The following is a 288,358-nucleotide window of genomic DNA, read 5'->3' on the forward strand; positions in this document are numbered from 1 at the left end:
CTTTTACTTTCAGACTGACAACCTAAGACCAGTGTGGATTATTGAAGGCTAGAAGCTGTGTCTTTTAAGGGAGGAGAAATTAAGGGAAGTTTTGCATCCTGTGGAGTAAAAATGAGTCTTCTCAACTGAGTTCTGTTTGAATAAGGGAAAGTGGTCTGTGTATAATAATATTATTGTTGTTTTTCTTATTGTTTTCGGACTTGCTGAGGTTTAAGGAAAAAGGAGATGCTTGTATGTCTGATTCCAGCTAATGTAGATGGGTATAATGCTTAATTGGGCTACTGTGTTTTACACTTCTTCGATCAGGCCAAGTACAGCTTAAATTGTTAAGTGGATTAACAGGATGTAATCTGCTTTGATTGGTATATCTGATTCCTTCATTCTGCAATGTACTAAGCAACTAGTTGAAAAATTTGGTGAAACGCAGTTTTCTTCTGCTGAAAACCAGCAGAAGTATTGCATGATATATTCACATTTCTGGTATATGGGGAGAAAGTTTTCTCCTATGAATATTGCTCTTTCTAGGTTACTCATTGGGATATCTGTGTTACTGCACATGCTCTCTGATCTTTATAAAATGTTAGATAGATTTGAGTGAAGACATTTTATCTCACTAAAATATAAGTAGATGTAATAATATTTTTGTAGGTCTTTACTTTGTTGTTACTCACCTGAAATTAAAAATAGTCCATGTGTGATCTCTTAGAGCATGAATGTTCCAAGATGTAGTTAGGTGCTATAGCCATATTTTCACCTGCAGGTGATATTTCACCTACTTGTAGTTAGTAATAAGTAGCATGGCTAGAAATCTGAGGTGAACAGAGTATCACCTATTTTACAGTTAACAGGAACTGAATTTTAAATTCTCAACTGATTGAAGTTTTTATCCATTATTCACATGTGGAAAAGTCCCAAGGAATAAAGAGCTAGAAGTGTTTATAGCACTGTGCCTTGTGGACTGTACAGGAAATTTTTTTGTATAGGCTTTTATAGTGGAAAGAATGAGTTGGACTGTGAACTATCCCATGGGTGTGTGGGTCTGGCACAATGCAGTTAGCAAAACCCAGGATTAATGCTTGAAGAACTGGGGATAAAATGCCCTTGGTTGTAAAGGTTCAGCTATGGAACAGTCTTCCAGATCAGATCAGTGAAATCTGAACTCCTGCAAGTGCTTCCAGATTTTTGGGTTTTGAGGAAGCCCTTTCATGACAGGTGATGTCTCAATGCAAAAAGCTTCCTCTTGCTGCCCTTATCATAGAATCATAGAATGTTAAGGGGTTGGCATGGAATGTAAAGATCATCTAGTCCCAACCCCCAAATTTATCTCACTTTCAAAAAGTGTGTAGTAAAATAAACAGCGTTTTTGTTCCTTAAATGTGGCAACCTCTATTAAATCTGTTAAGGAATTCACTATTGCTTTTGATTGATATTGGCCTTGAGGGTGGCATAAAACCCAAACCCAGCATACATCTTGCTGCCTGCTGTTGAAACTTAGGATAGGAATGTAATGGATCAAGCTTCATAAGTATTATACCTTCCTAGAAATAGTGTTCTATAAAGAGTTATGCCTAGCTTACCCTCCAATTTTTGAGTGATAGTTCAAGCATTATGGCACTGATAATTTTAAATTCAAATCTTTATTGTAAGAGTCCAAGTGATTTTATGTAATATTACATTGTGAGATTCTTTTCCCCTAATTATGTGTGTTTAAGGTGGCATTTTAATTGGAAAACCACAGAACTCTAATAAATTTAACCACAGAACAGGAAAAATTAGTGCTTTAAGACTATATGTTGTGAAATGTCATGTATTCATTATGTTTAAATTATTCTTTTGATTACTTTCTTTGAAGTTTTCCTATCTTATCATCTCATATGTCCCAAAGTGCTTTCTCTTCTGATTTCCTTCCTCTGCCAATCTCTCTCTCTGTTTTGTCTTCAGGCATCTCTGCAATTATCTTGTCATTCTCATTCCTCCTCAGACCTCCAGTAATTTTGGATTTCTGCAGTTCTCTGCATACACATTCATACTCATGGCTTTGATCATCCTTTTTGTGTCCTTTTTGGTTTAGTAAGGGTGGGAGCCTGGTGAGTGAAGGGAAGTTTTGATTACCCTTGCATAGGATAATAGAAAAAATGTTTGTTAGAAAGAAATATTGTAGTTTTTGGGGTCACCTCTGAAGACAGCCATGCTGTGGCCAGCCATGGGACTGTCAAAATATGAACTAAAATAAGGGCTGTATTTGAAAAACAGGGGATGTGATTAAAATTCAGCTCCATCTCCCTTTTTCTTGGTCTGTAGCAGATGCTTTGGGTCACCTTTTTTATCAGCTGCTGAACTCTGCTGGTGCAGTAACATTTTTTAAAGATGCTCCATCTGAGAGACAGAAAGTCCTTGATGTCAGATTTTCTCCTATGTGTCAGGAAAAGGTGGCACATAGGAGCTTTTGCTTTCACCTCCAGCAGCTCCTGTGCATTGGCAATGAGGAGGAACATTCACCTGAGATTTTTTTACCTCTCTTCCTTGATGGAAGAGTGGGATGCTGCTTTTCAAAACAAGCAAATGGAGCAAGGACTGATCAGGATCAATCTGCAAACTCATTTGCTTCAGCTATGCTTATGGCTTTTTTTAGCAGTTGGAGTGAGTTTTACTGTTTTTTTATAGAACTTAGCCATAAAAGATTAAGGTTAGTACCAGGACTTTTTTTAGTCTCTTCAAAAAATTAAAAATATAGTGGTATGCCCACACACAGAATACTAATTTTAGTTAAGACTATTTTAGCTAAATCATGAAATTGTTAGAGCCATTTCTGTGCTGAGAACACATTTGTAAAATTTTTATAATGTTTTCTGCATATGGTAATTTTAAGCATCAGTCTAGAATGGTCCACAGTGCTTTATCAGGTTTTGGTAAGTAATTTTATCAGAAGCCAGGAGTGTGAGTAATAAGCAAATGTAAGTGATTTATATGTACTTAGGCAGATACAAGTGTTGCAGAAATAGAAGCACCACTAACACGCAGCAACTGAGGTACCTGAATAATGAAAACCCGTTTCTGTTTCTTTTAGGACAGTGATACTTTAATTGCATCTTCCCTTTGAGCTCTTTGACACAAACTAATTTGTTTGAATTACTGGACAAAATAAACCCTCTGGCACTTAAGATGTCCAGAAACCTTTTGTATTCCCTTTTGCTTTGTTAGCTTTGAATATCATGATTAGCATCAACACCTAGAAACTCTGCATAGGCTAACTTCACTGTCATAACTGATCTCACTGAAATGTGTTCGTGTCTCAAATTCTGCATTTTGATGCATTTGGCTTTCCTATCTAATATTCTTGTTGGAATCAGCTGCTCACGGCAGAGAATTTTAAAAGCAGCTGTACAAAGATTTCCAGTGATTAACTTCTATCAGTGTTCGCTTCTCTTCTGGTCTGCCCGAATTCCTATGTTGCACTTGGACTGCAGTTGTCTCGTTTGAGGCACAGAATTATAGGCTGTGCTCTTGACTTGCTGTTGTACTCGATGGGAATTTAGCATTGGGTAATGCTGAAAGAGCAGCAACGGAGTTGCAAAATAACATACCAGGTATATAATTCATACCAAGAGATCAGTTAGTAAAATTAGAATAGCCTTTCTTTTGGGAAACTGTGGAGGCAAACAAGCAGTTTCAAGGGAGATGAACCACTTCTGTGAAATCCCAGTTTCATTGCAGACACTTGGTATAGCCTCATGCTTAACACTGTGTTGCTCTACAGTTATACTTGGTTGCCAATTAACAGCTTTTAACTGGGAAGTACAAAAGTAGAAGGAATGGGAAGAAGAGAATTTTGAAAATGTGGTTCAGCAAAATGGATTGGATCATGAAGATTAAAGAATAGCACAAGAAAGCATCAGGCTTATTGAAAAGGGGAGCAATTTAAGCAAGATTAAGTTTGCTGCTAGTCTTAACTAATCTGTGCATTTTCATTTGTTTTCATTAGAAGCCTGGAGTGTAAGCTGACTTGTTTAACTACTTAGGAAGTGGAAACTGCAATTATTTTGGTCAGTGGATAGAAGGTTTGTCAGCTTTTGTGGTTCAAAAGGAGCCTCTGAGATAAGTATCTTGAAACTACTGAAGTCAGAACACTTGAAAGGCACAGGAAATATATGTAATATTTTATAATTATTGTATTTCCAGTTGCATGACTGTTACCTTGTTCTTCTCTATGCAGTTTTGTGAGGATAATTAAATAGCCTGATGTTTTGAAAAATTCCAAGGAAGATGAGTAACAGCTCATATGTAGCAGACACCCATGATGTTTTCTCTATTAGCATGCAGCGGCCCCTACTCTCCCTAGGGCTACAGGAAAGTGTTAAACTTTTCCTAATGGCTGTGTTCAAGAACTGTCCTTATTGCAAAAGTGAGAGAAAGGACTCAGGGACTCAGGGCCGAGGAGGGGGGGGGGTGGTAGCCTGGGGGCGGGGGGTGGGAAGAGGCAGAATTTGACTGGAAATAGTGTAACTACTGGTTCCCCAAAGCTACCTTTAAAAACAAACCCAAAGTGTTTGCTGTTGTGGTGAGAACCTTTTATTCTGTCTTTGCTTTGCTTTCAGCATGGAGGTGAAATGATACTTGGCTTTGGACATACTGTTTTATGTCAATGCCTTCGTGCAGTAGTTCTGGGTAAGGGAAGACTTTTCCTGCTAGAGGAAAGCTTTGGATAACTTAATCACCTTTCAGCCTACTGACAAGTTGCAGGTTGCTCTGGCTGCTCTTCCAGAGAACAGTGACTCATCACCACTTACAGCAGGGTTAAGGTACAGGTAGACTTGCATTGTGCTGAGTTTTACTTGAACTAAGACGTACACTTGAGTTTTTTTCCACAACGTTTTCTAGACAATTAAATGCACTCAGTTGTGATTCAATGAATGTTGTTCTTTTTGGACCGAAATGCTAAGCTTGTTAAAATGCTTCTGGATTCTTTAGAAGAGGTCTTTAAAATACTTTATATAACTTACTATAATTGTTTTATGAGGGGTTTCAGAGTAAGGAAAATAAATATTGTGAGATAAAACTTGGGGTGGGGGGGGGAAGAAGTGAGGATTTAACTGACTGAGAAAAAAAATAAGTAGCTACTATGCTTGGAAGGAAAGATAAGTAGGGATAATTTAGCAGTTTTGCATATTACTGAAGACTGTTCACTTTACAGCACTTCTGTGACATGCAAAAATTTGCTGTAGATGTGGGTGAAAATATTTTTTGTATTGCAAATTGTCTTCTTTGAAGAAATCTTGCTTTGTTTCTTCTTATAAACAAACCAAGCATTCACAGGATGCTTCTAGTAATTTGGTGGGAAACAAATATCATGTCACTGGCTATGATTGAACAAGGCAAATTTGGACCTTAATACCTAATTGGTCTCCAAGGCATTTAGTCTTAGTAGGGGGATGGAAAAGAACATTGGAGTTCATCTAGAATGTGGTTGTAATGTATGTTTTTGTGTTGCTTCTGTAGTGTGCACAGTATAAAGCATACTCGTTTTTGAAAAGTTCATTTCTTATTTTAACTTCTCAGGATTATCTGCTGCAGAGCCCAAGTTAAAGTAATATCGTTGGCTCCAAGTCAGGATGATTGTGGTAATCTTTTTTTTCAGGGAACACATTAAGTACTATCAGACGCATGTTTGTATTTAATATTTTATAAAGCATTTACGTTAATAATAGTTTTCAGAACAAGAAATTGTATAAGGGAATTTATGTAAGTTTTAAAATATATTTCTGTTATAATTGATCTTTAGACATGTGAGAGGAACTGGAAAGCAAAAATTAAATTTCATGTCAGACACTGAGAGGGTCTTGCACACCTAATTTTGCACTCCCTCAGACTTCTTTCCTCATTTTCATATGGACCTTGCAGGCAGAGGCTTAGTGCAGGACTGGGATTCTACATAATATTATTGTTTAGAAAGTGTGTTTATCACCCTTCAAAAGGTAGAAGGGTGGTACCTTTCTGTGGTAGAAATGGGGGACTGAAAATTGAGTGTGTTATATGTAACTCAGGTTAGAAGGAAATGTAAACTCAGGTCAGAAGGAAAGGAGGTATTGTCCTTGTCCTGAAAAAAGTTGCCAAAGAATTGTTGGCCAAAATTGAACACTAAGCAATAAATCCGTGTTTTATAATGGAGTGTATTTAAGACCTGAACTGTTTTGAACGTGAAATCCCAAATCATGCAAGTATCGAAGCATACTTTTCAGTCCAGTTTGGCAGAATGCTGAAGTGCCTACTTAATTTCCATAGATGCTTAATCAGATGCCTGGGGGAGAGCTGCAGTTGCAGATGTTGAGAAATTTAAGTCAGGCTCCTTCCTCTTTTGCAAATCAGCTCTATTTTTATAAAACAGAATCCCTAGATTATCTTTTAAAAGCAGGTTCTTGTGAGGATTTTTTTCCCCCTAGGGAAAAGGTTTTAAATTCAAAAAGAAAAGACAGAGAATTTCCTTTTGAAATGGAGAAATATGAGTATGGGTGAAATGAATACTAGAGCTTCCCATCTTTGAAATTACTTTTGAAAACAAGCATAGATAAGTTTAAGTCTGTTCTCAGAAGATGCTTTTGTTATTTTCTTATTGATTGCTGTAGATGCCTGTGTATTAAATTCTAATATTTGGTCCAGGTTAACCTTTATTTATGATGTGCAATTTTTGATTGACTCAGGCATTGTGTGATATGCCTTATGTGAAATGCAGGTGAATGTTCTTTTTTGTGATTTTTGTAGTGTTTGGGGTTTAACAGGATTACTGGGGCTTTAGCCTGAGATTCTGCAAGTCACTAAGTCAGTGTCAGCTTGGTGTCAGGCAGGTACAATACTGAGCACAGGGGCATTAGAGTGAACGGTTGTGTGCTTGGAAACCAGAAGCAGAAGCATGATCAGTAATGCTCAGGGCCTGGCTCTTCTTAGAGGTGATATCCTCAGACAATCCGTGTAGCAGAGAAAAGCAAAATAATCCTTTATTCCACTCCCTACTCTTTAGCCAAAACACAAGCCAAAATGCAAACCAAAGATTTAACAGTCTAACTGCATGAAATAATCTGTTCCTACACTAGATCTGAACATCATCAGTCAAGTGGATCCCTGTTTATTTATATATTTGTTTAAAATGTTCTGCAGGTCATCTGGGAACTTTTGTCTAAGAAACATTGTTTGGGTATTGTCCCGGTTTGAGACAAATTCGGAGGAATATGCAAAATGAACGTCCTCTGATAGAAGGCAGGTTACAGCCATCCCTCCCCCACCAGGTTCGAGAAGAAATTCCTCGGAGGAAAGTGAGAAAGGAAAAAACCTATTTATTTTAACAAGCAGAGTGCATGCAGGCACAGAAAAAAAGAATAATGCTGAATAATAAAGCCTCTCACTGTGGAGAGAATCTACCTGTGGGTAGATTCCTGTTGGGGCCCTCCCCCTGCCATGTAGCCCTGGGAGAGGGGCCCTGAGGGGACAGACACAGGATTTCCCTGCCCCTGGTCAGCCTCGCTCCCCACTGGTTGTTTTGTGTTCCCCTGCACGGGGAAGGACCCTTGGGTCCCGTGATTGAGCAGCTCCTCGGCAGAGCCCTGGCCATGCGGCTGGGGAAATAAACATCTCTGAAACAGCTAGCAAGAATTGGTCCATATGTATTTCTTTTCACGGGCCTCGTTGATTGACATGCGTGTTGCAGTTTCCCCACTGTAACAGATTTCAGAGTCCTTTGTGGGTGTGGCTTTCTCCTGTCCGGAGCTGGAGTTCGGTGTGGGCCGCTCTGGGCCTCGGTGGAAAGGCCTCCCAGTGAAGTTCTGGTGTTCTGAACAGTTCCAGAAGAAGAGAAGAAGAAGAGGAAGAAGCCAAAGTCCCAGGGCTCCGTACTTTAGCTAATGAACGAGAAACTAGCTAAAAAACAAAAGGAATGTAACTCTTTTCCCTGCTGCAGAAGCGGAGCAGCCGGGCAGGAGAAGCCAGCGAGCTTATCTGTGTTTTGAACACAGCGCCGAAGGAATTCCACCGGCGCTCCCCCCTCTCCCTTAGCTAGCTTTAAAGGCACAGAGAAGCACAGGATTCATGTCTGGGCATAGAACAGACGATAGAGAATACAGTATCATACAGTCACCCCAGGACAGGGATTAAAAGGTACCATCTTCACCCCGTGATTCACAAGAACAAGTGAAGAAACACATTTGTAGATAAAGAGACGGAGACTCCAGAAAGAAATGCTGCTCACTTCACCATCTTTATATAAGTTCTTCCAGAGATAAACTGAAGCCTTCTCTTTATGAACACATCATGTGACAAGGATTCGCCCTCTGTCTTTCAGGTTCAGCTGCAGTTACTGCTAGGAAATTGCAGACTGTTTCAAGGTTGAATTGATGCAGCTTTAATTGTTATCTGCTGGATCCTATTGCATTACTATCAGCAAGTTTGAAAAGGTCTTGCTACCAGATCTGCTTCTCAGAGAGTGCGTGCTTATTTCTGGTAATCAAATGACCCATCAGTCTTCTCTTCATTTAGCTGACATGGGCAGGACTCCCTGAGATTTCACAAATGGATAAAATAGCTAGGGGAGGAAAATAAATGGCGTATGATGATAAGAGCATACAATGTGAAGCAAATAAGATGATATTTATGAAACGTGTCCCACTGTAGAGACAGAAACATTGAGAAAATACAAGACCACCTTTAGGTCCTTTCCCAAGCCCTTGAAGTCCTCCATGTGGAACGGTGCCTGGTGCGCATGATGGTGGTGCCAGTGTGGATCTTGACCAAACACCGCATTGCAGTTTTCCATGATTGCCTTTGAAGCAAAGACCGTAAAATAGGAAGGTATTAATACAAACTTACAGCTTGCATGAGACACTGGGAATGCTGCTTCTTGGAATTAGTACTTAGGATATTAATCCACATGTTCTGTTAAGAAAAATAGAAGAACTGTCCAGTGTATAAAAATATTTAAATGCTTTTTTCGCCTCTAACAGTATCAACTTCCCATATACATCTGTATCCAGTGTTGATTTAAGCTCTAATTTTGGGGCCATTTTTGTGCAAATTTCCATTACATGCATTATGGATGCACAGAGTCTGCTTGCACAAAAAGAGCTGTAGTGTTGTAATCCTCTAAATTGAAGGATTTGTAAGGTAGCAGAGGAAGGACTAAGAATAGCTCTAGAAAAATAGTGATTGAAGGTTGCTACTACCAGAACCATTCATCCAGCCTGCAGCCCACTCTCTGTGTGCTCTGCAGCTGTGCCAGAAAATATGTTGTATGAAGAGTTTGGGCAGTTGAGGCCTGTTTCGTGTTTTTTGGCTCAGCTTCAGAGTGAATCAGGAGGTGTGCACATGCTCTCTGGCAAAATACCCTTCCCAGAAGTGCTGGGGGAGGGCATGTAACCCAGTAATTATGTATGGACAGACTTCACTGCACACATGCCAGTCCAAGGGACAGAGAGGAAACACAGGATTTGGTCTTCCATTGGTACTGGAAGAATCTCAGGTGTCTTACCTGGTCAGGAAGACTGGGTATACTGCATTCTCCTCCTGAGTACAGGTCAAAACTTTGTCTAGCCTTGTTGGATGAGGTAATACTGAATCTCATGTCCCCAGGAGCTGTGTATGTGATGGGTGCATTCTCTAGCCTGTGTCATGTAGAGAGGCAGAATGGCTGGATTAAATTCTGTCCTTAGAAGCCAATTCTGTGGCAGTCATTCACCTTTCAGGATCAGGACCTCCGAATGGACTTTGTACAGTTTTCAGGTGTCATTTGTCTTTTTGCCATATCTTAAAATTTATTTGCTGCATTCCTCTGTTTTCCTTGTTTTTCCTTCTACTAGCTTTCCTTTAGTGTCCTTTTAGCTTTTTCCAGTAATTATTAGCTCTGATCCCACTGCCGTAACATTTTTTTATTTGAAAAAAATGCAATTCGGCTGATGATACCTGGAAGCAAGCCAGTAAAGGCTAAAGAATGAGTGGAAACAAAGTCTGCCCAAGTTTCCTCATTTGGAAATGAAATGCCTGACTAGGATCTCATCAGTTTGATTTTTTTTTTTTTTTTTTAAATAGAAGCTGGGTTTTGACTGTGGGGTGATACTGGTGAGGATGTCCATATAACACAAGCCTCTCAGCCTCTCAAGCTGTTTTTCCTTGGCATATGGGGTTAATGGCACACCATTTGATACTGTTACCCTGTAGAATCATAGGGCTATTTAGGCTGGAAAAGACCTTTACAATTATTAAGTGCAACCATTAACCCAGCACTGCCAAGCCCACCACTAAGCCGTGTCCCTATGCACCACTTCCACGTATCTTCTAAATACCCTCAGGGATGGTGACTCAACCATTTCCCTGGGCAGAGGGTGTCAGTGTCTGACAACTCTTTTGGTGAAGAAATTTTTCCTAATATCCAATCTAAACCTCCCCTGGGGCAGCTTGAGGGCATTTCCTCTTGTCCTAATCCTTGTTAGTTGGGAGAAGAGACTGACTGGTACCTGACTACAACTTCTTTTCAGGCAGTTGAAGAGAGCAGGAAGGCCCCCCCAGCCTCCTTTTCTCCAGGATAAACTCCCTCAGTCACTCCTCATCGGATTTGTGCTCCAGACCCTTCACCAGCTCCAATGCCCTTCTCGGGACATGCTCCAGCCTCTCAATGCCCTTCTGTAGTGAGGGGCCCAGAACTGAACAAAGGATTTGAGCCTCACCAATGCTGAGTGTTTAAATAAATTCATGCTGCCTTCACTCATATCGGGTGTTTTGTCTTCATCTGTCACCCTAAGAAAACAAAAAATGTGTTGCACAACACTGGAAGGAGGAAAAAGCCTTTCTATTGGTTTTTTTTCTGTGTGGTTTTGTGGTGTAAATAGTATGGCAGAGCAGCACTGTTGAAATTAGGAGTTACTTGCTAATTAGTTAAATATACCCTAAACTCAGTTCAAGTCCCTAAGTATGCATATGTTTGGTGTGGAGCTGTTAGGGAGTGGAAGGGTGAGTGTGTTGGGAAGACAGGCCAGGGAACTGCCAGGCTTCTCCCTTGCTCCACATCAACCCCCATCACAGGGTTGAGGCAAACTGTTGGATGGATGTATTTGCCTCAGACAGGGGAGTAGAGCACTAGAAGCAAACACTGTTAATAGCATTAACTTTGTATTTTATTCTGGTACTGTGTTTGTACGTACTATACAAAATAAGAGGCTCCATGTTTTTAGGAAATCCCAAAGGTATCAGGAAATTTGATGCACATGTAGCTCAAGGAAGCTTTGTTAGCTGAAAGCCTTTTTTTTGTTGAGTGGGAGTCTTCAGTGTTTCTAAGTCTTGTGAATTTTCTACCTTTTTACATGTATATCAGTAGGGAAAATGGACGCGCTTCAAAGTACTGTAACAGCTAATTCATCTCAGAGAAAGTCACCTTTGTCTCTTACTGCTTTGTTTTCAGTGAAATGCAGATTGGCTTTCAGGTTGATGGTAATACCACAGACACATTGCAAATAGGAGATTATATAATAAAGACTATGAGAGTGTGTTATTAGATAAACTTAAAGCTTTGGTTTAGAAGGAATTCTGAATCAAACTGTATAAGCATTACAATGAAATGCAGGTAAATGTGAGATTTAACTCAGGGTTAAGCTTTAGAAACATTTAACTTGGATTAAGAATTGAGTGATTTTAAAGGTTAAGAGAAAAAGTGTAACTTTGGTTAATGAACTGTTTAATCATTGTGTCAGAGTTTCCTTTCCTTTCTTCTGGAATCATCCTAGTTTGTCAGGTTTCTTTTCTTGTTTGGAGAAATTCAGGACCAGTGTCTAAGATTTGACAGAATAATTCATTTTTGGATAATTCATTAGTCTGATAAAAAGGGTATGCTGCAGGATTTGGCAGTTGACTTAATTTATTCTTGAAATTAGTACGTTGGGAGATAACAGACTAATGAATATATTCAGTGTAATTGTAAAGATAAACTAAAACCATGATGAACTTTGAACTTCTGTGTGAGAAAATACACTTGTATTGAAATCAGGGAAGGTGACCCCTCTCTTTTAAAACTCCCACTAAAACTGGTTTTTCTGCACAGTTGTTCCTAATGGAGATTCTGAATCTGGGATTAATGATTTTTGACACAGCTTAACTAAATATAGGTCTTTTTGGGCCTGAAAACTGCAGAAAAAAAAAATCTGTGTGTTGTTTCTTTTTTTGTGTGTGGGGTTGTTTTTTTTTTTGTAGGTACATTTAACTGTATGCTTCTGATTGCAGTCTGTAGTAAATTCATGAGAGTTTCACAGTAACAAGATCAGACAGTGAATCAATCCAAGATGTTCTTGTGTTGGGTTTGGCTTTTGCTGCTGCCAGTGATGTGGCTTCTAATCCATCAGAAAAGATGAGCTCTGCTTCTTTATCGCTTAGATACCAGATAATTGTTTCTGTCAGGATCTCTCGATATTCTGTGTGCTTCCCATCATTGAATGAAAGTATATTAACTCTCACTGCATGTTATGTTAATTTTTATTTGATGTTGGGTTTTGATTTGTAGATGTCTGAAATTGTGGCATGGCTCTGATTTCTCAGTTTTTTTACTTCAGCATTTGTTGAGGCTAATGGATAACGGTAGCCTTGCAAGTGCCACTTCAGAGCCTATACAACATAAAGTGAATTAGAGCTTGACCTAGAACAATACCCTTTGTCCTGAGGAAAGGATTTAAAATCATAGAATGGTTTGGATTAGAAGGGACCTTAAAAGGGACCCCGTTGCCATTGGCCACTAGACCAGGTTGCTCAGAGCTGCTCCTACCTGGCTGTAAATACATCCAGGAATGGAATTCACAGCTTCCCTGGGCAACTTGTTCCAGTGCTGCACCACCCTCCCAGTAAGGAATTTCTTCCATGTAGCTAAGCTAAATCTGTCCTGCTTTGGCTTAAGGCCACTGCCCTTGTCTGGTCACTACACAGCCCTGTGAAAAGTCCCTCTCCAGCTCTCTTGCGGGCCCCCCTTTAGGGACTGGAAGGTTTCCCCAGAGCCTTCTCTTCTCCAGAGTGAAGAGCCCCAGCTCTCTCAGCTTGTCTTTATACTTGTTTATGGAGCTGAGAATACTCTATCTGAATTCAGATTTTCTGATTGATTTTGTCTACCACTTTCTACTTTCTTTCCAGTCCAAATTTTAGGTTTAGTGATATACATCATAATTTGGCCACCCACTGACCAATCTAATTTTCTTCCTATATGTGGATGATTCCTGAATCATTTCCCATTGAAGTTTTGTTCTCTGTTCCAAGCAGTGAAATTTTAAGTCCACTCATCCTTTTAATGGAAGTCTGTGCATACTTTTATTCTTTCACTGCTGGTGTAAACCCTTCACTGTGCCACACAGATCCTGCCCTGCTGCAGTGCATGGGGCAGGTTCACCATAAATAAGCCCAGTTTCCTTGTTTGCTAGTATGAGGTGTTTCTTTTGTGGAGTACTGTTTGTATAGTGCTTATAGTAGCATGAGTGCTTCTTGGTGTAAGATTGTATTACTCTAATACTGGATAAGCTTTTAAGAGTTATTGTTAATCCTTAAACAAAGATGAAGCTACAGAATTAAACATTTTAAAATGTATGCCTGCATCCTTTTTGGGAGCGAGTTTCATCCTGCCTAACCTCAAGAATTACTTCTTCAAGTCATTCTTAACCTGGATTGTCCTGTGATTCTGTTAAGGATGCAGAAAAATAAGCTTTCCACAAATAAAATTTAAAATAGGCAACAGAAGCTGGGTTTTGTAATATCTCTGACTAGCCTAGCACTTCTGTCTCCGGGGTGGCTTTATTTGTGAATCTTCACACATCCACTTCTATGTAAAACTGGGCTGCACAACTGGCATTTAGTATTGCATGGCTGATGTATTAAATAAGGAAACAGTATTTCAGGCTCTCATGTATAGTAATATTTTTTTAAACGGAGAAAAGACAAGAAAATAAGAGGATAGGTCCTAAGTCTGGAGAAACAGAAGGGTAGAAGGCAGGAGGGAGAAAGAAGATATTAATGGATTCTACAAGTGATAACTTCTAGGGTTTTTATGAAAACAAGCATTGTTTTTCAGCTAAGATGCTCTTGGCCTTATGTAAGCTTTCTGAACACTAGGGGAGCTGCTGAACAGCTCAAGGTTTAAAAAGGCCTGGAACAGTGGTAAAGTTTCCACAGTGCTAAGCTGGCCTTTCATCTGCGTCTTTAACTGTCAGGTGAGAGCAGGATAGAGCCAGTCTTCAGGCACACATAGGGCTCTGCTCTGGCAGAGCTGTGGAGAAAAGACGGCAAGTCCTACCCTGGATCAATATAACTAAGTTTCCATTGCCTTGTAGAGAGCCCAGATTTCTAAAATGCAGGCTCTAGCAAATTGGACATTATTTTGAGATTTTGCTGTGCTGTTCACCTGCCAGATGGTTTTTATTTTGATATTCATTTAGCTGTTTCATTCTTTTTTGTTTATATTCTTCATGGCAGGAATTGTTTCTCACTCTGTCTAGTGAGTAGAGAATAGAGCACCTTGTTCAATTCCTGCTTGGGGATATTTCTTAATACTTTAACATATGAACAGTCCCTGAGCAAGAGGGTATTTTTTTTCCCAAGTCCATTAAAGTTGGATAGGCCAGTCTAGATCAAGTGTAGCCTTACATGAAGAAATCCAAGTAGGAAGCTTCTCAAAGATAATGCTTAAGGATGTCCAGTCAATAATGATTTTGTTTGATAAGAGATTTTTTTTTGTAGTGCAGACTGTTCCTACCCAAGCATCCAAAACATCCAGGGCATCCAGGTTTTCACTTCTATCTGCTGGAGAACATGGTTGGGTTTTTCTAAATTTAAAAATTCCTACTATATTTTTTTTTCTTAGAGTTCGCTCCCACTGCCCAGATGGCTGCCGTCATACCTCTTTTATCATAAGGAATGTCAAAGTAAGGGATCTTTTCCATGGTTTTTGTGGGTCTAGGCTAAGTGAGGCTTGTGTGAAACCCCACACTTCTGTAATGTTTGTGCCACTTGCAGGATGGGTGTAGGACAGCAAATTCTTCCTGGGAAGTGGTCACTGGTCACAGCCCTAAGCCTGGCTGGGTTCAGCATTTGGACAACACTCTTAGGTACATGGTGGGATTCTTGGTGATGGTGCTGGGCAGGGCCAGGAGTTGGACTCGATGATCTGGATGGGTCTCTTCCAATCCAGCATATTCTATGAAATTTTGGCATAGCTTTGACATCAGAATAGAAATTAAAACTTGAGGCTTGGATTCTTTCCTGCATTTTTAACACAGCGACAGCAAGTGAAGCTTGAGACATGCAAAGAGCAAAGTCCACCACGACAGTTCCATGTAAAGAAGTAAGTTTACCTTTGCAATCACGGAAAAGTTAAAAGATTATGCTACTAAAAAGCCAAAACCCCTCTGCACTTCCGAAAGATTGATGAATTTAACCAATGCTGAAAACGTATCATCCACTTGTGTAGTGTATAATGTGTATTATCTGCATTTTTTGTCCCTTCTAGTCTGAACAGTTTAGGATGTCACAAGTGAGGTTTCTGTGTCAGTGGTTTGAGAGTGCAGGTATATTGTAGAAAGAATGTGAATGAAGAGCAGGGGTCATTTCTCAAACAAAACCTGACAGCTTCTTTGTGACCCCCATTGTTTGTGGACTTCATGCTGAGCAGTTCTAGTTATGAATTCTGACATGCAGTAAACTATGGTGGATCCAGGCACTACAAAAAGGTCATTTTCACAGAGCTAAAGGTGACGTACCAGGTGCTATCATGTAGTAACTGGCACAGCTCCTTGAAAAATCAGTTAAGCTGATCTTGGTTTCTGCCAGCCTCAGGTATACTCTTAAAATGTAGTTAAGAAGTGTTCTTACAAATTAATATATATGATAATATTTTTCAAGGTGAATGGGAAGTTACTGCATGTTATACATACTTAATCTACTTATCACTCTTAAAGGTTCCAGTTTTCTCCATTGGTAATTTATTAGTAATTGTGAATATCACACAAGTGATATACATCTAATTTTAAATTATGAATCTTAGTGGGTTGATATATGTGATGTTGGTGAATGTAATATTTTTTCTTTGTAGTTTTGTATTTTTAATATATGAAGGAAAACAATCAGAATCATAGTAATAGTGTTTCATGTCCTTAGAGGACTTAGTAAAGTAACAGTAAAAGATGCACAAAGAGAAAATACTACAGAAAATGAAGGGGATGAGTTATAAAATGTAGCATATTAAATAAAATAGTACTATGGACATAAAGGATTGTTACTATATTGCAGTAGTATTAGCCTGTACTGTTGTTATCAGTTTGTCTCTCTTGTCAGCAGGGTTCTTCAGTTTCACTTTTTGAATTGGAACATTTTATTTAGACAACTCTCATTCCAGCATATTTTTTTACTTGCATGGAAACATATTACTGTTTTACTGTATCATATTTTTCTCCAACAATACATCTACAAGGGATGTCTGTAATTGTGAGGATCTATTTTCTTCCACAATGATGATCTGTCCATCTGTTTCCATTGTTCCATGGCATTGCCATTGTTATAAATACCAGTGAATGCAGATTCTGCAATGACTCACTGATAGTACATGTTTAATCTTTAAGTATCTCTGGAATATTACAGTGTTGCAGGCTTCATAAATACATCAGATAGATATTGCAATGTCTTCTCATGGAGGTCATCCTCAAAATAATTTTTAGCATGTGGTAAAAGCTGAAGTGAGTTCTACAGAAATGAAGAGTGATAGCGAGAGTTTTATTATCATTTCCACTACACCAGTAAAACTTCCTGAAAAATAACATTAGAAGAGTTAAGTAGCAGCTATCAAAAGTATTTATGTATGTCACTCACTGAAAATGGTTTTCCATTTAATCCTAGAAAAAAATAGAAATGATATATCAAATTTGATGAGTGTACTGGTAATTTAGTGTGAAGGCAAATCCCTCTTCAAAAGGGAGAAACGATTTGTTCTCCACAATTGTATTTAGGAATCTAAAGCTTGGGATAAATGACATAAAGTTATATGAACAATTCTCCTGAGCACTATTAAATATTTTTGGAAGCTTAATTCTAACAAATTGGCTGTTACAAGCTTCTTGCTTCATCCTGGCACTAGTGAGTTTAATATATATATATATAATATCTAGGAGTCTGTACCTGTGTCCAACTCAATTTGAACACATGCCATGAGTTTTTTTCTAAGTGCTGCATAAGGACTGTATAATTAAACATCATAAGTACATTAGTAAACATAGATCCATGTAATGTTGGTAGATGAACTTTGTAAGAGGAAGGGCTCTATTGGAAATAGAGAACATCTTAATTTTTTATTTAGTTGAGCTTTTGGGTTTGATATTAAAAAAATAAAAAATTACAACTTCAGCCCTGGTAATTTCCATTTGTATATGTGTCTGTATGAATATGTGTATGTGTATACACACATGCTTTCCATTTTACAACAGCAACTGAAAATCCCAAATCCAGACACAGTAGAATGGAGCTGCATGGCAGCTCCCATTGCCTTGGTTACAGGGGCTAAGTTTTTTAGGACTATTGAATCAATGTTTAATATTTAAATAGAAAATACATGAATATTTTCATAACAGTTACGCTCACATTGTTATGATGTATCAGAGCACACTGTAGCTAATAATTCATTGCCAGTTCCCTAATGCTGAGCTTATGAATGATTTGCTCTCCACAGCAGCAAAAGCAGTGCAAGTTAAGGGCAGCGTTGAGTAAGGGTGGCTTTGTGCTCATTGCATTGCACAGCCGTGCTCAAAACAGCTTCAGTGTCACGCTGTTGTTTTTCCTGTGCTCAGGAAATACCTTGTAGAAGTGTGAGTATGACGAGGAGAGAGTGAAGGATGCTGGAGCCAAGCATTCTCTCCTGAATGCTCTGGTGCCGCGCAGTTCAGCAGCCCAGGCTGGGGGAAGGGAAAGCCTCTGGCAGCCCCAGGGCGCAGGGCACAGAAGGAGGGAGAAGTGAGGGCTCATACAGTGAAGTAGTGGGCTCTGAAAGGAATTAGCAAAACATCTCATGAGGAAAGCTTCTTGGAAGGAAATGTGGATATATCTTTTTATGGAGTTTAAACACCCTTGGGATTTACTATCCATGCCATGTCCTGTCTGAAACCTCCTGAAATCTGTGGCTTTGTGAAAGCAGCTTCAATCTTTTATTTGTTGGTTGGTTTACTGCTCACAACTTATATCCTTATGCTGGAAGTTTGTATAAGTTTTTTAAAAAATGCATAATGCCACTTCATTTTATCGTGTATTCTACTAACCTGTTGTGAATACAAATTTTCTTGTGTATTTGGTATTATTTCAGTGTCTTAGTATGACCTGAGAAACATTTCTATGTGGAATTCATTCCAGTTAAAGAGACCATACATCCACTGCAATCCAGCATGACTTAACTGGCTAGTGTGAGCATAAACAGCTCTTATTGAACTGTGGAAATGGTGTTTTGTTCTAGATTTGATAGCCTGTGCAACATTTTGGTCTTAGCTGTACAGTGATGTAAAAAAAGTAATTTATTTTAGCTCTTTGAAGGTAGGTTTTCAGACAGCTTGCCATTGCAATAATACATAGAGATGCAAGCAACATGGTACACAGTAAATAAGGTACTGTAATCCTTATTCTAAAATGTTTATCAAAAAATGACTAATGAAGGTGTTACCACACTATGTTTGTGTTCTGTTCAAAAGCAATACAAGTATGTACTGACCCAATAACAGGTGATACTGTAATTGACCTTAAGAAAAGATCAACCCTGTTGAAAACATTTGATGGAAGTTCTGATTTCCAATTCCAATCTGTGATGAATTAAGGAATTGTTAGTGTTTTAATGCCTTCCTCTTTCTCCTGCCCTCTTCAAATACATTTAGGAAACTAATGCTTCCATAAAGTTAGATTCATTACTGAGGAAAGGACTAAGACAAAAGAAAAGCCCAACACTTGAGATAAGAGCAAAATGACTGCTGTATATAGTGCTTCTCTCCTACCACCCAGAGATGCCTTGATGCAGGATAAAATTAAATTACTGTTGATTTTTTTCTTGATTACGTTCATTTGTTCTCTTAGATTATAGTGGGTGAGTTCATTACATTATGCATTTACCAAAAGTAGAAAGGAGTCTTCTTAAATCACAGCTACAATATATCAGTATTTTGTGATACATTTTGTGGCAATTCACAATGAGTATTTTGAGAAGGTAATAAAAATTTTTTTCTTTCTAAGTAGCAGTTTATCTGAGGTCAAATCAATTAATTTACTCCTTGAGAATACTGTGTCTGCATAATTTTCTGATTTTTAAAAATTAAATAAGGTGTTACAGTGATTTCACTAATAAAAATGATTTCAGACTTTCTGAAGGGTTGTCACACAGCTGCATACAGAGTTGTCACAACAGAGTTGCATTAAGGTTTTTTGTTTGTTTGTTGGTTTTGGTTTCTGATTTTAAGTTTGATGTTAAATCTAATTGCCGACCAAGTTGGGTTTTGTTAGCAGGCTGGACTGGGAGAACCACAGAAATGTGCTGAAGAAGCTCAGAATGATGGTAACGAATGAATGTGGCAGAGGCAGGCTGTAATGTGAAGAAAAGGTACAAACTTAAAAAATTATAGCATGGTATTACTGTATCCTGCAGCCATAGGGAGGAGAGGAGAGAGATCCAGCAGGCAGGAATTGTGCAGCAAGATTGGTTTATTTAATTATTTTACAAACTCTTTTCTAGACTTTTTTCTTCATAGTCTAATTGGACAAAGGATCAGCCACCCCCTGGGTGGATTGGCTAGAATCCTAAACATCCATTGTCAAAATATTTTTCTACTGTACCATAAACATAGTTCTACAAGGTTGCAGGTGTTCATAGTTTATAGAATTTCTGCTAATCTCTTCGTGAGAGAGAAAAGTATCCCACGGGCTCAGAAAAAAGCAAGAAAATTCTCGCTAGCAGCAATATTGTATCCACAGCATGGGGATGTGAAGTTTCATTTAAAACAGTTCTGCTATTTAAAGCTGTTTCACCTTGGTAGCGAAATGTTATTTTAATTTGCCCTTTGGCATGTTTAGTTGGACTGTAAGCCTCTGTTAAGAGTTCACGTGTGGAAGAGCAGAGCAGTCCCTGAAAGCAGGGATCAGCTGTGAGGCAGCAGCACTGAGGTCCTCTGCGGGTCCTTGGGTCCCTTTCTCAGATGGGTGGCAGAGGTGGCAGGGGGTGGCTTTGATGGAGGGGTAAAGGAAAGCAGAAGGGTGCTCAGCCCTCTTCTGGGGAGTTGGCTGAAAGCTGTGCCAGGGCCCTGAGAGAGCATGGGGAATTATAAGAGAGAACTGAGTTGTGAGCTGTAAATCCTGCCTGCAGAGGCACATGGCAGCACAAAGGAGCACATGGCGGCACACAGAGGCTTGTCTCCACCGGACCCTGGGGGGAGGAGGTGTCACAGGGCAGACCCCTATGGAGAGGAGCCCGCCGGGAGCTGACGGACGGGTGAACAGAGAGTGTCCACCCCATAGAAGGACATTGAGAAAATGTGTTGCTGATGTGGCAACACGGGATAGGTCACGCCATATAAGGAAATACTGTGCCTTGGAAAAGTGTATAAAACCAGCTCATTCCTTTGAATAAACGATTCCGATTCCCTGCCGGTCTGGGTCCGTGATTCAGTCGCCAACAAGAGAGCAGTGCTGAGAAGGGTTCTCCATCCCACGTCTGTGGTGACAGAAAATCTGCCAGAGAGTGGAGAAGAGGAAAGCAAAGACAGGCTGGCTGGGAGAGTCAGAGATGGCTGATACTCCCCATAGTGTTTGTTTTTTGGCATATATTGTACTGCCCTTTTTTATTTGTGTTACTCCAAAAAAATGGATCCGGTGACAATGAAAGACATTGCGTATGAGGCAATACAGTGCACTTCAGATATTAACTACTGCATTAATAAATCAGTGCAGCTATTGTTGGGGAAAACCTGATAAATACTTTGACACAAAAGTAGAGAATGTTAGCCACTTACTGTGGGGAGTTTGGCAGTCTTTCCAAATTAGGCAATTTGGACTAGTCTTCCATTATTTTTGGCCGACTTTGCTGGCACTGTACTGGTTTATCAGAAACATCACAAATAATTTTCTGAGAGAGAATTCTTTTGGAGACAGAAGATGGGATACTTTTCTTTGTATGGGAGGAGATCATATATATAAGAGACTGACCTATGATAAAGTAAGTTTTCCTTTTACTTACTTCACTGTGTTCAGATGATCTCTTTTGGGGCCTGGAAGGTTTGAGTGATTGGCCTCAAACTTACATATTCCCTTTGCACTGCATCAAAGGGCCTTTGGAACACGCACTTGATCACTGCAATAAATTTTGGTAATTGGAGGCATGGAAAAATGATGTTCCTAAAAAGTGAATAAAGAGAGTTGAGACTGTTATCTTTAGGAGAAGAAGGAAATAAAAAGAATGCTGAAAGCATGCCAGATTGTGAGTGTGTTTAGTGTCTGTAGCGGTAAACTCTAAAATTCATAAATGCAGTGTGAGATCAAGAGTTTGGGCAAAATACTCATGTGGTCAGGGTAATACCAGGTCCTTGACCAACAGAAGCTGGACTGTCTGCCCCTTAAGTTTAAGCTTTCCTCAGAAGAAGGACAAGAAAGATTATTGTTTGGTGAGAAAACTATTGTAAAAAGAGCAGGTTTCTCCTGATAAATAAATGGGGTTTTATCAAAAACACCACAATATTTGAGAGCAGTCCAGTTTAAGTATTTAATTTAAAAAGAACTTTGGCATTGTTGTTATCTTAGTGAGTCATTGCTGAAATAAACTTCAGTCTCTCTAATCAAATGCTTAGTTTCAAACTATTATGCTTCCACATCCTGCAGGGCACAGACTAATATTTTCCATGAGTCAAAAGAGAATGGTGACAGTACGGGCAGGCAGCAAAATTTGTGGTTTTTTGCAAACTACACCTTTACAATCAAAACATGCTCATTTTCTTCTGTTATGTTTCTGGTTTGCAGATGTGGGATTAGATCAAGTGAAATCCACTAAGATTTCTGAGGATAAAAACTTCAGGGAAACAGAAAAAGGGGTAGTAAAAAGCATAAAGGAAAAGTTTTAATGAAGAGATCTCTTTAGTTATGATGTGCAAGAGGGCTTCTCCCTTTTTCCTTTGATTTTTAGGACATGACTTATCTTCTTACACAGCTGGTTCTTACCATGCGGGCCATGGTAAACAAAACATGTTGGTCATGTTTTCCAGGTTGGCATATTTGCTTCTTTTTGTTTATTTTGTTCTCTCTTGTTTTGGAGAACATGTCACCTTGTTGTGTTTAATAACTGAAGTAAGTTGCTTGTGCATATAGCTTTAAAAAGTCATACTCGGAGTCTAGTGATTTTTTTCTTTTTTTTTGTTCCCTGACATGTTTCCTTTGTTAGACAATGAGTCACAAGCTGTTTCATCCTATTAATAGCTTATTAATTTTTAATTTCAAAGTCTACTTTTGTAAATGTACTGGATTGAGTAAATCATTAGGAGTTCTCTGCTTCTCTAAATCGCTAATTATGCATTTCAAGGCAGTTTTATCAGTTTAATTCATTGGTTACACACAAATTGTATGAATTAACAAACAACATGCTAATAAAATCCTCTGTTTATTGAGGGGTGACAGTTTTTCTCTCAACTAAAACAGGCTCTGGAAAACTGTTCCTGGCAGTGTAGCTTGTTCGTAATGTTTTGTCATTTGGTTTTTCAAATCCTAGTTCCTAGTGGTATGTATTAAAAATAAGTAATTGGAAACAAGATCAACAGTATGAATTCTGACAATATTCTTCAGTCTTTTTTCATAAATATTTTGAAAGTAATTTAAAATACGTAGTTCATGGCAATACAGTGCTAACATCTCTTAGGTACCAACTTGAGAAGGTGTCAGTGATACTGCGAAGGAGAATTGAGGAGAGCTTTATATAGAAATTCTCAGTTGAATGTGTCAGGAAGGTTTAAACCATTTTCTTAGCGTATCATACTTCAAAAGGTGTTTCAGGGATGGTTAAGATGATGGTGACAAATTCTGATAAGGAACCTTGAAGCAAATGGAGGAGGAAGAGCCCCAAATCTAGAAGTAATGAACAATATGCTTTAAAGTAACAGTTATTTCTGTGTTTTTCCTACTGATTTCACAGAATAACATTAGGATCAGAGATTTAGTCCTGGAATTCTCCTCATTTCGGAAATTTTATTGTGTGTATTCAGATTCCTCTGACCAGTTCATGCCTCTTCACTCTGCCTTTCCTACTCCCTAGTAAATCCTGCCCTATGTGAACTAAAACACAACTGTGATTATGTGAGGTTGATGTTAGATGTAAAATAGATCTTGTATTTCTAGTATCTCACCTACTTCTAGCTTCATCTTTAGCAAAAAGAATGGCATGTTATGAAATGCAGAGTGTCTACACTGTGGTTTTGACTAATTGGAAATCATAATGCTTAAAAAAACCCCACCAACCAACCAAACCACAAAAAAACCCCCAAAGAACCAACACCCCAAAAAAGCTCCAAAAACACCCACAGAGCAACTGTTTAATGCCCATGAGAGAGTTGATTGTGTTAAGCTGAATATTCCACTGTCAGTCTATTAATAATGGAAGAGTTTAGTCATAACTGAACTCCAACTGTGGATTAATAATGGAATCATTATGAATTCTAGGTAAGAAGAAATAACCACCTTAGCTATGGCTCTCATGTGCTATGAGGTGAGACTTAGTGGTGCTTATAAGAAATGACATCTTCACATTGAAAATTTGAAGTGGGTAAAATCATATTTGCTACATGAAATGTATTTCTGAGCTTGTTTCGTTTGGTGTCTAAAACAAAGCGAGATCTCAATTTTTTTAGAGCTTTTTGTCATGAGAATGGTCTTTTATTTGAAAGACCTCAGTTACATTGCATTTTAGGCTTTACCCTGGTGCTGAATAAGCCTTCCAATCTGCTGCTGATCCCAAGCAGTCCAGTGTGTCAGAGAGGGTCCTGTTAACTTCAGTAGGTGTTGAACTTGCCTTTACCTGGTCAGCAGATGTTTGTGTGTGTGCTTGAGTTGAGCCACTAAATGCTTGGGGGAAATATCCTCTGGCTGCAGTTGGAACTTTAGGAATGATGTTTCACTGGCCACACTGTTTCTGGATAATGCTAAATTGCATTTTACTGTGTGCTCCACCAAATATAACTGGAAGACATATTTGTGCCTTAGCACAGAAAAGTTTCCTCTTTCTGTATGTAGATTGTTAAGACAGCTATAAAAGCTCATGCTATATTTGGACCTGTTTGGTTATTGCTCACTAAATATAGACAATATCCAAAATTATACTTTTTAGCATTAAGGAGTCATGTATTTTTCACTAGTTATGTTTCTGGTCTCATATGCTTAAATCACTTTATTTCTGTTGCCTGGGTGTGTGACACCGTGTGACACCCTCTGCAGCATTCTGTAATCTCCAGGAATTTCAGTGCCTGTTATATCATGCATTCGTGATTAAATCCTCCCAGTAGCCTGTAGGTAGCAGAAGGTACTGTCCTGGTGGCTTAAATTTCCAGTAGGCTTGCCTAATAAAAAAACACAAACAAACACAAACAAACCAACAATGAGCCCCATCATACATTTCTTAGTATATCCATCATAGTTGGATGCTGGTTCAGATGTGGTGCCCATGGCATACTCTTTTCCAAGGATGTGGTTAGGGCATAAAACCCCAGTGTCCTTCAGCCACTGGGGCCTGGAGACACCCTGCATTCTCTGTGCACACAAGAGAAGAAGTGGGACTCCTAGAAGAGTGAAGTGTAAGAATTGCTGGATCTGATGAGCTTGGAAAGGCTGGTGGCATGACGTGGGAACTGTTCAATTTTCTGACTCTCATGGAAGTTCCCCGATGGATCTGTGGCAGTATTTTCTGATCTTTTAATTACCACATCTCTCCCCCTGCAGAGCAGTCTGTCCAAACCACCAAGTGTGCTATTAACACTTTTCAGCAGCCCATCGATTTGCGTTTGTGTAGCTGCTGCTCCCTGCACCCGATGGTCAGAGCTGAACTCCAGCAGATCAGCACCAGCTTCCCCCTGCCTTGATGGCCAGTGCTCTGGGAGAGATGAAGACAATTCCAGACTGAGTACATCCCATCTTAACATACCCAGGCACATGCAGCTTCTGGCTGCTCCTGGATATAGTTCAGGACCTGAGAGGTTTGCAACATCACTAAAGCTCATAGCAAAGCAAATTTTAATATTTCATCTTGTGCGATTGTGCAACCCTTCAGTTTTGAAACTGCTTATTGTTGTGTGTGCCAGTCCTTTGTCATTATTCTAAAATAAGTATTTGCCAGTTTGCATTGAAGTTTGGAGTGTTTTCCTAGGGTTTTTCTCTTGCGCCAGAAGTATCAGTTGGCATATCTTAACCCTTAAATGCCACAAGCGTGCTCTACCACTCTAGGTGTACCTTTGCTTGGTCTTCTATTACCATTTCCTTCAGGAGCTGTAGTTCTGAAGTAAAGTATTAAGGAAGACACACCGTTACAGTGATGATCCAAATTTATACTGCCAATCCATTGCAGTACAGATGGGGGTTGATAACCCAGCACTTTTGGTGGTAATGATCTAGAAAATGCCAAGAAGCAAAGTAATAGGTTTAAGAAGTTATTTTCATGAAAAGCTGTTGGTGTGAGCATATGTCATGTGTATCTGCTCAGAGTTGGTCACGACTTCTGGTCAGCTGCAGTGGGAATCACTTTTACCTCTCTGTTAGGTTGGATACAGCTGTAAAGCAATTTTTTTCTTTACTTATAAGAAATACTAGGAAGTAAGTTTGACAATAGCATGTTCTATAATTGAAGCTCTTTTTTTGTTTTAGACAAGATGCAGCATCTGATAGGATGTCAGCAGCACTGGTATATGTGTTCCTCTGATCAAGGGGAAATGGAGTTAAAGTAATTGTATTTGTATTAAGGACTTCAAGAATATTCTGCTTTGTCTCCTACAGTCAGTACTAGTGGAAGATGGCAAACTAGTGGCTCAGCATTACAACACTTGGATTAAAAAATTTTGCCATGTCAAGGATGGAGATTAGTTTGAAGTTAACTAATACAGTCTATGTTACATTAGTATTAGAGACTTGCTGAGCCATTTTCAGCAGTTGCTGCTTTTCCAACTGTAGTTGGTTTCACTGATGTTATTGGGGGTATTCCAGTGAAGCCTTTGGAAAGAATGAGTGATGTGCTTTCTCAGTGTCTATGAAACTACTACTGCACTTCAACAGCAGACCTGTGTTGTCACCCAGACATTGGTTGTGACCAATTAGCAAGAGTAGCTAAGTGCTGCTTCTTATGGTGTTTGATTTTTCTGAAGGGTTCAGCTTCTGAGTGCAGCAATATTTTAAAATGTGTTTTTCTGTTCTACCACTGCTTTCTCTAAAAACTGGTATTCTTTTGCAGTTCCAGCATGCACCACAAGTTTTTGGTGTTGGCAGCTGTAAGATTTGTTTGTTAATCTGAGGTCTGTGTTTGTATTACAGCGTGGTGGAGGTGTAGGATTGTTAGTGAAGTACAGCAACATCCTCTGCTCGATTGGGCTGCTGCTGCAGTTCAGGAAAAACAGCTTAAAAGTGCTGTTCTGGAACCTGATAAAGGGTGGTTGCCTAAACCTGACATTTTTTCTTACTCAGGCACTGTACTTGCATCACAGGGATAAAACAATTTAGTGGTAATAAACAGTAATTTGTCTATAACCATATGGTCATATGATTTATTAGGCAAACAATTTAAAAAAATCAAAGCAGTCTCAAACTACATAGAAATCCACCAGCTAATCAGCAGTGTTGATAGGAGACTTCAATCATACCTTTTCAAATAATGACATTGTAATTTTGGCAAACTATCAAGTCCAGTCAGTATGTGGGTATTTGTTTTGAGTGATTTCTCTTTAATTCTGCTTAGTAATAACCTACAACAGAGGTTGGCAGTGGTAATTTGGCACAAGTGAAGGGCTGACACAGAGACAGTGACATTATCTAACCAGAAAACTGCATTGCATCTTGTTTTTTGGAAAGGTCACCCTGTGAAGTCAACTTCCAAATGCAGGACAATGCAGGGACATTTCCATTAATAAGGAAAAAACCAGCCAGTATAGTTTATTTTTTACTTTTTCCCCCCATTTTCTTCATTTTTTTTCTTGTTTATGTTGTTGGGTTTTGATCAAATTGTATGTTGCTATTTTCCGTCTTTTCTTTTTTTGTTTTACCTACAAAGGATTTTGTACTGTTTTTGGACAATAAGCTAGGAGATTTGCACAGGCAATATTGAGCAACTGGATCCTGGATGATAGGGGAGGGAGGACAGTGTGTTTGAAGCCCAAAATACATTTGTGAATAGTAAGGAACCAAAAATAACAAAATATGTCAATTTCTTTTTCTTTTTTGTTCTGTGGTAAATGACTGTTTTCTGAAAAATCTGAAAAAACTGATGTTTCTGATCATTATAATGCGTCATAAGAAAAGCAAAGATAAATCTTGAGTGTTTACTAGGCTGAATCTGGAGAAGGGGGGAAGAAATATGCTTTATTTATAATATTCTGGGTTTCCAGGAAATCATGTGAATTTTACTCTGAATTGTAAGTTTTAAGTAGCTGTATATCTGTGCAAAGCTCAAATCCTGAATTGTCTTCTTAAAGAGCAAGCCAAGGAGATTTCACTGAAAATCACTATCATCTTACTGCACCTGTTTTACTGTTCCCCTTGAAAAAAAGATTAAAATGGTAATAGCTATGTGATTTAGAACTTCATCCATAAAAATCTGAAAGTTGCACCTGCTGTAATGTGGTTTGGTTTTGCTTTTTAATTAGGAATACATCTGATGTGGATTAAATTACATTTTATAGTTGCACATTGAGAAATACATTACATTCAAAATCGAACAATTAATTTTAAAATACAGATTTCAGAGTAATTTAAGATGGTAGTAGGATGCAGTGTGCTATGATTTCTTTGTTTCCTTTTGTCACACAGCATTAGCAACTCCTTACTCAATCAAAGAAAGTCCTTTGGTTTAAATACACCAAGGTCACTTTAAAAACATGAATGCACAATACAAAATGTCTAAAAAAAAAATTCCCTAACATAAATAAGTGTAGGAAATTTAGGCCTCCAGATGAGATTGTCTGAACTTCTGTTTATATATTTGGTGGTATGTGTGCTGGGATTTCTTGGCTGTATTTATAAACACTAATTTCAATCTTCTTCCGTTTCCTGGGGCTGTAGCACCTACGCCCTGGGGTGGATTTATATAGAATTGTGGTGTGTTCCTGAATGTGTGCACCCTCAGCCAGAACTAGTGCAGTCTTTATTAAAATCCTTTGTTCAATTGTATCTGTAACGTGACTTGATGTTAAAAATGAATGTTAAAATCCAATCAGAAAATTTGATGCATTTGGTTTAATTTTAGATTTCCTTTCTTGGTGGGGAGCCAAAGATGTGGAGAATACATTTATTCTTAAAAATGAAATATTAAGATGAAAAGATAAAGATTTAAGTAGTTACTTCAGGGTTTTTTGGTAAGTCTAGTGGGGACATCTGCTCTGTTCGCTATCCGATGTAGGAGTCCTCTTACGAATGGATTCTTTCTAAACACACAAATTGCAGATGGGGGCTGGGCTGCTGAGAGACCTGTGCCTGTTGGGAGATGGGTGAGCAGACTTAGCTGCACATTGCTTCAAGGCTTGTGGCAGACGGTGGAGGTCTTCAGAATCCTTTATGCCAGGATCACAGAGGGCTGGGGTTTTTTGTGGATTGATGAATTAGGGCCAGTGATAGCAATGTAAAAATGTGCAGTGAGAATCCTTTCAGCAATGGTCCATTTCTTTGCAGGATGAAGATGAATGAAAATTGTACAGCCTGGAGAAATCCTGTGATATGTGTCTCTATTTTTAGCTCTACTTATTAAAAACTCATGCATATTTAATTGTAAAAGTATTAATTCATAATAAGCCTCATCTTTATATAGCCCACTTTGTATTGTTGTCTTTTCATTAATTGTTCATTTAGATTCTGAAGGATTTCTGCTTCATTTACTGCAGAAACCGAGGAAGGCAGCAAATGCAGCAATAATCCTGCAAGGAGAGAAAATTACAGCATGTGCTCACTGAACTAAATAATGAATTGTAATGTGTACTCACAAGGAGAGGAGGCACGGCTGGTGATAGCTTTGGTATCTCTAACTCCTCAGTGGTCTGGGCTCTAGCACAAACAATTTTCTCATCTCGAGAGCACAGACCAGACTCAGCCAAGTGTGCTCTGGGATACACTTGCAGGCAACAGTGGCGTGTGCCAGTTGCCCCAGGAGTACCTTTGTCATCAAAGTGGTGCTCCTTAGGACTCTTAACTGGTTTTCTCTTGAGTGTGGTTACGGATTGTAAACTGTAAATCAACAAACTGTTAAATAGGGGAAGGTTTTTCAGTCTGTTTTCCTCTTCCTTTCTAGTTGAAATTTAGTGTGTGTCTCTGGCTCTGAGGCTGTTCCCTGGCATAGGCTGTGTTTCCTCGGAGCTCCTCACCTCTGCCCACTTCAGTGATTGCCCTGCAGTGGTTTAGCTTTAAGGAGAGAGGGAATTTATATGGCATAGAATATGTCTAAGTGTCCTACTGATGTCTTGCTGCACCTTAACAAATGCAGGCATCTTCTCTTAATAACCTGTTGGTATAAATTAAGTAATCTGACTCACACAGTTGTGGAAGAGAATTTATCCAGAGCACAGTAACTACTTACCAATCTGACTTCTTTTTACTGAAATGATGAAGTGCTCTGTTTCTTGAATTATCCAGCTAAAGTGTTTCCTTAACATTATTTCATTGTTTTTAAAAAAAATAGTAAAGCATTGCTGCAGCTTTAAGAGTTCTGTCATAGTGTTCAAGCATGAAGCTCTGACCTAAAACATATTTTGGAGGAAAATCTGAAGCAGGACATAAGATTGCAATCTTCATTCTTTAAAACAAGTTATTAGACTTGGAAATGTTTGTATGGTGCTATTTTGTGGTTTGTAAAAGACAAAACTTGTTGTTAAGCAGCAGAACTGGTTTGGTTTAGAGCTGAAGTGTTTCTAGTATTAAAAGTGATTTATCCTGTAAGTAGAGAGGGTGATTATCATCAACACCTTCATATACAGCCCTGCTGACTTTCTGCCTTGATTAATTTAAGCTGAAGTTCTTTGTGTTTAATACAGACAAACAACTTGGGTTTTTTCTTATTCTGGGCTCTTTTTCTGTGGATTATAAGGAAGTGATTTAAAGAATGTATAGCAGGTGTTTTCTGGAGGAGGGAATCCTTAGGGGTTTCAATCTCTGTAGTTTCTGCAAAGATTGCATTCATAGCTATTTGATTCTCTGCAATATTTCTAACTTAATACACTGGACACCTTTAGTTGAACTTGAAAAGGTATATATGCGAAACATGGTATTGACATGTTTTTGGTAATGGCACCTCCTCCTTAAGGACCTACTCAGGACAGTCAGCAAGCAAAAGGCATTGCCTTTGAGCTGGCTGACCATCAGGTCTTCTCCTCTTAGTGTCAGGGATGCCTTTGGTAGATGTTTGCTTAGTAGAGTTTCATTCATTCAAAAAGCTCCATTAAACTGTAGGCAAGCAGAAATGTTCTGATGTTTTATTTCAGCCAAAGAGTCTTCTTAAATCTTTATGGAAATGCAGACTTTTTTTTTGGGGGGGGGGGGAGAGGGGAACAGGGGCAAAGGTGCGGGGGAAGATTATAACTGGCAAAATGATCTAAAAAATTGAAATATCAAAAGGGTAAAAGGGGCAGAAGGATGGAGATTTGCATTTATACTGACAGACAGTTAAATTCACTCCAGCTAAATCTGTCAGTTCTTAAAAATAATTGTTTCCTGTTTTCCTCATCTACTGATTGTATCTACAGTTTATTTATAAGACTTAGGTACACAAAGCTTTGGGTTGGTTTTGTTTTTATTTTACTTTGTTCTTTAAGGAGACCAACTGAGTCTTTTTTAAACATCTTCCACCCCCACATTATGATCAGTTTTACCAGGCTGGAACTTTAAAAAATGGAGAATCAGGGAAATTGCTTAGCTATGGACTGGTGGGCACTCCTTCTTATACTACTTTTAGTCTACCAACATGTTTCAATTACAGAATTCTTGAATTTGCAGTCAGTTGATACATGTTTTGCATAAAGAAATGCCTTTTTTCAAGTTGATAATACCCCTTTGTGACAAAACTGAATAAACAGCATCACAAATTGAAGCATATGCTGCTTTGAGAGAAACAGCATTCCTGTGTTCCCTGGTAATGAGGGAATCTCTCAGCGTGAGAGGTGTACCTGGTCTGTGGTGCTTTGCTACCATTTCAGAGGGTGAAATCAATTTTATGTGGTAGAAAATTGAGCTCGTACAGGCTTGAAAATGGGAATGATTGTATTTGATTTGGGCTTGGATGGGTAGAACAATGAATGTTCATTCATATTCATTGTATATTCCAAGGATTTCCATCAGCATAGAATGGATTTCCAGTTAAAAATTGAATTTAAATGAATTTATAGAAATGTTTATTGCATATATCAATATACATACACCAGCTTTTAATAACTGCCATGTAAATGCTTAAATCAGGCTCTGTTAAGTATCACTAAAATATAGCTGTCATTCATGGATGTGACACTCATTCAATAGTTTCTGCTTGGGTACAGGTTGCAGAGCCTTGGAATGAAACTGCAGAACTACTCTCATAGTAAGCAGTAAATAATTGTACTACTTCTTCTGTCAAGTGCATTATTTTATAAATGGCTTTTTGAATTGTGGCTTTTTTGGCCTGGCAGATTTCCTTTCTTTTTTCAAAGGAAAACTTCTTTTCTGTTTGTCAAGCTTTTTGGCATTGTGCTCTTTCTTCTGGTTACGTGTTTATTTCCTTTCCCTAACAGGCAAATGCTGAGTTTTTCTGTTCTTCAGAAGTTCTTTATTTTGGTCTTTACTGTCCCTTGTGAAAAAGTCTTGGGGGAAAACTTATAATTGAGTAACTCTGGGCTGTTGCTGCTGATGGTCTGGAAGTCCTAAAGACAGGAGGGATTTCAAGAGAGTTGAATGGGTTACTCTTTTTTTTTTTCGTCATTTATATGTTCCTGCAGGCTTTCACATATGTAAGTATGAGCATATATGATAGTTTATTCACAGAATAATTGAATTCTCATTTTCCCATCCTGTGACAAAGTAGCTTCTCATACAGATTATTGTCTGTCTTTCTAGTATAGACACTTGAAGGGGACTGTATTTTAGATGATTGCGTGACCTGGCATCAAAAGTCTAAACTGAGAGCAGCTGCATCAGTACTTGAAGGGAAACTCTTGAGGACAACCAATCAACAGCAACTAGCAACAGATATAGCTGTGTCATGGACACTCAAGATCAAAGCCTGGCAGCAGGGATTCTGGTTTTAAAGTTTATGTGTAGTACCATTGCATCCTGAATTATCCAAGGCCGTAGTTCACAATATGCAGGGTTTAATGGCTACATGGCTGTACCTCAAGTCTCTGCCTCAGTTGTGAACTCTGCTCTGAGGGCTGGTGCTACAGGTAAGATTACTGAAATAAATGAACTTGGTTAAAGTAGTTGCCACACCAGGAGGGAGGTAAGGGCAGGCATATAATACATACGGAACATGGCCTCTTGGCTGTGAAATTGCTCTGCAGTTTCCAGTCAAGTTTTGTTTCTTACATGAGTAGTCTAGAAGATAGGGGCCTATCTGCTGTGTTTAACTTAAATTTATGTGTAGTTCTTATATTATTACTTCAGTGAAGGACAGGGATGAGTTTTAGGCAATGGACATCCTCCTGTATGTCTGCAGAGCAAATACAAAGATACATCTGCAGGCCAGCTGGATCTCACAGCCTGGCAGCTGCAGCAGAAGGGATTAGATGAACCCTCCGTTATCCCTTCCATACAATTTTGCACAGGTTATCCAGGCTCTCAGTGTTCCTCTCCGTAATTAATGTGGCTGAGTTAGCTCGAAATGTTTTAGGGCTTCCTTACTCCCCCTGAGCTGTGGAGACAGCATTGCAGGGACATGGGACATTTGTCTTCATTGACAACAAAGTATGTCAGTAAGTACCCTCTAAAACTGGTATAACTGTAGGATGCCAGGCTATGCATATGAGTGTGGATGTGTGCACTACTCTCTGGGCCCATATTTATAACTTTCACTCTTTTGACCAGTGGCCAGTGTGCTGTGGACCAGCTTGCTCCATGGTGAACCTTTTGCCTGATAATTAATGCAGTATGTTGTACTGAAAGCCCAGTGCCTGGTGGGCTACTGGGTAGGGTGTGTGGACCTGTCAGAAATATGCACAACCCTTCATAACTGGGTTCAGCAGTAACTTCTGCCTGGTGTCAGGAAGTTGCTGTTGTTGGGTAGAAGATGGAAGCCTTACTCAAGCAGCTAAGGTCATAGGAGAGTGACATTTGTTTCCAGGTAGATACAAAAGTGTATGGGACTCACAAATGAACTGTACGAAGATCTATTGAAAATAGATATTCTGTTGCACTCTGAATTAACTGAGCTATTCTCTGGCCAAATAATGCATGGACTGTTTTCTTAAAGTATATATTTATGCTGAATTGTATGCTTTTTCCCTTAGGGTAGATTTTCAGCCAGTCTAAATTATATGGTGGTTTTGTAATCTGAGCTGATGTTTAACATCTGAGCTGAGTCACCAGCTTTGAGTCCAAAGCAGACTGGAGATGCACACGGATGTTCTTTACTTTCTTCCTCCCTCTCCTGTACAGCCGCGCTCGTGTCAAATTTCGGTGCAGTAATTTTTAGCTTTACCTTAAAACATCTGAGTCCAGTTTCCAGAAATTGCTAGTTGTGATTTCCCAGCAGTGAGTTCAGAGGAGGAGTTAGCAGACTGAAGGCAGAGTTTTCTCAGCTCAGTTTACTCCGTGCATGGCTCAGAGCAGGGCAACAAGGACATCTCGACAAAATTCTGTCTTCTTTTGCTCAGTCTTGAGTTACTGCAGCTTCCTCCACAGATCAAGAGAGGGAGTGGTTTTGCTCCTCTGAATGATTTTTTGGAGGACCTCTACCTCTTCCCCTAGGGAGGCCAGCTACCTGGCACAGCCAGCCCAGCGTGGGGCATGTCATTGAGTCTGCCACTCCTGTGGAGATAGTTTGAATGGAAGAGTCAAAACATCTCTCTTGGGAGAAGATCTACGGAGTGCTGTGTCTTTCAAGATGCTTAAGTTGACCTTCTTGGCAATTTTCTTGATTAAAAAGGAAACCTGGTTAAAAGATCATGCACATATAGGTTTGTTTCTGGAACCTGGCAAGTTTATATTCTTACATCATCATTGCTTCAGGCTAAGCTGCTTCTAAGAGTATCCACTAATTGTCCTATTTTGAAAGTCTGGGGGACTTGGAAAGTCTCTGGAACCTTTGTTGAAGAAGGAAGTAAGCAGATCAGCAGAAGAATAATGTTTCTGAATTTAACTTGTCTCTGTGCTTCTGGAAACAATTTATATTTCAAGACAGTTACTATCCAATTAATTTAAAGCTGAATTAAAGCAACTTTTATTTCATTTTAAAAGAGAGATATTAAAGAACATTTAAGTATTTCAGCTGTATATAAGTCCTGTGTCAGTTATGATGGTAGCTTCCAATAATTTTTAATATCTTTCAAGGGCTCCCCAAATAAAAGTAATATCCAGCACTGGCTGTTCAGGAAAAACAGTGAATACAAATTTACTGACAAATGTGCAAAATAGAATAACTGGGGTGAAAAAAGAGAGAGCTCTTCTTTCCCTTTTAATATTTCTGATATATCCTCAGTATCCTTGTAATTAAAAGGAAAAATGGTGTCAGAGTATAATGATTTGATTTTTCAAGCTTATGACATCTCTCTTTTGGTTTTCATTAGATCACAAATTCTCTAGGTTTGGAATGATCACTTTTTGCCTCCAACATAGCCATTGCTGGACTTGTTTGCATCATCCACCTGCATAAGTAATTATTTAAAACATGCAGACTTAATGAGTACTCAGGCCTTCTAGGTAGCAATATTGAACAGTTATGACTATATTTTAGCTGAAGGATCTCATCACTTTCTGCCTGCTGTTGATGCTCAGAACTGGTCAGTTACGTAATATGATGGTAGTTATATTTTTGAAATACTGAATTTCATTATCTACTGGAATAAAATTAAATTTCCACTACATGATACAAGATTATTAATTAATGAACTAAATCATCCTAAAGACTTAGGATATAGCCATGGTCATGAAAGTGAAAAGGCTTTATTACCCTCTACATGTTAATCAGTGGAGAAAAATAGAGATCCCAAAGAACTGGTTTTTCTTGGCTCTTGAATACTGTGACAGCTTTTATATTCATCTTTATCTTGGTGATTGAATAGGAAGCATCCAAATGTGTTAGCTTAACTTAGATCTGATAGAATGTTAGCTAATGGAGAAAAATCCTACTAATCAGCGAAATACCTTCTGAGAGAAATTCCATTATGTGGATTGCAGAAAACTTGATGAGTAGAAGTTCTTGGAAATATCCCAGCAGGAGTAACAAGAAAAGGACATCTGGGCAGAAAGATGAAGCTTTTCTCTCATTTTTGTCTGCAGAGAAAGGATGCCAGCTTTATCAGATTTTATTATTTTGTTGTGAGTGTTTTTATTTTATTTTTCATAGACCAAATCTTCTACCTGAAACAGTAGAATACAGGCCTGAAAGGAAGCTATTGAGTTAAAGAGCTATCCAGTTAATCCCTTTGTCTCAGGCCAAATCGGTTCCTGATGATCAAGCTGAGTAAGTGGCTGGTGAGTTTTACTGGGAGGGGCCCATCTGTCCTGCTGGCAGAGGTGCACAGCAGCTCTAGAGGAGATAAAAGCTCTTTATGTGCTGAAGCAGGGTAAGCGCAGTGGTGAAGCACATGAGTGAATGATGGTTATCCATCACCCAACTGCATAGGCAGGTTTTGCAGCCGACAGTGAATTCTGGCCATTCTGCTTTTGCCAGAGTTTCTAGCACGTCTGAAACCAGTGTAGGGACTGGAATCCTACCTTCTCCCAGAAAATATGCTGGTTTTGAGTTCTGTGCGGAGAAGGATTCCCAAATTCTGAATTTATTCAAAAAGCATTTTCTCAGCCACTTTGAGCTCAGACAGATGGTCAATTTGAACCTTATATTGCAGCATTTATGAATCTTTGTACTGAACAAAGCAGTGTCACACAGTGTGTAATTGGAAAACCAGCATGTTTTCTGTTCTTTGTATTCTTAATGTGTTCTTCAGCCAGTATAATTATGGGGATTGCTTACCTCAGCATGGGAGTGGCATTCGAGAGATATACCAAGCATGATCTGATTGTGTCCGAAAGAGAACAAGGGAGCTGGTGAAGGTCCTGTGAGAAGCGGTTGAAGGGGGTGTTTAGCCTGGAGAAAAAGAGGCTCAGGGGAACCTTATGGCTCTCTACAACTACCTCAAAGCTGTTGGGCGTCAGTCTGTTCTCCCAGGTAACAAGCAAAAGGTCCACAGGAAATGGCCTCAAGCGGCCCCTGGGGAGGTTTGAATATTAGGGAAAATTTCTTCAGCAAAGGAGTTGACAGACATTGACAGTGGTGAACCTCTGAGTGTTAGCTTAATGGTTGGACTGGATGTTGTTAAAGGTCTTTTTCCGCCTAAATGATTCAGTGATCCCACGAATGGGGGACATTTGGGTGTCGGCTGGGCAGGACAGTTCTTGCTGCCCGTCTGTCGCTCCGCAGCAGAGACAGCAGAGCACTCCCCTAGGGCAGGGACCCTCGGCGTGCAGTGCCCCGGCCTCGGCTCGCTCCTCTGCGGTGCTGCAGCGCGGGGGCCGAAGGCAGTGCCCGGTGCAGTGGTCAATGAGCACTTCCCCGGCAGTGCCCGGTGCAGTGGTTAATGAGAACTTCCCCGGGAGCGCCCCGGTGCAGTGGTTAATGAGCACTTCCCCGGCAGTGCCCGGTGCAGTGGGTTAATGAGCACTTCCCCGGCAGTGCCCGGTGCAGTGGTCAATGAGCACTTCCCCGGCAGTGCCCGGTGCAGTGGTTAATGAGAACTTCCCCGGCAGTGCCCGGTGCAGTGGGTTAATGAGCACTTCCCCGGCAGCGCCCCGGTGCAGTGGGTCAATGAGCACTTCCCCGGCAGCGCCCCGGGCCGCCCGCGCAGAGCACAGGCCGTGTCCGCCGGGGCCGGGTCATGCGCTCGGGGCCAGCCCTGCGCAGCTGCTTCACTGGGAGTGCTGCGGGAAGAGCCTGCGAGCAGCACCCGTAAGCCACATCAAAGAGCACTACATAAACAAGAAATGAATCACTGTTAGGAGTAAGATAAACAGGACAGCATGTGAACGCTGGTTTCTTTTGCGTGGTGGGATAGGATTTTTTTTGGTTATTCCTGTGCTGGAACTCTTGGACTTCGATTCATACATTTTTTTAAACTATTGAATATTTGACTGTGTGAAATGGTCTGATGTTTCTTTTCAATCTCCTTTAGTGAAGGTTGGGCAAGAGGATTTTTCCTATCTGTATTTTGTTTTTTAAGTGGAACCGTTTCCCAGTTCTAGTTCCTCTATGATTAGTAATTGGGGAGTATATTTAGATAGAAATAATCCTGAACTTGGGCCACTTAGAGATTAAGAGGAAATCAGTTCTTTTTCTCTCTAAGCTTCTTTTCAAGTACTGAAGAAAATGCTGTGATACGGATAAGCAGCTTTGGTACAGGTTTCACTTTTCAACTGCAATAGTTTGCTAAAGTTAGTATCTGCTGATTTCCTGGATGCCTCTATTTCCCTATGCTTTTAATTCAGGTTGAAGATTTCAGTTTGCCTTCATGAAACACTATGCCTGGCCAGTTTGGTGTGATAGTCAGTGATATCACTGCTCTGATTGCGTTCAGCCTGATGAGCCGAACCTTCATGGCAGGGCAGGTGCACACAGCTAATCCTGGGCATTGTCTTTACAGCATAGTCTGGGTGCAAATGCTGTTTCAGTCATGCTTAGCAGGAGTTGAAGGTGGGAGGATAATTCTTATTTTCAGTCTATGGTAGGATGTATGTGTTAGTGTTCTGCTACTTATGTTATTAGTGACAGACATCAGGAATTGTTAACCCAATGAACTCATTTCTTTTGTAGGCAGGAAGGCACTGTGTAAGGTTTTTGTTTCTTTTCTGGATTGCAAATAATTGAAGTAGTAGCTCGTTTTGCCCTTCTATGACTTCTTATGGTTTGGGTTTTATGGCAATCATCTTTTCCCCTTTTACAATATGAGTGTCGTATTTCTCTCTCTACAAATATCCTTAATTAATCTCACTGAGATACTACATAGCAGAGTACTATCTGACATGAGGGCCCCTTTGCAACCTCTTTTACTGAATTTAGACGATGCTCTAAAAGCTTACGAGTCCTGAATTTTTGGAGGTATTTTTTCCCTGCAGTAGAATCTCATTTACATGTGAGTTTAACTCGCTGGCTGCATATTGATTTCAGTTGCTTTATGTGGTTTGTTTGGATCACACTTGGAATTATGAATAGGATCAGACAAGTTACCCAGCATTTAGATTTGTGGTTTACTTTACTTTCAGAAACTAATGTGTTTCACCAGAATGATGGCCATTAGGACTCAAGAAAATGGACAGTTGCAAAGGAGTTAATATTTTCTCGGGCTATTTTCATCTCTCGAACTGTGGCATAGTCCTTGCTAGTACAAGTTAATTCTCATGTATCCTTAATCATGGATGAGTTTGTCCATCTGCCACATATAAATTTTCAATATGTTCCAACAAATGCCAGTGCTGCCCTGGGTACAGTGTAAGGCTCTGCAGCTGAAGGAAATTTCTTCACCCCTCCTATTAAAACTTTGTCTTTAACTTGTAGTACGCCTGCAGGACACTTATTTTGCAGTGAATTTACTGCCATAAAAACACTGCATACAGCAGTTCAAAAATACATAAATCTGTGGCTGTGGGACAGAAGAAAATAAAATTAATAACTCTCTGTCAATCTGTTAATTAATGTTGCCTGATCTCCTGGCGCTGAGGGCCGTGGTTCCCAGGCAGGTGCATGAACTGCTTGCTGTGGTGGCAGGCTCAGGAGAAAATTGGGACCTTCTGACTTGGGGGTACAACTCTGTCACTGTGACATTTAACACTTAAATGTAGTGTGTGTTGTTCCTCAGATCACAGGGCTGATCCCTATGTGTTTCACTGGCTTGTAGGGAAGGTAGTGACCCTTTCTTACTAACCTTTCTGGTCTCAAAGCTCTCTGGGATTTTCAGATCTAGTGAATAAAACTTTGCATAGAGAAACAAGATACTAACTCCCCCAACGCTCATTTGAAAAGGCCCTTTTTACCAAAGTTTCCCTTTTGTCACTGACCCAGATGTCAGAGGCAGTGTGCGGGAACATGGCAGAGAGGAGGTAGTGAACCCTGCTGATGTCCAGCACTGGAAATAAAATGTGTATGCAGCCAAACTATTCTTCATGTTAGGAAAGACTGTGTCATGTGCTTTGTGAAGTAAATGTGATCATTTCTATGTCATTTCTATGTATGCAGAACTATTGAATTGGATTTTTGTTTCCTTCCTTTTCTGCATTATTTGATGCTGAATCACATACAGTGTGTGATGGACTGCACACAACTGGATAAGTTGAACTTTATTTTTCCCCTTTGTTAGTTCTTAGTGTTTCAAAACATCTCCCATTTAAGAAAAACTGAAAAATAGCAGAAGTATTTTTGATACACTTGAGTAGTCCATGCACTGAATTATTATTGAAAAGAAAATTGAAGATGAGTTGTGAGATGATTTATCTCAAGTTGTGAATAATGTGAGGGCTTATTTTCAAATGACAATACTTTTAGAGTCTGTGGATAATGAAATGCAAGTTCTGCTTGTGAATGTATGGTGTGATGATATTAGCATCACCCTTTCAGGGAAGACACTTCAAGGAAGTGTCTTGTCAAGGCTGGAGGAAGACTGTTGAATTTATAAGGCCTCTATTTTCTAAAGGATGGAAAAGGACAAAACAATTTGACTGCACAGATGAACTGACTAGTTGGATGTATATCAATAGTCTGAACTACCTCAGTCAATGGTTTGACATGTTTGTATGGTATAGAGCACCTCAGAAGCTATGCTTTTACCTTATAAGATGAAATCCTTACAAGATGTTTTTATAGTAGCATAAGTCTGGGATACCATATTTCTACTGAAATATGTCCAACCTTACCATTATCTGCATCACTTTACTCATGCTGATCAAACAGGGCATAGAGAGTATTGTTGAAACTACCATATCCATCATGTAGTGCTGTGATTTTTATGGTGGAAGATGAGTTCATTGTGTCTTTGCTCTTAAGGCTATTTCACTCTTAAGGCCAAACTTAAATTAGCTTTGTTACTACAGCTGTTCTCGCTTCTTAGATTGGATGATTTGCTTTCTGCTGTTTTCTGGCTTATAAATGTTATTTTGTGGTGTATGGCTAACATACACCACAAAACATTTTGTTGTATGTGAATCATGGGGTTTTTTAAATGTACAGACACTCAGTTCTTTGCATTGGTAGGGCAATGAAGAAAGAGACTGTACTCAGTCTGTTTTAGGCTTCTGTGGGAACATTTTTGCACTAATACTTCTCCGTTTAATAACTGACTGAGTCACCTCTTGTCTCACTTTAAACTTACTTTTCTCCTTCTTCATGATAGATCTCTGAACAACAACTTTTTTACGTGAATTGACAAAAGTGGAGAAGAGATGGCCAGCTCAGCCCGAGAACATCTGCTCTTTGTGCGCCGCCGCAACCCACAGCTCCGGTACACCCTGAGCCCTGAGAACCTGCAGAGCTTGGCCTCTCAGGGCACCATGCCTGAGAATATGAACTTGCAGCGTGCCAACAGTGACACTGATTTAGTGACCTCGGATAGCAGGTCTAGTTTGACAGCCAGCATGTATGAATACACCTTGGGACAGTCTCAGAACCTCATCATTTTCTGGGATATTAAGGAAGAAGTAGATCCAACTGACTGGATAGGACTTTATCACATAGGTAAGTTAGAATTATGTTGTAATATTTGTGTGTTTCTTGCTATTTTGTCACTTCCTATTTTATTTTCTGACGTGTTCTGGTACACTACAGGACTAATCTACAGATAAAGCTGAGATAAGACTGCAGAGAGTTGCCTTGGATTCCTCTTTGCTTTTCTCCATGCAGTGAACTATGTAAAAACATGATTCTAATTAATGTAGATCTGGTTCCACAGTGACCTGCTAGAAGATGAAATGCGTTATTCTTAAGCATACAGTTTCCTGTTTCCACCTTTGCTGGTGGCTGGCTTACAGACTGGAAAATTTGAAGTACCATATTCATCATGTAACTCGATGTGCTTACAGTCCAATGCTTATACATTATCTTGGACAAGTAACCACTTACCATTTGTGAAAAGCTACATTATCATTTACATAAGTCTTTGATTTTGTAGAACTGAAATAGTATCAGTTCTGAAGGAGCGAAAATTTCTGTTTATGAGGAGTTCATGTAGAAGGAAATCCTCTCCAGAGATTCTTCTGTGTGGGTTTCTTTGTGCTGTTCGGGCTATTTCATAGGCGGGAGCTGGAAAGAGCTCTAGGCTGGCATGCAAGGGCCTGTGGGCTGTGTGTGCTAGCAAATAATGTGGCTCGAAAGGGGTGGATCAGTTGGTCAGTTGGTGCTGAGAGCATCAGTAACCTCTCTGGGTTGTGATTTTCCTGTGTGTTGTGTTTAATCAAGGATGCAAACGTCCCTGCTGCATGTGTGGTTTGGAGCTGTCCAAAGGACAGCCTTTATGCCCCCACTAGGAAAGGAGCATAGCCGATACCTGGGTACCTCGAGTGGCACATGGGCTTTAGTCGCCTTCTCAAGGAATCCCTTCACGTGCACTGAATTTAACCAGTGCACTGAATTTAACCAGTGCTCACTAAGTGGGACTGATGAGTTCATTTGTTGCAAAATTGTGCTGCTTCTCTGAACCTGATTACTCATGTAGAGAGAATGGTCAGTTCAAGCTGCCAGAAACATGATAGCACAAACTGATGGAGACAGTTTTGACCACTGGAAATTTGTCTGTGCTGGGACTAAGTGTAGTGCAATGAAATTGGCCTCAGTAGGATTTTTGAGAGATATTTGCTGTGCCACCTTTTCACAAGATGTTCCATCTCTGCATCACTTAATGTTACATTCTGTGTAGATGCTGTTTCTAGTTCTCTTTCTTTTCGTCTGGTATTTTTTCCAACATTATCGTAGTTCCACAAAGTGGACATTACTGACTTGTGTTGTTCCAGTGCATACCTGGCTATAAAAGCTGTATTGGAGTTGCTGTGTAAGCTGCAGTCTCTCCTGGAACAAACTGTGGATATGCACTAACCTTTAAGCCACCTAACTGAAGTGTCTCCATAATAAACAGAAATGGATCTTCCCAACAGCATTAGCAATCAAAGTGTGATCTGTGCTGTAAAATGCACAGCCTGCTAAATGAACTTAAACATTCTAATTTAAATACATCGAGAACTTCATCTGCATAAAGGCTTAACAATCTTTCCTGTTGTTTTTTTATGGTTCACAGCACTTCAGGATTGATATTCAGTAAGCTAAAATGCAGCAACTCTGTAAAATTCTTATTGGTTCTTACTGTAGGCTGAAAGTGATTTTTATCTTATTTTTATGATTAAAAATATTTCTACATTCAGTCTGTTTAGTCTGTAAAATATAAAACAATATTAAGTTACCACAGGGTAAGAATCCTGTGGAACACCCATATTTATGTCTTCTTGGGCCTAAACCCCCCTTATACTACCATGTAATACAGAGTATGTGAATGATTTCTTGTTAAATGGTGGAAGGTCCAGAAGCTTTTGTCTCCATTGCTACTTGAAATCCATGAATGGTGGTGTGAGTTTTGTTACTGATTTAAAATAGATCTGAGCAGTGTTTCCTTTAAGACTTGTGGTTTTATCACTCTGAATGATAAAACTGCACATTTTTTAACAGCAGAGGTAAGGACATAGTCTGATAGGCATGCCTGTCTGTCTTTGATGTTAAGTTTTTTGATCAACTCTTTCAAGTGTTAAAAAAACCTCTTAATTTGCATAACTTTTATAGCCGCAGTTAAGGTAAGTTAAATTCTACAGGTGTAATCCAGCATTTTCAGTCCTTTGTGATAATTGCTGTGAAGTACCTCCAGTTTCCACTTACTCCTTTGCAAGAACTTATTTTCTCAGGAGAGGCATGCTAGTTGGTGAATATTTTTAAGAATAAAAGCTCCATTCTCAAACATGTTATTAACATTTAATGTAGTTGCTTGAGGTTCTCCATCCTGGTCTTTGTTTAAAATGAAAATTATTTCATTTAAGTCTCCCCTCTGGCACAGGCTCCTGAAGGCACTGGGAATTGTGTGTGGTCACTAACACAAGGCGTCACTGGGGCTCTGCCAGCTTGCTGCTGTACCTCCAGTATTCCCCCATGTCTTCAAGTAAAGCACCATTTTTCAAGGAGCTGGGAGCAGAAAGAGGCAAATATTATTTTTGGGGTTATTTTAAAACCCCAAAGCACCAAAAGCACAGTCCGGTGGCTTTTTTTTTTTTTTTTTAATTTAATGTTGCTTGTGCAGTTAATTGTCATGAAAGACAGATCGGTGTTTTGAGGGGAAAAAGTGATTGCTGATTCTGTGAGGAGAAGATGAACATTCTAAAATGACCATCATTCTGAGTTCAGGCATTTGTGCAGAGAGATCTGGCAAAGGTCTGAAGCAATGCAGGTACATTTTCAGCTCAAATTAAGTTTCATATAATTACATCCATTATAAAAGGAATTGAAAATGGAGCACTGGAAGCGGTCTTGCCTCTTCATTCATTAATTTACTCAATTAGCATGTTCTCATTAGTTTTCTATAATGAGAAGGCATTTCTGTGCTTCTGAGTGTGGTTTTACTGCTTGGTTAGAACTGCAGTGGCTCACTATGAATCCCACCAAACTTCTTAATAGAAGTTTCTTTATAACAGGCTGGCCAGAACCCACTGTACACATACCCCCAGACAGATTGGTGCAGCTGGTCACAAGACTGTCAGCAATCAGAGTCACTGCCTCTGCTGTTAGGTGCTTTGCAGGTGATTGATTGGCTTTCACTAGGGAAGAGTAGATGGAGCTTTTCCTAGAACAGTACAACTTCAGTGAAATGTTTGGCCTGCTAAATGGTTATGAAAATAAATGTTACCTTTTTAAAACGAGAAAAGCCCAAGGGGAGAATCACAGAATCATCTTATTCTGAAGGACTGATTTTTAAATTTTTTTTAAGTGCATGTGAATTTTTTTTTTAGACTTCTTGTTATTTTATTAAAAAAGGAAAGGAAGATATAAATGAACAAATACTTTGTAGAAAAGACTGTATTTTATGAGGCATTAATTCATGGGATACTCCTCTACAGAAACTTTTGGTCTTTCATTTTTAATGCAAGAAATTGAACCTAACTGAATAATTCTATGCAGCTAAATTCATGCTCAATTTTTCTATAAATTTGTATTTTAAATAATGTTTTTAGTTATATATGTGAGTTTGCTCACTTGCACCCTACTTGTATCTTCCTCTGTTTCATCAGTGTGTATGTTAAAACATGGCCCGTTTTCTTGCAGAGACTGCTTTGTATACATGTTCTTGTTCTTTCCCAGTGTATTCCTAAGGATTACCAGAAGAAGAGTGTATGTGAGGGACACAGTGTATTTTGTGAAGGCAAACATCCTTTTTCCTGGCTATTTCTGGATTTGTACTGGCTGAACTTTTAAAAGTGTCAGTGGCACTTCTGGAACAGTCTTGTCCATGAAGTTTCGTTAAAGCGGCTTTGTATCTCCAGAGGCGAGATGTGTGGAAATGCAGATACCACAGCTGTGAAAGCACGGGGGGAGTCCCACTGAGACTGCGTGCAAGGCAGAAATGTTATTCGCTCTCTTTGGGTAAATTGGGCAGTGTTGTGTGAAATGTGAAATTGTCAAATCTGAAATACAGGTTTATCATTTTGAATTCAGCTTTAAGCTCTGCCTAGAATGTACTTGTCATTTTTTATTCAGGGCTGTTAATGAGGATTGTCACTTGGGGAGTGACAAGGCTTGATGAAATTTGAAGAGGGGGCTTTTTAGTAGAGATATTGCACTTGTGCTTACTTTGAATTTTCAGTCTTTCTGTCCTAATGAAAAGGAAGGAAGAGATCCTCTTCTCAAAAATTCTCTATTTTTAATTAGGATTTAGACTAAAAACCTTCATCGTTTGAAGTTGTAGAAGACTACAGAATTTAACAGACATCCTCTTTGACCCATAAGGTTTTCTTGTTCAGTAGCAACTCAGTTTTTGCTTTGTATATGCCTGTTTTAAAAATTATTGTTGTTACAAGCAATATTTAATATGTTGGAGGTTGTTTTTTATTTCCTCTATTTACAAGGAATCTGCATCTTGCTATGGCAAGAGTGGTCAAGCTCTTGGAGTCCTGTAGTGAGTAAAGTTCTGCAAAATATTGGCCTCAGTTGAAATCAAAGGAGAAAAATGGATATTCAGTTTGAAGGAACTATGAGATCCCAATTTTCTTGCTACTGTGTTATTATAGCAACAGGGTTCCAGGACTTCCTCGGAAAGTGAGAACTGCTCAAAAAGATGAGCAGGTGGACTTGCCACTGCTTGTGGAATGCTGAGGGAAGTTGCATCTTGATGAGTGTTATGGGTTGTCATGAAGTCTCATATTAAAAAAAAACAGGAAGTACAAAATAAAGAATAAAAAGTCAGCAGAGAGAAGCAAACCCTATTTCTGGCTAAAATAGACTGTCTCCCATGGCCAAATTGCCTAGGTTGGCCTATTTTTGTCCTAATTTACAGAGTCCTATTTATGAGATGCATGCCCTCATTCTAGAGATCCTTAGCACGTTTAAAATGCTGACCATCAAAGGTCATTGTATTTGTTTCCATCAGCTGCTTATAGAGGCTGCTTGGCTTTTTGTTATACCTAGATCCAAAATAGCATTATAAAACCAAACAAAAATAAAAAGAAACACCCCCCCTCGCCCCCCAAATGTGCAGTTATATAGGGCAATTTAGATAGACTCTGGGTTTATACTAAGCTTCCTAGGGTAGTGGAGTTTGGAGCCTCGCCTTTTCAGGTCAGACAGGATTAAAAAGAAAAAAGCTTTTGCATAAACTGCCTTTAGTACACTTAAAATAGTGGCTCACATTAGACAGAGAGATTATAAAATGTTAAGATACTTTATTCCTAGAAGATTTATTTGGTTTGCATTATAGAAAACATACAAAGTAATTATCTTTATTATCTTCCAGAAAATTCTGATTATTCACTTGATTTTTTTTTTCTGTTCTGTTCTTTCCTTTTCTGTACTTTAAAATATGAGCAGTACTGTTCATGTCTATTGACTAGTTGCTAGGCATAAAACTATTAATTTGTGGTTGCTGCTAAGGTCTGCAAACCACAGGCTTGAATTTCTGTGTAGAAGAGTCGGTCTTTACCCAGTTGGCTCCATGAGAGTCTCTGGCTTTGACTTCCAGGAGGCTGGCATTGTGCTGGATGTCATCAGCCACAGAGTGTGCAGAAAAAGCTGCCTTAATAATTTCATTTGCTGGTTACTTAGTAATATTTAGGGAAAGGCCACCTCTTGAGTGGGATAATGAATAATGTAAGAATTGTATCCTAAAATCATGTGTGGTGAGGCTGCAGTGGTCTAAAAAAAATTTATAATAAACCAAAGGTCTTCGGAAGCTTTCCCTCCAGATACTGCATTCCAGTTTTATTCTTTCAGTTCTTCCTAGGTCCTGACCCACATATAAAGCTCCTTTTTTACCAACATGGAATTTGGTACTTTCTCCTCTTCAGTTGTGAGCTGGTGAACTTTTCTCAAAAATCAGTGTTTGGACAGCATAATACCATTTTTTTACTGCAAAAAATTAGAAGAGGTGGATTGAAAGTGTTTTCTCTATGTGTTTTCATTGTATGCAGCAGATGCCTGGAAAGACACACTCGTTATATTAAAATATATACATTTTATTTGTTTAGAAAGTAATTCATTCCCTGCTAAAACTCCCAAAATCTAGGATCTCATAGGATGATGTATAAGTTTAAGCTGTGCAGAATTCTAAGTCTCACCAGAACATCCAAACTTTTCAGTTAATTGTATTTTTTTCAGTTTTTGAGATAGCCCTGACCTGAAAACTAGACAAACGTAGCTGCTGGGAGGACATTTTCAGCTGTGTTGTCAGTATCTTTCCACTGCAAGAGGTTTTGGCATGACAACATTTATAATCCTTTGGATAGAAAGTGGTGTTCTCCCCACCCTGCCTTTTTGAAGTGACTGTTCTAGCAGATGGGAAGATGGCAAATACAAACACTGGATAATGGAAAACAGTGTAGACCTCTGAATTTGTAATATTCCTGTTACTGTAAAACTGCCTTGTGTTAGCTTGTGTTTTAATTTGTTTGAAGGAGGCTGGTTTTAATTTTTTTAAAGACATTTCCAGTGCTGTTTTGTATAATCAAATCAACATGCCATACAGTATTTTCAAAACAGTTTGGGAAAAACAGTTATTCCAAGTCAGTGATAACTGGATTGAAAAAGGAGTTGCATTAGTTCATCTATGGGGTCTTTTTTCATGTGAGAAAGAGATTATGGATTAGTTTTATATTATGTATAGTGCTAGAATTCCTCCTGTACATTTTTTATGAAGTTCTTGGCTCCTGCATCTGCACAGATTTATCAATGACTGTAAGAATCTCAATTAATGGAGAAGTGATACAAGCTGAGTGCTAAATAGGATATGTTAAGGATGTGACTGGTGTAGGTAAAGCTAAAAGATGAGACACAAACATACCAGGATTCTGAAGCTAATGCTTTATTACCAGATATGTTTAATATAATATTTTAATATCTTCTGATATTGGATACACAGGTTCATAAATTATTACTGGAGGAGGTTAATGAAGCTGCCATTACTGATTTTCATAGGCCTCCTTCCCTAGCAAAGCTCATCAAGATTTATCTGCAATTTATGCTATTTGAAGGACAGAAAAGACCCAGAGAATGGCCAGATCTGGAACTTCTCTGGTACAGAAAAATGGTGAGCAGGGCCAGAGTGGCACCCAGCCCTTGTGTGCTTTGCCGTTTTGGCATGAGGGAGGCTCTGATTTGGGGCGAAGATGCGCGAGCTGTGCAGTTACACGGACTGTGCTTCGCTGGCGCTCCCCCTGTGGGCACAGCAGAACTTGGGGACGTCTGCCCTGGCAGCGTTTCCTGTCTCTGTGCCCAGCAGCAGCCGGGACTCCATCGCTCTCACTTTGGTGGGCAGCCAATTTTCAGGCAAGCAAATCCTGTGCTTCTGAGCTTTGTTTCAAGGTCTGCTCAAACTCTCTTCATGAGATCTGCCTCCTTTGTGCGGCAGTCATTCAGAGTTAATGTCAAACTGTTTAGTCTTCCGTCGTGTTTCAAGTCACTGATCACTAATGTGTCAGTAGTCCTTGAAAGTTCATAAAAATAGTAGGTTCATTGCCTTTGTCAATCCTGCCCTAACCTTGGGAATAAATTAATCCCTTATCTCCCAATGTGTGGTAATGCAAAAAATGAACCTACAATTTCCATAAAAATAACATTTTCATTCTGCATGTACTGTAGTAAGGCAAAGAGGAAAAAGACAGATTATCTACCCAGATATGGTGTGAACTCTCATGCTCTATTAAATGCGTCCTTACCTGAGAATTTAAACTTTATCTGGTGGTCAAGAATGTAGTTCATGTGACTTAAGTCACACTTGAGGATAATTTTCAAGAGGTGAAAACTGAAAGCTTGGACCTGATAGGTTTCATTTGTGAAGAGGACTAAGAACTGAATGCATTCCATGCCTTGCAAAATCAGGACCTTAATCAATGTTTTATCTTTGCCATAAAACGTGGAAGCACTTTCTTGTATATGAAGCTAGTTAAGCCTAAATGGGTTTGGCTTCATAAAATGAGATATGTGTAGAAAAACATTATAGTGCAGTAGCAGGCACATTTGGTTGTCACTGAGATAAATATCCAGTAATGACCTTGTTAAAAAAAGAAAAAAAATATATATTTCTATGTTCACTATGTTTCTAATTTGTATCTAGAGTTTCATGCATGACATAGTTCAGCAGATGGTAGCCTGCAGGGTGAGGGAAAATTCGGTTTGACAAATTTTTCAACATAGATGCATCTTTCAATTTTAGTAGACTTCCAGACAGGCAGTTGCTTCCCAGATACTGAATAAGGATGCAACAACCTACCAAAGTCAAAAATGAGTAAGATTTTTAGGAGTTATTGATGAGACGGTACTTAATGTGCAGGCAGCAACACTTTCTTTGATGTATTCTTAAACTTGTAAATTTGAGCAATAGGGTGAAAAGTGCATTGTGCAGTTCCCTTCAAAAACCCCAAACCACCCACACCCCTGCTACGTGTTCAGAAGTGAAGTCCCAGCCATCCCACCTGACATCAGTGCCGCTGCCCCAAGGGATGCAAAGAGCTTTGGCGTTTGTTGTGCATTCGCTAATCTAAGTCACGAGCACAAAAGGTTTCAGGTTTGGAAAGCAGTCCTAATTACAGCACACTGAACTGAGTGCTCTTCTTCTCTCCCGCTCAAGCAATTAAACAAAAATCTCTGTGTTCCAGATTCACGTAGATGGCTGTGCTCGGTGCTGCTGTTTGCCGCCCGCTGGCTGAGCAGCGCTAAGCTGGCAGAGCATTTGCTCTGCCAATACAAACAGCTCTCTGCCAGTTTAGCATCTCGAAGGGGCTGAGGGACAGCAGCAGGGGTTACCTGCAGGAGTGGGGGATCAGGAGTGGGAGGGACACTCTTGGCAGTAATTTGCCACTGGACCTGCTTAGCTGCAATGTGCAGCAGTGACCCCAGCAGAGAGGCTGTGATGGGATGTGATTTGTAGGCTGCTGTAAAAGGAGAGCAAGTCTGATTGCACTGTTTGCAATTACTTATGTCTGGGTTTACCTGTATTGCTGGGAGTAGCTGAGTTGGTGAGCCTTGGTTTCTAGTTACATTCAGTCCTAGGTTCTGTTTGTTGCCTGAAGAGTCCCAGGGAATTAATGCTTTTTAAAAATACTCTGCTGGAAACGTAGAAGGAAAAATAAATGTTTTATGTAGGTGCTTTTAAGACAATTGCACAAGTTAATAAAACTTCCTTGCCTTCATTAGTCTACACAGTGTTGTGTTCTTTTTTGCTGTTGCGTGTTAACACCATGAGAGAGAGCACTTTTTATTTCTGAGATTTTATGCTAAAAAGTTAAATAAGCAAAATTGTTATCTCCTTTCTTCTGTTGATGATTTTTGGCACTGGTTAAAATGATACTGCTTCTAAAGAACTGCAAAATTACTTTTGTGTTTCTTCTGGCTTTGGTCTCATCCAGATTAATCTGCAGAGCTATTTCTACTTATCATAAGCAGTGTTTGGCTTCATTTCTCTCATCTTCATGACATCAGCTTAAATATTTGGGATGAGAAATAACTGTATTGGTATCCTTTTTGTTTAAGAGGTAAATCTTAACTCTGAAGTAGTCATTCATCTCACTGCAAAACTACTAAAGCCTATACGTGAGGAAAAGGATCTGGCAATGTATAGGGGGAAAAAAAATCATTCCTATTACTCTGAGTGTGACAAGATGGTGCTTAAGACAAGTTAGCAGTTTTTCTGGTTATTACTTGAAAGCTCAGTTTTTGCCATCACTGCATTACTCAGAAGTTAATTTATTTTGGCAATTCTAAATTGTCTTCAGCTGAAGTAGATTGCAAAAGTCTTGAGTGATCTTACAACCTCCTTTTCTCCCTCTTCACCATCTATATACTGCATGTCATGTGATGAAGAATAGGTTATAAGATGCTATTTTTTAGGTGATGTCCTTTTGCTTAGGACTGCTGTGCAGTTAAACATAGTAAAACAAGACATTGTCATAAAATTCCATTTAAATTTCCAAAGAAAAACTGTCTTCTGTTTAGCTAGAGCATGAACTTTGAGGTGGCTTATTTGATGCTCAGGAATATTTCCTAGTGCCTTGAGATGTTGATACATTGCTGGAAACCCTTGAAGGTAATGAGTTTGTGATGAGGTAATTCAGGGGTGTGTTACTCATCTCACTGAGAAGGCTCTCTTGTAGATATATGGTTTGACCATGGGCTCTGTGCCTCTAGGGGTAAGCACCAGTTTCTGAAAATTCTCATAAGGCACACAGACAGCAGTGTTTTTAATTTAAGTATAGGGGAGATCCACTAAACTGTTTAAGGGAAGGTTTTTTTTTCTTTGCAGGGAGAAAAAAACCTTAGGAAGACCGCTTCCTGATTAACCATAATATGCTGCTTTTAAAGTGGGCGTAAGGAGAGTTACGATGAGGGGAAACAAACATTGTGTTTCACAGAAAATATTTCAGGTTCTTTCAGAACTCCTTCCTGCTCATTTCTTTAGAAATCTGAGACTGACTTATCTTATTGTGTGTGTATTTTGGATGAATTTCTTCCAGGATGTGTTGGCTCATTTCCTTGAGTACTTCTAAATTTTCGGAATTTTTTTCAGTCACAACAGATAGCTCAAAAAGCTTTAAGGAAATGAGTCAACCTCCTGAAATAAATTGCTTACTGAATAGAGGATACTGTGTTCGACACCACAGATGCCCTTGATAGTTCTGTGGATACTAATTAACAGATAGTCTCTGAAAATCTGTTATATGTTCTCCACGTTCCAAAAGGATTTGGGAGACAAATATCCCCAAAGAGCACCTGAGCTTTCCCGTTAGGAATGTGGGGCATGCTTCCAGACCGACAGGTATTAGTGTGAGAGTTGCAGACGGGGAAGTGACAGGCAGGCTCTCCAATGGAAAATTAAGGATGTTGCTAAACTTAAGTGTAAATTAATCAGAGTAATGTAAAGATGCTGAGTTGAGGACTACCAAGCTTTCATAAAACAACATTGAAATCTGAAGGCTGCATAGGCAAAGTGCGTTGGTCCCTATTCCATTATTTACAAGCAATTTGCATTCTGGTTCCAGGAGCCCTTGCTGTGGGTGTCCTGAGTGTCCTGCAGATGCCCAAAGCAGGTGAGGCTGTTCTGTGAGGAAAGGCCCAGTGCCTGGCCATGCTCCCTTTGGGTTGCAGGAGTCCCAGCAGGGCGTTTCCCTGCTTCGGGCTCTGCTGAGTCACTGTGCTGGCAACTGACTGCAGTCTTACATAGTTAGATTAAAAATAAGTAAGAGGACACCATTTTAGTAACATATCTGTTTTATACTGTAGGTAGGCAAAGGCTTCGGGATTTTCTTTGCTTCCCAAGGATTACTCAGCAACTCAGGGACAGAACTGAGAAAGCCAGCACCAAACACCATGATCTGGGATTTTCTCTCTGATGAGCCAAACTAAAAGTAAAACAGATGGTCCTTAATATTTAAAAAGTTCAACATCTGGGTCTGGATCTGAACTTTGAACTTTGAGGCAGCAAGTAATGAGCCAGCTTGCCCTGCTTTGGTGCATTATACAGAAAGTCCCTGATGCAGGCAATAAATACCACATCTCTAAACGTGCATCTCCAGACAGGTGATGTGCACTGTCAGGCACTCGAGGGAAATCTGAATGCATGCACACCACAACAGAGAAGAAAGTGTGGAACATGTGCAAAGGAGTTGACCCTGTCGGTGTGTAAGTGTCTCAAAACAGTGAGAGTTGCATAAAAGCAGGTACAAAATACAAATCCAACTGCAGTGGAAGGAGTCAGAATAAGGTGCAGGGCTGTTTCTCTGGTTTCATGGTTGTTGTCAGTGATTGTTGCCTGTGATTTGCAGTGGTGAACAATTAACTTGCTACATTTCTCTTGTTGGAGTATAAGTATTGACCGTGGTAGTTTGATACTGTGATCTGTAAGCTTTTTAATACGACCTTTAGGAGTGTAGTAGAAGTGTGTGTGAGGAGTTGCAGCTGCAGGTGCCACAGCAGTTCTGTCCTGGCATTTAGGGCAGCTGAAATCTTTTCTGAGGGAGGAGCACGGGTATTTCTTAGTTATGAAAGAACTAAGAGAAAAGAGTGAAATATGAAGGGGATGGTGGAAACCACGAACTAATAACTCAAAAAACCAACTATGATTTATGGGCAGTTGTAAAGCAACCCCACTTCACTGTGGTCAGGATTTAGGATATCAATGACTTTTTTTCCCCTCCAGTTTTTGTATGTGGTATCTCTGTTATACTTTCTCTCCAATTACTTACAAATATTTCCAACCCTCTGTGCTTTCTTGGTACAAAGCCCAAGTACTTAATTTTGTAGTTAATTTTTTATTTAATAATTCCCAGTTCTTGAGGCAGTGGCAGGGTTGGACCCCTGACCTCATGGGCAGGGAATGGGTGCTACATTCTTAGCAAGGGCAGGCAAAAGGACAGAATAGTCATGGTTTATTAAAAAACAAACAAAAGCATTGCATCAATGAAAGCATCTCTGTTGAAGAATCTGAAGAAATTATTGATTGATTTGACAGGAATGCATAAAAGAAAAACAATGCTTGACACAAGATTGACTTGCAAGTCAGCATACCTACCTGTTTGCAGCTCCAGCTTGAGCACAGGAGATGGTATATCCCGAGTGTGGTAGAGAAAATCAGCAAAAATAGGTGGCTACAACCACCAGAACAAACTCGTGGCACATTGTGACAAAATAGGTTTGGTGGTCTCAGCAGAGAACCAACAAAAAACTTCTGAATGTCTGTCAAATAAACAAACCCCAGGCTGCTGTCCAAGGGAACCTGAATCAGGTCAGGGACAGTGGAAGAATGCAGGCACTGAGACAGCAGTGAGCACATTTTATTTCCTCCATCTGTATACCTTGCAAAAATAGCATCTTTGAAAGTGTATGTGCAGATTTGGAATGTGCTGTGCTCCTGATCTGTTTCTGGGTTATCCTGTGTCTGCTTGAAGATTAATTCAATGTATAAGCACGCTATACTGTTTGGGGGACAGGACTGAGGAAAACATGATGCGCTTCTGTGAAGCGAACTGGATCAGACTTCAGTCATGTGCTCATCCAAAGAAGCTGTTCTCCTGGTGACTACAGTGTTTCCCTAATTGTGCTGTTAAATTCTGCAGTTTCAGCATGCTTGTGCCAGATCCCCAAATGGGATAGTCTGTTTGCAAATAATCAAAGACACACAATACAAAATTATGCAAAAATGCAGAAACCGCAGCTTGGCTGAAAATTATGCCCTGGGGACTTGGTTCACAAATATTAGCAAAATTTACAGCTCACTGTACAAACTTGTGGCTAGTTAGGTGGGATAGAACCAATCTGAATGGATTTTTTTTGTTTGCAGTTTTATATACTTTTAAAGCCATAGATATCTTTTTTGCTGGTTTTGTATAGTTCTTGCCCACTTCCTAGATTTACACTACCACATTGTGTAGTTGTGGCTATCCTCACTGGAACAACATATATCTTTGGAAACATTTAGAATATTTTATTTCAGATGCAACATTAGTAGGAAGTGCTTAGAAAAGATGTTTGCTTTGTATAGGTTTATTTGGCTTCATAATGAACTCGGATTATCTTATGTAATGTATTAATTCTGCAAATTATCAATAGCCATATCAAATCTAAAGTGAATCCTGAGTCCCTACATCATGAGCAGAAGGCAGAAGAAAGGAGGAATCTGGTCAGAGCTAGGAGTATGTAATACTTCTCACAACAGTAAAGCATCTCAGCACATTTGAAGTCAAGGAATAGCAATGGCCTCCATAATAATTTTCAAAATATTGTAACATTTAGGTCTGCTTTTATGCCAGTTCAGAAAAAAGTTTTTTAATAAACCCATTTCAGGAGAGGAGACTGTAAAAAGCGTGGAAGGGCTTTTCAGCAATTGCAACTGAAGATGAGGAATCTGCCATTAGATCTTCCATGCATGGGGCACTGAAGGGGAGGTGGGAAGAGTAGCTGGGCAGGAAAATGAAGTGCTAATGGTGAGCAAGGTAGTGAAGGCTTGTGATTCAGCATATTCTTTTAACAGTCTTCCTTAGCACACTGCTTACAAACATGGATCTGCTCTCTTTATGCAGACCTATTATTCTTATCTGTAGGTTTGTTGTAGCATTCCTTATCAGCCATTTTGGTGCCTTAGCAAACATATACATATATAAAGAAAATAGGAGGATGTCGCTGAGTACTTAAGCTAGAGGTTATGTGGTTTGTAAAAAGGAAAGGCAAAATTGCTTATGCAGAGGTATTCACAATATCATAGCTGATGGTTACACTCTTTAATAGAGGCATGAGCGGGAAGCATTGCTGCTGTATCTGTCTTGGCTTAGCACCTCTATTCTTGGACCATTTATTCTTTTTGCTCGTCAGTTTTACATTTGGGTTAAATTACTGAGACATTGACAAAAGTATATTGTCTAAATATAAATATTTTTCTGTATTCCAAACCAGGAAGCTCCCTGACTTTCTAACAAATACCCTAAGAAACCTATTGCTGTCAAATGACAACAACAGACTAGTTTGCATTCCCGCTTAAACAGCTCATAATATTGAAGATAAACTTAAAAACAACAGCTGCTAAGGGAATGTTAAATCCCACAAGATCCTTAAGAGATGTGTGCTGCAGAGACAGAGAAAAGAATATTTTTTGACAAGTTTCAGAAACTAGAAGGATTTCTAAAAGGCAGTGAGTAATCGCTTGAAACTGGCAAAGAAATTTTTTTCCCCTAAAAAAATTTTTTTTGGGAATGGACTTGAACAACAAAAGTGAAATGCTAGCTGATATTGTGACTGTCAAAAGGCTGGAACAGGCTAAGAAGAATACTGATCAATGTCAGAAACTGTAAGCAATAATCAAGTGCAATCAAAAGCGAAGCTGAGGAATCCAAAGGCAGTCCATTCTCTCCTTTTCAGTGATGAGTCAGTTCTCTCCACTCAGTGTTGAAGGATGCCACGTTGCTGGAAATTCAGAGATATCTGTGCCATCATAACAGGTCCAGGGTTCAAACCATCAACCATTTGAGAATGCAAAACCCTAACTAACCTCCTGGATCCCTAGATGTCAGCTGTTGCATACAGGAAAACTCTTTTTTCTGTGTATTTGATTTGTTCTGTGGGTGTACTGCTGCATCTTTTAGCCCTCATCCCCAGCAATAAATAGCACTTTCACACACACACACACACACACCCACCCACCAAAAAAAGAAATAAGTCCAAGTAAACACCCAGTAAAACAAGGGCTGAAAATGCAAAAGTGATTGAGGGTAAATGAACCTCCACAGGACTCTTGGGGAGTGTGCTTGGCTTATACTTTGCTCTTTGCTGGTTGATTCCAGGAAAGAAAAGAGAACTCTGGGGAAAGCTTAAGGTGGGTCTTAGTATCAAAAGCTAACTTAGTATCAAAAGCTAACACCCAGCTAGCTGGCCATAAAAGCAGCTGGTGAATTGCTGTGTGCAAAGGCTAGGTCAGCTTTTTGGGTGATGCTGGCTCTGTAATTCAAAATGGTTTGTGCTTGACGTTTAACACCCTTGATAATGATCAATTAATTTTTTTTTTTTAATGTCTTATGGAAAACTTTCAGTAATTCTGGTAGAAAGTTTCACTGGCAAAAGCTACTTGTTAGAACTGCTGGAGGGTGTACATGTGTGGGCAGTTAAAACACTTAATTTTGCTTTCATGGTTACAGTCATTCTCCTTCATGGCCATGAGCAGAACAAGCCATCTGGCAAGGGAGCGCCTCCTTCTCATCACACATCTGAGAGCTTCTCACAAATAAGATTTCAGCTCATTAGGATACTTTATGCACTTACAGGGATTTAAGAAGAAATACATACCTTTAATTCTTGTGCTTTCTTCTGAGTTGCATGTTTTTTTTCAGTTCTAGAAAAGAAATATATTTACTGAACTTAGCCTTTTGGTTGCATATATACATTAAGATTTTTTCTGCAATTTATTCAGAATTATTATGTATACCTAATGAATGTATTTGGGCCTGCGGCTTTTTCATTGAAAGTTGTGACACGATTGGAGGGTTAGAAGTGTGAGCCCTTGCTGAATGACACTGCTCTTGTGCTGATGGCTTCCTTTATTTTGATAGGCAAAGATGAAGAAGTTACTTTTGGGGTGTAGCTGACTATGGTTGGTTGGTGTTTCTCGGTGTCTCTGAAGCACCTGAAAGGTCTTATTGGTCAAGATGTTGGACATAGAGAAGTGACTGATCTGAAGTGACTGAGCTCATCCTTTGAGCTGTATCAATATTTTCTAGCATTTGTAAAATGTAAATATTTCTGCCGGTGATAGGTCTGTTAGAATATGAATGAGAAAAGAGCATATCAGGTGGATAATGCATCAGTGAATTCAGGTCAGTTTTTGTAGAAGATAATTGCAGAAATGGAGGGATTTGTGTCACTTGAGTAAGCTAGAATGAGGTTTTAAAATTATTGCTGTGATGAGAAACTAAATTTCTGGGTTTTCACCAATTTTGAGGATCATCTGTTAGGTGAGTTTTTTGAATTGAGAAATGTATCAACCTCAAGGCCGTGTAACCTACATTATAGATGCTTACAATTTATCATCACCTCACTTTCAGGACCAGAGGATGAAACAAGTAAATAAGCATGATACTTGTCAAAAAGTGTTTGCAAAATTTATGCAAATTTATAAAGTACTCATGTATCATTATTAAGTTGTAGGGCAAGGGAAATAGGATGGCTGCTAATAACTAGGCCTGGAAGCTCCTGTTAATTAGGGCAAGAAGTTTAGTAGTTTATTAGACAAGTAATAACAGATTTGGTACTTCCTTTAGCTACTTCTTAGGGAACCCATCTTACCACTGGCTGGGTTTCAGCTAATAATGTTCCATTGCTACTGTAAACCCTGTATAAAATAGGGTAGTTTCTTCTGCTGTATGAAAAGCTGGAGGAAAAATGAAAACGTAGCAGAAGGATGAGCAAAAAAGGAAAGCAGGAAACCAGGAAGTGTTCTGTACAAACCTACAGATCAATAATACCAAATATGCTTGTAATGAATTTTACTCTGTTTCATGGGTAGCCAACATGAGGCATATTGCAAAATGCTGTCTGGAAGTAAAGGTGAGTACTCAAGCCGAATGTTTCAGTAATAAACAGTTGCCAAGCACTTGTTTCTTATCTGATTTTAAAATTTCATAAATACAAACAGAACAAATGACACTTGGCAACTGTTTTAGAACACAGGTTTAAAGCAACATGCCTATATTTTTGAAATCTCTTCTAGCCTGTTGTGCTTTTCCTACATGTGCATTGCAGTGACGTGTATGGTGTTAAAGGGCAGATGTGTGTTTCATAATGATTCAAAATAGTGTTTAGTTTTTAGATTTGCAAACAACAACAAAAAAGTAAAAACAGAACAGTCATCAACTTTATTTTAAGTCCTCTCAGTTATGGCAGTTGTGTTTGCTGACAGTTCCACAAGAAAAGCCTCTTTTTGAGGTATAAGTCATTTACAGATGATCTACATGTGGAATAAAGTGCACTTAAGGTTAGTTTATGAGCTAATAATGGCTGTCAAATGAGCCCATATTTTACTGAAATTAAACCCAGAAGAGATCATTACATCATCATTCAGTATAATCTACCATGTATTACAGGCCACACAGTGTTGTCCAAATTTCACCTTTCCTGAATATTCCCACTCTCAGAAGATGAAAATGTGACCATTACCAGAGAGCAGCAGCAGACTGAATGGGAATAATGTTCTGATTGCAGAGCAGGAATTGCTCCAAGTACATTTTGAGGCTGAGAAGGAGGAAAGAGGGATGGCCATAACCATATGGCCTTTCTTGAAGTGTTTCCACTGTTTCCACTTGAGAAATGTTTGACCAGAAAAAAACAAACACCAGGCAAAACTGGCAGTTTCTCTGGGACCTTTCTGCATGGGATGTCCGCATACATGACCAGATGTTTGCTGGTTAATAAAGAAACCAGCATGAAGGCCACAGAATAAATGACCCCTCACTTTTTCTGTTGCCTGTGGGTTTACATGTGATGTGTATCAAGGCAGCCACACCAGAGAAAGCCCTCTCTGTAAATGCAGCTGTGCTAGCAGCAAAACTGTGCTTTTGTCGGTAATGTTTATTTACCAACAGAATTTCCCAGGGGCAGAATAGGCTATGTAGACAAGAACCGAGCTTTGCTGGTATCATGTCTTCCACAGCAGGAATAATTTGTTATACTTTTCAGTTTTTCTGGCAAATATTTGTGATGGGAATGTGGTCACAGATAAAAGTGCATGCCCTTTATCCTTGGAAGCTGCAGTCCTCTTCTGCGTGCAGCTGAAGCAAGCTCAGCAGCTCGTGTGCTGCCAGCAAACAAGTGCTTATCTGACACCATATAAGGCTGTGGCTGAGGAGGAAAATGATGAAAAACATTCCACAATAAACTTAGACTGGCAGATTTAATATGGCACAGAAAAGCTTAGGCACAGATTTTTTTTTTTTTCCTTTTTTCTTCTTTAATTTAGCTCTGACAGCATTTACCCCCACAATAACGTTTTTAATGTTAGTTAGGAAAAAATGGCTTGTGTTTCTAGATATTCTAAACAGTCCTGTCCCAGAATAACAGGATTTTAGGATACTGGTGCACACAGGGTTTGTTGTTGAGTTTGGTTTTGGTTTTTTTGCCCTTGAACTTGGTACGGTTAAAAGCGGGAGAAACACCTTTAGAATAGGGGAATGTGGCAGTGTTGGGATGTGTTTGGGGATATGGTGAGGAATTGGATGTAACAGTGAGGAGTGTACTGAGAAGGAATTATGGTTGTGAAGATGAGTTAATCTCAGTTTTAACAAGATGTGAGAAGCAGTGAAGTGCTTAAAAAAAAAGAAATGACGCTAAGGAGAGAGACAGGTTTCTCTTTTCCTTAGTATATTGCTTGCATCTTTGCTGTCCTCATGTCCTCTAATCTTTATAATGCAATAGCCTGCTAAGTTATTGTAGTGCCTTAGAATGTAGGTATAGCCCAACTTCGGTAGCCATTGGTGGCCTAAATCTGAATTTCCAAACTGTTCCCTGCCTGGTGGCCACTGCTTTTGGCAGTCTCCATCTTCTGCACACATCACTTACTCCAAACTATCAGCAGCTGAGATGATTGTGAGTTGACATGAGAGGTAGTGCAGCTTTTGCCTCAGCTGTGTGCTGCTTCCTTCAGGAAGAGGTTGAAGGTTCCCACATGCCATATTTCCCCCCACATACAGCTAGCTGGACCTCAAGATTAAATGGTAGGTAGTTTATTAGCATTTTGTGAAGATGCTGGGAGTCTTCTGCAGTATCATTGAGTATCTAATAGTCTTTATGTCTAAGGGTGTGCAGTACCATCTGTCAGAGTTTATTCAATGTTATTCTCTAGCTTAATTTTTGGTGTAACATTTATGCCTTTCTTGTAGTAGCCAGTCTGTAGTAGTGCAGTGCAGGAACAGCCAAGCATTGTTGTGTCCGTGTGTTGTGCCAGATGTGGTTTCCAGGTGAGTCAGGTCAGCTGGCAGGTGGCTCCCGATGCACAGGGCACTTGTGCCGTGGAGCTGGCACATGTGTGAAACCTGAACTGGAGATGGGAATGAAGTGCACATCGTTTATGATGAAGGATTAGTAAGATTTTCAGGAAAGAGGTTAAGCTTGAGGTCATTTCCTTCCTCTTGTTACGCTTTTGAATTTCTGCCAGTGAGATGGGTGAAAGGATTATTTTTGTCTTTGAATGCTTTGAATTTCAATGATGCCTTTACTTTGAATACAGAGAAGTGGAATTCCACTTTATTCCTGCCATTGTACTGTCATATGTCTGAAAAAATGACTTGTATTTTTTTTTTGGCATCTTTGTGTCTTGCATTCTAGTTAACTAATCCTTTCAGCTGCTGCTGTGCCTTGAAATACCACATTTTGTGAGGCATGTGGAGATGCTCTGATCCCCATGCTGAAGAGTTAGTGTACATAAAGATGGAAACAAATGTAGTGGTATAATTCTTGGAAAAGAAGGAAATGGTCAGTGTCAGAATATAGGCTGTGTCTGAAAATGAGAGCAAGGATTTTCCCACTCTATTAAAGTTTCAGTAGGAAAAAGGTTTCATGGTTTAGTGTTTGGACTGGGTGTATGGTATGGTTTCTACGTCCTGCTTCTGCAGCTGAAGTAGGAGCGAAGTGTTAGAGAAGTTGGTGTTATTCCTAACCATCCTGTCACTCACAACTAGAAAAATTATTAATGGCTCTTGCTGTGTAAAGCAATAGAGTGCAATAAAAGTCAGCAACATACTAATGTATGTAGTGGGTCACAGGGGGCACATGAGGGAATGTGAGGGGAGTCTTTCTGCTTCTTGCCCACAGCTCAGGGACAATCAGTGGAGGTACATGAACCTTAAATTTGGTTGTGCAACAGGAAAAACTGTTGCTGTGCAGTGAGGAACAAACACCTCTTTGCTTTTTTGACCGTGGACATGATACTAATTATCTGATTATAGATTATGATGATCCTTCACTGCTAATATAGGAGGACTGTGCCACCAGAAGGCCAAAATCTGTGTCCAGCTGTAGTTCAGAGTGTTGCCCAGCACACTCTGGCAGTGCATGATTACCTTCAGGAGGAGCTGCAACAGCATCTTCTCTCCTGTATGAGGCTGTAAGAACATCTGTGGTACCTTTTTCTGCCTGTTTTCTGCTCTTGCTTTTCTCAGCCAAAGATCTGTGTCTTGTATTTCCATTACTTTCCAAGTTTTTTCCAAAGTGTCCTGAAGAGTAAAGAGAACTGCGATAGTAGGATCTTATAGCTGCTTAGGGAGCTTTTAAGACTGTCCAAGAATTTTGTTCTCCACTTTTTTGGGGGTTGCTCTGTTGGTATTTGAGGGAGAAATGTTTCCAGCCATTTAGTATGCAGCAGTGTGTTAGATTTCTCTTACAGTGTTCCAGTTCTGATGTTCTTTTGCCTTCTGTCCTTTGAAGATACAATTCCGAGAGGTGCTCATGCAAGCACAAAGCAATACATTAGCTTTCATCTCTTCATTAGCAAATAATCCATCCTAATTTCTTTGACTGGAAGCGCTTTTTGAAAAATCTTCAAGCTGAGTAAGAACAGATACTCCTGTAAGATGTGGAAGGGGTTTTTTATTGTGTTTTTTTTTTTTTTTAAATTTTATTCTGAGTATTACTAGGAAAACCAAGATTTGCTTTGAGAGCCTGAACCTACAGCTCCACAAGTGTGCAATTTCATGAAATGTGTGCTATGAAAGATTCAATCTCAGACCGCCGACCAGACTGTAGATTCCTTTAGGTACCCTTTTTTTCATCAAGGTACTGGAACTGCTTTGGCACGATTTGGGTCCTTGTCACAGGTTGAAGGAGTTCTAGGTCAGCTGCAGTTGTAGTTCCACCAGGAGACCGTTGAGGAGTCACAGCATCTGGGGGAATAGAGCCTTGTCCAAGCCCCTGCCCTGAGGTGGCATTTACCACCCCAAAAGAGGAGAGGTAGTAATGGAAGCTCTCTGCCACCTGCTTATCCTCCTGCCCAGGAGTGCCCTGTGCAGAGTTATCCTGGGTTTAAGGCAGCTCCATCCCAGCCAGACGTCATGGAGCAGTTCCCTCTTCCCTGAAATAACTGGATTTGTGGGGAAGTCATGCGGGAGAGCAAAATACTGTGTAAACAAAGCCAGCACTTCCAGTGAGCTCCCGCTGTGCTCGTTGCTGTGGCTGCCTTGCCGTCATTTCTAGGATTTAACGATCCTCCTGTTTACATCAGCCCGCCCGTGCTGCGGGGCCGTGGCCATGCTGAGGAATCCTCCCATGGACAAGGCAAGGAAGGAAGTGAAGGGAGGATGGGGCTTCGGCATCCTGTACCCTTCAGAGGGGAGTGGCTGCAAATAGCTGAGCTTGAAGGACGTAATACCTTACGTGTTTTAGCACGGGCTACTTGAACCCAGATAAACCCTTGAATAAAGGAGAAGAGGCAGACGATGGTGTGCAACTGCTCAAAACTGCCGCGGAGTTTGAGAACATCCTTCTGAAAGCCTTTCCTTCAAATGACAGCAGGAAGGGAGAGGACAGACGTGCCTCGTGGAGCTGAAATTATGCAACACAGAGCTAAATTATCCAAACCTGAGCTACACAGACTGGGTCCAGAAGGCAACTAATGTAGAAAACACTGGTTGTGATTGGGAATGAGGATGCTGTTTTCAATATCCATCCTGTAAAACATTACTGGTTTTTATTCTTCAGTTTGTTAATTGGGCTCTGATGGAGGAATGCAGTTTAGTATCCACAGGCATCCTTTGGAATGGCCAGGTAAGGCTAGAAGGTACAACTACGTGTTGATCTTTAATTTCAGTAATGGTGCTATCTTTCATGAGAAATATTTTGGTTCTGCCAGATAACCTGTGTTCACAGGCTGAGATGGGGAATTCTGAAAATCAGAGAAACAAGCTCTGGCTTAGTGGGTTAATATTTGTTTGTATTTTACTAACTGATATATAGTGTATTTTAAATGGATTGACAAAATGTGGTTTATTATACTAAGTGTTTGCAGTAGAAACTCTGCCTTGAACGTATTAATTTACTTACTTTCTAGAAAAGGAGTGAGGCCTCAGGTGATACATTTTATCTTCTCCTTAGAATGCGTCCTGATACAGTTTTCAATTGCTTTTAAGCATATTTTGGATATAAGGAAGAAATAAATTTAGTTCATCAGATCAGTAAACACTGTGCTACTTCTTTAACAATCACCCATGGATTTTTATGTTTATTTCTAGTATTTCTAGAATTAAAATTATTAGAAGTTACCAAAGGGAAAATACTGCACAAAAGTTAGTGTTGCAGACTTTCCCAGTCAATTGCCCAAAATCCACTGTAAGTATTCTTTGGAATGTTCTTGTTAGTCTTACATTTTGGTGACAGTCTGCTTTACTGCTTGGAAGTCTGTGCTCACACTGAAAAGCAGAGTGCAGCTGCTGGCATTGAGATTGAGGTTTTTGGAAGTAATGCAGTAAAATGCATGTAAATTAGTTTTTTGTTTTACAGTGGAAATGCCATCCTAGAGATCTCCTGATGGTTGGCTCAAAATTAAGTTCAGAAGTATTCTCCAATGCAGATTAACCACAAACCTGTTACTCTGAAAGACTAAGTGAAATGATGGAGTAAAATAGGTAGGGGGGTGACCGTTCTTGGTAGTGTGTTTATGAGAGGAACTGATGGCAGATCCAGAGGTCTCAGCCTGAGACAAAACTAGATGTAGCCTTGCTATTCACCGGCCTCCAGCTCCGCTGATCCACACTGTAAGAGGACACCTGGCAAGAGAAATAAATGAGAGTGATGCTTTAAAAGCTTAGTACCAGCACTCCTCTTAATAACTGAATGCATTGCACACACCATCTTCAGTGCCCAAAATTTATTGAAATTAACCTAAAATGTGAAATATTCTGACAATATGAACTTAATTTAAAACTTCAACTGAACAATACAAACCATTCAGAAGATTTTGCATAAAGCGTCTTCCAGAAAGGGTGAAAAATCGGAGATTGGGATGTAAATCCCAAATGAGGATAAGAGAATTATGCAGGGATACAATGGTGTTACCAACATGATTGATCTTTTCTGAGATAAGCTGCATGGATTTTTCACAGGAGCTGTGAGTTAGCGTACCCATATACGGTAGTGAAAGATGAAAATTGTTAAGTTGTGCATAATTAAAGCTGACAACCAGAATCTATTAACATCACCTTTGCTCTGGTATGAGCATCATTATAAATGTATTAAAGAGATCAGAATGCAAAAGTTTGAACCTCTTAGATTGCAATAGCGACCTTTGCCTATTGCACAGGATAAAATTTAAATCAGTGATATTTCCACAGCAGGAATTTTGGACTTCTATAATGTTTTGGTATTTTGAAGAATAAAAATCATTTGTATTGATGGAAGCAACCCTTTTATCACATAACCTAACACTACTGATCACAGAAACTGGGTCCAGAAGATGAGTGTTAGCTTGCCTGTGACTGGTCTGTGCACTGGGACCGTAAGGCTTGTTTCAGATAATTAATTGGTAGCAGTTCCTCTTTATCTGTCTTATGAAAGACTCTATCTTATTTATTTATTTGTTGCTTTAAGCTATGCAAGATGACTCTGTGAGGTGATGGATTTCAGGTAGTTTATCCTTTTATCCTAAGACAGAAATAGTGAAAGATATAAGACACAAAGAACAAAATATGAACTCCTCAGAAGCCTCTTGACCACTGATGTCAGACACTGGCTTAGCCTGGCTTCCAACACTCCGTAACATCCTCATGCAAAACTGAGAGTAGCAGATGATAAAACACATGATTGTGCGGCCAGACAGGCTGGAGACGTGGGCAAACAGGAGTAACTCCTGACATTGGGGCAGGCTGGGGGCTGACCACCTGCAAATCAGCTTTGCAGAAAAAGACCTGGAGGTTCTAGAGGACAAGTTGAGGAAGAGCCAACAGTGTGCCAGTGCAACTTTTCTTAATGCCGGGTTTGGCTGATTGTTTAGTAGCTAAATAAAGAAGACATTGTTACTCAGAATGTGTTTGCTTTACAGTGATTTCAAGGAGCTTTACTCAGAGTGAAGTTCCACACAGTGATACATTTATTATTACCCACTTTTTGTTGTACAGCATTATCTCATGTACTCTGATTTGTACAGGGGTTGCAGCTCTGAGAAGTTATGTTCTGTAGTATTTTATGTCTAAGAATTACTGAAGATAGAGAGAAACTGTGCATCTTGCATTGTTTTATTTCTTTCAGAAGTGTAGACTCACTGGACAAGATACTGATGCAGTAAGACACTATTTTGTTGCATATTTTATGTTCTGGGAAGGGATATTTATATCTACTCTTTGGCCCAGATTCTGGAACAGTTGCCAGTTTCCCAAAGAGCAACAATTATGTGCTAAAAGGAGAATAGAACTGCTTAGGATTGAAGTTCCCTATGGAATATATATATGGAGAGAGGGAGAGTGTGTGTGTGTGCATGTATACACACATACATACTATGTATGTTTGGGGGAAGAGAGGAAATGAGGCAGTGATAATTCTGATGTTGCTCTTTGTGCTCTTAAACGCTTCTTTTTTTTGTAAGTATTTTTGGCAGTATTGTGTACTTCAATGTTTTCAGGTTATGCATTTTTTCCTGCTCAGTTTCTCTTTTCAAAATCCATGAACTGATGTTTGTAGTTATTTTTCCATATGCATTAGTACCGTTATTTTTCCCCCATGTGAATAACATCATAAAAGTAGAAAAAAGCCATCTGTTTCAGAAGAAAGTCAAAGCTGACCAAATATAAATTCTGTAATTTGAGTCAATTGCTGACAGGCAGTGGTCTGTTAGCATTCTCCATCCCTCTGTCTCCACCACCTTCTGTTGCAGTGGCAGCATGCCTGTGGGCAGAGTATCAATGATTTAGTCTTCGTTGCTGCAAAGGAGTCCGTTGCTTCATGAAAAGGCTGAAAATCCAGGCACTTCCGTAAATGTGGGATTTTATTAAATAAAGTGGTAGAAAGTGTTCTGCATTCTTGTAACTACCAGCTCAGAATTCGAGACTCAGTTCATGGAGGACCTTTTCTGAAGCTCACTAATATCCCTGTAAAAATTGCCATTGACTTTGCTTTGTGACTGATAAAAAAACTAAGAACAATTGCTTGTGCCTTGTTGTTGGAAATCTCACCAATAAAGGCATATTTCATTGTTTCAGGCTTTGTTCATTTGTTGAACTAGATAAGAATAAAAAACCTCATGGTTATGGTTATAATATACCAAATAGCTGTCCTTCTGCTTAGAATTGTGAACAAACTCTTCTCCAATTGATTAAATACAGAAATTCAGAACCTAGAGCATGTTAGGTGAGATGTTTACTGTCAGGAATACATTTTCGTTTACCTAGATGAAATGAAAGGGCTGAATAGTTTAAAACCCTGTGTTTCAGATAACTGGAATTTTTAAAGAATCTGCTTGCATTTGGTAGTGATGTTTTGGATAACCAAGTTTGTGTGGTGGACCAGAACAGTCACTAGTATAAGTAAGGTGTGTCTCATGGCTTCCCAGTATTCTGTCTGGAAGAAAATAGCGGGACCTTAGGATAGTAAGGCACAATGAAACAGTAAATAAATTCATCAACAGTATATTCTTTTGGTTAGTGTGTCATTGCAAACCACATAGAGATTTTTTTTATAAGGCCCAGGGGATGATTTACAGGCTGTGCATTCAGTGTTCCTCCTTATATGGCTTTGAAAAAAACCCCCAACAAAACATGGGTGAGATACAGCTTTGTTTACTCTGAAAGTTTTTTACTGTAATAAAGAATAAATATGTGCAGTTTAAGATTTTACTGCCTGTGTGCCTGACTTCCTCGTGTATGCAGTTTGTGTCCTATCATGTTGATTCTGCACAAGAAGTTAAGCCTGAGGGCATTACGAGCTCAAGGATCACAGGTGTCAGGAGAACCCTCCTGTCGCTTCTCCTTGTCGTTGAGATAATTAAGGGTCCTGGACTTGTCATGATATCAGGGTGTTGAGACTGCAGCTTTCTAAAAATTCTCAAAGTCACTCATGGCTGGAGGCATAAAAATGTCAGTAGCTTGCTATGGCCACCTCTTGATTCTCCAGAGCTCTTCTAGGTTTTGGGCAGTGTGTAAGTTGTCTTGAGCAAGCACAGAAGCTCAGCATGTGTCTGGTAATGTTCCATGTGCCAGTTTGGTGGGATGAGATGTACAGACTGCACTAATCATGATTCAGTGGGGTTACCGTGTGTATGCTGAGATGAGCAGTCAGAATGGAAAGGAGAAAGAGAAGCTTTAGTGTAAGTTTATATTTTTAAGATAGAAGTAAGAAAGCAGCATTGTTTATTATTCTTTCATAAATAGTATGTGGATATCCAAAATGTAGGTGACAGTTCTGTAATCCTATGTGGGTGTTCCTACCAAAGTACAAAGGAATGTGCTTGAATGGATATGAGCTTGATGAACAAAGCCACCGCAGACTAGGTTCTTAGTGAAGTCTTTTTAAAATTGTAGAATGCACTCAAGTGCATATAATAAAAGAGGATTTTTTTTTAAAGTAAGATTAAAGAATATGCAGTACCGCTGGAAAGAATTAGGATGTTGTATTTGATGTCATAGGTGTAGTTCTTGTCTAGTCCAGTTAAGAAACAGCAGCAGAAATGCACTGGTGAAATGTTACAATGCATACTTCCAAAGAACTTCCTGTACAAAAGAGTTAAGTTGGATTTATGTCAGCTTTGTCTGTGTCATCATAACTCACCTTTGTGGCCTTTCAAACAGTTTCTTGCTCTGGTTTTCTTTCATTCTTATGGTGTTCTGGGTGTCTGAATACAGGCTGGAAAATAAAAAAAGCCCTAAGGCCTGTGTTTGTTTGGACAAAAATCTGAATTTGAGAAGGGATAATACTGGTATTCCTAAGATGCTCTGCAGATACTATTTGCTTTGAATGTTTTCTTTGAATGTATTTTGTGGAATCTCTTATTTCTAGCCCTGGCTTACTGCCAGTTTTGCACTTTGGGCCTCTAACTGGAGACCTCTAGTTACAATTATGCGTTTCCTAGCTAGGGAATGAATGCTAGATTTTCACATCACAGAGCAGGACCAATGTACAACATAATGTGGTAGCTCTGTGATGAAGTTTCAATCAGCTATACTCTCCCAATAGCCTCACTGCTGGATTAGGGAAGTTTTGGAATTTAATACTGTACCTTGGCAAGTCACCCCGTACAGGAACCCATATATTTACTTTGGCTGTGTGTCTGTCTGCTCACTCTGCATAAACTGATGTATCAAGCATAAAAGAGAAGCTATTTATCTTTGCAAGTTAATTTGATTGCTTTATTTTTTTTATTTAATACAAGTAATTTTTTGTATCCTCTTGAAACAGAAAGCCAAGAAAACTTATATTTTAAATACTACTTGCTGAAATTATTTTTTGTCTTCCCTCCTTCAGATGAGAACTCTCCAGCCAATTTCTGGGATTCCAAGAATCGGGGAGTGACTGGCACGCAAAAAGGACAAATTGTGTGGCGAATTGAACCTGGCCCCTATTTTATGGAATGTGAGTACCTTTTTATGCAGTGTATATTCAAAGGCAAGTCAACAGGATGGCTTTTGATATCCATTTCATCAGTTCCTCTGATAAACCAAGGGAACTGATTGTATTGCTCTGAGGGGGAGCATTTTCCAGTGCATTTGCTGGACATGATAAAAATGGAGTTGAGTTTGGATGTCCATTTGTATTCTAGTGATGTTCTTAGACAGCACGTTTCAGTTTAAGGGAGGAAGGAATTGCCTTGTGCAGTGTGGTATAGTATATACACACTCAAGGATGAAGTCCCTTCCCACAGAAATTCCAGATTTCAGATGGACAAATATTAATGGTAAGTGTGTGTGAGGGAAAAGTTAGTAAGCTAATAGTGCTTGCTGATGTTTGTTAGTGTGGAGGTTGGATTTGTCTCTAGGAAGTGCTAACATCCTGTTGCATCAGAATTTCTCAGCTGAAGATTTGTTGCTCTGGAAAATCCACTGGGCAGTTTGAAAATACCGAGAGTCTCTGTGTGACTGAAATAAAAAGCCTCCAGTTGAACTTTGTAAGGCCTGTTGGTAGCCAAGCTTCAAATTGAAGAGCTACACCACTCCCTCAGATGACCAGGATTTATAGGAAGCTGAGCTACTCTGCTGTGGGTTGAGTTTTTTTATTGTTTTTTTTTGTTTGTTTGGTTTGGTTTGGTTTTGTTTTTTTTTTCTTTTTGATGAAACTATGCTATCTTACCATATAAAGCATATGATCCTAAAGAAACTGAGGTTCCAATCATAGGATGTTGTGTCAGAGCTTGCTGGAAACTCTGATGTGCCAAGCATCGAAGTGGCAATCAGTCCCAGAAGAGCTCTGAGTTGCTCCTGTTTAGCCTCACAGTAATGAATCCTCTTTCATAAGTTAAAAAAAAAAAAAATACTCCCACTCTCCACTGCAGTGAAGTGAAGCACTGCAGTGCTGCTTACTGTAGGTCTTGGCAGAAATTTTTATTCTAATTAACAGATAAAACAGTAATACATGTATTTCAAGAGGTGTTGTATACCCTGTACTAAAAATAAATATTAAAGCTTCCTATTTCTAGAGCTTATCATTGAATCTTGCCAAGTTGCCCTATGTGTTACACAACACACTTCTCAAAAAAAAAAAAAAAAAAAAAGGCACTTAAATAGGATAAAATTAAATTCCATTTCAGGAGTTCATTACATTACAATGATTGAACTGAAGATAATGCTCCAGAAAATAATAAAGATAATTAACTTCCCTGGTGCCAAAGACACTAGTATATTAAAGCAGATTAAAATGTCTGTTAGTAAAGTTCATTGCCTCATCTTTCTTGCACATGTACTCCATCAGTATTGTTGCCAATATGGGCAGTTTGACTTCAAGGATGCTTGTATCTTTTAGCTGGTTACGTGTTGTTCCACAGTGTACTGAGATGAGGCTCTTGAGTAATATCTCCAGTTCATGTGAGTAACCCAAACTACTGCTTCAAGAGCTACTAGTTTGGACTTAAAACCAGCTGCAGCTGACCTTGCACTTTGTGACTAACTAACACATCACATCACAATCAGCTGAAAGAAAGTGCAGGATGTGTGTTCTTTGGTCATGGTTAGCATCACTAACAAACAGCTCTGCTGCCATACAATGAACAGGAGACAAGCAATTGTGCAGCAGCTGAGAACTGTAAAAAGGAATGTTTATGAGCATATGTTGCTATAGCACATAGTATGGTAGATAAATATGTCACCAGTGACACTTGTGTCTCTAGTGAGAGGCCAAAAACTGCACTGAAACACTTTACTGAATTTCTGATTCCACTTTTTAAATGAGATGTCTCCACAGATCGGTGACCATGTTTGCTCTGCAAAGCTTTTCCTTGTTGCTTATAGGTGGTGAAGCAACACTGACACAACTACAGGGAGCTGCTCTTTCCTTTTACTTTTCTATTCCTCAGCTCACTAAATCACAGCAGGGGCAAACACAGCAGGTGGCTGCGCGCTTCAGGTGCAGCCGCGGTGTCACTGCTGTGCAGCACCAGGCTGCGTGTGGGAAGAGCTGTGCTGTCGGGGTTCTCACCATGCCCTGCAGGCCTGGCACTGCCCAGCCTGTGGCAGCCACGGAGACAAACTTAGCTCCCCTTTTAGCCTCTTTCCTCTGTTGTGGCACAGATATGATTTGTCTCTCAGTATAGCACTGCACATGATGCCGCTGTGATGGCAAGAGGGAGAGACAGATGAAGAGTGTAACATTATCAGTAAACATGTACCAGATTATTAAATGTAAGGTATTTCTGATGCTTTAATCCACCATTATTTTTGAAATTTGGGAAAGAGCTCTCCAGTTGTAGGTTTTTTTATGTTTAGAAATATCTTTGCTGAGAGGCAGATTATGTGAGATACAGGTCATGGTATGTGGGGTTTATCATATTTTCTCCTCACAGTAATGACATGCAACAGACCATTAGCAGCGTCCCTGGATTTTTAAAGCAGCAGATCCATAAGGGGAAACAATGTCTGGGGGACCAGCATGAAGAAAATGTGTAAATGGATTAATCTAAACTCAGTTGAAGACTAGCCACAGCATAAGAACACTGATTGCATCCAATCTGCTCTCAACTGGGACCAACATTTGAGTTGAGTCCACCTGCTCGAGTATGGCTTTTATTGGAGGCTTTCAAGGACAAAGATTTTGCAGATGCTGTAGGTAACTTGTTCTAGTGCTGCAATATTGTTCCAGCTAAAAAGATTTCTCTGTCATCCAATATGTATGGCTGTAGCTTATATTTGAGGCCATTACCCCTTTTAAAATCTCTGATACAACTGGAAAGAGTAGAGATAGTAACATTTGTCTTGCCTTAACCTCCTCTTCACCAGACTAAACAAGGCCAGTTCCTTTAGCCTCTTCTCATATGTCACATTTTCTCCATCCCAGCCACCTTTGTAGCCCTCTGCTCTTCACCCTCCATTTTCTCCATGCTCTTGAACCTAGGGACCCAAAACTAGACACGGTGTTTCTCACCAGTACCAAGTAGAGGGGGACAGTACTTAATTGCCACCACCTATATACTGTGATACCTATACGACTGCAGGTTCCCTGTTCCACCTGTACTCAAGGAGAGGAAGGGAATGTTTTCTGCAAGCCTGAGGAGCATTGCACCTGCTCTGGCGATGAGAACTGATGAAGCTTGTTAACAGAGTTACGCTAAGTAACTACAATAATCCTTTAGGATTTACACTCAAAACTGGCCTGAAGTTGTCATGTCTTTTTGGGAAGAAAAGGAACGTAAGTTACTAATGTTGGATAATGAGCTGGGCTCAGTCAGAGTGCACTTACACCAAAGATGTTGGATGTGTGTTTTCGCTGGCAGTGTCAGAGCCTAAGGACATTATGTATCTTTTCACCACTAACATCTCTGGAGGGTGAAGTGCAGAGAATTATAGCATTGCTAACGAGCCATATGCAAACAAATCTCATGCAGAAGGAGTATTTCCATTTTAATTTCTTTAATGTTAATCAGTGGGAGTCAGCTGGGTTAGGCCTCGGACTCCTTCTGCAAAAAGATTTGTATCTTCTAAGAAAAACATCTTATGCCTTAATTTGGGAAGCTGTTTTTCCATGAGCATAATTGTAAATTTATTTATAGTTTCACCAAGGTCTCAAATCTATGCTTATATTTAACAGTAGGCTTGGAGAAGCATTTTTCTGGAATTTCACATTACTGTTTGTCTGCAGTCTTGTAATTCAATGTTAAGATGATTTAATTTATTCCTCTTAAAAATCCCTCCCTAGTGATTCAACACCTATTTTTCCAAGAAAGTAACATGTAAAGGCATAGTTTACCATCTACTCTATTCAGATCAAGCAACTTCCAGAAAAATGGGAGGGGAGAGTCTCATCTTCATACTAAAAACAGACATTAATTCCCCTCAAAGCATCCAAAATTAGCAAAACAAGGATGATCAAAGAACACTCTATTTGCCTCAGACAAAAATTAACAAAACAAAATTTCTGTAGGCTCTGCCCTGGAAGGGAGAATCAAAGGAACCAACAGTGAAATAAAGAGAAATGAACTTAATGTATTCCAGAAAAACAAGCAGCCTTTGAGGGGAGTGGCTGAGGAAGGGGAGGGAGGAAATATTATGCAGAGGAGAAAGAAAATATTCCCAAAATACCAAGTCCAGCTCACCATCACAAACAGCTGGTGTCCTTAAGATGTCACCTCGAGACAAAGTGAGTGGCTCTGAACTGCAGAGCCAGCCAGTACAGAGACAGGTGTTCCTCTTGCTTTTCCCTGGGGAAGGAGCAAAAGTGCTTTGTAGGCATGAAAGGGAACTCAGTCATTTTAGACATTCAAGAAGGTGAGTTTGAGGATCAATATGTCTGATATGCTATTTCCTCAAGTAGTAGAGGTGGCTTTCAAACATCTTGCTCTGAGGCTTGCTAAAATGTGAGGGAAGGAAAACAATGACTCACTACATGGCTCCCTCAGGTTTTTTTTCTGTGTAAACTACAGAAGGATTGCTAAACCCAGCTCTACAATTTTCATCGTCCTGTAAAAGGAAACAAGTTCAAGGAGCATTATCCTAAACAGGTGGCCGTAGTGGGAACATGCAACACAGCTTAATGCTTTTGCATTTGGTATGGTCATCTGGTATTTAGCATGACATCAGGCTGTTCAGGTCCCTAAGTACATCAGGGCCTTTACTCTCTGGTGAGAGAGGTTTCAGCTGCCCCAGAAATGATTTCACATGGCAAGTGTTCTCTGGGTGTAGCAGTCTGTGATCTTGGGATGGAAGGGGCTCCATTTGGGGCATTGTGCTGGAAACAGAGATGATGGTGATAGTATTAGTTATGGAGAGCAAGCTAGCAGAAAGATGGAGTGACATGATCTATAGGAGGGCTGGTGATAGAAAAAACATGTGAGAGGAAGCCTGACTTTTATTTAGGAGTAATTGGTAACAGCTGCAGCTCATTCATAGTCTGCAGCTTCTAAGTCAATTTTCTGTGATATGGGGAAGGACAGGTCATGTTGGAGATGCCATGACAGGGAGATTCAGCATAGTACAGTCAGTGCTGTGCAGCAGGTAACTGGTACTTATGCACTTCCATGTGCAACGTGCCCAGAAGTTAAAAGCTGCACATACTCTAGTAGGTAAAACAGGGGGATGTCACTGTTCAGCACTATGGATGGTCGTGTGCTCACACTTGATTCTCTGCCATGGTCCTGCCTGGTTTATTAGTATGGGCTTAGGCTGAGAGCCTGCTTTGCCACTGTATTGGCCTTGTATTTGTCAGTTATGGTCTTGGTCCCGTGAGTGTTAATTACTGTGTCCACAAGAAGCACCTTCACCTACTTTACTTGTCTTTGTTGTTATTTATACCGTTTGATGTCACAGTCATTGCTGTCAGTAGAATAGAAATACATTGATTTGCATATATTTTCTTTACCGGTGCTATAGCTTTATGTCTTGAGCAAAAACCCACAGTGAGGCAGCTGTTGGGATTCATCCAGAGACTGCCAGTCTTATCAGATCAATCATTTCCAAATCCCCCCTGGGATGTTTGTGGTTAAATTTCTTCTGGTGCCACACTGTGATACTTGGATGCAGTGACTGCACAGATGCTGTGTGTTTTGAACTAAAATCTCATGTTTGTGGCATAGTACTACAGAACAGTTTGAGTTGGAAGGGTCCTTTAAAGGTCTCTGGTCCAATCCTCTGTGGTGAGCAGGGACAACTTCAATAGGTTGGGTTGCTCAGAGCCCTATCCAGCCTGATCTTGAGTGCTTCCAGGGATTAGGCGCCTCTCTGGGCAACCTATGCCAGCATTTCACCACCCTCACTGTATAAAGTTTTGTCCTTGTATCTAGTCTGAATCTACCCTATTTTAGTTTAAACCGTTACTCTTTGTCCCTGCTAAAAAATTTGTCTCCATCTCTTTGATAAGCCCCATTCAAGTACTGAAAGGCTGCAGTGAGTTCTCTTCAGAACTTTTTCTTCTCCAGGCTGAGCAAACCCAACTCTCGCAGCCCGTCTTCATAGGAGAGGTGCTCCATTCCTCTAATCTCTTGGTGGCCTCCTCTGGACTCACTCCACCAGGTCCCTGTCCTTCTTGTGCTGGGCCCCCCAGAGCTGGGTGCAGTGTGCCAGGTGGGATCTCAGAGTGGAGCAGAGGGGCTGCCCATGGGGTTTTGGATGCAGCCCGGGACACATTTGGCTTTCTGGGCTGTGAGTGCCCATTGCTGGGTCATGTCCAGCTTCTCCTGCTCCAGCTCACCCAAGTCCTTCTCAGCAGGGCTGCTCTCGATCTGTTGAATAAGAACATGAGTAGACTATGAAATATATCCAGAAAACGTGGTAATATATGTGTTTGAATTGTGCTGGTATCATGTTAAAAGTGAGGTTTTATGTGGAGTTCTTGGTATTCAGTCCCTGTTTCCATGAAATTATAACTTTTGCAAAAATAGTGTATTAAGACTGAAATTGCCATACTTGGTAGCTAGCAAAGCAGATTCCCAGCTCTCTTTTTTGTTAAAAGCTGATAGATATTGAAGGAAAAAACCCACCAGTTTAATAATTGAACTTTGTATACTTTTAACTTTTAAGGGCTGCTTGTAACTAGAGGTATGAACAGAGTTTAGGTTTTGGAATGGTTTTGACCGTAATGGTCAATTTTATTGAATGTTCTATGAATGTAATTCATTACTTGTACCCAATCTTTATATTTTTACTGCTTATAATTTTGCCAGTTAAATTCTGTAAAGGTCACGGTTTTCTCACATGGAATTGTTCTGAGCCCGGAACATTCATCTGTGCAGTGCCCTGCAACCAGTGCCCTTTCAGTGGTCTGTCTGGGGACTCATGGTTATTGTCCCTACTCTATTCATAGACATATTTACTGAGTTAGAAATACTTCTATTATTCTGCTGGTTTTTTATGTTGTCTCTTAACAGCTATTTTTGAGTATCACAAATAACTGAAACAGGATCAAGTCTTGTATTTTTTACATTCGTGGCAGGCTTTGTTGACTTCCTCAAGCACATAATACCCCAGTGTTTTGTTTTAAAGGTTAGATTATAATTAAATGCTTTGCCAAACTGGAGCATAATAGCCGGTGCTCATGACTGTAAATAAGAATCTCTGATGACAGTGAAGTGAGTGGGGCTGGCAGTGATAGGGAGGCTCTGTTACCTGAACAGCCATTTGTCCATGTTCCCTTTGAAGCAGGTTAGATGGAAAGACCACTGGGACATAAGCATTTTCTGTTATTGATCCTAGTTTAGCTGAAAAGCTTTCTGTAAGTCACTTTGTAGGTGTTTTGCGTAATGTTCCTGTAAAGTAAATTCTGTGATAGACCTGCTGAGAGAGATGGCGAGTACCTGGGGACTGCCAGCTTTGGCCCTTGCATTCTGCTGCTGTGTTCCTACTGCCCAGTAGGAAATAATCAAAAATGCACATGATGAAAGTGATGCAGAGAAGAGAATGCTAAATGTCCAAACAGAAACGTTGAGTTCACTGAACTGTCACACTATGGAAAAGTTCAACTGGCAGGACAGGCAGAGCACTGCTAAATTTCTGCAGTTGTCTATCAGGTTCAGAAGGGAAAAAAATAGGATTTAACACAGTTGCTTTTCCACGGATTGCATCTCCCTTTATAGCTTTGTAAAGTGTGAATGTGAGTGACTTCATTTGTTCTAGTTTTCTTGAATAAGTTTTGCAGAACATGCTCTCATATTTTTCCGATGAGTTACTGTGCTGTCAGCTTTTCCCTCAGTGAATGTTGGAAGACATATGTTTCTATCTGCAGAGAGCCATGGATTCAGTCCAAGTACCTTCTGGGCACTCAGCTGCAGTGTCCAGGAAGTTTTAGCTGCTGTGCAGGTTGCATACAGTGAACCGGGAGCACTGCTTTGCTCCACAGACTGTTGTAACCCAGCTTGGATTTGCCCTGTTTTTTGGAGGTGTGTCTGCCCATCCCTTCACAGTGGAGGTGATTCCACCTCTAATATAGGTGTTTTGTTTGACTAGGGTCTGTCTGGAGCAAGCTGTTCTTACAGCAAACACACCTGCTTTCCTGCATTATCAGTCTTCTGGAAAGAATGCTTTCTCCTAGGATTATGCTCATGTATTTATGTATTCTTAGTATCTTTCTTTCATAAAGCATTCTTTTGATGGGCAAAGGTAAAGTATTAAAGGCAGTAAAAAAGTAGTTAGTGAGGAACTTTGGGGAATTAGTGATGTTTTAAACCCAAGCAATTATTTAGTGTAAGCTGATGCCTTTATTACTGAAGAGGCAAAAGTGTATGGTCCATAGAGGTAACAGCACTATAATTTCATGCAGGTGTTCTTTTGAAATTCAAATGTCAGTGTCTGAGTCCCAGAAACCTTTACTGATTCCAACATTTTTATGTAATGGACCTGAGCTATAAGACTATGGTTATGAAATTACAACAGCTATTAGCTTTAAAAGAAGGGGATTATAGTTTCACAGAGTTTTCTGATTAATTAACATATGTATCACTTTTTATATGGCCATGTAATAACTTTGAAAGAATCATAGATCCCCCAATTTAATTTTTGGCTTATTTTTAAATAAAGAAGGAATTTATTGTGGTCTGTAAGATGTCTGGAGGAATGTCAATTACAACAGGGCATGTGTAGTATCAAAAATACATTAATTTTTCCCATGAATGAAAATTCTTTGGTGTTCTGAAACATTTTCTTTAATGATACAGCAAATGGTCCTGTGGTCAGGAACAGATGTATCTCCTTTACTGGGTTTACTGCTCTTAACATTCTTATTAGGGATCATGTGCAAAGCAATCTCATTAACCTGTTGAAGAAGAATAAGTAGGAAAGAAAAAAGAGAAGTGCCAATTTTCCCCTGAAGAGAACACATAAAAGTAAGGTGGCAGGAGGAATAAAAGATACGGGGAAAACTCTGTAGGTGACATGTGCTAATGTGTATTTAGAGTATGGAATAGATCAGAGGAAACCTGTATTAATATGGTATTGAACTCAGTTTTCAAAATATTGAAGTCCTGTTTGCAGATAATTGAACTTACTGTTGCTGAAGAAATCTGCATTTATGGGGCCTTAGAACACATCTCAGCACATCACCTGTAACTATCAGTAACAGCCACAGATACTTGTTTTCAGTACATCTAGAGCTCAGGAATCCATCAGTCATCAAGAAAAACCTCTTCTAATCCAGATTTTTTTTCCTGATAACACAGTACCAGACAGGTCAAAAAGCTACATCCTCAGCTGCTTTGAACTGACAGGATTCCTCTGAGATTTCTTCTGTTAACATTAACTACACTTTCTAGGGTTATTAGCCAAGAACAAAACCACTTCGGTGTCTCTTATCCTATGGAGTGTTTGTATTGTTGCTGTGTATAAGATCCAGTCTTGCAAATACCTGTTCACTTTGACAACATCTTCATGCATGTGTTGTGTAGCCCATTTTTCAATTTAGTGCTGAATTTCAAGCACACCTTCTCTTGTATTAATCCCATTGACACTGCTCACAGCAGATCTGCCATTCCTCTAAATGCATGTGAATACAGTGCTGTGTGAAGCCCAAACTGAATCAGTGCTGCTACTGTTGGCAAGTGGGAGAAAAAGTCTCCATGCCATGTTTTTAAATGTTTTTTCTAAATATTTCTAGCAATAAGTCATGAAGTTTGGGGTTTGTTTGTTTGATTGTTTTTTTTTAATTTAGTGTACCTGAAAGAGATTGTCAGATCCATTTCTTGAATCAAGAATTGTTCTATTACCAGCCATATACAGGCATTGAAAAGTACTGTATGCTCATAGAAGTCATTGAGAGAAAGAAATATGAGGATGCAAAACTTGCAGTATTGCATTTCAGCCTTTAAATAAATGTACCTGTCAGTCTAGTGAGAGGATTTGTCCACCATCACATTGTCTGTGGGCTGATAACCTTACCATTGCTAGATTCTGTTCAAAAGTGATGAATTGAGCAAAGATAGTCACAACAGACTGCATAAACAGCAGCTCCAGAAACTCTCTGAAAAATTAAGCTTAGGTTGTAATAAAAGTAAGCAGTGCAATAAAAGTAAGCAATATAGCTAGAAATTGGAAGTCTTGGTGGAATTGGTCTTAACCATGCTCTCATGTAGCCATAATATGTTCTCAGTGTGAGTAAGAGATGCTCAGACTTGAGTTCTTGTTACTTAGTATGTACATTTTACAATGCGGAGGGTCCAGTACTTGGTATAAATCCTCCCAGATTTTACAAGTGCTGAACCTCTGATTTTATGTGAGCTAGAACTTCTTGTGTGTCCTGGATATAAGCATTGTTGGTAGGTAAGCAGAATTGCTCAGTTAACGAAGAAACTAACTCATAGTCCTGCCTGATAACTTCTAGGTCTGATAAACCTTTGTAGGTGATTAGAAATTGTCTGCATTTTGAATTTTGCTGTGAAGCTTGTGGTAAATAGAGCATGTTTTGTCTGTGTGTGTGAACTCATCTGTGAGGAGGAGGAAGTGGGCTCAGCAGCTTCTCCACCTCCTGATTCCCTGGAGGCACTGTCAGCAGACACTTTGCTTTGAAGGGTTGTTCTGAGGTGTCTCCTCTTTGTTCTGGGAGGAAGATAGTAAATAAATGTTGATCTGTAACTGCAGCAAATTTAAAATAAATAATCCTTTTTGGCTGAGCAGGCTTGCAGGGTGGTTTCTGAGTAAGGATAAGTGGGTATTTTATCTTGCAGTGATGAAATACCTCAACCCTCAAGGAATATGTATATGTCTCAAAATCTTATACAAAACTCTGCAGTTTTCAGGACTTCAGGACTACTGACATATTGTTAAACCAAGCAGAGGATTTGAACTGCCAAGACTTTTATACACATCCTCTGTCTGAACTGGCTGCTGTAACTCCTGCCTGCCTTTGGCCATTGCTGTCTGCCTGTGGCCATCTCTGTGCCCAGAGGTAAAACCCTCATCAGCCTTACACAGAAAAGTTATCCCAATGGAGAAGGAAAACAGACATTGTTCCAGATAGGGAAAATCCCACAGGATCAAGGGCAGCCATAATTATAGCTGTTCTGCTATAATTGGAGAGGAACTACAGAGGAGGTCAGGCTTCAGTTAAGCATAATACTCTTTTGTTTGCAGTAAATGCAATTTAGCAAACAAAAATTTAATCAGTGGGACCAGAAACATGGTGCAACGTTTACCTTTCCTGTGTTCCGATATATAAAGTGTTTCCAGCTTCCTTCAGCTATGTGTCACATTCTTCCAAATTCCTACAAAATCATCCTTGTGGCAAATGTCTCAGTATGCCTTTTCCAGGGCTGATGATATTGACAAAGTAGCAGAAATACAAGTTGCAGAATTAGGTAAGTTATCATTTTTGTCTGTTAAGTAACAGAAGGACCCAACACACAAAGGGGATATAACCAGCAGCTCTATTTTTAATTTCCTGTTGGAGTATTTCTGAAGATAGGTCACTGAATGCTGGATCCTTTTGTTGTCTCTCTTTTGCCTAGGGTCAGTCATGAAGTGTTTCATGTGGTTTTTGTTTTCTTTTCAGCTGAAATAAAGATCTGTTTTAAATATTACCATGGTGTTAGTGGAGCCCTCCGAGCTACTACTCCATGTATCACTGTGAAAAACCCTGCTGTGATGGTGAGTTTAGCCTATTTGTTCATTGTATTTGTTTAAGATGAGTTATTGATAGGTTTTATAAGATGATAGTACTGATGACAGTATTAACTGTCAGACCAACCTATCAATATGTCTCCTAGTTTTACTATTGACAGCAATTATTTTCCAAAAAAAAAGTGTTGCCTAACAAAAATTATAAAACCTGGAAAATGCTTTTCATGGTTTTGCATTGCTCATAATAAAATAACAGTAAAAAGTCACTGAGCTTAACTGAATTTTTTTATGCTAAGAGTTTGACTTTGCTTGCTTTCAGTTTTTTGATACTTAATAGTTTTCTGTAATTTAACAGCATAATAGAAATTTTCCGCACTGGTTATATAACTGAAACCTTGTCCAAATTCTCAGTTTCTTCTTACTTCTCAAATATTTCCTAATATTCACTATGAAATTGCTGCTGAAATAGCAATTGTTAGTATAAATGAAACTGGACAAAACTCTGCTCTTGCAAAAATTACAGAATTCTTTGAGTGTTCATATACCATTGAGATTTAGTAATTCCCTGATTATTGGGAAGTATCGTCTTACTGCATTTGCATTATGAGACTTACTGCATATTGCATTATGCATTATAAGTTTTAGAGGAGTTTTTTTAGTTGTTTAAGTAGTAGTGGAACAGTTGTTAAAGTAGTGGAAGAAAAGGCTTCCAAACTTGTACCATGGTGCTTTTGCTGGAAGTAATTTATCTAACAGGTTAGCTGTTCAGCTGAAGCTTCAGCAAGTTTCACAGTGCATTTGATTCATTGATGCTAGCTGCCAAATATTTAAGATCACAGCTGTCAGGGTGGTGTCCTGACAACTGCAGTGTTGAAGATCCAGTAGAGCAGAAGTTACTCAGAATGAATAGCTTTTATTCTAAACTTGTGCTTTTTCAGTGCTGTGTATTATATACAAGTGCATGCTATGGTTGTCTGATACTGTATGTACTATACTAGACTTTATATCTCAGTATACCAAATGTGTGGGGGTTTTCTCTTAGAATTACAAACCTAGGTGATAGCATAATTTAATTTTCACGTCTTTGTCAGATCTCACTATGAGTAACAGTTTCACAGATGCATACAAACTTGATATTTTACAGGAGAAAATGTGTCATAGTTAATGAGCTTGACAGCTACTGTCTTTAATATCAATTTATAAACTAAAGACAGTAAGGTGGTCTGATTTTGAACAAGAGGAATAAATGCATCTCAGAATAACCCTTAGAATGGGCTGCATGCTGCACCATATCATTATTGAGACGCAGAGTGATTATACTGAATGGAGAAACGAGTTGAAGTTGGATATTTTCTTGACCTTATCATGTTACCCACCAGTAGTTTTGAGATTCATTGAACAAAAGAACTTAAGAACTTCTGTCATCTGAGTATGAATTTAATTGGTAGCTACTTGAAGATCTTTCTTTCAGAGTCATGGTAATTCTTGAAGGCTTATGCCAGCCGTTGCTGTTTAAATTTCTTTCCTTTGAGTGGTAATGCAGAGTCCTGGGTATTGTACAGAATTTACAGACCTGCTGGAAGGGGTAATTTTATATAAACATTTTTGTTTGTGTTAACAGTGCAGACCTCCAGAAATAGTGAGCTGTTAGTTTCCCTGATGAGAATGTTGTATGACAGTTCAGATGATACTTCCTAAAAATGTCATATTGGGTTAGTTGTATGTAAGTAAACCTATTGTTAAACATTAAAACCTCACTGCATGCCCATGGTTTTGGTGTGGAGCTTAAGCACTGTGCAGTAGAGATTACTGGGTTTTCTTGGTACTTGTTTTGTCTCTTGCTAGAGAAATGCTGTTTGGGGAAGTGGTAAGAGAGTCATGGTGTGCGCAGTCCCCTTTTTTGTGGTGCAATAAATTCCCTGCTTACTGGATTGTCTCATACTGATGGTGTATCACACCAGGTATTTCAGTCCATCATATTTTTGGATAAGCAGCTAACATTCTGTGGTGTTTGTTTGACTCAAGGAAGATAGAAAGCCTGATGGAGCATTCAGAAACAGTGTTACACCAGATGCAAAATTCCGTGTGTGTGCTGGGATGAAATTTTTCACTTGGCACAGAAGAATTGAAATTGCTGTTCAGATCATACTGGAACAGGAAAAGGTTATATAGAAAAATCATGGAAGTGCTAGGAAACACTGTCACCATTCACGTTACCATAGCTGAATTGTGGGCAAATTCTATTTCCTGTAAGATGAACTTATGATTAGCAATGTGAATTATTCGAATGAAGTCTGACTTAGAGCAGAAAAATAGATATAGAATGGGGAAGGCCTTTTTGTTGATGAGTAGCATTTTTAACAAGGAAAATAGTGTGTGCTGAAATAAGCCCAAAAGAGGAAACTGGAATACAGAGCATTCCTGTGGCCTTGCCTGGACAGCAACACTATCACAGTGTGATGCACCCCTTGCTGCTTCCATGGTATCTGTCTGTAGACAAGGGGACACTGATCCAGCTGGAATTAACCCACTGCTTTTGATGCCTTCATAATTTTGCTACCACCTGTCACTGCTTATGCATCCATATAAAATCACTGGCATAATAATGTCATGCTGGGTGGAAAGGGGATAGTTCTGAGTACTCTGGCGAGACTTGTCTTGCCCTGAGAGTGGGAAGTGCCCATGAAGCCAGCAGTGAGGGAAGGGAATGGGTGGGCTGGCGAGTAGCAGGGCTTGTTGGCATGGTGTGTTCCCTCACAAGACTGCTGAGGGCCATGGGGATGTCAGGCTCCAACATCATGGGTGCTTCATCACTTTGGCTGAAGAAATCTGCACGTTTGCTAATTCCAGTGAAATTCCAATGTGCTTGCTGATCATCGTGGGAAGTATTTGAAAGCTAATAATATTAAGTAGCTTAAAGTGATAGAAAAAGGAATGATTACATGTTCAGTGAATGCAAAGCAGCTTCCCTGTGGCTACCGCAGCTGCAGAGTCATTTATCCATCTGGTGACTTCAAACCACTGCTCAGCTGCTCAGGGCTGCCTCACATTTTTCATCTACGCACACAGGTGTGCCCATTTTTATTCAGCTTATTTTCATCAGACCCTGTTCTATTACTGGTATTAATCCTCAGTGCTGTGTTTGGCTCAAACTTTTTCTGTGTCACCTCTCCTGCCTGGGAGTGAGTGCAGTGCCTGCCCAGGGAGCCATTTGTCTTCGAAGACAGCTCCATTGATGTCTCTGTGATAGATTATTCGGCTGGATGCGCATCTCCTCTGTCTTGAAAGACAAATTCTTCTGCTAGTTGAAAGAGATAGATATTAATACGTGAGGGACGTTTTATTCTGAAGTAGTGCTTTACCTAATGAGGGATTTCAGTAGAAACCAAACTTCAAAATCTGTGAAGCATAAGCTTTTAGACCACATTTATATTTAGATGTCTGATGTGCTTTTCTGTTTAAAAGGAGCTTTTGTTCATAGAGCCAAAAGCTTTCTTAGTCTCTCTTTGATCTCTTCACTTTTTTTTGTTGCACACTAAATTATTTATTTGTGGAAAGTGACAAAAGGTACATATGCTTGCTGGTCACTGGCCAGCTCAGTGCTTTGGTTTGTATTACAAATCCATACTGTTGTTTGTTATTTTACAGAAGGGAAAGCTGTAAAAAAATACAGGTTTTCTCCAATTAAAATTGTCTGCATGTGTATTAGCCTATACATGTTCTGTTTGGAAGATCTGAGCTCCTGGTGTATTAATTAGCACTGTGTGACATAAATAATAGAAATTTTGCTGTAAACAAATGCTGTAAACAAATGCTCTCTGTGGTAATAGGCAGTATTTGGTCGGGTGCTTCCCTAGCATAGTACTTTCAAATTGTGTTATCATCCTCAGGCATGTACAAAGCGGATGAAAACTTCTGTGGTATATTTCTTCTTTTTTCTCCTCTTCAGATGGGAGTAGAAGGCACGGATGAAGGTGCTTCTGGAGCCCAGCACTCTAGGAAGTTAGTCAGCTTTACCCTATCAGGTAAAAAACAACACTATTCTGTGTTTTACAAATTATTGTTAAAAAAAAAAGTAAAAAGTTGCTGTTCTAAATAACATCAAAGATGGAATGCTTTTCTTCATTAGCCTCTGTAGGAGCACACTCTAGTGGCTTGAAAGATGTCATTTCTTTAGAACAACTGTTGGTTGAAAACCAGCCAGAATCATGGATCTCCAGTGAAAGAAATGGATTTGATATATCCCAGCATGAAAAATTTAGAGAAATTTCCAGTTTGCACAAGGGACAGTTCCTCTCAGATTGGAGAGTGGAAAACTGTACCTCTAACTAAAATGCTGTCTGGCTTCATCACCTTGAAAAAAGCAATAGCTGCAAATGGTGGCTTAGAAAGGGAAAAAAATTTCACTTGTAACAGAGCTAAGCTGTCACTACAGTGAAATAGCTGTAGGGGTGCAGTCTACCAGCTTCACTTGTTTTGATTAGCACTTTATTCCAGGGAAATCTTGTGTGAGACAGAAGCATATTCAGCTTGAGCAAAGGCAGATGAAATTCACTTCTGAAACTTGAAGAGCTGACAATAAAAAACATGTAGAGATTGTAGAGGTAGAGCAGAAAAAACCTGCTTTTTGAAGTGGCCTTTCAGCAGTTACCTGAGATAGAGCTGATAGGTTGTGCAGACTCACATAGTGGACTGTACAAGTAATTACTTTGTGAATTCTGAAAAACCTGTTTTGTTTAATAGTCAGCTGTGATTCTGCCTGAGAAGCCTCATAAAATAATTTTGAAAGGTGTATTGACTGATAGGCCTGTGACGTGTGTCCTGTAATGTTTTTGGGTTTTTCATTTGCACGACTCTTTATTTCATCATGTTTCTGCTGTGTGTATTCTGAATATTGGGTAGGTTTATTTTATTTTTTTTTTACTAAATCCACAGGCATGGCATTTAATTTTAGAGCAGGGAATTTTGCCTGCATGTATAAATTGTATGTGCCAGTTGCATTACTGCATGCAGCATACCGGTGTACTTAATGGAAAAAGACACGAGTCTTGTGCTTCAGCAAACCTACAGAGAAACAGAGAAATATTTTACAGTTAAGTTTAAAATCTAGTATTCTATAAAAAGTACCTCTTTATTTTTCTTGTTGCTGAAGCTTGCACTACCATTGAAGTCCTTAGTCATGACAGTATGTTTCTGAGGAAATTATTATTTATTATTGTAAGTTGCGAGGGTTGCAGTACTGAGGTTTCCCTAGGAAGAAGCCTTTTCAGAAAACTTTGCCTCTTTTTATGTGGGATGGATTATCTGCTTTGTTGGGAAAAAATTGCATCATAGTCCAGAGCAGACTTGATAAGTTACATTTATCAAAGACTGAACTTTTGGAAAGTGTCTGTTCACTACATTACCTCCCATACAGTTTTTGCCTCCTCTCCTTGCCTAGAAACATAACAAGTACTGTGTGGTTCATTTTGGGCTGTTTTTGTCAGTGTTTCTTTTCTTTCCTTGAGTGGAAATACCGTACATACCTTACTGAGAAAAGCATTTGTAGGTGATCTACAAGTTTATGCTTTTTGTTTTACAAATAACTGGAGGCTCAAATGTAAATGAGGATGTTGATACCTTTCTTCCTTATATTCTTTTGGGAAAACACTTGATTTCCTGCTGTACACTGGATCCAGTTAACGTGTGAGTACTTTTAAGTTGCTTTATTTAGTAATCTGTGGTGAATTTATTTCCTGGGTAGTATTTTAGGAATACACTACTTTGTGAACTAGCTTTAATTTACTCAGTTCCTTTTTTCCTTCCTTCTTGTTTTGCTTTATAGATATTAGAGCAGCTGGACTTAAAAAGGGCATGTTCTTCAACCCTGATCCTTATCTAAAGATGTCCATTCAGCCAGGCAAGAAAAGTACATTTCCTACGTTTGCTCACCATGGCCAGGAAAGAAGGTCGACTATCATCAGTAACACAACTAATCCTGTTTGGCACAGAGAGGTAATGTATCCCTGTTGAGAGCTCTCTGCCAGCTGATGCACTGTACCAGGCTTGCACTTTCTCCTCATGCATTAGGCCTTACTCTCTGAAAGCTGTGAGCTTCTTTTGTAGCAAGGTATTTAAAGTGACACAGAAATTTTAGTCATTTTAGGAATCCTGTTGGTGGATAGAAACAGTTATCATCTGCATATTAAAGACGGGTATTTAAGCTGCTGGCAGGTTTTCATTCCCTCCTCTGCTAAAAAAAGCTGAACTCACTTAGCCACCCTGTAGATTTCTTGAAATTGCAAAAATAAATTAGTTAAAGTTGGATTATATGTTGTGAGAAGACTCTTTAAGAGAAGGTACACTACATGAACATTTATGCTCAATGATTGCAACAACTGTTCATTTGGAAATGGTGTTTTTGTGGTGTGTAGCAGGTGACAAATCGTCAGTTTTGTCAGGCAGAGGGGATGCTCTTTGGTGGAGCCCCTGCGAGCACAACTGCAGGAAGGAAAACCCAGGAAGGTGTTAGAGCACCACTCAGCAAGGGGGGCAAACACACAGTCTGGCAGAAGCCAGTTTGCCAAATGTGTTTGTGTTGGGAGAACTGTGCAGATCCCAGGGAAGGAGCTCAGTCCCACAACTTTCATTGAATGCAGGAGAGCCAGGCTTGCTTTTGAAGATAAATGTTTATGTGGCAAAGTGAAACTACTGACACACATCCATAGCCCTTTCAGGACTGGCAAGCCTGTACTGTGGTGAATGTTGATGTATTCTTCAGGAAGATGAAAACTGAGTAGGCTTTGGGAAATGTTTCCACAAATCATTAACCAAACAAGCAGTAAAGCAGAACTGAGCAGGGCCAGCATTAGCACTGCCCTGGGGTGCTTGGTTGTGGGAAAGACTGTAGATGTGAATAGTCTTAAAATCTTCTGAAAAATCCAAGTTCAGATCTTTAAACTGGTACTTCAGTTTTCTGTCTGTCTATCCATCTATCCAGTAGATAGAAAGAAAACCTACTCTTTTTCTCCCCAATTTTATTTCTCCTCCAGTTCTCCTTGGCTTTGAAGCTTATTAGAAAAGTGATTATGTCTGCTGGTGCAGGAGTTGTATCAGCTTGCTTTAGCTGCTGGATCTTCCCTGTAGCAATGCTCTGACAGCAGCAGTTATGATCCCATTACATATGCTGTCCTAGTGGTGCAGAATTGATCCTGTTTTACATCTAATACTTTCTGCAAAGTAATTGGTGATACTATAGCAAACTGAGAGTGACAAATTTTTAAGTTCTGTTTATCAGAGGAACCCAGTTCTGACAGTTGCCCAGCATGAGGAAATGATGTTATTCCTGAGCCAGTTTAATTGGTTTTTTGGAATATATTTATCTCATGCCTACAGCTGAACTGAGGAGCTATTTCTCCTTTTGTTCCTTGTTCAATATATCTTTGGCTACCTAACCACATGTGTATTAGGCATTGTACACAGGTTGTGGTTTGTTCAGATATCTTAAAGGTAACAGATAGTAAAAGTGTAACCAGATGACTTTGTTTTTTCTGAGTAGGCTATGCCATACTTTGCTTGTTTATTTGGAATATCGTAAAATCTAGATGAGAAATACAAATGTTGGGTTCCTAAGCTTGTTTTCCTAAGGTAGTTTATCATCACACTGTATGTAGGTGTGTGTGTCTGCCAACATGCTTGCTTAACATTTGCCCTGTGCCAGTTTTGAATATTTTGGCCATCTTTGGGCACACTTGACAGAGCAGTACAGATCTAAGAGATGAAGTACCCACAAAATGCATGAAAATGAAGGCTGAAGAGAGCAACTGTGTTAATGTTCCCATGGAGGGAAAGGTGGAAGAATGATTTTACCAGACATCAAGAAATCTTCTGTAAATTACCACCATATTGTTTAAAGTCCCCAAGTGTGGGAGAAGGTTCTGTTGGAGTTTGCTGACATTTGTCAATGTTGGGGCAAAACTCCATGGAAAATTCTACTCCTTTAGTAATGGTGCTCCAGAATGTTCTGTATATGCACTGCACTTTTGACTTCCCGTCATGCATACAAAACATTAATGCAAAGCATGGTGTTGGGAGGGAAATTCTTCTGAGCACAGCCTGGAGTGAGACACTTAACTTCCTTCCTCCTGCATTGACCTGACAGAGTACAGCAAGGGTTCCTTCTCTTTTTTGCTTTCCCCTGTGCAAATAGAAGGAAGCGATAGCTTGCAGTGGCTTTCTACTTTCTGACATAGACCCTGAAAGTGCTTTAATCCAGTGCAATTTCTTACTGAGAAATTCTTTTCAAGGAACAGTAAAATGGAATGTAAAATAGTAAAAAGCTAGTTATATATGCAAAAATTCGTTAATAAATGATGTTGACATTATTTTGCCGTGTGGAAACTGCTGTCATCAGTCATTGCTTTCGGAGTTTGCTGCACATTAGTAGTAATTAAGTATATACTTTCTGAATAAAGGTGTATTGATATGGTGTCAAATATGTTCTTTCCTTCCAGAAATATTCTTTTGTTGCACTTCTAACAGATGTCCTGGAAATTGAGGTTAAAGACAAATTTGCCAAGAGTCGTCCAATCATCAAGCGCTTCCTTGGGAAGTTAACCATACCTGTTCAGAGACTATTGGAGAGACATGCAATTGGGTAAATGAATACGTTCTTAATGCTAACTTGTGTTCAGCAGGAAGACTCAGCATCTAGGATATCGGCAAAGAGCAGCCTTTCTGGCTTACTGGTACAGACCAGCAAATTCTTACTACATCTGTAGTAAGGAATGTAGTAGTAATTTTAATAGCTTTATTGCCTGATTGGAAAATGGCAATGTTTCTAGCCCTGTCTTGAATACATGTACCCATGTTTGTGTTGATGTGTGTCTGTATTTTGTTTTCAGCTTAATTTCTTTACATAAAAAGTGTTAATTCACAAAAAAAGTTACCCTTTGGCTATCTAGTCAGGAAGCAAGGCACTATGACGATACTACATGGTTGTGTGCAAATTTTTTAGAACAAGCAGATATAATCGACTGACTTCTTGTACAGCTCAAGTCTTTTTAATTGTCAGTTCAATAATCAGAGATGTTAAATCCCTTCAGCTAATTGGCCAGAACTGCTGTGACTCCTTACTTTTCAGAGTGCTTCTGGTACTACACAATTAAAATTGCCTTTTGTTATGAATAGCTCATTGATGGGACTCAAAATTCAACTGTTGTGTGTGCCTTTTGTAAAGGTGCTGCCTCAAAGTCTGCTAAAGTTAATGTGTCTCCATTGACTTTAAAAAGCCACTGGATTAGGCCCATGAGGAATGATGGTGAAATTAAATGCATATTTTCTTCTTTAAAGCTTAAGGGCATGTCAGTGTCATCACACTTTTATACAAACTGGCCTCCTTTTTCACAGATATTCCCCTCAAAGTAACAAGTTGCATGAGGGGAGAAAATCAAATTCAATTTGAAAACAGTTTTCAGCTTTAAGTTTTCAAAGTCGTGTCTACATTGGTAAGTAAAAGAAGGATAAAATTATAAGAGTAGCTTAAAATTTTGATAATACCTTCTGATACAGAATTTATTTAAAAACATTTTTTAGAAAAGCCTGCCCATTTGTATTGTATCACAGAATCACCAGGTTTGACGAGACCTCTAAGATCATTGAGTTCAACCCATGCCCTAACACCACCTCAACTAAACCATGGCACCAAGTGCCACATCCAATCTTTTTTCAAACACATCCAGGGATGGTGACTCCACCACCTCCCCAGGCAGACAATTCCAGTACTTCACCACTCTTTCCATGAAAAACTTCTTCCTAATATCCCACCTGAATTTCCCTTGGTGCAGCTTGAGACTGTGTCCTCTTGTTCTGTCAGTTGTTGTGGTATCCACAAACAATGTAGGTATATGTACAATCTAACTTTTCTAGTAAGTGCCTCATTTTTGAGTTTCAGCAAATTGTGTTAAGTTGAACAAGCAGCTTTTTCTAATAAGTTTGCACACTGCTATACACTCAAAAATATCACCGTGATACAGGCTGGTGTGAAAACCTAGTGCAGGGTGTTTATTTCCTTGCTAAACACCAAAATGTTTTTCTGCTCTGGGATTCCTGGTGCTGCAATTTGTGGAAATTACCCGTTTGCTGTGTTCATCAGTTCTCACCTCTGTTTTTTCAAGCCATTAATCTGGAAGACATTTCCTGTTTTCTTCTCCATACTTCAATTCTGTATATTTAATATATCAAATCTTTTTAGGATTTTAGAGGCAGTATAATAAATATGTATCAAGAATATGGGTATTTGGTTGGTTTGCCACACTGCTGTTAGAACTGACATTTAATCTGTTTTGCTTCTTCTTCTGTAATACATCTGTCCATTTTCAGTTTTTGTGTAAAGACAGAAAATATTTCACCAAAGGTTTTGCAAAGTAAAGAAGTGGTTAATGTAGACATGAAACAGAAATGTACAAAATATACAGTTAACTGCTAATTCTCTTGCATTTTTTTTTTGGTCAAGCAAGTATGACACCATCATTTTGGTGATGTCAAGGATGATTATTAATGAATGAAAAGGTGAAATCCAGAACCAACCACTTTTAGATAAATTCTGCCCCACTTTTAACTGTAGTCATAGCTCACAAGTTTGTGTAAAGAAATGGCCAGTGGCTTTTAATTTCCTGGAAAACATGATAAATGAGCATGAGAATCATCTAGAATTGATTCAGCTGAATACAGAGAAGGCATTATTCATGTTGTGGTTTCCTCTATTCTCAAGTGGCCTGGAGTAATATAAAACTTATATAAAAACTGGAAACCTCAGATGTCTGACTGAAGAGTTAGAGTACAGAATGAGGAATCTGTGACAGGTCCTGGAGATGCTACTGCAGTGATTTGGTGTCCTGTGGGCTACAGAGCAGCATGGGGAGGGGAGGTTGCTTGTCCACTCAGGGCTTTTATCTTCCCTAAAAGTTTATGAGAACTGCTGCAGCTTATTTCAGTAATAACTGCATTTGTTTTATTTTGCAGTAGGAGTGCTCCCAGTAAAGGAGAGGTGCTTATACCAGTATAAAGTTATGTGCATAAATAACAATAATTTCCTGTGGTGGTCTTTAGTAGCTCCCTGTTCTTCCTTCAGCTGTCCCAGCTGTGCTGAGGGGAGCTGGGGCTGTGAATTCTGGCTGTGCCGAAATAAGAATGTACAACCTGAGATCCGATCCAAAGTCTCAAGCTGATACAAGTGTCTAATCTAGTCTGAGCCCCACTGAATTCAGTAACTCTTAAGAACGTATTTGAAGATAAACTCAAGCATTAATAGCTTTTCTAAATCAGAATGCAGAAGTGCTTTGTTGAATGTGAAAAAATATGAAGAAACTGTCTGTGACTTTTGTACATAGTAAAAACCACAAGGGGGCAGAAAGGTTTTGTTAATTATAAAATATTTTGTATTGGGGAAAGGAGGAGGTATGGGGAGAGGGATCTTCGCAGTTGGATTTCTTTAGAACTTAAGATATTTAGGGATGTATCAGAATTGGTGGGGGCACAATCTGTATTTGGAATTGATCCAACATAGTTTTTTAGGCTGCTTTATCTGTTAACGAAAGGTATTTTACACCATTGTTGGTGTTTGTGCTCTTCTGTGCAAACCAGAGTATGTGGCTGATTTTAAGACCGTAATAAAAATTAAATACTGGAAACATGAAACCAGAAAACCTTTTAAAAACCCAATATTTTTGATTTTGCAGAGACCAGGTTCTCAGCTATAATCTTGGCAGAAGGCTCCCAGCTGATCATGTTAGTGGGTATCTCCAATTCAAAGTGGAAATCACATCTTCCGTTCATGAAGGTGAGAATTTTTCAATGATCTGGATTTCCAGAGATCCAGTAAGGAGAGAGTTTCTGTGTATTTCTATGTGTAGGATTTTCTGTCGTTGAGGACATATATACTTTCTCATCTGTGTACAGTCCCCCTACTACAGATTCTTTTCTGTTGGGGTTCAGAATTTAGATATGGCAGGTACTGCTTTGGAGATGGTAATTCCAAAAACACCAACGCTTAGGATATTGTTTTGGATTTTGTTGGACAGATTCTAAATGAATCTGCTTATGATTCTCATTTTATGCTTGGCAGTGCTCTGTCTTTTGAAAGCAAAATGGGAATCCTTTAAAGTCATACTTCACACCCCTTAAATTTTTTATACCCTACAAAACAGTATAGACTTATGCAGAGAAGATTCTCTAACTGCTGTTCCAACACTGTAGATGCCTCTGTTATTTTGATTGAATTTTCTGCCCTCAGCTGTCTGATTAAAATAAGCAAGCATCTTGAAGGATGTGTATCTTTATATAATTTAAGTACCATGAACTGTGTGTTGCTGCTCTGTGTTTCACATTCAGTCTTTCTGTCTCTGCAGATGCTTCACCAGAAACAGTTGGCACTTTGCTAGGAACCACCTCCGTAAATGGAGACTTGGGGAGCCCCTCTGATGACGAGGACATGCCAGCAGGACATCACGATACATCCACAGTGTGTTCTAATGGCCCAGTCTTTGAGGAATCTTCTGGAGACGCAATCCTGAGACACTCTTTAAGGACTAGTAGGACTCTGGAGACAGACCAGGATGAGCTGACCTCTGGGGCTTCAAGATCATCCCCTCCCAGAGGTCGCCAGGACTCACTAAATGACTATCTTGATGCAATAGAACACAATAACCATCCCAGACCAGGGACATCTGCCTGTGGTGACCGTCCACGTGGAGCCTCCCCAAAACTGAGGAGTAGCTTCCCTACTGACACAAGACTTAATGCTATGCTTCACATTGACTCAGATGAAGAGGAGCACGAGCTACATCAAGACCTGGGTTTTCCATCTTCCTTGGAAGATGATGGTGGTTTAGTAATGCTTAATGGTGCTACCAGAAATGTTGAAAGAAATGATATGAGTTCCTCATCAGATCAGGTAATGCCAGGGCCTGCAGAGAGTGAAAGGGTTTCAGCCTCCGATGCTCCTTTGCCATCAGCTGATGAGCAGCAAGATTCTCTCCCAGACCTTCCACCTCCCCAGGAAGGAGGCGAAAGCCTGCAGGATTCTCAGGCTGAAGCACCAGCTGAGCAGGCTGGCAGCGAGTCCTCTGCCGCTCCGGAGGCAGAGCAGCCTCCTGGCAGTGCGGACACTGGAGCTGCTGAAGCCGCAGGTGGGAGCAGAAGGGGCGTCAGCGAAACGGGAGTCCGTTGACCAAGGGTCGGAGCCCTCGCAGCTGTCGTCAGAGACCGAGCAGAGCGACCCCGCTCGCACCGAGAGCGTCAGCGAGGCCAGCACCCGGCCCGAGGGCGAGAGCGACGCGGAGGGAGCCGACAGCTCCTGCAACGAGAGCGCGACGGTGCGGCGCTCCTCCGTGGAAATGCGCTGCTCTTCCTGCGAGAGCGCCAGGTTTCCCGAGACTCCAGCCTTCTCCTCTCAGGAGGAGGAGGAGGGAGCCTGTGCCCCCGAGGCAGCTGGAGCGGAGCCGGGTGCCGAAGCGCAGGACTCTGCGAGTGCTGCTGGCTCTCTGCCTGCGGTGCAGTTACCTCAGGAGGAGGCGCGGGAGGCTGAGACAGGTGAACTGCAAGACCAAGAGGAAGCAGAAGAAATCTGGCAAAGAAGAAGAAGCGTGCAGGCAGCAGCTGCCCAGAGCCAGTCTCAGGATGAAGAAATTGAAGGAGCACAAGCAGCTTGTGAGGGTGCCACAGCACAGCTTGAAGGAGCTACTGGAGGTAACACTGCAGGAGGCACTTTCTGAAGTGACTTTACTGCAGAGAGTAAAAAAAAATTACAAAAATTAACATCTGAAAACAAAGATCTTTAATTTCTCAAGTTCATTACCTTTCAAGAATTTTTTGTTCCTTTGAATTTATTTATTTCTTCAAGAGACTCTTGGGGGTTTTTGATTTAATGAAAAATCCAAACCTGAAATATCCAAAACCTGTTGATTTTGAAATTGGATAGATTTTAATTCTTGAGAGAGTAGTGAGAAGGATGAAGAGGAGGAAAGAATTCCACAATATTACCCCGCTCACTAATGAAAATGGTAATGAGGAGGGACAAAACTCCCTAAAACTATGAAATGCAAAGTAGAATTTATATTTGGCTCTTTTCTTTTGAATATTTTATATTAGCATTAAAACATAAGGGCAATCAAAAGAAAGGGGAAAGGAAAAATAATCATTTTAGGGTCAACTTCAGGCTCTTTATCTTCCTTTTCCCAGTTCCTTCTCTGTACAGATGGATCCTAGTGCACTGGAACCTCGGGAGGAAAGGAATGTGTTACCCAAGTTAACATTGTAAAACTCTTACTGATTTAAAAATTATTTTAATAGTTGAGAATTTTCTGTCTCACTAAAATCGCTAAAAGTAGAAATGTGTCCCTAATGAATTGTTTCCAAGCAACTTTAAAAATGGATTATCTGTTCAGTTTGTTCAGGGACTGAATTGTATCCAATCAAGAGGGTTTCCAAATGCACCTTTTTCATAACATACCAAGAGTTATATATCAGTATTAATTTCTTCATAAACAGGTTGTTGATTTGGAAATAATAACTTTGGTATTTATTTCCAATACTATCAGTATTTTACAGCATTTTCTAGACATTTGGGATGCTCTTTATTAGGTGTTAGATTGCATCATGTTTTGCAGATCAGTTTGGCTGTAGCAAGGAAGGACAATGGACAGTTTTACCTCCCACTCTTAAGCAAGGTTTTGGAGGGGGCCAGGTGGAGCTTTGTCCTGGGATATGGCTCAGGAACAGCTTGTTTCTGTGCCCTGGCTTTGGCTGCTCACAGATGGATGCAGCACATCCTAGAGGTGATGTTTCCAGGACCAGGACATCCCAGAGGAATCACTTGGCTAGAACTATCAGCATAACCTATTTTGACCCCAAGAACAGATGACTGTTATAGATATCTTGAAATATCGTAGTCCTGCAGAAGCTTTAACACAGCTTACTCAGTTTAGAGACAACTCTAGGGCTTCCCCACATTGACTGAAGAAAATAATTTTTGTGTGTTTTGATTGCAGGTTCTCCTGCCAATGGCCATCAGCCCTTGAGGTCTCTGCCTTCAGTCCGTCAGGACGTTAGCCGGTACCAGAGGGTGGATGAGGCTCTGCCACCAAGTGAGCTTCTCCATGCTTTAACTGGGGGATAAGCTGCCTGTGTCTCATTGCTGAGATCTCATTACATTTCCTTTTTGAATGTGGGAACCGAGAATGAACAGCTGAGAAGTTGGAAGTGAGGAGTGATGATTAAGTCCAGTGTTGTTGTTGTGATAATTACACCTGGTGCACACAGACTTGCTGAATGTCACTCATGCAGAGGCAGGAAGGCACCGTGCTGCCTTTTCTGTGTGCAGAGCACAGGGGCAGGGAGCTGAGGTGATGGTGCTCGTGAGGCACTGGGAGGTGTCAAGCACTCTGAAATCTCTGAATACTTCTTGTATGGTAATGATTTACAAAGGAATATACAACATCTTTCCTATCTTCAGATTAGCTTTAAGGTGTCTGTGTTTTCTTTGCATTTTTTGAGACAGAGTGAAGATTTTATATTAAAATAAACCTGGACATGAAGCAACAGTTAGATGAGCCTTAACAAACATATAAATTGTAATTTCTCCAATGCATATGAAAAATACTTTGCTCTCAGTTGTTGAACTTACTCACTTGCCTAAACTTTGGGAAGTGAAAATCTATCCAGTATTAGGTATTGAAAGAAAGGAACATCCCCCACCCCAAAAGGTACACAGCTAATAGGCAAACATTGCTCTAAAGCAACTATGCAAAAAAAAAAGGGTAAGTTCAGACCCACTGAAGTCTGTGACAAAGCTCTGTTACTTTAAAGGAGTGTAAGAATTAAGATATTTAGTGTGAAATGAACAGATCCCTCTTTGCCAGTATGGTATGGGATTGTGTTTGCTCTGTAATTGGAGCAAGTAACTGGAAGGATAGCAGAACACAGATATAGCTGTGTGTGGAAAACCAGGATGATGATATGGTTGTGCTCCCTGCTGTGTCTGTTGCAATCAGATTAATCTTGTGTGTAGATCCTCAAGTTAATTAACTGCCACCCTAATGTACCAGTTTTACATTTTACAAAACTGTGTCTGGGAGATAAATATTTCAGAAATGCACAGCGTTAGCTGGTCCAGTTCTGTGGTTTCAGAAACAAACTATACACTACAATAACTACTTGGAAAAACTATTGGCATGTTCGTGAAAAAGCTTTGGCTGTGTAGTATTTTAACATTTCTGACATTTACTGGATTTCTGCACAGTCATGCATGGCATGATGCATGTACACATTGCCCCTTTACAGTCAAAGCCCAATGCAATCTCCATTTGCTAATATGAATAAAGTCTTAAATACTAATCAATGCCTAGATCCAACTTTGCACTCCAAAGCTCTGCTTTCACATGTGTGACAGGTTTCATATTTTAATACTGAAAAATTAGAGAAAATATTAAGACTATGATTCTGAGTTTTAAAATGTAATTTCTTTGTAATTTGGGTTTTATTCAATTTCTTGTTTCACCAGAATTTGAAAGTAAGAAAGAAAAATATGTGAATTTCTTTCAGTTTTTCAGAACTTAAACATTTATCTTGTATTTCTGCCTATAATGTGCAACAATATGCTCCAGTTCCTACATTCCTGGGTAAAAATTAAAAAAGCTTGACCATGAAACCTCAGTGAATGACAATCTTGCAATTCAGCATGCTATTTGTAACACATTTGACTAACAGCGATTTGATGGAATAGCCTTATTTAGGAATGTAGCAAAGATAGCCTTGTCCATCACAACACTGATGTGGATGCTTTACTTTGGAAGCCATTGCCCAAGTGTTTAAACTTGTGTATTTAAAATTAAATGCAGGCAAAAATATTTTTGTTCTGCAAGACCATATTACAGAAATGGTGACTGTGTCAGAATGGGGCATAAACACCACAAGAAAAATCCCAGCTTATTATACAGTGGTTTAGGGCTTGAAATTTAAGCAGGATAATGAATTCACAAATGTAAACTGTTTGAGGGTTTTTTTGGGTTCTTTTGTTGTTTGTTTTTTGGTTTGTTTTTTTTTTTTTTTCCAATGAACAATTCTGTTCTTCCCGGAATACTTCGATGTTTTATTTTGTTTACAACCTCTGGTTAAAAAACTCGAGTGTTTTTATTTTATCAGCAGATAGTACTTTCACTTAGACTTGCAATATAGAAAGCCTCATCTAGACCCCTTCTGAGCTCTCAAAGACTATTTTTCAAGTGATGTGTTAAATGGTTTGCACGTTTTCTGTAGTTGCAAGTTTCTAAGAATCAGGCATGTCTGTTTCTGTATAGATGTGGGGTTTTGTGTATTTTTTTGTGTACATATATATATGTATATGTCTATGTAGTAGTAGTAATTCTTATTATTATTGTTATTGTTGTTGTTATTATTACTACTTCTACTACTACTACAACTGCTACACAGACCCCAGCTATGTTCAGTCTCTTGGTGTCTTGATCATTTTACAAGCAGGTATTGGGCAGATGGTGTGCCTAACCCAAAAAGCCTGCAGAATGAGGCCCAGGTGTTGTGATGCATCAGGTTTCTGCTGAGCACTGAAAGGTAGTTGTGGCTGGGGAAAGGTCCCAGTGCCTTCCTCTCTGCTCTCCTGGGGTGGTGCAGACTTCTAGCACTGTCTGTAGCTTCCTCTGCAAAATCGATGGGCATCATTACAGTTACACAAAAAGCTGTATTTACTATGATATTTGCATAACTGGCAACTCTGGAACATACATTTAGTATATGAAGGAGTGCTATAACTGAGCATCTTTCTTGGCAGGTCTGCTTACCTTTGATGTAGGTAGATGGAAACACAGGAAGAGCACTGGCATCTATTTTATTACTGTTACTACTAGCTGGGGAAAAACAATGGCGGGTGTCAAGCTTTGGAAGAATTTTGATACTTACCTGTTGGCCTTTTGCACAGGAATAAGCCTCAGAGATTGGGTCTTGAATTGCTTCAGTCCAAGAGAACTAAACTAAGTATACAGATGTTTTGTTTGTTGGGTGGTTTTTTTTTGTCTTGGACAGTTACTGGTTAGAGGGAAATAGAACAGAAAAAGGAATGGAAATTTTTAGATATGGATTCCATGGAACCTTACCTACAGTAGGGAATTTGACTTATGGGATAAAATAGGAAAAAGCCATTCCTCTTAACCCTTCAGGAAGAAGGCTCTATGCTGAAGTCATCCTGTAAAAGAGAAATAGACACTTGAAACAATGGATGGGGTTACAAAAGTGACAGAGCTAAAACAAATAAAGGAATAAACCCCAGGCCCTCCATAGTTTACGGTATTTTGTTGCTCCTTAGACTGGGAGGCTCGAATTGACAGCCATGGACGGATTTTTTACGTGGACCACGTGAACAGGACAACAACATGGCAGCGACCTACAGCTCCCCCAGCGCCACAGATTCTCCAGAGGTCAAATTCCATACAACAGATGGAACAGCTGAATCGCCGGTAGGAATTACCCTTGGTGCTAGTGAATTTTGTGTGCTTGCAAAACTGCATTCACCACTGCAAGGCTGAGCATGGAGACAAGGCCACAGTTGCTACCACAGCTGGCCTTAGGTGGTTATTTTTATGTGGCTATTGCTTTTAGTTTGCATGTGGGCTTTCAGGACTTTGGGTTCTACCTGTGATCTTAAGCTATGTGACCAAAAATAATACATCTGATAATGCTTGTCAGAAATTCAAAAGGCTCTTACTGCAGAAATCAGAGGTCAATATATGTTAACCTACATGACAGAAAAGTTGGGCAGGCTCCCTAGGAGCCAGAATTGGGTCATAGTTACCACATACTACATATAAAATCCAGTTTTCCAACCCTAGGTACCAGAGCATCCGAAGAACGATGACAAATGACAGGCCTGAAGAGCACACAAATGCTGTGGATGGAGCTGCAGAGGAAGCTGAATTTCACCATTCTAATTCAGGTTAAAAGAAAAATAATTTTTTCCCCCTTCTCTAAAGAAGAGAGCACTCATCTCATAGATGACTTAGTGAGAGTACATAAAGCAAACCCTAACTTCTTCCTCTGAAAATCTGTGTGAAAATTAAGCCATTTGTTTTCATTGCTGTCTAGTTTTGAAGGTTATGACTCAGCCTGCTCAATATGCTGAAGAGATGAATGTGAGATTCAGAGCACTTTCCTGTCAGTACCAGACTGGTTAAGAAAGCAGGACATTTGCAGTGAAAAAAATTAAAATTGTGTGGTCTGGCATACAAATGTTTTGACTCTGCTAATGCAGTTTAAAATTGTAGAATATAGGACTAGAAAGGGCTTCAGGCAGTCATCAACTACATCTCTGTAGGTAGATAGGATGAGCTGTTCCTAGGCCATACTTACCAAATACAGTGTCATGAGTTCTTATAACATGTTCTCCACTTGACGGGCATTCTTCAGCTCTTTTAGACAGTCTACTTACATCACTCTTCTTATAACATACCCTTAAATCCATTACTTCCTAGTCTTTCCTTGTGACTTCTGGTTTTAGGTCTCAAATTATTTTTTTGGCCTACTTAGGATTGTCTTGAGTTGGTCTTCAGCTTCTGAGGAAATTCAGAAAATCAAATAAAGCTATGACTCTGCTGTACTGAAGAGGTTGTGGAAGAGTCCTACATAAAACACTCCTTGTACATTCCTGCAGAAGGTTTTGGTTTTTTTTTTTTTTTGATAGCTTGACACTAACCAGTGTTCAGTCTTTGATCTGCTAAAATCAGGTCCTGATCCTTGTGTGCAGAACTTTGGCACAGATACCTGTTTTTCATCTGGTGTTTGTGAGTTGATTGTTGTAGCGGGGGGGGTCCCGGGAGCAGGGGAATCCAGCCAGAGTCACGATACGAACACCGATACAATTGAGCATCGTGCTCCCCTCTTATTATTCCGTTACACCAAGTTATACTTTTTCCAAAGTTCACGCCCCTTTCCCATGAGAAAGCCTCTAAGCAGCAGGGGAACTGACCAGTGTATACCTTTTCCCAAGGCTGTTCAAGGCTGCCAGCTAGCAGGTGCCTTGCAAGCCTGTTTTCAGCCTGAGGCCCCATCAGGGGTACTTCTCCAACAGCCCTAGGATGCCCAAGCCCTCCTGGGGTATCCTATATTCCACAAGGAATCCCTCTACAGATTGTCCCGAACTGCACACAGATCTTTGCACTTTCTTGATGTGCCCCTGTGGTTTTGAATCTTGTCCATCCTGCTGTCCAAGTACTGCAGAATCCCCTAATTTGGAGCAAGTTTTGTCTTCCCTATCCAGTCATTAGTAGAAAAAATGAGTAGGACCAGACCCAGAGAGATTTTGGTGAAACATCTTGGTGGACATCATTTATCCCTTTCCTTTTGAGAACTCCCTCAGACCTCTGAAAGAGCCACCAGTGTCTCAGTGATTGCTCCACCTCGTTTCCTAACAGTTAGAACGCATTTCACCTGACCTAAAGGCTTTGAAAACCTTCAATTTGCACCATGATCTTTAACCTGCTCTCTCTCACCTTTGTTTTTTCATTCTTCTGATTGTCTGGCCAGTGTTAACCTTTTGAATGAAGATAGAAAGACCTTTTTTTTTTGAGTTCTGAAGATCATAACTGTTTTTTCTTTTCCCTAAGCAGTTTCTCCCTTTGTCATCTTCCTACTAATGATTTTCTAGTACATTATAAAGTTTGTTACCCATCCAGTCCCTTGCATAGCTGTGTGGTGTCATGTGCTTTGGCTTTGTCTCTAGATGCTCTTGACATACTCTTATAAAACTCTCTCCTAAATTAATCTGATGTGCAAGCAATGTCACCCTTTCTCGAGTTTCAAGTCATTGTAGAGCTTGAGATTTACCTAAGTGTTGTCTTTTATTTCTTGTAGTCTTCACTTCTGTTGTAGCCATTTCCTTTTCTATCTTTGTGCATGTGCGGCCAGATGGTTTGTGCTGTACACAAATTGGCTTTAAGCAAATTCAGGCCAAACCCTAACCAGCAAGTTCAGCTGAATAAACTTCTCATAAACCAAATTCATAAGCCTCAGACTGCAATAAAAACTCACCTGGTGAGCCGTTCTGGTTTCCAGATTGCCCAGAATGTGACAGAGGATGTATCTGCAGCATGTCACAGCATCTTCCAGGCTGTGAGAGTTGCCTGGTGCACACCCAAGTTTTGTATCAGTACAGAGTTCACATGTAACTTCAGTGCACGTCTGCAAGACACTCCCAGCCCAAGTATTCAGGCACAGCTTCAGGAGCCTTTGTACCACTCTGCCTTCGCCCCACTGATGTGCTCCATGTGGGAGAGCTTGAGGTCTATTGTTTAAGTAGTGTTTCTAAAAATCCTCTTGTTCATTTATTTTACCAATTACCCTCCCACTTCCTGGTTTCCTCTAATACTTAGAATGAATGTCTTTATTTTCCCCGTTCCCTTTTTTCATAGTATTTAGCTATCCATATTTAGAATTTTACCTGTTTATGTTATTTTCCTCTTCTTTTGTAATTTATTCTTACTTTTTCCTCAGTTTAGAGTCTCATTCACTGCCTCCCTCCTTGCTCTTGTGTGTTATGATCTTTTATTTCTGTGATAGCTGCGACCTACATGGTTAATATGCATTTGATGGAGAAGTGTGCAAATACTGCAATGTGTAAAAAAGAAAGAAACTGAAATGTAGATGGCAGCACACATTTTAGTTTAAAATCATTGAAGACCAAATCTGAACTTGCAGTTTTTCATTTACATTATAAATATGCTTCCAAATATCTTCAAAGAGAATTGGGGGCAACAGTTCTGACATTGTAGCAAACACCACTCAGTGTATTTTCACTTCCTTCCTGGTACTGAAGAAAAATCAGGGCACTTCTGTAGTTGCTAGGAGAAGACACAAATGTTTATTGGAAGTTGAAACTTGAAAGGTACTTCCTTGGCATCCTGCTTATTACTTACATAAACAGCTTAAATACTGTATCAGGACTGGGGCTGTGGTAATGGCAGATTTATTGTTTGTTTTTTAAGAAGGAATGAAACATTTATAAGTGTACAATGACTTTTATGTCCATTCGTTAGCATTTAGAAAATAACTTACCTGCATACAGCTAAAATATAGTGGTGCAGACATGCCCCAGGGACTTTCTTCATCTTATATACAGGCACAAACTTGGTAACCCAAATAATTGAATGTGATTTTTTTTTAATGATTATTTACCAAAGGCCACAAGTAAATGTTACTAAATTAAAATTGTAATATTTTCAGAAACTTCAGTGTTATGTTAGAAGAAATTTGGGTACACTTGTGTGGAGAATCCTCGGTAAATCTGTAATAGTTGTGTACTTAATGCTTTCCCTGCTTGTGTGATTCAAATCAATGTAGTTGTTTGCAGTGATGCTTTGGTAATAACTGCTGGAAGTCTTTGTCATTTACTTTGCTCTTAGATTTTCGAAGAGAGAATGTGCTGCCTCACTCTACCTCCAGATCCAGACTTACTTTATTGCTCCAGTCTCCCCCTGTGAAATTCCTTATCAGCCCAGAGTTCTTTACAGTGCTGCATTCTAACCCTGTGAGTATGGTGGCTACAGCTCAAAGGCTTTCGTAAATATGTGCTTATAAATGCAGTTGTTTTGTGTACAAAGATGCTGCTCAGTGTTTGATGATAAGATATTGGTAGTACATAGGGAGGCTGGATAAATTCACTCATCATCATCCCTTGCAATTATTGAGCTGTCAGAACCATCCTAGCTCAGCATGATAGCAGTTTTTATTTTCCACTCAGTTCTTCATCTTTCTTATGACACAAAATTATTTGTTTATTGAAGCAATAGCTTTCTTACTGTGCTTTGCACAGGGTGAGACACAATCCTGAGAAAGACTTTGCTGCTTAATGGTATGATTTGCTTCCCTCAGAGTGCCTGGTTTATATCTGAACAAAAAGCATCTTAATATTTATCTTCCTTTTCCTATTTTGCCTGCTCTTCAGTGCTTCTTTTTGCACAGGTCCCCCCTCCCCGGTGTTTCTTTGTGTAACAGGATTTATGTTGTAAGAAGAAGCAATGGAATGAGTAACTTTTCTTCTGCAAGCCCACTTACAATGAAGGAAGTTGTCTTCTGTGGTAAGAGCAGTTTTCTCTTTGAAAACCTTTGCTGCTGTGTGTTTTTCAGAGTGCCTACCGCATGTTTACAAATAACACGTGTTTGAAGCACATGATCACCAAAGTCCGGCGGGACACCCACCACTTTGAGCGCTACCAGCACAACCGGGATTTGGTGGGCTTCCTCAACATGTTTGCCAACAAACAGCTGGAGCTGCCAAGGGGCTGGGAAATGAAACATGACCATCAGGGCAAGGTAACTCTACAGTGCTAAGAAGGCCTTGTGTCCATCAGTTTCTGAGATAAAATGGATGGCGTGGGAGAGCTCCGGGGATGATCACTCTGGTGGTTGTGTATTGCTTAACAGGAAAAAGATGGTATGGAGTAGGTTTCCTTAAGAGGTATTACAGATCTTAAATAGTTGCAAGTCTCACTGCTTTTTTTAAACAGGTATCAATTTTCAATTTCCTAAAAAAATATTTTGGTATCACTTTTATAGTTGTGGTGTGAAGTTTAATGTAACTTTAAGTTAGTGCACCCTCAGTATTTAGACCATTATATTTTTTGCAGAAAACAGGAGGGTTAAAAATAGGTTGTGATTAGCATGTGAGGAAGTGATAAGGCTTATCAGTTCATTAGGATTACTGCACATTAAACTTCTTGGTTCTCACATTTATCACTCTGGATGTGGTTAGCTGTGCGGGTCCATATAAAAAATGATCTTGATGCTTGGAAAGATTAGACAGTTCTAAACTGAAGGGTGGAAGTGCCTGAGGGTTGTTTTCTAGATTTTTTTAACTCCGAAAAGCACTTTGTTTTTTCATTAGACACACAATTAGGAATGTGCAATTCTACTAACGTTGTTCTTTGCCTCACTGTTTTCTGTTTTAAGTCATTCTTGTTCTGTTCAGTTCTTCAGAGGCCAGTTTTCTCCTGAAGAATAGGGCAATTTTCAGTTTTCTTTAATATGTGCTCCATAGAGAGAATTAGACCTTTGGATTTCTGATGTGGTATTTGGTAACAGCAATGCTACCACAGTATTAATCAGGAAGAGGAAGCACTGAATAAATTCCTACTGGGATTTCTTCATTTTGAATTAGTCTTAGTATTACTCATTTTCATTATGTTGAATTGTCTTTGTCACAAGTGCCACTTGTGGCCAGTGGAAAAGCCTATTCAGCACCTGAGAGAGATCAGGGCCAGTACATGGCAAGAACAGTGCTTGGGGAGACCCAACTGAAACTGGACCTGCCTTTATTAAAGCACAAACCTAAAGAGAAGCAAGTAGAAATTAGCCATAACACAATATATAATTGTTTCCTTTCCTTAACTACTCTTCCCTGCTGAGAAGAGGTTTTCCTTTATTTCTTCAAGTATATCACAGTGAGAGCTTGGTGCTCTTGCTCACGAGGCACAGCGATCGTTCTGGCCCTGCTGCGATGCTGAGTAGTGATGTTTTCACTCCCCCATGGCAGTGTGGTGCTGCTTGCTTGTCCTCTTTGTGGGGTGTCTTCCAAGGTCAGCTGGAGACTGCCCACCTCCAAACTCCCTCCAGAGCTGCACAGCAAAGCCCAGTTGCCCACTCCTCTTTGGCTCCTCTGTGTATCCCCTACAGGACATAACATCATGCAGTCCTCCCTAAAAGGTCAGGTGTGACTAGAATGTAGTTTCTAATGGGCATTACAGGTGATCCTTCATCAGTCACTGACTACAGGGAGGCAGAAGGCCATTGGAAAATGTGGTAGGATGAAGCATCATAATAGGCTAAATAGGCCCCTGAGCTGAACTTTGAGATTCTGCCTTGCTCTGTCCATGTACATACACACAGACATCATACAGATAAGTGCATTTGTGCAGTGTGTGTAAGCACATGTCCATATTTTAAAGCCAGATGCAAGTGTATGTACTTTTTAGTTAGTTCTCTGCAAGATGTGCAAATACATAGGAAGTTATTAGAGGACATTTTTGTTTTTTCTCTCTACAATTAATGAAACCATAATTGATTACTGAAGTCTTCAATAGGAAAAAAAAGTAATTTAGCAAGATTCATAGATTTTAACTGGAAGAATAATTGGGGCAACTATTCATGTTTAATGGGCTAAATATAGTTTTGGCACTACCTATTTTATGTCAGTCTCTTCAAGCATTGTAGATTTATGGATTATAGCTAGGCAGGAGTTATGCGAGGAATTTTTTTGAAAGGAGACTGTGAACCACACTGTATTTTGAGCTGTGTGCCAGTGTCCAGATTAGCCCAAAGCATTGAAGCTCCAATGGTTATCTTCACCATAGCTTCAAAGTGCTAATTTATGCTTTGTTTTAAAGTAGGCTACTATGAGCTGGCCTGCAAACATTCATATTTAATAAGATATGATTGTCTTTATCTTCATGTTATTGAAATAGAATGCTTTGGAACACTGCGTGCAATACTAGAGTGCTGCGTTAACTCAGAACTGAGTGGTGCAGCTCTAGGTGGTACTACCTCCTATATTGAATCAGGATTTTTTTAATAAGTGATTTACAATATGGTGTTGACTTAATGAAATCAACCTGTGTTTTGCTGAAAGTGCTTTACATCTTATAAATGTACACAGACTAGACAAAATAGATAGAAGGATATTAAAAAAACCCTATACCAACCACTTGCTAATAAAGTAACTAGATCTTACCAATCAGGAGCAAAATTTTCAGCAAGACTGGCTGTGTTCCCGCAGTCTCTTCCAGTCATCTTCCAGGCCCCAAATATAAATGTCATGATGGTTTTCATTCTGCTTTCTCACTGGTTTCATATTCTCTGATCTGTATACTTGTACTGCAGGTGGCATCATTGTCAAGGTAAACAAGTTCTGCATCAGGCTCAGATGTAGCAATTAAAATTTCATTTATCAAATATAATTTATAGTGTTTGAACTGTGAAACAGTTTCACTTGCATATCTGTGACTATGTCAGATGGTCAGAACAGAGTTCTTCCTTACTGCTCAGGTGACGGGATTCCTTCCTTGTAGGCAGAGGCTACAGGTACAGGTGATTGCCGTTGGGGCTGTAGGGAGCTTGGTGCTCTTTTTTGGAGCACTTTCAGGGTTTTGCAGCTGTGGTGTCTCTCCATATGCTTCTCCTTCCTTGGGAAATGGAAGTATGAACATTTTCTCCCATCACAATCCATAATGACATATAGTTGCTGTATAGCATGACACACTGGTTTGTCTTCCTACCTTCAGAGCAGTCAGAAGAATTGCATTTTCTCTGGTCTGGTTTTCCCAAGCAGTCTGAAACAATGATTCCATGAATACTAGAAGCTGATGTTGCTGCCAGAAGAGTGGTTCTGCTCTCCTCTCATCTCTGGTGAGCTGACCGAGGTTAGAGGAGCCAGCAGGGAGAGGGGCTAAAAGAGTAATTTTAGCCTGGACCAGCTCCCCTAATGGGTTCACTGCATGGCTACACAAACACTTGTGCCAGCACAAGGCAGGAAGGGCACCCAGGGGATGAAACAAGTGGTCAAGAGGAGGAAAGATGAGAATGTTTCTTTTGCTGACACCACAGGACTAAATTGTTTGTGAAACTGTGGTCAAAGTACCTCATTGGTAGCCAAACGCAGAAATGGCTCCTGCAGTCCCTAACCACCTCTCTGCTGGTCCAGATTCTTTGATTCCTCAGATGTCACTTTCCTGTAATTCTCCTGCTCAAAACAGAGACCTTTTTTTGCCACTTCCACATGTTTCCAGTATTGTGACAGAAAACACAGAGTGTGTTGAAATGCAACAGTGCTGGTTTCCAAGTACAACACTGATGCTGCAAAAAGTTTAAATTTCAGGGCTTAGAAAACTTTTTTGGTTCAAATTGGATAGAATTGTAGGAGGTTTTCATTTTCCAGGATACATGTTTCTGTGACCTTGTTTTCAGCAAATGGTTGACTGGCCAATATGTGGTTGTTCTCATCAATTGCCTGATTTAAATACTTTCGGTGCCATCATCTTTGTGTTCTTGGCTGACCTTTCTTTTTGGTTTTGAGAGGTCTTTTTTTTTGTTTGGGGTGGTGCTTTGGGTTTTTTTTTTTTTTTTTGCATTTTGTTTTGGTTTTTAGAAGAACAGGTCAGTGAACTTGGAATAGTTGTATCAGGAATATGGCAGAAATGTCTGTTGGCCTGTAATCATAGTTCATCACTGGATGCAAGAATACACTTGACATATACACAGCCAGTTGTGTTCATAATTATATGGTAAATACTTCACAAAAGGGAATGGGTTTGCCACTTAATGACACCTTTTTAGATGCTTATAGGCAAATGAAAAGGACAATACACCAGGATTACTTTTATTAAATATTCAAGTCTTCTCTTCTTGACAGTCATAATAAAGCTTCCCACTCCTGATGCTTGTCAGATGAGAATTTCAAAGGACTTTATAGACACGAACAAAGTAAGGCATTAAACAACTCATCCCTTCAGTGGGATGGAAAAGTGTTATCCTCCTTCTGCGGAAGGGAAATGCAAGCCACAGTAACAGATTTTCCACAGCCCCACCTGATCGAATGAAACCTACATCCCCAATAGGCGTTAACCTCAGACATAATTTAAAAAAACAAGGATTGGCCATAAATTCTGTCTTGTCTCTCCTTCTGCAGGCTTTCTTTGTCGACCACAATTCGCGCACCACGACGTTCATCGACCCGCGGCTGCCCTTGCAGAGCAGCAGGCCCACCAGCGCGTTGGTCCATCGGCAGCACCTCACTCGGCAGCGCAGCCACAGTGCTGGGGAGGTGAGTGGGGTCTGTGCCTCCTCCTCACAAACACCTCCTTACTTAACATCATCCTCTTTCACATCATTCCATGTTGTGAGGAGCATGATTCTTCTGTAAGTGGGCAGCAGTTATCCATAATGATTTTATTATTTTTTCTGCTAGCCGTTGTTGCTTTAAAAATGTGTGAATTCAGAGGAAAAATATCAAACATGAGTATCTCTTACTTCGAATTTGCAGTAACCCCACTTAACCACAGGAGAGCATCTGATTACAGATTACCAGCTCCTGTATCCACTCCTTCATGGACAAAATGTGTATTGTTGTCTCGCATGGTGTCTGCTGAGTGTGTTGATATATAACTGTGACAAATAAAAGGGGGAAAAGATGCATGTGTGACTGTACACCTAGTTCTGCAACCTTCCCATTAAGTATAAAAAAATCTTACCACATACATGTTTATCAGACTGTTACGTGCCTTTGCATATGTATTTCATCTCTACTTTCTGATCAGAGATACATGGAAAATACTATTTTGTTGATATGTCACTGTGCACCGTTTTCACTGGCTGTCTCCATGTTATTGTTGTCACTTCTTTATACTTGTAACCTTGTGTATGTGCAGTGACTTGGACTTCAGTTGTACTTTATTTTAAAACCTCCATACTGTTGGCTGTAAATTGTCTTTTCAGGAGATGGCTATTCCATGCCAGGATTAAAGATAATACAGTTTAGAATAGCAAGAGAAATGCTCTGATTTATCCTTTTTATAGCTTAGTCTTGTGGCAGATGAACGTCTGCCAGACCTCTGTTTTAGAGCAGACATGAGTTTTGTCTGCCACTTCTCTAGCAGGGTTTCCGCTGAGCTGCAGTGGGTGAGTGCCACAGCACTGGCTGTGTATCTTATCATATCCTGTGTTAACATGGTTTAGTCAGCCCCCTCCAATGTCAGATATATTTTGCAAATGGTTTTAAATAGCATTTTCCATCAATTTGGTGATGTTATGTATCAGGCAAGGAAGGAAGCTAGAAGTGCTTTCATATAGCTATTCAGATCTTGAATTGGGTAAAGCAAGTATTTCTGTTGTGATTGATTTGTAACAGAGCAGAATTTTTTTTTTTTCTTAACCTGACTCAATATGCACCCAAATTATCTTTCTTTAAGCAGCATCCAGTAGCTCTGCACTTAAAACAGGTATTTGTGCCAACCATGCTGCTGAAGCTGTCAATGCTGCAAAATAAGTATAGTTTATCCAACAAGAAATGATCAAATATATTGCATATACATAGTGCTGGTTACCTGTCAAAATTTCCCACTCCATCTAGATACATGAAATTCCTTAAACCATGTTTCTACATGCAATTTTAGAAGTGTTTCCTTGATATTGTTACAATTGTAACTTGAATTGAGGTATAATTCCAGCTAGGAATCTCAAGCATAGAAATTCAATACAGTATTCCCATTCTGGGATTAATGATGCCATGATTTTTGTATGCAAATGTATGAACTTGAAAACCAGTTTTTCCTCTGCACTTTAGGGCTTATGTATTGAATATTGCATATTTGCATTTCTTTCCCATTTTTAAGCTATTGCATAAAGGAACTGTACATTATAGCAAAAGATGAATACTTAATGAAAAAAAATTATCAAAATACTTTCTTTGGCTTTGACTTGCCATGAACTTTGATGTTTTCAAGTCACTGACCCAGTTTTTACAGCGAGATGCTCTAAAGCAAACATGAACCAGTGTAAGGAATGCCTTTTTAGCTGAAGCTGAACTGCAGTGTGAAGCTGGAGCTAATAATAATGGCATTCCTTTTCCAGCACATTGCCCAACAGGAAATAATTCTTCATTTTTCTGAAAGAGTATTACCAGAGAGCACAAAGGTCTTGGGAGATATCTTGTGACTTTTGCTGCTTTGTGATTTCAGAGATTGGATTTAAAAGCAACCTTTTATAATTATTTGATCTTTTAGAGATCTTTGAAGTTTGGGAGTGCAGTTAAAATGCTAACCATTACATGTAGGCAGATAAACTGGGAAGTAAACAAAGAGGTCCAGCAGGAAGAAAATGAGGTTGACCAAATGTTCTATAGAGCTAAAATACTGAATACTGAGAAATGACTGAAACCTCATCATGCAGGAAACTGCAGCAGTTGCCCTGACATAACAAATGCCTCTTAAGAAAAATTTTATATTGTGGTTCTACCCTAAAAATTGTTCACATGCAACTTTTTTTAAGACTAGAAGGTGAATATGAAAAAAAAACCAGAACAGTGTTTCTGAATGATTCTAGGAGCCATGGTTTTTACCAATTTTGAGCTTGTTTGCCTTGCCTGAATGTGAACTCACTTCTTTATTCTCCTTTGAGGTTCAGCCACAAACTTGTTTCCACTTCAGATTTAGAGAAACTCCATTTATGCACAGAGGTAATAGAGGTGCTAATGAAGGAGCAGAGTTTGGTTTCAGAATGTTTTGTACAGACAAAGATGTCCACGAATTACAAAAGACCCCCTGAAGGGACCCCAGTTTTATTTTTTTTTTGGTCTCTTTTCCGAATGGGACTATTTAAAAACAGATGTAAATTTTGCATCAGTTTTGATTCGTCCTATTAATGGGCCCAGTATGCTAAATAATGTTTTACTAGTACCTGTCCTAACAGCACAGCTGCTTCCTGCTGCAGTGGTTACTGGGGGTAGTGATCAAGCAAAGCCTTGACATACGTGCTTGGTTTTAAGCCATATCAATTCTCACTGTTTTGTAGCTGAGTGCATGTGCTGGCACAGAGACACTCACTGTGGTTACTTGCACGTTTTCAGGTTGGAGAGGACTCCCGTCATTCAGGACCCCCAGTTTTGCCAAGACCATCCAGCACATTTAACACAGTCAGCAGAGCTCAGTACCAGGATGTGGTTCCAGTGGGTATGTCAGCATCCAGCCTTTGCTCAGAGGAGTTCTCCATCACTGAGAGGGTCATGGCAGTGTGCATTGCTAGGGTTTCCATTTGCTTGGGATGGGTAGAAGTTACCATTTGTTATGATCCTTCTGTCCATCAGCATTTCCCCACTGTTCAGATGGAACCTTCAGGGCGGGAAGTGTGCATAACCAAATAACAGATGTGTTCTGCCTCCCAAGCTCACTTACTCTGTATGCTCTCAGAATGAACTGAAGCCAGAGAGTCAAGATGGGGCTTTAACTGGACTCCATGTATTCCCAGTGATTTTTACCTTTGCTTTTTTTTCCCCTCACAACTTCTGAGCATCTATTTTGGCAGGATTACAGAAAGTGTTAATCAGAATTAGTCATTAGCTTAACTTCGGTTCTCAGTTACATACACACAGACCTACTGACTTCTGTGCCACCATGTACAGAATTTAGCTTATTAAATCCAACAGCTGTCACATTGTGCTAAATCAAGATAAATTAATCCCATTGACTGTAACTGGCTCTTTGTACTGTGGCATGTTTACTTGAAAACCTCTGCCCATTTAAATCCTCCCCCTTGCCATGGACATGATGTGCATGCTTTGCAGGCTCAGCCATTAGTGAGGATTTGATACGGGTGTTTCCAATGGCCGCTTAGTGTTTGAGAATAGATTTCAGTGCGGTGAAGACCAAGGTCCCTGCAACTTTATTCTAGCAATAAATATTCTGGTTTGGCCTTAACTAAGAGTGTGAGTGCTAAAATATAACAGGAATTGCTAACAGAATTATAGCTGTTAGCAGTGGAAAGGATATGTCACAATGAGATTTGGTTCATATTCAAAAAGTGTGTTCCTTAAATGACAGTAGAATTGGTAGTCTTACATACAAAAGTATTAACCCAATACTTCTAAACTTAAAACTGTGAAGTATGTCATTATTGTTGAAGACTCAGAAGGAATGACATCCTTTGTTTTGGTATGCCCTTGTTTCAGCATGATATTTTTGTTGATGTTTTCAGCTTACAATGACAAGATAGTTGCATTTTTGCGGCAGCCCAATATCTTTGAAATTCTACAAGAGCGTCAACCAGATCTTACCAGGAATCATTCACTCAGGTAAGAAAATTAGTGAAGTTTGCTATTCCCATTTCAGTACAAAATGCTAATTACAATTAGTTACTTTCATTAAAATTAACAGTGGAACATAACAGATTGTAGACTTCTGGTGCATTCAAACATATTCATAAAGCTGTGGGAAATAGTTGTGTACTGTATTTCTGCGTAACAGCCTGTAACAAGGTTGAGGAGAACAGAGGTAATGTATTATTATCAAATAAAAATACCTACAAGAGAATGTTTGGAACAACTGGCATAAGAGATTTGCTGATGTCTTCCAAATGTGCCAAGACAGCTGGATGGCACAGCAAATGTGCCCATTCATTTGGGTATGTGTACAGCTGGGAGCATGAGGCAGAGTGGCATTTGGGTTTGTCCTTATCTTCACAAAGCACATTTACAGAAAGGCTGTCCTGACCTCATGACGTCTTAAGGTAATCTTACATTAATCCGAATTTTTGGTGGCTCTCCAAAATTTACAAAATGGGATATCTACAGATTTTTGCATAGTGCAACAAGATCTGAGGAAGGATGATCTTTGATTGTTGTGTGGTCATTGCAACTCCCTCATATGTTTAGACTTGGAAATGGAATCACTGGCAACTTGGATAGTAGTGACCAGGACTGAAATGAATGTATCTATTCTTCCTTGGACACTAAATTTAAAAAAATGCTGGTTTGGTTGTTGGCAGTCTCTCCTGTGCAGTGCTGTGTTCCAGAGGCCTACCCACACTGGCTGGCATGGCAGCCAGCACTGACACTCAGTTTTTTTCCCTTCTGTGTTACTTATTGATGATCCCTTTTCCTCCATGTCCTGCAAGTTCCCAAAATTCAACAAGCTGCCCTGTTTTGCAGTTTCCCCATGTGTAGTATAACAAGTTTTGTGATGTGACTTCTGTGTTAAAGATGTGGTTTACCCTCTAAAGACATCCTGGCTGACAAACCTGCTAGCAGAATACATGCTCTCTAGAAAATACAGAGAAAGGAAAACAGAAATCTACAGTTCACAGCATGTCAAAACAGTTCCTATGTTGTACCCATATCACTGTAGGCAAGTTTGTCCCACCAGCTTTGATTTGAAATCTGCTGGGCAGTAGTATACAAACAATTTCTGATTGCTTGTAGTTTTACTGCTTCATAATCTTTTTCCCAGGGTGCTTGATTTCCTTTAGTCTGACAGCAATCGGTGTCATTTCCTTCATGTGTGCTGTGGGGTTTTTTAATAAATTAGAGTTCAAATTGCTCACAAGACTTGTTGGCATTCCCCAATTCCGCTTCTAGTAGAACCTTGCTTCCTGATTACAGATTCATAGTTTCCCACAAACTCAGACTTTCTCAAGAAAATACGGGTTTCAGATTAAAAATGGATGATCAGAGGATAAAAGATTCTGTTTTCTGTACCTCCTCATTTACTTGAGATTATATGACCTTCTGTACATTTACTTTGGAAGGAGACTGAAGATATATGCCTTAACTGGCTTGCTTCAGCAGAATGATCGAGGATTTTAATGAACATAGTTTTATTTTTAAATTGAATGGGATTGGTCAGAAAAACCATTCTGTTAAGTTGAATGGTTCCATTCTAATTTTAGTATTTGAAGTTAGTAATTTGATTAGGGTAAATTATCTTCCATTATACCTCTCCTATATCCTTCTACAGCTGATGTCTCAGTAAGATTTCATACATTTTTATGAAGATCCCAGCTTTATTTTGCCTGTTAGTCTTTGAAGACCCTGATTTATCAAATTATTGGCATCCATGTCTGTTTGACACATTGTGAGACTAAGCAACTCCATGGACATTGCTGTTAGCACTTGATAAAGTAAGACCTAACTGAAATCCTGCAGTATGAATTATTTGTGTATTTTTTTTTTTTTGTATAGTGATTAGTACAACTGCCAGTAACCTGTTCCTTTGAGGACCTCAGTGCAGTTGAAGTGGAATGATAATGATATTAAATATTATTATTAATATTACTGTAATTATTCCATAGGTGAGGAGGAAAATCAATGCCAGAGGACAAAGATAATTTGAAAAGATCTTTGACATTTACTGTCTAAAATAATTTCTTGTTCCCTTAAAGAAAGAAGAGATAAGAAGTTGAGAGACTATTAAAATATAAAATGAAAATATACTACATGTAGAAAATTGTTATTCAAGGGTTTCAGTGGTGGAGTGAGAATATTATACTTATCATATCCTTATTAGGCATGTTGCCAAGATTAAATCTTCTTCCAAGCCACTGCAGGTAAAACTGAGAGGCTGCTAAATAATGTAAAAGGCTCCAGGCAAAGGCACCTGTTACACATTAAATATAATTTATGTCTTAACGGAAGACAAAAGGCATATATATTAAAAAAATATCACTCAAATCACAACTCTCACTGGTAACCCCAGGAAGTCATGCATTGCATTCATTTAGAAGGCTGCATATATTAGCTAACCCAGAAAATGTCCTTCTGGTTTCTGGTGTTGCTGCCAACTAAGTGCTAAGGTATATTTTGTAATCCACCATTTATTTCCTCCAACCTTGCCATTTGGGCACTGATGTAAAGTGGAGTGGCTCTGGAACTGTCCAGATGTCCCTGTCCTGCCAATTGCATGGAATGTTTATGACCTCCTTGTCACCGTTGGTAATAGGATGTGGGGTAGATGGACTCCTGAGCTGAGCCAATGCTGCTGTTCTTATACAGAGATCTTTACTTTTCTGTTTGCTTGTGGGTTTTCTCCTCCATATTTGGGACAGGTTTTACTACATGGGTTTGGGTTTTGTTTTCTTTTTCTCCAGAAGTGTAAAGCCAAATGAGAATTTATCTCTACTGTACTATCATACTGATAAAGAGAAAATATGAAAGATGTACTCATATTTCAGAATGCAGGGAAAAGCTCTGCATAGAAAAAGAACAGGAGTCTAAGAAATTGTATTCAGTACAGATCCTAAAATTCTGTGTGTTACCATGCTCAGAATTTAGGAGGCAGAGATTCCACGACAGTGACCAGACTGGGGCTAGGAGAAAGGATGTGTGCTTGGGTGAAATAGAGGGGAGAGATAATACAGGGGTTTTTTTGGGATGATATCTTAAGTGCAGTGTGGTACGAAAACTCTGCCTTTAAAATCACAAGTATGCATTGTAAAGTATGGCTTGCATTTGTAGAGATTCAGAAGAGACAGTGCCTCTTTAACAGTTCACTTTTACAGTAGGAATGTCTTTCCACAGGTCTCAGCCTTCTACTTTGAATTCAGAGTCACAGGTAGTGTGAACTTGAGAGATTGATTTTTCTTTTTTTTTTGTTGATTTTTTTTTACTGCTTGGGTGACTGTACTACCTGCATGAGCATTGAAGAGATGAGGGCAACAGGAGAATTGTTCCTTAGAAAAAATGAACCTTTTGGTTGTAATATTTTACTGCTCACATGGACATGGTGTGGCAGGGAAAAAAAGTAGGGAAAAGCATAACCCAGAGGTTTTTGGTATACTCTGTACTTTTGCTTGTTGCTGTGGTACACATGGATGTCTTATTTGCAAAAGGTATTTGGAAAGGCTTTTTTTGCTTACACAGGGAGAAGATCCAGTTCATCCGGACAGAGGGAACACCCGGGCTGGTGCGTTTATCCAGTGATGCGGACCTTGTCATGTTACTCAGGTAGGCACTGCTGCTGCCCATGCACGTGTGGAACATGCTGTGGGAGCTGCTCAGGAGCCTTGCAGGGAGCAGTGTGTGCTGATGGTGTCACCCAGTCATTTCCCCTTCACTCCTGGGACTTGCAGCTGGGTGAGCTACAACTCAAGGCTCAGATTTTATTTTCATCATGTTCAGTTTCCAGATGGTAGTTGGAGGTCACACTTTTTCATAGGACGATGCAATACGAAAGGCAAGTGCAAGAGCACTCTGCTTGTGATTTATACAGGTGTGCCCAGACTGCCTTTAATTGTCCTGTTGCATCCAGCCCTGATGCTTAGAAAGGTGGTACAGCTCAGACCTTTCTTCAAGAATGTGCCTTGTGCTACTTTTAGAATGCATCTGTTTAGTTCTGTGCTTTGGGAAGTGCCTGTTTATAAAGGCACATACTTGAGAGGTGTTTAGATTACTTAATGTCTCACTTTCCTCTTCACTGTGCTGTCAAGCATTGTCCCCTTTAATAAAGAAAATACTCTTACAGACTTCAAGAAATGGGAAGCTGCTTCTTTACCAGTTTTCATTTAATGAACTCCAAAACCCAGGCAGATTTTTTGCTAAAATTAAACCCTTTAATCTTGATGCTGTATTCTCATTCACTGTAAAAGAGCATCAAGAAATTCATGGGTACCTTTAAAATTGAATCTAGTGAAATAGAATTGGCATTAGTAGTTGTATTTTGAGACCAGGTTGCATAATGATGATCCTTTCTGGTTCCTAAATCTCCAAATTAATTACAGCTATAAAAAAATCTCATTTTAAACCAGTGTTTGGGCCTTTTAAAATATAAATATTATTTCTTTAAAACCTCTTAAGATTTCTATGTGTAACTTGGAGGAAAACATCATATGGCCATGAATGTAAAAAGAACTGTCAGAAAGGATCCATAAAAAAAAATCCAGGTAAAAAGAATTTCTAGGTATTTGTTTGGTGAACAGACTTAGTAAGAAACATCTTTTACTTGAATATTGTTTTCATTGTGTTGGACAGTAAAAGATTGGCTTGCAATTCTTTCTATAGCTCAATTTTTGAAAATAATTTTTACATGTTATCTCAGCAGTTTATTTGTGTTGTGTTTCACATTCAACATACCTTTTGATACCAGATCCATTCTGATATTAGATATTCTGTCCCTTTTTTGATTTGCTTGTGTCAAATTTGGGAAAAGACTGAAATTTTAATATATATATGTGTGCATACACACACAGATGCAGTGATTAGGCTGCAAAATGTTTGGGTTTTTGTCACCTAAAAAGTTGTGTATCAGTAATAGATGAGGCATGAAGTATAACTCAGCTGGAACAGGCTAGATGTGATACCTGTTTCAGCAGGAGTGTCATTAAACATAAAATGTCATGCCAACAAGCTTACCATTCACTACACTTAACAAGTTCAGATGTGATTCTTAATCCTGGAGGTTTAGAATGTTTCTGAATAAGGTTATTGACCCCTTTGTAATGAGAATACAAAAAACCAAAAAAGAGGGCAGCCCATGAATTTTCAAGGCTGATTAACTGTGTTTTAACCTTGAGAACAAATACCCAATTATGTATAGCAATGTCCCACAAAAGTAGCAGTTACTGCTTTCCACTACTTTCAAAATATGCTTGAGGAAATGGCAGTAAAATGTTTTGTAGCACTCTAGGTATGTATAGTGGAAATAGGTGAGTGACTACCAAAGAGCAGGTTAATAACTAGTGCGTTATCCCTAGAAAGTGAAAACTGCCATTTATTCAAATAAACATGTTCTTTCTTCTTTGCTCCTTTTTGCCAGCTTATTTGAGGAGGAAATAATGTCATATGTGCCACCACATGCCTTACTTCATCCTAGTTATTGCCAGTCCCCGAGAGGCTCGCCGGTGTCTTCGCCTCAGAACTCTCCAGGTAAGTAGCTCAGGCAAAGCTTCTGCAGGGGCTTCATGAAACCACTTCTCATACTTGATAAGACAAAGAGTTAGACCTATTTTTGATCAAAGTCAACAACTACAATTGTATTTGACTGTCAAACTTGAACCTTTGCCATGGGCTCACAAGATACTTTGCTGGGTGTATTACAGCTTCAGGGGTTGTGATTTTGTTCTGACTTGTAAAAAAACATGCAAACTTGTTTCTCACAGATGTGAAACAACTGAGTTACTGCTCATGCCAGCATCCTGATGCCTGGAGAATTAAAAGCATAGGTCTAATAACTGTACATTAAAATGGCAGTGTAACGTGGGGCAATGAGGGACAATTTTGTGTAAAGACAGCTTGTTATCCTTTAACACGAGTTCAAAACGTAGCATACTGCAGCTGTCCGAATACTCATGTCAGAGTGGAATGAAACTGGTCTCTCAGATTCTAACTAAGTTGCTGATCAGAGCTAAATCATTGCAAATATGACAAGTTCCATTTGAAGGCCAAGTTTATAGATGTCGCTGTGCTTAGGTTCCTCAAGACAATAGATAAGCAAATCGGAAGTGGCTTAAGGGGATTTCTACAAATTTGAGAACAAAAGTATAAATAAATAGAGAACATTTGAGGTGTAAGCAACTCTAGGTATTTCCAGACAACAACAAGTTTTTATCAGAAAAAGAACTGTGATTGTCATGGGCCTTTCCCAGCCAACAGTAATAAAAGGCTTTGCCTTTTCATGGAACCAGATTAAATGCTACATGTGGTAGCTTTTCCTGCTGTTGGACAAAGGACCTCTGTAAGATCTGTGTGAAGAAACTGTCTGAAGACTTTAATGATCTTATGGCATTCTGCGAAGCAGTGAAATACAATATTCACATTTATTAATATTTTCAGAATGTATATGGTTTAGATATAACTGTTTCCCTTTATTGAAAAGAAGGGAGTGATGAAATCTACATGTATGCATCTTACTTCCAACTGCAAACCTGGCAGTCTTCTACAAATAAAACCAGTTTTGGCTTCCAGAGTTAAGATTTCTTAATCACTGGTACATGCACCAAAGCATGCTGGGCATGGCTTCATTCCAACAAAGTAATTTCAAAATACATTCAGTCTTTAACGTGTGATATTCTCATTTACTCACAGTAGCAGCAGATACTAGAGGATGAACAGTGATGGTTTTAGTCTCATTCTCCTTAAAATTGTAATCTTTCTCCTGTCTCATAGAAAAATATAGAGAGACTATTGAATCTCCCTGTCAGTCTGCAAGCATGCATGTTTGTGTTGGCGCACAAATGACATTTTTGATGAGAAATTGTAAATAGCCCATGTTTCTATGGAGGCTCTGTTTTTTCTCATAGCTAAGCTGGCTGTGCTGCACTGCACGAGGTGGCGTGTTAAGGATCCATTGTTCAGATCAGTCACAATCACTTGTACTTTCTCTTTTGGGAAAGATGAATAGTCATGAAGCAACTCTTTATATCTGCTTTAGAATATAGTCTCTTTGAAAATCAAATATGATTATCACATCACTGGTGGTTTTTAGCTCTTCCATTAACATCTTTTGTTCCCAAGGTGGAAGTAATCACTTTAAGTGCCCAGGAATTTCTTGGCACATGCATCTGATTTGCAGTGAGGACTTGTCATGTGCTGACAGAATATTATGATGCTGATTTCTGAACCATGAAGTAATGTGTTATCAGATTCATGTTTTGTGGTACTCTTCAAAAAAACCCAACTTCCTTCAGGGGTTAACATCAAAGTATATTTTTGTTGCCTTTTTCTGGTGGCTGCATTTTTGTACATACTTTGACCCAAAGCAAAACAAACAAACAGAGGGAAAAGGCCAATAGTTAAAAGGCTGTTTACAGATTCTGTAAGTTTTCAGGAGATTTCAGCTAAGGGTACCTTTAGAACCTCTTGGTGCTGTCAGTAAAAGAGGAAAACCACTACAGATGAATCAATGACCACGATCTATTTTTCCAGAGGGGTCCTTTGTGTTCCTTCTGGAGCCCTGCCGATTCCATGATATTTACTATTCCTCCCACACTTCAAGCCCAGAACAAGTGCCAAGTGTCTTTCTGGTCAGACAGGTCTTTTAAAGACCTGTTAAGTGGCATTCAGTGTTATTAGTGAGCTCACTCGTTCTCTCTCTGATCTCCGCAGAGATACACTCCGCAGCTCCTTCCAGCCCCCACTTCCGCAGGATGTGCTGTTGGCTTTTCCGTCAGACCCACAGGCTTTGTGGCTCCACCCCCTCTCCTTCCCCTCTCTCTGCTCACAGGCAGAACGGATGCACCTCCTCTATTACTGAAAACCTTACGTTCCCACGCCTACCCCCACAGCAGCAGTCAATGTTTCTGTATTGGCTTTGTTTCGTGCAGGGAGCCAAAAGTAACTCGCATAGGGAACTGAGTTAACAGACAGAACTCTGCATAAAAGTGCTGCTGAACTGTTCATTTGCGCTTTCAGTGCATTATAGGTGACCACTAGTTGCAGAGAAGTAGTTGGCAACTTATGTGTAAGTTTGGGCATGAAAAATTTTAAATGTCCTCTGAATTTTTTGTGGGGGATGTCTACACAGCCACACAGGGAGGGAGTTTGACTGCCTCCTTGGCACCTTGCCTTGCAATCAAATCGGTGGAAGTAATTTATCCAGGGAGGCAGTGGAAGTTCTAATGATGGTCATTTTCAGAATAGATCAGACTAAACACCTAGTTTGTATATACTGGACTTGTACATGCAGTTGTAGGCTATTCCTTTTTTTTTTTTGGTGTACAGGTCTCACCTCTCCTTGCTTTTAAGAAATTGACCCTCAAAAACAGTTTTTCAAAGTTAAATTCTCTTAGGTGACCATCGTGTATGTTTCTTGCAGCCACAGGTTAGAAGTTTCACATACTTATGTTTGATAGTCTTTCCATTCTTCCTATATTTTTCTTCCTTGTGACTTCTCCGAGGAGAAACTTCTACTAAGGAATTTCCAAATGTTTTCCTTCTTCCTCTTGATGTAGTCAACAGGGGCAATGCAGAATCCAGTCTGTTTATGCTTCATTCCTGAGTTGTTGTTTTCCGTGATAATATTAAAACCAGAAGAGAATAGAACATTTATCATATGAACTATTATAAAGGTTAGACATAAAGTGTACTTGACAAACAAAAAGTAAAGTCTTTCTAGTTGCTTGTGCTGTTTTTTTAATCCATCTTTTGCATTGACCTGGATTTGCTCCTTTAAGATTAACTTTTTAAAGATGATACTATTGGAAGTAAGCAACCAAAAAATCTTGGATGCAAAGCAGATTTGAAGATATGCAGCTTTTACTCTTTCTAAAGGTGATTAAACCAAACACATACCATGCATACCTTGCTATTAAGGAGTCTTTCCAGTAGCAGATGGGACATTCATCAGTTCATGTCACTGCTGCTCATTCTCTGCTTATTGCTCCCTGCAGGTACTCAGCGTGCCAATGCCCGAGCTCCAGCTCCGTACAAAAGAGATTTTGAAGCCAAGCTGAGGAACTTCTACAGGAAGTTGGAGACTAAAGGATATGGACAAGGCCCAGGGAAATTGAAGTATGTTGAAGCACCTCATGGAATTGGATTGCTTTTCAGGCAGCTTGTCTTGCCTTGCACATCTACAAGCTTCTTCCCCTTAGAAGGAATGCAGATGTTACGGTCACCCAGGCATTTCTGGGAATATAAAACCTGTAATAAAAGACCTAATGCCAGCATGTGATTCATAGCAGAGGATACAGCAAGTTCTGAGCACCTCTGTGTTTCCTCCATCTATGTTTTTGTACAGACAATATTAACGATACGGTGCCAAAAAGAGCTTTGGGAAGAGGCCTGCAGAACAGGAGGCATCTGAATTCTTCCATTAGAGTAACTCCAGTGATACAAAATTATATTTTCTTGTATCTTTTTCCACTAAAAAGAATTAGATAGGCTTATCTTTTGTACATCATTGCCTCTATGGATACCACAGTCCTCTTTAGTAAAGAGGATTCATACATTAAATGTTATTAAATTCTAAAGATTGCCTTAAAAAACTGCTAATATTTTTATTTTAGCACTCTGAATGCTAGAGTGCTTGAAGTGAGGTCTTCCCTCCTTCACTTATTTGCTAATAATGTGATTACGTGCTGTTATATTAAGGATTAATATAACACAAGATACTTCCAAAATTTTGTAAATTACCAAGTCTTGTGCTAGTTATCTAACTCATAGCCATGAGGCACTAGAACATGATTTAATAATTTCCTCTATTATAAGAAGGAGGTTTTCTATTTGGTTTTTTTTTTTTTTTTGGTGGTTTTTTTTTTATTTCCTTCAGCCAGTCACTTCCCCTATTTTGCAGAAATTTGTGCAAAGCTCAGACTTCATTCATGTGAACTTGTTACAAGTTTTGCAAAACTGAAATGGGATTAAAATGATATTGTTTAGACAAGTCTAAAGAGGCAAAGGTTGAGCAGTGTCTGCCTAGAACATAATGAAAACATAAACAGTTAGAGCCTTATCTGTGAAAGCTTTGTCCTGGATGCTTGGGCAAATAACTGGTGAGGAGCATTCGCTCCCTGTAAGATCTGTTCCATTTCTTACACCCTTTTTTTTCTGGTCCTTTCTTCCCTGACCTGTTTGCCGTCACACTGTAGATTTTTAAGCGGAACAGCTTTCCATGTGAATGGAAGTTTTCTCTGGGTTGCTTTCCCAGGCACACAGTGCTGAGCTGTTCAAAGCAGGGCCCAGTACAGCTCCACTGCTGCCTGGGTCCTCTTGTTGCCCAGGTACCTGCTCAGTTCCTGGGCTCTCCCCTTGCATGTCCTCGGCAGGATGGCACAGTGCAGACACTGAGCTCTGCAGGGCCAGCAGGGGCTTTGCAGGAGGCTGGAGGTGGGTTCAGCTGCCTTCCTGCAGCAGCAGCTTCCGTCTGACAGGCTCACACAGAAGGCAGTATTTGAATATAAAGCAAGTGAAGTTTCAGGAAACTAATTAAACACACTTTTTTTGGCAGAGGATAACATGTTTAAGTAAGGAGGATTCTTTCAACTCTTATTTTAGATCTTTATGACACTTCCTCACTTTCACAATTTTTCTTTCAGAAGGTACATTGTGTTTTCACATATGATGCTTCAGTGGGGTTTTTTTACAAATTGTCATAACTTCTAGATGTTTTGTACCATCACACACTCAAGGATAGTGTTGGGATGTGTGTTTCTGGGTTTACCATACTGTGATTTTCCATGGTTTTACTTTTTTCCATGTTAAGAGATTGATTTTTAGAGAAAAGATTAGATTCTTGCTCACAGTAAAACTCACTTAAGGGCCCAGCTTTACAAAAGGATTTCAGACTTAATGAAAATGCCAGCTTCAGGACCTTTCCCCTTAAGACTTTAAAGAAGAACCAAGGTAGACAAAACAAAACTACTCTTCTTTGTACAAGGGACATTTTATTGAAATCTAAAGTAGAGCGTTGAAGGAGAAAGATTAACAGGAGCTTCCTGATCTGGATAAAATTATCCAGCAGAAACATGTATCTCTGAAGTCACCCTGTTACTATCCTGCAGTGTAAATAGATGTTTCCAACTGTGGTTCATGTTCACAAATTGCTGTTTCAAAATAATTTTGCCCTTCAGATTAATCATCAGGAGAGATCACTTGCTAGAAGATGCCTTTAACCAGATCATGGGCTACTCAAGAAAAGACCTGCAGAGAAATAAACTCTATGTCACGTTCGTTGGGGAAGAAGGGTGAGTAGAACAGGGAAGTCTTTGTGGTCTGAGAACTGTGTCTTGCAGCTCCTGTTTCACCAGACTTGTTGTCTAGAGTGCAAAGAGGAAGGACTGCAGTCAGGAAATGCCACATACACAAGCCTAGAACATACAGCTGTTCAAGATGGCTTCTTGAGCATTTTGCAATGTAACATACCCTGCCTTTGCAGAAGTAGTGAGTGCTTATGTGAATTTTCCCAATAGTTGGTGTGTGTTTCAGAATGTTGCTGGGAAAGCAAATTAAAAACCAAACAACTTTCTTGTGTTATTCATGTTTCTTTTCTCTCAGTGCTTTTGTGTCTCCAGGGCTTATTAAAAGACAGCTGCTATTTGTTGGAGGGAGAGTGCTTCCAGAGTAGGCTATGGGCTCAGTCCTTGATTTAGCTCCTGTCTGAGACACTGGAAACAGAAAGCCCTCAGTGCTACAGGACGTGCATACTGTGTCTCCAGGCCAGGGCCTGCATCACAAATAAAAGCAACTGGGCTGTTGCCAGTTGTCAAAAAAACCCCAAATATTCCTGACACTTCAAAGTCACATTCAGAGAACACTCAGTCTGTGTCTAATGAAAGTCTAATGTGTTACAGGTTGTGAGATGTGCTTTGCGAAGCAAGATGTGGTTAGATTTCCTTTGCAAGTGAAACTGAAACAAAGCACTATTTGCTGCTTTTGTGTCTTGATTTGTAGCCCCTTTGTCAGGTCTTAAAGCTTACTTGCCTGTTGTTGATAAGATTCATGAATGTGTTTGTAAATACATTCAAACTTTTCTTCCATGATATTCAGAAAACTGCAGCACAGCTCTTGGAATGCCGTAGTGTGTGCTATTGCCATGCAATGTGTGAGTCTGTAAAATGCAAAGTTGTAATAGAAACATCTCTTACAAGATTAGATAAAATTAATATGTCTTTGAAAACCCCTAAATCCTGTTGTTTGTTTAAAGTTCACTCTGAAGCACTTAGTGTTAATAAGGACACAGTGAAGTCTTAAAATAGAGAATGTTGTCAGCTGAGAGCCAAGTGTGGACTTGTTCATATAAATAATATCACCACGCTGTCTGAGGAAAAACTCAGAACTGGAATGGCAAGGCTGGTGCACAATGAGATTATACTGCATTGACAGAGGAGGGTGGGGATGCAGGAGTGAGGCCTGTTTTACACAGCCTCTACCAGCCTTTACTTTCACAGCCACGGCCCCAACTCAGATTTAAAAATGAAAGGGAAATTTTTTAAATCATACATGAGATAGAGATGGATTCAGATACACCATCTCCTTTCATCCGACGTCAGACTTTTGCATTTCACCACTCAGCAACATGCAGAGTGACCTGGAAATGGGGGTGACACATCCTGTCCCCATTATATCCAGCTTTACACAAGACTCTAGCCTTAATGCAAAAGAATTAAGAGCAAAGTCAAATTAAAATGACGTCAATCCTTTATTTACAAATTTGTGTTTTTAATGAAGAAAGGATGTGTGCAAACAGTATTGTTTCATCAGAGATGGTGCAAGGATATTTATCACATCAAACTACTCATTTGGCCAGGTGAAGAAAGACAGGTCAGGGTGGAGGAGAGGAGGAACACTGAAAGTTCATTGTTTCCTATTTGCTCCTCCTTTTTTAAGATTTTAAGTGGGGGTTTGCTTTTGCATTTTTTTTTCCTCTCGGTAAAGAGATGTAAGTCATCAAGTAATGGGTAAGGAAATCCTTACATAATAGAACATTTTAGTAATTATCGATTTATTAGTGTAAGTGGGGCAACTCAGACATGGTTATTGCTGTTCAAGTGATTTCTATCATAAGTCTCATAATGTTTATCTTCCTCAAACCTTCAGTTTCTCCACTCATCAGTTGTGATGCTCATCTAATGGTTTTTATACACTCATAATTCATGTGGTGATACATTACCAAAATTTAGATGGAAAGAATACAGTTCCTTGTTTTTCCTAAGTTCTGTGAACTACTAGGAGAAGCTGCTTTGCATTTAAGAATGGTAAATCTGAAGTATTAATGGTGCTTCCTAGGAGACATGAGTCATGTTGCCAACAACATATTACTCTCCTGAATATCCAAATGCCCCACAGTTGCAGCTGTTGTGTGGTTGCATACCTCTTGTATGAAGTTTTCTCGCCCTTGTGCCAAGCCTTTAATTGTAGGATAAATCTGACTGGCAGTGCAGGACTCTCATGATTGATTTATTTAACATGACTCACAGTAACTGCGTACAAAGGGAGCTGTATGAAATGGCTGATAGTCAAGCACACAGTTTCCTTTCTATCTTAGGATTTCATAGTGTGTCTGATTATCCCAGAAGTTTGCAAGAACCTTCCAGATGACCCTTTACTTGATATTTGTGCCAAGATTAAGATCCAACAGTTGTCCATGGTATCAAACCATTTTTGATTTTTTTTTTTTTGTAATTTGTTGATGGAATCTATCACTTCTTGCCAGGGTAAGGATCTGTTTCAGTACTTCACTGCTGAAGCTTAATAGAAGTGAAATGCTTCCAAGTGACTGAAGGGAAAATGTTTTTTATTCAGCTGGGGAAAGAGGGTTTGTCCTCAGCTTGATAATGGCACTCAGCCTTTACCTTCCTGAGAGCTTCATCCTCAAAAACAACTCTCATTATGGTTGTCTTCTGTAAAAGTTTATGAGCCAAAACATTCCCAGCAGAAGTTCTATGGGAAAGCTGACCTTCTCTGTGGTACTTCTGTCTGTGCATCGTCTTAGTGCTTGAGTCAAATATTAAATCTTTTCTCTATAAAAGATGTATCTTTCTGTCTCTTTGTTAGGGTTATAATATTCTCTGTTCCCCACTGGAAAACCCCTACTTTTCTCCAACTCTAACAGAGCATTAACATCATACTTAACTCATTTCACTGGTGACCTGCAGAATAATGTCACAATTCAGTCTCAGTGCATTGTCAGCAATGAGTTTGTTTATGGTTCAGGAAGAAGGGGTTATTTAGATTCATTAGTACTGGAATCTTGAAATAGGGGGGGGAAAAAGAAAACAACAACAACAACAAAAAAACCAACAAAGGAAGTGCACTCTCCAAAAGACATTTAAGTGCACTCAAGTTTGGAAGACAGACAAGAAAATTTAGACCAAGAAACATAAATCACTGAAGTAGTCTCAGATTATATTGCTAGGGAAAACAGAAATATTATCCTTCAAATTGTCCTGTGGTTGAAAGTCTGCAAAGACAAAATATGACCATTGTCTATTTTCATTGTTAATTTGTCAGATGCAGATAAGTCTGATGTTGGCTCTTTTCATGATTTTCCTCCTCCCCACCCTGGCCACCCCCAATTATTTGGTTATATTCCTGTGGCAAAGAGGCCATTACAGCTGGAGCCAAAGCTTTTTTCTGAGAGCAGCCCACATGGAGGACTTCATTCCAGTCCTCCAAGCTGTTCCATTTTAGAATAGTCCCTTGAGAGTTCTACATACTTTGGCATTAGGCAACCTGCATGGTTAAGGGTTCTGGTTAAAATCTTACGAAATTTTAATCGAAATATAGTGTAAGGAATGTAGATTCAAAAAAGTGTTTCTTACTTCATAGTAATGTCAGGTTTCTCTTTAAAGGTTGGACTACAGTGGACCATCAAGAGAGTTTTTTTTCCTGGTGTCCAGGGAGCTCTTCAATCCATATTATGGTTTGTTTGAATATTCAGCCAATGATACCTACACAGTACAAATAAGTCCCATGTCTGCTTTTGTAGACAATCACCATGAGTGGTAAGAGTTACTTTCTTTTTGTTTTTCAGATACATTTTCTGTTATTCCCACTTGTAGAACAGCTGCTCAAATGTGCTCAGACATGTAACATGGTATCTAGTCTTTTTAACCAGCAGCAAAATAATTGCATTTCTTTAGACTTCCCTGATTTTGGTTTCTCTTGTGGTTTTTAAATGATCTTATTTCTCATAAGGTCAGCAAAATTATGATTTGGAACGTGTACCATGGGATTGTCTCACAGCACAACTCCCTGCATTTCTTGTACATTAGCAGTCATTTCATGAAAGCAATATTAACTTCTTGTGTATTAGGAAAAAAACAAGAAAAAATAGTAACACACTGACTTTTTGTCAGCTAAGGAGATTAAGGGAGATTTCAGGCATGTATTACTGTATTTAATTTGTTTGAGTCTTCCTAAAGAGTACAGAGATCTCCTCAGTGGAAAAACCCTGACATACCTATTGGAAGGAAATCTGTGGTGATGTCTTAATTGGGGGTAGGGGGAAGACTGCTGATCATTCAGCTTTGAAACAGTCTGTACATAGACCCATGCTTCTAAAATAGTTATCGAGGATTTTTGCATAATCTCATTTTCACAATTATAAGCCAGGTTAAATCACCCTCAGTTGATTTAAGCTATGGCATCACCATAAATCTGTAAAGCTGTGCTGTGACTATTAACAGAGAATTCTGCTGTGTAAGTAGTTGGATTACATTAATAGTGGAATGACAACTGCTCATCTCTTTAGAACAGATATGTACTGAGTTATTTTCTGAAAGCCAGTTATGAAGAATGAGTATCAGAGGGGAATTTCATTACTAATTTTACAAATGAACAGAAAATTAACTTATTGGCAGTTCAGTTAATTGAAGCAACCTGCCTGTTGAACTCCAATACTTCAACAGTAAATGGCATAGGCTCTATAGGAAAGGCAGAAGAGCCTGGCAGAGAGGTGAGAGAAAACCTTTATGTGCTATGCAGCTTCTGCCAGCATTTTGTTTTCATGCCTGGCTTCGGCAGTGCTGGACCAGAGACCTTGGGAATGAAGGAGGCATGACCCTGATCTCTTTCAGGGAATGCTGGTTTTGTACAGCCCCAGGGGGAATTCAGAAAATGCAGCTGTGACAAGCAGTTTATGCATGGAAAGGGGAAGGCCCTGCATGTCACATCCCCATCTTGCAAACATTGTACAAGCAGGTATAATAAAGCCCTAATTTTTCCAAGAACAAAAATGTTGTAAAGGATACATAAACAGAAAGTTCAAGAAACATTTTCTTTGAAAACAAACACTAGACTTTAATCTAGTTCTAGAATTGTGGAAGAGTTTTCACAATGGATCTTGATTCTCACGGGAATATTAGCAAAGACCCTCCTGTTTCAAGGTTGCTGTCATTTGGTCTCAACCCTGGCAAACTTCCTCCTTACATATCCAACAAAATGAAGATAATAGGGGAAGAAAGAGAGAGGTGAGACAAGGAGATTTAGATCCTGTTGACATAGGGCTGGAGAGCACTGCAATACATAATAAAATTTTCAGGCACTGTTTGTGAAAATATACATAGAACTCCTTAACCACAGTCAGAAGAGGGAGCAAGGAGCCACTGTAAGCAGGAAAGACAGGCAGCATGAACTGTCAGGCTGGGAAAGTAGAAGAATCTTTGGCCTCTCTATAACATGAAAACAAGTTAATCCTGTAGGGGCGTGAAATGAAAATAGACAGTGGCTCTCATTTTGGGAGATAATGCCTTTATAAAGTGGCTGCTCTAGCAGGGGCTCATTGGGTTAATACGGATTTTACATTTTTGAGCAGTTGTAACTTAGGTATCTGAGGGATTTTCCACACCCTGCAGAATTGCTTTTTTAAATTTTTTTTTTTCCTGTGCCTGACTGAGAATGTTAAAGAAACCCAAGAAATAAACAAAAAATACCACAATTTAGACATAGCTGTCTGATTTAATAATGCTGTTTGGAAATCATGCAAGTTTTGATGACAGAGCTGTGTACCAACCACAAAGTTTCAGTATCACAACTGTAACTCTTTCTCTTCCAGGTTCAGGTTTAGTGGTCGAATTCTTGGTCTTGCTCTGATACATCAGTATTTGCTGGATGCCTTTTTTACAAGACCCTTTTATAAAGCCCTCCTCCGAATGTGAGTAGCATTGTTCTATCTCCTCTTTTGTTTGGTGCCTTCCCCATCAATGGTGCCATTTTGTGTATGGATTATTTATGATGTTTGATTGACAAAGGAGACAGGCCACTATTTCCAACTTAATAAATTGATTTCAATTCATGAATTTTTTGAAAAATTTCCTTGTTTCCACTACCTCAGAATGTTGTTTCTGATCAGTATGAGAACCTCATGTTTTGTTTTAGCCCTGTAACCAGCTTTCTTCCACAAAATCTTAGATTTGAAGATGTACAATGAAATGCTGTGGGCTTGTTCCAAATATTAATAGAGTTCTTATTCATTTGTCACGTAGTGACTCACAGGATAAGATATGAATCACTTCATAACTTAGACTGCACCATCCATTCTCAGAGGTAGACTGATTGTTGGCAATCTCCATTTTGAGGAGCTGTACTTTGATATACTTCAGACTTGGTTTCCAGAACTACTGCTTCTGTTCTGGCTGAAACAATGAGAGCTGTGCTTGCTCAGCGTGTCTGGAACCTAAGACATAATGAGCTTAAGGTGCTTTACTTTTTATTTGAAAGCTGGTTTTGAGAAGTCTGGAAGCATTTTTTTTCCTATAAAACATTGCATGTTCGAGTAGTGGGGAGTAATTCATCCATTCCTACTGCACATATATTTTAAAAATACCTAAATGCTAGCAGCATCATTTTAGTAAGAATGAGGATTTACCCCAGGTGGACTTTGTGTGGCTGCCAAATTAAGTTGTTTAACTTGGTGATTCTCTAAACAGTAAAATTAAATATGAGGGGCAGCCACCTTTGTACACAGCCTAAGTCACGCAACTTCCCCATCCCAGCCCTGAACTTTTGCTTTACTCAGAACTGATGAGCCATCCAGACTGTCTCTGCAGATGGGACATGATGCCCAATCCATCAGCTTTGATGTTACAGGGGCTGTTCCTGCAGGATGTCACTTAAAACTTCTTGAGCATCCAGCTGCAAGTGCAGGGCTTACTTCTGGCTTTATGCTGACCAGGAATGAAGCAGGCAGGTAACCCCGCACCTTGCTTAATGAATAGCCCCACTGTCCTGTTTCACAGGAAAGGATTTAAGGAGTTAAGAAGAAGGGCAGAAATTGCCACCACGGTATTAAATGTTACTAACAGATGACATGTCCAAAGCTTGGAATAGTAACTGTTAAAGACAGCAAGGGACAGTTGGCTTACAAGCTGGATTTGTAAAACAAGGATAAGATAAGGGAAAGTATGGCAAAAGGTAAAAAGGTTTTTCTGTGGTAAGCTTGATGTCTAAGATGATGAGAGATGAGGCAGTGTAGCCACGTAAACAAAAAGGACACTGGTTGCTTGTTAAAAAATCTTACAATTGCTTTTATTATTTGAGTTTTTTATCTCTGTAATGTATGTATGTTCATAATTCCTAAATATGCTTCACAGGAAACAGGGGGCAGACTCACCATAAGCTTCGTGTCTTCAAATTAAATTCTGGACTTTTGTATATTTACAGAATTACTTTGTGTTACACAGTGCCTGCAGTTACCAGGCAAATAAACAGAGATTTGAAGTCTTTATTAATGAGTTGTCTTTACTGATGTTTCTCTTGGCTCCCATTCACAGTCTGTTTTTCAGGACTGTCCTAGCTGAATTTAGTTACTGAGCACAGGCTGCAGCCATCATCTGTATTTGTGTGTTTTCTTCTTCTTTCTTCTGTTAGACTCTGTGACCTGAGTGACCTGGAATATCTGGACGAGGAGTTTCACCAGAGTTTGCAGTGGATGAAAGACAATGATATACACGATATCCTAGATCTCACATTTACTGTAAATGAAGAAGTTTTTGGGCAGGTGTGCAAGTTTCTTAATTTCCTTGGTGCATTCTACTGTTAGATAAACATTTATTTGGACAGAAGAATGAGTGTCCCTGCATGCTGCTTTGAACTTGTATTTAAAAAATTCCGGCTGGGGAAACCAATGTTGAAATCTAGGGAGGAATTATTTGTACCTGCTCAAACGCGTTTTTCTGGTCAAGGAGATTTTCTGGAGAGTATCTGAAATACCAGACTTTAGGATTGCTTTGCTGGAGGTAGTTTACTTGAATTTAATTGCAGCCAAGTTGCCATTCAAAGGTATTACAACACCTTTGTTAAGGTATTATTCTGAAAACTTCACTACTTTAGTCACTGTAAAGATTGTTTCTTCTTCTCAACTTATTCTTACTACTAATTATGAAGGTTCCTCAGGCTAAATGGAATTTAAAATATTATTAAAAGATTATTTTTGTATGTTCTCTTACTTTACATATTCCATTTTGCTAAAGTCAGGCTTGGTTAGTGATTCTGAGGAATTACTTCAAGTTAAAAATTTAAATTACTACAATTCCTGCTGTTGCCTTTATAATAACTGTGTTGTCACTTGGTCTTTTTTTTTCCTAAGATCACAGAACGGGAGCTAAAACCAGGAGGTGCCAATATCCCAGTCACTGAAAAAAACAAGAAAGAATACATAGAAAGGATGGTGAAATGGAGAATTGAGAGAGGAGTTGTACAACAAACAGAAAGTCTAGTTCGTGGTTTCTATGAGGTAAAAGCTCCAAAATTAAATTTACTTTCTTTCTCCTTCCAAAATATTTTTCTCCTTGTATACATTTCCTAAGTATGGGGTCCCAAATATAATCAGAAGTGCCTTTGCAGATACTGGAAGAAGGGGGAGGGGGTAAATGTTTTTTTTTTTGTGATTTATGTAAAGACTATGGTTATGTATTTTCTTTGTACTGGACAATACTCTCGATCACTGTATGATTAACACTGAATCCTTGCTCTGTTTCTGCATTGGGTCTCTGAGACTTGTTTGTTTAAAAAGAAAAAGCCTGAATTATATTTGTGACAGAAATGATACCTGGTAAATACCTTAGTAGCAGACTTTATGGGGAGGCACAAATCAGTACAGGAAGAAATGCTGCTATGCATTTTATTTCCTTTCACAGGTGGTTGATGCAAGACTGGTGTCTGTATTTGATGCCAGAGAACTGGAACTGGTTATAGCTGGAACAGCAGAAATTGACTTGAGTGATTGGAGAAATAATACAGAGTACAGAGGAGGTAACTTCAATTTTGACTTGTTCAGTGAGCGTGTCGGGGGCTCTGGAACTACCCAGTTTGCAAGACAGTAAAGAACCATCCCATGAGATACATTTATAGTAACTTCGGAACTTCTCTGGTTAAGTTAGTGTTAGGAGAAGGTAATTTGTCCATTTTAGTTTGCTTCATTGCATCCCCATGCAGCCCTTCCATGGCTGTTCTTGCCCAGACAGCACAACAGAACACTCTTCTCCACAGAAAGTACCGTGCTCAGCTGCACACTGGTATCACCCAGACTTGGGAGAAAAATGGAAATGGGAACCATTCTTAGTCAGATACTCCTCTTTTTTTTACGCACTCAAAGTCCTCAGGAAATTAGAAGCAATCCCAGTAACTGCAGGCTGGTAGTTGAGATAATTTGAGAACAACAGAAGATTTGGGAACTGTGAGATACTGTGAGAGTGATGGTTGCAGCGTCATCTGTAGCTTTGGATAGATAAATAGCACAGCATGGGAATATTTCAAGAATTGGCATTCCTGTTAGTGACTGATTAATGGAAGAAATGCTTGCATAAGGGATCTCACTTCTTGTCGTAGTGTATTCATTCTCTGCCTTTAGGATTTTTAAGCATTTTGCGAGTATTTTTCTCTCACCTCCTGCCTTTTGCTGCAATTGGATAAAGAATATGGCACTATTGTGACTAGGGCCAAACTAGGCAAAGCTTACTAACTAGTCTCTCCCCTACTTCCATAGCACATAAAAGTATAAAGCTCTTGTTGCTTTACCAGGTTATCATGACAATCACATCGTAATTCGGTGGTTCTGGGCTGCTGTGGAAAGGTTCAACAATGAACAGCGACTAAGACTTTTACAGGTAAGAAATCAGCTGATCTGTGTAAAAATAGCGTATATCATTAAAATTTGATGCTACACTAGTTCCATCCTGGTTTATGATACCCAGAAATTATGGTGATGTTTGCTAGTGGGAGCAACCTGCGTCAGAGGCTAAATGTAATCATTTCAAGTGACTGAAGCTCACAGCTATTTTTATAGACTTCTAAGTTAAAAAATACATTTAAGATACAATGGTTGATGTCAATAATCTTTTAATATTGTTTGATTAAAAGTACATTAAGACTCCCAAAGACAGAAAAGGAAGACTGTGTAATTGGTTATATCATTATGTAGAAATGTTAATGGTATCTATACAGCTTAGGAAGGAGAAAGCTTAATATGGAAGTTCAAGGCCTTGAATTAGAAAATAATGCTGGAAACCTTGAAGTCAGTCCAAGTCCATTTTCACTAAACCTGCAGGTTCCAGTCACCCTGCTGCTGAACGACAAAATATCTTAACAGAAGAATATGTATACACGTGGGTTATTGAGTTAAATTTTTTAAGTTCAGGTTACATCCATCCTATCTGTAAAGAAACAGACAAACCTCCACTGCAAACCATACCGTGTTCTTGATCTAATATGAAATCCACTGTTTTTAACAATTCAGAATTTGTCAATTCTGATCACTGAATTATGAAGAATTGTCTTTTCTGAATCTGTTTAAGTATTTTAAAAAGGCCTGTAAAAGGCAGTGTGGGTCATCTCATTTGATGGAGAGACAGAAATGTCTGCTTGCATGTTCCTATCACATCTGTTAGTCACAAGTTTTTATAAAATCCACGTCATTGCAAATTAAGTAGTCTCTGATCTGTCAAAAGCTATGTTTGATCTGTTCCTGACAGGTTGTAAATAAAACTGCTCACCAGACAATATTTCAGCAAATGTTAGTGGACATTCTACTTTACCTTCAGAATTTAGTCCTTTTCTTACAGTAGTTAAATCTGGTTTATAAAGCTATGGAAATCCACATAGCCAGAAAAGCATAACACGAACCCACCAGACATTACTACTTTTGTATTAATTCCTTTTAATGCAGGAAACGGCAGCAAAAAACTCACTTAGGCTTAAGTCTGAGTAATTGGATACTGATAGTGTGTTATTCTACAGTATTTATGCAGCAGAAAACCTTTGGAGGAAATTAATCTGCTAAGTTGCCTCTTCTAGAGCCCTGCCAGGAAATGGTCTGTTTGCCCTTAGTCTCCACGTAAAGCAGCATTTATTGCTTGTGCCTCACGAATTTCCTTGCTTTGCAAATGCTTTTCCATAAGGGCTTGGGCTGTGGTGGATGTGCTGGTGTCAGAGCGTCTCAGCCACCCCGTGTGTGCAGGCCCTGTGCTGATGTGTGTCTGTGCTGGCAGTTTGTTACAGGCACGTCCAGCATTCCCTACGAAGGCTTTGCCTCTCTCCGCGGGAGCAATGGGCCCAGGCGCTTCTGTGTGGAGAAGTGGGGGAAGATCACTGCCCTTCCAAGGTACAGCTCTGTGGGCACTAATGCCAGGGTGCCTCACAGTGTCACTCACTGGGGTAACAGATAAGCTGTTTGACAAACATTAACAGGCTTTAACTGAATATGCAAATACACCTTCCCTTACATGAAAATTTCCTTCCCCGTTGTTGCAGTGTCTAATGCATCCATTTTGGTTTGAACTCAGGTTTGGTCTCTTAAGATGGACAAGGCGGTGTAACTGAGGCTGACATCCATATTGTAGTGTTTTTCTCATGGAAAATTATATTAGAATGACAGCTACTTCTGACTTTTTTTGTTGCATTTGATTGAATGTGCAAGTATTTATTTACTGAACATGCAGTTCACAAGTTAGGAGCAAAAATTAATATGAATTAAAATGAAATAGCACTTGTGACTGTGTCTGACTGAAAGCTACTATCATATTTTTTGCATCAGACACAGGCTTTATAGTATAGTTTAGTGATACAATTTTTATGCTTGGTCTGATGTCAAGTGTTAACAAATACTGAAGAGGCAAGTTGTGAGTGCAGAATAGGCGGGAGGGAGTCATTTCACTTGAGGAGCAGCAAGAGGGGCAAGAGAAGGTGAGGATTTCAAAGAGAACAAGTAGGATCAATTGAAATAGCTGAAGAGGGTAAAGGAACAGCATGAGAGTCTAAGATATGAAAGCAGGAGTTGAGTTGTACAAGCCCTTGCAATTTATATTGGATAGGGCAGGTTTAGAGGAGTAGGATGACAAGATTAAAAAAAAAAGGTTTTTCTAAACTTTCCAATTTTTAGAGGAGAAAGAAGAGTTCTCTTCAAAGGACCATGGTGACAATGCCAGGACTAGACTAATAACATGTGAATAATGGAAAAAACACCTTCAGCTTGGTTTCTTCATTGACAAAAAATGACAGGTTCTTGTCTTGTCTCTGCTGTGATCAGACTGATAGCTGGGAGATTTTCTTTCACCCAGCTCTGTAATTCTGCAGCCTCTAGAATGGGTTAAGAGTGGTTAGACACAGATTAGTGTGTAGAGCGTGGGCAACCTAACTCTACTTAATCAGACCTCAGCTTTAGTACACCATGTACAGCCTCTGGAGGCAGCTTTGGGCTGGGCTGATCCAGGGAGGAAACGCAACCCTAATCTTAGCCCACTCCTCATAAACAAGATGCCTCAGGAATAACTTGCATTCAGAGTCTCATGTTACACACAGGGTGGCTGTCAGAGACACAGTGAGTCTCTCTGACCAACAAACTGTAGGTTTTTCCTCCAGCACAAGGTCAGAAGCAGAGACAGCTCTTGGGTTGGCTCCTGTCATCAGAACTGCATGGAGGTCATGGACACAGAAGTGGTGCTGTGAAATCCACAGGCACAGCAAGTGGCCTTTAAACAGAGCTATCTTCCCTGTTTACAGCACAAATGAGAGCCAGGCAACTGAGGATTAAAGAAATCCAAATCCTGAAAATTGCTATTTCAAATCAAATGCGACATCTTTTGCGGGCCTAGTAGTATCTTGTAGTCCAGTAAGTCTACTTTACAGTTTGATTATGATTGGCCCATGGACTGGCTTTGGTTGTGTTTACAAAGAAAAGGTTGTGACTTTTAAAAAAATAATTTCTGAGTTCAAAATTCAAGATTTTTCTTTTTTTTTTGTGAGTTTAAGTAAGAAAAGAGATTGTGTGAGTTTTTCCATATATTCTCTGAAGCTGAAATTCCTGGTGCTTGCAAGCAGCTTGCAGCATGGAAACGGTCAGGATCCTGCCAGAACAGGATGTTCAGAATTTCCTCTGGAAAGGCTATGCAGAGCCTTGGTTGTAATAAACTTTAGAATAAAACTGCTTCCTAAAGTGCAATATGGGGAAACATGCTGAGAATCTTGCTATCATAGGCTGTTCATCAAGTGTAGGGGAAATGCCAGCTCCTCACATTTAAGAGATTGTAGCATTCGTTGAAATTTCACTTATGTTTCCCTTGGTTAGGAAACATTTGATTTTTGTCTCTCTGGATAATTTTTACCATACAAATGTGAGAATTAAATTAAAAACAACTGTGTGTGACAAACATCTACAGTCATCGTGAGCAAGCAGTTCCTGGTATTCACACATGGGGAACCTTGACCTCATAAAAAATGAAACATCTTCCATGTTAGTGCTTAAATGGGTTAAGCCCCAAGCCAAAAGTACTGGTGGCATTTTTACATGTGTAGTTCTTGGGTGCAGTGCAGCTTCAGCCTGGGTCTCTCCAGCCTCAGAGACTCCCTGTGCAAACACTGGGTACTGCTGGCTTGGAGGTAACACATCGGTAACTACGACCCCAAGTAGCAACTTTAAAGAGGTTTCCAAACAAGCCCAGCATGTGCAAACACATCGCTGGATCTGCTGGGAATGCTGCCCTAGGACTCTGTGACTTAACTGATTCTCAGATAACTAAAGCATTTATGTTAAGGCACCATCACTCACTCCCAGCAGTGTTGTACTTTGCAAATTGCCCTCTTAGCAGGAGTGCCTGTGAAATTTGATAGTTTGCTCAGTGTGAGGGTGGCAAATGTGAGGCTTTAAAAAGTCAGTGGACTTTGTTTCTTCCTCTGTTTCTAAAAACACTACTGCAGTGCTGAAAATATGTAAGAGTACCCATCCCCATCTCTTCTTCCTGATCTGAGACACAAAGGGCAGCTAGGATAGTCACTTAGGTATGTGACTGTGGCCTAAGCAGCTGTGAATGTAAACATGAAAGTTTTCACTAGATGTTTGCCTAGTTCCCACTGTTCTGACTGCTGTGTAATCAGTTCTGCTGAATCCAAATAGTGAGATTTCTGTGAGGCACATGCCAGCTTGCCCAGCTTGTATTGCTGTCTTTCACACTAACTAGGTAGCATGTAAAATGCCCTGAAAAGATTGATTATTATGGGTCTAGCTACCCCAATGCCACTTCCACTTCCTTCTTTTGCACTGTATTGCAGATTAGACTAAGCTACAGGAGGGACTGTTACTCTTTCAATTCATTCCCATGCTGAGAAATTGATTCCAGATTTATTGCTGCACATTATTTATTCATGCATGTGATGATTCACTTGAAAACGATATTTATGTCTGACTACTGAATTTTAAGCCTAAGTCACCCTCTTTTACTAAGGTAATCAAAATGAAAGGGAGAGTAATTGGGAATCTGACAATCTAGACTTCAGAAATGAAGATGGTTTTTCATTTTGTCATAAGATACGAGCCCAGGAAGATCAACAGTCAGTGCCCATGTGGTTTGAAATGTTGGAATGGGAAAATACTACCCAGAAGGAAAAAATGCTTTCTTCTCAAGGACTTAGGAAGTTGTTTGCTGGGGTTAGAAAAGCATACATTGCTTGCAAAGACAAAGCTCTTGTTTTTGTCTTTTTTAATTACTTGGTTTTCTGCAGTAAGTGATTCCATTTTCAAAATTGCCCTCAAAATAAGATAAAACTCAGTTCTTTTAATAAATGTAAACAACATGCTGGCTTACTATTAAACCAGTTTGTAATGAATCCCTTGCTAATTATATACTGTGTCTTTTATAATTTGTGGTTTTACAGCCCACACAGCATGATCCAGAGTTCTAATGAGTGGCTGTCAGCCCCATGCAGCAGAAGCTTGTGGTTAGGCTCTTAATCGCCTAAGAGTCTTCAGTGCTCTACAGTGAATCCAAGGGATTACTGAGTTCCATTTGCTGCTGGGCTTAAATTGGTCTTTTTCTTCAAAAGAAAATATTTTCAATTTTTTTTTAAGTACTCTGCAGGAAATGGAATAATTTAATCTATATCACAGATATTATTTTATAAGGTTTTTGGGAAGGCAAAGGAGGAGTTTAAAGAAAGCTTTCCTCCAGGAGCCTTGGAGAGATGGCTGGGTGCAGAAATTTTACCAGGCTCCTGGAATACAGGGTGGGGAAATGCCATCTGTGCTACACAGCATGTAGCAGCAGTGTCCTTCTAAGGGTACTGTGTTTGGGGAGGGTGCTAGGTTTTTTTAAGTGATTGCATATTTGGTGTTTGGACCATGTTTATAATAATAGTGTGACCTTGTGTGCTGTGTACACACATCTTCAGCCTGATATTTTTATGACACTACAAGGCTGTAACTGAGTGTTTCAGCTTCAGTGAGGGTTTGTAATGGACTCTTAGGGTTTTTGACAAGAGAGATTAACCCACTTCACTCCATGTTCCATTCCCATAGCTGGGAGCTGAGAGCCACTTAAAGTGGCAATTAATTAATCTGCTCACATAGAAGGCAGCACTTTCTGGCTCCGAGGAAGTCTGTACAGGTCTGTGGCAGACACTTGGATTTCTGGGACTGGTTAGGTTAAATGAGGAGTTGCATTTACTGCGAGGAGGGAGCTTGTTCAGTCCTTCCATTAACATGTCACATATTTACACTTAATACAGATCGTAGTGATGAAGGGCAGGGCACTGCAGGAGGAGTTTGGTTTTCAGCTGGATTGTATTTAAATAAGTAACTGTATGATGCATTTTATTGCAAAAGAATGAAGTATTTTTAAACAGAAACCTGCCAAAATACAAAAATCAGTCTAAAATGCCTCTTCTGGTCTCTCTTTGCATCATCTCATCCTCAAGAACCCATCACATTAATAGTTACCTTATCTATTTCATTAGAGCAGGCTCGTCCACCACAGTGTTTTAGAAAGTACCATCCTTAGCATGCCCTGAGGTCAGGCAATGATATCCATGATTCTACTATGAAGAGAAACCTTGCTATCTGCCTTTTCATTCCCTGGAAGAGGTTTTGAGAAACAGTTCCAAGTGTGTCAACAAACTTGAGGTAGATGGACTTAAAAAACTGAGAAATAAATTGCATGGTTGCCCTCTTAAGAAAGCAGGGTGGTTGCTAGAGGTTCATGCATGGTTTTGTGTAATTCCAAAAGCTGCTGGCCTGTAGCAGCAGGGCAGATATGTCCATTGAGAGTATCAGCACAAGCAGTAACATCCCAAGAACACCATCCATATGCCAAGGAAATAGTAGAAGGAAGAGCATCTAATTTGTCTGGCCTTTACTACTGTGGGATTGTTTCCTGTGTATCTGGAGATGTATGGAAATACCTTGTTTATCATTACAAATACAGTATTCAAGTATCATCTGTACAGAAAAGAAAGACTACATCTCAGAAGATACATTTAAAGCCAAGATTTCAGACCAGACTGTTTGAATTGTACCATGCCAAACCTTTTTTTTTTTTTTCTCATGCACATTTGATGGATAAAATTTATCCCATGCCTTTTGGACTGTCAGTGTGTTTCTAAAGACCTTCATAAGTGCTTCTTACCGGCTTATTTTAATGAGGAGAAAGTAGATTAAACCTCACTACCTGTTCAATTGGAAAACATCATTTGACAGAACAAAGTCTTCTAAAAGAATACTATCTGCCCATCTCTATTCAAGCACATACCAGTCTCTGTGTTCTCTTTTGAACTTTTCAAATAATGCACTTCTTCACCTCCTCTCTCTTTTTCCCCTCAGGGCTCACACTTGTTTCAATCGTCTGGACCTCCCCCCTTACCCATCATTCTCTATGTTATATGAAAAACTGTTGACAGCAGTAGAAGAGACAAGTACTTTTGGACTTGAGTGATACACAAACCACAGTGCCCAGCTCATTGGACTTTTGTGGATCTGTCTTCTCGAGGAATGAATGAACTTTTGTATTGGATTTCCTAGAGGAAAATTGTTTCATGGTGCAATTCAAATAATGAGGTTCCACGAAGGAGCTTGTGAAGCAATTAAAATGCATTGTGGTAGTGGCAGAATTCTCGACAGTGAAACTAGACTGTGCCTGGTGTGCAGGGAAAGCCAAGTCTTGCGATCCATGGGTTTTTGGGAAGGCTAAACTTCTTAAGTTTGTGTTCTGAGCAAACCAGAAACATGATGCCATGTTGTGATCCATCTGGCTACTGCAAAACTGACATGTACCCAAGAATGGGATTTCATCAAAGTTGTTGAATAGAAAATTCAAGTCAAAATGTGAAATCATTCAGCCCCTTACCTACCCAGTAAATTGTCAAAAAAACATACAACCAAACCTTTTTAAATTCTTTTTTTTAAATTCATGAAGGTACATTACTTTATGCCATATATTATAACAGCATATTCAACACTTGCTTTACCTAAGACTACGAGTGCCTGCATGGGGAGCAACATAGAGCTCAAGTTCCTGGGGCAGAAGTGAGTTGGAAGGAAAGTCAGCAACAAAGGATGTAACAACAACGGCTTGTGCATTGAGGAGGTTTGTGGAAATACATTTGCCAGTGGTGTGTGTGACAAAATATGAGCTGTTACAATGAACTTAATAACTTAATAAGACTTGATTTTATGCTTTATACTGCATGGAAACTATTTTAAGAAGAAACTAGCAATTTATCACAGCATATCAGGAAAAAACCCTAACACAGTGACTTCTGTTTATTTTTTATAGGTTCATTATATTATGTTTCTTAGAGTGTAAATGGGAAACAAGCAAACAAAAGTGTTACTTCTGTTTTGTCACTTTCCATGCTTGAACAGACATTCTGCTAGTGTTTATTCTTTAAGCACTCTCCAGGGAAAAAAATGCCTTTTATTTTTATAAGAGTAAAAAAACTCCCGAAAATATTTTGCACTGAATGTACCAAAGTTGAAGGGACATTATGATCTGACTGATAGCAAATTGCATCACTATCAAATATCTATAAAAATGCATAGGAACCAGGCTTTCTTCACAGTGCCATGTCTATAGATATCAGGACTGTGCACATAAGTAATAATTTTATAATACTATATGTGATATTGTAATATGCATTTATTTTAAATGCATCCGGGTCATTTTTCATGCATTGGATTAAGGCAGTGGAGTTTAATACAGATATTTCATATGCTCCCCACAACTTTTTATTTGTACAGCACCATAAAACTCTAGCTCATTTGGAAAACCATGAATAACTTCTTTAAGGTGAGCCACTGGTCATAATGCCACTGTCCTGTATCAGTGAACACCTACAAGATGTAAACTGTTCGTAGTGTCCAAGCTTGTATTTTCACTGATAAATGGTTTTCTTATCAAATGTTATTTGAAGCAGTTTTTATGGCATATCAAACACTGCATGGACACCAATTTCTTTATGCTTAATTTTGCTGAAATACACAAGGCTTGCTCGCATCTATTTTTGGTACCTTTCCTCCAGATGGTCTTGTGGAACACTTGTGCAGCTGCGCCCCATTCTTGCACAGCTGCTGTCACGCACTGCATCCACCACATTTTAAAATTCCAGAAGTTGCACTGGGATACTGGATGACAGGAACAGGAATCTAACTCTGTGCTAGCCCTTTTGGTAGCACCGCAGCACAGCAAGCCCTGTTCTGTGGGAGCTTTTGAAGCAACGTTCTCACTCTGGAGGCTCTTGAAGGGGCATCGGAGGGAGGCGTCCTGCTTGTTCTTGTGGGAGGTTTTTTCCAGCGGAGGCAAACATCCCTGGAGAAGTCGTCAGCAGAGGCTGCCAGTCCACCCTCCAAGGCACAAGGCAGCTGCAGCTGTGGTGGTGACTGAGAAAACCCTTCAGACTTACTGAGGAAATGTCACATGTGCAAAGGAAAAGCAAAATCAGAGGGAAAGCATTATTTTATTTCAAGAATAATTGAGCTTCTGCATGACATCTGGGACTCTCTTAAGTAACTTAGGTTTTCTTAGGCTACTTCTGGCTGGTATGAAGTAGCAAAGAAAAATCCAAACACACCACCCTGTTCTACACATATATTTATCAGTCTTTGCTAAGATTGCATGTCACGGGTCCTAATGCACATTTTTTTTCAGAACACGAATGAGCAGTAGGCAAACTGACTTTTCAGCAGGTCACTCCAGCATGGCTCATGTTTCATATGATCCATCCACTGAGTAGCTAAAACTCTGGCACTCGGAGCAGAATGCAACTTCTGATTGGTTGAAGGACTACAGAATTTTCATTTTACAATACTGTGTTATCTGTGGTCTTAAAAAAGAGATTTCCCAGGTGGAAACTGTATCTACAAGTTTTGAACCAGATACTCTTTGGAATGAAAAGTTTAAATATTTGGCACAAAGTAAGTTTATACTAGTTTGCCTTTTAAGTTATGCTTTTGTACAAAACTAAAACAATAAATGCATCTTGTCAATTTTTATTTAAATATATCTACTGCACCCATTTGTTCTGTATTTATGCATGTAAAAATAATTGAAATTAGCCATGATGATTTGGTATTCTGTAAAGATGTGACAGGGTCACCAGTGGGGCAGCTGTCAGTTAGAAAATAGATTAAAAAAAAAAAATACAGAATCTTTGTAGCATTAAACCCAAGAGAGACTAAGAAGAAGCTGCTGCTTCCTCCTCTGCTGCCAACATCCCCTGGGGGACTCTAGAAAAGTGCTGTGTGAAGGCTGAGGTGTCAGCTGGGTACAGCTCCCTGTGCTGCCTCGAGCACTTGGCTCTTTGTGATGGTGTAAGTGATGCTGCTGCTCTGAAGGGATTAGCAAGGAGGGAGTATAGGAAAGGAAGTTTTATCTTAGTCAAATACCCACATCTCCTGGCAACTGCTTGGAATGTGCTCCCTTTGGTTTTGGAAGCCATTCCCATTAAATGTGTCCCAAGTGAAAGGCAGATTTCATGTCCTGCAGCTGACTGCACCAGGCGACCACGATGCTACTGCTTATGACACAGTGTAGCAGGGGTGAGGGTCCACACAGAGAAAGGCTGGGAGTTTCCAAACCTCTGTATCTCCTCAGAGCTTTTCTGGATGGTGCTAAGGAGCTTTGCATTTAGGAAGAAAAAAAGTAGACAAAAGAATCCCTTCAGCCAGTGAGAGCTCGTACTAACTTAACCTGCAGCATCTCCATCACACAGAGGCTGGTAGGGGACGTCCCTGCAGGAATTTAAGTGAGGTGCGCATGTTTTCTGCTCTGCTGGGAAGTGGAGCCACACATCACCGGCCAAAAAGCAGCTCCCAGGTCAGTGCAGCCTGGGCAGGCTGGCAGTAGAGTGGCCTCTGTCCCCTGCACCCCAGGGCCAGGCTGCCTCTTCCCAGGTCCCAGCAGCCCAGCCCAGCAGAGGTGTGCTTTGCTCACCTGGCACTGCTGGCAGTCAGGTTATAGCCAGAACACTCCAGAAAAGCTTGGAATCAGTGAAGTTGTGCAGTGTGGCACCTGCTGTAGCAAGCAGTCACCCATTGAGAGTCTGCAGGCCAGCAGCTGTGAGGGGAGCAGTGCCTTTGCCCACAGCAGGCAGGGGACAGCCATCCGCCACCTCTGTCACACCACCAGCAGCACCTGGCAAGGCAGGACAGGAAAGCCTTTCAATCCAGACCTTTCTCCCCACTCCCTCCCAGTCTGCTGTTTTTCCTCGGTATTCATCAAATATTTGCCTCCTTTTGCTTTTGAATATCATTTTCATTATCCTTGTACTGACCCTACCATAAAAAATGTTAATATGGCTTAGAGAGTATGTGGGGTGAACTCTCCTGCATTCACAGGCCTGCTCTTGGGCACCACATGAGCTCCACATGGCAGCAGTTAACCCTGGGTCACACAGGGGGTGGGGAATATCTGTAATCTTCGGGGAAACTGAAAATCTAGGCAGCAGCATCCTGGCATGACATCACACAAAGCTTCTGGCAGGAGTTGGACTGGCAGAGCACTGGACTGGTAGTTTGCTCAGTTTAAAATTATAGGAAAGAGAAGAGGTTTGTGGTTTCTTATGTATTTTGAATCCTTTAAAAAAGTTAAACAACAGAAAAAAATTCCTTCTGCAACATTTGCAATGGTATCATCTGGTTGTTAAATGTAATCTCAGCAATAGTTATTGCAGATGTTTACTGAGTTTCTGCAGTGGTAGCTGCAGAGTTTTATGGAGGTATCTGAAGCACTGTCTCTGGACTGAGGGAATCCCTGCTCACACCAGGGGAATCTGCAGCAGCTGTGTTCGAATGGCCAGTGTAAGTTCATTTCCTGTAGCATGAAGCAAGTTACTTCTTTTCAGTGAATGAAACTAATCTGCATTAAATTATACTAATAGTGTTGTTTTTCCTGCCACTGTTTTTATGTGGAGGGTTAATTTATTCCTGTTAGCACTAATGGGAATTGAGCAGAAGGTTGGTCTCCAGTCATAAGATTGCAGATGCAGCTTTCATCTACTGTTGCTTCCCCTTCTCATCCTTTTCTCTCTGGGCAAGCAATTGAACTCCAAGCAAAATTTCAGAAGAATTACTCAAAGCTGGCTTCTTAAACTGTTTGTGTTTTGGCTCAATTACGTGCAATAAAACAGAAATGCAGAAATGCTATGGGTCCACTGGCTCATCAGTTTAGGTAAAAAATTATTTACAACTTTGTTAGGGCAACCACAGTGCTGTTGGACTAGTCTAACCTTCTGCCTAAATATTTTACAATAAAAAAGAAATTGGGAGGTTGAATTTGAAATTACTTGTTTGCTGGAAAACTAAATATACATTAGGTAGATAGCAGAGGAAAAGAAGAACTTAACTGTAAAGCCAGTATAACCCACTTTTGTTAACAGTATGCAAAATTACAATGCTGGCCCTCCAAACACAGAATTTTCACAATGAAAGATGGTTTCTATTTTGCATGTCTTCCAGATAGACCATAAACTTCATAGTGCTTCTGTTCAGTTTTAGACTGACTAGTTCTGGCACTAGGCTACTACTATTTAGGATGTTCGTTGCTATGAAAAGTTTTTCATTTAAACATTTTTAGTATTTTTAAAAATAATTTTAGTGAAAGAAAGGTATTGTTCAGGTTGAAACTTCCTTTAGGGCTTTACTTCATAGGCTTTGCTCAGAGCCATATTATGCTGTAGGTATTTTAAGGTAAAGGAATGATTATTTGATAATTCTGTTTTGTATGACTGACCTGCTATCCACTGTTTAGAAAGGTTCCTCCTGATTGTAGGTAAAAGGATGATACTCAAGGACTCCTGGAATGGTTACAATCCATTGAAGTATCTGTATGTATTCAAAATGCATTTAAAAATACCTCCTGGGTACTATGTGAAATAATTGCTACACTCATTGATTAGCCCTTTCTAAATCGATAATTCAAAATTTGAACTTGTTTCCTTTCAGATTACACTGCAGAATAATTATAATAAAATTTTAACTAGAGAGGTATTCCGACAGATATCTCAAAGCTATGATGAATATGAAAGGGAGCCGAGCTATACTGCTTTCATTACCTCCACCCGTTACAAAACTTCTCAATAATGAAACTTTATCTTTTGGGTTTCAGTTGTTTCTTGTTTTCAGAACTTTCAGAAACTTCTCACTCAGCCTGTATTAGGAAAAGCCTTGCCTACTTAGAGCCTTTTGCTGAGCACTCAGGAGGTGTATTGTTCAACTAATTTAACATACTTTTGTGCTGACATCAATGTAATTAGCTTTTAAATCTATAGACCTACGGAACTCCATAGGACTCTGGTCTGCCTTATTCTGGGCTGCCTTCCAAAGGCCATCCATCCTCTCCCTTTAGATTGGATATAATCCTACAATCACCCAGAGACAATTGCTGACCACCTACACTGACTAGCTGTAGTACCACAGTAAGACTGTGGGTTTGGGTTTCAGAAGCAGCTCCCTCAATCCAGAGTCAATAGGGTCACTGTTACTCTGATATCAAGACTGAACAGTTTAAGCAAAACAGTTGTAAAAGCTTTTTGAAAATAGTTGATGAGGTATCTAAGGGCAAAATTAATGAGGCAGGGGATTTTGCTTGCAGTGTTTTATATTTGTAGTCCCCATGGGCTGCTCCAGGCTGTTGGCCAAGTGGGTGCAGAGCCTTTGCAGTGAAGCAGGTGATGCTGATCCAGAAATCGCAGCAAGCAGGAGATCTGTTACCTTAGTGAGGACTGTGCCTTCCACAGCTGGAGGCTTTCTCATACAGTCTTTGAGCTGGATTCTTCCCAAAAGCTCATTCTATCTGTGATGCCTACTAATTGCAACACAAGCAGCTCGTGACACACTCCATTGACTATTCAACATCTTTCATTTGAAATGAGGATTATATTTTTCATAGTTAGAAATGCCCATCCAGCAGTAAAAGGTCAATAAAAGATGATTTTGCTGAGACATCATATTTGATTGCCATGCTGACTGCAGTCAGACGTTGGAGCTCACTAATTTTAAAGTAGATTACTGTATGAATAAGAAAATAAATCTCTGAAGCCTCATAAATAATTCTAAGATGGAATGTAATTGTAGGTGCTGTAATGATAAGACAGGGCAGTTCCACAGAGCACACAAGATACAGCCATGGAGGAGTGCTGGAGTGCAGACAAGGCTGAGAGTAGGCACAGGAAAAGGACTGCACTTCGAGGATAGGGAGCAGGACAGTGAGTTGTGATGACCCCTGGGATACAAAACAGGATTAATTCCTGCTTGAAAATGAGGCTATGATAATGCACCTAGGAAAAAATGACTGTTCATCCTGAAATACATCGGTGTTATTGCAACTGCAAGACATGCTTTAACTAATTATTAGCTTTTGAAAATCTAAGTATACAATCAGAAAATTAACTTCCATGTGATTTAGCTTTTTTGTTTTGTTTTATTGGGCATGGGTTGGCTTTTTTTATTTGGGCTATTTTCAGGAAAACGAAGGCTTCTAAGTAAAATAAGGATGGAGTCTGGAAGCCCTCTTTTGTTTGTACTAGTAATGACTGTTTATTTCTGTCTGCATTCGGCAAGAGATACGACTTCTGATAAGAGCTTAAATCATCACAACCAGTGGTGACCCTCCTTTTCAATGTGATGGGCCAAATCCCTAATGTTTAGAGGAGTCAAAATGCAGATTTTTTTAAATTTCTTTTTTAAGATACTTGGTGTTTGTGTTATGGTTGTGTAAGAACCATGCATTTCCACAAAGACAAGGATTGATGTGGCATTTCCAAAGCTTACTTAAGGTAATTAGAATATTCTCAATGACCTAGGTAGCTTTAGCCAAGCTGCTGCAAGTCTTGATTCCACTGACACTCTAATACATTTTCCGAAAAAATACTGTGTAAGAGGGTAGGAGGGTTTCAGGATGGGTTTCTGTACCTAGAAGCTGACTGGTTTTTGTACCTAAAAGACAAGACTATTGAATGAGTCAATAAGAGAATCAACAGAAGAATTCCTTGTGAGTTTTCTTCTTCAACGTGGTAACTGAGATGGTAGGAGTTTTATATAAAACTTCAAGTCCTAAATGAGAAGACAACTCCCATGTTGAACCATACTGGTTCAATAGTTCCATACAGCAGGACATTTTTCTGCAATGAGTCTGCAACACTCAGGAGACTGCTGTTTATTATCAGCATTGCAGGGAGGAGGAGAATTGTAATAATATTAACTACATAAATCACATTAGGAGGATGCTTTTTCTTTGTACTCCGTTTTTCCTTGGAATGACATAGCCTTGAGGGCATCCACGAATCCTGATCAGCAAGGCTGCTTTTTGAATAATTGACTGAACATTTGTACTTGTAAGGGCTGGTACAGTATGGAAACGGAGATCTTTAGAGGAAAAGAAGGCAGCGAGGGATATGGTGTGGAATACTGCTACCCCCAAGTCAGTCGATGTTCCTGCCCTTGCTAGGTTACAGTTTGGGTTATTCAGCATGTTTGAAAGTGTGTAGAGTTTTACAAGTTTTTGTAGTGAGGATGCAGGCATCCAGAATCTAACAGGATTATAGGTGCATCTTCCTCATTTTTGACAATTACTTGATATAATTTTATACCAAGTTCTTTGTTTTTAAAGAATTTCAGGCACTGAGAATATGGAGTGCATATTTATTTCTAATCTTTAAGTAGAACACAGTGTATTTTTTAATCCTTTCCATACTTTTCAGTTAAGTGTTCACAAGACTCTATATCAAATACAATTCCAAGTTTTTCTATCTTTCTACAAACCAGTTTCAGTTTCATCTGAATTTGGTACATTTGTTTCACAGAACACTAAATGGGGAATACGTGCTTCAAGCATTTAGATGGTTTCCCTCCTTTTCCCCATTTACATTGCATTACATTTCACAATTTTTTTCTTTGAGGCAGAGAGAACAGATAGAAAATGTGTTGAGTGTGTTACAGGGGCACACAATGTGTGTCATTGTGCCTGGCTTCAAGGAATGTACTATAATGTTTGACTGCTCACAGATTTACATAATTTGAATACAGGACTGTTGTGTTGTATTTCCTGTTACTCAAAAACATTTGGGGAAAAGAATTTTCTGTGTATAATTTTATTTTCATACTGATCTCTATTTTGTTTAAGACCATGTTTCATCATGAAATCACTTAATTAAAATAAATCTTCTTACAAAATCCCCTTGGTTAATCATCTCTTTTATTGTGCCTCTGAATATACCGTAACATCCTTTTTTAAGTGACTACCTTTAGATCATTCTGTGTTTTGCAGCATTTAAAAACCTTTAGAGAAACCACAAGATACTCTTTCTGACATTACCTTTGATAAGTGATTTCTGGTGGCCTATGGAGTCTGGCATATTGCAAATCATCATTTTGGAAGTGGAGAAAGTAAAGATTCTGCAGCCATATGCAACATAATTTGAATAAGAACTACATGTGAAAAAAACCCCACCTATGACAAACAAACAAAGCACAAGATATCACAGCCAACACGATGGAGAGGCCCAGGCTTCATGGAAGAGCCTCTGCTTTTGAATGGAGTACCAGAGGTGGCAGCAAAATACTTCACAGCAGTGGCTGTAACACAGGAACGCTCTCTTTTTCACAGGGAAATATCTTCAGGGGGAAATGCATTCTTTTGTCTTTAATAAAAATCACTGGCCCCCATCAAAAATTTCCTTCTACTTTTCTAAGAGATAATACTGGTTCCAGTAAGAGAAACTGGTCTTTAATCAGCTCTTAGGCAAGGGTTCTCCCCATGATGAGACAGCCCAAGGAGAATGGTTAAATGGCAATTTGTCACTTCTCCTGTGCGTTACACAACCTCTTTGTAGAATCTGATAGCGATGTGATATTTCCATTTTTAAAAAACGTTTTCTTGAAGGTGATTTTGCATTCTCTTGCTGCTGCTAGAGATGTGGTGCAAGCTAACCTGAGTCACTGAAGGAGAGCTGCTGTGGGAGGAGGTGAGGCTTTGGGACTGAGCCCTCTCAGAATCTGCTCTCTGTTGTCATTCTTGATGTCAGACTCATAAGAGATTTTGGTCCGGTCACCGGTAACTGATGCCACGTAGTGCGCAATTAGTCACTTTCCCTCAGTGTAAGCTCTGGAGTTTGCCTGGAGCTTGTGCTGGGTGACACTGAGGCAGCTGTGGGAAGCAGTGCCTGGGTGACATCCAGAGATTTCCCATTGCATTGAGGATTGCCTTGTGTGAGGAGGTGATGCAGAGATTTTAGCATGGGGGGGAATCAGATTTTTTTTAATGACCCATATTAAATAAAAATGAGTTGGAGAAGGCTCAGACATGCTGAGCTTCCAGCTGTGCAGCTCTTAATGTCGTGTCCTTGTCCCCACCGCAGTGACACAGTTCCCTGCTGAGAAGGGTAGGTTGCCATCTCTTCACTCCAAACATTAACCCTGTGACAGACCTGAGCTGAAATCAGCATTTGTTGAGGGAGCTGAGCTTTTTCCACAGGGCTGGCTCCCCTAAAACACCTGTGGATCACCGTGGGCTGTACATCACAGCTGTGCCAAATGCCTATGGATCAAGGGGAAACAGTTCTTCCCGTGAAAGCCTCTAAAGGCTGAAAAGAGCCAGCTTTGTAATGGATAATCAAGGTAAGCAAGAGAAGAAGTACCTAAGAATGGGAGTTATGAAGCTAACACCTTTAATTGTTATTTTTTAATTATCCCAAAGACCACGTGTATACATTAGGAATAATAATAGTTCATGATCCTGTACTGTTGTGACCTTCAGCCTGCCCATTCCCCCTTCTCCACCCTCTGTTTGTCCTCAGTTGTGGTGTATCTAAGTAAAATTCCAAAGTCCTCAGGGTGGAGTCCTGTCAATTATACCCTTCTCTAAGTGCCATTCATGTTTCTATGGCATTATATAAACAGATAACCAAGACTACAATAACATGCATGTCATGAAGCATTTTTGGTATTTAGTTGGTTTTCAAAACTTAAAGGGAGAGTAGAATAAATCCTGAAGAGGATCAGTAAAAACACAAAAGCAGCTAAGTAGACAAACATAAGCGCTGTCATTTACTTCTCGGCACCACGTGCTATAATAACCTAAGACATCTTAATTGTGGGCATCATTTAATTTTACTCTGTGGCTCATTCAGTATGTTTGGAATGCTGCCTGCTTTTCATACTGCACAAAGAGCACTTCTCAACAAAACCAAACCTGTCCACATGTTGTATTTTTATTTGACAGATGTATTTGAAATCATGTTATACCGAAGAAAGGGTATGATCTGAAACTCTGCAGGGATGGTGGAACTCTGTGGGAGAGAGTGAAGATTTTGGACTGCTTTTGTCAAAAATATCCACAGCTCAAAGTGCTAAAAATCCAGACAGAAGCCCAAGCAAAGCAGGAGTTATAGATGTTTTTAGCAGGTACCTCAGTGTGCCAGCTACATGGTGTGACATAGTCTGGACTCTTCAAGAATACTTTCTGCTTTCTCAAGCTGTCTGTCTTATCTTCATTTATACTACTTTCATCTTAGTGCTGTGCATTGCTGTGACAGCATGACTTAGGCACTGTAATAAACACAGCAATTACCCATTTCACTGGCAGTGCCGTGGCATAAACAGAATTAACCCAGTAACTCTAATGGTGCACTGCTGAAATTAAATACAGAACTCTTAAACTCTTATGCTACATTACTGTTACTGCCTTCATGACAATTCTATTCTAAAACGGATGTTTGCAAATTTCTAGCTCGTTGGATTGCTTCAGAGGAAATCAAATTGACAAACAAATTGCAACTATTTTAGAACTCTTAACTTCAACTTTTTTCTGAACCATGCTTTAGGCTATTTTGAGTCCTCTGAAAGAGTCTTTGAAACCGCAGGTTAAAGTCTTTTAACTTTTTTGTTGTTGTTGTGGGCTTCTCACGAGGCTCTGAAGACCCTGTTTCCACTTGCATGCGTGACAGAGATTGTCAAACGTGCTCCGTGCGAGACGTGTACTTCTACAGCGGTACTGAAAGCGCTCTGTTCCCGGCAGCTGCCAGTGAGAACTGGTTTAGCGCTCTGTTTTTAACTGGACTGGGCCGGTGCTGTGGTCGCTGAGCCTTCGCGGCTGCATCACTCGCCCAGCGGCGGCGGGGCCCGCACAGCGCCTCTGTCCTCGGCTCCCCATCCCGGGGGGATGCTCGGGATGGCGTCCTGCACCGGGACCTGCCCGCGCATCTGCCGCTGTCCCGCTGCCTCGGCCGTTCTCCGCTGCTCCAGCGCTCGAGCATGCAGCGGACGCACCGAGGAGGCTTCGCTGCGGGGGTTTGGCTGGCACACAGCCCCGGGACCGGGACGTGCCACCGGTGCCTGTGGCCGAAGCGGCGGCTCCGCGCATCCCGCCGGGTGCGCACACGGAGCCCGCCCCGCAGAGCCCCGCGCCCCCGGCTCCCTCACGGCCCGGCCCCGCAGCGCGGGCGCGCGGGCGGCACCTGCCGCTGTGGGGCCGCGCGGGGCGCGCAGCCAGCAGGGGGCGCTGCCCGCGCGGAGGGCTCTCCCGCCAATCGCCGTGCCGCTGGGCGCCGCGGCGGGGCGCGGATTGGCTGCTCTGCCCAGGGGGCGCGGCCGGGCTCGCGCGCCGCCGGGGCTGCCGCACCCCCCGGGTTGCGCCTTTCAAACGCAGGGAGAGAGCGAGAGAGCGGGAGCGGCGCTGTGGGGGACGGCGGGCGGTGGCCAGCGGTGGCCAGCGGTGAGTGTGCCCGGCCGGGGGAAGCGGCCAGCGGGGAGCGTGCCCGGCCACGGCATGAGCGTGCCTGGGCGGGGGGCTGTAGTGGTGGCCTGCTGCTGGGCGCGGTGGAAGCGCCGCGCTGCCTCCCCCACCCTTTGCCGAGTCGCGCCGGCAGCAGCGCGGGGTGACTGAGGGAAGTCGGGGCTGTCTCGCGGGGAGCGGGCCGGGTCCCGCCCGGCCGCTGCCGCCCTCCGTGGTCCTTCGCTGCCACACATCTTCCCGGCCCGGAGCAGAGACTCGACGTCTTTAGAAAAGGTTAAACGAACTGATTTTTGCCCGGCTAAACTTCTCTAGTTTAGCGGGAAGCTTTCTCCTTAATGAGAATCTTGTAGAGAGAGTGTGAGAGCCACACTTTTAGTGTCTGTTTCTCAGGCCTTTTTGTGCAATGTGTTAACAACACAGCTACCACTTTTAAATTTTGGAAATAGTTCATGTATTAAAATTCGTGCCTTTTTTTGCCCATAGCTAGTTGAATCTCATTCTCCTGCGTAGATTATGTGCCTTTCTGTGGGTTTCTGTCTGCTACGGATATGTGTTTGTTTCTCTGTTAAGACACCACATCCTCTTTAAGCTCAGTATCACCAAGAATAGAGAAAAAGTCAAGGCAACGTGAGGCAGAAGTTCTCCTTAATAATAATTGTTCTGTATGAATGATCATATAAAATAAAAGCTTACATAATAAGTTCGGTAATGGTAATAAACTTGATAATGGTAAGCTCTTAATCAATGAGACCAGTTATCAAACACAAATGTTTTTGTACTGAAGTACAGCAGTAAGAAGATAGAGTTTAGCAGTTAAAGTTATCGAGTGAGCACAGCCCTAAGGAGAGTCACGTAAACTTTCAGACATCAAAATCATCCTCTTAAATGGTAAACTGTCATATAATTGGGGAAGAAGGAATGCTTGCTTGTTACAGACTGAGTCAAAGGCTTGTGTATTAGATTGTATTGTGACCTTTTCACAATTTCTTAAAGAAGCTATTTCCTGCATATCAAATAATATTTTGAAGATATTTTTAAACTGTGTAGTTAGGGTCTTTTTCCTGCTAAAGTATGTACAATAATTTGAATCCAAGATAGTTCTAATATGAATATCCATGTTCCATCCCACATGGGAATGTGAACAATCTTGGATGGGTACTGGATTACGTTTGGGTCATAACTTGTTTGAGTGCTCCCCCAGAAGTGTCTGACAATGCATTTCTGTCATTTAAACTGCAAGAGTATTTTTACGAGTTTGCTAACTGTCTCTGAATTTGCCTTATGGTTTTTTTTTCTCCTTCACTAGTAAAGGTAAATCTGCTCTTTAATTTAAAAAAGCCATCAATTACGACTTCTGTTATCCTTCAGTAGCCTTTTTCTGCCTTGCTTTTGCACTTCACCTGAAGAGATGCTTCAGGCCTATAAATGTGAATATCAAATCCCAGTATTTTTATTGGGTTTGGTTTTGTTGGGTTTTTTTTTTTTCACTGTAGCAGAAATGATGTGGGTGGGTGTATCTTCATAATGTGCTGTTCTACTGGTTTATTAAGGTAATTTAATCCGGATTACTACATCATTTGATTCTAAGTGATCTGAACTTGCAAAGAGGACTTTGTCCATTCATGCTTCTCCCTGAAAATTAACTCAACCTTAAAAAAGAAACTTAAAAAATCACTATGACTGAGCCTAATAACAAATTCCCACTGGGAAAAAACCCCCACTTTGTCCTGTTGTTACCTATTCCTGCTATGTTGCAGTTAAGAAACAGGAAGGAGTTTTGGTAAATTCCCCCAGGAATGAATATCTGTTAAAAGTGTAAACTTAAAGGAACTTTGGAACTTACCCAGAATCCAAAGAAGAGTTTCCGAAAGGTTTTAAAAAGTTACATCTCATTAATAGTTAAGTAGTTATTAGCATTTTTATTAGAACTTAAGCTTATCCCTAGTATCTTATGGATATGCTCCAGGGAAAAAAAAAAACCCAGCTTATCTCAAGTGTTTACATTATTAAATTAGCATGTCTTGATTAGTATTCCTTTCAGGATTTATTTTTACAGTGATTAAATGTGGTGTTTTCAGGCTGCTACTGAACAAAATTCTGGCTATTTGAGTTTTATAGCCCTAAACTTTTAATATTTGTATACTCTCCTGTGCTGTAACTATGGAATTTCCAAAACTCTTAATTGTTTTTCAGCAGGTGACTGGCATTAGCGAGAGACCTGCTCTTGACAATGTCGAGGAGAAAGCTGGAGAATAAAAGCCTTTCTGGCTTATTGGCCACATCTCTGCACACACCAATCAAGACAGATAACTTCCACAATTTTTATATGCTTGAATCAAAAGAGCTTGGAAGGTAAGATTATTCCTATTTATTTTATTTTAGCAAGAGGAATTTCTGCTGCAAGAAAATTCTCTGTACAATGAGGCAAACTTTTATGGTAGTAGATGGAGAATGGAGTATGGCCTTCTCCTTCTCTGCCCCCTTTGCATCACGATGGGTTCTTTAGGGACGTGGAAAAGGGACAGTGAGGCATAAGTTGCCAGCCTTTTCCACATCAGAGAGATCTGGTGTGTTTTCATAGGCATGTAGATTTGGGATTATCTTCCTTTTCCTGCCTAGTCACACATCAGATTCCAGGTGCATGGCCTAAACAAGGGATGACATAGGGTAATACTGTAAGACAAAGAATGAGGATTTCGAGTTGGTTGTCCCAGGTGTTTGGGTGAGTCTTCTGAAGTCCAGAAAACAAAGACCTCTTCTCTTCCCTTCCCTTCCCAGCCTCAAGCAGTTAGACTAAGTTTCAAGCAACCTGCTGTTTCAGAACAGTTTTTCAGCCTGCTTCCCTTGCTCTTGTTTGCAACAGTAAAATACGAAATAGAGCAACAAAGCACCCAAAGCCTCGGTATTTGTGACACTGTTTCAGACGTACAAGTGAATGTGTGTTTTGAAACCACTGGGTTAATTCATACCTTGAAGATACTCCGTGAATTGGGTGTAAAGCCATGCAAACATAATGCTGTGATCATGTTTCCAAGCTCCCTGAACAGAAGTGTCCCTGGTCAGTCTCACAGCTGTGCCTTGCTGTGCTGCACAAGGATCCTTTGCACCTGCAGCTTGTTTTGTCAGCAGTGATGCTCTTCTGCATGTGGTTTGTGAGCTCTTTAGCCTTCATTGTTCTCTTGGGTTTTTTCTGTTTTTCTAGCACATGCTTTATCTGGTACACTTTTATAGAAGTGCACATTGCAGCCCATAACTTTCTTCTTTTCTTAACTTTTGTCAGCTCTGCTTTTGAATTCTAAACTCTACAGAAGCAGTTTATATGCAGCACCCTCTAGAACTCAGGTATTGTTACAATGCTGGATTTTCAGACTCTACATACTTGTGAGATGATGTCTAAAGCAAACACAAGTGTAGGTTTTGTGTGAATTCCAGAACAGTCTTTTGTACTTTCTGTGCATGCAAAACCAGGCATAACAAAATATGTGCCAAAATGCAAAAAAACCAGAAGCAGAGGACTCTGTTTTACAAACATAGTTATTATTTCTTCTGGCCTAACTATGTGTATATTTTTTCATGTTTTTAAGTGTATAAGTGCTTTTTAAGTGATGTAAAATCCATCTTTTCTTTGTAACCTCTCTAAAAGATTCAACATGCTTTAATTTTCACTTGCAATTCTCTTTTTCCTGTTCAGATTGTCTAGTAAATAGTTCTCTTGTTCTCTGCTTAAGCTTCCCAAGCCCCATTTCTTCCTCCCACACCCTTATCTGTTGGGTCCTTTGGTATTTAAGACACTGACTCACGAAGCTGGCAGGTTAGGTTCTGTTTAGTGGGTTAAGTAGTTCTGTCCCTGGTGTGTGCGTGGCTTGGCTTCTTTTGAAGTAGCTAAATTTCTGTGGTTTCTAAGCTGAGATATGAAAACATCCTGAAATCAGTTTTTCTTGTAAAGCTGGGCTGTGAAGGGGGATGGTTACGCAGTTGCTTTGCAGGCAAGGAGTGGGAACTGCTCCGCTTGCGTCAGTGCAGCCCTTCTGAGCTGACTTTTTTTTGTGTTTCTGGAGCAATTTCCACTGCTCTAAAAGACTTTTTTGTCTTAATTTTTGCCTTAACTGGCACATTACTAATAAACAAGTGGAAATTCATGCATCTCAAATCTGGAGATATCACTGACCTTCAAAGTTGTTAAACCCACAGCAACCAGACGGAAGATGTGCCAAAACTACCAGGGAAGATCTTGCTGTTCTCATGAAACTAAACTGGTTCCCCTTTGTTAGTTTTAGAGACCCTTTCGTGGCTGACAGGTTTGATGTGACGCTAAAAAGAGAATGTAAGCTGGAGGAGGGAGTGTTTTCAGCTTGGGTGTATTATGAAATTGAGCTCAGTAACCTCCAATGCTCTGCAATAATAAGCTGGTTCAACAATTGGGAAAGAGCGTGGCTGTTTCAGGCTTACTAATAGTTGCTAAAGTGAAGAGTGCATGTATCAGACTAAATAACTCTTACCTCTAAAATTTAGTTCTTTAGAAAAGGGACAGAGAAAATCTACAACTAATTGATGTTGAAATAAATGATGAGAGAGGACCTGTTTTGTCGAATTTATTTTTGAGTTATAGCAGTATGATTAAAAGTCATCTTTAAATATTTTATAATTTAGGCATGTTTGTACAGTTATTTGCTAATGAAAATGATTTCTTTTCATGAGATGCTCATCCCTTTTCTTGATTAAATACCAAAGTCTCGATTTTTTTCAAGAAGTACTTTTTTTTTTTTTTTTTTTAAGAAATGATCCTTTTAAGCACTGGGATTTTTGCACCAGAAAACTGATAAAGGCTGCAAGGCAGTGTTGTATTTTCTACTAAAGCAGCTAATTTAGTTAAAAGAACACACCTCAGATAGGTCGTACTGAGCTGCTTCATTACATTGGTTCTTAGTATGCTAAGTGGTAACAAAAATAGAGGTGGACAGGTTTTTTTTGAAGACATAAATGTAGGTCGTGCTTTGTACACAGCTTTATACTGTTTTTAGAACTTTGCACACAGTTTATTGCGGCCTTTCAGGTTGGTTTTTTTGTAAATAATGTTTCTTGTATCATCTGAAAAGACTTTGCATGTATGCAACCAGGCATTTTTGGGAATGCAGTATCGGTGGTTATAAAATTGTATTTTTCAGGAGTTTACAACATGGCTTAAACTGCATTTTTTCCTCCTAATTTTTTAAAACATCAGCTTGGTGTTTTAACTACAGTATGTGGTTTTCTTCTAAAAACATTTCTTTGCCAAAATAGATTTTTGTTTCCATACCTAAACAGCTGGCTAGCAAATAAAGCAGTGTGCTTTGTCCAACTGTAATTGAGGAAGAGAATGCTAAGTAGTGGGTACTTCTCTATTAAGATGTTTTGAAACATTTTGCAGATACCTGGGATTTTTGTAGCAGTACCACATGATTTGTGGAAGGAAATTCTCTTTATGACCAAAATTTTTTTTCACTGAAAATCTCCTGCCACACCCATGCATATAAATATGCTTTATTTTCCCTGTTCATTCTCTGCATTTCACAGAGGTTTGCTTTGTCTGTTATTGTCCTCTAGGTGTTGTAATGAGGTTGAGGGTTTTTCAATATGTTGCCAACCTGAACAGAGCTCTGGGCAGCCTGGTAAGACCTCGTGGCCAGCCCTGCTTTAAGCAGGAGGTTTTTGGAGACCTCCAGAAGTCCTTTCCAACCGAATTAATTCTGTAATCTGCCAGTGAGAATGTCCCTGTAACCTGATACTCTGATTTAATGTTTAGCTAGGCTGCACGAAGGGAATTTTACTGGGTCTCACTAAAGCTTCATCAGCTTAGTATCCTTCTACAGTGCCTGCAAGTGAATGTTAAGGAAATACTGTTAAGAGCTGGCCAAACATGGCACTTCCCAATACTTTTTTTTGATTTGTTTCCAATTATTTGCTATGTCTTCGTATTTCTATTTCTAATGGTAATTTATGCACTTTTTATTTCCTGCATCTCAATGTTTTCCCTTTTATTTCATAGAGGAAGATGTGCTGTGGTTAGAAAATGTGTAGCTAAATCCACAGGCCAAGAGTATGCAGCTAAATTTTTAAAGAAAAGAAGAAGAGGTCAAGACTGCAAAGCAGAGATTCTGCATGAAATTGCTGTCCTTGAATTAATGAAATCCAATCCTCACATAGTTAATCTCCATGAAGTCTATGAAACAGCAAATGAAATCATCTTAGTGTTGGAATAGTAAGTATGCCTGGATCACATGTTCCATGTTTGTAGATAAGTCTTTTGATATACTGATTTTTTGCATGAGTTGCTGAGTGCCCAGAAGAACTGCAACAGTACCCTGTATACATTATGCTAATCTTTCATTATAATATACTCTATATTTTTTCCTTTAAGGATGTTTAAGGCAAGCTCACCAGAAATAAAGTTCTTGGAATGCCATAGAAGGTCCTGAATGCTTTGATGCAACTTAAATCACAAAAAAAATGTCGCTGATACCAAGAACACAGATTTCAAAGAGGCTGAGCGCATCCATGCCCTGTGAACTTCAATTAGCACTTGACATTTTTTGGTGACTGAAGAATTGCTGTTTCTTTGTGTGTTTTGAGCCCCTAAATTTAGTGCTTTTGTTGTTTTAAAACTGGCGTTTGGAGCCATTCCTTTAAAAATTGCCACATTTTTTACAGACGTCCCTGAAGCTTCTCCTTAGCTCAGAAAAATAAGTTTAATTTGGGAATTGAATTTGCATTATCTATCACATTTGCTGTATGTGTAAATTTTTGTTTGGAATGTAAAGAACAAAAATGCAGCCTGTGAAATTAATTATTTCTAAGCTTCATGTACAAAGTGTTCGAAGTGCTGTTAATGGTGGTTTCCATACACCATGATAAATCCCTTCAAATTTTCCAAAGAATATAGCTAGATTCTATCTTTAAAAGCTTTTTTTCCCTGGAACTAGGTGACCCCTAACATATTATTTGTTGTTCTAAGGCTTTTCTGCAAATCCTTTTCTGCAGAGCTTTCAGCTCTTTACCCATCTGGGTGCCCATTCAGACCATAATGTAACTTGAGTACAAGAATACTGTTGGAGCCAGTGCTGAAAACCTTGTGAAAGTTGAAATTTATGGCATCCACTGCCCTTCTCCTCATGTACATGTTGTCATAAAGTTAGCTAGGGGAGGCATTACTGACGCCTCAGCTAACCTCAGCAGGTTTGTGGCTGTGTTCATTCCTTTTGTCTCTTATCTGACTTCTTAATAGACTTTCATTTTGTCAGCAGTGAAGTTTAGGCTTAGTGATCTGTAGTTCTGAGGTAGCCCTTCATCCTTGAGAGAGACTTCAGGCACTCAGAGTAGGCTGATGATCTCAATGATCACAAACCCAGCCTGAAAGAAGACGCTGACACTGCAGCCAAGTGTAGGAATAGCTCATAAACCACATGAGCACAGATATTTCCATGCTGCTTTACACTGCACTGAATTATTTATGAATTGGTTTCATGGAAGAAATTTTAGATTTGACTTGAAAAGAGAGGCTTCTTTGATTCAGGACTGATGATAGAACTCAACTTCTGGAAGGCATCTTCTTGCTTGAGGGGACCAGAGCATTATGAGGTTACCAGTCAAAGTGCTTTTTGCTGCCTCGACTGCTGTTTCAGGCTATAAGGAAAGAAAAAGCATCATCAGATTTTTTTTTCCCCTCATCTAAGTGTTAATATGGAGTGGTTTATAGCATAAGTGGTTAAAGAAAGAAATTATTCCCAGCCTCTCTGGTATTACAGATATATGTTAGAGATTACTGATAACATTTTTCCTCACTTAAGCTTCAAAATTTAAACTTAATACACAGGTGTTCTTGGATGTGTTTCAGTGCTGCTGGAGGAGAAATATTTGACTTGTGTGTCCCAGATCTGGATGACAGAATTGGTGAAAGGGATATTGTAAGGCTTATAAGGCAAATACTTGAAGGACTTTGCTGCTTGCACGAAAACAATATTGTTCATCTTGATTTAAAGGTGAGGCTGCAGCAGACTTTGTTTTAGCTCTTTATTTTCGATTTATTATGTTCATCAAAGTAATTTGTTAAATACATAAAAAAGATGAGAATAAGGAGATTAAATGGTATTAAAATTAGATAAAAAGGATAGAGATTAAGTATTTTTAGATAACATTTAGCAGTAAGTATTGCATAATAGAACCTGAAGTGTCATTTAGCACATGGGCTTTTTTTTTAGATTGTATTTTATTAATTAGGAATGCACTATTTTCTGTTCTAGCCTCAAAATATTTTGCTGAGCAGTGTCAATCCTCTTGGTGATGTAAAAATTGTAGATTTCGGGATGTCCCGGAAGCTTGAGAATTGCAGTGAACTGCGGCAGATCATGGGAACAACGGAGTATCTTGGTATGGAAGGGCTGCTTCGCAACCTCTCGTGGGGTTTTGAGAAAACAGGAGCAGTTCACGTAACACACTTACCAACTTACAAGCTGATAAAGAACACCGTAGGACAAGGCAACATGTTTTGAGCTGCTCTTTTTTTTGAGTAGTCAACAAATATTTGCACCAAAAATTCCCGAATTATATCAATAAGTGCACCCTACAATTTCATGCTGTAGTATTTCCTGTGATGTAGGCTGTTAAATTCTTCTGATTAGAATTGGAATGCAACATTAGCATGCACAAAGAAATGTTCTTTGAATTAGCAACGTTATTTAATATGATGATTTATGAGATTAAAATATTCCTTGGAAAGGGAAAGATTGCTATTAACACTTGGCCCTCTCTGAGGGACAAGTGTCCTTCAGGATTTGCCAACACTCAATTCTAAGAGCACTTCATTCTGCAATGAATAACTTGCTACCTAGCCTATGCTAACAGCCAGTGATCCTAAAATTGGCTTGGTCATCTTGTTTTGCAGTGTTAACATGCTGAAGGCTTTATGCATTCCCCTTAAAAAGCTGTATACTTCAAAACCTCTTAGGAGAAAAACTTAACATGCATGCATCTGATTCGAACACGTCTTGAAACTTGGATAAACCTTAGGCTATGTAGTGCCATTTTGGTGTGAACCGAGTAAACATCCGTGTCTAGGCAAACGGAAATAACTTTTTGCCGCCCTTCTGGCTTGAAAATAATAAACCTAATTATTGAAACTACATGTTTAGTCTCATAATAATGGTTGGCAAAAGAATGCCAGAAATGTAGTGTATGATTCAAGGCCATTTAAATAATGTATTTATTAAAGCATTTTTCTTCTCCCCATCTCTTTAGCTCCAGAAATCTTAAACTACGATCCTATTACCACAGCTACAGACATGTGGTATGTTTTATCTAATTCATTTTACTGAGGTTTGGTGGGACCACTTAACAGTCTAAGGGCCTGATCCAGTTTCATCTGGCTTCCAAGAATACCACCTTCTGTTGGTGGGCTGGCTGAAAGAGGGAGGGAGAGATGGGAGGGGAAGGAGCCCTCAGGATATAACTCAGGGCTTACAGGAATATATGGGTCTGTTGCACACTTAGTAGGGAATGCAGGTGGCTTCTGAGCCTGTGGAGCACAGGTGTTTGTTCTAAGGGGATAGTAACAGTGGCTGGATAACATACTTCAGGTATTAGTTACTCCTGGGTTACATGCTTCAGATATTAGCTACTCTAGGACACTCTTTCCTTCCCACTTTTATATTGTTAAATAACGTAAACTTCCTACTTCTTATTTTTAGAGATGTACCTGCAGAATGAATCTTAAAAAAAGAGACAAGTACTTTAAACTGACCCACAACTTCATTTGTGGCTTTTTAATTTTATGAGCTATGTTAAAGACTAGCTTTGAAATGTTTCCTTTAAAACATAAAATCTTCAGCATCTTAATTAAAATTCACTGTTAAAAGTTGCTAATTGCTCATTTGAAATTTTCAACTCAATAATAACTAAATCTGTTCATGAAAGTTTTTTAATCATGTATTATTTGCCTGCTTTTGTGGGAAGACATAAAAAACCCCCTACTGTTTTCAGAATGAGAAACCCAACAGCTGCATGTTTCCACACTGTAAGGAGTACTAAATTCTGATCTATTAGATCACAAAAATGTTTTTATTATACATCAAGAAAGCATCTTAAGATTTATAATATGATCTGTGGTACTCACATTCTTGGGAGAAACATCTCAGCAAGAGGAGATTGTAACACAACTCAGATGTCAAATGTACACAGAGGTTGACTGAATCTCAGTCTTTGCTCTGTCATCCAGAATTGCAATGAAAGATGGGTTTTATTTACATGCAGATTAGAAAAATCTGTCTTTTTTGCAGCTCTATCATGCAGAATTGCCATGTATCCCAAGAGTGGGCTGTATAAAAGTGGTATTTCCTTTTCCTATTAATTGGAAGAAAAGGATATACTGAAAATAAACAGTTTCCAAAAATCCTTTCATTGAGATATATACACTTAGCTTTCCTCGTGTGTGTATGTGCAGTCATGCTCGAATCACATGATGCTTCTGAGTGTGGGATGTATCAGGAAGTTTGATCTGCAGCACAGTGAATATGTGGGGTATATTGTTTAGATTCTCTAGTCGGTTTATAGATTGTGTTGTTACCTCAGGAACATCGGTGTCATCTCATACATGCTGCTGACACAAGAATCTCCATTTGTGGGAGCTGATGTTCAAGAAACTTACCTTAATATATCTCAAGTTAACGTGGATTATTCAGAAGAAACATTTTCATCAGTTTCACAGCCTGCAAAAGACTTCATTCAAAAACTTCTCATAAAAAATCCAGAGTAAGTAGCAGACTCCTCCAGGCAAGAATCCTAAATTTGTGGAGCACCTAGAAAAAGTGAATGTTAATTTATGTACTTAATACCACTGATAAGGTCAGTTGGATATTTCACAGTGCATTGGTATTTTCAACTGATATTTAAAAGTGCTGGTTTATGCTTTTCCATAATGTGTGAGAAGGATCTTCAATTCACTGTCTGGCTATTATTGTCAGACATTACAAATAATGTTATTAGTCAGGCTTGTTCTTTGAGGTGGTTTTTTTTTTTTTTTTTTTTTTTTTTTTTTTTTTAGTTTCTTTATATTTTCGTTCAGAGGACAGATTGTTAACGTATTTTATTAAATATAATCTAGAAAGGTCACATTATTTTCTGTAACTATTGTACAGTTTGGAGAGACAAAATGCAATGTCTTTGCAGTGCTTTCTTGTTTCCTGACTTAGCTTTATCTTTCTACTTAAATACACCTCTTATTATATATTTATACTTGGCGGTGTTTTGCCTTGTTCAGTCTTAATGTTCTCAATCCAAAGTGAAGACTTTTTTCTCTGTAAGACGCACTCCCATAACTCTGCATTCTTTGGGAGTTCAGACTCTAATCAAGACCTTGCAAAATAGCTGAACTTTGAGAAGTGACCTGGTCAGGTATTATCAATTGCAGTGCTAGATATTGTCACCTGTGGTGAGACAGGAGTCCTTGTCATCTTCCGAGAGCCTCCAGCAGACAGGAGTGACCCTGCTTGGCTGAGAGAGCTCTTCGATAGGAGGAGACTATGGGAGATGATTCCTGGAATGTGACTGCTCTGAGGAAATAAAATATAAAGCGATGTCTGAAGAAGAGTCCTTCCTGTTTTAACATCTCACATACACAGTTTGTCAGGATCTGGAGTAGTTCACAAAACCCCACTATCATGAGGGACGCTTATCTTTCATGTTTGTGGAGCACCTAGAAAAAGGGAATCGATGATGAAGAGCCTGCTTTGATAACTCTTAGTGTGGGCCTGTGGGATATTTGACATTCTGTCACAATTACTGCTCACTTGCTTGTGGGTATCTCAGGAGTCCTCATTACATCCTCAATAAGCTGCCCTTTTTTTTTTTTTTCCCCCTATTCCAACTCTTGACTTACCTCCTTGAATTTTAAGAGGAAAAGTCTGTTCTCGGAGAGTCAACTCTGTAGAGTTACACTTCTCTGACTGAAAAATATTCCCATTTTCTGGTAGAGTTAGGCAGTAGTAGTGGGCTCTATTGCCTTGGAGCCAGTTTTCCAGTAAGTTCTGTGGAAGTTAACAATGCAGAACACAAAACTTGCAGTAACACTGTACTAGGTTATCCAGAGGAACTTCTAAGTCTGGTCTGTTTGATAAGATCTACATTTTGAAAGGGTTTATGCCAGATGAATTGCAAGAGTGAAACACTAGAACATGTCAGAGTTGATGACATCATGTTACCTGGCTGTCCTTGAAAACCTAATGACTGAATATTCAAGAGCCTCACTATTTATGGTCTGTATAAAACATATGACTTTAAAAACAAAAGCACATGCGCATGTATGTGTACCATGTTGGAAACATTCCAAGGGACTGTGTTCCTTGTTCTGATGAAAGCTTACCAGCTTTAGGGCAAACCGTCAACTAAATTTAGATGCGTGTAGCCATTACTTAACTGTGTTTTGTAGCAGCTGAGGTAGGGGTGAAAACACAACGATATTGACTCTTCAGTGTCAATTTTGCTTAGGATTTTTAGCATCAGAGCTATTTTAGTTTTTTTAGTATTGGTGAAATTAACTTAAGCACCTTTCCCCTTTCCTTTCCGAAGGGACAGGCCCACAGCAGCAGATTGTCTCTCCCATTCGTGGTTGCAGCAAGGGGAGTTCATGCTCCTGTGCAGCCCTGAAGAAACTTGCTGCTCCCCTCAGCTGCCTGGACACACAACAAAGTGCTCAGAAGAGCGCAGTGCAAAATCCAGCTGCACTAGTACCTGCAGTGACAAGGAGGACAAGGAGAACATTCCAGAGGACAGCAGTATGGTCTCCAAACGCTTCCGCTTTGATGATTCATTGCAGCATCCCCAAGACTTCATGACAGACTTTGTGTGTTAATCTGTAATAGAGACTTTTCATGAAGTGAATTCAGCATAATCTGTTCCAGTGATGAAAATAAGGTTCTGGCTTGCCAATTCGTGCAGCATTGGCATACTGGAAATGCACTTTGATTCTTTTATGCTGGTGCCTCCTTTTCTATCCATTGCTGGCAGTGGATTTAACTCCTGAGGAACTGGAGTTGTTGCGCCAATAAAATGAATTATTTTTTTTAAGAAGATATAATTAACTATTTTTGCACTTTTCAAGTTCTAGTCAAAAGATGATGCTAGAGTGAACAAACTGAAACCTGCAAATGAGTTTGCTTAAGCACAGCCTTTGCCAAACAGTGGTTGAACACATGCATGCTTTTAGGACTAGCCTTAGTAAGAAATTGGGAAGGGAAGCAGGTAAACGGAATCTTGCTGCTTTACTGGACTTCCTTGCTACCATTCTCACCACTTTAAATAGAGGCTAAAGTTGGTATGTTTTGGGACTACAGTACATCTGTTGGGGACATTTGGAAAACTGTTCTCCCTCTATGATCACTAGTAGTTTTGCCTTAGAGATCTGGTCTATTTGGGCATTATAATGCATATTCTGTGGGGTTATGCTGTGTTGGATCTCTGCAACACTTGGTATAGAAAACAGGTAGGTTGTCAGTTCTTGTGCTTGTGGTCCTTGGCTTCTTACCACTAAATTACATTTGAAGATGAGGTTCCTATGCTGATGTGAATATTTGAACTTGGTGGTTTGCTTTCACCAAACCTCTGAAATAGTATAATCTACCTGTATTGCCTTTCTCCTTATCTTAAAACCAAAAGAAACCAAAAACCCCCAAAACAACCACCCCCCAAAAAAACCCCACACAAACAAGCTCTGAAACAGAAAGCCTCTAGTTAAAAGTAGTAAAACTGAGTAAACTGAAAATAACCATTTTTGCCAGTGAAGCTGCAATTAACAACTTTTCTCTATGCCCCTCTAAAGTAGAAGTGCATCTTGCTGTCAATTATTGTTGCCCATTACTCGGCTTCGTGCCTGCTCTGAGAAATGGGCTGCAGTGTGTTAGTATTTAAAGACAAACTACCTAATAATTGTTTTAAGCCTTTAAAAATGGTTTGTTTAGTGGTATTTTTTAAAGTTCTGTATCTTCCACTTCCTGTTTCTGGCTCTGAGGTAATAATGCCTGTGTCAAGTTTTGTCTTAGAGCAAATGCCAGTTGTGCCTTAACAGCCTGAAACTAATACTCATAAAATAAGCCCCTGAATCATAACAGAGGCTGGGAATCTTTTTGGGCAGTGAATTTATTAAAACTCTTAGAGATATTTTGAAAGTAAATGTCACTTTAAAATATTTTGGGATTTTCCACTCCTCAGAGCTTAAATTTAATTGTCTTTGAATTGGATTTGTTTTGTATAATAAAATACCACAACATGATAATCCTTTTCAAGTGTGCCTGTGGATTTGTCAATAGTTGGGCAGATTGGCATTTTGGAATAACATATGATTGAGAGGTGAACCTGGTGAGTGGTAGAAGGTTGTGCTTTATCTTCCTTCACACAAGGAAAGAGCAGGTTTTTCCCAAACAGGTTTCAATATAAGGTGTCACCATAATGCATGGGGGAATTCAGGACTTTTGTCTTGGTTTGTGGGGGGACAATCATGCTGACAAGTGGCAAAAAGACTGAGGTGTAATGCATGTAAAACTTTTCAGCTTCTGTTTGTCAGAAGAAGTAGAAGTTTTCCAAGACTTAATTTCATGCGAAATGAAGGAACAGGTTTGTTCGGCAGATACAAAGCTCTGATGCCTGGGTGTGAGTGAACCACACCGAATCTCCTCTGTGTATTAATTCTCATGGAGCTTTTTTCAGTGGTACTGATTGTATATATAATTACAGAATTACTTTGCAGGAGGCAGCTCTTGGATTGTGTTCAGGTTCTTCACACCCTTACTTTTCAAAGTCCCTGGCTTGTCCCAGTTGGAGTCTTACCTGACCTTTTGATTTTTTCCCACCAGTATGGAGTCCAGTTTGAACTGGGTAAGTTAAAACCACAAATTACTACATACATATGTAGAAGTTAAAGTTCATGTAAGAAGAAAATGCCAAAAAGTTGTGAAGATACAGGTAAAAAAGAATGTTAAAAAAGCTGCTATCATTCAGAATTCTGCCAAAATATGACTGAATTGAAATTACAACTATTTTTTGGCGTCTGGAAAATAAAGCTGATAGCATATGCTAGCACTTTATGACAAAGTTGTCATTCCTTAAGATTTTTATCACAGTATCTGATGTTTACCTTTCTTACTACCTTAGAACTAACTTATCTTTAAATAATTGAAAATTCGTTCTAACCAAAGAATTTAAGTTTTGAAGACTTTATTTGTATTTTATATAAACTTAAAATATACTTTGAATCAGACTTTGTTTGGATAAGTGCATTTGATTTATTTGAAAATACTGCGCAAATTAAGTCCAGTTGAATGTAAATACATACCTTGTAGGCAACTGTTAGTCTGTCTTGCTTCCTGCCATATTACTGGGAATTTCCAAGTGTGAATGAGTGCTGAGTAATATTTTCAGATGACTGAAGTCGTACTTCTATGCAGTGTTTATTAAAAAAATAAATAAACATTGCCATTTTTTCAAAACTTGTGTGTTTGTTTGTTCACAGAATCAGAGACTAATTGAGGTTAGGAGGGACCTCTGGAAGTCATGTTGCCCAACCCCCCTGCTCCAGCCATCCCATCTAGGCCTTGCTGTCCAGAATGATGTCCAGATGGCTTTGTATCTCCAAGGAAGGACACTGTCTCCCTGCACAACCTGCTGCAGTTCTCAGTCAGCCTCCCAGTAAAAGTATGTTCCTGTGTTCAGATGGAACCTCACGTGTTCCACTTTGTACCCACTCCCTCTTGTCCTGTCACTGGGCATCAGTGACAAGAGCCTGGCTCCATCTTCTTTGCAGCCCCACTTCAGATGATAAGAGCCTCCCTGAGCTTTCTTTTCTCCTGGCCGAACAGTCCCTGCTGCCTCATCCTTTGCTCATAAGAGAGGTGCTCCATTCCCTGAATCCCTTTGTGGCCTTTAGTTGGACTCCCAGCTCTGTGTGTCTCACACTGGGCATGGGATGCCCAGAGCTGGGCACTGCTCCTGTGGGTAGTAAAGGGAAGGATCACCTCTGTCACCCTGCTGCAGCCCGTGCCATCGGCCTGATGTGTGGCACACTGCTGGCTCCTGTTCAGCTCCAGGACCCCAGGGCCTTCTCTGCAAAGGGGTTTTCCAGCTGGATGGCTCCAGGATATATCAGTGTATGGCACTGTTCCTCCACAGCCCGTTTCTCCAGCCTGCAGAGGTCCCTGTGGACGGCAGCAGGACCCACAGGTGTATCAGCCACTCCCAGTTTTGTGTCACCTGCAGCCTTGCTGAGGGCATGCTGGGCCCATCATCCTTAACCAGGATCTCCTGGGAGAGTGTTAGAGGCCTTGCTGAGGGCTCGGTAGGCAGTGTCTGCTGCTCTCCCCTCAGCTCCTGGCAGTCATTTCACTGCAGAGGGTTGCTCAAGTCTGACTTCCCCTTGCTGAGTCTATGCTGACTACTACCAGTGAATCACGAACTTAGCAGCTAACTTCCTGGAACTGTTCTCTATGTCTGGCTTGATGCAGAAAATATTGATGTTCCTATTGGTAATGATCTGGTTGTATCTCGCTCTTCTTACTGAGGTGATACTTTTTAAGTTAAATTCTACTGCCCTCTCCGAATGGCCATGTGAGACAACTTAAATGGAATCTTTGTTATACATATTAACCTCCTAGGGCACTAATGGTTTCATTTGTTTCATTGTCAAGTAGATAGCTGAAATAAAAAACAACAAACCCCAAAACAAGTGTCCTTTAGAAAGGGAATTGCACTCAAAAGAGGAGGTTAACTCCTGGTGGCCTGGATAGTGTGTTTCTTCCAAAGGCACATTTCATTGACAAAGCTTTTGCATTGTTTGAAATGCACAAATGGGCTTTCTTTTTAGTGGAACAAGCAGTGTATTCATGTGGTTGCTTTGGTGTTGCAGCATTAAGTTCACAAAGTATCTGAATATTTACATTTCTTGCAGTGAGAGTTTTTATCAGGAATGATGCCTATTTCTTTAACACATCAAGAAAACAAACTATTTTGTTTAATGGTGGTTTCAGACAGCTTGAAATTTCTGCCTTTTCAGAAGTCCTAAGGAAGGAGACATCTTTGAGAAATGCATCACAGTGGCTTTAAACTGAGAGCAGAAGACTTAGATTAGATAATAGGAAGAAATTCTTGGCAGTGAGGGTCATGAGGCACTGGAACAGGTTCCTCAAAAAAGCTGTGGAATGTCCCATCCCTGGAAGTGTTCAAGGCCAGGTTGGACAGGGCTCTGAGCAACCTGGTCTAGGGGAAGGTGTCCCTGCCCATGGCAGAGGGTTGGAACTGGATGACCTCTAAGGTCCCTTCCAACTCAAACCATTATAGGATAATAACTGACCCTCTTCTTACCAGGACACCTGTGCTTGTACTCTTGCCAAGTAAGGCAAGTTGAACTTGAAAAAATATTTTGTAAAATTGGGGCATAACACGAGTGTGCAATTACTGTGTGTTTGTTTCAGAAGCCACTCATCCTGGACATTAGAACCTGGCAGCTGACAGGCTTGAAAATACTGCTTGGTCCACTCAGCATTGCAGAAATGAGCAAGATGCATAATGAATCAGAGTGTAGAAAGTCTACCAAATTTAAAGGTAATATTACAAGGCTGAATTGCCAAGTCATCTACCAGTGAGTAGCGTGCTATGAGAGTATAAGGAAACTTTTTAATAATTAAAAGTAGGTACAGGAATTATGACATAAAAGTTCTTATCTGGTAGCCCATGTAGTGACTAAACAGCAATGTAGGTGTTATTATTCATGTCTGTAAGAAGAAAGTTCTCCTGATAATGAAAAATACTATATATATAACGGTTTTCTTTATAATGTTTCTCATATTAGCAGTCTGTGTCTTTCTTCCTCTGAAGACTATAAGCAGCTGTGCTATTTCCAGTTTCCTAATCAGACAATAAACCCCAAAATGTCACATTCTAGCAAAAGGACTCCCATGCCCAGCAGTGGATGGCAGTGCATGCTGACTGTGCCACTGCTTGCTGTAGGTGTAGTTCCGATAGTTGAAATAGCAGGGAGTTCCCTTTGCATGGTTTCCAACTGGACTGTTCTGTATTATAGCCAGTACAGAGTAGAGTTTGTTTGAATCTCCCTGTGCTAGATTGAGTATGAGGGTATTTCTCATTCCAAGATCAAAACCAGGCTTTCGTACTGGCTCGGATTTAGAAAATGTACTGGGAATTCTGAGTGATGTTGTGCCTTCTACAGCTGGACAAAGCAGAAATACCCTAGTGGTTCTTTGCCTCTGGTATTTTAATAAAGGGGCTTTTATGTTTAAAACTTGCTATCTGGACTCATAATGCTCTGTGTGCAGTTCACAAGATTGGTTACAGGCCTGAAATGGAGCTCATTTATTTTCTAGCAGGTTAGCTCTGTAAAATGTTGTGCTACCTTTTATAGGTTGCTGTGAAAACATATAGAAACCTCTCATTTAAAATTCACAAACTGCCCAACATGGCAACAGCTGTTTCAGATCCCATAGAAAGCCAAACCTGGCCCCAGCAAAGTGTTAGAAGTCATACCAGCTGTGCCAGTAGTTGATTTAGATTGGTCTAAGTATTGGATTCAGCGGAGGAAACACCCATGGACTACCAATTAAACTGAATGAGATTTTTGTTTATATTTTCTTGTATTCTCTAGTTTTCTAGGGGTGTGGGGGCAGGTTGTTTAAATCCTAAGTCATTGTGCACAAGGTGGGCTGATGCATGGTGTGGCATTTGGAAAACCTTTGGTTGCTGTTGTGGATTAGCCACCCCAGCCCAACCTTCTATCTTACTAGCAACCATTTTGCCAACACAGCTGAGTTCCTTTGCATGCTTAGCTGATGCACCTGCCCCCCTGCTTTGCCTAAAGACGAGCACCTGCATTCACTTACTGGTACACATCAGTTAATTTATAAAGGTAAGGAGGACGCCTGCCTAGGCAGCAGCGAATGGCACATGCTGCTCAAAGCCATATTCACCATCCTTATTTCAAACTGGCAGGCACAGCAGGGGCAGGAGCTTTTTCTACTGGCAGACAATCGCGGAGCAGTAACAGCACAGCTGAGCTCCAGCCTGGCACAGCTGCGGAGACTTTGTGGAAGTTTAATTCCGTCGCCTCAGGTGTGAGGTGTTCTCGGCTGAGGCGAGTCCAGCGCGGGCTCTGTGCCCCGGCCACGGCAACGCAGCCGCTGCTGGGCTCCCGGCGCTGGCGCGACACCGCTCCCGGGATTAGGCTCCCGCGAGTTTCCAGCCGCTGGGATAAGGCGGTGGGAACCGGGACGCAGCGGTGCTGAGCTGTGCCGTGTCCCTCTGCATAGCGCCGGGAGCGGCGGGGCCTCGGGGCGCCGGCTGAGGAGCCCCCACAGCGTCCGGGAGCACCGGGCTGCCGGAGCGGCCTTTCTGAGCTAAAAGGTGCGGGTTGTTTTGTTTTGTTGTTTGTGTTGTTTTGTTTTAGTTTTTTGGGGGTTTTTAATTTTTTTTTTTTTTTTAACTTACGTTTATGAGTTAACTTTTTGCCGTGCCGGGTTTTATCCCTGCCAGCCCAGCCCTCGCTCGGTGCGAGCGGGGCCTGGCGGGGCGCAGAGGCCGCAGCGCCCGGTGCCGCTGAGGCGCAGGGCATTGGCACCCCACAATCAAACCGCGGCGTCTGTGCTGCGAACTCTACAAAACAGAGTTTTACAAACAACACGGTCCTCCTTAAAGCTGCCCAGGTCTCCGTTAATTAGTTTAGCAGTGCAAATTTAAACAGATGCTTTTGGTTTGGGCTGTCGTTCCTGTAGTGTTTCCAGAGGGAGTGACTCTCTCCTACAGGCACCCCTTTAGAAACCACAGCAATTAATTTGCGTACCAAGTCTTCAGCTTGGTGCAAAATACGAAGTATTATGTCATTGTCTTGGTTTCAGCTGGAATAAAATTCCTTTTCTTCTCGGTAGCTGGCACAGTGCTGTGTTTTGGACTCAGTATGACAATAACATTGATAACACACTGATGTTTTGGTTGTTGCTAGGTAGTGCTTACCCAAATCAAGGCCACTTGAGCTTTATATTTCAGTTTCGTTATGTAAGACATGGAGAACAAAGAGCATGTTCGAAGTTCAGAGTCACCCGATTGATTCAGGTGATTTTACCCAAGTGAGCTGTAAAGCTGCTGATAAACCCGAGTCCATCAGATCACCACGGGCTGGTTACAGGGCTGGAGCATTCGGTGTGTGAAAAGTCATGGCAGAACTGTGTGTGTTGGGGAAAAGAATGTGGTGGAGGGATGTAGTTAACAGTCTACAGAGAAAATGCTGCCAGATTCCTCTTGGTGCTGTGCAGCAGCAGCAGGAGGGGCAGCTTCCTCTGTTTGCAGGGAGGGGAATTCCGACCAGGCACGGGGGGAATGACATTCTTTGCAATGAATGATAAAGCAAGGGAGAAGTTGGCCTGGAGAGGCAGTGGCCTTAGAGAACTTCAAATCTCAGCTGGGTGAGGCCCTGTGCAATCTGTTTAAAATTTTTTTCTGTGATTTAAAAATTAAAAAATGCAAGACCTCCCAGTCAGTTTGCAAGAGCAATAAAGTGACATCAGGGAAGGTGAAAATAAACTATATGAATTTAAATAAAAATCTTTGCATAACTGGTGGATGAGATCATGATTTATTAAGACCAGCTAATGATGCAATTCTTCCATTTGAATCTGTCATCAAGCTTTATTTTTCAGCTATGACAGTCATTAAAACACTGAACTTAGACCTTTGAATCTCAAAGCATTGAACCAAGACTGATGAAGCATATTCACACAACTGTTCTCATTTAAAATAGATGAAGCATATTCACACAACTGTTCTCACTTAAAATAGTATTAATAATAATGCTATTAGTGGAAGAAAAAAGGATTTATATAAAGGTTATTTAAATTTAAAAATTATTTACAATATTGTTATTTTCATCTTAATTTATTCTTGTTTTAATGTCTAACTTTTGTGTATGTTTTATTGTGTATATAATACATTAGTACAGTAGCTTGTGTGTAAAATCTGTAAATAAATATACATATATTGGGGCGGGGTGTGCTCAAAAATTTCTTGCTGATTAGGGATGTGTGATCAAGAAACTTTGGAGGTTGCTCATGTAGGGGAGTATGGAGCAAGCAATGTGGCTGGTTAGTAATGTAGGTATTTAGAAAGTAATAAAAGTACTTAGTGATACGGGCATTACCTGGATATTTTAAAACTGATTTTCAGAAAGCAGTGTGTTTGTATATGATGGTTTGGGGATTATTTCTATGCCCATCTAGCCAGTGTAAGCAGATAACAAGTAATTTCTGTAGTGTGGGCAACATGGCAGTAGAATTAAATTGCATGTTCTGCAGGCTTCTGAACAGACAGTGTAGTCGAAGTGTGACTATCACTTGGTTCTCCTGAATTAAATTCAAGCAATTGAATTAGCTGTGGAAGACTAAATACCCATTCCCAATACCCTAAACTAATGAAAGACTTGAAACCTGAGGTGTAGAAACCTTGAATAGGCATTAACTTCTTCACAAGAAAATTTTAAAAAGCACTCATTGGCAAGTTGTATGAAGTAATTTTGCCTTTACAGCCTTAGTTAAAGGATCATTTAAAATTTAGCAGATGTAGAGTTTGCAGTTTGGGAACTGTAAAATCCCATCTCCTCACTTCACAAATATCACTTCTGTAATCAGCCTCCTGCTGTTTCTTTGATGTATTCATGTTTCAGTTCAGCAAAGCCCTTACATTCACCCTTGAAATGTAACTTGTCTTTAGTCACTTGCTGTTCAGCAAAGTTCTGATGCATGTGCCTGGTATTAAACCTGTGGAATACAGGTGCATGCCTGAGTGGTCGGCTGAATTTGGGTCTGAGTGACTTGAACTTTTGCTACAGTGAAGTTTAGTATCAGGTATAATTGCAGCAATTTTTTCAAGCAAAAAGTAAAATATTTGCTCTCTGAGAATATGGTGCCTTTAAGATGCATACATGTTATGCTGGAATTTTGTGTTGGAGAATAAACGAATTCCATTTCGTCATGGGTAGTGTGTAATATTATACTGGCATGAAATCCCTTCTAGTAGTTCTTCCATCTCATTGCTGAAAAGGTGTATCAGTCTTTGTTTGGTGTATTCTAAAACAGCCAAATATTCTCTAGGTCCATAGCAATGAATATATTCTGAAGCATAGAAACTGCTGTTTAAAGGGCAGAAATTCTTCACTGTGACAGGGTGAGGCACAGCCTGGCAACAGGCTGCCCAGAGAAGCTGTGGATGCCCCATCCCTGGAAGTGTTCAGGGACAGCTTGGATGGGGCTTGGAACAACCTGGTCTAGTGGAAGGTGTCCCTGCCCATGGCAGAGGCTATGGAACCTGATGGTTTTTAAGGTCCCTTCCAACCCAAACCATTCTATGATTCTCTTGTAGCTGGTTGAAGAATTTAGCACATTTGGAGATATTCACAGAGTATTTGAAGAGGACACAAGCATTAAATAAAAAAATTCATCTTGCTGCTGCTAAGGTACAGATTATAGTCTAACCTAGTCAAGAATATAAATTACACATCTTACTATTTGTGTTATCAGTATCAGTAATTTGCTTAGTAATGCAGTTAGTGAGATGTGGCAAAATTATTCCTAACTCAGCTGTAAAATATTTTAACATGATTTGAGATTTGAACTGCAAGTTTACTGAGCATGGTAATTTGTTCCTATATGATCTCGAGTTGATATGTCATCTCAATGATATGACTGTGGGATTCAACAGAAAACAAAAAGACTGGACAGAGAAGTGAACCCAGATGAAGTAGGGGTGATGCAGAAGACTACTGGCATGGGCTGTATAAACTTGTCAGAGCCTTCCACAGTTCTCCAAATGCATTAGCAGTAACAAGGCAAGTTAAATTCAAAGTAGAAGAATTGAGATGCCACCTTCCTCCAATCCAGGTGATTCACAATCCTAGTTTGCAAGAAAGATACTGGAAAGGATGTGCAAAGTTGTGGGTTTACCTCTGTCTTCTTCTGAAGACTTCAATATTTTGTCATACATTAACTTGTGTTTTGAACCATTCCTAGACAAGTTTGAGCCTGTTGGTGAAACAGCCAACAAAGAACATTCAACTGAGAAAGCTTTCATGGAAAGGAATTCTGGATGGGATTAAAGGGAGTTCTTGCCTATAGAGAAACAGGAACCCATATTTTGTCATCTGTAGATGATATTCAGAAGACCACATTTTCAAAATTCAGACTGTGAGAGAATCTCCTTTCATTAAACATTATGAAAAGAGAAAAAGGTGATTTTTCTCTAATAGAACATCACCAACTAATATAACCAAAGAAGAAATCTCTTTTGCTTAATCTAAAGCGTAGAGACTTCAAATGCTTTTGTTTATCCTCCTTAAGCAGCAAATTAATCATGTTTTAAAGGGATGAAGCTTTTGTCCCTTGTCAGCTACACGCTATTTAATCCCTTCAAGCTGATTTTTTCTCTTAATTAACGATGTGGGGAGTGCTAATGCATTGGATACGTTCCTAAACTTTTTTAACACACTCTGGTGCTTAAGATAGCAGATTCATTATTACAATACCTTTGTTTTACCAGATAAAACATAACTGAAGTAGAGATGGAAAGGTTGAAGACTAAGAGAATATTGTCTAAACTTTCCACTTAAGATATAAAGCTACTAAATTGTTTAGCTCTTCAACAATTAAAAATGTTAGGGCTTATGTAAAGAAGATGAAGAAACTGAAGACAAGACAAATTTCAGGGTTGTGGTGAAAAATTTGATTTTTTTCCTAAAGCAGACAATTAAATTCTAACATTAAGCATTGTGTGTTAAAAATTCTGTACTTCCATCTTTGAGCAAAGATTTCAATTTCTTTTCTCAATAAAATACTTACTTCTTAAATCCACCAAACAGAGCCATATTGTGAAAACCCAGAAGTCTTTCCTAGAAAGCTTGGCTATAAATATCTAGCTAATATGGATACCTCCTACTGACCTGCAGAAATGCTCTTTCAGATCTCAGTACGTATTCAATAAATGTGAATACGTATGTCCATATGCCTACATATGCATTCCAATAAGTATTTATTCTCTAATTGCTACTGTACCATAGTGTAAGAGGTCCTTCCTTGTTCATGCAAAATAGTTGGGTTTGCCTATTTAAAAAGAGTAAGTTCGCCATGGTAATTCCATAATTTCAGTTTTCAGAGTGTTTTGATGATTGACAATAATACAAGGTATTACTTCAATAACACAAGACACAATAACACTGTTGCTTCAGTCTTCGAGAACCAGGCAATTACACAATGGTTGCTCTCTTAATAACCTAATAAAGCATGGAGAGTTCTGGATTGCTGCCAGAGAGAATTCCAAATTCCTTGTCTTCATTTTGGTGTAAGCGAATTAACTGACCTGCCTAACCTTCCTCTTGGAAACTGCATTTTTCTCTGCCCCTTGGTAGAAGCAAGGTCACCAGAGATGAGGTACCAGAAGCTAAAAGATGAGTGAGGGACTTTGTTTAGAGGAAATGGTACATGTTGGGTACAATGGTACATATTGGGTACAATGGTCTGTTGTTTAGAATCTGTCGCAGTGAATAAAGAAAGAAGTTAAGTAAGTTTTCACTATTTAAGTTAACAGGACTTGGTGTAGCCCATGTATGAGTGTACTGTTGAGAAAATCACTGCTATGGTTCCAGTGAAGTTGAATGAATTGTATATTTGTACAACAAATGAGTTTATTGCATAAATATACAATATATGTTTTAACAGCATGCACTTTCGGTAATATTCCATCTCAGGAATGTTTCCTGTTTCCTATGTGGGAAAGAAGAATATACTTGTATATTCTGTATTTGTTCTATATTCTGTACTTGTTACAGGGTTATAAATAGCATTTTATTTTTATACATTTTTTGCAAATTTTTTGAATTGGGAATAGAGAGAACTGATATCATCACATCTGTGTGATACTGGTGAGATAGTGAGAAGTGTCAAATGGTGGTGGTAAATAATTTTTAAATGATACAAAAAATTGAGAATACTTAGAACAAACGATAGATTAAAGGATCTTGAATTTTTTGCATTCTAAAGGAAAGACTGAATAACTATTGAATTATAAAAATGTATATGCCTAGTGGTGGGCAGTAATACTGAACTCCTTAATCTATCAAACAAATGTGTTCCACATCCACACTTGGAATTTGAAGTCAGAAATAAAATATGACTTAACTATTGGACTATTTACTACTTGAAATCTTTTAATTAAAACCACATTTCTTTTTGTTGTCCTGTATGCAGGACAAGGCCTACTTAGTTTTGGTTCAGTAGTTTAGGTTGCTCTCCTGTCTTTCTGCTGTGATCTCAGCCTATCCTAGCAAACAGAAGCAGTGCTCTGGGCTTGGGTGTTTGTCGGAAGCCAGATTCCATGTTCTGTTAAAGGGCATTAGTTCACAAATACTATTACATGCTAAAACATGTCCTGCATTTATTCACTGGTACTGTTTGTTTATTGGGTTGAGCTCGTTCAGGAAATCCTGCCACCAACCTTGCAAATGATCCAGTTGCTGAAGTTAATGTGGCCTTTGTTATTGCAGGAAATCACGCGAGGTGAAATCTGCTGAAATCTTAGGGTTTACACCTGTTGTACCTGCTGCTGAATATGCAAATTGCCCAAAAGGTCTTAGCAGTCTACTGAAAATGCTTTACTGAAAGCACCAGTTAAAGCATCTGAGCTAATGCCCTTTATAGGGAATGCAGAGGAAAGCTGTTGTTGACACAGGAGATCCTGGATGAAGATTCAGGCTACTTGGCTTTATTTGGAGCCAATTTTCAGTTCTGACGTTATGGCTCAGATGCCTGAAGGAAAGCACATAATTCAATACTTGACTAAGATATGGAAAGACTTGATGAAATCAGTTTTTGAGGTACATACTGCTGTCTTATAGAGTGAATATGTAGTATGTACCAAAAAAATTGCTTCTGATAATACAGTAATCCATTTTCTGTTTCATCTTAGCTTCCTCACTTAGGTTCTTTAAAAAATTACTGTTTCAGATAGAATCAGAGAAGCATGGGTGGGGAGGGGCTTCTGGAGTGCAGTTAATCTGACTCCTTTCTAAAAGCAGAAACTTTTGACAACACTCTATCATAGCTTTGTGTATTCAAATTTCAGAAATCTCCATGAACAGAGATTTCTTGCAGATTACCTCCAGAGGCTTCAGGGCTCCTAGGGAATAATTTTTTTCCTGCTGTCCAAGCTGAATCTCCCAAGAAATATTTGCACCTGTTGCTGGCTACAGTTAAATTCTGTTATTTTCCACTTCACCAAACTGGGCAAGTGCAGCTCTCCCGAACTCTTCTCATGCATGCTCTGCAGATTCTGATCCTCAGGGAAATACCAGCTACCTTGTGATTCTGGTAATCCTGTTACACAATTCTAATAATGATTAAAAAAACCCCTGCCTTCATGCTGAAGAAGTTTGCTAATGTCAAGGGATTTCTAGTAGGATGTTGCATTTTTAATGCATTTGTAAGTGGGCTTACTAAACTACTCAACAGATGAGAAGATTTATGAGGTTCATTTTTTCCCAGGGTAGGGATATAGGGTTGCTGTTTGGAAGCAAAAATCAGCAGCTTTGTTTTCATCCATCTCACGCTTTTGCAGAACTCTCAGAGATCCAGGGTGTCATTAGGACAAATGCTGAAATCTTCACTCAGTCTAGAAACTTTTGGTCTCAGCTCTACTCCAATTTCAGTTTTGTTCTTAATGTAGGAATATGTTGTAATCGCTAGATTTAGCTTAGCAGGCTGTAGCTTCCTGAGAGCTCAGCGGGGCTGCTTAGGGCAATGCGACCTGGTCGCATCCCCTAGTCCATTTCAGACCACCCCGCAGTCCTGCTCCGGCCAGCTGTCAGCGTCACAACCAGTGATGGTGAAGGAGGCGAGAGGGGCCTCCCATGAGGGTTTGAAAAGACTTTAATCGCATCTTGTCCCGGCGACCCTCAGAGGCAGAGAGACCTCGTGGTCCGGGCGCGGGGAGCTTTTCTCAGGGGCTCAGGCGGTCCCTGGACGGGGTTGGGGTACAGGAACCCAACAGGGAGAGCCTGAGGGAGTGCCCAAGGCTAAGGGCAAGGAACAGAGAGGGAACAATGTGGGATAGGAAAAGCAATGGGTTAACAGATCACCACAGGAATACATAAAGTGTGTAGTGTAAAAAAATAGCATTTGCTTCATTATTTCCTGGAAGTTCAGCTTTATCACGGAAAAATAAAGTGTTTTGCGTGGGGTTTATTTATTTATTTATTTAAAATTTATTTTTAGTCTTTTTCCTTTCTTTTTTCTCTATTTCTCATACTCTCCTCCGGCTTTACATCTCCCCCTCCCATTGTTTTTGTTTCTTCTTATTTAGAAGAAAATCAGGAATGTATCCCATAGAACTCTGAAATCAATAGTATTCATTTTGGAGAAGAAATCTGGTAAAAAAGAAAAGGTGAGAAATGGAGAAGTTTGCTGGGTATGTCAGAATATTGTGTGCTGAGTGATCCGTTTTGATAAAATCATCTAATTCAGATATTCAGTGCTACTCAAATACAATTTTTTTTTTTTTAATGTTCTACGTGCTATCACTGGCAGAAAAAAATTATAATCTTTTGTGCAGGAGAGTGTAAATGCCACAACTGAAGTTCAACAATGTCAGGTTGATTTTGGCTAAATGAGTGGGCATCAGTTTCCAGAAGGTGGCACTCTCCTTCCACAAACGCAGTGTCTGAGTTTCATAGCTTAAAAGGATGCTCTTCCCCAGACTGTATGAGCGGTATTTCTTAAAGCATAAAGCTAATTCGAGTCTGTTCATGCTTATTTTTTGCATTTATATGACATTGTATAATAAAATTGCTTTATTGGCTTAGTTTTTCATTGCAAATTTGAATAATCATACATTATTCCCTCATTATAAATATCTAATTTAAGCAAAGTGTATTGATGAGGTTTAAATTACTTAGTGGTTTAATTTCCATTTCCCATAAATTTTAAGAAAATCTTGGGTACAGAAGCTTTTCTATCTTCCCAGGGAAGAAAGCAAAAGGAAAAAATAAAAGGCAAGGAAAAAAAATCAAATGTAAAATAAATCTCAGGCTGCAATCTGTGATATATTAAAAGTTATATTTAGAAACCAGATCCTTGATGGTCTTTTAACAGGGTACTCGGACTATTTTTGTACACTTGATTTGTATGTTTTTCTTGATACTTTTTTCCTCCACAATTGACATTGGCAGTGTCGCTGACAAAATAAGTTACACTGATGTTTTGAATGACTGGGAATCATGCCATTCCCTTTTTTATTTCATGCCTTAGTTGTAAATAGGAAACTATGTTGAAGCATAAATTATTTTTTCCCTAGCTTTTTCTCATGAAGGAAAAAAACCAGGAAGAATCTCATTTGTAAAACTGGCAACACAGCTTTGATTTGCTTTACCAGTTGCAATTACTCCATTTACTGTTGATAAATAATACTAAGAAAGGGAACAAAACCCACTTTGTCTTGACAATGTATAGTTATACAATTGTTCATTAAAAACTGTTTTATAAACCCAATTATGAACTGTGCTGGCGTGCTGACAGCTGGATTTTCTGTGTACAGATGAAGTCTATGCCGTTTGTTGTGGTTTGGTGTGAAGTGAGAGGCAGGAGGCACAAGGTGAATGTATTTCCTGCACAAAGGAACACTGTGATTATTGCATTAGGGAGCTGCACCCTATCAAGATCACTCAGATAAGCACACAGGTCTGGTTTTGTCACTAGATTGGAAGTATTTGTGTAACATGAGCCGGGGATTGAACCAAAGCTGAAGGCACATTGCAAATGTGAATCAAAACACTCTGAGCTTTTGGGCTGAAGCCGAACTTGGAATTTATTATTAAATTCTCCATACTGAAGCTGAGAAGGAGCTGTGGGTCAAATCTGCCTTGGCTCCCTGTGAGGAGTTTGTTTCTCAGACACCTTTTGCACCCCTGGGTTTGCACAGCAGTGCAGCCTCTCTCCTTAGGTGTCCTGGCAACGTGAGGACCCCAGCTGCTGCTCGGTGAGGTTGTTCTGCCTGCTCCGTCAGGGCCTTCCCTGGCAGGGGGAGTCTCCATTTGTGATGAGCTCTGAAAAAAATTGCTCCTACTGGAAATAGTTTGGGCACATCTTTGTTCTCTGATGTCCATCATTATTGTCACTGTCAGCAGTTCTTGTGAGCCCTCAGTAGATTGATCAGGCTGCAATTCTCCCTACAAATCTCTTTGGAGTTTCTTATGATGGATATAGTTGTGTGTTTTGTTTTTATCCTGGATATGTGTTCCTGGCTGTGCACTTTCAGGGGCAGACACGGCACAGCAGAGGGACCTCGGGGTTGGCTGGCATTTCTGGTTACTCAGGTTCTGGGGAATGCAGTCTGGTTTAGGTGGGAGAGGAGATGCTGTGGCAGAACCTGTTGTTCCCAGGCTTTGGGAAGTGGAGCAGGGAATTGGTATCAATCGCTCCCCATTTCCTTGCCAGGACTTTGCCCTGATAGAACATTTTGTATTGCAGCGTGAGGGGTTTGGGTCAGTTCACAATGTCCTGGCATGGAACTGAACTAGAATAAATGCAGTCATGCTTTAAATGCAAGCCCATACTGAAACTGAGTAGAAGCATTTGTTTGGGTTTGATTTTTTCATTGTAAATCTGCATAATTTCCTACATTTCAGTGTGTCTTTGCTCCCCAACCCCATACTTGGTGAGCAAGATTAAAAACTTTAATGATGATAAGGCTATAAATAGGTCATAAGGCACATTAAAGGCCAGAATCTGATGTTCAGACAACTATATTTCTTTAAAGGTCTTCTCAAAACCTTTTTTGCATTTGTATTAACTGAGATAACTTTCATTTTTTTGCAGTAGCTTTTCTAGTAATTTACATTAATTTAATTTGAGAGATTAATTTGGAAAGCACTAGAAAGAATTTGGAAAGCACTCCATGTCTTAATGTATATTTTGTCATCTGTACAGTGTACAAATATAAGAAACCCAGTGTTTATTCAACAGTGTGTCTTGACAGGTGTTACTCAGTTGCTGTTGTAAAAAGAAATAAAAATTAAATTCCTTGTATTCTTAAAACAACCAAATTTATTTTGAGAACAAAATTCTTTGAACATGTATTTAGTTAGGAAATGTCTCAGGAGCAGAGAATACCTTTTTTTAGATCACATTACTAGTTAGTGTTAGTAGTGAAGTGTCAGTATTGCCTGTGTACAATTTTGCCATATTAATACTTACATCTAGTGTATATATTTATATATTTTATATGGAGGGAAGGATTATTCTGATTGAATTCTGATACTTGATTGCTGGTTAAAATGTGTGACTTTGTTGGTGTCATAGAAGTACACTTTAAAAAAAATCCGTCAAAATATTTTAATTGTTCGTGTTGCTTAATTACATCATGCAGTTGAACAGCCAGTGTAAATTGATGTTGCTCCAACAGAATGATGGGAGTTAGGCTCTTTGATCAATTGACCCTTTTTTGAAATTATTTTCAGAAATAATAGTTGACAATGGTTTGAATAAAGCAGAATTTGATATAGAGCTTAATTTTAATTAAGACTTCCTGCAGTGATGTGTGGTGATTCACTTGAAAAGACAATAATATTTTTATCTGGAATAATTGCTTTTCCAGGACAGACATGTGCTGACAATAGTAACAACAGACAAGATGCTGGAAAAACTGAGGAAGGTGCAATGAATTTCTGGAAATAATTCTCAAGGGGCTTAATGGATACTTAGAGAAAAAGCATCTGGTTTTCACCAGATTCTCTTTTTTTATCTAATTAGGAACTTCTTGAGGTTTTCTTAAAGGCCAAAGACCCTACTTGGTATGGAAATATTTAATAGAAGTATTTGTGACTCTCAGTGCATGCAGATGGTATTGTCAAATTGTTTCTCTGAGCACTCGACTTTCTTTTTTCTCACTGACAGTTATGGTATTAGGTATCTGCTTCTTAGATTTTATGATAGGTGAATAAAGACTAACTTTTAATAACAGTAATTTAATTCAGTTCTCTTCTCTAATCTAGTAACCCTTCCATACTCTGTATTTTTCAGAAGAATCAGAAGTCCCATACAGTCATTCATGGTGAAATGAACATACCTGATTTTCCCCAGTAGAAAACTGAATATCAGATGTAACCTACATACCATTTTACCTTTTTAGGGGTAGTCCTAACTAAACAATTCAGAAGGTTTTTGCTATGTTTTAGCTCTTGCTGGGATTTCTACTCTGCAATCTCATTCAGGATTAAACAGCAAAAAATTCAGTATAAGTCCTTCTTATACTGAGTGGAATTAAATCTGTGAGGATTCCTGCTGAAGGGATCTTGCTAAGTAATATAACCTTTGCTGTAAGGAGAGGAACTGGGGTTTGGGCCCCAATACACAGACTTGACAGCATGCAGTGAATGCAGTGCAAAGTCACGCAAAACCAAGAACAAAAATGAAAAACAATATGCTAGTTCAGTCACAGAGAAACATCCCTACAGTGCAAAGAGCAGCACAAGAGATCTTGTGAGGAAAAAAACTCTTAAAGGTGTTGGGTTTGTTTATTTTTTAATAATGGAAAACTATTGTATTAAGGTTGTACTTGGTTGCTTTACTCAAATTCCTTACTGTTTGCTATTGCTGGGAAGGTATAAATAATAACTTTTCATGTACTGTAGGTGAATTAGCAGTTGAAAAGAGAATTCTTGTTTATCCTTATTAGTTTATATGTTACAGAGACTGTAAGTTAAGCTTTGCATCTTTAAACTAATCTTCAATAAATACAGTGGGAAGCATCTTGCAGGTGATAGTACACAAGAATTATTGCTGAGGATAAACTTTTTTTTGATCTAACTTAAAATGGTCTTTTAAGTAAAATTTTCAGATGTTTTTCCTAATTATATATGCTTAGGTAGTATTGGAACAAATAAAATGGAAATGGTAAAAGGCCAAGGACTATTTCCTGTGTGGCAGAAATTAAGTAGTGTATGTGGTTTTCTTTGCAGATTTGTGCCATTGATGTTTTATATTTGGGTTTGTAAAAGCAAAAAAGCATCCCAAAGCCCTATTGAGCTACTGGTGAACAAAGGACATTGTACTGGTATCATAGTGAGAAGGAACTATTTAATACACAGACATAAAGGTAACATAGTAAAAAACAACAAATACAAGAAAACATAATCATGACTTAGACCAGACGTTCAACCTCTGAAATTTTAAAATTTTTTGCAGGCAGGATAATAGACAGACTGAGGATATTGTCACCTTGGTGTGAGGAAAGCTGTCTAAGCAGAATCAGGTGACTCTAGAACACTTGTTGAGCTCGATGTTCGTGCTGGGGATGTTCTTGCATCTCTAGTAAGCAAAAAAGGCAAAGATGAGAGTGACTTTGAATGGTTAAGTCAGCTTAGGTGCTACTGGGAGGTGAGTGATACCTCTCAATCCTATTAGAAGGTAATTTCTGATCACAGTTTTTCAATTTCTGCTTGCTTGCTTGCTCACATGGGGAATTGTTACATTACAGTGAGAATTTCTGCTGATAAGAGGATACCCGGAACAATCATTTTATGGATTGCTAACTAGAATGGCCAGTAGCCAGACGTAAACAGTTTTTAATTAAAATTACTTCCTTCATCTGTGCTGAGTCTCAGTGCATTTGCTGAATTTGCAGGGAATGTTAGGGTTAGAACTTGTTCCCTCAAAGACTGTATTTTGGTTTTGTGATTCTGCAGGATAAAGAATGCTATAGGGATAAAAATTTTTGGTTAGAGATTTTTATTGACTTAAAATGCACAAATAAAACAATATTGACAATACTTATTGGAAAAATAGAAATGCTTTTACTGGATAGTGGTAGGATACAATGTTTTACATTCACCAGGAGATCTCCTGTCATACAAGAGACATTTTATGTGAAATATAAAATAAAAGAAAAAAGAAAAAAAAGTAGGAGTCATGCACTGACCATAATTTCAACTATTAGTCATGATTGCTTTTGTTTACCATTTAGAAAGTCCATTCGCTTTCTCAACAGCTAGACAAGACAGTTTTACTCTGCAATACTGTTAGTAGGATCTTATTTTAGTTAATGATTAGTTTAAAAACCAGTCTTTTTGTGTTTTTGATTCTTTATTGTCTATCAGTTGGTAATTTTTTTTCTTTATTTGGGTTGCATTGAAACGAGTGTCTGAGCAGCCAAGCAGTTGTTTCTAACAGCATTGGGCCAACAAAAACTGGTTTTTTGCCTTTTTTTTAATGGGTCATAACCATGGAGTTTTATGACATATAAATATGTATTAAAAAAAAATAAAATAAATTTGACTAAAGGGGTCAGTCTATCAGTTTAATTTCACACCAAAAGAGAGGTGAAATTACTCATCAGATACTTATGCAAGAAAACAATAATAAAGATCAGTTCATGTAAGAAGGTGTAGACTCTGATTTTCAGCTGTGAATTTTCCTAGGAAGGCGTGGAAGCAACGTTCTCTTCAGACATCAACAAAGCTGACATCCTTTTAGAGTGTTGCACAGAACTGGGGCATTCTTGAAATGTTCTTGGAGGTTTCTGGTAGTCACATCAAGCCCAAAGGATATTTTTTGGTATGCGTTGCATTCAATGCATTGAAAAAGTGTGTTTATTTTTGGTGCTGTTTCTAATTTGAAACATCTGGAGCCAAGAATTTAGCAGTAAATCTGCTCTGGGCACTAAGGTCAATGTGCCCCTTGAAAGCTGAGTCATGGCAGGCTTTTTATTTGGCATACCTTCATGTGAGAGGGTATTTTGTTACTCAGCTTAAAGACTGATGACTGCATGCTTGGGGGACTTCGCAATTTGGGAACAACTACTAACATTGCAAATACCAACTGTTAGAAAATAATTTTGAAAGGTGGGATTTAAAGGACAGCTGCAGCTTACACCAATATGAGAGGGGATTCATTAATTATGAGGCTAATACTTGTCAAATTCTGCTTCAGCTGGTCCTAGGGACATTTTAGCTTATTTTCATGCTTGTTTTTGGCAAGATGAAGAACATCTTTTCAGTTACATGTTACATCCAGTATTCTCCTCAGAAAAATATCTGTATAAAAGAGTGAAATCTTCAAAACTCGAAAACAGATCCTTGGTTGTGAAAAGCTGTTAGTATTTTCTTTTATTTTGTCTATGTATGGCTAGATGTGTGTGTTAAGAGTTACTTAAGACATATTATTGTTTGTGTGTTTCTACTGGCACAAATCCATCATGAATTCTAAATTGTGATCAAATGGGACACATTTTGGAAGTATAAACCTTCTTTGCTTTTAATCACTCTGTGTTATTACAGTAAAAAATGTAGAAACGGTATAAATTAGTATCAGGACAGAAACAGGGGATTAAGTAAAAACCAATTGTCTTCAGATAAGAACATATAAAACAGAATATTGCATGAGCTACTGAATTGCTGAGGTTTCCCTTCATCTTCATGTTCTTTTTATTTATTTATTTATTAAAAAGACCCTGGAGTGAAGGGTGTATCTTTCAGATGTTTAATTTATTTTTTGTCTTTATTTACAGTCATACAAACATTGCACCCAAAAAGCTAAAGTTGAATTGAGCTCAAGGAAAGTTAAAAATTTTTTTATGGATGGTGAAAGAAAGAAACAAACCTGAGGGAGATTCAAGATAAATCTGCTGTACTGCAGCAGACACTAGAATCCAAGAAACAAGAGAAAACTGACTTGGGAACTCAGATGTATGATGCAAAAGATGAACTATTGTTCTGCTGATAGCCAGAGAAGTTATTTAAAATTTGTTCTCTTTATCAAATGGTATTTCACTTTTAACTGCCAATATATGGAGCAAGCTGTACTTTCAGATAACAATCTTTCTACTTTGGTGTAATGGTCTTAAAGTTAAAAGTGTGTAAAGGATTGGAAATAAATGCTTTAAAGTAATAGAAAATGTAGATGTTTTTAATTTACCAGCTGATATCCCCCTCCTACCTCCTCACTCATATCTGCTTTCTTGTGAGGAGATAAATTTTCAATGCTTTACTAAGAGTTCAGATTCATCTCAACTTGCAAGTTAGTTAGTATATTAAAAGTTTTCAAGTTTATTTCTGCCTTCTGTGCTAATGCAGTTTTGGGACTGTTTTGGCTAAATCCTGTTGCTGACAGCTAAGTGCAAAAATAGGCAACGTTTAGAAGATGATTTTGGGTCTTTTTTTAATAGTTGTGGTATATCATCTTGTGCTTATTTTAGAAAAATAAAATCAGAATTTGAAATGGAGTCTTAAATCTTGTCTGTAGCTGAAGTCAGCTCTTTGTGTGTTTCTCCTGCACTCTGGTGTGGTTTGGAAGTAGAGGGGAGGGCTAAAATACACAAGCAGTTTGTTACTGTGGTGTAAACTGGCTGCTAAGGTTACCAGAAGAGAGAGAGGATGGCAACTGCAGCAAGAGTTGGCATCATTTTCCTCCTATCCCATGTCTGAAATGTGTCTGTACTAGACAGTGAAGCATTCTAAAAGAGATGGGTTGAATTCCTGTTGAAGCAAATTTTTTGTTATATTATAAACATGCCTGGAAAGATGCCTTAGTTAGAAACTGCCAACACAAATGCCAATTATGGATTCATAAGGAGCTTTTTGGCAGAAAAGAATGTACCTACTTTTATGAGACAGTGATCTCTTTAAGGGGTTTTTGTTTCTCTTGTAGATAACTTCCTTGACTGTTAGTATTTCCTGTATCTCACACAGAACTATTTCAAATTGGATGTTTTATACTGGTTTTCTTCCTTTATTTGGATAAAAATGTAACTGAATAGACTTTGGTGTGCTGGTCCTGATAGCAGTGTTTGTTCTTTAAAAATTTCCACTAGAATAAGGTGTTTTCTTTCTATTTGTCAAAATTACTTAAGAAAATATCTGCATAGGGAAAAAATCTGTGAATGTTTTAAATACTGTAAAATGTTTCTAAAATGATCTTGTAATACAATCAGCAATTCTTTTCTAGTCTTACATTGACTTATGCAGCAAAAAACTGCAATGAGCAAAACAATTGAATGGTGGCCTTGGGGGGTGAGAAAACTCACTGGCATGAGACTGCTTTGGAGCTGGGAATGCAGTACATCAGCTTGACTGGAATACACTTACTCCATCAGGAGATGTAGCTTACCTAGCAGTCTTTACATCCAGCTAGAGGCAAGTGATATGTACAGAGATTTTGTCCCTCTGTTTTTTTAATAATCTAAATTTCATTAATTTTTCTTCTACTATAAATACAGTTTAAAATTATGTTTTAATAAAATTAGTAAGTGGAACTGAAACTGTGTTGTTGTAGGCTTTTAAGTTTTGTTTATCAGTCTCCTGGGGAATATTCTTCTTTTCTTCTACTGTACAGTACTTTGCTGTGCAAAACATGGACTCCTTTGGTTGATTTTTTTCTGTAAAGCAACACTAGTTCCAGAACAGCAGCTGCTTAGTTGCTGCAGATGTTGTGTTATTGCTCCATCCCTGGAAGTGTCCAAGGCCAGGTTGGATGGGGCTCTAAGAAACCTGGTCTAGTGAAAGGTGTCCCTGTCCATGACAGGGGGGTCGAGCTGGATGATTTTTAAGGTCCGTTCCAACCCAGGCCATTCTATGATTCTGTGATTTGTGCCTATAACTCTTAGTGAAATGAACAGACATTCAGAATACAGAAAAACTTTGACATGGCAGATGATTTTTATCTGTAAGAAATTTTGGGTGTCAAGATTACCCTGACTTTGAATTTTTTTGAACACCAAAACCTGCCACTGAATTCAGATGAAAAATTAATATCTATTTACTTTGAAAATTGAGTCCAGGTTAATGAATATTGCTAAAAAATAAGAGACAGAAAAATCAATGTCTGTAACTTGAAGATAGAATTTGGATATTATCCCTATTTCCCCTTTTCCTTCAATGCACTTACTTTGGCACTAGAAATACTGCAGATATAGGGCATTTGTTGTACTTCTGGAAGCAAAACTACTTGTTGAAATTAGAGGATGTATGCCGGGATTATGATTGTATATGTAACTTTTTTCAAGTAATTACTGTATTAATAATTCAATCACTCAGGCTAAACAGTCGACAGATGTTAATGAATTCAACACTTGTACAGTTCATCCTCCATTTCACTGTTTTACAGCTTTGATCAAAATTCTTTTTGAACTAATGGAAAGATGATTAGCATTTTAAAACTAAATAATGATAGCATTTTATTTTGAAAGGTGAGATAGAATCTACCTCAAACTGATGGTACATATTATGCATCTAGTTATGAGTTTATGGCTTGATATTAGGACCACAGGAACAGTATAAAATGAAACTCAAGCTTTTTGTAACAATGAATTTTTTAAAAAGCAGAATTAGTGAGCAATCTAAGGATAATTTGCAAACATACACAGTGACTGCTTATGCAATCCCATCACTGAAGAAGGATTTTATAGATTATGAAAACTATGTGTGTTTAGCTGGTATTAGAGAACTATTCCTTAATTATTCAAATAGTGAGTCTGATGTGGAATATGCTGAAAATAATACATGACTGAAACTTTGAAGTAGGGAAAAAAATAATGCAGATTTTAGCTGAGTATTTCTCAAATGCTAAATTCCTGTTTTAAAATAAGAATGAATAAAATTATTATGAACAAATACCATAAATATGGTCTGGTCTAGACTTTGCTTAACACCCAGGTTTCCTGTGTTCAGTTTACAGTTTGCAATTGCTGTATCACCTGGTATCAGCTGATGTTTAAAATGTAACTTGGCTCCATCTCCCTTGGGTCTCCCTTTGGGTCCTCAGAAGTGACTGAGTCACCTGGAAATTTGGGAGCTCAGCAATTCTTCCAGTACATTTTTTACCCACTGGTGAACACTGTTATGCACTGTGAGATTGAGATTGTCTCTCTACCACTGCTGATGCTACTGCCTCATCTGACAGATATTTAGGTTTCCAGTCCTCTGTTTGCTTCTCCAGACCTATGGTGTTACCAATTTTTCCCTTATCTCTGTTTATCAAATTACTCAAAATCCTCATAACTTTACAAAGCTCACACTTTAACTTTCTTAATATTATGCTGTGCTGGTGGGTTACAAATTTATCTCCTGTATCTCTGAATGCATTTTACCTGTGAAAGCTTTCGTCTCTTGTGGGTAGGCTGGACAGGGTCCCCTTCGGATATTTTCCTAAACCATTCTAAAAGGGGGAAGAAAGGCATCCTCCTTCAGCTGCTGCTTAGTCACTCCCAAATACAGTTTCTGATCCATAACAGACCTCTGTATAATCTCAGACTGCTGCCATTCATGGTACATTTCTCTACCTCTCTTAAATTCTTCTTTTTTCTTCTACAATATCCATTTTCATTAGTGGAAAATTCCCTTTGTTTTCAAGTTTTTTTTAGTCAGTTTATGCATCTAGCTGTAGTAAAGCTGTTAAAAATTTCAAACTTTCAGAGTGATATTATTTTGAATTAAATATAAATGTAAATGTAATTAAAATTTCTAGGAAGTAAGAAATGCACGTTCTTTGAAGGAGGAAAATTGGTTTTTGTAGACAAAGAACTTTAGGAATCATCTATCTCCTCTTAAATTCATCAAAGATTAGACTGAGTATGTGCCTGCTATGATTTTGTATAGAAGTGCTTTTGCAGTAATGACAAAAGGGAAGAAATTGCCTTAAGAAGCACCTTGAGGTAAACATTTGAAGAGCTTCTATTTCAATTTCGGAAGTTTGTATTTTTCCCTTCAGTAATGCAAGAAGATGGCCTCTGATGATGTCTCCTTAGGGAGCTATCAAACAAACAAATGAATAAAGAACATGGAAAAACCCAATAGTTTGCATATAATCAAACTCAGTGACCCTCAATTTATTACAATACTGGAAAAGTGCATTCAGTTTGGCAGTCCTGGAAGGTTAATGACTAATGAAAGCGTAAATCACAGAAGGACCTGGAGGGGGCACAATCAGATAAAAAATGAAACTAGCGAGTATCCAATGTTCTCCAGGAAAATAGATTTGTTTTTTCTCCCCTTTTTTGAATCAAGTGAGTACTATAGTAGTTGAAGCCCTCCCTCCAGGTTGTACTTGATACTATACTAAGATACTTCTTAGCACAATATAATACTGTTTAATTTAAATATTTAATTGCTTTATGAGAATTGCCATTTCTTTTCTTCATATTAGAATAATATTATTTCTAAAAAGCAATGTTGTTTTTATTTGTCTTTTCAAGAGTATAAATACCAGATTGCTAGGCTGGAATCATTAAAGATTCTTATGTTCACTGTAGCATCTTGATTGCAGGTAGTCTTGTTTCTTCCAAAGAGAAATAAATTAATGAAATACATAGGTACAACTCCAGCTATTTTTCTAAGGCTATTAACTGGACTAAAAGTAAAGGGATAGATTGTTTATTTTCCATTATTCCTTTCTTGATTTTGACAATCTCATGTGCTTATGGTGAAAATTGAATTTAGTTCAGACTTACCGAAAATGATTTCTGTGGCAGTTTGTTGGTATTTCCCTTTTTAAAAATGGTAGCCCTTAAACTACTGCTCTCAGCCACTGGCAGCAGTAATAGCAATAGCATTTTAGTTGCATTTTTGCAAATTTATATTAGATAAAAAATTACAAGTACATTCCTTTGATTCATTTTTCAATCAGCTGAGTACTCTCCTTATCTCTACCAATTGCTCAATTAATATTTTTATTGTTTGCACACTGTAAACACACATTATCCATATATATGATAAAGAACAGTCAATCAGCAGTATGAACACCAACAAGATCCTACTAATTCTTATGTTATTTTGAAGGGCTACCAGATAATATTGGAGAAGAACTTGATCCTGTCCTAGAGCCACTTTTATCAAACAGACATTTAAGCAGGCAGGAGTATCTGCATTTGCCTTGGAGACTCCACCATTGAGTCTCCTGAATTCTGCTTTTATATTACAACTAAGCTGGGAAATCCACATTATCTTGCTGGAACATCTGTTAAAGTGAGAATTTTGAAAATAAATGTGCAACTCTGTTTTAATTTTAAAATGATTCCTTCGCTAAAACCTGGGAAGAATTTCTGGCATGTGTTTATTCCTCCTCCCTGACAACATTTTTTTATGCTGCTGGGTGTCTGGTATCACCTTACAAGTGTTGACATTTCTCATGTTTAATACTTCACTGTGCAATTCTGTCATTCTTTCATCCAGTCAGGAATTTATTTAATTTATTACTTTAATCACTTTTTCCAGTCTGGATCTCCTGATGTTATTTAGTCACCTTTTTTAATAAAAATATTTACAAGACTTAATGCAATAATCACCTCACATGCAAAAGCTACATTGGGCTTTTTTACCTGTAGTGTAGTTAGGGACAGGGAAAGGTCTGGGCAGACAAACTTTAGCAGAACTGTTACATTAAAGATATTGCTAGTAATTCTTTAAGTCAGAACTTAATATTTTGGGATCATATTTGAATGTACCTCTACCACCAAGGCAGTCTGTGTTCTATAAACCTAACTCTTTGACTTTAAATCTTACTATTTTACATCTCAAAAAAAACCTCTGTATCTCTCTGTGTCTAAATTAAAGTAAGCAATAAATAAAATAATCACCCTTTGATCCAGAACCTTTCTGGCAGCAGAAATATGAAGATACAGAACCTGAATCCCTCCTGCCAGTGTGGATTACACCAGTCATTCCCAGGGAATGTTTTGTGTAAGCCCCTTTTGATGATTTTACCCAGTGAAGGCAGAGGTAGGCAGCCTGGCAGAAAGTTCTCTGTGACAATCATTCACATAGCACTGTTTGGCTTGGGCTATCTTCACTGGTCAGAATTTTTTTACAACAGGCTCTGTGCTGAGATTCTTTTAATCATTCTTTTCTCATGCAAACCACGTTACTTTTGTAACTTGAAAAAAGTTTACATTTTGTCCCATAGTCATTTTTGTGTCAGTTTTTTGTGCATAAATTGTATGTACATCCATTTAACTGATGAGGAGTTATAACTTAGAAAGGACTTAATGCTAATAATAACCCAGTAATAATATTAAAGTAATAATATTAAAAATTATCTATTTCTTGAATGGAAGTAAACAGAAAGAGATTGAAATACAAGACTGAGAAGGAGACAGATCAAACAACATACCTTCCTCTCATTCTTATCTTCTGTCAAAAGCTTTGCACTTTTTAATTACAACTGATTACAATTAGATTTCAGAATTATCACCATGCCTGAAATCCAGGAATGATCCTCTGAGTAGCTCTCTGCTGAGGGAGTGGTGGCCTAGGGAATTGGGAAAAAACTACAGAACTTCTCCACATCTTTGTTTCTACCTTGAAAAAAGTATTTGAAGTAGTTTGTGCAAATTTTTACACTGCATTTCAAACCACCTGAATGGACTTCATCTTATTTTGGCAGAGGTGTTCACAGTATTCAGACAAGAAATAGTTTTCTTTCTATCTCACACTCCATATCTGACCGTAACCACTTTCACATTCAGGTAACACTGTCCACTTTTGCCAGTCCGCTTTTCTTACTGTTTACTTAAATGATGAAAATCTATCACCAATACTGACTCAAATGATCCAGGACTTCTCAGACCCTTTTAAAAAAAGATTGTTAATATCAAGGCTTTAGAAATCCTTTCTAATTAAAGAAATGGCCTGAAGTATGCAGAAAGACTGGATTTTTGGTTGGAAATGCTCAAAAAATGTACAATGAGAGACATTAAAGGAACTAAGCAGCACTAGCTCCTTCACTTGACCAGACTGCAGGAAAGTGGCAAATAGGGAAAATTAAGCTTTCTTTGGGTGTTTACAAAAAAAAAAAAAAAAAAAAAAAAAAAAAATCAGTAAGTTGAGGGCTTTAGTTCTTCTTTGGGAAATAGTCATTTGGAAAATGAACAGAGAAATGATGACATTGGAAAAAGAGACTGAGAGAGGGGACAAATTCATTGTGCATACTGGGATTATAGCTTTTTAAAATCTATTGCTAAAATAAGTGAAAGGTGTGTACTTCCAGCAGTAAAGATCCAAGAGGTGTGGGACAGCTACGTGTGCATTTACACAGCCAAACTGGAGTAAAGAGAAAGTCCTTCATGTCAGTGGTGTTCTATAAAATGAGATTACAGACTCACTGACACTCACTGGCATTTGTTAACTGCCAAAGAATCTCATAACCAGTAACAGCAAAGCTGAGAACAGTTACTGACCCTTGCACAGCCAATCAAAAGGAATGGCATTATCTGTCACTGTCCTGATGCAGAGAGCTGCTGTACCTTTTACTTGTCAGGTGGAAGCATTTTTTGTCATCACCTACGTAACTCTAATGGGAGTACTCACAAATGCTCTGTTGTTAGGCTAACACAAAGTTAACACACCACACACCAACTGCTGCCCCCACTCTGAAAGCTGCAATAACAACGTAACAGCTGGGGTGGTCACAGGCCATTTACAAACCAAGCTCTCTGGTGCTTTGCTTGACTGTAGTTTTCTCATTCTTGTTTTTCTGCCATCACTTTCTGCATTCAGCTGCAGCCTAATTCATAGTTACCTTGCAATACTGTAATGCGATCGTCATTGATTACGTGTTATCGTTGTAATATTAAAGACTGGCACTAGAATAGAGTTCCAACAGAAAGAGGGAGCTAAAATGGATGCTCCTGTTTCCCCCCACATCATTTCTTCTTCACTTTCTAAAGAACTTGAACTGTAAAATTATTCTAAGTCCTTAAAAGATATAGAAGAAGATTGAAGATATACAAGAAGCTTCTTAGAGTAACATATTTAAAGGGTTTTTTTAAAAAAGCTTTAAGCATGTCAACATCGGTGCTGCAACTTAAGAAAAAATACTTCATGGATTGATGTGTGTCAAGGGCTAATTTACTCTCAAGATTGAGAATACATAAATGCTTTAAAGAATGTTGAAATACATGTTTTTAGGATGCCCAGTATGAGGAGTTTCCTGCAGAGTGGAAAGACAAGTCAGGGGAGTTCCAAAAGCTGCTGCTCATTTGTCGCTTGAGACCTGACAAAGTATGCACAAAACTTTCACCTTACTGAGAAAGGTCTGTCTGCATCTTAAAAGTCAAAAGTATCTGCAAACATGCATTTTTATTCTACAACAGTCTCTCATAAAGTAAAATAGGAAATAATAAGATTTTAAGAGAATCCCAGTGAGTTTGAAATTGTAATGGAAAACTTTTAAAAATGGAATAGTAAAGGTTTAGCTTTTGTTGTTTCAGTTACACACCAAAATCCCCAGAGCTCTTCCTTGAGACTGCCTTACACACCTTGTGTCTGCCCTCATTCAGTACACCCCCCTATTTTTGCTGGATGTCATTATCTGTGCCAACTTTGTCTGGTCTAGAAAGACAACTTAGTGGTAAGCAGGGGTGTAGATAATGCAGGTGCTGAAACCAATTGTTGGAGGCACACAGATCCATTTTGTTCACTGGAAAGTGTTCTGAAGCAGAACTGCTCTGATTTGAGTCTGCCTAGGTACAAGGTTTTAACACAGACCACAAAGTACTCAGTTGTGAATCTTTATTCCAAAAAAAAATTCAGCTTGCTAAAAACCAGAATGAAAGTATGTGCTTAGACATTTTTCATACACAGGCAGGGTGGTGGGACTACTCTTAGTTCCCCACACCCAGCCATACCAAGAAAGCACACTGTGAAAGACAGGCCATAACTGTCCCTACTCATTGCTCTGATCCAGAGAGGCTGAGAGCAATTCTCTACATACACTTCCTCACACCCCTGTTCAGCTTTAGATTCACACCCAGGTAAAGAGAGATGTTTGCACCACTTTAAGAGACACTTTTAGAATCAGACTTCACTTGGGCTCCTGGGCTCGTTTTGCCTGGCAGTTGAGTCTCCTGGCTGCTGGGCTGCTGGCTCATCCCTGAGAGGCAGCGGTGCTGGGAGCTGGGGTCTGCAGCCAAAGTAATCCACGAACCGCTGCCTTGTTGCCGCGACTTCTTCTTGAAAAGCGTTTATTGTGCGCCTGCCGACCTTGCACTTGAGTCAAAGCAAGAGATTGAGCCTTTCAACTGAGCAGTTTAATTGTGCAGTTCAGCCAGATTCCAATCCCCCTCCTCAGGCTGCATTTGGGTATCAGTGCTTCACAGTAGCAATCATACCCTGGTGAGCCTAGTGCACAGCCTTCCCAGCTACAGGTGACAGGATCCTGGGGGCTAGGTGTCTCCACTTGAAGCTGCTGCTGCTTCAAGTTTTTTATGTACTATACTTAGAAATGAAGTCATATTATTGCCAAGACCCCTTTCATACCTTGAAACATTGCTCTAAATCATTCACAGTTCAAGTTAGGTAACATCACCTCACTCTTAGTCCACCTTCTAAGATATCACTGGTCCCACTGTGCTACAGGATCCTATTTTTTTGTAGTTTAATCTGTTGCACAGTGACCTGAAATACCTAACCTTGACAGTCACCAGGTATATATTTAATACAGAACATTATTAGCAAGGCAAAGATCTTATTTGTGCAAACCCACCAACACATAATATGCAGAACCTTTTACTGTTCCTCATCAGGGAACTTGGTTCACTTGATTCTTACTATCCATAGGATTAGGGTTCACATATCAAAGATCAGCTGATCTTTATCAACGGAGCAGCTCAGTTGTGTGCTTTTTTACATGTCAACACTATGGCATGAAACCCTAGGAGTGGGGAGGAGAAAACATTAGAAATGGGCTTTAAAGTTTAATTAGGCAGGTTTATATGTGAAACTGGACATGTGAAGCAATGATCTGGTCAAATTTTGTCTTTTCACATGTTGTTCATCCCTCCTGAAAATGATAGAGCTGCTCATTGTTGAGTTTTCTGCATTGATTATCGCACCCTACATATTGTTTTTTCTGCTGTAATGAGCTGTTGGAAAAACACATCTAAAGGAAACAGGTTTGCCTTCAAAAGCCAGACAATAAACTACACTGAGAAGTGCTTAGGTGCAGGTTTCTTAGCCAATAATGCACATAAATCATTACTTCAGAGTATGTCAAAGGCTAGAACATGACTATCATTCCTGGCTGGTGCTTGGAAATCTTAGCAAGAGAAGTTCTTGTTTACATTCTAGCTTTGAATTTCAGATTATGTGGTTAACACTTACAATGAAGGTTCTGAGCCGTGTCATCTCCAGCATGTAGTACTCCTCCATTGTCAGCTCATCAAAGTGCTTGGGAAGGGATAAAAAGTCACAGGTGCTATGTTTGGCATGTTTCTCCCTGCAAGATAAACCCAGAATAAGAACAGATGTTAAACCTATGCAAGTTACGTTTCAGGAGATGAAGAGATCTGGACAGGCAGGTCTCTTCAGTACTTGTGCTGTCAGAAACAGTATCATACAGAAAACATGAAACAGATTTTAGTGGATCTCAGAGAAAAGCTAGTTAAACTATTTCAAAGTTACTGGGCAAGATAAACCTCCAATTTTGTGAACTGTCATGGTGGAAACTGACAACAACATTAACTCATTGTAAATTACCAAAGAAGTTTGGAGAGATACTTCAAGAGCATTGTTGTATCTGTGCTTACCATGGGTCATCATTTGGTTCCCAGCCCTCCAGTTCTAACAAGCAAAAGAAACATTTTGCCACATCTGGTTCATTTGCACTTGGACAGTGGATGAAGCCAGCCTTTGCCATCTGCAGGGGACAGTTTAGAAGTTTAGAGCCTTATCCCACACACTACTTGTGTTTCCTGCCACTTTAGAATCATGTCTAGTCGGGACACCAAAAATTAAGTTTGTACAAGTTATCAAGCACTTTCTCAGGTAACTCTTGCAGTATGACTCATCTGAGATTCAGGCTGGCAGTGTCATGTGTGTGCCGAAGTAGAAATCAGGTGGATTTTTAAATTTAAATTTCCATCTCTGAATCTGAAGCAGTGATCATTGCACTACTTCATCCCTCCTGCTGGATGCGTAATCATTTACTCTAATGTAGGCTGTTGTATCATCAATAGATATTTGCAATTAGAAAGAGCACATAATACAAGAAATTAATTTTTAAATGACAGGAACAAAAAAATAAGGGGAACAAGAACAGTAACTGTATTAAAATCTGTAGGCAGACTAATGGACCAAACACTAGTTAATCTAAATTTTAGATGAATCTGAATTTTAGATTTAGATTTCTAGTTAAACTAGAAAAACCAGTTAATCCTACTATAGTATTTCTGAGCAGGGAACAGAGGAAAGCTGCAGTATTTAACTTTTCAGGCTTAGTGGACTCCTCTTGAACATGGATACACTTAACAATGACTTCACAATCAAGCACAGTACATAAAAAGTAAGGCAGAGGCAAAATAACCATCTTCAGACTTACATTCCCTGGAGTGCACTTGCAGTTCTCCTGGAAGGGCCACTTGGTGAAGGTTTTTAAACGGTTCTCATATTCGTACATCTCCCTAAAGTCAGTTAAAAGCTTGGAAGCTGAACTAAGCTCTTGTAGGAGTAGCTCCATCTATGAAGCCTGCAGTCAGTGTAAGCCAGAGCCTCCCTCCTGCTCTCACATTTAAGGCCTTGGTAATTGGTGACACATTGCACCTGGAAAGCAGGGGAGGGCCTAAAGGAGTGTTAGTCCCCTCCTAACATAGCTGAGCTTATAGGCAGGACAGTCAAGAGAAATGAAGCTACTGGAACTTTTTTCCCTTGTATCACATTCTGTGTCCTTGGTTATGCAATATATTTTTTAACTGAAAGGACCTATGCTAATTGCAGGTTTTATAATTGAAATCTAAAAACCTGCAAGTTAAAACTCTAATTACAAATACAGTAACTTTGCTGTATAAAATTTAAAAAAATATTATCCTGATTATCAGCAAAGGGGTTGAACTAACATTGCTGTTTGAATCCTTCAGTGTTTCTTGAATTTCACGTTCAGAGATTAATTCTTAGGATCATCTTTACAAATACTGTTGCATTTCTTTAAAGAAGAGATGGTTATTTTATAATATTCTGATTATTCTATTCTATCTTAAAATATTATAGAGCATGCCCAGCGATAGAGTGGATGATAATACTTTAAAGATGTATATCTAAGGGTTTACAGGATCAAAGCATTAAGCTGTCATTTTAAAAACTGTCTCTTATTTCAGTACAGAGTCCAGTTAAACTCAGTAGGAAGTTTAAACACCAGTATCTTTAAAACTGCTGCATGCAGCAGCTTTCTAAGCCAAGATCTTAGCACCTTTGAAAGGCGTTGCATTGTGAGAATTGAAAACTTAGATCTTCTCCATAATACAGATGGAGTAAGTGCAGAAAATAATCCAGCTCATGCTTCTGTCCAGATGTGGTGATGGAAATGGGATTAAAGAACATTTGCATAGGACTTCCAAGGTCAGCTCTTAGGGCATAGTTTTTGCCTAGATTTACAAATGCTACATCATTGATTCCTCTGGGACTGTACTGGTGTCTAATTTTATATGCAGGAATACTGCCCTTGAAATTTATATTCAGATATTTAGAGTAATATGTGTTACATGAAAATAGGGCACTTTCATTCCTTTTTTTTTTTTTTTCCCAAGGTAATACCAGTGGTGCAGGAATTTATCATTCAGAACCTGGGCCCTCCAAGTACTGATATTTATAGTTTCTCCTGGTACTGACTCCAGGGCAGCCCTTCTTAAGTTTGCTGATGGTCAAGCATTTTTATATCTTTTTTAATGTAGTTGATGTCTGTGTGTGGATGTGTGAGTGTATTTGTATGAAGCAAGGAACTTTGTTTAAATAAAAGTTGAAATGCCAAAGTAAACTCAAAGCCTGTTTTTAACTGCCCCAAAACATGTTAAAATTGATCTCATGCTTCTCTTTAACACAAGGTACTAATTAATGCAAATGGATTGTTTTCAGGAATTAATAATTTGTCTGTTGTTTAAAAGAAACTGTAGGTTAAATATTTTGGCATATTTTATAACCTTGTGATGTCATGATCTATTTAACTAATTGGTTTGTGTAATTTCAAATGGAAAAATGGAATAAAACCGTAATAGTTTAAATGCTTAATGTAAGCAGTCTTATCTGAAAACGCTATTTTTTTCAGATATGCATTATATGTAATATTTAATCAAAACACCATAGTAATATAGGACCTTGGAATGCTGGGTGACATTTATACATCAGAATTGAAATATGTTTTTTTTTTCCTTTGACTTTTATTATGGCATTTAAAACAAACAAACAAAAATTTCCCAACAGCCCAAATGAGTTCTTACATAGAAAAGTACTGTTAGAATACTAGAAAGTAAGATTATACATGTAAGAATACATTCTGAGATGTATTTCTTGCATTTCCTGCCTGTTATTCTGTCAGAATTCCATGCTATTGAGAATGACAGATATATTTCAAGTCTCCAGCCACCAAGCTGCAAAGGCATTCTGCATTTTATGGCAGGTTGCCTACATCCTTCAGGAGAATACTGTTTGCAGGAGTGTTCTGGAACTGTCAGAATTTTATAGTTCCAGATTAAATGGATGGGTAGTTGGAGCTTTTCACTGGAAGATAGATAAGAGGTGGCATGACATGAAAGAAGAGATTTAAATTGTATTTTAAACTATACAGTACATTAAATATCTGATATTCAATATCTGATCCTGACTTTTCCAACAAGTGCAGAAGCCTGTGAGTAATGTTGCAACTTTGTAAATCAGTTAAAGCTGACCCTGATGAATGTGTATACATGATCTGGGAGGAAAAAGCCTCCGAAATTAAATAGTTGTCTTCCACTACAAGGAAAGTAGTTTCAATTACTGGCAATAGCGGAGTAAATTTATTTTTCATTTTATTGCTTGTCTCACACTTCATCAATTGAAATGTGTTGCTATAGCATTAGTAATAGGTGTTTATTTAAAAAAAAAGGTAAGACTGAGAAAACCTGTCCACTGTTTTCATATAACTGGATGTGTGTTTGCAGTCCGATTTTACATTATTTTGCATTATTTTTTTATAATTAATGTAGACCATCTAAATGAGGTTGTATACTTAGCTAAATGGTCTCAGTTGAAAACCAAACTAAATATTTCTACCTGATGTCTTTCTGTAAAGGCCAGAAATCTCTCTTGGTAAGGATTAAAAGAAAAGCTAAAATATTGTGTGAGCAATATTTTATAATACAATGGTGTTAAAAAAATGTATAGGTGCATGGTCTCATACATACAATTGTAATGTATATTAATTAGGTATACATAAATAAATAGCTTTAAAAAATAAAATTGCTTTGAGGTTTAAGAGACTATTTGGAACTGATGCTCAGTACCATTTAATGACCTCCTGCTGAAGGCCTTTGTTTGTCAAGAGAAGGTTTCCCCTGACTCACGGTGTGTGAGCAGGAGAAGCTGGGGTCTGAGTGGTGCTCAAGAACAGCACCACTGTGCAGGACACGAAGAGCAGCTCCGGCAAGGTGTAAAGTATCCTAGTGGCACCCCTGGTGGCTGTCTCTGATTTACTCAGTGACAGGGACACGACCAGCCCCTGGACTGCTGCGGAGTGAAACCAGCTGGGATCCATCTGAGGAACTCTGGCAGAGGGAGTTTCCCTCCCTGTTTGCAGACGTGCGTGTTTTCCATTGAAGTCTCTCTGGAATCTGCCAGCAATACATGGCACTTCTTTGTGCTCCAGCTTCCTAAGCAGCCCAGCATGGCCAAAATCTGTTAAAGTTAGGGACTGGCAGGAAGAAGGGTGCTGCTTTCACTGTCAGCCGGGAGTGACTTTGGTTATTAGTGTGGTTAACAGGCAGAGCCAAGCAATAACGTGGTTAATAGGCAAGGGGTGGAAGCACTTCGTGGAGGTGTTTCTTTCCTGAAGCAAGTGGGGCGGTGGGTGGGTTGTGACAGGGATGTCCTCCTACTACATGACCAAAGGTTCTGAACAAATAGCAAATACAGTTCCTAGCAGGGATGGAACCTTTATTTCCCCTGCAAGGTAATAATTTTTATGTAGTAAACATTTCTTTGGACTGTTTTGCTTTATCCCAGTTCTCAGTGTATCACCCACTCTTGCCTTCCTTCAAATAATTTTCTGTTATCACTCATAATTTTTTGTTTTTATGCACCTAGGAGGAGTGCAGTTTCTCCTAGCCTAAAGAGTTAAGACATGTTTTATTGTCTAAAAAAATTAAAAAATGATGAGCACAGCTATGGCCTTGTAACAGCATACATTTATTTCAGAAAGATGCCAAACAAGAGATAATTTTGGAAAAGTTTTCCATAAGCTTGTATTCAGGGAGTTTCAGCTGCATTACTACAGAAACTTTTGGTGCTATTATTCTTCAAAAGCAGCAATGGCTGGGTGACTTGAGGGATGATTATTAAAAAGTATTTGAAGGGCTGGAGATCAAATGGTTCAAACATGAACTAGCAGAAGTAATTAACAGCTTTTAAACTTTCCAGTGAGAATTCTGGCTGCCTTCCAGGTGAATTACAGTGATGTTGGTACGGCTGCCCAGGGAAGTGTGAGGCTGCTGCTCAGATCACTGTCCTGGTTTCCAGCAGGAGGTGCCAGCTGGTGCTCCTCACTGTGTGACTGGGGAATGCAGTTATGGTCCCAGAGGCACTGAGGACTGGGACTGTCTCTGTAAGTGTTTCTGAACATGTTATCGTCCTCGGAAATCCATTACAAATGTCAATTATATACTTGAGCCAAGTGGTGTTTATTTTGCCTCTCTTGAAGGAGATGTAAATATCTCAGAACAACAGAATTACCAACAGCTTATTAAAAAAAAAAAAGAAAAAGTATCTGTACTGAAACTGATGTGTGTCTCAGTGTTTACTCAGTCACTGTTTGCTTTGGTGGCTTAATCTCACCTTCTATCAGGCCTTGTTTCAGTGACTTCTGAGAAAGGGACATTATGTAAACACCACCCTATTACTGTCATCTAAATTCACTGCTCTGTGTGAGTCAGCGCTCAAAGAGCCCAGCCAGGTACAGTTAAAAGCATTTTAAAATAGGCCTAACAGAAATTCATTGTATCTACTGGAGGTAGAAAGGCCACAGTAATCAGCTTAATTGATCACACAGGAGTTGTGTCAGTCAGCAGCAGAACACCTTCAGACAGCTGGCAAGCAGTGGGGCCAGAGAGGGGCTGCAGCCCCTTATACTTGGTGTCTCATTTGAACAGAATTTTCATCAGCTGCCAGAATTTTTCAGAAATTAGTTAACCAAAGCCAATCTTGATTTGAGGGCAAGACCAAAGGACTTTGTGCAGCACAGCCCACCCTGGTACTGCCTTTTACATCTTAGTTACACACTCTATTAATCCCACTAGGAAAGCCTGTCGTGGTTGTGGCCTCTTGTGAGCTGGTTGGCTGCTTCTGCATCTTTTCCATCTAGAGGTATTTTTTCCCCAACTTTTTTCAGTACCAAAGCTGTATCGAATATGCAAAGACACTTCCACAGAATCCCTTCCCAGAGATCTTTGGAATGACTGAAAATGTTGGTATTACCAAGGATCAGTCAGGAACACAACTGTTATTTGACAACATTCTTCTTACACAGGTATGTAAAGCCACACACCATCTTACCCTAACCTTCTACCGTATATCCATGTTAGTATGTTCACATTCCCTCACCAGTTTTTACTGTACTTTATTGTGTTGTATCTCCATTCTAGTGAAATTACTTTTCCACTTAAGAACATTTTAAGGCTTTGTTTCAGTTTTATATTTTTTCTGACTGTCTTCCTGAGGAAGCATTTTGTGACTATACAGTCAGTTTATGTATCTCCTACTTCCTCCAGCTTCTAACAATTTTCAACTCCTTGGCCAGTTTTAGTCCAGTTTGTAAGCCTAGAGAAAGAAAAAGAGACACAGCTGTAGGCAACTGGATTCTGTTCATTCTAAGCTAGTAACTTTTACTGCAGTAATAGAGGGAATTCTGCTCCTTTAGAGTAAGGCACTTGCAGCAATGCCACAGAATGTGAACCAATAGTGAAGAGGGTTTACAGTCAGTAAAACTCAAATGTGCTCTGGGAACACCATGTTTCTGAAGGATGGGAGTGAGAACTTCCCAGTAATGGCAGCTTTTAAGAGGCTATGGACCTTTTCCCTGAGCAATCCAACAACTACAGGATCAGCCAGAAGATCACAGTAACTGTCCATGAAATCCCCTGATCCACCATTCTTGTTTTCAGTACTGCTCTACCTGACCTGGAAGTCTGTAACGTCTGTTGGACAGAGCATTTATGTTGGTTTTTAATTGTTTAAGCAACCCTGTTAAGCGAAGTATTTTGACACCTTCCTCTTCAGAATTTCTTTTAGGGGCTTGTAGTGATGTCTGCTGAACTAAAAAGAGTGGTAAACAGCATTCTGAAGGCAGAAATGCAGGACTGTGGATGAGTGAGTCTTACTCAAGGTTTTTTACAATGTTGCATTTGAGACAGAATACTAGAACACAAAAGTAATCAAACCTTACAAAACCCTACAAAAGTATCTGCTCCTTGAATAATTTTTTTATTTTCTGAAGGCTCCTTATGTATAAGGAACATACATAAAATGAACACAACACTGTTGACAATGAACAAAACAGCATTTGATAATTTCCAGCTTTATAAAATTTTTTAAAAAATGATTTAGTCATAACAAAAAACCAATAGCTCAGCAAGTTATCTTATTGGACCATTATCACATTTTAAACCATAGACTCAGTTGTTAATGGGGAGAGGAAAGAAAAAAAATTATATAAAAAAAAAAAATCACACTGCATCTAGCAACTACAACATTTTCTAAGCGTAATCACAGCGGATTGAGTGCAATGTGATTTACATCAGAATTCACATGGGATGTCACACAGTGACAGCATTGTAATATACAAGTAACATTTATGCCCTCCAACAAATACAAGTTAAATGAGACTCTGGATTCAAGCAAAATGGAATGTTGAAGCCAAGTAGAAATGTAATGGAATTCAGATTGTCTGTAACATGACTCAAAAGTGTACATTAGAATCATCTGGAATTCAATACTGGTGGAAACATTAGAGAAGTCACAGCTGTTACACTGCTCTGTTACATTTGCAATAAATACTAGAAAATAAAAGTAAACAATCTATATTCCATGAAAAATACAGTGCCTACCTTCAAAGACCATGTTTTTCCCTTGTCTGAAGATGGTCTTGGAAGGAAGTGAACTATCTTCCTACAGAGGCAGTGTATTAAGCTATAACCACATTCCAACTAATACAACAGTAAATATACTACCAGAAATACAGAAATCTTCATTTGAAAAGAATTAAGAGAAATAAACCTTAAAAAATGGTTTGACAAAACATCAGTTCAGCTGCATAATGACTCCCTTATGCTAGAATTAACAGAAAAGAAAACTCAAGTCAGTCAGTTTAATACATAAGAAACAGAGATTGTTTCAACTCAGATCCTCAGAAGGTATCCAGGAAGTTCTGTCTCATTGACCTAACATGGGCACTATGCAAAAATGTCATCCAGGAGCTTTTCACTGCAGAAATTCAGCAATCTGAAGCTAACAACAGTGTGTTTGCTAATCAGGGTTCTACAGTAAACGTTTAAAGAAGAAAAAAGAAAACCTTGAGTTCAGAACATCAAACGGCTGCATGCCTGAACTCTGGGCTTTTGGCTTCTTCACTGAAGAAACTGCACTCTTCTTTGAAATGGACCCTTAATACTGTTTCCTGATACTGCATTAGGAAGAAATACTGGCAACCAACTGATACTTTTAAAACACATGAGCTGCTCTCAGTAAAAACTAAACTGATCAATGAAGCTTGCAAAGTAAAGGGCCACAGGAAACACAGGAACTTGAAATGGAATGCAGATACCCACTGGCTCTCATTAAAGGCGTCAGGATTAGTGTTTTTAGCAGCTACACTGGCACCAAGCAGACTGGAACTTTAAAACTTACGGCACATAGTCAAAGTACAGCTTTTACCTGGCATACACAGAAGAGAGACGAACTGGACGTTTTAAAAAAAAGCTACTACCATGCTTAGGACTGGTACTACAGAATCAACTTGCACTCCCCACAAACTCATAATTTTATTTTTTTTTTTTAAGGAGATGGGTACAAGAACTAACTCATGTCTGGCAATACATGCCTGTCAGCACAATCTGATCTAGGACAGCTGGTCCCAGCAAGTTAAGGCCCAAACTTTCAGTCTATTCTTCCAAATGACACATACCATGGTTCTACCACATCTGCTTTTTAATAATCTAATTTGAATACCAAAATTGTAAAAAAATATCATAGAAATGAACTCCTTTATACTGGAAGTAGAAATCTTCTTACATACTCTTTACTGCCAGAAATGGCTGGTGTCACATCATCTGATATCAAGGCATTGTAGGAACAGACTTGATCCGCTGTTACAGTATCAGAAATACCCTACCAGTACAACATACACAGAGCACAATTTAACCTTTGTGTCCAGCTGCAGGAACTAGCATCTTGCACCTTGGTTTGTTTTAACATGAAGAGAAGAAAACAGTCCAAAATAATCGTTTAAAAAAATGGAGAAATTCCCACATGGATTCTCTTGTTAGAAGAGTTTGCACAAATTCACAGCCACAATTCTTCAGTAGTTTATGCTGCAAGTGGCACACAATACATGTTTAGCGTCTGTAAGAAAGAACCAGAAACAGCTCAGTAACTCCAAGGTCAGGGATGTTCCCAAGCTAACACTAATTCTACTGCATTTTGCATTTTCCTACTAATATCAAGGAACAAACATCAAATAAATCTCAGTTGGGAAAAACATCATCAAACTGACCCTCGACAGAAGTTACACTTTGCAGAGTACATGGCAACAGGCTGCCTTCTTACACAAGAGCTTTGGAATGATGGATGGCAGCTTAACACAGCTTGTAAGAATTTAAACAGTCTTTAGGTCTGGGGTTTCTTTTTAAAAATTTAAGTCAGCACAGTAGTTTCCAGTCATGTCCTGCTCTGAGTACTTCAAGTCACCACTATGCAGAAAAATCAGCACAGGATTAATATATATGTATATATACACACAGAGGTGCACACACACGTGTATGTGTGCACATCTGTGTATATCTATATAGATCTATACATACATAGAGACATCTATGCACTACTCAACAGTCATGTGGCACTAAAAGCTTCCTTGGGTTCCTTGCACAGGTGTGAGTTTCAGCTGAACATCTGGGTTCTGTCCAAGTGCACTAACGGAATGGTATTTTCCCAAATGGGAAGATCATTCCCTGTACTTTTTCTTTCTTAGGCAAGCAGAGCTCCCTTATACAGCACCCTGAGCTTGGCCCTTATTTCTCATATTTAGGGTTTCCTAAACGTTGCTCACTTGAGTTTAGGAGTTGTGTTGGGATTAGACAGAAGCAGAAGCTACTCTAGGCAGAAAGCAATCTCCTGTCCTTGTGCAAGCACCACGTGTCCTCTGAGCAACATGCACACAGAGACACAGTGCAGACTCAAAGCCAGACAGCAACAGACTGGAACCACAGTGATTACCAGCATTAGGTCAGAACTGGATGTCAAGCACAATTTTGTCTTCGTAGAGGGCAATCACCAGCATGATGGCAAATCCAAGAAGCAGGCCCAGATTCTGAAGAATGAACTGCCCCACAGGACAGTAACCATGCTCTTCATTGTCTCCATCTCCATGAAGCATTTCTGGAAGCTAGAAGATACAAAACAATTTAGAAAATTATTTTAACTCTATTCCATTTATACATGGATAAGTTTAGAAGATGATATTGTTAAGAATATACACTCCAGGGTTCAGATATAAAACCAATACACTAAGACACAGCTTAAATTCTACTGAACCACTCCATTCAATAAAAATATGAATCACGTGATGTATTTACAAAACAAACTAAAAATGCCTTTCCTTTGGACTTCTTTTTTTCTTACACTTTTACTGGATCATCCATTAAATTCAACATTAAGTTCCTTAAGCTAAGGACCAGCCCAACATTCTTCAAGTTCTGCTCCTTTAATTTTAATAGAGTAAAAACTTAAGTCATGCTCAAATAAACACATGACTTTGATTAACTTAGCCATTCATGTGTCATGTGAGATGCTTACACATATTCACATACATATCCCTTTTAAATATGGGAATGACAGCTACAAGCAATTCAAGAGAAATTTTATGTGCAGATATAAAAACTTATGAAAGTTCTGGACATTCCTCATATTCCTCACCTGTGAGGAAAAGGCAGAGTACTAACAAAAGCAACTAATAGTAGTGCTCTTGGAAGATGTAAAAATTAAACTTTGTGTTTTACAAAGCCCTCCACATAGAACAGAAGTAACATATTTACAAGGAAATTAATTCAAGAAAGCAGGAAGTAAATGTTAAGATTTGATTATTGAGAGATGCTTCTGCCCAAATTAAGGTGCATATGAGACCATATGCCAAAGTCAAGAGTCAAGATTTTATTTAACTGCAAATATGAGGTAGAGAGAGAGCAAAATAGGAAAGAGAGAGGAGGGAGAGGAGAAAGAAAGAGAGTGAGAAAGATGAAGCAGAAGATAGTCACCACCCATGGATCCAGCCGGTGTCTCCCTGGTCCCATTCACCCTGGCTTCCCAGGGGTGGGTGTCCTGAGGTCACTCAAAACTTCTCACCATTTACACATTGTAGCAGACAAAGGCTCGATGCTCATTGCCTACACAGTTCTCTTATTCTATCAGGTAAATGGTTCCCTCACCTCCAATGCTAATTAGTCCCATCTCAGTCTCTCTGCCCTGGAGTCGGTGCCTCCCATCTGGAGTGCTGGGCTGTGGCCTCCCCCTGCTGGGCCCAGCCAGAGCTCATTTTCAGCACAGCTGCTGAGCTGGTTTGCCATGTGGGTACATTCCTCTCCCCATGCCTTGCTTACTTCTCCTTAGGCTTGAGACAATTGGGACAATAGTCCCACCTTTATCTTATCTCAAGTCAGGACTATCCTCAGCGGGGTGGTATTCCGTGGTGGCAGACCAATAGTTGCTTCTTTGCACAGTTTGCTACAGTGGGCAAAGTCCTTCAGTGATATAACAGTGTTTGAGGCACTTTTGATCTTTAAGTCTCTTACTGTAATTCTTCCAAGGAAGGAATTCTTACAGGAATTCCTTCAAGACCCATTTAGTACAGAAAATGATGATACAGAATAAAATGAAAACTACTGCTCTTCATTAGATTGGTTAGGATAGTTTTGGTTATTCCAAGAACCTGAATACTGCCCAACAGACAATGACACCAAAGATGCTAAAAACCCAAATATACTACCCATCTCATCTTGTATTACTGTATTTCTAAAAGATACATAAACCTGGTAATTAATTTGATCCACTATTAAACTATAAAAAAAAACCCAACAAAAAAACCCCCCAAACCCTCAAGAAACAAAACCATGAGCCACCCCCGAAATTGGTGTGAAAAATGTTTAAATGGTTATCACATATACACTAGACCAGGCAGCTCAACAGCAAACACTACTCCACATTACAAAGTACTGTCAAGTCATTAAGAATAAAGGACTTCACCCTAGCATTACTATAATGGGCTATAACACTGCTGGATATTTAGTTTGACAGCATGTCTGAAGATTACTAAACTTTTTGCTTTATTGGCTACTGATGTGACCAATTTCAGGGACCATATAAAGAACGGTCCTGTCAATTAAAAAAAACATAACACCCTTTTGAAGTTGAAAGCTTATAGTGTCAGTACTAAAGATAAAAGGAACAAAAACTGCAACAGATAAATTTGTTTCCCAGTAAGATGAAATTATTCAAGTTGGACAATTCAATGTACCCATTCCAACCAAAACAGGAGTGTCAGGAAGGAGGATATTATGACTACTCTTATAATATCACCAAATGAAATTTCATATAAGAGCATGGAAAGCCTGAAGATTTTGAAACACCTGAGTTTAGGCAGTACTGGAGAGGAATATCCTTATCATTAAAACCCATGTAATTAGACAAACTTCAGGACAGTCAAATGCAAAAATACCAAAAGGCTCATTCTCAATGGGCTGGTGTAAGGAATGGATAGAAAACTGCACCTCTGTGAACCTCTGCTCACAGCTAGGGAGGAATCAAATTCTGTTCTTCTTGTGGGCCAGGTAACAAGGTCTTTGAGAAGGAGGCTGATTATGCAAACACCAAGACAAAACTCTGGTTCAGTTTCAAGTGTCTCTTGCAGAAGCTTTCCTGCTCTTGTTGAGTCAGACCATGGGGCTTTGACTATGGTTACTACTGTAATGGCCAAGGGAAAGAAAAAGGAATGAAGGAAGGAAAATACTGCCTTCCTTTATACATGACATCTTCAGTAAAAGTAAGTACGGGAAGTAAGTATCAGACACAGAGCTTACAACCAAGTGATATTTCAGGCATTATAGGCTACTACAGAACATCCAAAGGATCAGTCTACCCAGACATTCTATTTAACAATTTAGCAGGCCCTGAAAAGGACTTACTTACCTGTTAATAGATTACAGAGTGACTTTATAACAACAATGTATTTACAAATTGAAGTCTCCATAATGAAGTGGAGAGCATTACAAAATACCCCAAAAGTGAAAAATGATCCCATCACCTTTGGGCTGGGAAAGACAAGAAGGGAGAAAATTGCCTTATTTAAATAAAGCTCTGAAGCAGCTTAGAGGAGAGAATGCAGGACTGAATATGGACTGGTAACATGCAGTAATGCACAGCAGTATTGCTTCCTGAAGGGTCTGGCTCTGTGGTGCACACACACTAAGGATAATGCACCTGTATGTTCTTGAAGCAGCAGCATTTTTCCACCGCGTAATTTTTTTAAAAGCTACTCACCACACCACCTCTCCATTACCAGCTGCACACGGTAAAAGTTCAGACTAAACCTTTCAGAACTGGATATATGATGATTCAATCTCAGTGAAGAGTGAACCTGAACATCAGACTGAAGTGCAGCCCCCACAGAAGTCCCAGGTTTCCCACCCAGAATGCCCCAAGCCCCAGCCCCACCCAGCCGTACCATGTCGACCAGGGCCACGTAGAGGAACATGCCGGCGGTGACGGCGAAGATCCAGAGGGTGATGTTGGCGTACTGCCCCACGGCCGTGCCGATGAACATGCCGATGTAGGCCATCATGGCTGACAGCAGGTTGTACACGATGGCCTGCTTCACCGTCATCCCTGCCTTCAGCAGCACCGCAAAGTCACCTGGGGGACATGACACAACACGGGCTCGGCCTCAGCACTGCTCCCAGCAGGAGACAATCGGCCTCCAGGCACTGCCTCACCAAAGTAACAACGCTGCTGCAGGGGCACAGAGGCCCACTGAGCCACAGGGACCGACTGCCTTGGAAGAATTGTACCTATGTGCAGCAATCCCTTGATTAAAATATGTTTTAAAGGTGCCTGTTCCTCATGCTGATTGTCAGAAATGTAGCAGTGATTAACTGTGAAGGGTGAATGGAGGAGTCTCATCTGCTCCTGCCACAGAGAGAATACACCTGTGTGGCACACACTCATCTTTACTTCTCAGAAGTTCTCCATGGCACATAAAACCAGAGGCTTAGTTTCGATCAATACCTGTTAAAATTCCTCTTAGCTATCCACACCTCATTATGCAAATCCAGGAAGAGGATAACGAGGCATTTGTTCCCACAAAAAGTGACAATGAATTTGAGCACTAGAAAGTTACACTCACAAAGAATGACTTCACATCCATGTTCAATCAGCTATTGACATGAAGACATGCCAGGTTAATGTGTTTTATTCTGAAATCAGGACAGCTCTGCTAAAATAGCTAGATGCTCTATAAAAATCTAGGCTTCAGTCTTGTAATCAGCTCTTATAGTTTTACTATATTCAAACTGAATTCTTTTGAATGTGAGAAGTGTAAGATGATGTACAGACATGAGGGTAATTAACGTAATATTCTTATGTCTCATATGCCTGAAATTATTTGCTTCACCTAGAATCAAAACTTAGAATCAAAACTTATCAAAATTTAAAAAAAACCCCAAAAATAGGTACTGTGAACTACTCACCCTTTATACAAAGTTAGTTTCATCATGCTATGCTGTCAAGTTCTAAGCACTGTAATATATGCTGCAATGCTTTATGGACTGCAGCAGCTTCACTCAATGATTGTGCAACACTGGTGTCAAACCACGGACATCTGCTCCATTATTCCCCACCTGTGCCCACTACTTACTTATAGCTCAGGAGCAGCCTGTACAAAATGCTTTCCCTCATCACCTCTAAGGGTTTTGAAGTACTTGTTTTACCTCACTTTTGATCATTCAGAGCCAGCAGCTCTTCAAGTGAGCAAGCTGGGAGTACAGACATAGTTCAATCTAGCACAATTTCACATCAGTGGCAAGACAGAAGATTCCTCCTCTCTCTGGCTGCTCTTTTTAAAGTCTGGTGCAGTAAATTTTCATGCAATGTGAAAACAACAGGTTTCATCATGGTTAGCTACCTCCAGAAGAAATGCTTCAACTGGGGGGGGGGGGGGGGGGGGGAAGAATCAATGGCACTGGTAACAGTGCCTACAGGCTTTACCCTAAATGGCCACACCTGCTGAACTTGGCTACAATTGGTACAAAGCCTCTTCTGAAGAGTTCCCACACAGAATTTTACTTACAAAAACCTGTGTTTACTTAGTGACTTAACTTTGTGTAAGACAATGCCACACAGAGTAGTGTGAAACTATAAAATGCATGCTCCTAAGAACATTATTAAAACACTCTCAGAAAGCTTTGCAGAACTGCTGTAACTAGACACTGCCAATGTAATCCTGCAGTAGTACCTACTCTGAAACAATTATTTCTCCCTTACCCTCTGAAGTTCTGGTCACCCCTGCAGCTTCTGCACCGCATTGTGCTTATCATGGTATCACAGCAGCTTTTAGAAAAAGATTTTGTACAGATGGAGCACAGAGTTTCTAGACTTAGTTACCTAATTCATGGGGAAGCTCGTGACAAAATACTGCTATAGATGTACTAATTCCCCCTGTCAGTCCAGCACTAAAAGCTGCTCCTAGAAAAAGAAAAAAAAAAATTAAAACGATATTTCACTATTTTCAGGTCAGAAAAATCAATCAACTTTGCAGAGCTGACACCCTTCTGTTAGAATGCACACTAATATTTTCCAGTATGTCTGTGTCCTGTCCCTACATATAAGGGAAATACTGGAAGTACCCTGGATGTGCATTACTACTGCAGCCTTTATTACTCATTTATATGAAAGACAAACCCTGGAGAGAACACAACTGGACAAAACTGAGACATAAAGGCAACAAAGCTAATAAATAGCACCACTTTTACATTTTTAGGAACTCTCAAGTACATGAGGGCAGCTAGGAATGCACATGAGCAAGAGTCTGGCTCTCTCCTTTCCAGCTTGGAAATCCAAACTAGTACTTAACCCGTAACCTCTCAAGCACTTTGTACATATTCTTAGAAGACATATCAGCAATATTAGTAAGCCAGACCTGGAAAACAATAAAAACATTGCCATATATATCTTTCAGTACTTTTGCATAAGCTAATTTAATTCAATCAACTTTAAGTTCATACCTTAAATAATTCTGAGATGAGAAAACTGGTATTAAATTTCTGTACTGTAGCAGAGAAAAGCACAAAAAGAGCCTGCAGTGAGCAGTCAAAACAGGCAGCATAAAGTAGAAAGAGAAGACATAATCTGAAGACAGAGGGGAGACTTAACTTTCCTCTGGATTCCTCATAGCTTGATATATTAAAAATATGAACATGCTTTTCTAAAATCTACATTTTAGCACAGATTCAGCTGTTTGGGGTTGATAAAGGAATATTTAGAAATGGATTTTCAATACTGTGAAGTTCTCAACAGAAGGCGTGGTAATTGTTTTAGGCCTTAGAAGCCATTGTCTAAATATCTTACATTTAATGTGAAAATGAAGTAACAAGTTAATTTTTAAGGAGTTTAGTTTCTTTAGAAATTGTCTGAAGAAAGTGGAGAAACTGCAGTAGATTCCACTGTTAACTAGAGACCCTGATAAATAGCTTATCCCCCATCCTTCAAAATGGGTGTGTCCCTTCTGCCATTAGCTCAGAACCCTGCACACTCTTAAGCAGCTACCTTAGTAAAAAATCACAAGTGTGGGCTTCAGTCCTCTCCCCACCATGTAGACTTGCATATCCAAATTAATACACTTCACAATTCAAATCACCTTTAGAGCATTGTGTGACTCAAGGTTGATTTAATAAATCTAATAAAATCTATTTGGCACTTCAATTTCTTCTGCACTTGGCTAGAAATAAATCTATACTGACCATGAACCAAAACCATATTTTGCTTAAACAAAAATTAAATTATCCTAAGTAATAATTCTAATTTCTGTAACCTGACTCACAGTGTGGTTTTATTTACAAGTGCTGTGTAATTCTTCATATTAACAATAATAGAAATAGTATTACTATTATTGTTCATAAATATCATTCCAAGTAAGACCGGAAGGCATTTATTTGTAATTCTAAGGCAGCTAAGACTGAAACAAGAAATGTGGGTTACTGTGCTCCATAAATCCCAAGGTTTGTCTGCACCAATCTCTCCCTGGCAGAGACTGTGACTGCTACTGATACAACAATTCTGGTGGAAATAGCACAGAATATTAACAAAGGGGAAACTATTAAAATTGACAGCCTTTTAGTTTCGGCTCTGCAGGAGATTGAACAATGCCAGTAACCACAGGTGCTAACTGGAAGCCTTACCTGTGATCACTGATAAGTCAAATATTAGCAGAGTTACTAAAGGTAAGGAGAAACTGTTGAGAAATACTCAGTGCTTTTGCTTACCGATTGCTAAGCCATCACTAAAGTTGTGAATGCCATCTCCCATAATTACCATCCAAGCAATATTAGCTATCCCAGTATCTTTCAGGTCTTTTCCAGAATGACAGTGGCCATGGGAATGATGGGAATGTTTGTGATGCCAGTGGTGACTGTGTTTTCTAGCTATCATTTTATCTTCGCCATGGCTGTCATACTCGGAATCGTGCAGCTCGTGCTCTTGGGCAGCGTGGGAGACATCGTTGTGAGAGTGGCGCAGGTTGTTGTCCTCCTCTACAGACAAGAAGTTTTTCGGAGGGGGCTCCAGCTGCCCATCCAAGTCAGTGAGTTCAGTTTCATTCAGTCGATCTTCAGACAGAACCGAGTCGTCTGCTCCTACATCGAACCAGGTGGGAGAGACACTGAGTTCATTCCTGTTTAACAGCCACCACTGCACCCCTGAACTAAGGGTTAACTGCTCTGGGAAAGCAAAACAACTATTTTAGCACATCCCAGTCTAGTAACCTTGATATCAGCATTCAATCCAAAAACTAAGCCCCTCATTGAGATATTTTTTCACTGATTTGCATGTACAATATATAAAAGTCTCTACTACAAGGCAGCAGCACTGTATCCGTAGCACTCAAAGCCAGTTTTAGCCCAGCCTACGCTCATGCCTGTGATTTTGCTACTGACAAAGTTTATGGTTCAACATTGGCAAAGGAGAGTTGCAGAATGATGATAATGTCTTAGGGCTCTAGATGGGATCTGAATGGCTCAGGAAACCCTACCTGGCTCTGCCTGCACATGCCCATACAGGTCACAGCTCAGCCTCCACTGTCGTGCAGACATTTCAAATGTATGTTCCAATCCCTGCACTGCTGAAAGACTTTCCATGCTCTGTGACAGTGCCCCAAATCCCATTTGAGTGGAGAAGGCTGCAGTCCTAACTCTCCCTTCTACAAACCAATCCAATTAAATAAACCTAATTTGTACAAATACAAATTTGTATAGGTTCTTCATCAAGAAATTAATTCTGCAGCCATGCAAGGGAACAGAACGGGAAGGTTATGAAGCAAAGCCTTTGCCCTTCTCTCACCCTGTGAGAAGGGGGATAGAGCATTTCTTCTGGGTACACACAGCATGAGCATTCACAGGCTGTCATGAAGGAACAGCGTGCAAAAGTTGTTTCAGATACTTGAGGAATATTCAGGATACTCGGTTGTATTTATGGAAAGAAACAGATTTTGTTTATCTGTGACTGGTCAGATGCTGGAATCTTCAAAGTGGAACAGATATATTCATTGTGTGGGTGTTCGTTTTTGATCTAATTTTTGCCAGGGCTGATCTAGTAAGGCACAGCTTAACCAAAACACACCCTGAAAACAAACAAACAAACAAACTCCCAACGACCCACAGCCACCCAAAACATGACTGCTTCAGAAGTCTGAGAACTATCTGTACGATGTATTAGGAAATGTTCAGAGTGCTCTCAGATCTAAGGAAAACAAAATAAAAACCGATTTAATAGGGAAAAGCCTATTAAGTCTTATTAACAATAATTTGCATAATAGCAGCAAAACTGTACAAGAGGTTACATGCTACACACCATGCCCCAGTAACCTGCTCCTACTTTGGATCTCACAATCGGAGAGAATTCTGACAATAACTGCCTACCTGCAAGGGGTTTCAGCTGGAGCCAGTCAGCATCTGGTCTGTTATTTAATTTGTGATCAGAAAGTTTCCTTCCAATTGGTGACTCTTCAGTCTGGTTTTTTTTGCACCATTTCTGCTTACTCTGCAACAGAAAACAGGTAACATTTGGTTTGTAAATGGACATTGATGGAAATAACAGGAACTGAAATGCTGTCCAAAATTCTCTTCTAAATAGACTGAGCTACTCTCTCGTACCATGCATAACAGAAAAATGTTACTTCAGAATATTGATCTTTCAGGCTCAGCAACAACACCTATCCCAGTGGGAGTTCTTAGCTACCTACCACGGAATCTCACGCCCAAACACACACACAGATATATTTCACTTTAGTAAGAAGGGACATTCTGACAAGGATTGCTCTCACAGCCCAGAAATACTCCCATGCAGCTATTAAGATTTGTTCAAGAAAGCAAACATGCAGCAAGAACAGCTCCTCTAATTTGTTCATTATTTTGTTTTATATTCCTGTAACTTCCTTGTATTTTCCTTTAAGAAAGCAGCAAGCTTTTGTCTATCTGCAGCCCATACAGCAGACCCCAAGGATTTGCCAAAGCAGCCTAGGGGATTTAATTATTTAATTAATCTCAAAGAAGATATGCCCAGTGTGACTGTTTGTATCCTTATCAGAAGATCTAAGACAGGCCTCCTCCAACACAGAAAATCTTTTGCTGCCTGTCCAGCTCAGACAGCAAGTCTGATGTGAAAACAGAGAACCTGAAAAGTTTTCACAGTCATTTTGGGAGAAGCAGTTGGAGTTTCACCAAAATAATTTTCTTCTCTAAGCTGAATGATAAAGGCAAAAGCTAAAACTGAATTTCCATGCACACTCACACTCCCCAGGGTACCTGCTCTCCTTTTATACCCCCATCATGAATACAGAATGCCCCAAGGACTAAGAATCCAATAATTTTTAGAAAAACAAGTTAAAATTTGACTGGCAATTTATAGAAAACAGGAGGTCTGAAAATTTTAGCATTTTTCTGATGTGGAAAACCTGGATACCTCTGTTACACTGGCATTGTTAGATATTAGCATACTGCTGAATTTCTTGTAAATTGTCTGGCGATTGCTGGCTCTTATAACCAGGTGCTCCTTACACACTGCTTCTCCCGTTTCTGCAAAAAACTCCAGGGCGCTGTAGAAGAAGAGCTGCACACTCTTTTGCTTAAATCTGCCTCCAGATGTAGTGGCCAGAGAGCCGCAGCTTCCTCCATCAGATTTCTACACTGTTTTCCCAAGTTACCTTGTTGAGAAAAGCAACTTCTTTAGGAAAGGGATCCATCACATAGCATCAGACAGAATACAGAGCAGCAGCACTTGTTCACAGAGTGAAGCAGACAATTCCTCAGCACTCACACGGTAACTTTAGGTAATGCATTTTTAAACAGCAAACAATTTTAGTACATACCTTTTGCTTATTGTAATGTTTGTACATTCTTATACAATGCTCAATGATGAACAGAACATAAATGCCTCCAAGTGCCAAGAGCCCTTTGAGCACTGGGTCATTTTCCTCCAGAAAGCCCTCAGCGTGTGCCGCATGTGCGTGGCTGTGCCGGTGGGAGCGCCTGTGCTCGTGCACATGGCCTTGGCCATGGTGGTGGCTGTGGTTGTGGCCTCCATGGGACTGGTGGGAGAGACAACAGTGACTCCACTGGGGCAATCTGACACTGAAATGGCACTGAGCTCAGGTGAAACAATGTGGCACTGGGCCAGAAAAAATAACAGAAACCCCCACCCTTTTTTGGCTTTTCTTCACACTAAACCATCTTGCCATGTATGTTTTTCAAATGACTATTCATTACACTAATCAATTAAAAGAATTCCTCTGGGAATTCTTCTTTTTTTTTGAGCGAGGTAGATAATCTAGCTTCAGCTTTTCTCTCACAATGCTAAAGATGAGACTAACAGTCAGAAATGTGACAAGGAATTACCATTCTTACACTCCCATTAGCAACCAAGCCTTATGATTTTTTAAACCATTACAGTCAATTACAGCCTTAATTCTGATCTGAAATATAAACTTAAAAAGAACCCCAAAACCATGACCAAAAATGTGTATTAGAATTATACAAAGAAAACATGGAAATATTAGTCTTTGTGCTAAACAAATGAGGTAACAAAATTTTAGAACATTTCCCCTTTTTAGAATTACAGTACACCATCACAAATTAAAAGGTGCTTACCTTCCCAGGAACTTGGCAATTGCTTGATTCAGTACATTAGAGGTTACTTTCTCCCCCAAATGTAGTAACCAGGCAGGTTAATCCCCAGGAAATACTTTTAGGTGGTACTGATACACAACTATCAGTAAACAAGAGACAGCAATACTGCTAACTTTAAAATACTCGTTGGGCTCATGAGCGTTTTAGAATAGTGTGACATCAGTTCAACTATGAATACACAACTACTTCCCCCCTGCCCCCCTTTTTTTGTGGGGGGAACACATTTCCTTTCTTTTTGTTAGCAGAAAGTCTCCAACAGTGTTTCAGGGTGTCTTTCACAGTCAAGTCAATCTACGTGTGCATCAGTGAACATTTATTTATTGACACTATCAAACAGTTCCTTGAAAATTCTAGACTCATTTACAATTAAGAATAAAAGGTTAAGGAGACAATACTTACATGTGGCAAGAGATGGAGCAGTGCATCTCCACTCATTGTTCCTACAGCCAGAGCTACCAAGAAAGTTAGAAGAAATTTGAAGCACCATTGGTTAATGATGGGAACCAAGATCACACCTAGCAAGGAAAGCAGGCTAATGACGGTGATAGAGATGATACCACAAAACCAGGCTGTGGAAGAAATGAACACAGAAAGGTTATCAGAACAACACCTGGAAAACTTTTAAGACTGATTAATGACTTTCAACAATCTCTTAAGAAGGTGACTTTCCTTTAACCTAAGTTGTGTGATTAGTCATTCAAAAGGTGCTGAAAAATACAAAGGCAATACTGAAGTTCACAGCAAAAAAAAACCCAAACAAACACAGGCTTACTCACAGTACAGTATAATACAGTGAGACATGAGAAGACAACTAGCTAAAAAGAGCCCAGCAATTATTCCTGACTGTTAAGTTTCAGCTTTGCAGCCCTTTATGTAACAAAAGGCAAAAGGTTTCATATCAGAACAAAACCATCTCTGCTGCTTAACTTACTAGGGCACTACAAGCACTAATGTGTATTTAACAGTTGTTTTTAATATGGTTCTGATGCAAATTTTTTCTGGATTCCATATTTCTTCCCCTGTTTGGAGTCATATATTTAGTTTGACACTATTTATTTCACCTGGTGCTTTGAAACATACATTTTTATTCATGAGAAGCCTCAACCTTTGGCAGAAGAACTCTAAAATCGAATGCTACAATAAGAGCTTGAAAAGCTGAAAGCAACTTGCTACCACCAAATAGCAGCATTTATTTTGCCTGAGAATCTCTGCTGCTGCCATTAGAAGAAGTGATAATGGAATGTGGTACACCCAACATATTCTTGGTAATTAGGGAAGATGTGAAAATTTCTACATGACATTGAAAAGAAGGAATTACACAACAAACAGATGCTATAAACAAAGAGACGTGGCTCTTGCAGTCAGCATCCCAACCTAATAAAATATTTTCTTTAAGTTTTAGCATAAAGGCTTTGATATTCTTCCAGGGTTTTTTTCTAGCTCCATTTTTATTCAAAAACGTCTATACAACTTGCCAACTTTAATACAAGTTAACAACTCCTGATTCAAAATCACTAACATTTCCACATTTCACAGCACGATCTGACTTTCCTTGCATCTGTGAGGGTCCACAAGTAGGGGAAAACATCCTGGAAAATGGGGCAGGGTATGGGTGAGAGGAGAAGAAAAAAGGAACAAATATGTTGTAGCTGCTCAGTGTCAACATCAGGGTGAAACATCCCAAGAATTCTGTCTGTACCAAACCCACTATGGAGCAGATTTGACAAGAATTTGCCAACGAAAGTGTGGATGCTGCAGGCTCGGTCTGGTTCAACACCAAAGCTCACAACATCTGCTACTTCAAATTTTGTTTTGGGATATCCATTCTTATAAAATCTGTAGCTGTCATTCCACAACACTGCAAAAAAGGAAACAGTCCAACTGAAATGCAAGGTGTACAAGGCCACATCCACTGGGAGGAAATGACTGGAAAAAGCTTTAGACAGTATGAGGTGTGCACTGACAGACAGGAGTACCGAGACCAGAGAGAAAGAGTTGGTGATAAGGCAAGGTCTGCTGTCAGATGAGGAACCGAAAAACACAGGCTGGACAACAGGAATACTAAAGTAGGTCTAAAGTTGAAGCACGACCCCAATAACCAAAATACTGCCACAGCCTTGACTGATCCCCAGAGCACTTCAGCCACGTACCCTGGATTGACAGGCTCTGCTGAAACCCAGAGTATGTGGACCTGTCCTTCAATGCTCAACCACGAACACATGCACAAGCAGCCCAAATAAAAAATGACACAGCCATTGGGCAGGAGGCTGCCCCCAGTCTGGACATACTCTGGTGCTAAGTGCCAGGTTAGATGATCAACAGCCTTACATGGAGAAAAAAGGAAAGGCTTAAGTTTCATGTATCACAGCAGATTTGGCAGACACACCTCTGAGGGGCTGGAATACTCCTGTGAATGCTACAGGACCTAAACACGGCATCATGACTAAGATAAGGCCCATGAGATTAGAATATGGTATCTGTGCCCCTCTCGGATCGAGCTCCAGGGAGCACTGGCATCTGCACAGGCAGAGTTACAGCTTGTATCTGATCTGAAATACATCTCATCAACAGCTCCAGGCGATCTCCATCTTTAAACAAACAGCTCCCTGTTTACTCGAGTGACTTCTATTGGCTTTGTTCCTAGCAGGGTGTGCCTGTCCTTTCCAGGAGTCCTCAGTGGTGACAATGCCCCCTCTTCCAGCAGGTACACTGGGAAAGCTCAATTCTGTGAGCCTAGATGATGTTGCAGAACTGTCTGAAATTACAGAAAGAAAACCCAACATGGCTTCCTAAGTTTTTGGCCATCAGTTAAATAAATTACCTTCCTTTAGAAAACCACACTAGCAGAGGTAATGGAAAACTCACAGGTTGGTATCAATGAACAGAAGCAACACTAGCCTGTTATGATTTTTTGAAAACTTTAACTAAAAGTAAAGTAAACCTCAGAAAGCTCATGTTTAAAAGTGACTGCATCCTCCTAACTTTGGGGAATACTTCTATCTAAAAATGTTTATATTAGCTCAGGTGGGCACACGCTTTCATTTTAGTACAATCCTACAACCTATAGGTTAAGTTACTCTATCACAGATGTTTGCCCTATACCTCCTACACTCCCCATACTCAAATTAGGAGTTGTTATTTTGTGATTCATTTCCTCACATAAGAAGGAACAATTATTATTATATCAACTGAAATCTTGCCGTAGTTAATACAAGAGAAAACAGGAAATTGTCAAGAAGAATGATTTATCATTATCTAATCAAGCTGATCTGTTCTGGAGGTTACTGTTTGAGAGACAAATCAACAAGTTCGAACCCAAATTTTTACAGCTAACTGGCAAAGGTGTTACTTATACTCAAGGTATCAGATGCCATAAAGCATGTTAAGCATTCACAATAAGCTTCACTAATTTTGCAAATTAAGTCTCTTAAAATGTTAAAGGTCTCTAAGCTGAGTTATTCATCAACTCCCTTTCTCGTTACAGAGAAATAAAATGCAATCTTTTAAAACGAAGCACTCATCTGTAGAAGCTTCCTAATTAAACTGGTTCAAAGCATGTGCAACATGACAGTTTTGTATAGGGTTTTAACATTTTAATTGGCAGAAGATGCTTAGAGCTACTCTAGCAATGCTCTTGGTAATAAGGCAGGGGTCAGCTCTTACTACACTGAGACCACACCACAAAGCAATTTGCTGTTGTACAAAACACACACTGTGTCTGGGTTACAGCAATCTCTGAACAGCTAACAAGATAGGAGGTGGGTCACTAGAGGAGATTTATCTGTAGGAAGTTAATTACTCTAATGACTCGAGAATTGTTAAGAAAGATTACCAGCAATGCATTCTTTCCAACAGTTGTTAACATCTATGAGAATGTAGTTACTTCAGGCTTTACTTCTAATGATGCTAATAAGCACTTATGTACTAATCAATAGTAACATTGCTTTTATTTTCAAAATACTGACATTATACCCAAGGTTTTTTAGATTTAAAATATTTTAATGCAACTAAACATCAACAGTTCCATTATCATTTATGAAAGATAGCAGTGGTAAACATGTATTTGAACAGTACATTCGGTTATGAAATCACAACAATAGGTTCTGCCCTTAAAGTCACTACTTCAACAGCAGTAAAAATATTTTTAGCTTAGAACTATGGCAATGAGGTAAGAAGTCTACTCAGTTTTACTCAAGGTACACACAAAAAAATTGAAACTGCCAACAGAGGATTTTGATGGAAAAATTTTCATGTGCTTAGAGAGAAACAGTACAGAGTAATTGACACTGGAAGTAAGAAAAGGGAAGTGTCAGAAATGGCAGTTAAAATGCTCTTGTACTTGCTTATTTCTTAAGTTCACCAAAAATTCTGGATGTCAATTCTACAAATTTGTATCACTGCTAAAATATAAAAATGGTAACACCTCATATCTTATTTTCCAGTGAATGAACTGTGATGAAAGTGTTGTTTTCTGTTCACGAATTAACAGGTCCAGGTCAAATTTATTAAGAAATTTAATGCCGAGTAACACTGCAACTTTCCAACTTTGAGATAAACATATGGACCACTAAGAAAAAAAGACATAACATATATTAAAGAATGGCAATAATCCAAACTGTGGGTGGACTTGGTCATCCCCAGAGGTGCTTTTGTCTCCAAAGATTCTGTTCCTTGCTCATGTTGCTACTACAAGTATTCAGCATCTCAAGCTATGATGGAAGAATATACAGGCCAAAATGCCCAGGCCCAATATTAAGAGGTTAGGCCTCAACAGAGGGGAAAAAAACCAAACAAAAAACACCACCACAAACCACAAGCAAACATAAAATAGTGGAAATAATAGTTAAAAAAGATGAAAAGGTACAAACCCAAAAGGTGCCTCCTTGATCCATGGTTACCAAGGAGAAGCTGTGACACCACCTACCAGGCTGCTGTGACACTGAAGTTGATATTTACAGTGCAAATAATTTTGAAAGCTTCAGATGTTACACACCTACCTGATGCACCTGTTTTATCGTTACTCTCGACTGATGCATTTTTACTTTTCGTAAAATCTTCCAGCTCATTGTAATGTACAATGCAAAGCCTTCTCTCAATCTGGTATAGCAGAGCAGGACACATGTACACGAACAGCTCAGGAGATATTAGAGAGCTGGCTTCCAGACCATAGTACCGTAGCAGCTGTGTAGCATTTAAGCACTGCAAGCAAATGGTACAAACAAATTAAATATAAAAGCATCTATTTCTACTTATGGAAAATGCAGCATATTATTTGAGAACACAAAGCAGAAAGTTTGATCCAAACGTTCCACCAGTGCCAAAACATGTCTTACTGATCTAAGTGGTTTATGAGGGGAAAGAAACATTAAAAATATCTGCACTGCAAACTCGAGTCTCCCAACACCTACGTAACTTTTGATAAATGTCAATGAAAAGGAGTTTCCATATTCTTTGCACAGTACAAGCAATGAAGAAAGAGCAACAGGTGAAGAGTGGAAAAATGTAAATCCAAAATAGGTTTTTAAACCCTTCTGTTTACCTACCAACCTTCTGTGTTTTAAGTTTCACTTTTTAATGCAGTTTGAAACCTCGAACTCTGCACTCCCTCCCATCCTTCTAGTTTAAAATTATGACATCACAAGGTCCTGCATCTGTAGTTAACTGTAAGGGGAAGGGATTTATGCTGCTTGCAGAAATAACGGATGCTAAAGGACAAAATAGAAGAGCTTCCACCAACCACAGTGCTACTGAAGGTACACCTGCAATTGCTTCTTAATCTCTTAGGACAAAGGTATCAGAGGTGTGCTGAAAAGATGCAGGTGTTTTAGGAAAGAGTGTCTGTGCAGTTTTCAAAGATGGTAATGATCTCAGATTCAGAAAGAAGTCCAAAAAAAGGTGTGTGTGGTGGCAGTATTCCTCATTACTGGGAAAGGAGAAAACCTCACCTGTAAGCAGGGTATCTCAGAAAGCTTTAAGGATCAACTTCATGCAGATAACTAGGCATGATAGGTCTCTGAGAAAAGATAGGTGATGGGCACACAGAAATGCAGACAGATAAAGCTCAGAACTGTGGCAGTGACCTTTAGCACTGTCACTCTGCTATCTGTATTACACTACAGTCCCAAACGTGCCTCTCTGTTACTTGTGGGTACGCACCTTCAATTATTATGTGACAGCACTGAAACTCAACTTACCAGCTCTCCATTTCATACTCACCTCTTCATGCTCGTGCTCATCTTCACTATGATCCTTGTGACCACGTGCTGCAGGAAGAGCATGTTTCCTCACACTGATCTGCTTGTGAGATGCCTCTCGCTTGCTGGTGTGGCGGTGCCCGTCGGCACTGCCCAAACTGCCATCCTGGTGTCCGTGGCTGGCAGAGCGGTCACTGCTGTGGTCATGGTGGTGCACATGCAAGTGAGAGGCATCATGGACATGGTCATGTTTATGAACACGATTGTGCTCGTACTGATCACCAGGGTCATGCTCTGGGGCATAATCCCATGTAGCGTCTCCTGACGTCTCGCTGATCTTCTTTTGCTTCTTCTTCTGTTTCCGTTGTTTCCGTTCTGGCTGGTCCTGAGTCGTGTTTGTCTCTGTGGAAGGTTCATGGCTCTGCTCTGCATGGTCGCTGTGAGCGATGGAATCATTGCGGGAGTGGCGGGTGCCATTGTGCTCGTGCCGGTGCGGGCGCGAGTGGTGGTGGTGGTGGTGACGGCGGCTCTGGTTATGAACATGTTTGCCATCCTCCTTCACTGAGGGCACCACTGCATCTCTCCCGGTGTCACATTTATGATTTCTCTTTGCAGACACACCAGCCGTGGTCTGGTTTTCTGACTCTGAGTGGCTGTGAGCATGGTTATGAGGATGAAAATGCTTTCCTTCCTGCATATCCAAAGCATACAAGTGAGAAACGTGGTCATGGCCAATATCATCATGATTTATCATCACTACTTTTACCTCTCCCAAACCAAGGCTTATTAACAGTTTTTCCAGGCCAAAAAAAGATAATCTTCCATTTTCACCATAGCGATCAAAAATCTTTTCAATGTAGTAATTTTGTTCATTTTCTGCTTCCAATGTTGAAAATTTACTGGGCATAGATTCTGTTCCTCCATTCTGGAAGTACGATTCATTTGAGATCTGATAGTCATTATGGTCATGTACACGATCCTTTTTGGGACCACTGTTATGTCCATCTCCATGGCAATGATTGCACTGATGAAAAATAAATGTCAGCAAACAAATGATGCAAAATTTTGTGTGCATGTGTACCTTCATCTCTGTTTCCTACAAGAAACACAAAGAAGCACTTAGCTGTAAAAGCAATCTCAATGTCAATTTATACGGCATACCAGTTTGGTACTTATGCCAACTGAATCACTCACAAAACTTTTTAGATATTGGCAATAAAAGAATAGCAATTGAAGTACTTTTACTGCAGAAATTGTATTAATGTACTTTTCTTATCCAACAGTGAAATAAACTCTGTGTATTTTATAGATGCTGTTTTACAAACCATACTTACAGGAGGCAATGATAAGAAAAAGATTAACAACATTTACAGTCAGTCATATCAGAACATTTTTGTGCATATTTTCAGAGGCATCTATGCTTATGATAACCTACAATACTGAAAATCTTGATAAAACACAAGCTACAAAAGAATAAAAATTCTTTTTAAATAACAATGCTGTATTTTCCTGTTCACTGAAGTGACAGGCAGGTAATACAGCTGAAAACCCACATACCATTTGTTCTCTTTTGTGCTGCTGAAGTGCCTCCACTCAACACACACTGCACAATTCCCTATTTTGAAATTGGCCATTACCAATGTAAAAACAAGTTGTCATTAACCAGCTTCAATGTATTGCTTAAATATTCGTATTTTGGTACTTTTTACTTTGGTTTACTGACTTCAAAGATCTACGTGGACATCTATTTAAAAGTAGGGTTATATGGAAAAAACCTGCTTATGCAACTCAAAAAATACTGTTATTGCTGACAACTGTCAAGCTGAAAGCAGCTAGTGCTGATTTTTAGAAATTATATCATTGAGACAATGTGGTTTTCAATTTAGTGTTGACAATGTGGTTTTCAATTTAGTGTTACACGTAAAATACTCGCAATTCAACACCAGGTTATGAAGGAGACACTGCAAAATTTCAAAAAATGTGTTCAGAATTGAAAACAATTCACCATTTTACATTTTCACCATTGCAGCAAATGCAAGGATGTAAGGGAACAGGAAACAGGCCGGCTGTGCTTTAAGCTTTTAACACTGCCAGCAGTTTTAGTTCCTGATGTGCACCTTGACTAGAGCTGCCACTGGCCCTACATTCACGGGCACGAGTGACCTGGTCAGCACATCCTAAAGTGCCACTGACTCTCACACAAGACAGGAGAAATCTGGTTGTCCTTCCCAAGCCCCCCACAGCTGCTCACTAAAATGTGCTTTGTGAAATCGGCCAGGAAAGTGCTCTGCAGCAAACCACAAACATTTGCAGTCCATCTTATTCTCCTAAAATACCAGCTTGCTGTTTTGTGTTTCAACACTTGTAACCACATTATTGCACACACACACAAAAAATCTGTTGGAAGCTCCTACACTTGTAACAGGCTGGCAGAGAAAAGGAAGGAGCTGTCTTCTTAGGACTTCACATGGCAAACAGATGTGTCAACACAGAAGACCTTTCTCCTGTTAACCTCTACAAATCCAAAATATGAAAATTCACTTTTCAATGGAGCTTCAAACACTTACAGAATTTTTTAGAAAAGCAAAACTCTCTTTTGCAATACTGTCCCATTTAAAAATATAAGCCTAGAAGAATATGTGTCAGATGGAGGCATCTGCATCAAAACTGATTCCACGGACATCAGACAGGTCAGTGGCTACTCATTGTACATTAGTGGTTTATTTTTATAAACAACTGATGTTCAATCATTAGTCTGGAATGACCATGGTTTCTCTCCAGTTCAATCCCCTACATTCCAGTTAACTGATTTCAGGGCCACGATAAACTTTTTCAAGTAGTTCAGTATGATAAGTTCATCCCCAAAATTTACTGAAATATTGTTTTCATGTATTAATATATATATATATATTAAGCAATAACACTTTCGTAGGTAAGACACCTTTTCTCCCCCTTTGCCACATAATGGTAATAGAACCAGAACAAGCAAAATTAAATTATTTTCATTTAAACAAGCATGATCCAGACTAAAATATCTCTACCAGGAAATTCATGTCTAAAGCACGCTCATAATCCTTTTCACAACCTCATGATCTTTTCCATGTGACTGTCTCATACAATACTACTAAAACATTACATGGAAACTTTAGTCATGCATCCATAATTGTGGTTTAGCTTTGAATGGTACCTTTTCTCCATGCCCTAATGGTTAAAATAGTTTGTAACCTAGGATTGTGATTCATTGATGAAAAACAAGAGCTGAGCAGTATCAGACAAATTTCAAAATCAATTACTTGTCTGTTTTCAGTTTAAACAGTAATAACCCTAGCAAAGTATTTTGATCTTCTATTGTATAATATTCTGTATCTTCTATTGCAAATCTTGTTATGGAACTGATACTTAAAAAATAAATGTACCCATAAAAAAAAGTTTCCAAAAGAACAACCAGAAAGAGTTAATTCTTTCTTTCTTTTTAAACAAGCTTCATTATTCTCTAGGCAACTGCAAATAGCTGTCACGTTTAACCTGTCAGGCAGTACTCATACGTGTATAATACTGGAAAGCTGAATTCCAAGTTCTATACACTTCAGTGGCACAAAATTGTATATAGCTGATCTCATTATAGGAACACTAAGACCCTCAAATCCCCTCAGGAGAATATGCAAGGGCAGCCTGAGGACAAGGCTACATCGAAGTTGAAAAGGATTCTGCCTATTACTGCTGCCAGCCTTTGCCTATTTCTGTTGACTCCTTTGATTCCCTGCTGCCTCCCCTCCTCCCCTCCAAAGCTCCTGACAGGCAGGAATGCAATCCCAGCCAGACAGGAGAGAAAACAACTCCAAGCTGTGGGTTGGTAAGAAACTACAGCACCCGTAAAGGGCACGGCTGAAATAACAGCACCTGCTACATTTTCTCTGAGCTGCAACAAGAACAAGTGGAGTCCTTCCTGACACCTCAGGCAGCGGGACAACCCCACCCCAAGCCAAGCTCCGAAATTAGACTGTGTACATTTGCAGGGGCAAAGATGAAGTGTGTCCCACCAGAGGGCATTTCGCAAAAGCACCTGGTGCTGCCCAGTGCACCCCGTCCCCTCCCCACTCAGCAGCGTGAGAGATCATTCCCAGCAAATGCAGAGAGACTGAACCATCCACACACACAGAGGCTCGAGGTCAAAGCACCTGAGCAGTACGTAGGCACCTTCTCTGTGTGGAAAACTCAGCACATCTCTATGCAAACCACTGTCTGCCTAGAGTGTTTCAGCTACTTAAGCAAAGGCACCTGTGATCAGAGTTGGGTTTGGTTTTGCTTCTTTTTAAAATCCTTTTTTCATTCAATTTCCCTTGGATTTCTGAAATATATCCACCGGGCTTACTATTTCAACTGTTCTTCATAATATAGCACTTTATGCCTTAAAGCCTGGAATATGAACATGATTTGGGGGGACATCTTTGTTTATTTATCACCAACTGCTTCACTGAGACTAGAAAACTAGTTCAAGAGTTAGGCTTTACTTAAAACAACAAACTTGGATTCAAATAATGTGGTCATACAAAATTCAAACTCAAATGAAAGCCTCATCTGTTATTCCAGCATTTGCAGCCCATGCAGTACAGCATTTTTTCACTGTACAATGCTGACTAGAATACTTTAAGTGCCCAGCTTTCTTCCCCCTAACCCTTCTTCTTGTCTGCTCCCAACAATTTTAATAACCTGAAATATTTCTAATATAAATGCACTGATTTCTTCCCTTCCCATGCTCCTTCCAAAGTAATTTCAGTTTCTCCTCCTTGTTGTTCAACTTTCTTATCCTTGTTTTCTATGCAGAATGTTCTGTTCATCTACAAAAAACATTTTTGACTCCTCTAAGTTACTCAGCTTGAATGCCACAGAGAGTAAAGGGCCTTAGCAAGATTTCCTAAGTTGCACCAAACACATGCTCCAGCTAAGGCAAGAGCTAACCCAGAGAGACAAGAGGTGCTAAAAATAAGGACAAAGAATGCCTTACCAAACGAAGACATTCTTGCTGTGAGGTAGTAAGAAGTTCAGCACTTGTGTAATTCATTTCTATTAAGAACTTCTCAGAGTAACATCTCTATGAGAAATGCCAATTTCTTAAAAAGAGAAATATTTCTTGAAATAAAGTTATTGACTGCATAAAGACAGTTTTTCTTACAATTCCTAGAAATTTAACTTCTTTTCTATATTGCAGGTATTCACTCCAATGTACATGCAGGAGAGATGCATGCAGCTTTCCCACCCATCCCAAACTGTGCAAATACTTCATACAAATACTTGGTTCAAAAAGAAGGCTGGAATCTGAAAATGCTAATGAACCTACTCTTCATTTTTAAACTTTCACATTTTTAACAACTACTAGAATACAAAATCCTATTAATCTAGCACACATTTTTACGGTGAATTGTTTTTTGAAAAATTAATGTGAAATTAATATATTGTAGTTACTGAAAGACATTTTAAAAAAGCCATAAAACCATTTAAACTAAGTAATAACCTGTTTTTATCAGTCTTATGCTGACATTAGCTTCTGCACATACAAACAGGAAAACACGCTACAGATCAATAAAGTTAAAGTGAACCATTTCTAACTTAAGTTCTCACCCATCTCCTGTATTTTCTTCCCTCTTCAATTCCAGTGAAACAGGTTGGTGGATTTCAGTAAAACTCATTCATTTGAAAACCTACAGCCCAGTAGGAGGGGCACTTTGTAAGAACACACCATTAACTACTTGATTCAAGCCCTATTTGCTAAGTTAATACCAGATAAGACTTAAAGAGCACAGAAAGCATTTATGCATAACTGAACACACCATGAATACTTCTTAAAAATCTGAGCTGTGAAGTATTTGAAAAGCCAAGTCCCCAGCATAGTACAATGATCTTGAACCAATACAGCAGCAATCTACCAGCTAAGTTATACAGAAAGGAGCATTCACTTTGAACATAAAAAACCTGGACAACCTTCTTCAAAGGGTCAGTTATTTATAAGAAATTGCTGTGTACAGGATCCTTCTCAGAGCTCAAAAGAATATAAAAACTTCAGAATAGCTGGAAATTCTGTAAGTACTAGCTCTGCTCACCAGGATCTAATTTGCAGTCTTTCATATATAAATTGGATATGGTCCATGAAACACCTATTAATGCATAGAATTGATAACAGAGCTAATTTACTTTTGTGCCAATATTCTACTGTTCAATTAGGTCCTATTAAGATACCAACCAGTGCTTGTAAGAATGACATACTTGAAAAGATGAAGCAGTTACAGCTGCATTTTAATATTTCATTTTTCCACTGAAAGTAAGCAAATTGTTCTGGTTAGAACCAAGGCTGAAGTTCAACAAATATTTTAAGATGGTGTTGCACTTAAAGCAGCAGTCCTGCCCTCCCCCACTGCTTCACTCTCTCGTTCTCATTCCCACAAAACCATTTTTGGATACCAGCACATTTGTTTGCTGATCTGTTCACCGTGCAGCTGTACAACTACATTCTGCTGAAAAACAGCCTAGAAAAAGAAAAAAAAGAGATTATTTTCAAGACAGATTACTTTTCCTATCTGGCTCACTGTGCAGCTGCACAAACACCGCAGTCCACACAAGAAAGAGCCACCCAGCTTTAGGTGGGAACACCAGTTACCGATCTGGTTGATCTGCAGTCTAACAGAGTATTTTGATAGAGCACAAATAAAACAACTGCCCACCTCAAAATGCACTCAAGTAACACTGAAAAAACAGCAGTGGACAGATTTCCTATTGAAAGCCATTTGAGAATAATTTCTCCAACTTTCCCTTCAAAACACAATATAACAACATTTCTAATAAAGTGTTAAAACCAGTTGTAGTACTTTCATTGTTCTTATAACTTACACCACTGTAAGTATTTCATCCTTGCACTACATTGTAATACTTGTGGTATGTTAGAAGGCATAAAAGGCGTATCTTGGATGAGTGTTTAATACCTACATCATTGTAATAAATCCCTCTCTATCACAGCTACAATCCAAAAAGGAATTTCACGCCTACTACTAAGCCGATGACTTCTCTCACTTGAAAAAAAATAGAAAAATAAATTTAGAAAAGCTGTCGATTATGGAAGTCCATTGAAACACGAGACTAAAGCATACTTTTCTTACATGTGCTATGCCAAATTAGTGCTTTACTGATTGTGAAGGCTACTCCTAGAATGAGGAGGTTTCAAATTCTTTACTTGACAACATGTACCATTGAATCAAATCTGTATTTCTAAATAAGAGATTTAGTTAATGAACTACCATCACAGACTTTTATAAGGTGCTCTGTCAACATGCCACTCAAATTCCTCTTAGCAAAGTTACTCAGTCAAGAGAACAAACCAAGAGAACTACTACTCCTAGAGAGCAGGCAGCTACTGGAACCACTGACATCTTGAATAAGTGGGCTCCCAAATGTGTCTTTGTCCAGTAATTGTGGGAGACAAAGGAGTTTGTCAAGACATCTTGGCAGATTCAAAGGTAACACTTAACCACTCTGACAAAGGACATAAAACAGCTGTACATATTTCAACAGGCAAATCCACCAAGAAAATGCCCAGCTGAACCAGTATCTGTCATTTTCACACCATTCCAAGCGAGACCTCAACAGAAGTCACGCCACTTCCTAGCCATCATTTATTTTAACCAAGATTATTCTGAAAGATCTACATGGCTACTCATTACAGGTTTGTGTGGTGATGGAGGCAACCATTCAAACTGATACAACTACTGACTGGCTTCAAAAATCACTCACCATGAACTATAAACCTTTCCTAGCAAGGTATTAACTCAGAAGGGACACAAGTTTGAGGTGAAATAATGAAAATGTAGTATTTAATACCCAATATTACCCTTAGTGCAAGATTAAAAACAGAAGAGGGGCAAGGAAGCACAATGTTACTGGTAATATGTGAGGCAGAAATGTCAAGGGTCTGGAATTGCTTATTGTCAAGGGAAGTAAAACGAAAGCAAACTGTAACTGCATGTCCAAAATAAAAAACTCCAGAGCAGGTGTGGCATAATTTTGTCATTTCACTATTATTCAATCACTCCTTGATTGAATACGAGGAACTCCTGTAACACATTTTTCATAGGATATGCGGAAAAATTCAGCAAAGAATGTGGGGTTTTCCAACAGTTAAAATACATTCCTTTCATGTGAAGAACAATGTACTCCTCTAGATGCTTCACTTTGTTTTGTTTATAAAATATAGCTAATCCTTTGTCTTTGCCAATTTACTGTTAACAATTAAGCTAAAGTAATGGAGAAAATTCCCGTAAATTAATTTACTTATAGAAACTCCCAGAATTTTCCATTAATAAGTGACAATTTGCCTTTCTTATTCCTGTTTTAAGAACTCAACAATAGTACAATACAAGGCAAAGTATGGTCTTCCAAGACTATGTAAGTATTTTACATTGCTCAGTGTAACTGTTTACCGCAATTAATTTGCACTACAAAGTTTGATACAATGGAAACAGAATAATAATTTGCTATACTTGCTGCATTCTTATTAAAGCATCTCATCTTCATCAGTTCTTTCAAGAGTCAGCATTAACCCCTCAAATTCCTCTCCCTACTACTGAACATACATAGTTAGCAAAAGCCAGCATAAAAATCTTTGCCTAAAGACACCAAGAATGAACTTCTGGGACTCTGTATCACACTCTTCAAGATACCTATGCATCAACTTAGACTACACACTTTACAAAACTCAATCTATTATCAGGAGTACAAAGACAGCAACTCAGTGAAAAAATAACTAGCTATGGACATACTACAATGAAAAGCAAAATTTTATATATATATCCTGCTGCAGCTACTGTGTATTTGTTAACTGAATGTACGGTCTGGGAGCAAGCGGGCCTTGTTAATATAATGCAATGCCTCTGCTTGACAATTGCCTCAAAACATAGCTCAGAACAGCAGGGATGGAAATCTATCCTGTTAATGTATTGTATCAGACATCTAATAAAGAGGAGTATTTTGTATTTAGCATAAGAACTTAGTATTGCAAGGCAACCACGTTATTTGGACTGCAGCTAAGTAGTACTTCTTAAGTTTTAATGTATGCTAGTACAATTTAAAACTGTACTTTTAGGCTGAGACACTGTCTTCTAGAGACTGATGTTCAGGTCAGCACAAAAAAATGCTTCTATATTCTGCAAACAGCACCAGACAACATATATGGCCTATATGATACTGTGTGCATTTAAATGAGAGTACTTACCAAGGTAGTAGAGCCCTGATAGAAAGAGGCCTTCCCTGACAGGAATGGATTACAGAAATTGCACAGAGCCCTGAGAAGCAATGTAACCATCATGTGAAACACAGAGTACAATCTTCCACTTGACAGTAAAGCAGATTTTTCTCGACTGCTCTGTACATGATATGAATGAAGCAGTGCCTGCAGCGCCAAAGCAGGACTGAGAAGCACACCTGGCTCACTACTCCCTCTTGCAGAAACACTCACTTGTTGCATTATTAGTTATTTCGTAAGATGAACTGAACTCAGCTGCCAGCTGTACAAATGACATATGGCTGCCATGAACAATCCTAGATGGGATGCCGTGCTACTCAATCCTATTTAATATGCAAAACAATATTAACAAAGATATTACTCAAAAAAAATCCACAAAAAGAATCATGTTGAACAATGTCTAAAAGAGAATACCTTGAAGATTACATATATTTTTCCTTTTTCTTTGATACTCCAATCTCAGTATGGTTGCATGCTATTATCAGCAATTAGCTGGGTTAAAGAGGAACTATAGATATCAAATCACCAGCTGTAAATAATTTATCATTTACAGTTATCTTTGAGAATTCGATGTATTATTTTTTTCCATTTATAATCATCACCCTAAAGAGCAATTTACTGATGTGGTACAGATCAGGTCATCTTGAGACCTCTATACATAAACTGTATGAAAACACCGGTCTGGAATTCATGTTGTATTACAGTGGTCTTTACTAGGAACTGCGATTAGACACTATTTCTAAAGCATTTATAACCTAGATGCAGAAACACTGCACAAAGTCTCTCTTGGTTATATTTACAATTTTACGCAAATTCTGCATAAAACTTCTTTCATACATTCTTAATCTGAAGAGCATTTTATCGCACATATGCATTTTATCTTATCTAACCAACCACGCCTTAGATTGATGACTTTCAGACATGATCAGTTATACATCTACCTTCCAGTACTACACAGACTCTCCCAAATCTAGATTGGTTTAGCTACCTCAGTGACTTCAGAACTGTGTCTTTATCACTTAAGCACCAAATGGAATGCTTATACAACTTTCTGTACCTCTTTAACAGTCCAGAAACTCTCTCTCTCTGGAGTTTTAACTCCTCTGTTAATACTCCACATTTTGTACAGACACGCTACTTTGTTTAATACTGATGTGACTGTCAACACAGAACAAAAAGAGGGGCAGGTTTCTCTCACAAACTTTATGAGGCTACAGAAAGGTGACAGCCAGATGAGAATGAAGCTCTTGGGTCCTTGACAGCTGGGAGAGAAAAGACAGCAGCTGAGTCATTCCTCCTCTGCAGCAACAGAAAAAGCAGCCAGGAAAGGAATGGAATGGGAGATGAGGCAGCACAATGTGATAAAAGATGAGAACATTTCCAGTCTAATGAATCATGTCCCCCAGCATGGGTACAACACCCTACATGTAATTCCAACATCCTCTTCTTCTCAGAAGCTTTAGAGACTGACATCAGCAAACCATCCTCTTCCAAGTCTTTCATGCTGCTTTCCAGCTTTCTGGGTATTAAAACCTGTACAGACTTTGGACTATCACAAGAGGTAACAAAAGTGACTTCAAACAACCATTTAACTACTTTAGTCCTCAGATTTTTATTACATCCAAAAAGCCTGGAGGGACGGCACTGATTCAATAGCCCTTAAAATACTACGAATAGGCAGACTGATGCAGCACATACCTTTCTTTCCTTTAGCAGGTTACACCATGGCAGAACACGGTTTCCAGCATATCAATCAGTTTTTGAAATTTAGAAAAAAAATGGTTTTATTAGCTTTGCCTAATTGGTACACATTTCCTTACCAGACCTTATTAGGTGTATTTCAAGTAATACCTCAGCTGTAATTAAAAATTATTTAAGAGCAGTCAAATTCTTTCTGCATCAAGTATTAGTTCACACCTTTATCAGCAAGATTAGACTACAAGTTTAATTTAAGGTAACTTCAGTAGCCCACCCCCAAAGATGATACTTTTCATATGATAAAATTGTTTCAAATAATTGCTCTCTAAATTAAGTTGGACTCCCACAGAAAACCAGGAAGTTATACCGATTCTCTTCACATTGGAATAGAAATTGGTTCCAAAGGCATAAATTCTCAGTATTCACAGAACTCACCCTGCACCTAAACAACACTCAATCCTGTGAAAAGCATACCTGCCCAAGGAACAGAACTGCCATTAAACTTCCCTTCTCTGAAACTTCTGACATTTTTAAATGTGTTACAGAAAGTCAAGGTACATCAGACAATTCTGAAAACATGCTATAAAATAACATGCTATGAAATAGCAAGTCTTCTGGCAGTTGACTGTCGAACTGAGAAGAAAATGGAATGAGATTTTCTCGTTCTGTATCATTTTCATTGCTGACACATGCAGTTATGAATGTCCATCCTTTCTACTGTCCAATAGTTTGTACAGATACCACCATTCTTCTACCAAGTTTCACTACAGTAAAAACCAAATCATAACTTGCAGAAAAACTTTCATGGAGTTTAGCTTGTAAGTAGCTTGTGTAATTTTAATCAGCAATTCCATCTGATGAAAACACGTAAGTGTTCTCCAATTGATTTACTTTATCGCTGATTTATCAAGTGCCCATCATACATTCGAAACAAACTTCCACTTCTGTAAAAACTGTGAGAGGAACAGGAATAAGTCCTTACAATAGGCACAATCATGATCAAACGACACTGAAACTGGACAGCCAAGGCAAACAAGTCCAAACACACTTCCTTTGGGACTATATACACACAAACTTGAAGTCCATGCGGTCTAGGCACTATTTAAAAAGTCTCTTCAGAGACTTGAATCAGCCATTGCTTTGCAGAAAATGTATTATGAATAGAAAGAGTAAACAGTTGCTTGACTTACTTAGTGAAGACCATGAAGAAAACCTATGCCAAGTTGGATATATTAATTTTGCTATACGTATACATTTCTGTCACACCATCTAATGATGGTCAGCATATACTTTTTCATGACAACTAAACTTTCTAGAACATGTCTGAATTACCCTGATGATCCAATTTCATTAAATTATTTTCTTGCAGTGGGAAAAACATCTGTTGAGACAAAGCCTGTGAGCATATTAGAAAAACTTTAAACCACAACTCTGCTGTAACTGTACATTTTATGACTGACTGGATATGTGCTGCAAACTTAAAACCTGGGTTTTATGTAAGCCAACCTGGAAAGCACAAAGACCTACACAAGTATTAATTGAAACAAAGCTCATTGTTTTGGAGGACTTTTTTTCTGTAGCCAGACTCTCCAGCCACACTGCCTATTCCAGATAGGTAACGATATATAACCCCTCTACACCCACCCATGGACACTAATGTAACGCCCGTGTGGAACTGCCACTATTAATCTCATCAAAATTACACAATTAATTCACAGTCCATCTATATATCTAGGCCCTATTCTTTAGGAATAGATTGCACAACTGTATACTTTTTTCTTGAAAGTATGAGTTAAAATCAATTTAAAATTAAAGTGCTGCAGGACACCACCACCAATCCTATTTTAACCATTAATTTAGCACAGGAATTTAGCTGGTGAAGTCTATAGTGACACTGGTCAATGTTCTTGGGAACCAGAGCTTTTACACTTTTATTTTCTCACATTATCATGCCAAATTATTAGCCTACATAGTAACCATTAGTCTCTCACTTTGGAGTTGCACAGCGTGCCTCAGTCCAGCTCACACCGAATTCCTATTTCTCTACATATCTAAGGCAAAGCACGTTATTCACTGAAGAAAATCACAGTGTATTCTCTGTTAAAAATCGAATTTTAAAAACCTCATATATCTTTTTAATATAGAAACAGTTTTCTATTCTAATGTCACTGTGTCAGTTACTACTACCCAAGGGGATACAAGAACATACCCGCTGGAACATGCCAGGAATTACTTTTGTTAACTAGATGACAACTGCTTCCGCTCCTCTGAAAACTAACCAGGTCTTCCAGTGTGCATTTCTCAGTTCTGCATCAGGCTCGAGGTTATCACAGGCTCCCTTGATGTTACGGTACAAGATCCTACCTTAATAAAAAAAACACATTATGATTGCTACTTACAGACATACAGCGTTAGGAGTGCTAGAAAACAGAAGTATTTGTACTCGGCAACTCTTGCTCAGTTTTAAGAGCAAGCAGGCATGAACACTTCTACAGAGAGGCCCAAAAATGACAAAGATAGCTACAGATTTTAAAGACCAATTTTATTCCGCAGTTTCAACATTTAGTGTGTATTTCCAAAGGATGCAGCACAAGCAGCACAGATAGCTGAAAACAGAAAGTCAGTTCTTTTCGCTCACCATTTCTGTGTCTGTATAGTACAGCGACAAAGCCTCCTGACCCCTTCCACTCTTACCCTTGTTTAAGGGTACGTGCACGTTACGTTACAGCCCGAATGATTTTTCCGCAGGTGTTAACGATAAATCCCAACCGTAAGCTCTACAAGATTTAATTGCGTGCCTTGTTCATCGCCCACCGCCATGGTACTACCCCCAAATATCGCCAATTCCTGCGGGGGACCCAGCACGCCCGCTCCCGCTCCGCACAGCCCGCAGCGCCCACTCCGGGCGGGCAGGGCCGCCACCTTCCACCCGCACCCGCGGCCTCCACGTGGCCGCACCGAGAGCGAGGGAGCTCGGCAGGGCCGGGGCGCGCCCAAAGCCGCACTGCCGGCAGGACGGCTGCGAGAGGGAGGTGGGAGAGCGGCGCCGGGCAGCTCCGTACGGCTCGAACCCGCCGGGCCGCGGGGCCCGCCGCGCCCCCCCGACCCCCGCCGCACCTTGCCGCCCCCCTTTCTCTCTCCGCCCGAGCAGCCAGGGCAGCCGCAGCCCCGCCGCCACGTCCCGGGCCCCCCGTTCCGGGAGCGGGGGCGGGGAGGATTTACCTGCCGCATGGTCGCCTCACGAGCAGAGGAAGAAAGGGGGTGGGGGGATGCGCCAGGGCCGCGGCGGCGCCTCGTGCTCCCCCCGCCCGCCGCCCCCCGGCCCCCTGCGCCCACCCCGCGGCCTCGGGCCCCGCCGCCACGTGATGAGGCGGCCGTGCCGCCGCGCGCCCCTCTCGCCGCTCCGCATCGCGGGCGAGGTGGTGTCCGCTACCGCCGGTCGGTCCCCGCTGCGGCTCCTCGCCCGCACCGCCGCCCCCCCGCCCCGGCACGGCCCGGGCCGGCCGCCACCCGCTCCGCGGCGCCGGGCGGCTGTGGGGGAGGGCATGTAAACAAATGGGGTTTTATAGCTACCTCACTCGAGTGCCGTGTGCATCTCCCTCTCCGCTCGGTACCAAACCGCCGCGGCGCCTCCTCCTCCTCCTCCTGCCGCTCCGCCGGCGCTATTCACAGACCCGGCTACGCCGCGCTCGCCCTGCACACGCGGCCCCGCAGCCCGCGCTGCCCAATGCGCAGCCATTTCCTCCACCGCTACGAAAGTGGCGTAGCGGCCCTGCCTGCCCGCCCCTCGCTGCGGCGGCTCCGCGCACGGCTCGGCCGGGGCCGCGCAGCCCGGACAGCGCCGGAGGGAGCCCCGGGGGAGAGCGGCCGCCGGCCGGGTCCCGGCTGAGGGAGCCCGGCCTGGGCGGCTCGGGGGAGCCGGGCCCGCGGCGCCGGGGCTGAGCTGCCGCCTCTGCAGCCGCCTGGCGAGAGGGTCCGTCAGCAACAACGGGGCATTTCGTACCTTCCTATCGAGGTACGTTTCGAGGCCGGGATGCGCATTAACCCCCGTTTATTTAACTCCAGAAACTCCTGTCAGGCTTGCTCGTGGCACCAAACCCTGTTCCGGCGATAAACGTCTCCCGAGGTGGAGCCCCTCGTCACGACACACTTCATTCCTAGACAACAACTACAGCGCTAAATAAAGCCCCCAAACCAAACCTTGTGTAAATCAAAACCCTCGCTAGCTCAACGCCGAGGATCAGAGGACATTTTGGTTTATAACGTAAAAGCTACAATATAGTGGCGTCTTTCACAACAAATCATATTTTAAAATGGACCAGCATGTTTTGTAATGGTTATTGATAGGAAGCACATTCAAAGGCTGAAGTGCAGTTATAGGAATGCTTCAGATAAGTTTTAGACTGTTTCATTTTTCTCTTGGAGAAATTTGCATACAATTTTCATGACATTTTCCTCCAAAAATAGCTGGTGTTTCCATAGCAGGCTTCAATCTAGCAGAAGCCTGCTATGTATCTAGAAGCAAACCGACCTTCCCTTTATTTGTTAAGGAGGCACAAATTTTTCGTTTAGACTCTTACATTACTGAATTGAACGAACCTAATTGTTTCTGGAAATGCTCCTTTGTTAAAACGGATGATTCACACCACTACTACCGTAAGCATGGCCTGGCAGAGCCGCAGTCCTGTCCTGTCCTAGTCCTGTCTGAAGTCCAAGCCATACCCCATGGTTATCCACCCCAAAAGCCTCCCAAAGTTACGTGATTATTTGCTTGGTGACATGTAAAGGATTACTTGTTGCTTTAGCAACCAAACAAAAGTTATCTGTAAGAGTCCAAAAACCACGTAAGCATTTAATTGAAGTCACGGTGCAAAAGAAAACTAGAGTTAACTTTTCTAGATATGATCAGTGTTCATGATGATGCAGATACTGTAGCAAACAGACAAAGACATGTAGACCTCTCAAACACTTCACGACTTAAGACCACATCAGCTGCGTGTGTTACACTACACCAATTTTTTGGTATGTGATGCTGAATCTTTCTGAAGTTTTCCAATTATTCTTTTATTTTCCCATTTTCATGTCTCAGTGATAGAATTTCTAATTTCGTATCTCCTCCAACATATTTTTCTCTCTTTAGTATTTATTTTTGTGGAAAAAAAATAACATAATCCCTCCCTCATTTTTTTCCATATGTCTTACCAAATCCATCACTAGAATACAAACCATAGTAGCCCAAAGTCACTAGCTTACATCAAGTTTTAGGGACTGTTATAAAGTGATTATGAGGTCATATACCAAACTGTTGTGCCAGGCCATTTGTACATTGATTTGAATGATTTTTACCTTGAAGTAGGTCCCTTCGATCTCAAAAATTTTTCACAGCAAATAAAATACAGATCTGATTATGACATTGGTTGTTAGACATCTACCCCAATAGCACTGTTGATCACTAGACATGACTGATTCCTATTGCTGTTTGCTCTAGGAATAGATCCACTGAGTGAAAAAAAAAATTAAAAAATTAAGTTTTCTCTTTTCATCAGAGTTTATTCAGACGAAATTGTACTCAGTAATAAATAGAACATATGGGGTTTGTTAGCTTTTCTGAGTGAAATTCAAATAGTGTAAAATCTCCTTAAAAAAAAGTAAAAACTCATAATAAAATGGCATACTGATGCTACACAATGACTTTCCAGAAACTCACCCAGCTAAGGTGTACCGATAAATAGGTCTCTGTTAGTGGGTTCCCCTCCCCTCCAGCTGTTAGCCACTCTGACATGTATCTGTTCACTTCAAATCCGGAAGGGGCCATTAGCAGGCCTGCCAGCACTCTGCCAACATTTCCTGCTAACAAATGAGTCTCATTTGTAGTTTGAGTTAGGCTAGAACTTCCCAGTCTGTATGCTCCTGGCTTTCTTGCAATAAATTGAAAACCCTGCTTATATCTAGAATGTTTTCCCTGTAGTTGTACATTGTAGCTTGCATTTAGGCTTCTCAGTAGTTTCAACCATACCTTTTTGTGCAAGAACTGCGTGCACATGAGTATTTGAAGAAGAGAAAATAGGACTTTCTATAACACGAGTTCAGAAACCCAAACCAAAAATTATTAGATCAGGCATTTACCATGAAGAAAAGCTGAGGAATGTGTTTCCCTGTAAAGCCCGTGGAGCAACTTTCTGTGCTGCAGGGAAGCTGGAGCAGCAGAGCAGGGCAGCCAGCACTGCAAGAGTGCTGAGAGCTTGAGAAAACACAAATGTATGCAACAAAGCCAGACTGACTTTTCAAGCTTCAGGAAGAATGATATGTTACCATACTTTTAGAACAGAACTGGTTTGGTTTTTTTCCCTCTCCTCTCACAGGGCACTTCCTTACTGAGTAACTAACACCACACAGTACACGCTCGTATGTTGGGCTGCAGGAAGGGAATGTGTATATATGTATCTCAAGTAATATAGAAAGACTTGGGACATCATGCTGCAAAAGCAGATTGTAGCTTCTGGGGACTTGTCACAAGATGGGGTCCTGTCTTGCAGCGCACCTCCAGCTCCAGTTCAATGCTACAGCCCCTTCCCAGTGCCCTGAGACCTTCAGCTCTGAGATGCAGGCCTAGGGAGGAGACAGATGTGGGAGATCTGAGGGAGTTTGACAGATCTCACACACTCATTTCCTGTCTCCCCTTACAACAGCCCAGTTGCAGGTGAGGGGGTAGAAGGTTGACATATATATGTATACAAAAGAAGTAGTTTGTTTAGACAAACTATGGAAAAAAAACCCCAACCAAAACCCAAAGCCACTCAATTTGTAATTCTGCACACAGTTCTCATATCCTGATAGTGCCTCTGAATATAAACAGAAGTAGGAGTCTTGTGAGTATTCGTTGCAGAACTGGAACAATAATAGTGAAAAATATTTTAACCAGGAGAAATTAATTTAGAAAGCTGGTAGTTGAAGGTGTACACAAATCTTGTTAGATAAGTGGGGGGAAATGTCACTACTTGTTGCCAAAATGAAGTTTTTTACCCCTCTGGCAAATTCAGCTTTTTTTTGGTTGAAGAACCCAACTTAATTTTCTTACTTTTGAAATATTGATGTCTCATGAAAAAGCCAAGGTAATGGCTTGAAACATCAACTTCCTCCTTTTATTTTAAATCATCTCGCCCAAGATTTAATCAGAACTCAAAGCAGTTTGAATGCCAACATAGTTGGCTTTGTGGCACATGTTGCACACATATTTTCTTTTCTTCTCTTTAAAACATTTTTTCTGGTTTCTGTCCCTGCCTTTCATTCGTTCTGGGAGACTGAAACAAAGTCAGAAATGCCATTTCTTATGTGACAATGACCAACAAGTATTACTCAGTTTGCTAGAGAAATTCAGTGGCAGAATTAACCTTGAGGAGAGAATGGATGACAGGGCACAGCTGTTGTCAATGCAGACTTGCCAAGCAGAAGGATTTTACCCAGTTCCTCAGGAGTGGAAGAGCTTTGCTACAGGAGGCTTGCTCAGAAGTACATTGACAAGAGCTCTGAAGTGAAATATCAGGGAATCATATAGAAATCATAATTTCCTACTCTGTGTCTCAAATATGACCTGTTGACAGTTGTCTCTTCTCTGAATTTACTGATGTATTTTTTGTACAACCATCCCTGGTTAGTTGTGTTGTACAGATTTACTTGTACTTTCACTGCTTGGCAGTTTGAGGTGTGCTCATCCCTAGGCACTGATTGGTGCTGAAGCAGCAGAGACTTTGCTTGTGGCAAGGACAGAAGGGAAGTGTTTAAGCATCAGGGGAAACTTAAACAAGCAGGTGGTGATTCTGTGATTAAAGCTGTGCTTGGAAATAGGCAGTGATGTCCTCTGGGGGATTTCACTGCCTCAGGACTACTTGGTTTGTTTGCCGTGAATTTAAAGCCCAAGTTTATTTAACTCCACGGCCGTGTATAAAGATGGTACTTTTAGTAGAGAGTATATGTGCTTTTTTCACCTTCCTGCCAAACTGGGTGCTCTCCTTTAAGCCTTTGCTTGGCAGGTTGCTTTAATTAGCTCTAATTGGTTTCAACTATGTGAATTCCAATGGTAAATCAAAGTAGATCTGGCTAGTTTTGCATGAACTAGTAAGTATAATTTGAAAGTTACTTTAGTCATAAGATGGGGAAAAAAAGGGAAATACATCTGAGCTTTTTAGTTTTGTTTTTGCAAACCATTCTTACCATTCTTCTCTTACAACATGTAGATACTCCTCTGTTTGGACAGTATCTAAACATGTATGAGCATTTGTATAGGTTTTGAAGCAAACGTGTCAAAGTCGATGAGACTGCATAATTTTAAATACGGTACTAGTGTAAGTACCAACGGGAAGTCAGTTCAAACAGAAATCTAGGAATTTTTTATTTATTTATTTTTAACATGCCAAAACAAGATACAGGTTTTAAAGATCTTAGTTTTAGAAGTTTTTGGATTGGCCTTTGGTGCGGAAGGGCTGGGCTTTTTTGTTTTGTTTTTAAACATGGGCTGACATTTTTAGAAAAAATATAACCCCTTTTTCATTGGCCCTAGGCTTAAGGTTACGTAAACATTAAAGGACATAAGCAGAAGGGTGTGATGCTGCAGCAGCAGCTGAAGTCTTTGGGGCACTCAAAGGTTTGTCTGCAATTTGGGAAAAAGCCAGTATGACCTTTGGCTAGTTTTGCAAAGCTAGCAAATACTGGTATACTTATCCACAGGAAAACTTGCTGGCAAACTTTACTTTGTTAAATGACTCTCCCTTTGTTTTGTTATTATTTGTTTTAAACATAACTATCCAGTCCTGCTCTGTAAAGCAGTCAAGAGCCTTTTCATTGGATCTGAGACAGGCAGGATTTGCTGGTTGCAGGTCCGGGATAAAATTCAGCGTGGAAGATACTAGAAAGTGTGTCACAGCCTTCTTGCCCTCTTGCAGACTCAGGTTTATTTATTTTTCTCCCTTCCTTCCTGCCTGCTGAAAACACCTGTTTGCTTGTGGCATCTTTTCTGTAGGCAGTGGTTGCAGAGATATCATCTTCATACCAAAGGATGTGGTGGGAGGGAAAGGCCAGTCAGCTGCTTCCTGCAGCACATGAGCGGGGCGAGATTGCAGAGCACAAAGAACTTATGGTCATATTCACAGAAGAGCTCTGTGTCAATAAATATGGATATTATCTGCTGGAGCCAGGCAGGGTTCGAAACATTAAACAAAGCTGTACTAGCTGGCTGGGTGGGGTGGAAATTCCTCTAAAGGCTTTCGCTTATAAAAGCAAACGACTGATTCCAAAACTGACCCACCTGACCGAAGAGAAAATATTGACTTTCATGTAATCTCTTTATAAACTGAGGAATTTGTTTTACACCCTCTTCTCAAACAGAATGGAAAAAATGTAATGAGACTGTCCCTGACATTATTTGAAGGAATCAATGAGCAGCTTAAAATAAGAAAACAAAGGTCAGCATCTTTTTTTGTCAGTCCCTGTGAAATTGTAACCACTAATTTGGTGAATTGGCATTTTTTATATATGACCTAGACTTAGCTGAGTAATGGAAGCATGGCTCTTCTAAAGCTGGATTTTACTAGGCAGCTGGGGTGAAGTGCCCCATTTCACCTCCGTTACATTTGGGAGTGTAAATGACAAATTTTGAACTCCTGCAATTCCTCCATTATCAGCAGGAAGAATCAGGAGGCCAAGACATCCTTAAGCTGCTGTCTACCTGTTTTGAATACCTTGGGGCCATTGCTCATCTGTGAAACTTTGGCAGTGGAAAGGGAAGCCAATATGAGCTTGAGTGAATGGGCAAGGATGTCATACAGCCTCATCCCATCTTCAGCACAGATCCAAAACCTCAGAGACACCTACAGAGAACATGTGTGACAAGAACATGCACTGGTAGGGAAAACAAAGGTATTGTTTGCAGAAATAAAGCAAATTATGAAATGGGTGTTTTGTTTGCTTTTCTTTTAATAAGCTGTACCAGTAACAAAATCTAAAATCAAGAGAAAGGCTCTCAAAATCAAAATTATCACAGGCTGGCCCACAGTTTAGGGAAAGAATTAGCTTAAGGTCAGCTCTGTTTATCCTTCCATGCCTGCTAATTCATAACTGGGAATTGAAGGGAGCAGTAGGATGCTGGCCTTCAGGGCACCATGGAGACTACATGACCTTTGCTTTGAAATGCTGGTATGCACTTAAAGTTGGATTCTTTTCCCCCATAATTTATGTCTGTCATTTTTACACCTGTATTTCATGATTTCTAGAGAAAATAAATAAGGAGACACCAGGAAGAGCGTGAATGACATTAGGAAACACCCCAATTTCCAAATCTTTAAGTACAACCATTTGACAGTACTATTAGGTGTTGCAGCTTTATTTTCCGTGTTGCTGCCCCAGAATCCTTTGCACAGTTGGATGCTAATTTTTGGTTTTAATGACACAAGGAGGAGTGTGAATTTAAGCATAAAGAGCTATGAAGAAGGGAATAAACTTTAGCTGATATACAAAAATATGAATCATAGAGACACTTAAATGTGGTCTAAATGATAAGAAATGTAAAATCCAGAGATGAGTATCCGTGGAATTACAGGGAGAGACAGGCCATGAGGATGTTGCACAGTAGAACTGGGAAGAGAAATGGAGAGGCCTGTTACATAACTATTTCTGATCTGCATGACTTAGAAACCTCACTTGATACCTCTTTCTGTAAACCCATAGTAACTCCTCTGAGAGCAAGCAACAGCAGCAGCAGGATAGAGTATTACAGTGATGAATACTTCCCATTATTGGTTAGAAAGGAAGAGAAGCTTTGAAGCGTTTTCTCAGGCATGGGACTAAGGAGACTGCTCGTGACAGAGGGGATGTGGTCATGTGTCTTTGCTGACACATCAGGTGATGGATTTGCCATGTATTAGAGCATTGAGAGCTCTGAGGGGACTCTAGGGTGGGAATGCCAGTAAGCAAGCAGAGAGAAAATAAAGCATTTCTGCAATGTTTGGGTTGGACTAACTTTGCTGAGATGTTGGACTGACATCCAGTCTGTCCATCCATGGATATGTCATCCAAGAAAATGAACTCACAAGCTCAAGGGAAGAAAATCACTCTGAGACAAGCTCAGTGCCAGTTTTGTCAACACTGAAATTGAAAAGAAAAAAAAAAAAAAGAAAAAGTTACATTTGAAAATGCTTGATTTCACTCACACTTTTAGTGTCTTTCCACTCCTCTCAGATAACCTTGCCTTGTATTTCTCTCTTCATAAATATAAATAAAAAATCATTCCCGTATACGCGAAGGGGAAACTCTTAATGATCTTTTGTAGTACCTCTAATGAAATTATTGTGCACTTCTCCAAGAAAAACACGAGTTCATGCCTTTTCTTGGTTAAGCAGAGCATCCCAAGAATACTTAAAATAAAATGTTAAACAGCAAATGCAGTTTGTTCTTTATGACAGATTACATTGTTGAATGTGTACCAAAATGCACCACAAGCATGCAGTGACGTAATTCAACACTATAAACTAATTAATAAAAACCCCAAATACTACTGCCTTTTGGACAGATAGGGGCAAAATTAAAGGACTTGTGAGTGAACTGATACTTATTTTTTCATTTTAATCATGGTGCCAATCTCTGAACAACTGTCTGCTCATGGAACTCCTTCCAACAGGTGGTTTTCTTTAAATGTATGAAGAGTGTATCTGTATGATTTCTGAAGAGTTTTTCTCTCCTGCTGAGGTTTCTTAGTTATTTCTCAGAAGAAAAAAAAAATTACCAATGAAGGTGCTTCACCCTGTTCATCCATTAAGGTGAGTGGGTGGTGGCTCTCACTGAAAGCAGTCTCACAGTAGCTTTCGGCTGTCAGGCCACTTATGTAGTTACCTACACCCAGTACCTTAAAACAGTTCATGGAGTCATAACCTTACTCTGAGCAGTATTTACTTCAGAGAATCACCTTTCTTTATTTTTTGCAGGCAGTTTAGTATAAATCCTCGTAGCTGGGTAAACATAATTTCATTTACATTTTCAAATTAGTTTTCTATTAATTGTTAGATATATGAGAGAAATCCACTGGATTAATTGCAAGTGCAATCTGAAGTTTGAAAGCCTATAATCTGTCAGATTTCCAGTTTACTAAAATTCTGAGAATAAGTCTCCAAAGCACAACATAATATCCTTTGGCAAATCAATATGCACAATGGAAAGAAGGAAATGGTACACTGGAGCTTCAAGACATTGCTTCTTGAAGATAAACAGAAGCTAAAACTAAAGTCAATACTTACTAATGATTTGCAAGGAAGCTTGAAATGAGAATATTTTAGTTAAGCCAGGTACTTGAAAAGAGACTGCTTGGGGCTTTCCAGCTCACATATACCTGGGTTGGGCTGGCTTGTTGCCAGATTCTAGGAAATTCTCAACCCAAAACCAGCTCACAGAGCTTAACTTAAGTTTATCTCAGATAACAGGAAAGTACTTAGTTTGGACAGTGTGATTCTGGGTTGACATTATTTATGTTACAGGATGTGTCAAATTCATAGCGTAAAAATGACAAGAATTTGTTCCTGTTTTTCCAAGGGGCTTTGGTTTTAAGGTAATCTACTCTTCTTTCCCTCAGGGAAGTATACAAATTTTGGCCCCATTATCTCAGAAGATATTAACAGTATCACAGCTATTACTAATTAGACAAAAAATAGAGTGGCTATGCAGCTTCTAAAAACAGAGAATCAGAAAGTGGACTGCCAGCGCCTGAAAGTCCTGCAGGCACCCCATTCTTGAGAGCAGCATGCACACATTACAGAGCAGATCAGGCCACTTACACGATGCTGAGCGTCAGCTCCATCATTCAGGACAGCAGTGTCTGATTCTTGTCATTTCTCTCTTTCTCCTCTTCCTCATTTACAGTAGTGAGAAACTACATGGCCTTTAGTCATTTCCCTAAACAGGAAGAGTTGCTATCTATGCAGTTTCTTTTTTGAACTACTGTAATTTTAAGGAGCTGTTTGAAGAGGGTTTTGTTATTTATTATTGTATTGAAATTGAACCTTGAGCTAGTAAAACAAATATTATGGTTGTGCTCTAGTTATAAAACCAGAACTGCTGTTTTCACAAGAGGACACTTCAAATTGCTGCACAAAACCTTTGACTGTTGAGCACTGAGAGGTTTGCAGTGTACAAGCCTCAGTTACTGTGAACAGCCAAGGAGCAATAGACAATTTTTCAGAGGTTATTGCTGGTAGTTTAATTGTAATCTAAAATATAGAAAAAAGTGATTTTTTTAGGGGAGGGTGGGGTGGATCAATATAACTGCAACGCTTTCCATTTTTTAATGCCACTTGTTTTGTAGTGCAAAACAGTACAGAAACTGCATTAATTTCAGAAATCAGTGATCTCCTGAGGGCAGAGTCAGTCTTCATTCTAATATAACTTGATCAGCAATCCCTGAGAAAGCTGAGTGAGGAGGAAAGAACAGGACTTCAAGAATTTGGCAGAGGCAGATGCAATTGCCCAAACACCTCTGTCTAGTCATTGCTCTGTAACAGTTGTGTCTTCACAGAAAGCTTTTCAGAGATTATAGAATCATAGAATCATCAAGGTTGGAGGAGGCCTTTGAGATCATCCAGTCCAACAATCAACCTTGTACTACCACTAACTATGAGATGATTCAGTCTTTATAAGGCAGTTCATATTTTCAAGAATCTGCAAGAGGAACTGACCTTTTTCCTAACATGACTTAAATGTAGGATCTCACCTGGGTAGAGGTCCCAAAGAGACATTCTGGTTTCCAGTTGTAGAAAACCGGGACAGCAGGTCTGTTTGTTCTGGGGACAGTATTTCCATGTCCTTTTCTGACAGTGTATTCTTCAAAAGAACATAACCTACAGGTCAGTCAGTCTCACCTGAATGCCTGGCAAGATTGTGGAGCAGATTTTCCTGGAAACTATGCAAAGGCATACAGAAAATAAGGAGGAGAGTGATGAGAGCCTGAGGGCATGGCCTCACTAAGAGCAAGTCATGCCTGACAAGTGGGGTGGCCTGCTACAATGGGGTTACAGTTGTTGATGCGTAGGAGAAGAGCAGCTGACATCATCTGCCTGGAGCTGTGCAAAGCACTTGACACTACCCCTCACGACATCCTTGTCTCTAAAGTGGGAAGACATGGATTTGGCAGATGGATCTTGGTGGATAATGGATTGGTTAGATGATCACACTCAGTCAACAGCTCAATGTCCAGGTGAGACCAGTGATGAGTGATGTTCCTCAGGGGTTGATGTTGGGATTGGCACTTTTTAACATCGGTGACATGGACAGTGGGATTGAGTGCACTGTCAGCAAATTTGCCGACGACACCGAGCTGTGTGGTGCGCTTGACACATTGGAGGGAAGGGATGCCATCCAGAGGGACCTGGACAGGCTGGAGAGCTTGGCCCATGTGAAGTTCATGAGGCTCAGCAAGGCCAAGTGCAAGGTTGTTGGAAGGTTTTTTTGAAGGACAGGAAACCCAGTACCTAAACCAGTGCAGATGGTTCCTCTGTGGCAGCGCTTGCCAAGGTGCAATTGTAACTGAATAGTGATGGGTACAGAGGAATGAATGAGAAAAATCTGTTGCTGATAAGGGCTCAAATACAAGACTTCAGGTAAATATTTCTCCTCACTGCCTAGTCAGTCTTCTCACTGCAGGCCCTTGAGGTCTCTCACCACTGACTGCTGTCACATAGGGTCTGTCTCAGCCAGCCATGCCCTGGTGACACAGAGGACATACTATATATTTTTGGTCCTGAGATACTGGTGAGGGATAATTTTCCAAGAATTAAGTTTTATCCTTCAATAACCATGCAGCAAGCAACAGCTTGAGAACACTTTCCCATTTGACATTTGCATAGTGAACCTCCCCTGGAGCAGACTTTCACAGCACCACTGAAGTTAATGCCTTAATAAAGACAACTTCTCCTCAATGGATTTTGTTTGCTTTAGCCTGACCTTATTTTCAGGGGATCAAAATTTAGCAATAATATTTTTATGGTCTTGAACTCTCTTCTGTTTTCGGAAAAATCATGTTCTTAAGTTCAGAAAGGAGGCAGAAATTTTTTTTCCTTTAGTTTCACTTTATCACATTCTAGGAGGAGCAAAACCACACACCAGAAGCCTCCCACAAAAAAAAAAAGCTGACAGATGAAGTTTTTTTAGAGAACTTATTTCCATACCGATTTTTAAAAGAAAGTACATAAAAAGTGATGTACAGCATTTTGATACCTATAGCTGTACTACTTTGTTGAGAGGTTCGAAGCTAGGATTTAGTACAGTTTAGTCTTAAGTACTGCAAAGCATCCACAAACTACAGGGAAGGAATGATTACTGAAACACCTGAAAAGCAAGCAAGCCATACGTGAGTGACACAGTTTTCATCTTTACCCATACACTCCAAACTTGGACATTATCTTTGGCAGAAAGACAAAGCTGTTCGGAAAAATTGACTCTGGTGTTCAGTAGGGAACAGGGAGTCCTGTGGAGACAATGGGATGTAAGACTTTCCTCCCTCCGCCCCCCATTGTGCTCGTGGCTGGTTAAGTTCCAAGAGAACGTGGAAAAAAAATTTCTAAAGGTTTCTATTACCCTGAAACAATCATTTTCAGTAGTCACCTAATGAACCCAAAGGAAGTCCACTGGGTTTAATTTTTTCCCTGAAAACGATGATAAAACAAGTATATAAAGGAGCATGGTACTTACCCTTTATCAGGCTCTAATTCAAGCGTTTCAAGCATTTTGCTGGCTTTACGCAGGCAAGTATTTACCTCACTCAGTTGCTTAGTAGCCCCTTTCAAATCAATAGGAATGTAAATGTGCCACTACTGAGGCACATGCTTTAGTCTTGCTGAATCATGTCCTTTGCATGTCACACTCATTACTGAAAAATGTGGTTGTGACACCAAATTGGTTATGGAATGTAGAACATGACATCAAGCGTGTGTGTGTGAGTGCTGGGGTAGGGGAAGGGCGATGGTGAATGTTTTCAGCTCTGAGACTACCAAGCAGGTAGATATTTAGCAAATTCTGCCATTTCCAGAAAAATCCTAGATGCTAGAATCCAGGCATTTTGAAAGCTATGTCATTTCTGTAGGTACACTGAATACACATGAAAAAGAACCAACAAAACAACCAAAGCAACACTTGATTTCTGCCAGGTATGTGAGACCATAACAACCACCATAACAACATAACAAATCTGCTTTTTTAAAGAAATGCTTCATACACACTGAATTCAGTATGGACCAAGATGACGGTGTTTACTTCTCTATTTGATAGCAACATTTGGGACCCTCTAGTATGCAGAGAAATATTATCCCAAATATTACATGGCTGAATGAGAAATGGAGTATACCAAGAAGCTGATACAAAATCTGCAAAAATCAATATGCTCACTTCAGTCAGCTCTGAAATAAACTTCAACATTAGTTTTGTTTCTCAATGTTCAATTTCAAGAGAGATTTTTTTGGATGAAAATGTCAGAGAAAAATAGAAAAGATAAGCCTAACATCTACAATGAAGCAGTAATGCTTAGCTATTGTTAAGAGTCATGGCTTCCTTTCTTTCACATAGAAATCTTTGCACAGGAAGAAAGCTTCCCTTCCTTCTCACTCCTTCATGAAAATTGTTTCAGATTTTGGTTTCTTTAAGCCATCACAGAAGATTTTTGGTTTTGTTGTATGCAGCAAGGTGTTTGTGTTGATTGCTCCCAACTGCCAGAAGCAGTTGCAGAAAAGTGTGCAGCATAGCTATTCCAGAAATTATGTACAGAAGAAATGCCTTGCTGCATTGCCTCTTTGCTTTACTTTCTTTTACTCATGTTCACATGATACAATCATACATATATCATATGTTCACATATCTCTCTCTATATCTATCTATCTATCTAGTCTATATCTATTTTCATAGATATGCCCAAATCTAAAAACATTTAATGCAGAGATGGAATCAGGGTAAGTGGTCTTGCAGAATAATGAAGCAAGCATCTTGTAATTAATAAAATAAAGTATTTATGGAGGTCAGAGGTGGAGGTTTACTAGATTAGGGCAGCACAGTGGGAATAGAAAACTAGCTGTGCCCTGAGGATGGTTTTGTAGCTGAAGCCAGGAAAGATATGTTCAGAGTGCAGTTAGCTCAGCCAAACCTGTTTAGGTACACAGCACTCAGCCTGTTCATAGACTCTGTCTCCAATGATTGACACTTCTCTTATGATCAGGTTGTTTTATATTAGAAGGTTGGGGGTTTACCAGATGATTATAATGATCAATAAGTTAAAAATAAATGACAGCCTCATGATTTACCTGGTATAAATCTGAAAAATACATGCATTGTGCTTTGTATTGTCAAGCATAAATTATCGTGTTCTTTCCAGAGTGTGATATCTGTTGTGGGAGTAACTGGTTTGTTTTAGGATTCCTCATGTTAGATTAAATTAATGATGATATTTTCTTCTATTTCCTTATTCAGGACATTTATTCATACAATCAACTCTAAGCTTAAGAGTTTTCCAGGTGAATTTTTGGACACAGAGTGAAATACAGGAACAATAAAGACCCTTTTAGGCAGTAAAGCTGCATTTTTAATCCCAGCAGTGATCTGTCATTCTCTGTTAAAGAGAAGATGCTGGATGTATTTTTAGACCAGCTTAATTCCACTATCTGCATGAGGTTTCTCCTTGCAGTAACAGGAGCAGTGCTTCACTGTGGAGAGCTGACACCTCATCTGTACAGAGGCAAGGTGCTTTCTTCTTTTCTAAGAGAGAGGATGGTTTAAGGTTAAGCCAATAATTATGCCGAAGCTATATGGATTGAGTAGTATTAGGGCTACAGTAAGAGGGAATGGACTTACAACAGCATTGCAGGGAATACCTGCAAAGTCCTTCATCTGAGGAGTCAGCCAGAGATTTGCTTCTCTTGAGCTATAGTTTTTCTTCTGTTATCCCTTCTGGCTACTGAAGACTTTTATTCAGGTGCAGATTTATTGGAGGTGAAGCGTGAAAGTGGGCTAATTTAACTCTCCCCTTAGTCCTGCCTCTTGCTGTTTTCCTCAGAGGCAGCAACCAGTGATAAGAAATCGGAGAAGGGTATGGGAATGCATACCTATAGAGGTAACAGTGAACAAATTGTTGAGGAGGTGGTAAGCATCCTTTATCCAGTTGGAATTATAGTAATGATTTTTCTTGGCCAAGACAAGAGAGATACAGTCATAAAAAGCCCTGAGTTTTGAAATTCTGCTAATCTAATTGCTCTTTTGAGACCCATTTGTTTATATTGATGGGTACACATTTAAAAGTCAGAATAAAAGAAAGGCACAAAGTGAACAACTAATGTTCCTGAGCAGATGCACTGCCTTGCCCTTAATTGTCTCCTGAGAGGATTGAAGGGATAACTCTACCAGCTACTCCACATCTGAACTAGAATTGGGTTCTGATTAATTGGAGATACTGCTCTAGAGAAAGGCTTAGTGGGGATGGGAGGTGTGAGTGGGTGTGTGTTAACTACAAACCTGAATTTCAGGATGCAGTTCAAATATATCTGAAGACTGGACAGCGGGAGTCCTCAAACTGAAAAATACAATTAAGATGTACAGCACAGGTCTGCTTCACAGCGGGTTTTAAAATGTAGTTCGAGATCATCTCAGGGTAATTAACATCAAAGGGTCAGAATCAGTTTCAGGCAAAATTAAAGAGGTGGAAAACACTCATAATTATATGTTCAGTGCTTTAATAGAAGAAAATAAAAGGTTTGACCTGAAATGGGAAATGGAAACTAATCTGCAGTATACAAGTGTCACTTGAGTCAGGTGCCTAAAGGAATTGGCAGTGTCAAAAAGCTTTCTGCTCCCACCTTCCCCTTTGCAAAGTGGATGGTCGATGTGTTGAAATAGTATTTTAGGGAAAATTCAAAAGGCATTGCTGGCCTGGAAGAATGCCTGAAAGGAAGTGTTTGGGAACATTAAAGTATCTCGTCTGACATACTTAACCAATTTTTGAAGGGACACGGGTTATGAGAAATCCTTTTTATCTTCAGTTCCAGCAATTTCCAGACTGTGTAATACTGTCCCTGAAGCTCTTGCAAAGCAGTTCTAACTATTTGTCATTCATAAGCCCTTCTTCCCAACATTCAGGCTCTGAGTAGATTAAGATTCCAGATCTAGATTTCTCTTACTGTTACATCTCTGGGAAAAAGTCTAAGAAGTTGCTTTAGCAGTAGGGAATTACCTCAGCAATGGCAAACTCTCTAAGAGTCTTAAAATTCAAGTGAGACATACATGGGGATCCCCTGGAATATCTACTGCTGTGAGATGATCTGGCCAATGATACTTTTATGCTTTCCAGGAATCTTCAGGTCCTAGATAGAACCTTTTTTGAGGGAATGAATGCTTTGGCATATTGGTCCCATTCTCAGTGAAAGCCTTCAGAGCTCCTTCTCATGTGCAGTTATTGCAGACACATGAAATTGCATGAGGGTTTTCATGCATGATTGGCTTTTACCTGGAAATCTGCGATATCCTACTGCAGCTTACACGCAGGAAGTTGATGTTCCCTATATGTGTCACATTTATTGTGTGACATAGCAAGGGATGTCCTTGCAAAGTCATAGCTTTGAGAAGACAGGCCCTTCAACCTGCATAAAACCTCAGAGATGTTGTCTTTTCACCCTAATCAGAATGGAAAACAGAATGGAAAACAGAATGGAAAACAAGAACATAAAGGAAAAATATTCTTCTAGTGCTCTCTTTCAATGGTGTCTAAAGGATCATGTTCTGAACATTAACTTGACGTTTCAATTTAACATTAACTGTGTTATAAATGATGACATGAAAAAAAGAATGGCACTTGGAATGACAACTGGAATGTCATTCCAGGTGCTACTCAAACCCTGTGCAGAGGGACTAAAAGTGACTTAAAACCAGTGATAAGAAATGCAAAACTTAGAAGCCATTTAATAGATCTGGTATTCAAAAAAATTACTGTCTTTGATTTTTTATAGTTTTCCTGTATGGACCTAAAAGCCCACTTAGTGTTTCAGTTAGACACAATTAATTAGCAATATAATTTCTACTGGTCTGAAGAACAAGACATGTAAATGGATTCAAATAATTAAACTATGCTAGCAAGAATTAAGACAAACATGGCAATGGCTAAGCTTGGAGCTTGAAATTGAAGCACAAGAAAATCCCAGTAAGTTATGCACCAGGAGAGATGCACAGCTGGAAACACAATATAGAATTTTTGACAGTCACTTTCACCCCGGCTCTTTGCCAGTAAATCATAATTTCCTTTAGAAGGAAGGAGTACAACTCATGCCTTTACTTTGAAAGAATTTAATGGCCAGTACTTCTTTAACACCCGGAATGAGATATTAGCGTTGGAATGGGAGCTTAATAGAATTAGTTAGAGAGCATTATGAGAATATACCAAATGATGTGAGTGAAGATAATAAACAGAAATACTAAAAAAACCCAAACCAACCAACCTGACACGCCTCCCCCCTCCAACACCACATCCCCACAGCTCCCCCAAATATATCTTTTGGACCAGGTAAGAAATCATAAGGGCAATGGATGTAAGAACAAATTTGATAGAGTGAAAGGTTAAGCAGTATTTGAAACCTTAAGAAGAAATCTGAACAGGCAAGACACTCCTTAAAATTTATCAGGATCATTTGTAATATTCATTTAATCCCAAATAAGTTCAGAATTCCTCCTGCCTCCCACTGAGCACTGCTTTATGCTTTCAAAGCATTCATTTCCTTTAGGCCTATCCAGGAGCAACCATCACCTGCCTAGACAGTAATCAGATTATGCTAATGGTGCTCCAGAAGCCTAACTAAAGTTTTAACCTGCTGTAAAACACCCTTTCTTTTCAAGCAATTCAAGACCCAGTCTGATGCTTTTTTCACACAGCTTGTCGCGCAACCTGATACTTCATATCCATATGCAATCTGCCAGTCTGATTTAATTGCATTACTCAGTTTACCTGCAGTTTATCCAAGATCAGACCCTACATGAAATCAAACACTGCAGCATTTTGTAGAAGTGCATTTGTGAAGACTATCACTTCTGCTCCCTGAACCCTTTCCCTCCAAAATTTGTTTTTGGGGAACACTATGATCTTGCCATCCCTAGATTTGGTATCCAACTTGAGGTGGCAGCCCTAACACTTGCATGATTTTAGCTACAGATGATCCATCACTGGCAAATAAAATTTTTAATTATATGACACATTTCTTAATCTAACACCAAAAAAAAAAAAAAAAAGGAAAAAAGAAAACTAAGAATCTCTTTTATGTACACTTAAAAACATTCCTTGCCTGATCAGAATGTAAGAAATTTATGATAAGCTTTTTTAATGCAGGTGTTTGGTGAATCTATTTGGATGACATTGTAACCTTCTGCTCTACCACTTTCACATTACTGTTAATCTGTGTAATGTCTAAACCAACCCTAAAGAATAGTTCAAGAGGAAGTGATGTATCTTAGTTGTTTCTTTTGGAGCTGCTTCTGAGCACATGCCATTAACACTCTATACATGAATGGGAAAGTAATCATGGTATGTCATTAAAGGCTGGTGATGAACACACTGACAGCATATTTCTCTCATTCATTACTGCTCACACACAATATACCTGATCCAGCTATATTCTTCTCTAATTCCATACATGCCTACTCTTTTTTTTTTTCCAGTCATCCAGCAGGTCTTTACTTGTCGAGCTCCCTGTTTACAAAGTAAATGGCACATACTGGTAGCCAGCCAGTGCTGTTCATCCAGCTGCTGAGTGCATTTAGTGTGCAACAGGCTTTCACTCCACCTCAGAAAGCTCTGCTTAGAGCTTTAGCACCCAACCCTCCCAACTGAAGATGTTGCAATACTTACAGCACTTTTGAATTAATACAAGAGATGGTCTCATATATCATTATTACATCTGATAGCATGTTTTCCACTCCATGAACCAATTTCCTGGAAAAGTATTTTATGCCCACAACAGATTTAAAAGTATGAGACTGTGTTTCCATGTTTATTGCTTCTCTTTACAAACTGAAGGATTACTTTTCTCTTCTCTCCCTGATTTTTCACAATCTGTGGGACAGGACAAGCGAATTGATTTCTTTTATCTCCTGATTTAATAAAGTAAGCAATTTTTTTGATCCTTGGGTTTACACCTACATCCTTAGAGTTAAGGATTTTGAAGCAAACTCAAATACTTGTTCTGCATCTGCAGCTTTCTTCAGAATTCTGTAGAATTTTATGTTTCACCATTTCATTGTCTGGTAACATACTGTCTGCTCAGCAAGGTTAACAGAAAGAAATGAAATATCAAACTATACTTACTGCCTGTCCTGGAGATGGCTGGACTCTGTCTTCACAGGGAGGGAAAAGAGACTACAGAGATTTTACTCTAATAAATGTAAAGCATTCCCTAAGCCTCTCCATCCACAGCAATGCCACAGAAGACTACTGGGACAACACTTTATAGAGAAGGAGGTCTAAAACACGTGGAGGATGTTTACATGACACTGCTACCAGGAACTGACCATGAAACAGGGCACTTTGGGGAAAAAGCTTGTCGTGAAAACTGCGTAAAACCCTGCCTCTGACTGCCAGTAGTGGCTTAGTGGATTCCCCTGAGATGATTTACAAACAAAGGGCACCAAAGTGTGCAAAGGACATGGTTATGTAATTGTGAGGCAATTTCTACAAAAATATGATTATAGTAGTAGTAGTAAATTATTTCCTTTTTTTTTTCTTGCATCAGACAATAGAACACCGACTATCAAAGAACTAAGAGAGTTAACTTCTTTCCTGTTGCTTTTACGTCAGTTTTGACAGGAACTAATTACAGGTGGTTTGCTTAGATGTGATACTAATATTCTTTGTGTATCTGCTGGAGAAACTGCACATGTAACTAAATAGGGTTAATATGATAAATGTACTAGAATTAGTATGATAAACATATCTGAGATACTAAATATCCATCAAATATCTGTCTGTCTAAATAAGTTGCTTCAACACTGCAAGCCAAGTTTAGACACATGCATTTTGCTGTGTTAAATATGCACATTATTCAAACCAGGGCAACTGATCTGCAGATTAGAATTATTTGTACAGGTAACTGAAACAAATTAAATGCTCCCCATTACAAACCCATATTTATGGTAAGTATGCTAAATGTTTAATCATCCAGCTGGGGTAGAGTTACATACTTACTTAGATAAAATTCTAGAAATCTGATGCAACTGTTGTGAAGACTTATTACATTTCTCCTGGGCAAAGATTACAGATCAGCATTAATTTTCAAGACCTGATTTAGATGACCAAGGTTACCTTTCATTTTTGCACTAGTGCATTCTCTGTATAATATAATGTTTTGCCATGAACATCTTATGTTATTGCAAGAAATTATATTATGTGTGGAAAGATTTTTAAATTATGTGAAAAACCAATGTGAATGTACCTACATGGAGAATATTTTAGTACTCCGAGAAGTAAAAAACCATTATTATTACAGAGCACTTAGCAGAACTGCTCAAAGATTATCTCTCAAGGAGATTTCTAGGACAGAAAACAACAAGTAGCTTACTAAAAATTCCTATTTAAATATGAAATATCTTCTAGATGCTGGACTTTTATTACAGGTAAGGCTAAGACAGTCCAAGCTTGTAGACCTGTGAGTTTTCTATCTAAATAATTCTCAAAGTTCTTAGAAAAGAGTCAGAAACCTTTTATTTCTTGGGCAAAGAACAAACAAAAAACCCCCATCCCCATCAAGTTCGGAAACAGAATATTCTGAATACAAATACTCTGTCAAACTCATGGGACTTCAGACACAATCTAATTGCAAAAATTGACTGATTGAACTAAGAAACAGTTAAGGGATACAAATTCATGTGTCTGCTATAAACAAATGTAATTTTAGTTTTAGGTGATGCAAAAAGCAGAAAGAATAACTGCTATAGGAGATACAGGAGACTTTAATTTATGTACAAACCCTGAGTAAATGAGTGACACACATTTTAATGCAGATAAATGTAAAAGAGTTAGATAGGACCAATGAATAGATATTTGCTGATAAGAAAGAAACAGATGTGAGTGCAGGGGAAGTAAAAATAGACACATCTTCTCTTAAAGATACACCTAAAACGGCCAAAGGAATTTGGGAAAACATCACTATGTAATGAGGGTGGATTCTAGCAAAGAAATACCCAAATTGCCTCTTACATAATGAGCATAAGCAGTGGCCTAATTTTATACTTTTTTAGCTCTCCCTTGATACAACCCTTTTTTTGAAATATACCACAAAGCAGACTCGAGATACAAATATATTTCAAAATGCCCAGGAAGAAAAACAGGAGCTGTGCAAGGAATCCTTTACAGCAAAAGCAAAGCTGTTAATTAAAGCCTGAATTCTGAAGACACACAGTACTTAACTTTTGCTTTAATCCCAGTCATTTCAATGCCTTGACTTGTTGAATCTTTCCCTTCATTGCTGTCTCTCAGTTGCCCTTGCAACTCACCTTGTGTTTACCAGCTGGGTTCTGTAAAGGCTGTTTAACAGAACCCCACATACCCTAAAAGTACAGTCCTGGAAGCCATTTCTTAACTGTCTGGAGGGTGGTCAGAGAATCTCCAGTTTCCACACATTCTCACACAAGAAGCAGCAAGAGAATTAATTTGTTTCCATAAAGGTAAGATTTGGAACATTTAGGATTTGACACGTAACGTGTCACTGAAAGAATAAGAACTCCAAACAGAGCTATCCATTAAGGAAGTTAATACAAAGCAAATGTCATAAGCACTGCAGATTTGCTTAGGAAGCAAGGGGAGTGATGGCTAGGATCTGCCATGGAACATCCTTTCTTGGAGAATGGAGGGTTATCATCTGTTTTTGGAATGCATTAAAAAGACCCTAAGGGTCTTTGGTGATCAGTAAAAATCAAATAGCCTCTTGGATTTTGTAGCTTAAGTAGGTAGGCATAGGCCAAGCAGAGTGGGAGAGCTAGCAGCAGACAGCATCATGAAGCTTATTCTGTACCATTATTAAACCAATGCCTGTGCCTACTGTAGGGATTTCAACTACTGGCTTGAGGTTCCTTTTCTTAGAATCAAGATCAAAGCTCTGATTATATAGGGGCATTAACAATTTAATGTCTTTTGTTTTTTTTGTTTTGTTTTTTTCTTGCAAGAGGGGGCATGTTACTGTTTGTGATGTTCATCCTGCCAAAATCCAGTTAGGGCTGTTGAACACTCCCTATCAGTTACAATCTGGTTTTGTTGCCGCCTGCTTTATTGGAAAGAGCATCATGCTGCAGGGCATGCATTTAATAGTTAATATACTTATTATCAAGTGCAGCTTTTGCTGCCCTCTGCATTTCACAACCAGGTCTGGTGTTGAAGGATCACAAAATTGTGAGTGCTCCCTATTTTTTCGTGTGGATGCCCACCAGGTGAAGAAGTCAGGTTGAGTAAGATCCCAAGCTGTTAGGACAGTCTCCCACCAAGGTCACTATCAATGGCTACATAAAGGCACACAGTGCTTTAACTCACTCACACAGTCTGATTAAACTCTGGACTATTTTCTGAGGGCAAAGTCATCTCCACAGAGCCTATACCTGGAGCTGCCTCATTCAGCAGCATTGCGTATGAATTTGGCTAATTAGCATTGAAGGAAGGTAACTGAGGAACTCATTGCATACAGAGGAGTCAAAGCAAAGTGCTGAGGCCCAGCAGGAGCAGCACCACACTGAAATCTGGGGCTTCAGCAGATTCTCAAGGAGAGGAGGATGCCAGATCCACCTCCTCTCACCCCGCAGCTCGCTGGTGTGAGCTGACTGGCAGTCAGTAGCTGGCCCTGTAACAGTTAATATTTTGACAGAGAAGCTGCCAATGTGCAAGGTTGTCGATGGTTTGGAGAAATGCATTTTCTGAATTGTGTGGATGTTACTTCCAATGTATTTGCCTCCCTCTCCAGACCAGACATGTATTTCCCCACAGTCTTGCAAAGCCCATTTCACTCCTATTCAGAAAGCAGCAACATGGATATCAAAACTCTGTGCTAACAGTGTATTTGAAACCTAGGCTTTTGTGAGCAAGGAAACAACTCACATAAATGTGGAAATGTTTGTTTTCCTGTTCGGCATTCCCCCCAAGCATTTACCTATTATGGCCACTTACCTGTTTTACCAATGAGCAGCTAAAGGGTAGATAACAAACATTTAGTAACCAAGGATGCATCTTTTTGCTTTACTCAGAACTCTGAGGGCATCCAGCATCCAGTTCCCAGTGAGTCTGGAAGTCAACAGGAACCCAAGAGCTGAGCTTACCCTCCCTTTTGGCAATAAAAGCACCACCTGGTGAACCACTTTGAAAGGCTGCAAAAAGTAAACTGGTTGGCAAACACGTAGTGAAGCCCTTTGTTCTCACAAAGAATAAGCTGGAGATCCTTCCCTGCAGTGACACCAATCAGAGAGGGCCTGAGGATGGCATGAGGGGCAGGATGAAAGGAAGGGATGGTGTTCATGGTACAATGTGCAGGTCCACCTGCTTCCTGCACTGTTCCTAGCTGGGTTCTCAGGTACTGAAAAGTGATTTGTTTGAAGGTCATCCATTCTTCTGTGCTTAAATAAAGTTTTTGGTAAAGTGTTAGTCATTCATGGAAGAATTAAACCATCAGAGCCATAGTTTAATGACAAGAAATCATAATATGGTTACTCCGGGCCCAAGTCCAAAGTGAAAGCAGTTTGTAAAGTCTAGTTAAAATACTTGTACAGTTTAAGAATTTTTTAGGCTCTCTTCCATCTTTAAAATCTACACCCATGTATACAAACAGTTTAAGCATTATCTATCTGTTTTCATGCTCTTTAATCAGCTGAATTAAAAAGCATTCCTTCAAACTGCTTGCATTCATGAGAAGTTTATGGAGGTCCCTACATTTAGTGGCACCGCGAATTACCGTATCTTATCCTTTTCTGAAGGAATGTATTCCTGACAATGTTTCAACTTCTGAGTCAGGAAAAAAGGGACCAGGGAAAGATATATTTAGGACAAAGCAATCAATGATCCTAAATCGGAAAAGCCTCCCCTTTAAGATGAGGCAGTGAGGATTTGCTGCCTTATCTATATTGTATGCTGGAACACAGCGCAGAGATCCTGAGGGCAGTACTGGGGCTGAAGGCAGAGTAGCTGGGCAAATGTGACTCTGTAGGACTGGTCGTAGTAGCTGCTCCTCATTGCCTTTGGTTGTGACTGGATGTAGGGGACAGAGAGCATGGTGCAGGCAGTGGATTTTAGTTGTGGCTACTCTGGTTAAAGACTGGGAAGAGATAGGTAATTTCTGGTAAAAAGTGAAAATATCTTCCAGTGGAAAAGACATTTTCTTCCACTCAATTAGAAACCTTTTATTATCCCCCCCAGCTGTTTCCCCAAGTTTATGATTATCATCTTTATTTCATGGTGTATGTCCTTTCTTATATTAAACCCAAATATCTGTCAGTAGGAAGGTCTTGCCTGTCATGATAAAACAGCTGCAGCTAAATCAGCGTCATAGTCCCAGAGAGGCAGGTTCAGAGGCAGTAGAAGTGCCCTGTTGGATCACAGAAAATTTTGCTGACAGTTCTGCAGAAATGCAACTTCTTTAGGCTCTCAATCTCCTTCTAGCATGTCCAAAATGGAAAGATAGAATAAGTACTAGCTCTGCTGCAGACTGGATGGAGCTCTAGGAAGCTTGAAGCAAGTGTGTCTTCAGTTTCCAAAGTTATCCTGTGCTTTTGGAAAGGACCGTTTTGGGAAAAGCTTCAAAGAAAGAGAGTCTGTCAGCTTTTTAAAGCTATTGATCAGTTTAGATGTTTTAGACTTTCACCACTACAGACTAGAAAAATTTTGATGACAGCAGTCTCCTGATTAGCATTTGCTGTTCTCTTTAGTTCCTAAGTTGAAGCCTGCTGAAGTGTCCTTAGTCTTTGCTGCATGGGCCTCCAAAGCCCCCTGTACCTTTCAGTGGATCCAAAAGCATACATTTGGGCTTTTAAGCAAGAAACAAAGAATGAAGGAAAGCCAGGAAGTCATCAATCTAGGAAAAAAGTAAAAGTTTTAACTTTGGCTCCTCCCAACACCTGATTAAAGGCTAACACAGCAGCTGGGCTGGAAAGACTGCTTCCCTCCTGAGACCCAAGGTAAGCAAACACTGTAAATGCTCTGGGGGAGTGGCAGCAGAAAAAAGGTGGAAAATTTCTGTTAGCATGGACTTTATTGAGATGGGCCCAAACAAAATCTGAGTAACTCTTCAGCTATGAGATGTGCTAATCTTAGCATGGAACTCTGCAGCTCATGACCATTGTTAGGTGAGAATTTTATGTAGACTGTTTAAACATAAAAATTGACATAATATAGCATATAGATGTGTTTTCCAGACAGCAAACAACAAGTGATGGCCACACACAAACATGCACATGATTTCTTTTGATGCAGGAAGCTTTCCCATTCAAAACAGTTGCCTGAAGTGATGGGTTGAAGATAAGCTTTCAGCTTAGAACTGAGCACCGTTAACCATGTGGGAAGTACCTGTGAGTTGGACCCAAGTGCAGTATTAAAAATACAGAGGTATTGCATTAACTCTGTACATCAGTGATTGTAAGTGGGAAAACTACCAGCATATAGTGATTTTGAACTGAAAGGAAGTAAAGTAAGAACACAGAAATAGCTTCACTAACATTCAGTGGTTGTGACATATACCAGCATCATCTGGTTTTAACAACAACAGATTAGCAGAATCATTTAAAAAAAAAAAACCAACCAAACAAAATTGAAACACAACCGAAACCAAAAACCTAACTCAAAACCTTCAAACCACACCCCCAAAACTACAAAGAATAAAACTATTCTCATTGGAGAGTCTAGAAGGAGCTGTGAGTGGCTATATTGCCAGCTTTACACAATATATATTATATATAATTATCAAGTGACATATATATGAACTCATTTACGAGAAGCTATTAGGAGAGCTAAGGATAGAATACTTTGAATTATGATGCTAAGAGTCCACGCTAACTGTAGGTCCATATAAAGCTACTGAAATCCTATGGCTAATTACAGGCCATAAATGAAGCTGAGAGCAAGCCAGCACCACTAAGGAAAAAAAAAAAAAAAAGAAACCAACCCCAAAAAACTCCACCACAGAATAACGAAGAATGGGACCCCTCACTGGCAGAATAAGTTATGATGTAAAAGGCACCAATATCACAGCACCAGCATTGCACAGTAACTCCAAAACAGACGCTGGATAAGGAGTACAAAGGAAAGCTTGTCCCCACACCATCTAGGAAGACAAGTTAATGATGTTCCTGAGTGTTCAAACACTGAGTAACCATGGTTATCCATTCTCTGCAGTACCAATAACTCACCCCAGCTGCCAAGCTGAGTGCTAAAGAACCCCATCCCAAACCAAAAATCCCAACCCTCTGCAGGCCTAGATAGAAGTATGGTACAACAGGAGATATTCTGATGCTGCTTATGGAACAGCTGCCCCCTGCCAAGGTTCACTGCAGTTTGAGAAGGGCATAATATCCTTGCTTGCAGGGAGATAGGCTGAAGGCTGGAGGTGCCACTCTCTGCATGGATCCTTCTGGCTCTTTTCAAGAGCTGCGGCAGATGAGGGGTGAGGGAGAAGAGGAACATCAAGGTATCAGGAAGATACAATGCTGACAATAAATTATTGAGTTCTATTTTAAACATCAGAGCTTCCTGTCATTGAGTTACAGCCACAGTAAAGTCAAATGTGTCCTTAATTGAAACTACTGGAACACAACATGTTGGGCTGGGCCTTTTCTGAAAGTCCATTTGTTTCAACTAGATTCCAGAAGGCGTTGGGCATCTGGACTCAAAAATCTCAGCCTTAAATTTTTGCTATAGAGGTTTAAGGGAGATTTTTTCCATATTGAGAGTAAAGTTAAGTAGATTTTGGAGAGAAACTTTCCAGAAATCAACACTAATTATGTTGCTTTGGTAATAAGAGATCAAAAAAGTCATTACCAGATTAAACATACTTTTCATTTTTTGGAGGCTTTGCTAGATTACATGGCTCAGGTAGTTAATTTAAAAACTAGCCCCTTTGAGTTTCCCACTTTGCTGTACAGATAATGAGCAATTCTAAACTCAGTTGGTCATGATATTTTCGTAAACTATTTGATCTCTTAACTTTTCTTGATAAAACATTATCTGTGAAACAGAGAAATGAACCAAATATTATGGAGCATTTTAATACTTAGAACAACAAAAAAACCCCACAAACCCCTTACAATCCATCACTAGTTAAGTTTGAAAATTCAGTTCCTTTTCTTTTCAGCCCATATCCATAAAGTATTTCTACTCATAAAACAAACCAAAACTATTTCTATATAACAGATACAGAAAGAGACAAGAGCAAAAAGGAAAGCAAAGTCTGGTTACCAGTGCCATTTCCAGTGGAGAGGTGAATTTCAAGAAGGTATGATTAAGTCTGTATTAAGAGTTGAATTATAACTGCAGAGGTTCTAAATAGAGCCAGCACATTTGGCTTAATTAATGAGAACAGCTGGGAATACGGACAGAAAGGCTGAAGGAATGGTAATGGCTACTGGCACTTGACATGACTAAGTGACAAAACAGGATGTGATTGTTGTTGTTTCCTTGCTTTAAGTCCTTTGGAATCAAAAAGCTAGAGGGCATTTTAAAGTTTATTTCTTTCCAAGCTCATACCTTATTTATCCTGACATCCTAAACTCACACATCACTTGCTAAAATTCTTTAACATCTAGAGGATGACAAATGCTTTATAAGCTTGATATAAAAATTGCCCTTTTATGGCATGGCAGCAGCAGGGAGATGGACCTGGAATTCAGTTTCAGACAATCACAATGCCAACACAGTCGAGAACCCCAGGTCTAACTGGGGTTGGTTGTACGCTTGTCACGAGATCAGCAGGGAATTCATTTTAAACTGCTGACAGTGGAATCCCAGGCAATTTCTTTTTGTTCATGCAGCATTTGTTAACCTCAGTTAATATCCTTAAGAAGTAACACAATCCAGGTTTATTTATGCATATAATCTGTTCCAGCAATCTGTTAAATCATATGTTTACATTTCAAGTAAAGGCCCAATTACTAAACTTTATTCACCTCTTCCAGTGCAACTTTAGCAAGAATTACTGTTGATAGTACCTCATGATATTTTAAAATACACTACAGTTAGGTTTCACACCAGAGTAAGATCAATCTGCTGTTACTGAAGACCCACAATATTTATTGCAACTTGACTGTGAAAATTCCTGTTTATTAAATCTTTTAACCTGTAGATCAGCAGCTCATTTCTCTGCATTTGTGTGCTTACCATTAGGTCAGCAATAAAGTGTTCTCAGAAGTGGATTAATGCTTTGGAATGCTCACAGGGATGCAACACTGTCACATAACAATGCACATACACACAGAGGATTAAAGGCAGTAATACAGGCTTGCAGGCAGCTTTGCTCTACAAGAGGAGCAGACAGTCCCTGCAGGATCAGCAGAAGGCATTTAACTTGCACACACAGATTTGCAGAGCTTTACATATGAGGTACTCAGTGAAGTAAACAAGATTATTTATCTGCATAAAATAAGCATGCATGGAAGTCTTCGAAGTCTATGGACTCAAGTTGCTGCCTACCTATTCCCCAGCAAAACGTGTTGGATTTTCACTACCCAGTCCCTTGCACACTCCTTTTCTCTAAAGGCCCCAAATTTGTAACATGGAGTATAAAATGCTGTGTGCCTTGTTCACTGGAGAGAGAAGGAGCAAAATGAACTTCACCTAGTTAGCAGTTTTCAGCTTAAAAGATGTGTTTCAGTTCTCCCTGTACACATCTTTGGACCCTAAAATTCATACTGTATCTCAGGAAGCTTCAGAGCCTGTGCTTGAAGGACACAATATGTCCTGTGTTTCAGTAAAAAAGACACCAGAATTTATTTCCCTAATGCTCTAAGACTTTCTGCTCTTGTTTTTTATGCTGAAGAGTCAATAAAATGATTTGTCAATTCAGTTTCCTTGAAAAGCTATCAGTGTTTCTACATGGAAACAGATTTCTTCCAAGACAGAGTATGGGCTTTTTTTCAAAGATTCTGTCTAAGCTGCATTACTTCACTACAGGGCCAGATAAAGAGCGTCCATGTAGATATTACTGTGACTCATTTGGCAGACAGCTATTTGTAAAAGATTGCAATTTTACTGTGTGCTGAAACCACAGTTCAGCCAGTCTGTGAACAAAGACTTGCTTTCTTGTATTTCAGATTTTTAACTTGCAGCCTGCTGCCCAACAGACTGTTAATTAAGGGCTGATCGTCTTTAATCTTCATATTGCAAAGGTTTTACAGTCTTGCTTTGTATAGAGCATAGTATTTAGAGAAACAGTGAGCTGATCTCAGCTGGCTTGTCTAGATGCTAATGATGTAAATATACATCTCTGGAGAGGAGCTCATTTTCCTCAGTTACACTGACATGGAATCAAAAGCCAATTGTATGCATCAGTGTTCAGATCCAGCCACTATCTAGTGCTGAATGTTTTGGTTTGGACCAAGCAGAACTAATGTGAGATAAGATAATCTGCATGTGCCTTGTATTAAAAAAAAAAAACAAAAAAAACCCCATCAAGGCCACAAAAAACCCCAAACCCCCCAAACAATGACAAAAAAAAGCCTGACACATATGATATCCCACCATTTTATAATTTCTCAGCTGCAAGATTAAAAGAAGATCAGATCATGAGAGAACTGATACTAAGGAAACTTGACTAATCATTTGTGACCACAGAGGAATTCTACTGGGAATGGAAGAGAGGGCAAGCAAAACCGGAAGAAAAGGAATCTGACTGACGAGGGTGGAAAATGAAGGAAAACAATTCAAGATTTGCCAACCCACAGCTTTTGACTGCTCTGTTTTCTGTAGTTGTTTCAGGCTCTGATTAAGACTTTTGCCCCTTCAGTGAGGCACTGGTAAGATTTCTTTCACTTCTGTGTTTACTCATGTAGAATCTCTGATGTGAACCTAGAGTACTGCTTTTACCTTCATCAGGACACTTACCTGTGCGCTCTCTCCTTTTTCTGTGTGTTTTGCTCTCTGTCCTTCCCTTGACCATCAGTGCTGCCCCTGAAGAGCTTGATTCCCTTCCTGCTGCAGAAGGGTTTTCTCTCTAAACCATGACCATGTTACTACATCTTTTTTGAGCTTCATGTCAGTAGATCACCGCTAGCTAAAGTAATAGCAAGATTCAAGCCACCTGTAGCTCAAGGAGATCAAATACTTCTCCAAGTCCATTTCCATTACATCACTGGAACAGAAAGAGCCCCAAGACCTTCAAGGTAATTTCCTGCTCTGCATGAGATTCCTGGAATCTTGCTTGTGTGTGCGACTTCCATTCTCTCTTTTGTACTGGCCCAATTTTGTCTTCATTCTCCACTATCCTTTATTTATTTCCCTAAAACTTGTGAATTGGAAGATTATTGATTCCAGCCTTCTAATTTCCTTACACCAACATTAAACTGAACATCTGTGGCTCTGTTGTAATGTTAATAAATATTTGAATACAGGAAATGGGATACTGTACTGCTAGAGATAATATGTATCTTCACTCAGGTCTTACAATAAACATCTCTTCCACATCTCCTTTTGTCCCCACTGCATCTGCTACGATAGATAACCACTCAAAGTTTTGCCCTCCTACAGAGAAACTGGAAAGAGAAAGGGAAACTAACTGCTCCATCTATCAAGGTTCCCTCTGGCCCAAAGCTGTGTTCACTTCCACAGGGGATCTTTAGTGTAAGCACATTTTGTGCCGCAGAACATGTGCTAGTTTACATCCTGTTTTCATTCCTGCAGAAAGTTCACTTCCTAAGCAGTAATGGGGAGAGTTTCTGTAATCTCTTGATTGGACAGACTATATAAGAAGCCATGTTCTCTGAGCAACACGAAAAGCTGGAGGCCTGAAATAGGCAGAAGATGCATTGGCCCTCTTGAGACTCGGTGTTACTGTGCACAGTGGGTTGTGTAGACCAGTATGATTACCTCTGGAGACTTTATTAGGAAAAAAACTATTGATTAACCTACAGAGAAAAACACACCCCGTACAGTACTTCCAGCTAATTCCTGCCATTTGCCTCTGTGCTGTCACTCCTAAAACACAAAGAAATTATACCTTACTAATGTCTAATTATTCACCATCTCCACTACCTTTTCACCGTTTGGTGCAGCCATTTTCAGCAGCACCAATCAATAGCAATACCACATTTCAGAGTATCTGGTACTCCATCTTTTTTTCACCTTTATATTCAGCTCACTCATTTGATAAATTCTGTGGCCTGGTAGATTAATAGGTTCCTTTTCTAATGCAAGAGTTTTTGCTACTTTTATCTTGTCATGTCTGAAAGATGTCCACCCAAGAATATGTTGAAAACTTGCTTTTTTCCTAGGTCTTCATTAATTAAAAAAAGAAAAAAGGCTGAGAGGATGATTACTTATTTTTAGCCAGTAGCAACTCTATAAGGTTATGCAATTGTCAATGAAAATCGTTTGACCTACATACATTTTATTAATGATGATGAACCAAAATGAAGGAAAGAAAACCTTATTATGAATATTTTACAAGATTAGTATGTTTCTCTGTAACTTCATATCAAATATTATTATTTTCCAGTATGTACTAAACACTCTTCAAAAACATTCTGACTTTCAGATGTTAAGATGTAAACCCTCCAAGAATAAAATCTCATTTGTCTTTCTCACTTCACCAGTCTCATAACAGGTAAGTGAACACAACAGATAAAGCATAATCTGAAATGGTTAATGTCAAAGCTTGTAACATGAATATGTATTAATGTGCTTGCTCATCACTCCTCTCTCGCAAGGCTCATAGTTGTTTATCATTTGGGCTTAAATATTCCATGCCCAGTGCATGGCTGAGTTTGGATGTTTTTTTTTTTTTTTAAGAGTGTGTGTGTGTGTGTGTAAAGCTCTGCCAGTTCTAGCTATTTACCAAGAATTATGGTAACAATTTTCTATGCCTCACATAGCAGACTGTATGTACAAAACAAAATGAGAGAATGAGAGGAACACATGTCAAGGGGGAATCCTATGCTGTTTCAAGATAAAAAAAAAATCCATCCAAGTTTGGCCAAGTTAAAAAGCTTTTGATAGAATCTCATAAATGCCATTTGGACCCTCCTGCCTGGGCATCTTAGTATCTGACAGTGGTATGGGTTTACACTCGCTGATTGTGCCCAGCTTCCGTAGAGTTCCTAGCACTTATTAGCTCTATTGACAGCTCCTCAAACTAGAAAGTAGCAAAGATGGACATTCCCAGTGCAGCTAATTTTGGATCAGGGCAGGCACTGAGTGCAGGAGCAGCAGCAGTCAATTTTTCCTAAATTCTTGAATATTATTTTCTATGATAATTGGGCTTGATGATCTTAAAGGTTCTTTCTAACTTTAACAATTCTATAAAATTTTATGACATTCAGGAAGAGGGTTAAAAAGCTTTTTGGTTTTAAAACAGAAGGTCAGAAAGTATTTTGAAGAGGAATCAAATGAAATGAAAGTCAAGGTACTTAATTTTTAGATTTGTGAACAAGCTCGCCCTTGTACTAGCTAAGTTCCATGAAAAATTGTGTAGAAAATGAGTCTGCAAGCTCCCCTGCTCTTTTTTTTTTTTTTTTTTGGAAAATTTTATTTCTATGATGCTAATGACTTAAAAATATATGAATGACCTCTACACTCATTAAGATGAACAAAATGCTATCTACCTTCCAACCCCAGCATCCTTCTCACTCTGCAGGCTAACAAAGAGAGAACAGCACAATGGGTTGTACAGATTCTTATCTTCTAAATCTTACCCTGATGTCAGTAATATGCAAATGAGTGCCTACTTTTAAAGTTGAACATAGTAACTCAATCTATCCTATCCCAAGTCAGTGTTTGAACTGTGGGCTTCATGGCATCTTGTAGCTTGTTGTCCTTGCCTAGCATCTCTGTTACAGTCCCTTTTCTGATCTTTGGCTTTCCACAGTTCACCAAAGTTATTGCACGGCTATCAATTCCATACTGTTTCAAAAGAGCAGCTATAGAAATAAAGCTGGCTCTTCATTTACTGTTCTCCTGCCCCCCATCAAATCCCATTAAATAAGATGAAACTGTAGAGTCTGCTTCATCACAGGATCCCAGTTTTAAATCAAGAATTAAGGAGAGCAGTGGTGGGATTCCTTTGGTATACGCCCATTATTGGCACAGCTAGTGGTGGATTTGGTGGGGCATGTTTCTTACTCTAGCCCTGACTTCCTCATGACCCCCATGTGCACACAGCAGTAATCCTGCCTTTTGGGCAGCAGGCAAAAGCCCAGACTGCATCTCACCTAGGTAGGAAGAAAGGCAAAGCTGCCTGAACAGCACTGCTTTGTTTGCCACATTGTTGGGTTTTTTTCCTGGCTGTATTGAACCTTGTTTTGTTTTAGCCATTGTTCAGGTCTTGGCTGTACAGGACTTGTTCTAGATCTCTATTTTTTCCTGTAATTTATTGGCCTTATCAGAAAAGATGGTTCCCTGTGGAACAGCTATATTTAGTTGATTTTGGATTCAGTTTTAGTCTTATAGTGACAACTGTGCCCTCAAAAGCAGCTTGTAAACAGTTCCATGGAAAGGCATAGAGCACTCCAAGGGCTCACCAGAAGAGGAAATGGGGCCACAAGTGCAGGACAGATAAGATCCCTAAGGGGATAAAGATAAGATTTAACCATAGAGACCAACCATTTAAAACAAAAGAGATTATGATAATAGGTAACATGAAGGTAGGCAAGGGTTTTTGGGGAACCACGCAGCTGAGCTTTGGGTGATGTGTTTTAAAGAAAGCTGTGATGCAGACAGAGTATAAGAAAGCCAGGTCCATTGCTTCATGCAGAAGAAGAAAAGTGAGATTTCCACTTTGTTAAATAGTAGTGGAACAGTTAGGAGGGGAGAACAGCTCTTTAGTGAGCTGTTACAAAAAGCTGGTTTAAGAATTGTTAGCAGCACAGAACAGAAGGACAGGAGCCATATTCTTGCCTTCAGAGCCACACCCTTAGCTACTCCTACTCTACTTTCCCATGTTTCTTGTGGCACACTGTGCTTGTTTGGAGAAGCCCCTGCAGCTTCTCTCAAACCTCAGCAGGATCAGTCTGGGCAACACCGACATATCCATGGGCAACTTCTGTGGCACTCACTACAGGAACTCTCTTCCCTGCTCATACAATGGCTCTCATAAAACTTTGGTGAATTTCGCTATATTTAAAAGCTCTCCTGCCAAATTTGTTTAAAAGTGTCCAACATGTCCAAAGGTGTGAAAAATGAGGCAATATAATTCTAAAAACATTGGTTATTTTACATCCTTGTCTTTGCATTATAATGAAGCTTGCAAAGGCTGTAACAAATTATGTACCTCCTGCACACCTGTTATAAACACCAAAAGTATTTGGCTGGTGGTCCTTTCCACCCAGTCTCTTTGATTTCCACTACAAAGATTTGAAAGCATGCCTCATGACAGGAAATCCAAAAATATTTGCTACCTTCTCTGCAAAAGCTATTTTACCTGGATTCATTTTACACTTCTGATAACACTCTGCTAAGATTTCTCTGAACTATCACAATTAAGAAACTTTCCAGTAATAACAGGGTATTGTTCAAACATTTTCCGTCTTAATTCCCACAAATTTCTCAGAAAAAAACCCCAACCCCCCAAAAGAGTAACCCTTCAATCCCTTATGAGATTGGAATGTGTAGCTAGACAGATGGAAAGAGGATATATTAGAGCTGTACTTGCATTGAAGGCACAGGTATATTTTAAAGCAACCTGCATCATCAAAGTCTTTGTTTGCTTCAAGTAATTTGGTGATTTAAGTGCCCCTTGTTTTATATATTGTCACTTACAGAGTTCATTCTGGTTCTCAGCAAGGAATGGCATCAAGCAGAGAGGAAAACTTTTCCAGAACTGTTGTGTGGCCACCCAGACTTGGCCTTTTGCACTGGTCATTGGCCAATCTATCTCCCTTTTGACAAGGCTCTTGGTCATCTTGGCCTATTAGAAAAAGCCATTTGAGGCTGATGTGGTTTGATTCAGGAAGATTTGCAGCGCTCACACGTCATCTGTCAGCATGGTCTTGGGCAAAGTTTGGGGATTTCACCAAGAATGGGAGGAAGCCTAAGGTATGGTAAGGTATGGTACCTGGTCCAGGTATGCAGTCACTGTCCTATGTAATCCAAAACTTTGGACACGGTTCTGTAGCTGGTTTATTCTGGCTTACAAAATTAAAAATATACAACATATTTAGATGGTGCAGAGCTGAAAACAAAACAAACAAACAAAATTAAATCTTGTTTTCTTTCTCTATTGTTTTCCAGTGAGTTTTTTTCCATTTTGCAGCAGAAAAACCCCAGGCATTGGAGTGCTTTAGCTCCGCATGCTGCTGTGGCTCCTCAAATGTTCCCAGCACTGTAGGTGCTCTGTGGCTTTCTGTACCCACTAAAAGGACAGTCACTTTCAGTGTGGATGGCCATAGGCTGTACAGCCCCTGTTCACTCAAGATTTGCTGGAGGCAATTTAATTCATCTGTACAATACCTGGCACCAGTTTCAAAGACAATGTTTCACCTGAGGTGTGTCTATCAAACATTCTCAAATGGAGCAAAATAGCTTAATGGAAAAAACCAGGTGCTTCTTAGGGAGACGTTATAAAAACATGCATGTAAGGACTGTAGACAACTTGCACAAGATCTTTTGTTTTACTGATCAAATGGTTTACCTGTGCTTGAGAATACCCAGAACATGGATAAAAGTCCTGCAAATGCTAAATTTAGTCTCTTCTTACAGAAGCATTTTGTCATACAGTTATTGTTTATAAATATTCTGTTCTTCTTTCTTTCAAATTCCTCATTTCCAATGAAAGTTTTTCTCAAACAAATGTAAGCAACTTCTGAGAGGTTGTTTTGTTTTGCCATACATAAGACCTTGAGATTAATTGCTTAGTGCTTGGTATGGGCAAAAGTAAACCACAGAAACCTGGCAACAATATTTGAGTCGCTAATACACTTCTTCAAGCTATGTATAAATGCCAAGTAGCCCCCAAATTAGCACAGATTAAAAAGAAATCATAAATCACAGCTAGCATTTAGTGAAGCACACTGACATTTCTGTTGCATAATGGATCAAAACTAGAGCAGCGTCAGCTGAACTGTACTGAAGCTCAGTGTGAATAAGCAATGTTCATCAGTGGAAACATCCAAGGAACACAGACCACAGCAGTTCCAAAGCATTTGAGGGATTAAAGTTACCAGCACGGTGTGGCTCTGATCCCCTAAAACACACTAGCTACATCCCACACATGGAATTTTATGGTTAGCTGGAAGGGAAAGTGAGTAAAGAAAGTTTGTAGGGTTAAACTTCTATCTTGATAAAGAGAAAGGGTTGTTTCAGCTTCATATGAGAAGTGCCCAAGTAAAGGAGGGGAGGAATCTGTAGATTTTTTTCAAAATTTAAATGTTTGTCTTGAGTACCACACAAGTCTTACAGAGAGTACAATTAGTTTTTCTCAGTTTTTCTAGGCCTTTCAATGCAGTCACCCAGCTGCATTTAAAGTCAATTCTAAGAGCACAACCAAACCCTGTCCCCTAAACAAGATTGCCACCTAAGCCGTACTTTGTTTCTGGCTTACTGAGAGTTTAATGGGCACAGCCAGAATTCACACTTTAGATTTGATTATTTTTAGTCCTTGTGGCACCATTTCCCCCGCTCCTGTTACCCAGGAGACACCTATCTATTGTTTTCTTTAGAAGAAAACCCAAAGCTGTGCAAAGCTATATGTAGCTATGCCTTGTGGTGCTGTGTATTCCACACCTGATAACACCCATTTTTGGCTTGTTCTTCAAACCTGTGCAAAACAGGTTTGCCTCCCTCCATAACCCCAAATATTTCCTGCCTCCTTTCCTCAGCTTTTGAGGCTAGGAACATATGTAATCCCAGTCATCCACTGATATCTTACAGATTTTCCTTTGCCTTACAGAGGCTCAGTGAGCAGCAGCATCAACAGCAGACATCGCTCTGTTCTGGCAGCCTGTCCTGATTTCATGCACCTTCTTAATGGTGCTTTTCCTTCTGCCATCCGAGAAATTCTCTTAGCTAAAAAGAACTGCTGTGTTTAATCTCATTTTCTTAAAGATTAAACAGGGTACAGAAGTCCAACAGAAGATGCACTGAGCCTTCTCTGGTAACCATGCTGCCACTTCTTGATCTTCCAGACTCTTACCTGATGTGATTGTGGCCAGTTGCATAGCCAGATAAGAACATAATTATAGAAGTATCCAGATCATCTTCTAGAATCCTTTAGGTTGGAAAAGGCATTTAAGATTGAATTCAACCACAAACCTAATGCTGCCAAGTCCACCAGAAGTGATGGTATTAGCAAATATCCTTTTCCAGCTGGAGCTGATGACAGTGAAGATAACAGTTACGATTTTTGCTGTGCTTCTCTTCTAGTAAAACAGACACTTCATCATGGACCTCCCCAAACTCCCTGGTGTACTGTTCCCACCTACTATGCCACTAGAACCAACCGGATCGTGGTTGGACAACAATTGGACGTGTTCAAAGTGACTGCTAAACTTCCTGTGTGATTATTACTGAGTGACCTTCCACCATCACAGAAAGTTATCCCCTCCACCAAAGGCCTTACAGACAAAGAGTGCAAAGCACCCAACTCTCAGGTTTCCTGCTGCCTTTCCTGCCTCAGAGTGTAGGCTGGTTCAAACGGATGATTTACAAATCCATTTATTTTCAGCGCGACTTCTCGGCCTTTTAGGTCATGGCACTACTTTTGCTTGCAGGGATCTTGCTTGTGTGAAGATACATTCCTGATGTCTGTGCTCAGCAGTCTTTCAGCAGCTGGCTCACACTGCACTGCTTTGTTCCAGAGTGGGCTTATCTCTGTACTCAGCAACACACTGCACTTATCTGAGAGAGACATTATCTTCTCATTTAAGTGCAGCCCATTCACATTACAGAATGCATGTTCTCTATAGCACATATCCTATATGTGGGAGGTCTCCTATAGTCTTTCTGAGCTTGCATGCTCAGTTTGAGGAGCTGCTAATTCTGTTTGATCTGAAGAAAAGTCACAGCAACAAGATACACACAGTACCCCCAGCACCAAGTCAAGACAGAGGACACCCAACAGAAGCTTTTGAAGGAAGTGTAAGATTTTGGCAAACTTCCACTGTCCAGTCCTATGACAAGAACTTTTCCACACAGTGATCTTACTTTAAGCACAAAAAGCCTTTTTAAAGAGGCTTTGTTGAAGTGTAAAATCCTCAGAACATCTTGGTAGAGATCAGTAGATGGTGATCTTTGTTATGATTGACTCCAAAGCAATTCCCTGAACACCACTGAGTCTTAAATGCAAACAGTACAGAAAAAAGCTGAGAAGAGGTTATTTAGAGAGATCTATGTGTTTCTCAACACTAGAACCAGCACAGCTGTCAGGCAAAAATGATGTGAATAAGAAACCAGTAATCCTAAAATAGGCAGTGTCTAGGCAGACATTAGACAACTGGATGAGTACGAAATACTTCTGACACATAGCTACCTTGGGAACTGTGGTAGACCAGCAGACTTGCCTGGTTAATGAAGACCTATACAAACACCCATACAAAACCCCTATACACAAACTGCTGGTCTCTGCCTAAAATGTATATTTTGAAGGTGTTGTTTGTACAAAGTTATCGTATTATTCAATCACACTATGAGCAACGCTGTCAGCATTACATACAATAGTTCATATATTGCAAGTTTTTAATAAAAAATGACTAACTTTTCTTGATGCTCAGTCCTACAAGAGAAATCTGACCTTGATCTTCTGTTTACAGAACAAAAAGCCATTACATTAAATTTTCAAAAAAGAACAGTACAGATCCCATAGAAGTCATTGGCCTGAACTAGCCAAGCATTTAGTCTTCTACTGGAATCCTGAAAGGAGGATTATGGTACTAGCGCACACCTATTAAAAGGATAATTATGCTGAAGAAATTAAACAACCTACACATGATGCCTCAAGCTGTTGTACGATTTTCTTGCAGTATGCTTTAGAAGGCCATTGGCTGTGTCCACTTTTTTTCCAGATGCAGGGAAATACCTTCCTTTGAGACTGTGCCAATCTAAACTGCAGAGTTAGTCATAGACCATAATGGCTTAACTTCAAGATGAGAGCACCAAGCTCATGTTCAGGCTGGATCTGTGATCCTGGTTGTTTCAAGTCCAAGGACAACCTACAGCCAGACTCAGTTCTTATATAATGTTGTAAAACATTTCTAAGAGTCGCCTTCTTAATCTTTTAGCAAGAAGTGCTTCTTATCCCAGACTTACAGGGCATAACTGGGCAGCACAGGAGAGCTGTGCCAACTGACAGTGCTTAATAAGGGCAGCTTTCCATCAAGAAAAAGCTTTTAAGTAACAAGGCCCCTTCTGCTGCAGCTGGCAAGCTGAGCCTGAAACTTATCTCCCCAGCTCTCCCTCTGCAGCAGTCTGCATGTAACATTACAGAGAAAATAAAAATTAGCGCAACTTCAAAGGGGATTGTTGGTTTTTTTAAAATTAGGACGCCAACTATTGTAGTCGTTTTAATCATCAGGAACCAATACCAACAAAGGTTTTATTCTTGCTGGAGATATGCAATAAAGAAACATAGAACTAAGATTTTCAAGGTGTCTCTTTTATATAAAGATTAGAGTCAAAATGTCAGTTTAAACCAAACAAAAACCCCGCCCCCCCTTCTTCCCTCCCAACCTCCACACCACGGAAACCAAACCTTCTGAGACAGAAACAAAAGCCAGATGTCCCTGGAGCCTATCTGTTGTTTCTGGAGGTGGGTCAGCTGGACATTGCCTTAGCTCTGTTTCCAGTTAGCTGATATTTTTAGGCTATTCCCACTTCTTGCCTGCTATTTGCTGAGAAGAATATGAACCTGCAGTAATGTCTTATCATCTAAGTCTCCTAAAGCCCCTCAAACCCTGACAGAAAAAATGAATAGATTGAGTTCTGTTCTATACTGTCATTTTGAGTTACAAACTATCTTTTATGGTTAATATATAATTACATTATTAATAAATAGCAAAAACCAAAAATAAATTCTTTATATGTTCTGCTTGTATCTAACAGTTTTCCACTTGACTCAAGGACCAGTCCTTAAGTAACACCTGCTTGTTCATAGGAACACAACTTCAAAACCCAGAGAGAGCAAGGGCCCAAACCCATCATTACAGCCGAATGCAGTTTGTAATACTGTGGGTAGTTCTATTACACCACTGGTTTGGCACAACTGAGCCTTCCAAGACAAAGGCAGACAATGAATCAAAGTAGATTCTCTGTAACAAGCTTAAAATTTTAAGAGCAAAAAGCAAATCATTGGCCTTGAAGTGCAGCTCCTCCAGTCCCACAGCACACAGCCCATGCTCAGTCTCAGCACACTGCACACCTTTTCCCAAGCCATTGCTCAAAAAGCAAAGCAGTGTGAACACACTTACCTGGCTGTCTGTGGGCTACAGAGGTCCTAGCACAGGCTGGGTCCCCTTTATACAGCAGGCCTTCCACTGCTCCCTGTTCCCAATGTTCAAGTAAAGGAGAACTGTTTATGCTACTGCACTGATAAAAATCACCTCAGAGGGGCCCAGAGCTGCCCTCATAGCTCATAAATTATATAGTTTTACTCTGCTTGGCACAGGCTTGAACCCTGTTATAATTTAGGTTAAAAGACAACACAAAGTTTCTGCCTTTTCAGAGCCCTTCGGCAGTTTTGCTGCAAACCACAGGGTCTGGTCAGGCCTCTACAGGTGTTCTTAATTAGGAGAGAATCCACGTAAGGTACAAGCCTTAAAGATATATGGCTTTCAAGCACAAGAGTTCAAAACTCAGCTGTATCATACCGTCATCTTCACTGAGTTATGCTTACAAAGAGCACAGATGAAATAGTGTTTAATCAGAACTGCTGCTTCCCTTTGCAGGCAAAAGATAATGAAATAGCTATCCTGCAGTATGAAAGCATTGAGTTATCTCATCCAATTGTGAGTGCGTGGTTGATTCACCTTCCTGTCTTTGACTTGCTTTAACACTTGGATTTAAAAAGTACTTCTGTCCTTAGAGGTAAGAGTTGTGTATAAAAACCAGCATGGAGACTTCTTACTGAATATGATTATTTTTGGGAACAAATCACCTGGTCTCTTATTCACATTTTCAAGAGAAGACTGAATGACTTTAAAAAGTAGAGACTTCAGAGAGACGGTGTGAAGCCATGCATGGAAATAAATATGCAGCTCTGGCCTGGATGGTCATTAATGACACACAGCCCATGAGGATGTATGGACGCATTCTTCATTTTGGAAGAGTCAGAGGGAAAAAAGGCACAAGCAATTATGCCACACAGTGCCATGAAATATATTAGACCCTTTCTTAATGCTGGATAATGAGACAGGTTTACAAAAACATTGTCAGTGTCATACCCCAAAGGATTCTCCAAAACAAGAGCCCTGCCTTTCCAAGCGTGAAATTTCCAGAGCAATCTAGCAAGGAGTCTACAAGGAGTCTATCATAGAAAGCAACTAGAAGGACTGGCACCATAGACATTTGTCTTCAAAGGTTATAAAGTGTTGTCAGTGGAGCATTTTCCTGCTTGCTGTATTATGAACAGCAGAGCTGTTCTGTGGATGAATTGGTTGGACCTTAATTTTTGTTTGTTGAGAGAGTAAGGATCTTTTATGTCCTGTGGAAATTCCCTACCAGGTTCTCTGCAATGAGACTGTGCTCCTGGGGCTTCCTTCTGTGAACCACTCTGAAAATGTTGCACTGTTTCAGGACTCTTCAGATCACCAACTCCAGCAAAATTTCAGGAAGATTTCAGGATTGAAGGGGCCAGGTCAGGATTCCACCTGTGCAAAAGCAACACAAGCCTGTTATAAATGGCTCTAGGCCTATGGTACTATATTTTGGGTGCTGTTGTAGTACTTGGGGTATATCTGAAAGTTCAGGGATAACATAAGGCCTCCGTCTTTCCTAAGTATTGGACTGTGCCATCTAAATAAAATTTTGAGAGTCACGAAGGAAGAGGGAATATTCGTGCTCCTTTTGAACCTAATTTAGCTGTTATTCTGAACCATGTCCTATAACAGTCCCCATTCTCTGTCAAATTTTATAGAAAGCCTAAGAACATGAGCTTCTACACTTGGGCTTCTCATCAAGATGTCTAAAGTATGTGTATAACTTTATAGAATCAACAACTGAGCTGTGAGGAAATTTGGACCATCTGATAATATCCCAAAATAAAGTTATGCAATTTCTGTAGTGGATTCAGCAGACCTAAACATGAAGTGCAATCATAGGCAAAGTCTTCCCAGAGACAATCTGTAGGTTAGATTTTGATTTAATTTATCTTAATTAATTTTCAGATCAATTTAAGAAGGGTGGTTTTAATGTCTCTGTACTCCCACACATCCATGCCTATTTTCAGAACTGCCCAGGATGCATTTTCATTGATTACGGTGCCCAAACAGGAGCCTGCTTTGATACTAATGCAGAGCAGCTGTTTTTCAGGACCTTAACTACACCTTGCTACAACAGCAGCCTGAACTTCAGATGCCCTGCGGCACATGCAGGAAGGGATGTTTTGATTTCCTGATTCTGGCCAGTGGATGTTGTAAAACAGAATATGTGGAACGTACAATGAGCAGCATGCCCCTCAAACTGTGCTGCAGTAGGTGGGTTTCAGCAGCAGATACTCAGACTTGTGTACAGGATGCATTTGGCCGTGATTATATGGCCACAATGTGGGTTCAGGGAAGGTGAGAATGAATCACTGTGCACCCCAGTTGGTGTCCCATAATATCAATACTGTAACATAATAATATTTTTATTCAGTAGGCATTGTTTCTAAGGGCTTCTAAATGCTTGCTGAACCTTCTTCCCCATCTTTTATTCCAGAAACCTTCAGCATTCTCAGCCTCCAGTTTAACGGAACCTTACTATTGCCACTGAATTTAGAAGTCCCCTGAATGGACTTGCTGGCTTAGTGTTGGTCAGTATCAGCAGCTGAATTAGGAGCCTTCATTTGGTGGTTGAACTGCTTAGCACTGCCTCTTCTGGAAGTGTATTTTTAGTTCTGGATGTCTAGAAAGTCCTCAGCATCACCTCAGAAATGTGCCAAATCAACTTTAATTTCCGAAAAGTTCTAATATGAGAAGCAATTATGTCAAATAAGATTCTTGGCTGAAAGATACTGATGTTATCATTTAAAAAAAGATCTGGCAAAGCCACAGTGGTAAAGATATGAAAAGTAAATAAGCACAGGAGATAATACAAAGATGCTGAGTTGGGCAGGAAATTATTTCTAATATGAAGTAAGTCTCTCTTTTATAATTGTCATTCCACCAAAATGGATGCATTTAAATTGCTGTTTAGGTGCCCTTATTCATTGCTGTTTACAGAATATTAGTTTAAATGCAGAGTTCATTTAATTCTGGCTAGGTCAGTAGTTGTGGTAATGAACAAGGTGTAGCCTCAACCATTTGCTTTAAGATGAATAAATGCTCATGTACAAAATAAAATTGCTTTACTTTTGTGATTTCATGAAGGCATTAAAAAAAAATCCTGACCCTGAGCAGGCTCAAGTGAAAAGTTAGATTACATGAAAGCTTAATTTAAAGTCATGACAGTTCCTTGTGCACTATAAAATCTGTGACAGCTATGAAACAAGACCGTGTTTAATACCCACACACTTCAATTCTCAACAATAAAAGTTTCAGATGAAGCAAATTAATTATTATTTGATTAACTGGTAAAATGTGGTGTTATAAGTAATTCAGATCATTTCCTTTTCCCACTGGCAAATTCTTGATAGAGAAAAGTTACTTTAGTACTAATTGTCTATAAATAGTTTTGATTAGGGTCTCCATATTTTCAGTCAGTGGTTCTACTTTGAATTGCTGCACAATGAATAAGTATGATCTTAAACTTGCAGTGAGAATAGATATATATTATATCTGTTTATATGTCACATATATAAACAATTGTTTAATTCACAAAATAGATGATGAAGCTAGCTAGGGGGGTCATAGTTCAGCTTTGTAAAGTGGTTAACTTGCTCTTCTTGCCTTCACAAACGGAGGAATGACTGCTTGATTTTTTTTTTTTTTAAAAATATCTTCAGCATACTTAGTAATATAACCCAAAGTTAAAGAATTCTTCTTTAAGTCTGCTAGCTTATAATATTATACAATCCAATTACATCCATTCTCAAAGGGCTCGGTTCAAAGCTTTGAAACTAATGCCAATCAGTTTCTTCATTATTTCTTAATAAATCACAGCGTGATCAGTGAGTTCTGTGAGACACTTCTGTGTCTTCTGCATCCTCTGCAGAGTGCACTGGAAGCCAGGTCGATGTCTAATTTGGGGCACAGCGTGACAAGTTAATGCAGACAGAAATGAAACTCAACTCTTGTATGAAAAAGGTGGGAGTGGATTTAGGAGTGTAGTTTTTTAAAAGAACTTCCATTTAGGGGCAGTGGTGCCAGTGTGCTCACTGACTAACTTGAACATTGGCAGAGAACCTGACAGGTCTGCCTGGTGATGGGCAATGAGAGAAAGGACTCCCAAGATGGTTCTTCAGATTTCTCACTGAGGAAGCATCATGTTTATTTCTGAAAGAGTATGCTATATTTACAATTGCAATAAAGTTCTTTTGGTTTTGTAAAAGAGAAGAAACACATTCATTTAGGGCTTTGTCCAGTAAGGCAGGAGATCTCTTTTCTGATTTTAGCAGTGACACATACTTTAAAGGTGCACAAGTAAACCAGCAAATTATTTATTACCTGTGCCAATCTCTCAGCTATAAAATCAGTTTAGTAGTGCAGGCAGAGCAGCAAAATGCCACATTATCGGTATCTATTTTATGGTGATGGTGAAAAGAAACAGGAAGCAAAATGAACTGTGATAAGCAAGTGAAGACTGAAGGAACATCGCTGGGGACACTACAGTGGAAAAGGACAAGCAGTTGGAGAAAAGAATATGAAGGAAGAGAAATATGAAGCAAAAAGGAACAAGAAGCAAATGGGAAACAACCTGGTACTTTGATATGGATACTAATTTAGAGTAAAAGTAAGTATGAAGTCTTATTAAATACACAATTATAATGCAAAGGAATACTCTCACAAAACTTCTTTTGTCCAGATGCCTGTGCTACTGAGTCCCCTAAAATGTAGTTAATTTATATCTCCATTTTAAGGTCAGAAGGGCTCTCCTAGTCTGACTTCTCTTCCATATACAGTGTGCATCTCATCCAGCACTCACTGTGTGGAGCACAGTAACTGTGCAAAAGGAAATACATGGCATTTTTTGAGAATCTATATTTCTCCCATATTCTCTGCACCTTCTTGGAATATCCAAAGCTTCAATTTATTGAAGGCACTAAGTATAGGTTCTTCTTTCATGTGGGCAGAGATCAGTCAATGTGTCCTTAGAAGAGTTGCCAAGAACTAAACTGACTTTGAGACTGACTTTCTACAGTTTTCAGTTTAAGCTCAAAACCTTTGTAGATGTTATTTTCTTCATTTAACACAAGCATTCAGTGATAACCTGTGAATCTAATTACATCATCTTACTCAGAGGTTTTCGGTTTTCTTAATTTCTTTATAACCAACAAAAATGTTCCCTTAAAAATGTAAAATACCTTTTAATTTATGAATTCATTTGAAGAGATGCCATCATTCCACTTACTACCCGTGTGTTAAATTAGTACTTTTCAATTAATAGACTTCACCAATGAGCCTCGAGGACTTTGTTCCTTCCCTGCACATAATAGGACTTCCTACCTTCCTTTCTATCCTAAATAGAAAAGTGATATCATCACCAGTGTTTAGGCTGTAGGCAGTTTTTAGCCTCAAGTTTTATTCTCACAGTTCTTTCCCCCCCCACTGTAGAGGCAGTGATTATGCCTGTGGTGATCTGACATGTTGGTGCCTGTGTGTGCAGGAACCTCTCCCTGCCAGGGAGGCTCTGCCTGAGCACCAAATACAGGAGTGTTGATCACACTGTGAGCTGAGATTTAACCCAGTACCACAGGGCGGTGTTTCTCCTCCTGCATAACCACCTGGAACAAAGGCGTTCCCATCATCCAAGGATTTTTATCATTATTTAACCCCCAGGCTTCTTAAAGTTGGAAGAAGAGAATTCACAAGCGGGTGACAGTACTCTGTCCTCAGTTTACTTTGGGACATAGAACCAAGTTTTGAGGTTTGAAAATGAACCTTCCCTCAAGTTTACTTCCTGTTTAATAAGCGTTGCTTTTACTCCTTTTGCTACTTGAGCTGTAGAAGCCAGAGTAGTTTACTTCCTGTAGTCTGCTTGGAATTATGATATTGTCCCCCAAAAACTAATTTATATTGATTAAAATTATAGAAGCCAATGGATTGCTTGTCACCAGACATTCAACTTTTGACGTGTTTGCATTTACATGTTTCTGATTTCTGACTTACAATATTATGGTTCAGTTGGAGTTAAGAGTAGTTTATTAGTTGAATCCTACTCCAGTTTGGTGGATTATAACAAAGGGAAAAATACTCATCTGCATTTAGAAATACAAATATGTAATTCTTCTGCTTACGTTCCAATGAGGATGGTGAAGAACACTCAGGACTAAAGGGATCAAATAGAAGGCTACAAATCCTGAGAATTTACTAGATTTTTATTTATAAAATCTTACAAACTAAGAGGGGATGGAAATGCTCCACTGACTTCCAGGGGCATGCACTAAGTGTTTAGCAGATATTCTGTTCAGAGCACTTTCTTATGTAAGAAGGATTCTTTCGTTTGTGAAAATTTTCAGCTATTAGGTGAGTCTTTATAATCTGCCCTCCCTAGTCCCTGAAACTTGTGTTGGAACTTGCATTCATTCTCATATTCAAAATGATGTAATGAGAAAACAGCTAATGTGCTTAGTTTTTTTTAAGGAACTAACACGGCAAGTCTTGGAACACAAATTTTGGTAATTAACATGTTTGCTGACAAAAGCTATTTGTGCGTTGATGGCAAGCTGCTTCAGTATTGTGTTTTATGTGCAGATGAAACTGCATGTAGGTACCTTCAGAGCTGAAACGTCTGATACAAAGCACTTTTCCTATCTTTTGGTAAAGTGCCTGAAGGGCATGATTGAAGAGAAATTGCTTGGGTATGGATACCGACCTTCAAGGGTAAATCTCAACTACAAGGATAATTTATACCCTCTTTTATGAGACTCTGTTGTGAGTCGTTGCTTCTATTGCAGGGTAATGTGATGGAGCACAATGCTGCTGCTGAGGCTGAGATACCCCTTAGGTGTCTATTGAATCCATTAGCCTCTGAAAATTGCAGCTCACTGATTATTGACTTACTCTGCAACAGTTTAGTGTGTGTGTGGAGCTTTTGCTATCAGAAAGCTCTGGTGATTCCACATTAGAAAGTAATTTTCCATATGGCTTACTGGGAATTTAGGCACATAAACAGATACTCAGTAGTGATATTTAATGTAGTTTATTGAACAGGTTTCGGATTAGGGACATAATTTTCAGAGCTTTGTCAGTTTCTGTCTGAACATAGTGTTTATGTGCCTGGGAATTTGACTTTTCCTGTTGTATTTTATTTTCCTTTGTTCTCCGTTTTGATGATAAAAGGTAAATGCAAAGGCAGGATTGTGCTGATGCAGTGGAAACATATTTCATTGCAGTTTATAGACAGAACCTCTACAAGAAATAATGTTTATGTGATCATCTCATCTTGCTGCAGATGTTTTAGATTAAGCTTCTTCCTACACAGTCTGCACAAAATACATGAGCAGATACTATAATATGCTGCATAGAAAATTGATATGGAATAGAAGCTGATGTGAAATTACAATGAGCAATTTAAGTGCAGACATGGCAATATCCAGTTGTTCACACTTAAATGTTTATGAGCAGAAGAGTAACTGGAAACAACAAGGACCTGCTCCATAACCAGGTCTGCTGGGTGTCCTAAGTGGATATAAATATAAACAGCAACATATGGGGTATGGATTCATTTGTACTCTAAACAGTTTTGCAACATCTTTCTTTTGATAGA

The 288,358-nt window shown here is 39.5% G+C and overlaps 4 protein-coding genes and 1 long non-coding RNA gene across 21 annotated transcripts in view; 3 read left to right on the plus strand and 2 right to left on the minus strand.

Moving 5' to 3' along the window:
* The first annotated feature begins 20,707 nt into the window (after positions 1-20,707).
* On the plus strand, positions 20,708-149,660 carry HECW2 (HECT, C2 and WW domain containing E3 ubiquitin protein ligase 2). Its single transcript, XM_019290524.3, is given in 30 exon segments — positions 20,708-21,220; positions 40,773-41,113; positions 69,077-69,184; positions 80,723-80,817; positions 84,740-84,815; positions 86,615-86,784; positions 89,283-89,425; positions 92,508-92,608; positions 93,177-93,985; positions 93,987-94,515; positions 95,817-95,912; positions 99,143-99,293; positions 99,666-99,769; positions 103,230-103,354; positions 103,954-104,139; positions 108,506-108,640; positions 111,440-111,542; positions 112,564-112,660; positions 116,222-116,305; positions 118,113-118,222; positions 121,684-121,804; positions 123,865-123,978; positions 127,585-127,737; positions 129,789-129,887; positions 131,603-131,732; positions 132,321-132,467; positions 132,871-132,985; positions 133,754-133,839; positions 135,220-135,332; positions 140,817-149,660. Coding segments are annotated over 29 exon segments (4,704 nt in total). The 5' UTR covers positions 20,708-21,220; positions 40,773-40,821; the 3' UTR covers positions 140,929-149,660.
* Positions 149,661-153,098: 3,438 nt separating this feature from the next.
* STK17B (serine/threonine kinase 17b) lies at positions 153,099-167,520 on the plus strand. 4 transcript variants are annotated; one of them, XM_039555559.1, is made up of 8 exons: positions 153,099-153,198; positions 155,413-155,571; positions 159,245-159,457; positions 161,090-161,234; positions 161,496-161,622; positions 162,490-162,538; positions 163,819-163,998; positions 165,814-167,520. In XM_039555559.1, exons 2-8 carry the CDS (start codon positions 155,450-155,452, stop codon positions 166,094-166,096), a joined length of 1,119 nt encoding a protein of 372 aa, XP_039411493.1. In that variant the 5' UTR covers positions 153,099-153,198; positions 155,413-155,449; the 3' UTR covers positions 166,097-167,520. The 4 variants fall into 4 exon arrangements, with proteins under 4 accessions (XP_039411493.1, XP_039411494.1, XP_039411495.1 ...); XM_039555560.1 differs by having other exon boundaries at positions 153,101-153,198; positions 155,416-155,571; XM_039555561.1 differs by having other exon boundaries at positions 153,176-153,188.
* A 29,578-nt stretch (positions 167,521-197,098) lies between these two features.
* Positions 197,099-199,779, minus strand: LOC104693747 (baculoviral IAP repeat-containing protein 5.1). Its single transcript, XM_010406545.4, has 4 exons — positions 199,629-199,779; positions 198,838-198,947; positions 198,413-198,527; positions 197,099-197,299 (listed from the first exon to the last, which is right to left on the minus strand). Exons 1-4 carry the CDS (start codon positions 199,764-199,766, stop codon positions 197,108-197,110), a joined length of 555 nt encoding a protein of 184 aa, XP_010404847.1. The 5' UTR covers positions 199,767-199,779; the 3' UTR covers positions 197,099-197,107.
* A 5,944-nt stretch (positions 199,780-205,723) lies between these two features.
* On the minus strand, positions 205,724-280,844 carry SLC39A10 (solute carrier family 39 member 10). 9 transcript variants are annotated; one of them, XM_039555327.1, is made up of 12 exons: positions 240,493-240,632; positions 239,366-239,516; positions 226,195-227,268; positions 224,976-225,177; positions 220,378-220,547; positions 219,162-219,380; positions 217,714-217,834; positions 216,064-216,432; positions 214,187-214,267; positions 212,253-212,440; positions 208,754-208,922; positions 205,724-207,883 (listed from the first exon to the last, which is right to left on the minus strand). In XM_039555327.1, the coding sequence occupies exons 2-11, from the start codon at positions 239,375-239,377 to the stop codon at positions 208,764-208,766; spliced, it is 2,595 nt and encodes an 864-aa protein (XP_039411261.1). In that variant the 5' UTR covers positions 239,378-239,516; positions 240,493-240,632; the 3' UTR covers positions 205,724-207,883; positions 208,754-208,763. The 9 variants fall into 9 exon arrangements, with proteins under 9 accessions (XP_039411261.1, XP_039411258.1, XP_039411257.1 ...); XM_039555324.1 differs by having other exon boundaries at positions 239,366-239,520; XM_039555323.1 differs by lacking the exon at positions 240,493-240,632 and adding an exon at positions 240,379-240,475 and having other exon boundaries at positions 239,366-239,520.
* Positions 240,990-288,358, plus strand: part of LOC104693746 — a 51,465-nt gene continuing 4,096 nt past the window's right edge. The window contains exons 1-8 of one of the 6 annotated variants that reach the window (XR_005602371.1): positions 240,990-241,171; positions 265,099-265,347; positions 267,575-267,656; positions 269,915-270,171; positions 270,318-270,537; positions 271,908-271,976; positions 275,128-275,411; positions 277,254-285,382. This is a non-coding gene — a long non-coding RNA (uncharacterized LOC104693746). The remainder of the gene's footprint in view (positions 241,172-265,098; positions 265,348-267,574; positions 267,657-269,914; positions 270,172-270,317; positions 270,538-271,907; positions 271,977-275,127; positions 275,412-277,253; positions 285,383-288,358) is intronic. The other 5 variants (XR_005602373.1, XR_005602370.1, XR_005602374.1 and 2 more) reach the window with 5 other exon arrangements.

Source organism: Corvus cornix, chromosome 7 (assembly GCF_000738735.6).
Source record: "Corvus cornix cornix isolate S_Up_H32 chromosome 7, ASM73873v5, whole genome shotgun sequence".
Lineage (NCBI taxonomy): Eukaryota > Metazoa > Chordata > Aves > Passeriformes > Corvidae > Corvus > Corvus cornix.

Bases quoted from the DNA above. Each gene is read 5' to 3' on its own strand.
- SLC39A10 (XM_039555327.1), bottom strand. The intron at 220,548-224,975 runs GTAGGTGTGTAA...TTTCTTCCACAG, and splicing joins CGATAAAACAGGTGCATCAG to CCTGGTTTTGTGGTATCATC. The intron at 217,835-219,161 runs GTATGTACTAAA...TTTCTGTTGCAG, and splicing joins AACATTACAATAAGCAAAAG to AGTAAGCAGAAATGGTGCAA.
- STK17B (XM_039555559.1), top strand. From the start codon at position 155,450: ATGTCGAGGAGAAAGCTGGAGAATAAAAGCCTTTCTGGCTTATTGGCC. The intron at 161,623-162,489 runs GTATGGAAGGGC...CCATCTCTTTAG, and splicing joins GGGAACAACGGAGTATCTTG to CTCCAGAAATCTTAAACTAC. The intron at 162,539-163,818 runs GTATGTTTTATC...TTGTTACCTCAG, and splicing joins ACCACAGCTACAGACATGTG to GAACATCGGTGTCATCTCAT.
- LOC104693747 (XM_010406545.4), bottom strand. From the start codon at position 199,766: ATGGAGCTACTCCTACAAGAGCTTAGTTCAGCTTCCAAGCTTTTAACT. The intron at 198,528-198,837 runs GTAAGCACAGAT...TTTATCTTGCAG, and splicing joins GAACCAAATGATGACCCATG to GGAGAAACATGCCAAACATA. The intron at 197,300-198,412 runs GTAAGTGTTAAC...CTTTGACTCAAG, and splicing joins CACGGCTCAGAACCTTCATT to TGCAAGGTCGGCAGGCGCAC.